Source organism: Stegodyphus dumicola, chromosome 2 (genome assembly GCF_044657685.1).
Source record: "Stegodyphus dumicola isolate Sdum_Otavi_A_Nest chromosome 2, ASM4465768v1".
In the NCBI taxonomy this organism is placed as follows: Eukaryota; Metazoa; Arthropoda; class Arachnida; order Araneae; family Eresidae; genus Stegodyphus; species Stegodyphus dumicola.
Window position 1 is genome coordinate 140133490 of NC_140769.1, and position 288358 is coordinate 140421847.

The following is a 288358-nucleotide window of genomic DNA, read 5'->3' on the forward strand; positions in this document are numbered from 1 at the left end:
ATACCATCAGCAAATTTATGTTCGATGCCAAGGTGTTGTTTGAAGATCTTCCTCATCCTGCCAATCGTTTGCCAATTCTATCCTTTATGACAATTCTGTTGATGATAATTTCCCTGTTGTGTGTTATACAGATGGCAGTAAAATTAATAATCGATTTGGATTAGCTTATGTCGTTTTCCATAATGATTCTGAACTGGAATACAAACTCTTTAGAATTCCCAATGAATGCAGTGTTTTCCAAGCCGAATTACTGTGCATTAGTGAGTCAATTAAGTGGATATCTAACAACTGTTCGCTAAGTGCTAAATTTCTTATTCGCACTGATTCTCTTTCATCCTTATTTTCCCTTAGGAATATCTTCTCATATAATAAATTAATTGTGACTTCCCATGCTCTTCTTAAAGACCTTAATAATAAAGGTGTTGATGTTATCTTTTCTTATGTACGTGACCATACTGGCAATCTAGGAAAGGAAAGGGCTGATTGGTTGGCAAAACAAGCTACACATCTTCAAGTAATTACTCCAATGATACTTCCTAAGTCATTTTACAAGAACAAAAGTAGGGATGATACAATACTCGAGTGGAATGAACTATACAGGAATTCTACTACTGCCTCTTTGACTAAATATATTTTCCTTCCATTCCTCACGGACTGAATAATAAACACTTTTTCTGCAATTTTGAAGTTACCCAATTTCTAACTGGACATGGTAAATTCAATTCATATCTGAAGATATTTAGTTTATCTAGTACAGACTTGTGTTCATGTAGTTTCGGGGGAGTGCAAAATGTCTAACACTTGTTGTTCTATTGTTCAAAGCTCAAGGAACGACGAAAGGAACTCATTTATAGGTTAAACTCTGTGAATATTACATTTCCTTCCCCTCTTCATGTATTTGTCCAACATAAAATGGCTTTCTCTTTCTTCTGTAAATTTATCTCTTACGTATCATCTGTGAATTTGTAAGTTTATTTTATTTTGTGTTGTGTTGTTGTATTTGTTTTTTTTTTTTCACTTACCTCTGTAAGCCTTGTGTAATACTATGTGGTGCACAAGGATTTAAAATTTTCAATTAAAAAAAAAAAAAAAAAAGCAGAAATTTGCATTCCTTTACGCCCACTACAAAACTTAAATATTCTGGCACTGACAATTAGGGGAATGAAGGCTTATAGGAAAGTCTGAACTTTAACTTGTTAGTTAAAATAAATATAAATACCTACAAAGTGTTAAAAAAATTAATGTTAAAAAAACACCCCTTTGGACGTAATTTAAAATCTGAAATCTTTCAGATTTTTTTTTATTTTTTAATTTTTTTTACTTTTTCATTTTAATGAATACAATTTTAGAACTTCGCGCATGCTTTTTATATGTCCTGGACTTTTATAAGTAATACGCCACAGATAAATGTTAAATAAAACAAGGTAGCTCTAAATTTCCTTAATTTCTTTCATTGTTCTAACTCTAAATCACAGAAAATCAGTTTAGTGAGCTACATTATTATGTCAGTGTCCTTTATTTGCAAGATTGGTCTGGGAATCCTCTCGTTTCCCTTTTCCCGTTATTCCCTAACTTCTCTTCATGCTTGCTCTACCCACTGAAGAAACGGTAATAAAACAATCGACAGTAGGTGAATATTTATTTTATAAAATTCAAAATTCCTTTAAAGGGAGAAACAGAATCAACAAAATATATTTCCAAAATACACTGGGAAAGAATGACAGCTAAGGCAAACTTTTCAAATAATTTCAATAAAAATTTAACTTTCTTTTTTCCATATTTTTACAAGCATTTTTTCTCTCGTAAATGAATTATCGCGTCACATCTCTTGCACAGCGAATCATTGCGTAGCGACAGACAGGTATTTGACATTCTTCTATTTAGTGTGGAAAATAAATCGCTTTATAGTGGATTTTAGAAAAAGATGCTAATTTCATATTTCGAGAAAGTGATCGGTAGATATTTGTTCAATATATACCAGTATGTTTTCTCCTTTGTTCATGCCATTTGTTGATTGTGTTAAGTATAGGGGTTGGACAAAAAATATGGAAAGACCCGAAATGAAAACGTATTGTTGTGACTACGTAGGAAAACCGTTGGCCCTCAAAAGAAACTTGCAGATTTCTCAGAATGAGTAAGTAGAGATCTTTTGTACTTTGCAAGGAATCTTGTATCATTAATCCTGTAAAACCTTGGTGAAGTTCAATTAACGATATTTTGCCACTGAATGCTAATCACTTCCCATTGTCGATGCCAATTACGAATCACACGAGGTATATTTTTAAAGTAAGTACCGTCTGTAAATAAAACGAAACCAGTGTAATTTTCTTACCAATTTTATTCTTATATGAAAGCCTTAACATCAGTCTATTTTTCTATATAATTTACTCTATATATACTCTATATATACTCTATATAATTTTCTATATAATTATTTTTCTATATAATTTACTCCAGTATTATTGCATCATACATCCAGTTTTTATTATCCCTTCTTCATAGAACTCTGCCACCTGATTGATCGTTTTGACATGAACGACTTCGCTATGGCGAAGGACACCCAAATGCTTCTTCAAATGCTGAAACATGTAGCAGTCACCGGGAGCTAGATCGAGACTGCACGAAAATTAAACAATTTGCGCCAGCTGGGAACGTTTAGCCGCGTATGGACGGGCCTTGTTATGAAGCAAATTGATGCCCTTACTCAGCATACCACGGGTTTTGTTTGGATTGCACGGCACAGTTTGTTTAAAGTCTCACAATACGTCGTAGAATTGTCACCACGAGGCAAAAATTTCACAAGCAACATCCCCTTCTTGTCCCAAAACACAGTACACGTGATTTTATGGATTGAAAGTGTTTGGCTGAACTACACTCTGCTGAGTGGTGATGAAGACCGCCAGTCAGTGGACTAGTGCTTCAACTCTGGTGTAAGTAAGCCACCCAGGTTTTGTGCCCTGTGACAACTTGGCTTAAAAAATCCTCATCTTTCTCACTGTAGCACTAAAAGAAACCTAAAATACTGCAAAAAGGTTAGTTCCGTGTAATTCTGTCAACCTTTCTGATACCCAAAGCGCGCACAATTTTCGATAATTTAAGAGTTCTCTCGAATTCCTTATAGAACACTGCATTAAGCCAAAGGAATGTCACCAAATAATAACAGAATCTGTTCAGTTTCACTCGTTCGTCGATTTTCTGCACCAAATCTTCAACACTGACAGAAAATCGCTCACTTCGTTCCTCCACATGAACATCTGTGCGGCCATCTTTAAAAGATCTAACCCATTTTCATTGCTCACCATGTTTCTCCACTAATTTGACGATAAACCTCAGCCGCTTTCACGTGTTTAGCATTAAGAACCGGTGGTTCTCAACCGGTGGAGACATTTTAAATACTCAAAAACGAATCTTAACCAGGTAGAAAGTTTCCGTAATGGCGCCTGGGCTTGCCAACAGAATATAGGTAAACAGCGCGTGCATGTGTAATGCAGGCCGCAGCGCTACCGCGACGGAATTTCAAAATTTAGAAACATACTTTTTATATGAACTGAGAGATATCTGTCAGATACGTATAGTACGTTCAATTTTTCATCTATGCCAGTTATCCTTCGCAAGTATGAGCTGACGGATAATTGTCCGTTAGTTACCGTCGATACCACTTACAGATCACATATGAGCTGACAGATACTTATCCGTCAGGTACTAATATGTGCTTTTCTTCATCAAGGTCACTTACTGACTGTATATATGACTGGTAGTACTTTCCGTTAGTTGCTAGTATGAACTTTTCTTATGTGATTTTTCAAAAATGCCGCTTATCGAATGAACTGACAGATATTTTCCCGTTAGCTGCTAATATGTACTTTTTCTAGTATGCCACTTATCGAACGAGCTGACAGATATTTTTCAGTTAGTTGCTAGTATATATATATATGCGACGTATCGAACCAACTGACAGACATTTTCCCATTAGTTGCTAGTATGTGCTTTTGCTAGTATGTCACTTATCGAACCGACCTGACAGATATTTCCCCGTTAGCTGCTGTTATTTTCTTTTCTTATGTGTTTCTGCTAGCATTCCACTTATCGAACGAACTGACAGATATTTCCCGTTAGTTGCTAGTTTGTGCTTTTCTTATGTGCTTTTTCTAGTATGCCGCTTATAGAACAAACTGACGGACATTTTCTCGTTAGTTGCTGCTATTTGCTTTTCTTATTTGTTTTTTTTTTTTTCTAGTATGCCACTTATCGAAGGAACTGACAGATATTTTCCCCTTAGTTAGTACTATGTGCTTTTGTCCCCAATGCCACTTAGCGATTGTATATATGAGCTCATAGATATTTATCCATTAGGTACCAATATTTTTTCTTTCTTTTTCCGCTGATGGTATTAGGTACTATTATTTGATTTACTTTTAGAAGCTTAAATTTCTTTAATAAATAAAGTCATTTCTATCTCTTTCAGAAGCACTTGGTAGTTGCAGACTGGGATAAAAGGGAAAGAAATTAATGCGGGGTATATTTCAGACAGGACAGGGATTCAAATCTGGAGGGTGGTTTGAAAAGATAGAACAGGAAATGAAATGAGTTGACTACTCAAGTTGAATGACGGAACACGCTTCTTTCCTACACATAGCAAATTTTCACTGGATTGCTGTTGGTTCTTCACGCTCTTAGTACTTTGTGTAAAGTTTAAAATAAAACAATTCATCTGAGGACATATGACTTCCCCCCCCACCTACTCCGGAACAAGGCTACAATTTATGTGTCACGGAACAAAGACAGCCACTTTGCATATATATAACAGCATTCTTCAAAATAATGAATTGTCGCTACACAGTTCTTCGAAACGATACATTTATTTATATTCCGAAATATTTTCTAAAACTACATAAACAAGTTTTCAAGGATTAAATTTCCATTCTTATATAAAGACATTTAAAATGGGGAGGGCGAAATAATTCCTTACGCATGAATTCTCCCTTTACCTTTGCATTTCATGATAAAAATAACTTAACTTCTATCTAGGTTGAAACGGGCGGTCAGATACAAATTGCTTCGGAGCTTTAATCTTCATTTCTTAGTCGACTAACACACTATCCATCGAAGGAATTGTTTTCCGAGTTATTTGAGATTGGGACGTTATTCCCTTCTCCTGGCCCTGGAGATTGAGAAAAATAGCCTGTCCCGAATGTTACTTTCCTTGTAAATTTTCTGAAACGAAAGTCTTTTATTATTGTAGATTTTGGTATTTATATCTGCAGTCAGAATAAAATAAGAAACAAGAAAATCGTATCGTAAATCTACGAAACGTCTATTCGCAAGTATCGCACACTGCAAGAGTTTAGTTATACAATTGGAGTGGTCTCAGAAAAACATTTTTGGAGTACTCAATATTCAGATGTTTACGAAAATATTTAAAAAAAACAGTAACACACGAAAATTAAAGTATTTGGTAACACCTAATTAAAGGCATGAATGAAAAATTTCAGAGATTAGTTAATTAAAATATGTATTAAAATTAAATACAGTGTACAGCTTACGTAATATACAGTATTAAAAATAATTTAAGATTGAAAATAATGTTACAAATATTAACAGAAATTGTGCATTCGCATAAAAACCAAACATATTTGAAATTTAGCAATTGTGTATACTGTTAAGATAAAAATAACTAAACTGTAACTGCCTAATTAAGGCAAAACAAATAAAACGACAACAGACAAAATGTATGAAAGTTACAGGTAAACGCATAAAAGTTGCTCCCAAATAAAAATACGAGAAGATTGGATTTCAGTGCAATACCGCTTTTATTAGGACATACGGAGTAAATCTAAATTGTTTTTACAAAGCAAGAGGAGTGATAAGTCCTACTCTGAGAGGCAGAAAAGAGTAAAATTAGAATTCCACCATGAATTTACAGATGTGTTGGAAAAGCAAATGAACGATACCAGAAGTTGCACAATATGTTTCATTGATGAGAGAAAAACTGACAGGAAGAGCTGAAACGCGTGTTGTTGTACAGTTCGCACCGTCGAATGAACGAATGGCGCAACCTCTCGAAGATTCCTGGTGTTGTATAAATTTTGTCTGCAGCAACAACGATTCTGGCTGCGACATCTTCAGCGAGTTCACAGGCGTCTCGTACCCTAAAGATTTCATGTGCCTCAAGAAAAGAATGTCCAGTGGGTTGATGTTCGGTAAGCAAGGAGACCAAGGACAGGTCCGCCTCGTCCAGTCTATCCTGCAGAATATTCTGCCTTTCAGAGTGGAATGCGAACCTATCGACCATGGTAATTATTGCTTCTTTGGATGGGTACTATCACTCCGCTTATTTTGTAAAAACAATTGAGACTCCCTTTGTATCTAACATGAATGCGCATATATTATTTCGAACTGTAGCACGTGCAATACTATTATTAAAAACGCAGTTTTCCTAACTGTATCAATATAAATTCAAAATTAGAGTACTCTTCGGTTAAGTTTGGATATATTTTTATTTGCAATACTGTGTCTTTTGAAAGAAAAGGAAGACTTTACGCATTTTGGACAACTGGTTCATATTTACCATATATTAAAAAATCATAAAACTTCAAGCAGGTTTTGCATTTTGCACTGTCGAGATGACCTCCATCCAGACATATTGTCGCACGGAATTCGAGCGCCATCCCAGCACAGAGAATAGAATAGCTACTATACGACACCCTAGGGCTCTGATGGCACACCTGACAGTATTTAATACTATACTAAACCGATACAGTTAAAAAAGGGTAGTAATTCTTAACATTATGAGGAGTACAAATAAATATATCCATTACAACACATATTTACATATTAGTACAAATAAATATATCCATTACAACACATATTTTATATAGTAGTACATATTTATTGCATACATATATAATACAGGCACATACAATGACAAAAAAATCTGAAAGGTTTCAGATTTCAAATTACGTCCAAAGGGGCGGTTTTTTTCACGTTTTGTGTGTTACCTTTATTTATTAAATATCATGTTTGTTGCACTAAAACCATAAAATTCAGTTCAGTAGCAATGTCTCAAAATAATTTTAAAATGAGCCTATCTTTAAAATTTCCGATACACAGTTCCGCGCGCTGGAGATAAAAAAAGATTTTTTTTTTTTTTTTTTTTTTTTTTCTGTAGAGTGTTGCTATTGCTCGCTTTGAAATCCTTGAGTTTGCTAATCAAAAATTCGTTAAAGTTTTACAAAATATGAAGTCGATAATAAAACAAATTCCAAATTTAAAATTTGATCTTCCACATGTCCATATTCGCAGGAGGATTACGTCATTCAAAATTCGATGGCTCTATGGACCGTTGTTTTATCCCAATGCGAGAAATAGACATAAATTTATGCAAATTTTTCATTATTTAATTTCTTCAAATATAATGCAGGACTCAAACATTGGGTGTCAACAGTTTGAAAAGTGAAACGGACATTTTTAGTGATTAAACGCAAAATCGCAAAACGAAAACAATAGCCCTTCAGTAACAAAGCCCCTTTGGACTAAAAATACGTTATGCAAGTATATCTATCTACAAATGCAGTTAAAACTATATAAAAAAAAAAAAAAAAAAAAAAAAAAAAAAAAAAACGAAAGTATGCATATGCATAAAGTAGTAGTACACAGAGATGAATTTAAGTCACAGGAAAAGCAGTATATTCCACACATAATTACCTACAAGGACTTCTTTACGCCTGTACACATATTTGCAAAATACATACACACCTGTACAATTTGCAATATACATATTTAAACATAGATATATAACACACTGCATTACACTTGTACACACACTTGCAAACATACATATTTAAACATAGATGTATAACATACATTACACCTGTACACATATTTGCAATATACATATTCAAACATAGATATATAGATATATAACACACTGCACGAATACAGTCCAAATCATTTGGAAAAAATAAAACGCAACTGCAGGAACTAGATTATATAAAAAGAAATTTCGCAGAGGAAACCATTGTATAAATATATATGTATACAAACATAATGAAACAAAGGCATTCATAACGTAACAGTTTAATTGTCCTTGATAAAGGAATTCCATAGTGCTATATAAAAGCTAGAGGTGAAAATGGAGTGCTAAAAAGAAGTGGAAGCAATACGAATGGTCTACGAAATTTTCGTCTCAGCTATAGGGCTATTTATTGCGTTTTTTGACCACGCGACCGGATATATATCTGTCGGTTTCTTGAAATGCATAGACCTTCTACCAGGACAGTCAGTTAGGGGATCATACATTTGATGTCTCTGTAACGACACTGGTCTGTATCTATGTGGCGAAAGCTGTACAAACAAGTACCAAATGTGTATTTGCCCATAAAATACTGTGCGAGGGCTGACCTAGTATTTAATAAATTGATGCTGACTTGAAGACAAAATCTCAGTGTTCTTTTAATCAAGTCTACGTTCCATGATTCCAAGTGGGATGAAACACTTGTGGAAAAATAAATGCTAAAAAGTATGTATTTTAGCTAGGAGAATGAGATAAAAAAGTTTCTTTTAGTATCCTAATGCAAATGCGCAATGACAGCTGATATGGTGTCGCTGCAGTCTTCGTACGTCATACTGTATTTGGATTATAATTGGTGATGCATATGTACTGTTGACGATGGCGTACATTGGGGACATCTGTTGTTGTAAATGCGTGGATGGTGTATGTTATCTGCAACTACACAATAGTTTTCACTATATCTATTGTCTTTGCTTGGAAAACATTATTGTGAGACTTGAGATCTTCTTTCAATTGGTATGTGATCGCAATACCAAGTTTCAAATGGACAAAGGCACATTCGACTCCTTTGTTAATGCTTAGGCCGTCCGTGTATATAGCTGGCAGAAAATCAGCGTCATATAGATATGTGCTGGTCGCTTTCGTGCGTTTATTCCTTGACTTTTTATTGCAGGAAGAGTATCGGAACGTCTCCTGGACATTCGTAGAGGTTCGACAAAGGATTCTCGTCGCCAAAGTTTGCTGTGGTGCCGAGCTGCATGATTTGCTGGTATTCTATGTTCTGCTCAGCAATGTTTTTGATACGTTCTTGTTCTGCTCGAATATGTAATGGAAGAAAACTTACAATGATATTTGCTGCGGTAGTCGCCACAGTAACTACCGAAACGATTACTAGTGCAACTATCGGGATTATATCCCGAACTCGTCGTGCCTTCCTTAAGAAAGGCGGAAAAGACTGTGTAATATAATATACTTTGGAGGCAAAGGTAAGCAGAAAGGTGATGAGATGTTTGATTTTGTGACTTAGACTGTGTGACTAGAACTTTAGGTATCGTCTGTGCAATGTGTTACTACTTCATCTGATGTTGAATCTATTCGGTATTCTGTTTTATCGTATCTATTAAAAGGATATTTTATCTTTTAAAACGCTACAAAAATTTTTTAATTGTAAAGTATTTTTTTAATTTTATTCTTTAAATAGGAAACTATTAGTGCAAGAGTGGTAATGTATAAATCTACATTAAATTTTGAATTCGATTATTTGATTATAAAAATGTACACTTTAGGTAATTCTCTTCTATGGGCGAAAATTACTTTTACAGAGAACCTTCTGAGGCTAGTTTAACTTTATTTTCGTTGCACATGAAGATGATCTCGGAACGCAAATCATTCAACTGCAGGCACTAGAAAGTGGAACAAAATAATAGTTTCCAGTAGCCCTGCAGTTATGTTAATGATAACATTGCCTAAATTTGTAATATGTAGTGAAGTTTCATATCAGAACACGAGCGATGTTGTTTTGGAATATGGCAAAGCAGGCGAGGGTTGACTGGGAAGAAAAGATATTCTTTCGTAGAGGATAATTTTAAGATGAAACGTTTTAAAATATTTATGGTATCATGTGTTATAAAAAAAATAAGAAAACTCTGCTTTGCAATCGGCTTTTTTGCCGAGATCTGGACTCGGGTTAAGCAACCAGTGTTCAGAGACTTTACCTATTTAGCCACTGGTTGGCTCCTAACTCGAATAAGGAGTTCCCAGTTAACAAATTTTCTCATCTAAGAAGTCTAATTTCTAAAATTTCAGAATAAAACTAAAAAATCGCCTACATTTTTATTAAGTGAAACTTCTATGTCGACGATCCTAGTACAATAAAAGCTGCGAAGAAGAGTGCAAGACAAGTTCGCCACGAGTAATTCAGTAATTTTTATTTATTACCACGAGCTGGCATTTTCAAAGGAAACTATTAAGTTTTCCAGAAAATTCTGCGATTTTTCAAATAGAACGCGTTTTTCTTTCTTTCTTTTTTTTTTTTTTTTTTCTTTCTAGTTACTTTATTACTGCTGAAAAGGAGTGATTTTGATCATAGCGACGATGTTTACATACGGTCTCTCCAGCTCACGCTGTGTAATTCTGGAATGTATTGTACCATAAATTTTGTTTCAGAGAAATGCTAAGAATGCTCTTCATTATATTTTGCTCCTTTATTTTAAAAAAGAAAACAAAAGTGCGAATCAGACCGCTTGTAAATTCTTTGTTACATACGAAAAAAAGTGCAGCTTTTAATGTCATAGTCTGAAGGTGGTTTGAAACGTTAGGGCCTGGAAATTTCAGCCATGAAGTGGATGAACGTTCTGAACGAGTAAATAAGGACTTTTAAAAAGATGTTATTGCTTAAAACCTACGTCATACAGTCAGGAACTATTCTGCAGACTAGATATTCCAAAAACGGCAGTACATGATCATGCGGAGAAGACTGGGTACAAGCTATTAATCCCGTACTTGAAAGCAGACTATGCTTGCTCGAGTTTGGCATGTGATTCTCTGTTAAGAAACTAAAGAAGTTCCTTTTTTCCAGCGGCTGATTACCGGAGATGAGAAGTGGTTACTATAGAATAATGTTACAGGAAAACGTTCAGGTAATATGCCAGAAAAACCTCCTTTAATAACATCGTGATTTCTTTTAACATGATCAGACTACAAACGAATTGTACACTATGAATTTTTGTTACTTAATCAGACTATAAATTCTGAAAAATACTCTCCCCAAATGGCAGTTTAAAAAGCAGAAACTGAAGCAGTGCCCAGAACTGCCGAATTGTTGAGGTGTTATCTTGCATCATGACGATGTTTGAGCTGACATTTCGATGGATGTCGGACGAAAACTTAATGAACATGATTGGAATGTTTTGCGTCATTCCGCATGTTCATTACTGTCTGTCTATGGTAAGAACAGCTCTCGCCAGTTTGTCTGCAGCTGTCTGTTGCCGTAGAAACGGCCCATTTTTCGTAGGGGTGTCTTGAAGACTTACTTGTGCCACCTTGGCGCATTTAAAGATGATTTGGCGATATTCACATTTTGTTTTAGTTTCAAGTAAAATGCTTGTTGACCCTTTGCGTCGACCCCGACATCTAAGTTCCGAAAATGAAAATTCGATGGCGTAGATAAAGCTTTTGCAGTCAAGAAACAGTCTTTGATTTTGCCGTGTGAGGTACAAGTCGCTGAATTTGCCATCCCTCTAGATGTACAATGTGTAAAAATAAACTTGTAGGGAAATAAATTTAAAAATCCGTGTTTATTTTTGAAGAAAAATTTTAATTTTGACATTAAAAAAAATCATGCTATTATTTTGCTTCTTTTTTGTTTATTTGTTTGCTTGCAAAATCATAGATGACATCTTAGAAATCTACTTGATTGCCCTATTCTCTGTAATATAGTATAGACGCACTTCATAAATATAAAATAAATTTAATAAATTTAATTTTTATAGTTCTCCCCTCTAGCTGATCTACCGTGAACATTCAAAGCAATTTCTTCAGTCTTTAAATGACGTTCTGCTATGTTTTTATTTCAAAATTTTCTGTTAATTTATTGCTTTTGCTTTAATAATGACTAAAAATTTCATCATTAAATGTATATGGAATCATCTTGAAAGTAAAAGCGTTTTCTTACATACCCATGCTCTCAATAAATACTTTTTGCGAACATTTCTTCTTTTCCCATACCTTTAAACTAAAATAAAAGCTGGTTAATTTAATGGCGGAAGGAAGCGAAGGTGAATTAAAATCAAAACTGCTTTTTCCTTAATTACCAGTGGTTTGGGTTGGTTTATATGATTACGGAAAGCCTCCAGGGTTAAATGCGTAAGAGGAGGGATGCCTTCATGGAGGGCTTGCTATGGGAAACTGGCTGTGCACCCAAAACCGTATCATGTTGCCAACATTTCTTAAAAGTTAAATTGCTGTCAATCCATGTTTCATCGATGTAAACGATGTGGCGTTCACTTGCTCTGAGTTTTCTCATTTCGCGTAAATAATTGTTCCTCCAAAATACAATGTGAGGTCTTTCGATAAGAATTTTTTTTTTTTTTTTTTTTTTTTTTTTTTTTTCCCTACGCATTTTAACGAAAATTCATTGAACACAAAACTTTGCACAAAGAGTCTTTTTGCCACGTGAAGTCTATTTATTGCCTCAAGACAGACAGTAATTTCCGCACAGATGGCACTTTCTTTTCTTTGATGTAAAAGTCTTGTATTGTCTGCCGTAGAACGCATTTGTCAAAATCGTCAATTTCACACTTATGATTAGCAGGGCTTTTACATTTCTTTCCAAGTGTATTCAGAAGTTTATTTTCACCCATTATTGATACTTCGCTCTTCAAAACTTAAGGAAGAGGAACTACTAAAGATTTCGCCGAAGCTTCAGAAGCGCAAAATTCTGCGACATTATACACGATTTGACATGACTGAGACTTTAAAGGTTGACCTTTCTTAAACTGGAAGGGAACTTTAAAAAATTGGCGATTAACAAAGCACTACGAAAATCAAGCTAAATAGAAGCGAATTTGAGCAAATGCTAGCACAAAAGATATAACAACGAGAATAAAAATAGCTAATAGTAATAATATAAGGCTTAAGAAAAGATGCGTGCAGCTGGAATGAAGCCGAGAAGACGAATGATAAACTTCCCTTAAGCCAACAGTCGCCCAAAACAAAATAACAATAAAGCAACTCTTGGTTCGTCCCTATTTGAAATATACTAGCACTGTTGCTATAGCGACGGCCACTCGCCAGACACCGTGGCGGGAGCTGTTCTTACCGTAGACAGACAGTACCTGGTCTTTCTAGGATTTTAATCTTATCAGGTCACTTCAAAATTCTTTGAACAGCCAGGAGTTCATTTCTTTGGAGATTGTCAAACAGCAACTCAATAACGTTTCTTGTGAATAATTTTAATGTATGTTTTTTTTAAAAAGGGAATTTTCCAGCTGCGGGAGAGATAGAAAAAGTTCATAGAACAAAATGGTGCTTTCATGTTTTTTTAATGTTTTTGCACTGGTTCATTTATATTTCTGATAAAACAAAAACACACAACTTTCCGGATGAGCAATGCTCTAGGGAGGGTGACTCAGCTTGAGAAGATTCAACTTACCTGCCACAATGCAGAAATGCCAATGTTTCATCACCAAAATTTTTGCAAAATGCCTGTCATTGGTACTGACCATTTGTCATGTGAAATAACGTTCTTTTGATTGAATATTACCTCATAACAAATAATAAAGAAGATTGTTACGGTTAATGGTGCAGTAGAAAAATTAGTTCACGTTGAAAAATGGTAAAGTTACTTGTGTGTGGTTGATGATTTCTAAGATCAGAAAAAAAACTGAACAGAAAGCTTTTTTTTTTCAAGCAAAGTAATATTAAACAGGCTGCAGTGCCAAAAGAACGAACGATGTCAATAATTTCACCAAACAGTTACAGAATTGTTGCTAAATGTAATCATTTTCTGTTTATCTGTGCCAAGATAATTCAGTAATTGCAAAGAGGAACATGAGTAACTCAATGAAGTTACTTAAATCTGGCATAAGAGTTATTCGCAGTTCGCTGTTCATCAGCAGCCTAGAGGTAAAATCGCTGAAAACTGGTAGTTCGGTAGTATGTTCGATTCAGGCTGGCTGCATGGGCATTTTCATGATTTTCTCCGTACATAATGTGTATATGATCCAGTTTGCCTCCCTTTAGGCAGATGACACTCAAAGTTTGGTAGTCACATAAACCAAACTAAACCAAAAAAATTCTCAGTTCCCAGCAACTATTACATTGCTTTATAGTAAATGACTAATATTGTGAACCTGACATTGTGACCGCTGATAATCACTCAAGATTTTCCACTGTGGAATGGTAAAGAACCTTTCAAGACGAGTTTCATCGATTTTCGTTTAAACCCCGTTAGTTCCTCTGCCGAACAGTGGATGGAATATAGCGTTTTTAGGAGTAGTATTCTGGAACCACTAAACCAGCTATCAGATAGAATGCTCTTTTCTGTTTACAACTTTTCACGTTGCACATCCACCTACTTTCGTTTACAAGGTTTCTAATGGTACGGTATCTTCCTCACTCCTCGGTAAATTAAAAATTGTGAATATTTTTTATAATGTTTAAATTGAAAAAAAAAAGACTATTACAATATCATGCGGTTCTTCAAATTTGAGAAACAGGAGTTGAAAGTGAAAGTACAGTTTTTTACGTAATTTGGCAACATTATTTCGCAATGTTTAAATTGAAATATTACATTTACAATACTTCAGAATAGCACACTGTTCATCAAATTCCTGAAAGTATCGTTTTGTACATAATTTAGGTCTTTAATCGCAGGAGCCACAAAAATCAAGTGGTGACGTAGAAACGAGATATTGTTACATAGTTAATAGTTAATCTTCTATTATTTAAATATTTAATAATAGAATGATAATTGCCGTGAAATTCTTCTATATTTTTGTATTATTTATCTTTCGCTGTTACAAAGCTACGATTTCAAAACTACACGATTCTTGAACTACATAACATCGGTGGCGCCATCTTTCCTTGCTCACTGATATTAAAATTTGAAATTTAAATTGCATCCAATAAGTTTCTTTTGAGAAGTGCTAATATGATCAACAATAAACTTTACTTAAATTTTGCACATAATTAAATCCTTTTAGCCTAAAGAGCTAATTTGCCTAGAAGAGCTATTAATTTCGTCTTGGTACATTGCGTTGGTTCACTATAAAATTTCTGAATCATTTTCCAAATTTTTGACAACAAATATTAGAGCCCTGCATTATATTAAAAAAAATTAAATAATAGATAATCTGCGTAAATATATATATGTAAGTTTCTCGCATTTTGAAAAATCAACTTCATCTAGAGACATCAAATTTTGAATAACGTAGTCCTCCATTCGAATATGGACATCTGGAAGCCCAAATTTGGAGTCTGGAATATGTTTTATTATATATTTCATATTTTGTAAAACCTTAACGAATTTTTGGTTAACAAACCCAACGATTTCAAAACGTTCCATTAACATTAACATCACGTGCAACTCCAAGCACGGATATTTTATGCCCGCGGTACCGTTTTTGTTATAATGCTGTTTGAATTGAATATTATGGTTTAAGTGCGAAAAACGTCATATTTAATAAATAAAGGTAACGTGCAAAGCGTTAAAAAAAAACGCCCCTTTGGTCGTAATATAAAATCTGAAAGATTTCAGATTTAATTCAGATGTAAATTTAAAATAAAACGATAAATATAAAATCTGAAGGATATCAGATTTTTTATTTATTATTTTATTTTAAATTTACATCCGTGAAAGTTTATTTATTCTTTTGCTCATTTACTCACAGATTACTGAAGTTTATTCCTTCCAGTTTGAAGTAATATTTTATACTTCATTCTTAAAGGTTAAAATGATTAAAACATGATGATTAAAACAAAGTTTAAAATTTGAAAAATAGTCTACAGTCGCACAATACTTTGAAAAGAAACAAGCAGGAATAATTATTTTACAATTTCTAAAGAAAGCTTAGGAGCGAAGTGCCAAAATCCTTTTTTAGAAATTGCGCATTGCCAATAATGCATATAAACATATATACACGTACAAGGCGGTTGAGAAATTTAAAATTAAGATGATACATATTATTCGTGTCGTATGCTGAAAGATTAATTGAATAATGAAGAGATAATAATTAAATGAAACTTCTTAAATATGACAAACTGACTAGATTTCATTAATGGAGCTAAATTAAACGAAAAGCTAATGAAAAATGTCCTGCAAGTGTAAAAAAGGAAAAATCATCTCAGCCTATGCAACAGCCCACTGAAAACAAAGAACATAATAATGATGAGTGGAGCATGACTAAAATATTTAATAAAAGAACATTTAGTCAAGTCTCGCAATCTAACACTGAACAACAAAACATATTTCAAACACTCTCCATAGAGGACGAAATAAAGTAATAGGTAACCAACGACGGATCTATAGTAATCAGGACCTTAAGGAGAGTACTAGAAATGAAAGATATTGTTACGTTATTTTCTTCCTTCACGTTCGTACGAGGTTCGTAGATTTGGAGTGAATAACGACGACACTTGATGAAGTATCGAAACACATTTTATTTACCAATGTTAATCAGATAGCTGCAAAATCACTTTTACAGTCGTCGAACTGTTATAAACACGTTGATACGTTCAGCGACACAGCCTTCACACTGTCAGGCAATAACAGTGGAGACAGCTTCACTGCAAAGCACACGAGCACAGCTCCCAACTCTGCTTGGTCGTTCTCGGAACTCTACGTACTCTCGAGACTCCCCACGTGATGCACTCGACGATACACAAGAGTATAGCTCTCGACTCAGCACAGTCTAGGACAAAACTCTTTATGGCAACCCTAAAACTGTTTTGCGGGGAAGCTATCTCACCGCGCCTGTACATTTCATAACAATATGTTACACCAGATAAGACTGCAATAAAATCAAGCCTTTAGTCATATCCAAAGAAACCACAGATTGGAAAAAGCTCAAAAGTTTGAAACCTCTTTGTAATAGGAAACTCATGGGTGACTTAAAAGGCGAAACAGTTAATATCAGACTACTTAAATACATAATGGCCAATGAATTAGAAGCCTTTGAGGTTAGTGACCACATAATTATTCAGGTTAGTGACCATAATTCAGGTTAGTGATAATAATTCAGGTTAGTGACCACATAAAGGGAAAACAATCCCTTCCTTCAGCATGATTAAGTCACTAAGCACCGACCGTCAAATTCGTACAACCGCATTATAATTTATCTACCACTAAGAGACGCGGTGTAACGACGATTCAGGGAGCCCAAAAAAGAAAGCAGTGGAAACCAGCAAAAAGTGTCCTTCACTCTGAAAGCATCCAGGTTTTGTTAAGCAAGTTTACCACAGTCACCAATACACGCTTGATTACTACTTGATTAGAAATACTGCTTTCGCTTTACAATGGCACACAGCTCTAACATATTGGTGCTATTGGGTGCTATCTCATATGACACCCGGTCACTTCTAATATGGATCCATGGCACCATGAGAATCCAGCGCTACGTTCATGACATCCTTCAGCCACATATGTTGTCATTTATGGCAAGTCTCCAAAGAGGCATTTTTCGAAAGAACGACGCACAAAGGGAGTCACGATTGCGTACTCATCTCGTTATCGAGTCTCTATGACTTAAATCAGTCCCAGCTTTGTTACCGATCGAACCTGGCCGTGATCACTCTGAAGTCTGTTCGAACTAGATCTGTGCTTACAGCAGTTATAGAATAAGATGACTCAGGACAACCTAAAAGACCTGTATGTCTCAATGCTCGAAAGTTCGCATGTAACGGTGGCTCAAAATGGTACTAAATTATCCATTCATTTGTATTTTTCAGTGTAATAAATTATCTTTTTGCTAGGATTTTAAAATAACTTACTTATACCAACTTTTATATACTCATCAAAATAAAATTTCGTTCGATTTTGACAACTGTTTCTTAGTGCCCAATTTTTCTTAGCTATGAGTGCACGAATGCCATTTAAAGAGAAAGATGTATATACTTCATGGTTTATATGAAGAAAATAAATAAACAATGATGTGCAAATTAAAATGTAAATAGAACACACAGTAGTAGATGCAAATATTCAGTTCAGCGAAGTTAAACTGAAACTTTCCAATCTTCCTTTCAATGAGAAAGGTATAAGATTTCATAGCACTTTCAAATAAAGAGCCAAAATATCTCTTTAGAACAGAAAAGCTAAGAAAAACACGTTTTGTCCTCTGACAAGAACGCATAGTCTGTTTCCCTATTTTCAGAAGAGAAAAGGGATTATCCGGTATTTCACCAAAGAAACTGGAGTAAACTACCAACTACAACAAACAACAATACAAAACCCGCGCGACATTTTCGTCTCTTTTTAAGACCAGCCCGAGTTTTTTGATGAGCTGAATTCCAAAAGTAGACATTCTTCTCCAAGTTTCGAAGGGACAAAAAGAAGAAGATCCGAACATAGCAGTCTCATTTGAGATTCGATGTCTTTTTCACCGTTCTATCTTGGTTTTATTATTCTCTTCAATGGCGTTTATTTTTTCTGCTTGGCGCCCGCAAGCTGTGTAGATTTGATCTTCTTTTTTATCCGATTCACTCCATTATAGAAGTCTTCTTTCATTGTATAACACTGATACGAAGGAAAGTCATTAACCACTATTAAACGATGAAATGAAACAAAAATAAAATAAAATATTTCTCTACCATATATGCAATAAATGACATTAGAAATTTTAATAATTATAATATAATGCAGTAAATGCACATGAGTTTATTAGTTGTAAATTTTCATAAATTAAGTGTATGTAAGAATATGTCAGCGAAATACATTATTCGAAAAAACTAAACCATAGCTAGCAGAGACGCTTTAAGTCTTTCGAAGGAGTAGATGTGAATACCAGCCGCCGAGCGGAGAAGTCACTTAACTCCTGGTAGTTTCACTTGAATTCGATTCAAAGCGAACGAGCTGACTGCATATGCGTTTTCATCGTTTCCCCATGTGTAATTGGATAGGGGTCTGTTTAATTTAAATAATACACCACGAAAGTACCCCATGCCTTAATCAAAATAGCTTTAGCGTGCTTTACCGTAATGAAATAAACTAAATCCAACCTTGCGTTTCTTTCCCACTTCCCTGTGAGCGGCCGGGGGTTTTGCTAAGAAAGCACAAATTTCCCAAAACTACTATGAGAACAATTTTTTTTTTTTATTTTAATGTAAAATCTCTCCTGGTACTTCATACCTGGATTTTTTTTCTTTTGATATATTGCCTTAATATTTTTGACATAGTTTAGTATGGACGTATATATACGTTTTTACAGATATCACAAAAAATATTCTAGGCCGTATATATACGGCCTTGCCGCTTAGAGTGCTTTAAGTGGATTTTGAGAAAAAACATAAGATTCTATCAACCATATGCAAATGATGACGATTTACCGTCCCCATACTGTCAACCATATACAAATAGTGATGAATTATTCTCCACCACTCTGTCAACATTTCCAAATGGTGACGAATTATTATCCCCCATTCTGTCAACCATATCCAAACAGAAACGAATTCTCGTCCACCACACTGTCAGCCATAACCAAATGCTGACAAATTATTCTCCACCACTCTCTCAAGATTTCCAAATGCTGACGAATTATCATCCACCATTCTGTCAACAATATCCATATGGTGATGAATTATCTTTCACGACATTTCAATTCGAGCGTCAAGTACTAGAAATGTAAGAAAGCAAATATACCCTCGCCGAGATTCGAACCGCGGACCTTACATTTAACAGCTGAAACTAGGTAATTATAACCGCATACAAGGTTTGAGCAGAATTCATATATTCAATAGTGATAATTGTGTAAATCTAGTTCTCTTTTATCTAAGAACTTTAACCCTGGACTTCTTTCGCATTACTGAAAAAAGAAAATACGTCAGAACGCTCATTAAAAATTTTTAAATTTGCATCATAAATGTCTTTTGAACTATAATCATGAAGTTAACCATGTTACTTTTTCCTATGTTTTGTTTCAAATATATATATATATATATATATATTTAACATATCGAGCGTTTTATGCGTTAGAGCAATTCAAACGAAATTTCGCTGACAACAAGGTAAGGTAATAAGTTAAAGTTATTTTCTTACTTCCCCTTTACTGCCTTTTGTATTTTTCATAAAAAATATTTAATAACAGATTCTGAGATTGAACCTGCTTTTTATGCAACTGAAAGAGAAATAATCCTTTTGTCGAAAACGAAACTTGCATAAACAAATGATTTCGTTATCTTCAAAGCGAGAAATGTCAATAAAAACAAAATACGGAAAAGTAGTAATACACAAATCAAAAAAACAAGACTGTGCAAACAATTCAGCATAGAAATGTAAGTTACAAATGCTGTTATCTAAAAAAGAACCGTTCGATGTCATTCAACTCGATCACTCACCTCATCCCTTACCTCAAAACGCTATCATCAAGAGCGTGTTTTAATAGCTTATGCATCAATCCAGTGTTGAGCCACAGATGAAGCAGCTTGCACCGCAGCAAAGGACATCAGAGTTTAGAGGCGGTAAAATTTTTAGAACTTAGGAGAGGCCCTGGACAGCAGAATATATAGGGACTGTAAAATTTTTGGAAATTACTAAGTCAGCAAATAGCAAAATTTAGGACTCCCTGAAACAACACCGGTTGGCCAAATGCCCAGCGCCGATTCTTCATCGATGATAGTCAAGTAATCTTGTTAAATAACAGAATAGGGAAATAAACTTGGAAAAAACTAAGGAAGATTGAGTAGCTTTGAAATCTATCTAACGAGTTGTTCATGCTAAAACAACTACACGAAACAAAATTAGAAGAAGTCGGTAATATGTTAAAATCACATAGCTTCTATGTTTGAGCAATGAGATGAATTTCGAGCTACATGTGATGAATTCAAATAGAATCTGTTGTGTTCCTCTCTTAAGATTAAAACTAAATAATTGCCTAGAAAGCGAGAAGGAAAGATGAAATTTCTTCCGATCTTATAAAAGAAAAACTAACTCACGAATAACAATAAGAGATTCGAAAACGGTGAATATTTAAACTCGTCAAATCATGCACTGTGTACTCTCAATAATCCGGGCTAATGCCGAGGAAGCACATCATGGATAGTAGAAAAATAAGAATAATCCTGTAGAGTCATTACTTTTTTTAGTCCAAAGGAGCTTTGTACCTGAAGAACTATTGTTTTCGTTTTGCGATTTAGCGTTGAATCACTCTAAATGTTCGTTTCACTTTTCAAACTGTTGCCACCAAATACTATCGCCCTGTTTTGTTTTGTTTTGTTAGGGCGTAGCCCGGTCCACCTTGCAAAACAAAGTTTGCCCTATGACCCTGTACGGGCTACACCAGTACAAAAATCATCACACAACTATACAAACACACAAATCACACAATGCCAATGGCTTCTTTATTGTTAGTTAATACACTTCATAATCTTATTGAGCTATTTCTCTTGCCTTAAGTAAACCATTTTTCATAAAATCTATGTTCGCTCCATCAATGCATCTGGTTAGCTTACATTCTGTAATAAAGTGGACATTGTCTCCTACTTTTGTACATACTTTACATAAATCATTATCTTGAACATGGAATCTTTTCAGATAAAAGGGAAATCTCCCATGACCTGCAATTAACTGATTCAAGTCAATATCATTGTAAACCTATTTTATCCCAATTTATTTATTTTGTTCAAATTTGAAAAGAATGATATTTTCTAAGGTTAATTAAACGTAAACAAACTGAATATAACAAAATTAGAAAAATTTTTATATTTTATATAAGAAATCTGGCCCATCCTCTAAATAGGACACTGGGATAAAGGAGATAAAATTTGGACTTACATGTTTTTAGTCTCTTCAATGATAAAAAGTGACTTCCGTGTACAAATTTTATTTTATTCGACTAATACTTTCTTATTTACAAGATAGTTCACTTTTCAGATGAATTTCACTCTAATCTTGGTGGGAAGGTCCAAAGCAAGCCTGACAAAGTGTTTTGTCACATTTGCCACAGTATGTTTTTGGTTTTCCTTTGCAGCCCTCTCTTTGAGAACGACGCTGCTTTTCTCGTCTTAGTAAAAAATGACTAACACTATCTTTACGGATGTCTTCTTTTGCATCAGAAGGTACAGTTCAGATCCTAGGTCTACCATTTGCTCTTATCACAGTTTCTTTTAGATAAACTGTTGTTACAGCTCTTCGGAACTCCTTCAAGTTTAGAGCTTCATTTTTGTTCAGAGTTTTGTGAATTATCCAGGCGTTTACCAGCCATATCCAGCGAACGTATAAAAAGTGTCCAGTACCACTTTTTTACACGAATGTTAATGGAATAAAGTCCAGCCAACCAGTCTTAGTAATCCCCACCGCCCATATGTTTGTTGTAGTATTAATCAAATTTGGCATATTCACGTTTTCTTTATCTTTGTGTCCCCTCACTCTCCTCTTCAGATCAAAGAAAAGTTTTAAAGTGCTGAAATTTGTAACAACAGTGACAGTACTATTATCATTCCATCGCAACAGGAAAATCTCAGATTTCTCGTCAAATGCAAAATCAGACGTGCCTCTTCCTTTCTTCCGCATAGACTTAGATTCTTCTAAAGGAAATTCGTGGTTTATCTGATTTTCTCGTATGGTTACTGTAGCTCGAAAACCCTGTTCACCAAGACTTTTCAAAAGATAAATGTTAGTAAAAAGTTATCAAAATATAATGTGCAACTTGAAGGATTCACAATATTCTGTGTTAGTTTCATCACAAACCGAGTTCCAAGAGGAGTATCATTTCTTGCATCAGATTCTTTACCGCAATAGAGAGAAAAATTGTAACAATATTCCTCGCTCCCACAGAAAGCACAAAAGTTTATATCCAAACCGTACAGGCTTGCTCCGACAAACTGTTTCAGACTATTCCTACCGTAATACATGACGATCATTTCATCAATTCTTAGATTTGCAGAAAAGTGTCCAAATTTCATAAAATTATTATTGAGTACGGCAAACAAAGGTTTAATTTTGAAGGATCATTCCTGGGTATACTGACTGACAGTTCCATTGCACACAAAGTATAAATAATATTTCAACTTTAATGCTAAGGTCTTCAGCATTTGACCAATAGTCACGTTCGCAGGTATTTGGATGATAACCAATTAGAAGCAAAATTCCGATAAAAACACGTATTTCATTGGCAGTGGTCAAGAAATCGTGTTCGTTTTTTACATCCGTTGCATACCGCACAGTTTCTTTTACAATGAGATCGTAGACTTCGCTGGAATAAAACTGCTCAAAAAGCTCTGATGGAGTTTTACCTTTCAATGTAGTTTCCATCTGCTTGAGCAAGTCACTTACAATTGATTCATCCTAAGTTCTCCATTTTGTATATTGTGGTGATTTATTCTTTATCCAAGATGATCGGTGTCTTTTAGCTTTTTTTCTACTCTTTGCTGTGGAAACACTAGAGCTTGTGGACGGTTCAGGCTGGAAACTATCTCCAGTTATAAAATCCAGAGACCCAGGAACATCGGTTACAATAATCTCACCAGTATTTACTTCATTCTCATTCCCTTCATCTTCGTCAGTTAGTTCACTGGCATCTGGTGGTAACACAGCAATTTCAACTTCACTCTCATCTGAATCTAAACTATTGAATATTTATAATGCTTCCTGTAACTTCAGAAACCTTTGCACTGACATAACTCAGCAGGGATGAAACACTAGACATTTTTTTACTCTTATTTATAAAGAGGAAAAGAACGCGTCAATTGCATACTTATCGTCCCATTGTCCTATTTAGAGGACAGTTAAAAAACAATGCGCTAAAACTCACCTAATAACAATAAAGCTTTCATTAACCACCAGGATGATAAGGAAAGTGTATTTTGACATACAAAATGCCCAGCCGAGTGTCCAAAGTAAACTGAAAACGAATTCTGCAACCACAAAGAGAGAGAGACAAAACCACGCCCACTAGTGCGATGGATAATCAAAATGTCCAGAGGAAGGAGGAGGGGGGCGAGACACATAACTCACGCTAGCAGATGCTAATACATATCCCTACATATTCCAGCTGGCAAAATATTCGCACCAAGCAAATACTGATTTCTACATGCTATTTTTCAGCTGTCCTTTAAATAAGACAGTGGGATAAAATGGGTTAATATTCATATTTTCCTTAGGAACAAAAATCTTCATGAAAATATTATTTTTAGCAGAGTTTTTCCCATTGAGTCCGCCATTTATCTACAATGTCACACCTCATAAAGTTAATGCATCTTCTCCTGGAGGCTTGTACATCGACAGTTTCAGAGTGCTTAAAGAACTGACATACAATCAGAATATATTTTAATTATATGTGATTCATTTAGATTTCTTACAAGCCACTCCAAGGCTTTTTGCATAGCAATCAGTTCGGCTTGATACACCGAATTATATTTTTCTAATTTAAACTTCGCATGTTCAAATTAGAAATGTCCATGATAGAACACTACAAATGCTAAGCCAATTTTTCCCTCCAACCCCGAGCCATCCGTATAGACATCAATATCATTAAATACAGGAATGCATCTATTAAAAGTAATTGATCTTCTTTCCCTTGGATGTAAAAGATGACAATTAAAAATATAAAAAGCAGTGTTAAAAACAATATCATCTGTATAAGTCAATCTTATTTGATCTCAATAAAAACTTTTTATAATAAAAGTCATAGGACAACGAGATGGGCGGAATGCCCGTAAGTATATTAGCAATTTCCGTAGGAGCAGTTCTAAAAGTCTTGTGATTGCCAGCAACCAGCCTCTCTGGATAGAATTCAATTTGTTCCTTAGTCTCAGCAACTCCGCCGCCCTAGATCCCCAAGCTCCAACACCAAACATTATAATAGGAGCAATAACATATTCATAAATTTGTTCATAGTCCTAGTCTCAATGGCTAAAATCTCACCAGAAAAGGATCTCTTATAAAATTGTAAAATAGTATCCGTTTTTTTATGGACCATATCGAAAAAATCCTTAAACGATAACTTATAAGGTATTTCTCCCACATCCCTAGCGAGCCTTCGTGGTGTAGTGGTTCTGCACGCTGAGCCGGTATTTTAGAGGTCCGTGGTTCGATTCCCGGCGAAGGCGGTTGCATATTTTTCATCTTTTCTGCTTCCAATTAACCTAATGTTTCTACAAACTTATTATCAAAAATAACTCCAAGGAACTTTAAATTCCTTCCTATCTTTACTTTCTCACCTTTATATCGCAATCTGGGATATCTAGTATGTTTACCTCCCCGCGAGAAGAACATAGCCTTGGTTTTGGTAATATTTAATTTCAATTTCCTTTGAAACTCCATTCTTCTATAATATCCGAAATTTTCGCAAAAGTTCTTTCAATCTTCTCGAGGGAGGACTCAGCCATCAAAACTATTAAATCATCAGCATAGTATATAAATTTTGCATTAGTAGGTAACTCCTTATGTAATAAGTCGTTAATAACCAGGTTCCAGAGCAGCGGAGAGTTATTTGACCCCTGTGGGCATCATTTTTTTATCTTGAAGTAACTATCCAGATCAGATCTTACTGAAAAATCAATCATCCTATCCTGAAGATAGTTTATAATCATACGATAGCAATCACGAGGAATTCCAAATTCCAAGTCGCGAAAGGGCACGCAGGAGGGAGGGCCAATCCACGGAGTCAAATGCCTTGTGGATATCAAAAGATATCACAACGACATGGTCATCTATTCTTCTTTCTGTAATATAAGTACTGAGTTCAAACAAAGTATCATCTGCAGAAAATCCCCTCTTAAATCCAAATTGATTTTCGGATATCAGATTTCTCTTAACAACAAAGTGATTCAATCTATTTGAGATCAAGATGTCTAAAAATTTCGCATATGTCTTAAGAAGACAAATCGGACGATATTTCTTACTCTCTTTTGGTATAAGAATAATTTTGCCGACTTTCCACGATCGCGGAAATACACATAATTTAAGACATTCATTATACAGTAATAAATAAAATCCTGTAAAATTTAAGAACAAACTCTTTAACATAAAAGAAGTTATATTATCAATGCCCGAAGTACTTTTGTTGTTAAGTCTCTTCACTGCTGACCTGACTTCATCTTCTGTAAAATCACCACCGGCCTCATTACACAAAGTCAAACATTCCTCTCTATTAAAATCCACAATCCGACACTTGCCCGACCATCATCTTCCTCTTCTAAATCCAAAATTTCTTTAATAATTTCAGCTGAAAGCTCCTGAGCATTTTCCATCTGATTGCAATCCTTTCTACAGTAAATCTGACGAGTCTTCAATTTATTGGTTGCTACCTTAAAGAAGCTATCATAATATTTCGCAGTATTAATAAAACGATTCATTTTACTTTCATACTTAACATGCTTAATCTGCTTCTTATACCGGGCCAATTCTCTTTTATACAATATTTTCCTCACAATTTTGACAGTTTCAGAAACTGTAACAAACTGAGAACTCTTCCTCAAGGCTCTAACTCTTCTTTTACTTCTTTCCAAGTCTTCAGTCCACCAATCAGAAAGAGGATATTTCTTATGTTTAATTGTAAGACATTTATCAGCTCTTTCTTTTATAATGCATTCTAACTCGTCTACCAAATCATTCAAACCCTTTTCATTATTAATCATGATCAACATCCTGTGTAATCCCAAAACCTCATTTTCAATTATTAATCATGATCAACATTCTGTGTAATCCAAAAACCTCATTTTCAATCCTTCGACGAAAGTTCTAAACTCTCCTCGGACTATTAGAGTATCTAATTTGTGTCTCCCCAAGATCATAGACTAGTTTACTACTGAGAACTAAATATCTATGACTCAGACTCTCGATCTCCAAAACTTCATTCATAGGCATTAATATCAATTCCAGGTGAACCAATAATCAAATCTGTATAACCTTCTCCCACCGAAGAAAAGGAAGTCGGTAATGAATCAAATTTATTAAATAAAATCAAACTATTCGATAAAATAAAATTATTGACTAAATCGTTCATTTTCGCTCCTCAATTAAAATATTTCGAATTAAAATCACCAAATATAAAAAACAATTCATATTTCTTTATATATTCCTCTAAAATCATAAGATAACCATGCAAATTCTCCGATGGCGAGAAGTAAACACAAATTAGGCCGTAAGAACTTGTACTATCATTTATAGTAATCAGACACATAGTCTACAATAAAGTCTATATCTGCATTTATAATCACGATTGCTGATATACCCCCCTCCGTGCACCGATATCCATCTCACAGGAAACCAAGCCAATTTCTGATTCGCATAATATGGTTCCTGGATCAAAATAACATCTTTAAAATAGCCAATCACTTAATCTATTCTAGAGAGCTGGCACGCTGCTGCTGAACAATGATTTGTATTAATACTTAAAAATCTGATATTTACATGAAGACCAATGGCGAATAACTATCGCCCTGTATTATATTTGAAGAAATTAAATAATGAAGAATCTGCATAAATTTATGTATGTTTCTCGCATTGTGATAAAACAACGGTACCTAGAGCCATCCAATTTTAAATGACGTAATCCTACTGCGAATATGGGCATATGGAAGAACAAATGTGAAATTTGGAATTTGTTTTATGATCGATTTCATATTTTGTAAAACTTTAGCAAATTTTTGATTGACAAACTCAAGGATTTCAAAGCGAGCAATAGCAACACTCTACGGGGGGGGGGACCTTATTATCTCCAAAGCGCGGAACTGTGTATGGGAAATTCTAAAGATAGGTTCATTTTAAAATTATTTTGCGACATCGTTGTTGAACTGAATTTTATGGTTTAAGTGCAAAGAGCATGATAATAAATAAATAAAGGTAACACACAAAAAGTTAAAAAAAAAAAAAAAAAAAAAAGCCTCTTTGAACGTAATTTAAAATCTGAAACCTTTGAGATTTTTTTATTATGTGTTTTTATTTTTATTTATTTATTTATTTTGAAGCAAGAGAAATGAAAAATGTGCATTGCGTTCGCCGGGACTCAAACCTGGAACTCTCTACTACCTTTACACCACAAAGGCATGTTAGAATGAGGGAGAAAATCTTCCCCCTTTTAAACGGCGACTGGGGATTAGCGAACCCAACTGCCAAATCCTTATGGTTACGAATTATTGTCCATCACAGTTTAGTTCTGGCGCGACTGTAGAGTCATTAGGTTTTTTTTTTTTTTTTTTTTTTTTTTTTTTTTTTTTTTTTGAAGCAGGATACGTGAAAAATGCTCAGTGCCCTCGCCTGGACTCCAAGTTGGACATCTCGCATACGTACACCACGTGTGCTACCGTTACACTACGAAGGCATGCAAAAAGGGGAGAGAAAACATCTTATAATCCAAACCATCCATTTTCATGCATATTGTATGCATTTATTTCTTAAAAAGATCAGTAATTTTACTTTTTTTCCAGAACATTTAAACATTAACGTTAAACATTAAATTTTTTTTTTGAGAACATTTGTCAAGTTTAACTTTGTAAATTCTATTCTACCACAGTGTTCCGAAACTCCATCGGTCGACGACGTCCAACAAATTTTCAGCAGAAGTCAGTTCTGTCTCAGAACTAATATAGTTATCACTCTCTTGTCTAGCTTGTATTTTCAGTATTACTCGCTGTCTTACATGTTCTTGTGACATTTGAAATTATATCAGCATTACTCGAGGCCTAATGTATTAAATGTGAGCGTATTAATCAAGCCTATCGTCGTTTACGTTTTAATTTGTATTTGTTTCGCACCTATAAATATACGGCCTAATAGTAGAAAATTTCGTAGTGCTTTCGTTTTATGAGTTAAATTAATCGCTGACATTTCACTTTCGTGATTTTTATCACGCATTAATATTTGGATTGATGTTCACGGCATATTATCGCTTTTTACATTGAGAAAATGACTCAAGCTACAATTAGCCTCGAATATTATTCATTGACTAACACCTGTAGATTAAGAGAATTTAAGTGTACAATTTCTTTATAATTCTGCTCAGAAGGACTGGAAGTGTTGCAAAGAATCTAGTGTTTCTTAATTCAGTGCTTGCATACTTTTTACTTTTAAAGTGTAAGATTCAGAGCAATATTGGGTAGGATCTGATTATATCCATTGTTAACATTAAAAGTTAACAACGTGAATAAATTGAATATATTCGTTGTGAATAAGATAAATTCGTTCAGTTTGATGAATAAAAACATGTAAGAGTCAGCATGTAAGAGAGATTCTTGTGTAGACAGTACATGTAAGAGTGAGCAATAATTAAACGTGAAATTTAACACACTAAATATATACGAATCCAAATTAGTAAAGTTCACTTTGAATAAAATTCAGCATTGGTTATTATAACATCTTTTTCATATAGACTGCAATAAAAATTACTGACTTCTTTTTACATATATAATTGGTATAAATATTTTTCTCATATGCATAGTTTTATGTAAAGATATTATTTGGGCTCAGATGTTATCACATATTTCTTTTTTCATCTTATTTACCACTTATTAAGTAATATTTCACACGGATATTTTTGCCGAGTATCCAAAATTTGTTTGTGTTTATTTCAAATTCTTTCAACCAGGTAGTGAAATCTTCACAATTGCTTATATTTGATCTAATTTCGCAATGAAAAGTTTCAGAAGAAATCGACGATGCTTTAATTAATTTGTACAGAAAATTGCATGGCAGAATATTTTCAACCATCTTGCTTAAATGTCAAAGCACGAGAAAGGTCATGTGACATGACAGAAGTAATACTGGATACCCATTGGTCCATCCTAGAAACCACTCCCTCGGTGGCTACACAGATGTGCACTTGTGAAATATGTTATCGAGGCAGGGTTGAACTTCGAGAAAGGTTTCGATTAAAATAAGACAACAGCTTTTTCCTGTACTTTTTTATTAACAGATAATCCTGAAAAGATTTATGCTATTTTTTAAAAGTTGCATTAAAACTTAGTCGCCCGAAAATAGTTCGCAAATATGCAAAAGTAATTTATGAAATACAAGTATGCTTTATAAATTATTTTTAAGCATAATAGTATTGTGTTTAAAAGTAATAATTAAATCCCTAAGAAAATTTTGAGCTTCTCCTTCTTTGCAGAAAAATCGAAGCCACAGCAACATGAATAAAATGGTGAGATGCATTTCAGTTGGTAGAATTAAAAAATTTATTAACTTGAGATGAAGTCTTTATTCAGTGAATTTTGTGAGAAGTTCCCAGTAATTTCTCATATGAAGTCTAGTGATAACCAACGCCATAGAGAAAATTCACCAACCTTGATAATGACTGTTGTATAGGTTTTAAATCGCATATAAGAAAACAAAGAAACCAAATTGATAATTTTATCAGGAAGGAATTTTTTTTGCGTAAAATTAAAAAATCTAATGTAGACGCCACATGACTTGACTTGTACGTCCTATTAAATTATTTACATTTTTTGCTACCCTTCCATTTATACTTATTTTCTAGAATTATTCTAATTTAATTAAATGATTCCTCAAAGTAAGTTGAAAATGACATCAAATATTGCAAATTTTTTTACATTAAATATGCCAATCATTTTTTGTCGTACGGAAGTCAAACTTCGTGTATTTTCATTTTTTCGCTACGCATAAATCTTTCCCATGTGTTATGTACAAGAACCGAGAGACTGTATTAAAAGTTAGACTTTGTAGGCAACAATTATTATTGGTCATGATAACTACAACTACTTCTACTAGATAGTAACTACTACTTTCACTTCAACTTTAGTGTTAGTTTCGAAGTGTTGTCATGGCTGAAATCAGTTAGGAGTTAGCGAGCGTTACAAAGAATAATAAACATGCTATATATGAAATAAATTGATTCTTGCCTTTGTTTTTAGCCGTTTAAATTATTATGAAAAAGAACTTTGCAAGCATGTTGTATGCCTTTTTTTTTTTTTTTTTTTTTTTACATTGCCAAAACAGGAATAATTTCGTCATTTAAAGCAGTTCTATAACTGGAAGTGCATTATTACGACCAAATATTGCGAAAATATAGTCCGGGTAATAACTTTTAAGGGGGATAAGGTATGAACTAATACATATCTGTGTTTTTGGTACGGCAATAAAAAGAGAGTTGCGCAACAAGATATTACAGCAGTCCCATATGCAAAGTTTCAACGTTCTACAGTTTTCGTTTCTACAGTTTTCGTTTCTTAATATTTATTTAGTTATGAGTGATACATACGTACATACAGACAGGCCCGGATCGAATAGAAGCAGAGCCCAATTGGATTTTTTTTTTTTTTTTTTTACATTGCCAAAACAGGAATAATTTCGTCATTTAAAGCAGTTCTATAACTGGAAGTGCATTATTACGACCAAATATTGCGAAAATATAGTCCGGGTAATAACTTTTAAGGGGGATAAGGTATGAACTAATACATATCTGTGTTTTTGGTACGGCAATAAAAAGAGAGTTGCGCAACAAGATATTACAGCAGTCCCATATGCAAAGTTTCAACGTTCTACAGTTTTCGTTTCTTAATATTTATTTAGTTATGAGTGATACATACGTACATACAGACAGGCCCGGATCGAATAGAAGCAGAGCCCAATTGGATTTTTTTTTTTTTTTTTTTTTTTTTTTTTTTTTTGCGTGGCTCTTTCTATATATTAAATATTTAAATAAATTTCAAATTCAATATATATATATCAAATGTCATGGATCATCATGCAGGTAAACTTCTACATAAATTAAAAAATAAAAATATTCAAAATACAGAAACATTTATTGAATGTAAATTTACATCACTGAATATGAATACATTAATTTGCATATTTCTAAGTTTTTGCTCTGTAAATTTTTCTAAAATTGTCTGAAAATCTAATTTCCTTGCGTCTTCACTTTCAGTCGACATAATTGTTAAACTATTTAATCTATCCTGATTCACTGTCGAACTCAGATAGTGTTTTTATTAACTTTAGCCTGGAAAATGATCTCTCTCCAGAAGCAACGCTTACTGGAATTGTTAAGAATATTCGGAGCGCAATAAACAAGTTTGGAAATGTCTTTGCTCTATCATTATCTGATAAAAATTTGAACATTTTAAACGGATTTTCAAAAAATTCTGAAGACAGAATAGATTTCAAAGCTTCCATTTCTTCAATTAACATTTTCCCGTTTACATCAGCTTCTTTCACCTTTGGTACATCATTTTCTGTTAACTTAGAATATGTTAGAGAAATAGAAATTTCTCTAACTTTTTTCTAACTCAGCTGCATGTTTTTGAAGTACTTCTTTTTCCATATTTTGAAATTTTCCCAGAAACCCAAATAATTCATTATGGTTTTTTTAATTTTTCAAAACGATCTTTTAGTGATTGTGTAGCTTTATCTAAAACAACATTAAAAAAAAACAACATTAAAAAAAAATTATCTAAACAAAAAATTATCTAAAAAAAAATTATCTAAAACAACATTAAAAAAAAAAGATATCTTGCATGCATTTATCAGGTCTTCAATAGGTTCATCATCGCTTTCATAATTGAAATGTTTCTTTCTTTTCCGAAGTCTTTTATTTCGAAATTCAGTTGATACTTCCAAATTTTCTACAAGAGTTTTTGCCTGAACTAAAACTTGCTCGAATAAAGTAATTCTGTAGTTGCTTAACCATTTTAAAAATTTTTCAAATGAAAAAAGTGCAATGGATACGTCTACAGATTCACTTTGAAGTTCCTTGCTAACATAATTGACTTAGAACAATAAATCGTACCAAAAAACAGTGATACTAAAAATTTATAGTCTTCCATCCAGCAATGCGAACTTAAAATAAATATATTTTAGTTATTTGAATAATTTATAATTTATCCATTATAGTCAAAAGCAATTTGCTTTAAATTTCGAATTTTTTTGTTCATTTTGATGGAAACGCGGGGCCCTTTCAAATGTGGGGCCCGATTGGGCCCAATCGCTACAATCGGCCTTTATCCGGCCCTGCATACAGACGTAGAAAAAATACCTTCTCGATCTGAAGTAAAAAGCAATTGCCCAGGCCTGAATTAACCCTCGAGTTCGTGCTGCCATCTTCGCGCTAAAATACAAACTACAGAATTATGTAGCTACTCTAATTTCTTTCGCCCTCTGCATACGGAATTATTATAGTCCCTTGCACTAGTTAAAATTTTGCCTTCGTTTCGAATTATGGATAAATGTACATTTCGATGAAATGAATTCAATTTACAAAACACTTTTTGTATTAACATGGAATTTTATTAAAGTTCTTGAAATGAGACGTTATAAGACAATACAGACTTTAAAATAAAACGGGAAAAAAAAAAAAAAAAAAAAAAAAACCTGTTACGAAAATTTAGGTAAAGAATTAATTATATAATCAGGTAGGTATCAAAATAATAAATATAAAATACTTATTTTATTATTTAAAAGTATATTGCAAATGTATATGAAATTTTTAACTAGATAAATTAAATGTTTTTTTTTTAATTCCATCGAACATATATTGCATCAAAAATCAGCAAAAGATTATAATTATTATGAAACATATTTATTGTATCCAGATATCTCATTCTGTGAAGTAGCTAATGATTGAAATGGGAAAATAAAGTAAATATCTTGTACTTTACTCACTAGCAATTTCGTGAGAACATAAATATATTAAACATTTCTAGTTAAATGCCTCATAATTTCAATATATGTATATTTAATTAAATAGCATTAAAAGTACTCTTAAGAACTGCATTTATTGCTTTTAAATAGCTTATTATTCATTTACTGAGTAACATCCCAGACATTTGAAAGTATTTTAGACTTTACTGAATGGTAACACGCTGGAAGATAAAAGTGTTTACTCACAGGTGCAAGTGTTCGAGTGGAGAACTATGTTATTCAAAATTTGATGGTTCTAGGTATAGGCATTTTTTCCCAGAGGAACATGTAAATTCTTTTTTATTTTACTTTAAAAGAATAAACGGACAATGCTTGGTGGCAAAAATTTGAAAAGTGAACGCCAGTTATAGCGAATCAAAGCAAAATCGCATTTCGAGACTCACAGCCCGTTTTGGATTAAAAAAAACTCTTAAAGACGATCAGCTTTGAAAGTGACTAGTATTTCGGAGAACTTTTATAAACATCGGTATTGGAAGTCATCTCTCTAAAGCAATAAACACTGCAGACGTCTAATGGTTCACTGCGCTATTGTGTACTCTTGACAAAAGGCAAAGTTTTTTTTTTTTTTTTTTTTTTTTGGAGGGTGTACAAAAAACAACATCCAGAGATCAACAATTGTACGTTATATGCGAACAAACTTTTAAGATGGCTTTCTAAACAGGAATACTTTTAGATCAATTCTTATGTATTAAAATGTTCCATTAGATATTCTAACCTATGTTCAATTTTATTTACTGTAAATACATGGAAGGAAATTTTACTTTTTTTAGCCCCAAGAGCGATAGTCCAGAGAGGCTATTAATTTCGTTTCGCCATTTTAAATCGAAAACTTTAACTATCCGTTTAAAGTTACCGGTGCTACTTTGGTAGACTGTTGCACAGATTTTGGCGAGCAATCTGACTTATGGTAAACCCATTGCTGGACAAGTTATTTATGGTAACCCATACTTTGCTGTCATTTTATTTAGAAAATAATGCGTTTTATTATGCATACATTCCGTGTTCTAAATATTATTTATGACTTCTAAATAATAAAAATTAATTTAATTTTGCATTTTTATTTAAAATAAAATTTTGATTGTTTATGATATTTTGTGGAATTTTATGTTGTGAACGACGTCACATTATTTTAAAAGTAATTGGTTTTAATATCTATAAATTTAGTCTAATGTTTTAAACATTATTTATGGCTGTTAAATATTAAAATACAATTTAATTTTGAATTTTTTTTAAATATGATTTTATTTTGAATGATTATTTAAATAATTTTAATTCTATACGTGATATAATCAGCTCCCTGAATTGGTTGCTGAATATTTGTGCATTTCCGCGCCATTTTAAAATTTTATTATTCATCTCTTCGAATTCCTCAGATTTCAAAGCGAATGGATGTGTCCGTTTGGAAGATGAATGTTGTTATTGGTAATTACCAAGATTATTTGGTATCGGAATAAAAAAATTGCCGTTTGAGACCTTATTTTGGCTAACCTGGCTTTCCTAATCAAAGATTTATTTATTGTTACAAGGGTCAGACGAAATTTATTTAAAATTTTTGGAGGAACTCTCGCTAATTGCTTCTTCGGTGAAGAGCAAGAAATGTGGATCACAGATAAACATCTTTTTTTTTTTTTTTTTTTTTTCCTAGTATTTACGACAGGTAAAATACTTTAAAAAATGTAAGTACATCTTTTTCTTTTACTTTATAATTGTATACTTCAACTTTTATTAAAAATTAATACAATGTTTTCAAAAATTCCTGAGATATTTATTGCCACACATATTTTAATGTTAAATAATTATATGCTATAAAGCTTATTTTAAAGGATTTGAATTTAAGTAATTGAAAAATTTAAATTATTTTAAACGTTGGTATGATGATTTTAATTCAATATTCAATTTAAGTAATATTTTATTCCAATTAAATGTTGGCGCAATATTTTTATAGCGGTGTTTTTATTCTATTATATGAAAGTAATAATTTAACCTTACTTTAGCATTTTATACTCTTAGTAAATGTATTTATTTACATTTGCCAGCCATCTTAAAAAACAAGGTTTTCAACAAAAAATTAATCCATTATTTTTAATGATATTAATTTTTTAAAGTTTCGAATACTTTACTATGCGTGAACTACGTAAAAACAGCATTTTTCAAGATGGCTGACAGCTGTAAAAACCTTGCCAACAATTGCGCCAATATAAATCGCCAAAAATCCGTGCATCCGTCTACCAAAGTAGCACCCACTTTTCAAATAGTTACGACCAAACATTATCGCCCTGTGTTATATTTAAAGAAATTAAATGATGAAGGATCTACATAAATGTATGTAGGCTTTCCGCGTTGTGATAAAACAACGGTACCACTTAGAGCCATCAAATTTTGAATAACGTAATCCTCCACCGAATATGAGCATCTGGAGGCCCTAATTTAGAATTCGGAGTTTGTTTTATTATCGATTTCATATTTTGTAACATTTTAAGGATCTTTTGATTAACAAACTCGACGATTTCAAAACAAGCATTGGCTACACTGAACAGAAAAATAAACATTTTTATCTCCAGAAATTCTAAGATTTGTTCATTTAAAAATTATTTTGTGATATTACTGTTGAATTGAATTTTATGGTTTGAGTACGTACACCATGATATTTAACATGCGAAGAATATGGTGTTTAATAAATAAAAGTCATACACGAAACGTTTAAAAAAATCAATCAAAAACGTCCCTTTGGGAGTAATGTAAAATCTGAAAGCTTTCAGATCTGTCTGTGCCATTATCTTTTTTCAAAGATTTTCAGCGAAAATGTATTTTTCTTTGACAAAAGCAAAGCAAGTGTATTTAATAAAATTAAGTGGCTAAGTTGCAGCCCCTTAGTTAATCCAAGTTTACATCTCAATTTAATTTCAACTAAACGAGGATGACAAAAATACTTTTCTTTAAATTCGAGTAAATTTAAACAAATGGCTGTATTATTTAAAATTTTTTTATTGTTAATAGTTTGTAACTTCTGCATATGGCAACTAAAAGTAACTATAAAAAAAAAAAAAAAAAAAAAAAAAAAAAAAAAAAAAAAATTAAGTGTTTTACACGGTTTACAGGTCTAACAGTCTTCAGACTCCACAGTTCACACAGTTGGTTACTTCTCACACAGTCTAAACGAACAATTATTTAAACGGGAAAAAAATAAACTTACTTACATTTATTCAACATTTTAAAGGCATGGCTATTTAAACTGCCACGTGGAAGGTAAATTAAATAATAAATAAATAATTCGGCGCAACTATAATAGCCCAATCACATGTAATAAATACATGATTGATAATTTATCAAAATAATTTTTTTCAAAGCATTAGATTGAAGGCAATTTGAAGTCAACAATCTGAAAAGTGATAAGTGATGCCGTTTGAGATGTAATATCCCACTCGGGGACTAACGTCCTCTTTTGAGCTAAAAATAAGGGATAAAATATTTAGATCTTCAGAGGTTGTAGCGCCATCTAGGTTTTCGTAATACAACCATTTCATACTTCGCTACATTTTGTTGAGAACTGAAAAGGCCTAATATTATTTCTTGTCATATAAAGAAGAAATAAACCAAAACTAAACTAAATGAAATCACCTGGTTGATACATACTGCATGATAAAATAGTTAATTATACATAGTTAGTACGTAATTTATTTTTGTTAAACCAAAGTTAGACTTTACACGACACTTCGCAATTTCTTATGTTATAAATGACAAACTGATATCTGACAATCTTATTTACTTCATAAAGTGTCCCGGAACTAAACGTAAATAAGTGGTTAGAGATAACGTATAATAAAATAATTATTTATTAGCAAGTGTATAATTTATTATAAGTATAATAAAATTCCTGTAATAAATATATTTAGGTGCAATAGTGAAATTACATATATTCTGAACCTGAATATCACATTCATATACTAAAATTTCAGTTACATATCTTTCTCATTCTTATTTATTTCCTGGCTCTTGAAAGACGTGTGAATTGTTGTTTAATGCGTTTTAAAGGCAGTAGCTGGAAAGAGAGTGTCTCTGCTTTTTTCTTTTTAGGCTGCCAGGCTGTGACAACCCTCCATTTGAACCGGCTTCGAAACCAGGAGAATCGGCTGGCTAATTGAGTAGTGTTGTGTTTACCTCACATCAGTGTAAACTAGTTTACCTTATAAAGTACTTACATGAAAGTATCCTCCCCCCCTCCATCTGGCTCTCACCTACTTTTCCTTTCCCTTTGTTTTAAAAAGTCTTGTTTAAATATTTACAAAATGTAATCTTCTTGTAACTCACACAGAATACTTGTAAGAAAAATATGCGTAAAGCTTGTAAGTGTTCCGGAAACTATTAAATTCTTAAAATCAGAATTTGTTACATTCCTACGCATTTATCATCATATTCCAAATTTTGCAAAATAATTTACAGTGTTTTTAATTAGTACCATATTTCGCTTATATTATTTTTAAATCAAGTAATTTTTCTCCAATTTAATCATGTGTCTAGAAATCGCATTCGAAAGTTTTATTAATTTGGTGTAGATAAAATTAGTTCGCATACTTGTAAAAGTAGAAAAGAATTTGAAAGTTCACTCACTTTCAAATACTTTTGCATTAAAACATAAAATAAGTTTACTTCTCATTACTGCCGAAAGATGGCAGCACAAAACTAATAAAGCAGTTGAAATTGAGTGCTAATGTACTAAAAATTTGGTGATTGCGCTACGTTATTTCTCTTGCTCGGCTATGTTAGAGAATTAAATATTTTGTTGTTTATAAAATTAACAATAGTTTATACATAAATGCTAAAATTGCTAACAGTTATTTAATTTTTATTAAATTGCCAAAAACTGACAAATTTAATTACCCATTCTGTACCTTGCAAATTTTAAACTTTGCCGAAGCTTATGCTCCTTTAACAAGAAAATACCAAATTTAAATTAATTTTGTAAAGAACAGAGTCTCTTGCGAAGAGCAATGTCAGTAGACAAATAAGCTCATGCTCTTTCCAATGATCGAGTATTTATAGGATTTTTTTTTTTTTTTTTTTTGAAATTCATTGCTTATGATTTCAATTTTTAGTCTTTTTGTAAAACTGGTTCTAAATTTCATACTTTATGTCTTTATTGATAATTTTTCAGCACCTTAATGCGCGAAATTACTAGGCATGATTATATTACGTTATTTTAAAAAACTGTTTTTTAATTATATATATATATATATGTGTGTGTGTATTTAAAAAAAATATTAATCCTCTTAATAAATCCTTCTCAAGGACATATCTTCCCATAGACGTAAAGTTCCTAAGTAAATGACAATAATATCTAATTTGCAAGGATATATAATTCGCATACTAGCCTACCTCGAGATGTTAAAAAAATGGTTTCCAAATTTAAAGCATGTGAATATCAATAAAATTATAACAAATCTTTTAATCATTAAATGTTTTTGATATCAGCTATACACGAACATTAGATCTAACGCCTTTTTAAGTATCTCATGACATTATGTCTATTTAACAGTTAATTTTACTGGGAATGATTTTTAATATTATGTGCTACCACTAGATGGCAGAACCAGTTAAGATAGTTTTCGTATTGTTAGAAATTTAAATTATTTACTTCATTTAAAGCAATTTTGGTTTAATTTTTATTAATTACAGTTAATAATTTACAGTTTATTAATTTACAGTTTATATTTTATTTATTTTACCCTTTTTCTAATATATTAAAACACAGGAAAATCTCTCTCCGGATGCATTGAAAACTGGAACAGTAAAAAAAATTATTTCAATAATTGCTACATTAGGAAAACGTTTATTAGAAAAAAATTAGTATCTTGGAACATGATATGTTTGTGCGCCAGAAATATTTTGTTTTTGCGCTTTTCTTTTAAAAGACAATACAATCTATTCCATTTCATTATCAAAATGCACAACATTCATTCAATTTTATAATTTTTTTCAATTTTTCTATATTATTATTATATATTTCATATTCACGAGCAAGTTATTATATTATATAGTCATAAATAATATTAAAAAAATTAAAGATTATATTTATGCCTTCATTACGTTTATGCAATTTTGTTTTCTTTTTTTTTTTTTTTTATGGCCTGAGATTCTGTTTTCTAAATATCATAGATGTCATTTCAACTGCTTCTTTTCCTATGTTAAAAAATTCATGACGGAAACCTGCAATAAAATTTTCTAAGTATTTTGAAAAAATCAGCTTGCTTTATATATTGTACACTCAGCTGTTTGGAGGAACTTGCGGATGGCATTCATTTTTTGTTAAATTGCTTTCCAAATTATTGTTATGAATATCGTTCCATGTTTGCAAAATCTTTTGAAAAGTCTGATGTGGATACCGCGTGATTTCTTTATACGTCCTATTAAAATTAAATAACGTATTTTCTGCTACGTTTCATTTACACTGCCAGCGGGCAAGAAGACAGATTTTTTTTTTTCGTGCACAAAACTAAAAGTTTACTTTTGGGCCCACTCGGCAAAAAGACACTGAATTTGGGGCTGAAGCTGACTTAATTCATTATTCTACTAAGAGTTTCAAATGTAAACAAATGGCCGCTTCGAGAGACTTTAACAATATTTAAATTGTTGGTAATTCTACAACTATTAAAAGCATAAAAACTTTAACCGGAACAAGTTTATGGCAATCCCATATACAAAATGTTAATGTTCTGAGGCTATTCGTTTTTGAGTTAAGCGAGATACATAATATACGCGCAGACGTAAAGGAAAAAAGTCTCTTCTGAATACATTTCAAGTACATTTTACAATACGTTTTGAGAAAGGGAGTCCTTTATTCTCTCCGTACGTACGGATGCCACACAAAAATGTCGTTTAAGTGGATTCGAGCGCGGTCAAAATGGATACTTTCGTTCAAATGTGATACCAGAAATTTTTCGCGATTACAACTCTTCCTTTACTTCATACAACTTCTACTGCAGTTTACTTTTGTTTCCGAACTTGAAACACAATGTCAGATACGACTTCTTTTATTATTGCTGTAACCAATTTTTATTGGTAGTACTGTTCTTGCCGACCATCTAGTATAGAATATGTTTTTAGAATTAAATTATTTTCACACAATTTCAGCTTTCTGCTAAAAATCAGTCGTAGGTAAGGGGATACAGATGAAAAGGAAATTATCTTCTATAGACCATAAAGTATTGAACAGCGGCACGATTTCTACTGCAGTAAAACTACCCACTAAATTTCACTAAATTTAAATTATTGTTACGAAATGTACAGGCGCGGTAAGAGGGCTTCCCCGCAAAGCAGTTTTAGGGTTGCCATAAAATGGCAAAGAAAGGCGGGGTTGCTACATTTGGCGAGAAATCGCCCATATGGCGACATAATTGGCGACATGCCATGGAGAACCTTCTGGAACGAATTCTTACCGGTTTAGCCCAGAATGTTCTCGAACGCAAGCCGAAAGCAACATCGGAACACAAACCGATAAACCCTGCTGGTCCGCAGTCAGTCAGTGTGTGCTTCGTCGAGAGAACGAGTGTGTGTGCCTAGTCTAGCGAACTGATAGTCAGTCAATGAGCGAGTGTCTCGAAGTCTAGCGTCGAGTTGGTTGTCGAGTGCATCGAGAGAGTCTTTTAGTGTATCGAGTTAGTGCATCGTCGAGTTTTGTCTTAGACTGCGCTGAGTCGAGAGCTTTCTGCCAAAAATTTATCGTAGGTAAGGGGATGCAGATGCATGCATTCAGAAGTTAGAACTGTTTTTAATTTTATTTTATTACTAAAATCAAATTTTCGATATCAAAAGAATTTCCCGTTGAAATTGTGGCTCAGTTATATACAGTTAGTCAATAAAGTCTGCGTACATCAAGAAAAGTAATATCAAATCCAAATTTTAAGGTGCGAAAAGGGTAGTTTCTTAAAGTTTTATTTTTTAAATATTTAGTTTCAATAAGGGATTTTGAAATTATTTAACTGTAATATTTTCATATCTAATAATTTATGCACACTAATTTTTAAAAGATAAGTGGCCAGAAATTAAAGCCTATAAAGTTTGCGTACAACGCGAAGGAGGCAGGGGATTTCTTATCTAACTTTTAAACTTCAACCTTGAGAATGCAGAGAAGGTTACACTTTCAAGGTCATTGACTTCCGAAGCAAATTTCACGTTGATTGGAAGTTGCTATTTCGCTTTTCTTTGACGAAAATGACAACCAATAAAGAAATTCCTTTAGTTACGAGACAACTAATTATCAAATTGAGAGATGAAGGTAAAACTCTTCCTTATATTGGTAAAACCATTAGAAAACCATTTTCTAGTGTGCAAAGAGTTATTCAAAACTATCTTGACACTGGTAGTCTTGCTGTAAAACCAAGATGTGGGAGACCGAAGAAGCTAACGCAGAGAGAAGAAAGAAAAATTCTTTTACGAATTAAACAAAATCCTAAACTTTCTTCTGCAAGCATTGCAAAAGACATTTTTTTTAACTAGCAACAAGAAAATTTCTACTGAAACTGTACGAAAAGTGCTGCGAAAGTCCAAATATCATAGACGCAAACCTAGGTCTAAGCCATACCTTTCCGAGACAAATAGAAAGAAAAGAATTGCTTTTGCCAAAACATATTTAAACTCTTCGCAGGACTTCTGGAACAATGTAATTTGGTCAGATGAAAGTAAATTTACAATATTTAAAGTTAATGACCACCCTATTGTATGGAGAAAACCAGGAACAGAACTGAATCTGAGAAATTTAAATTCAACTGTCAAACATGGAGTTGGCGGTGTGGTAGTATGGTAGTGTATGTCGTCGAAAGGAGTTGGAAATTTTCACATTATTGATAAAGTCATGGATAAGTATGTTTATCTGGATATTCTGAAGAAAAATCTACGAGACAATGCCCGAAATTTAAACCTTTCTAATACCTTTATTTTCCAACAAGACAACGACCCGAAACATACAGCTAAAATTGTGAAGGAATATCTCCTCTATCACACTCCAAAACAGTTGCGTACTCCACCACAGTCACCAGACCTCAATCCAATCGAATATTTGTGGGCAAAATTGGAGAAATGAATTCGAAAACACAATATTACGTCACGAAATAAGCTAATTAGTAAATTGCAGGAAGAATGGGCGAAATTTACGTCGGATGACACTGAAAAACTAGTTCAGTTAATGGCCAGACGTCTGCAAGCTGTTTTGAAGAATAAAGGATATCCTACAAAGTATTGAAGTAATGTAAAAAACTTATATTTTGCTTTTTTTTTAAAGTGTACGCAGACTTAACTGGAGGGAATTTCTGAGTTTTTTGACAAAATATATTTTTGAAAAAATGTAAAATGTATTACACTGATATTATTTACTTTTTATTTAAGCTTACAATTTTAGATAATAGAAGGAAAAAATGCAATGATTAAAATACATTTTTCTATGCTATAAGTGTTTTTTAAATTTAAAATTTAGTCTGTATGCAGACTTTTGTGACTAACTGTAAAAAAAATTCCGAAGCCCTCTTATACAGAGCTTCGGATAACTAGGATTTATCTAACAATTAAGAATTACTGTATCGTGCTCAGGTGTAATGTGAGCTTTGGTTCTTCAATGAATATTGACACTTAGAAACGTTTCTTTCGAATCACCAGCTGATAACTAAAATCAGTTGATCAATGTGCGAAATATGAAGCGTAGAGCTGAATGTAAGGCTGTAGTGTGTTAGTGATTTCAGTTCTGTTACATATGTTATTACCTATTTGTTAATGATGCGATGAACTCTTCACAAACATCTCGTGACAAATAATAGGGGGACCGGAAATTAATGTCGCTTTCTTACATTAAATTCAAACGAATACATTTTAAACAAGTTTTTATTTTTAATCAATAATACAATCACCCTCGTTATCAACAACCTTTTGCCATCTAATGTGGAGATTTTAAATGCCAGACGGTTAAAAATCAATTGGTTTTTGAGTAAAATATCTCGAGAGGACATTTTAGACATCATCCAAATTTTTAAATTTTTTGTAACTAAGAAAATGTTGTCGGGATCCGAATAAATGGAAATCCAATGCTGCGATATCGGCCGAGTATGGTGGGTGAGTATGGCAGTACCTCCCACCCCAATTCATTAATTTTTTTTCCAGTGTTCGTCTTGCACAGTGAGGTCTTGCATTGTCGTGCTGCAGAATGACGCCTTTTTTGTTGACAATTGATATTTTTTGATTAAAGATCTGTTCACTCCATCCAATTGTTCACAATAAAAATCTGCATTAACAGTTTGTACAGGTTTCAGCAATTCAAAATCAATAATTCGGCGAATACTCCATCAAACACCCAGAAGCGTCTTTTCGGGATGTAAACCCTTTGTAACCCCTATTAAAACTGCCTTTTGAGTTTTGGATTATCATATAGGACTTATTTTTTTTTTTTTTTTTTTTTTTTTTTTTTTGTTGTTTCCACTAATCAAACGATCAAGAAGCGGTTCTGTAGGGTGCCGTTGAAGCAATACGTTGTATGTGATGGATAGGTTGGCTTTGTTCTTTTCGGACAGATTATGGGGCACTCAAACACCTGCTTTGCTTATTTTTCCATTCTGCTTTAAATGTTCTTGGATGATCGACCAAGGTTGGTTAGTGTGTTTGACATGCGTTTGCTTCCACTTCTGCCCTTGTTTCTGGTGCAGGTTTCAGCAATTCAGCATGCTATGCCAAGCATGTGAAACAGTTTCTTATTTTACTTGAGTTCTGATTTTTATCATGAAGTCTAAATATTTTTTATCATGAAGCCCTAATCGGCGCAATAAATTTAGAGCTCATGTAATCCTTTTCGCCACTTCTTTCTAATCATTTTCTTTGTGTTCTCCCTGTTGCAATAAACCAGAATCAATTGTGTTTAAAGCTGAAGTTCTTTCATACAAACTACATATTTTATATATACTACTTTCGTTCGAAAGAACCGTGATCGTTTTGCCGTTTAAAATATTTATATGCGGAATTAAGAAAAGACCGAATATAATCGCACAAAGAAACTTTGTGTGTGTGAGATTATGGCAAAGCCTCGAGGGCTATCTGCCTAAGGGGAGGGATGCCTTCGTGGATGACTTTCTAAGGAAAACTGGCTCGTATACACGTTACACATGGAAAAGACCACAAAAACGCCCATGCAGCTGACCCGTTCGCAGGATTCGAAACTCGGACCAAACTACCAGTGTTCAGCGACTTTACCGCTCGGCCGCTGGTGGGCCAAAGAAACTTTGAATTTATTGTTAACCAGCAGCTATGCAGCCAGCCTCCGTCTGGCTTTTAAATGTACTGTAAAAATGCCTGAAGGGAACACCAAACGTTAAATTTAAAAACTGCGCAGAATTTCACTCTGCAGAACAACGTAATTATATATATATATAAAATAAAATAATGTATTACATGTAATAAAATTACGATGAAATAAGCAATATCCCATACAATACAAATCTTAATTATGCTAATAAATAAATTAGTCAACTTCCCGTTGCCTTCTCTCATTAAACGTCCAGTATCCAAGAGAAACATTAAATTTATAAACTGCACTGAATGAGTGCCCTCATTTTTGCAATCGGCAGCAGTGCTGATTTTCAACAGTCAGCAGCCCAGTATACAGTTAAATGAGAAACTGTTGCCAAAACCGCATTTCTTAAAGAATGAAATTATTCAAAATGATGCGATGAAATCGAAAAGATACAATTAAAAAAAATCTGATTCGAATTTGAAAAAATCGCTTTGAGGTGCACTGGCTCTTGTCTAAATTCACCTATGTACCGAATTTCCTAGTCCTAGGTCTATTAGCTTAGGTCTAGGTGTACAAAAGACACACTGACTCTTCTTGAGAGATTATTTCTGTTGCAAGTTAAGAAAAATTTGGATATACTTGTTCAAAATCATTTGTTGACACAGTATTTGAAAGCGCAATTGCAGATATTTCTGTTATATTTCAAAGTAGTAGAATGGGAATTTATCCATTGAAATTCTAATATGAATATGTTACTTTTAATTTAATAAACGACTATATTAGAATGCACGCAGTAATAGTAGTGTACCTAATAGCAGACGCGTAACGGCAGTGTTTCCTCATTACGCAACTGATGGTTTTCTGCAACAAGGTGATGCGATTCAAATTCAGCCTCACTTTAAACACAATAAATTAATCAGAATGTAAATTGAAACTATACTCCATGAAGGAAAATCGAGTTTCATGACCGTGCCAATACTTTTATGAAGGTGGTCCGACTAAGCTAATAACTGAACTTGATACACACTTTAAGCCGGGAGTCCATTGGAGAGGTTATTGCCTTGGTAAATAGATAGACTGCACAACCTACACAGAAATGGCAATATTGTTCTGAAAGCTATTCAAAGGAATTACTATTATACTGGCAACAGTGAGTGACCATCAGCACTGGGGTTTAGGACTTTTCACCGTCGCCATATCACCGTGGCCGTTTTGTCATCGGGATGTTTCGCCTTCGGGACGTTTCGCAGTCAAGACTTATTTTTCTTTACATGACTATATTTTATCTTGCCGTATTATACTCGCGTTAAATTAATTTTGTTTACAATTCCAATTTATTTATTTTAAATTCTGTTTACCTTTTGTATACTCAACAAAGGTTGCTTTTAGTATATATAAGTTATTTACAAGTATGAGATATAAAGAAATTACGCATAGTTAGTTGGAAAATTATGTCAGTATCAAAGAGAACTAGGGCTAAACTTGTGATGTATCAGAAGTTATATTATCGATTTTAAAATTATGCGGGTACAGTTGCAGAATTCCTCACTGGGTAATTTTAAGTGACTGTCGAAAGTGAAGAATCTTAAGAACTATAGTAAGCGAATAATCGCTTGAGTTTGTGTGACAGGAAACAACAAAATGGAAGAATAAAATAACCCTATATTATTCAAAATAAGATTTAACAGATCTCCGTCTTGGAGTTGTAAAATAAAGCCGACACTTGGGCTTGAACTTAAGAGACTAAGAATAATACTAAACTAATCTTAACTAAAGAAATATAGCCGAAGCTATCAAAATTCTAACAGAGTTGGCCCCTTAACGTTAATAGACTGCGAAGCTATCAAGGGCCTAAAGTACGGCCGAGCGTTATAATAGCTTATGAGAGAATAGCCTAAAAAAGGCGGACGCGTGCAGCCAGAATACCTGCTATCTCTCTCACTAAGACCAAAGAACTTCGCGGTTAAAAATCACTCTTTCTCATTATGTATTCAGACGTGATTCTAAAACTGCGTTCTGGTCGGAAGTGGTAAGTTGAAGTTAAGAATCGATAGGAAAGGAAATTTAACTGTTAATAAAATTAACATAATCCTTAGACAGTATTTACATGATTCGTCAAAATTTCTTGAAATTTTAATCGGCTAGTTCAGAGAAATCATTTATTCAAGCAGGAAATTCACATTTTTATGGAATCTAAATGGTAAAATGGAATTACTTTGGAATCTTATCAGCACCTTACTCTATTAAAATTAATATGTGTAACGGTGTATTTGTATAAACCTATAGACAAAAACATTTTATATAAAATATTTATTAAATTAAACTTATAAGGTATTTCTCCCACCTTCTTGGCATGCCTTCGTGATGCGGTGGTCTGCACCCTGGGCGCGTATTCCAAAGGTCTGCCGTTCGATTCCCGACGAAGGCGTTGCATATTTTTCATCTCACCTGCTTCCAAAAAACCTAATGTCTCGACAATGACGCCCGACCTAAAAGGGTGTTTCATGATGATTCTCCTCATCCAGGATTTGGCGATTGGGTCTCCTAAAGTACCCAGTCGCCCTTTAAAAGGGGGAGTAGCCCTTTAAAATTGGGCTGGGGATAGCTTTCTTTCTTTCTTTTTTTTTTTTTTTTTTCTATTTCTCCTACCTTCTCTAGATCATGGTGGACGTGGTGCTATACTAATTAACCATATGGTAGAGGCATAGTGCCTACGTCCCCCGTTCCTTATCCTTATCCTTATTTCTCCTACCTTCTTGGCATGCCTTCGTGGTAAGGTGATCTGCAAGTTGGGCGTGTACTCCAGAAGTCCGCGGCTCGATTCTCGGCGAAGGCGTTGCATATTTTTCATCTTGGCTGTTTCCAAAAAACCTAATGATTCTACAAACTAAACAGAGTTATTAATTTAAATCAACTAATCTGGCAAAATATAAATCAGCCGTTTAAAGAATAAGTCTTGACGGCGAAACGGCCCGACGACGAAACGGCCCGACGGCGAAACGGTCACGTCGAAATGGCGACGGCGAAGTGGCCATGGCGAATAGTCCCATTCCCCAGCACTGGGCTGTGAACACCAATGGCCTTGGCATTCATCTTCAGTTTAATTTTATCTATTAATAACCAAACGGATGAAATTTAAAGTACATTTAATTTGTAATATTTAAACAGAACATTTCACATTAACATGTAATATCTTCCATGTAATATACAGCACATTTTTATTAACACTGTTTAATTAAAAATATTAATTTTTGCGGCACTGTTTTAGTTAAAAATTTTTTCTTCCTTATTTCTGTCATCATTTTGCTTTCCAGCAAGTGCTGAGTGAGCTCCAAGAACTGTTCTAAATTTTTCTAGAAAGATGCGATTTTTTTGTTTTATTTATTTATTTATTAATGTTTTTGTTATTTTTCTTTTTGGAAGTGCTAAAGTGGGCTGGGGATAGCTTTTTTTTTTTTTTTTTTTTTTTTTTTTTTTTTTTCATTTCAGCATCTATAACGAGAAGTTAGAAAAGTTGTATGTGTGCATTTCGTCGTTTATCTATTTAGAAAGCGTCCCTTGTCCAGCGGAGAGTTCTCGTGTTAACAATTTTTTCACCTCGTTCTAAATTTTACTGCATTTTGCGTAATGTGTTTAATAGATGTGTCGTGTTATGAAACAATTTTCCCGCATGCGGTATTTTGGTAAAAAAAGTTTTGCTAATCTCACATGTTTTTCAATTCCCATGCTACGAAACTGTATTTGACAGAAGATGTACGACGAAAAGTTAACAATTGCCGATGACATGTTAGAATAAGAGTTGGGAATGGATTCGACAGAAGTAACGTGCTTTCTTTTTAGAAAAGTTCCTCAAGATGCAGAGACAGGCTACGGAAAACAGCAATCTGTTTAACCCAATTTTGAAAATGATTGCCCAATACTACTCATGGAAATCCAAAAATCTACTCTTTTGATCTGATGACGTTGAAAATACATTTCATTGCCAAAAGGCACCTCATTAAGTTACTTTCATATTATCTGACTCCATATAAACGACTCCTGAGTAATCAACTATTTCTTTATTTTGGATGAATAGCTTTCTCCTTCTTTATAAGCATTGCCCACTTGGCTATGGAAATAAGGGTAACAGGGTAAAGCATACTTCAATCATATAGAACATGTTTGTTAAGAACGAAAGCCTTGCCAAAGCAGAATTGGCTCCGTCAGACCCCAGAGGGAAAGTATACTCGAAGTTTACTTTACAGGAGCTATCCATCCAGCCTTAATGCTTTTTCGCGCATTCGCGAAATAGCTGTCGAGCCGATGTCGAAACATATCTAACCTATACTTTTTTGCGCATCCGCGAAATAGCTTTCGAAGATAGAAGGTCGCGTTTGTCAAGAGTTTTAACTTCTTTGACTCAATTTTTTCCACCGTATCGACTTAAATCAAAGCAGTGACGCGCGCGAGTAGATTAATTAATGGGTTATATATTTTGAGTAACTATATGTAGCAAATTTCGAGTTTAAATTATCGCGAAAAATTTTCTCAAAGAAATAATTCGATAAATTCTTTGATTTTGTACCGTGTTCCTCAATAATCTGTACATCTGGCTATTTGGCACCCGGACCTGGCGACAAGAACTTCTTCCTCCGCGATATAGCAGCGCAGTAGTAGTCAAAGCGGTTTACATTACTTCTATGGAAACTTTCTTACTCTACATACACGGTCCTGCTTCAGTCATTTAGCACTTAAACATCACGATAGCTCCCTCAGCAGACAGAACTCACAATATGAAATCAATGACCAAGTCTGCAATATGCGTACTACTCACGCTCGCGCTGTGCCAAGCCGGCAATGATATGTGCATAGCTATGTTACAGCACAATGCGTTGTTGGCGGTATATGTATGGATACTGGCTAATATCTAAATACCGATATTTTTATCTCCATGTATGACAATACCTGGTACAGAATCTTTTGGTTGAGTGGAATTTTGAATTTTATTTAACTCCCTAATGCTAAATTTACGTTGAATACTGAGTAGACCGGGATTTGAAATATTTTTATATTGCTACAATAATTGAATTCAGTTACTACTGGTTTGAAAAATACATTTTATTAATAACAATGAAAGACAAACTATTATTAACATTTTATTCAAGAAACACAAACATGTTTCGTAAAAATTTTAAAAGTTTACAGTCATCACAGATAATTTTAAAATGTTCGTTTGCAAAAATCCTACACCAATGCAAATATTAAAAATGCACTGCATCTGAATTTTTTTTATCGAATTCAGTTTTCAAATGCAATTTTTAAAATTTGTTAGGAAATCATTTTAAGAACTTTTTAATGCATTCAAATCATAGGAAAATATTTAATGATTCGATTCTCAATAAATACCATACAGCATATTTCTAATGAGATTTATTATAAGGACTAAGACGGTTGTAAAAGTGCAGTAATCACAGACTGAAATATTTTATATAAATAAATGATATAAATGCAAAATTTTCTCAGAGCAACAAGCTTTTATGCAATGAAACACAGATACAAGCGAAAAAATTTTAAACAATCAAATACATCATATATCAAAATAAATGAAAGAGCTTTTATATGATACATGTGTTTTTATATGATACATGTGTTCGAGTATTGATACTAATTATATAATATTGGGATACTAATTATAAAATTTTGTAATTGTTTTCTTCAAATAGAAGATATAGTGAAATAATGTACCTGATAATAATGATTGTATACTGTACTGAGTGAAACTGTACGTTACTGTATTGTGTCACTAAACCCTTTGTGTTGAAATTAGTCTAATCAGTCTACGAATTCGTCGTGGCCAGCAACTATCATTGGCCCTAACCTTGGGCACCTTACACTACAAATATATGTTACTTTATATAGCAGTTGCAGCACGCGAATTGTTTTATTACATTAGCAAAGCTAAATTGTATAAGTAAAAATTCTGCTTGATCCTTTAAAATTATTAACTATATCCTTGAGTAATTTCAAGGATACAATTTCGAGTAAAATTTTAAAAGTCGTATTTCTCATACGAAATAACATTTTGTTTCTGAGTTCTAATTATTATTAATGTCTGTTTTAAATTACGTTTTCCTCCAAAAAAGGGTCTTAGAGTGAATAAGTAGAAAAATTTTTGATAATTTGAACTTAATTAGTTTCAACAGCTGACTTGAGTATACAATGTAATTGGATTAAAATTAAATTACAATTCTAATTTAATTATTAATTAATAAAACTAATATAATTTTAGCTGAAAAATTGATATTTTTTTATTTTGTGTTATATGCGTTATGTATGAATCTAGAAAGAAATATTTGGAGGGTATTGATTTTAAAAAATTATCTATATGAGTTTTATTATATCTTTATAAGAATAATGCATAATTAAGTTTGCTTTACAATATTTTTTCTTCTAGCATTCCAAAAATTCGAATAAATGTTTTTAAAAAAACTTCAGTTAAGGTAAAGAAGCGTAGAAAATTCAGTACTTAAACAACAGAAATACGAGTTCTAATGCAGAAAATAGTTAAACAGATGCTTTAAAAGTTTATTAATTTCTTTAAAACTCCATCGTTACTAATACCATCGTAAAATGTCATAAAAGTTCTCAAATCAATAAGCATTTTACTTCCGAAAGAAACTGACAGGTACTTTTTCTCAGAATATAAATTAAAACTTGGCACACTTTCTTTACTTTATTTAACCTCCACTGCTGATTTATTATATATCAGTCTATTACGTTAATTAGTATTAATTAAATCACTAAAGTTTAAAACCATAATTTATCGAATTCATTGATCAGTTCACATCTCAGCATACTTGGGACTAGCATTTATCACACCACCAGATTAAATTAAATAGGACGCCGTATTAATTGATGCATCAAACATAAACAATTAGTTGCTAAAACAAGATTTTCCTTTAGTATTTATTGTTACTTTCTACTGATGGTTTGCTGCTTGCAGAACTTACATAAAGCGTAGGTTTTGTGCAAGTTGCTAACGCCAAGAAAGTCCTTCGAATTTCGGAACTGCACATGCAATAGACGTAAAAGTTCATCGCGTAGTTTGATAACTCTAAAACATTAGCAATAGCTCTGAATAATTGAAATCCAAAGTTGAATTCTTTGTCATCACTGTTTAGTATCGTTAAAATGGCAGCCGGCGTCATACTGATAAAGAATAGTATCACAATACCAGCTAATAAAATGATAAGCCTTTGTTCTTCTCTATATTTCTTGCTGCCATCCCTTTGCTGTTGACTAGCAGAATTGGCTGTAGACATACTTAGCATCTGCCTTCGTTTCCTGAGCGTTTTTCTGAAAGTCACTATAATGGTCGTATTCAAAACTGCTAACAGCACCACAGGACCAAGCCGAACAATCACCTCTTTGACCATGAGGTACACCTTAAAAACAGTATGCGATGCCACTGGTGTGTATTCGCATGATATATACTCAATTTTATTCGTAAATGGCACTAACACTGCGACTGGTTTCTTTTGAAAACATACTGGTATATACAAAACAAATGCACAAATGTAGGCTGCCGCTATAGAGCGCCTCGCCCGTTGAGTGTTATGCACTTCTTTAAATCTAGTTGGTAAGCACACTGAGAAATACCTGTCTATAGTTAAAGCTACAACTAAGAACACGCTGCTTGCCATGAAGGCATTCACAAGTGGCATTTCGATGCGGGAATAATACACAGCGGCAGTATACGTTCTGGGCTGCATGCCATGAAGTCTAAACATAGAACTCAAGCTCACCACAAGAGACATGAGATCAGATATGGCGAGCCAAGTAAGGTAGACGAAGGTAACTCCTTTCAGGTTAGGCCTAGTCAGAACAGCTAAGTTGATAGAATTTCCCAGAATTCCAAGAGCTATGATGACGGAACTTACGATGCCATACGCGATGAATTTTAATTTTTCCACGCTTTCGTTAGTAGTGCTTTGAAGAGCAGGAACAGTTTCAGAGAGTAAAGACAAGTTGCCCAAGGTGGTGGAGTTGGTTTCCTGAATTCCGATATGGATGCTTGGAGTTGGACACTCCCCCATCACGAAGTACCTGAAATAAGAAATGAAGGTATGTTAATTAAATTCATGCACAGTTTGATGCAAACGGTCTGCAACATTTGTACTCGCATTTTAGACGCATTTTCTGTTGAGGCATTCGTTCACATTTTAGATTTGTAAAAACTTTTCAATTCATTAAAAACCGTTCTGAATGCCTTCGCATGATTTATAATGTTTGAAATTAATATAACGAAAAAATATATTCTATATATTCTATATATCAACATTGTCATTCGTTGCAAACATTCTGCAACCAAGCTGATTTTGTAGACATTTTGCTTTGGCAAGAGAGTTAACTTTTACATTCGAATCCCGCTATAAAAAAGGACCAGACATACCGACCGAACCTTTCGACCCTTTTTAATATACTGCATTCTTAGTGTTATTTTACACTGCTGTAGCGAACCTCAAAAGGTATGAAAATCGGACACAACCAACTGTTTGGATATCTTTAATCGAAACAGTTTTGTAGTTTTAATATTTTTTTCAGAATTTCTGCAAATTTTAAAGAAACAATTACAAAATCATCAACGTTTATAATGTTAGGATGAGCATTTCATTCCCATACTGTCCGTGAAGGAAATAATTTTTTCGTTGCTTTTCGTTTATTTTCACCTTCACGTTTCTTTATGTTTTAAATATATGCGAGACAGGTGTGGCAGCTAGCTCCAGGAGAAGGAGTGTAGAATAGGCATATTTTAGGACATCATGTGATGACAGTCGCCATTGAACCAAGTTTTAGATTTTTTGATGCAAGGGAGAAAGCTGAAAAATGTGCAGTGCCCTCACTAAGACTTGAAGCCTGGACCACTCAAATAGGCGTCGAGTACACGAAAGCAAAGAGAAAGCAGGGAGAAAATACCTTACATACTGCCTCTTTTAAAGGGCGACGAGGATTAGGAACGCTATCTCCAAATTCTGGTGGTAACAAATTATTAGTTTTTATTATTATTATTATTATTTTTAAAGAAAATATCTTGGAAAATGTAGTGCTCTCGCCAAGAATCGAATACTGGACCTCTAGAATAAGCGTCGAGTATGCTTCCAATTACGCCACGAATGCATGCGGAAAAGAAGGAGGAGGTAAAAAACCTTATAAATATATTCTTAAACGTTTGGGGGATGTACAATTGAATTGGCTTTTACGAAATGCAATTTGATCCTAATTGATTTGTTTTGTTTGAGTATAAATTCTCCCGAGTTTTGGGGATTTTCCATTAAGGTGTATATATGAAAGCTTTTATAAAGGTTATAATAAATCAAAATTAAATAAAAAACATCTTTATTGAATCTTCTTTGCACAGACACAATGCTGAGGAAATTATCATCCTTTTTTATGTTATCCAGAAAAGCGAAACTCGAACATACACCGATCAGCCTCTGGAGGGCCGATTCTGGTATGAGTATAGTACGAAATTACTAAGCTTCTAAAGGAAACTTTTTTCGAAATCTCCTACGTAATTTACTGTATTTTGGGGGTTTTTAAAGTCGGTTGATGTTCTAGATAATTTGTTGCTTCTAATAATGACTGATGTTTCTGCGTTTTGGATTTTAAAGGGTGATGGAATCGATTTTCTAAACCAAACATAAATTTTAGTGATTTGAATGCAATATGAATTGAATCGAATGCAATCTGAGTAACTGTAAGTCAAAAAAATAAAAATAATCTCTTACTGAAATTAATAAGAATTCAGATTTCAATAGCTAATATTTGTTGGTACCTCAGTCCTTTCTTTAACTTTAATTAAGTTTAATAAGTCGTATACAGACTTTTCTAGTGTGTTTTGAAATTTAGTCCGATAACTTTATAATTCTTCTTGTTTCGTTTTATTCGGTACATGATAATATAATTTTTGATTACATTTTGATTACATTTTGATTGCTTAAAAATTCCTTAATTCAGTCTTTTCAAAACTGTTGGATGACTGCGCGTTCGTTACATTATATTATGATGGGTTGCTGGGCATAAGTCGTTCCGGCGATATGGAAAGATTTACCATTGCGGGAGAAATATAAGATCTTCATTTTATATTATATACTGCGTCGCAAATAATCTTAAGGACTGAGCAATTTTAAAGCAATAAATGTAAAATTTCATGATGAAATCTTAATTTTAATAACCTATCTGTAGGCATAAATCAAAATAGATTTAGTTATATGTTTAGTTCATATGATAATTTTTTTTTTCATATGTGCTGTATCGGGTACATCACTCAAGTGTACTAGGTCGTAATACTTGTTCGTTATACTGGAAGAATAGTAATTCATTTAGTAACATAGTAGAGACATTAGGTCATTTTAACAGGATACGTGAAAAGTGAGGAATGCCTTCACTGGGACTCGAACCTGAGCCTCTCGAATACGAATACACGCCGAGTGTGCTGCCATCATACTACGAAGGCATGGAAAAAGGATGGATAAAATACCTTATAGCATAATCAGCAATCATCTTCACAGCATAACAAATTTTATGTTTAACAAAAACAAAACAAGTTACAAGAATGCAAGCGTTCGCACGCGAGTACCAGCAGTATTCCATTAATAACTGATATATACAGGGTGTTTATAAAGGAATGGTGAAGATTTAAAAATTAATAATAAATCTATGTATTTCTTTATATGGGCAAACCTTACATCATCAGAAGCGGTAACTAACCAAGGTTTTGATGCATTAACCACAGTTCTTCAATATGTGGACCCTTGGTGACATGACGCACATCACCATTCACCATTATAATTAAATTCTTCCCAAGTTCAGTATAGCATGTCGGAAGTGACGGTCTGCAGTGCATGCTTTACCAATCACAAACTTTCTCAAGGATCACGGGCATTGGCGGTATATAAACTTGGTCTTTAAGAAACCCCTAAGGAAAGAAATAAAGTGGTGTTAAATCTGGCGAACGGGCTGGAAGGGAAGAAAGTTGTTGTCTGTGGCAGCAGGTTTACGCGTTGGTTAAGAGCATCATTAAGAAGCTCTCGCACATTTCTGAAAAAATGGAGCCAGCACCGTCCAGTTGCAAAATGTAATCATCATAACTAATGTTCGGTTGGAGTAACGACCATGTTTCCAACATGTCTATAAATGAGTCACCGATAACAGTTTCTTGTTCTAAGAAACATGGGTGAGGGATTCTCCCACGGGACACTGCACAGGAAACGTGCACGAAACTCCCGCTAGATGAAACCACTGCACATCTCAGAACGGAAAACACAGAAAGTTTTTTCCTGTTGCGGCGCCATCTTGGAAACTGACCCTGCTGCTGCGCTGTGCGCATAATGAGCACACAGCAGGTAGCGCATGAGAAACTTGGACAAATGGCAATGCTTACGGTATAGGTTTTATTAAAGGTAAGGTAAATACATCGATTTATTTACATAATTTTTGAAACCGCACCATTCATTTATAAATACACTGTAGATACAGTTACATTTGCATAGATGCAATTTCTTTACAGTTGAAGTTGCAGTTTTAGGTATATGAAGTAATGCAATTAATTAAATAGTTAAAAAGTAAATAACATTTCAAAAGTCCAGTTATGGTTAAACCGCCACATATATTTATTGCAAATAGCATAGTAACACATGTTTTTCCTAAGTCATACGTTACTTGCTACACTACAGATTAATATTTCGCTTTTTATTAAAATTATATCTTTTTATTTTATTTCATCTCTTCGCATGATGCATTTTTGGCAAATAGAGCTGAAGATTTTCAGTCGCAGAAGAACATGGGTACTTAAAAATCTCTCTCGAAATGCATATTTTTCCGGATTTTTCTAATGGCTTCGTTTACAATATAATTAAAATGACACTTCATTACACAATTCTTCATTAGCTTATATATTTCAAAAACTCTTACACTATTAAACATTGTCCAAAAAAGTTTTAATATAAGCCAAAATATGTTCTTTAAAAACATAAAGAAACTGTCATAAATTAAACTTCAATATTTTCGGCCTATCCATCTTCCTTCTATATTAAGTAAAATGTATGAAAAACGTTTCATCAATAGAATCAAATATATTAAAACAACTAAGTTTTTAAGCTAGCATCAATATGGATTTCACACCGTATATAACACTCTATATGCATTTGATAAAATGAAATAAGAAAATTGATGATAATAGGAAAAAGAGGAACTAGCACAGCCCTCTTAAGCCGTGATATTAAAACTGCTTTTAATAAGCTTTGGTTACCAGCAATAAATAAAAATCTGATGTGTACACCACATAACTTCCTTGTAAAGAATATTAAATTATACGCATTTTGTCTTGCATCTCATTTAAACTTATTGGATTGAATTAAATCTACTTCGTCGACAACGCGTAAACCACAATAGAATAAATGCATTCTTTAAAATTCATTCTATTTGTTTACCATAGCGATACTGTGGCGCTTGGTTCACTTAACAGTATTATATTTCGTTCATATTATAATTCAGAATGCACAAAATTTATATCATTTAAAGAATTATCTAATCGTTGCCACATGTTCAATTCAAATACTATAATAAAGCTAGAAAGATGTATAAAAGAAATTAAACAAACAAAACAAAAAAGAAACAGTTTTTCACAGACGATTGAGTACTTCTCATTCAATTAATTGAGTTCTCACTTCGCGACAAGGCAAAATTACATAAAATGTCTATCTGTAATAAAAATTACGAAGTAAATCTTAAACACTTATTTCCTGGAAAAAATTCCAGAAAGGATTAAGCATGATTTAATTCGCAATAATAAATTAAGGCGTTATATTTGTTGTTACGAAGCTAAGTTTCTCTAGATTGGCAACAAATCCACTATTCTGCTGTTTCAAATGTAAACAAGCAATGGCAGCCATCAAAAACATTATTAGGCTATACATACGTACGTACGTACATATGTTCGTACAGACGCTAAATTCGCTTCAGAATTCATTTTAAAGCAGTTTTATAATTTTTTTGGAGGAAAAGAGTCTTTTATTCTGTCCTTGAGTACAGATATCACGCAAAAACATCGTTAAATTGCCTTCGATAGCGGTCAAAATGGATATTTTCGTTGAAATATGCTGCCTGAAACTTTTTGCGATTACAATACTTCCTTTTTACTTCGTACAAGGAAGTAACAAATAAAAGGCTGCCCTCAAGGGTCTTGTGCGGGTCCTGTATGATGAAATTTTACTTTTAACAGAATTTTTTAAGCTGACTAGCGAAATTATGCGACTGTGCAGCACGCGGATGATACTACTTACTCGGATAACACTGTATCTGTTCTTAAAGGTAACGCTAGAAAATAAATGGAATATCACTACAATACTATTACAAACTTGATATTGTTAATCGATATTAGGCAATTAATTAATATTATACATATTAAGCTTTTGTGCGATGGATATACGTTTTTCGAAATATAAATTAGTCAATAAATCTTCAGATTTAATTAGGAATAAATTTGCTGGAAAATGAAGCTTTAACTTAATTTCAAACTTAATGGAAAGAGGTTTGGTTTAATTAATTATGGCAAAGGACACTAAGGCTATCATTCTAAGGGAAGGATACCTTCGTGGAGGACTTGCTAAGGAAACTGACTCGTATGCGCGTTACACATGGGGGAAAACACGAGAACTAGCATGCAGTCAACCCGTTCGCCTGGAATGAAACCCGGATCAGAGCTACCAGTTCTCGTCGACCTTACTGGTCGGCCGCTGGTAAGACAAATGGGAAAGAGAATTAAATTTGTTAAGAAATTTAAATATTTAGTTTTAATATCAGATGAAAAGCTGAGTTGATACCGTATATACAAAATTTTAAAATGAGAACAAAAGGTATTGCAGGTCATATTAAAAGATCTCAGGGCATGAATTTTAGGGTCTTATCAGGTTCAATGTTTCTTCTAACCTTCTTCGGAAACATACAATGACCTGACTAGAACAGAGAGCTTACTAAAGCTATGTTCACTAATTGTAGTAAGTAGACAGGATACAGACGAAGGGTATACAAAACCCTTTATTTTTTTCTTTATATACAATGACTTCCGTACTTCGGAATACAATGACCCTCCACTCGGGGTCTAACTTAAAAGATATCAAAATAAAACTAAACTCTAATTTAACTTTAGAATAAGATTGGCCTTATAATAACAAAAAAGCGTATGTAGCACAGAGACTGTGAACACTACAATACGTTTAATTTATCAAGAGGATTAAAACCTCTGGCCTGGAAGGCAAAGTAGCAACTGCGTAACTTCTAAGGTAAGCGGCCTGCTTCGAACTCACGGCTTCCTCTCTTCTGCTTGGCAAAAAGGCCACACTTAAATACTTGGCGTTCGCCAGACAACTTTGCATAAACTCCTTCACGCTTATAATTCTGGCCGGAAGTAGAAAATAAGAAGTGATAGTAAAGATTTAAAATAAAATAAACGTTAGTAAAACTTAAGATCCTTACATACTTCCCGCCAGAGTTAATTAGTTTGAAACTGAGGTCTAAAACGACCTTGTTGAAAACTTTTAGCTCTAGAAACTAACGCGAGGCCAAACTTTTACAAACATAACTTAGCTAGAAACTAGAAAATTTTAAAAGAAAGAAATTTGTTACAATAGCAGCTCCCGGAATATACAACAATCTTTTTTTCTTTTTCATCTGTACTGCATCAAAACAGGAGCTTTATTCAATTCTGGTTCCTTCCAGAGATCTGGAAGGAAAACTAGTTTAATGAAATGTTACAGAATGACATTGCAAATAACATATAGAATATACTTTTCTTAACATTCTTATTTCATTCATGACTATTTTAATTATCTCTCCCCGTGCTCTCTGACATGTGTTGTAAAAACACCAAACACGAATGTGTTTCTGTCTATGTGTTCAACACTTCCTCCTACAATCAAAACACTAATGTGTTAAAATTCAACATACGAGACCTCTTAACACACCCTAATTTCAACTCTAGACCCTGAGGTACTATTCTGAAAGTGGCTAACTCTAAAGTGTAGCGTTAGAGAGCCTAACTACATCATTCAACCTTTAACACATATTCACCATGATTTAATCTTTACAGTCACACGAATAACAAAATTTTTTAACATTACTTTCACTTTTACCATATCACGGTATTTCTAAACATTCAAAATAACAGTTCACATGTATACAAGAACATATCAAGATGCCGTTAATTTTACACATTTGAAAACATACATTAGTAGTACATTGTTAACTTCTATTCTTTTCAAAGCAAGTGCCAATTCTTTCTACATTGAAATAATACTACATTTCAAAAAGTCTTTCAGACTAAAACTTCTTTCTTGTTAGAATGTTTTAAATAAAATTTATACAATAACTTTTTACAATATTTAAGTCTTTATACAACGCTATTATACATCAACTTTAGTTTTACGCGCGAGTAATTGAAAAACATAATAAGAAAATCGGTCACAACTCATTTCTCGCCCTTTTGGCGATAAAGGTAGACCTCGCATGAGGTAAAACTTCTTGAAATCTGCCACTTGCAGTAAGAATGAAAGATTAACTTAAGTTTGTAAAGTAACATAAAATTTTACTTATCTTTGTAATATTCAGACATCCTTTTCTGGGCCCAGTCTTTAAAGGTGCTGCAGACCGTAGCTTGGTTGATCCTCCTTCTTGTACGGGCTCGCCCTTCAGTGCTTTCCTCTGGAAGCTTCCGTTTTTCACCACTACGGCCACCCTTGAACATCTTCCTTCTGTCCTCTGCTTGTGGTCTTGGCCGTTTGAAGGCAGCTGGTCTTGGTGGAACCGGGAAACTTCTGTCGTGATCCTGCTTGGACCTCGTTGTTGGCCGTTCAAATTTTTCTTGTACTTTTTCCTCCGCCGCTGATGACCCTTCCGCAGTTCGGCGACTTTTGCTGCGGAGAGTTCTGTCGGATGAGTGAATCTTCCGTTTCACAGCCGGGTTATAGTTGCCGTCCTTTCTCCCGGTCTTTTCCACATACGTCGTCCTTCTCCCTTCTTCATTCTGGGGGTGTTCGTGAACTCTGTTTTTTGGACGGTGGAACGGCTTCTTTTTCTTTGTACCTTCAATTTTTCCGCGGGGCAATTTTCTTTTCACTTGCTTCTGTCTCTCATTGGCTTGCCCTTGTACTTGTCGTTTTCCCACCTCTGGAACTTGTACCTGCGGTGTCTGCCGTACCGGATCCTGCAAAAGATCTGAAAAGATTTGCATTTTATTACGGTCATAGAATGGTTTTATCTGGTCAATGTTTGCGGAACAGGTTTCACCATTTCTTGCCTTTAACACTACAACAGCGTGAGTTATTTTTTCTATAACATATGGTCCTTCAAAGCGTGGAAAAAATTTGGCAGTTTTATCTTCTGGTGCTGAAGAAAGTGAATGCTTAATTTTTAGTACTTCATCCCCTACTTTATAAGTTACTCCCCGTCGTTTCAAGTCATAATACAATTTTTGTTTTCTTTGTGCTACTTCCGTATTCTTTTTTGCTTCTTTTATTAGTTTTTCTATATCACCCATTTTAAATTCTGGGGCTCTTTGTTGCACATAAAATAGTTTATCTAACGGTGTTATAACCTTTCTGCCTAAAAATAACTCAGCAGGAGTTTTGCCCGTTGTATCATGTTTTGCGGTCCTAAGGGCGAAAGCAAATTCATTGACATAGTTATCCCAGCTTTTATGAAAATTTTTAACATAACTACGGATAATTTTCACTATATTTCTGTTGACCCGTTCCGCTATATTTGATTGCGGCCGATACGGGACCATTTTTAAATGACGTATGCCCAGTTTTTGGCACATGTCTTCAAATATATTACTTACAAATTGAGGACCATTATCCGATATAACTTTTAGGGGCGCCCCGTATTTTAAAATATATTTATTTAAAATAGAATCGGTAACTAATTTCGCGGAGGCTCGTTTTAAGGGAACAATTTCGGTCCATTTACTAAAATGATCAACTATAACAAGGAGATAGCGACTTTTGTTTAACTGACTTTTTGGGAAAGGGCCCAATAAATCGATGCCGATTATTTCATTTGGAAATTCGGATTTAATACTATTTAGAAACCCGGCCGGGCGGAAATTAATATAATTAACGGCTTGACATGTTGGGCAGGACTGGACATACGCCCTTGTTAACTTTTGCAGTTCAGGAAAGTAGACTGCCTCGCGTACGCGTTGAGTAGTTTTTCGAATACCAGCATGAGAAGCTAAAGGGCTGTCATGGAGCTCTTGCAGGATATTTAATCTAAGACTAGCTGGGATAACAGGTCGAAATTCGTTGTTGGAATTTGTAGTTTTTGTATAAAATAATAGACCATCTATTAGTTCGTAATGGGCCGCCCTATTTCTTATCGCCACAATATCTTGGTGGCTAAAATTTTCAGGATCCTTCAAATACTCATAAATACTTCCAAACTCAGGATCCTTACCCAGTTCGGTTATTACAGTTTCTCGGGAATTTATTGTACACGCTGTCAGCATTGCAACTTTTACGGTATTACCCTGTTCGTCTAATTTAATTCGTGACAGGGCATCTGCTACGATATTTTCCTTTCCGGGGGTATGCTTGATTACCAGATTATATTCTTGCAGCTTGAGTGCCCATCTTATTAACCTTGGGGATAAATTTTTTCCAGAGTACAATCTAGTTACCGCCGCATGATCAGAATATACTGTTATCGGCGCCTTTCCAAAATAGACTCGGAACTTTTGCACTGCTAACAGAACTGCAAGTGCCTCTCTCTCGGTCGCGGAATAGTTTCTTTGTGTTTGATTTAAAGTTCGGCTAAAAAATGCTACTGGCTGCTGATTTTGCGAAAGTAGCGCTCCTACCGCATAATCCGAAGCATCCGCTGAAATTTCTAAATTTTCATCCTTTTCAGGAAATTTCAACACAGGGGCTTGCGTTAATGCTTGTTTTAATTTTTCGAAAGCACTATTGGCTTCGGCCGTCCACGAGAATCTTGCCTTTTTCCTTTTTAATTTTAACAATGGCTCAGCGATAGCCGCAAAATCTTTTATAAAGGACCTATAATATGAACAAAGTCCTAGAAAAGAAGAGAGCTTCTTTGCCGTGTTTGGAGTCGGATACTTTTGTACAGCGATTATTTTTGATTCATCTGTCTCGATCCCTTTTTGCGATATTTTGTAACCTAAATATTTTAATTCAGGGGCTGCAAATTTGCATTTTTCGACATTAACTTTTAGACCGGCCTCATTTAATAAAGAAAACACCTGTCTTAAATCCTGTACATGTTGGTCTAGATTATCACTAGTAATAATGATATCGTCTAAATAGATAAATGTGGACTTTCCGAGAACAGGTCTTAACACAATGTCCATGCATCGCTGAAATGTTGCTGGGGCGCCTGAAAGGCCAAACGGCATTCGCAAAAATGCATAAGTGCCAGACTTGGTTATAAAAGCAGTCTTAGGCACGTCCTCAGGCCTGATCCCTATTTGAAAATAACCATTCGTTAAGTCTAAAGTTGTCATAAATTTGGTTGGTTTTATGTTCCTTAAAATTTCTTCTATAATCGGTAACGGATATACCGGATATTTCGTTATGGAATTTAATTTACGGTAATCAATAGCGAATCTCCACCTTTTTGGATGCTCCAAAGGATAATCATTATTTTTCTTACATAAAACCACCGGACTAGCATAACTACTTGAGATAGGCGTTACGATCTTTTTACGTAGCATATCGGTAATATGCCATTCTATAATTTTTTCCTTATTCTTATCATACCGGTATGGTTTTTGACGAACCGGCAATGCATCTCCGGTGTCAATACTATGGTTAGTAACCTGGGTAAATCCTGGAATATCACTAAATAAGGAAGCAAATTCACTTACCACTTGTCGGATTCTATCTTGCTCGTCATTAGGCAGGTGGTCGAGATTTAACCTTGGCGGTTCAACCTTTTCTACACGCACTGGTTTCATCGTCAGCTTAAGAGACGCTTCATTAAAATCCAGTGTAGCTTGTGCGTCTGAAAGAAAGTCTATTCCTAGTATTAAGTGTGCTTGCAAATTCTTTACTATAAAAAACATCACCTTTACTTGTTCGTCCTTGATACGGATGTACAAAGGTACTTTACCTACGCACTTACATTGTTCTCCTTGCGCCGCTAATACTGTTGTATTATCCGCATTATATATGCGGTATTTGCGAAAATACTTTCTAAAAAAGACTTCTGCCACACAGGAACATTGCGCGCCGGTATCCAGGAGTGCGGTGGCCGGGATATTATTTACCAAGACTTCAATCTTCGGAAGAGTTAAATTTTTCACCATTACTGTATTTAACTTGTAGGAAGAGGGGTTTTCGTGGCCTTCGGATTTCCGCACCCTCTCGTCAGCAGAAATCCGTTTTAGTTTAAATTATTTTTCCTTTCGGTGCTTTCCTTCTTTCTCCACTGGCCTTGAGACTTTTTTCCTGGGTTGCTATTGAACTGTCGACGTTCGCCGGCTGTTTTTGAATGCTCGGGTTTCCTTGCCCACTGATTCGCTTTTTCTCCGTAGCCATGTGCTTGAGTTTGCTGTAGTCTTGGCGTACCAAATTGGTTTCGCTGTTGATATTGGCGTCTTCTTTCGACGTCCGCCGTTCTTCTACTTTCAAACTGGATTGCTAGCTCAAATAATTTTTCCAGTGTAGTCGGATTTCTCAATTCAATAAAGTCTTGCACTTGGGGTAGTAACCTCGGCAAAATCACTTGAATTATTTCAGGATCCGGACGGTTTCCATACAAGAGCTTGAAAACGTGAATTTTTCTTAAAATAAACCTGGAGAGGTTTTCCATTCTTTGTTGATATATACTGAAAAGTTCTGTTTCTAATTTCGCACGATCCCTTACAACAGGGAAGGCTTTTAGTAGGGCAGTCTTGAAATTTTCGTAGGTATAGGTGGGACTACCTGCTTGACCCAAGAGACTTCTGCTGATACATTTGAACCAGTTAAGCGCTTGGCCCCTCAAAGCGCTGGTAGCTAAGGTAACTTTTTGAAACTCGTGCACGGGGTAGAGCATGAAGTGGTCATCCAATTTTTCCAAAAAACTGGTTACCTGTGAGTTTCCATTAAACGTTGCTTCTGGTTTCATCGAAGCGCGCATGGTCTGGACAATATACCCAAATCCTTCCAGGGCGGCAGCTGGCATTTCTGGATTCTGAGCTGTTTCTGCAGGCAGCACAGGTTCTTCTTGAAACTCGGCCATGGTTATTCTTCGTCGGGCGCCACTATCAGGTTCAATGTTTCTTCTAACCTTCTTCGGAAACATACAATGACCTGACTAGAACAGAGAGCTTACTAAAGCTATGTTCACTAATTGTAGTAAGTAGACAGGATACAGACGAAGGGTATACAAAACCCTTTATTTTTTTCTTTATATACAATGACTTCCGTACTTCGGAATACAATGACCCTCCACTCGGGGTCTAACTTAAAAGATATCAAAATAAAACTAAACTCTAATTTAACTTTAGAATAAGATTGGCCTTATAATAACAAAAAAAGCGTATGTAGCACAGAGACTGTGAACACTACAATACGTTTAATTTATCAAGAGGATTAAAACCTCTGGCCTGGAAGGCAAAGTAGCAACTGCGTAACTTCTAAGGTAAGCGGCCTGCTTCGAACTCACGGCTTCCTCTCTTCTGCTTGGCAAAAAGGCCACACTTAAATACTTGGCGTTCGCCAGACAACTTTGCATAAACTCCTTCACGCTTATAATTCTGGCCGGAAGTAGAAAATAAGAAGTGATAGTAAAGATTTAAAATAAAATAAACGTTAGTAAAACTTAAGATCCTTACAGTCTGATCCCATTTATACAATACTATTCATATATATCTTTGCGGTAGAAAAGACTGTTAACTGATATTTGGACATTTTTTTATGCAAAGCGTTCAGTGCCTCTTTGTTCTTATAATTAACAACATTTACAGCACTTCTTCCCGTTAATGAAACAATATGATATTAAATTTCCTGCAGTTAACGAATTTTTTTAAGCTCCTTTATTTAGTAAGGTATCTTGTTTTTAAAATTTGCAAAATTCTGAATTCACTTGGCGTCGGGAAAAGGTAATTGTCAAGTCACATTGGCGTCGGAAAAAGGTAATTGTCAAGTCACGTAAATTATTAACATATTAATAGCTTATTTACTTCTCTTAAAATTCATTATTTTATTTATGAGCACACACAGTAGCTTACTATTATGAGCATGAAATTATGACGTTTCTGTATGATGTTTGATATTACGAAGTTCGTCGAACTTCATCAGTTGTGGACTTTATTATTCTTAATGAAGTTGCATTTTATTTTAATTTTAGATTTTTCTTCCTCTTTCAAGTATATATACTTAAAATGTATACATTTAAATCATGTATTATAAATATATATGAAAAATTTTAAAAGTTTGGTTAATATTATTTTAAAACTAAAATCAAGTTAATGTACTACAATACTTGCTAACCATTTTTTCAAGATGAGGTGACCCCCATTCATAGTCAACTGAGCTGAACTGGAAATGAACTAACATCCACTTTTGTGAATTTTTTTTAATTTACCGTGATTGAAATTAATTTACTTATGCGTAGTAGAGGCAGAATGGGACGTAACATCTCAATAGCGGTATTTTGACCTTGTGTTCTACAGGAAGTTTGATTGCATAGGCATTTTTGAAATTTAAGTCCTTTTCGCCGTTTGCATCATAAATAAGAGTCAGTTTACCTCTGAGAGGCGACCGCAAATGCATGTCTTCTCTTAGACAGTTGTCGGCTCTGAGTTATAATCTGTTTACGTAGTAAACAGACACTTTACCATAAGCGTCGAAATATTGCTAAATTTCGCGAAGAATGTCATCTATTGCTTTGGCCTTCCGATTGTATTTGAAGTATCATGGTGGTAAGAGTAACGTAATCCCATTAAAGTCATGGCGTCCTTTTAAAAGGAGAAGAATCATCATCGTAATCGTTATCGTTCAACGGGGATTTGGTCGTCGGTTAGACCGATTAGGAGTTGTGCGGCCGGTAATGGAGCTTTCCATCAAACAAAATCCGCCTGCCACATTGAAGGACGATGTTTGCTTTTGGTTGTACTTGAAACTATTAGGACAGCACCAAAGTTAATTGTTGCTAAAAAATGAGATTTTTCACTGTGGACAACTGAGAGATCCGTTTTCAATTCATCCGTCTCGTTATTTAATCATACATAGTCTTCAGTTGTTTCATCTAAACAATAACAACAAAGGGAGGGAGAAAGAAAAGAAATCTGAAAGGTTATAAATTTTACTGTTCGTCAAAATGGCTTTGTTAAGGTTTTTTACGTTTTCGCTCAGCTCGCATGTCTACTAGTCTGCCCTAGTAATTGTTCCTGCTAACCCTTTGTTTTTTTGTCTTTTTAGCTTTATTGTTAAACATCGTTTTCTTCGTATCACGCAACGCACAGCTCAACAGAAAAGTCATACAATTTTAAAAAGTTGCGCAGCAGCATATGTTTAGAATTGCCGATGCGGTGTTAAATGTTGGCTTACATTTTTATATTTTTTGTCTTTTCTCACTTTACTATATCAGTATTTAGTTTTATTATTAAGATGGCTAACAAAACGATTTCGTTTTTTTATTATTTACTTTCTGTATGTTAACTTTATTCATTAAATATTACGTTCTTTGCGCTTACGCCACAGTAAAATTGCAGGCAACAGCAAAATCAAAAATATTTAAAAGCAGCATATCTTTAGAAATCTTGACGTAGTGTTACAGACTGCCATACATACTTTTAATTTAACATTAATTTCTTTAAGAACAAGCTGCTAGTGCAACCAAAAGCCTAATATAGTTATTATAGAAAAGAAGAAATATGTAATGATTTTAATGAGTCAGACTTGTGTAATTTCATAAAAATATTGAATATTTGTAATTAGGTATCTCATGGTTTTAATACATATTTCGTTAAATCAATCGCATTAAAACATAAAAAATTCTATTCTTCAGAACTATTTTTATTGATTTTAAATCGCTTATTTTAGTACTCAGTAACCTTCCAGATTATATTTGAAAGCATTTTAGGCTTTAATTGAATATCAACATCCCGGCGCGTGTAGACTAAAATTATTTTATTTCCTCCCACCGCAAAACATTGTTTTCATAGAGTCGAGTTTACTAATTAAAATTGAACGATAAATATCTTACATTTTTCCGAATGGCGATAATCTCGCACGCTGGAGCTAAAAATATTTTATTTTGAACAGTGTCGCCATTGTTCTATTAAACCAAATAAAATCATTTATTTGGTGTCTACTAATAAGAAATTCCTTAAGATTTAGAAAATGGGAAATAAAAGGTAAAAAAACAAATTCTAAATTCAAACTTTGGGCTTCCAGTTTCACATGCTCAGCTGAAGAACTACGTTACTCAAAGCATGATGACTCTAGGTATCGTCGTTTATCAGAACGTGAGAAGCTTATGTACATTCCTGAAAATTCTTTATTATTTAATTCTTTAAAAATAAGACAGAGTGATAATGTTAGCTGGCAACAATTTGATAAGTGATACGTCATTTATAGCTGCTCACGCATAATTCCACTTGGAGACTAATAGCCCCTGTAGTAACTAATTCCGGTTACTATCAGAGAGCATTAGTTCCAGAGGTAAGTGATCATTCCGTTTCGTTATTAATAAACACACATTTTATTTACAATATAATACACTGATTTACAAGCATTATTATTAGGCAAATGCCTTCATCATTATTAGGCTTAACACCTTCGTTCTTCCAAACTCAAAACTAAGTTACAGAATATCAAATGAGACAAGACGTTCGGAGCGCCACCTAACGGCGAAAACTATCAATTTATAACAGCCCCTTTGGGGTTATTAAAACAGATTGTTAAACTAAAGAATATTGTGTAAGTTGCATAAATTAAGGAAAAAATATAGTACAATTTATGTTAAAATGAACAGCTTATAACTTGTGTGTAAAAATGAATAGCGTATAAGGTATTTTCTTCCTCCTTTCTGCATGCCTGCATTTCCCTCCTATCTGTCTATAAGGTGCTTTCTCCCTTTCAGCATGCTTTGGTGGTGTAACGGTAGCACACTCGGCGCGTATTTGAGAGGTCCAGGTTCGAGTCCCGGAGAGGGTATTGCTCATTTTACAGGTCTGAAGCATCAAAATAACCTAATGATTGTACCAGTTTATCACTTCTGTATTAAAAATACTTTATAATTTGTTTTTGTCTTGTCTATATTAGATGGAACAATGGTAGAAGGGAGTTTGAACTTTTTCCACTCCCAATTTTGAGGGAGAGCACTCGGTGGGTCTTCCACCCCTCTCCACTCCGACCAATCCACAAAGGAGGACTTTCGGCTCGCCGCAGACTGCCGCCATGCCGCACCGACACTATACATTTACAAACATCCCTGTCTTCTGCAGGATTCCAATTCGGGCCTTTCGGTACCTAATTCGGGCCTTTCTTAGTAGGCTACCCTATCCACTCTATCGTCTGGGCGACACTTCGTAATTCCTTTGTAAAAAAATAATAATTATAATGTTAAATAATTTTATTGCTAGTAATTACTTTGGAACACTGTAATAAAACATAAGAGAAGCACATTTAATGTAAGGGTAGCTTCTAAAGGACTCTGGCGCATATATCTCTCAGTCGATAATTATTTGGCGGGTGTTGTCCTCTTACCTATTTGGCGATGCCCCAAATTTATTCTAAAAATTTTTAAAAATAATAATTCAAGCACTTCGTGACATTTTTAAAACTCCATTTTCAAAGCTAACATATAACTACCGAAATCCTTAACTCTCCTTGTATAAAAAGTTTAAACATTTCTTCTTTTGCTCCTGTTTAATAGATTTTAAGAAAACTGCTTAAACAAAGTCTTGTTTTCTGATATTAAAACTCCTTTGGGTAAGCAGACTCAAACAAAAGCAAGCTCATTAACATGTTTAACATTTTTTTTAAAAATTTATTACAAAGGAAATGTAATTTGTTTCTCGATTATTAACGTTGCATCGCCAGCAGCCGATTTTAAAAGGATTTTCAGCCTCCTACTGTTCGCAGCTATTGAAGACTTTGTTTTATTTTCGCCTTAATGAAACATATACAGTCTAAGATGAGAACAAAAAATAATGTTTGAACTTAATCAGTGAGGAAAGCTAGTGTTATTCTCTACCATCTCCATTGTCGTGAGGTAAAACGATAAATATACTGCAAAATTAATTTGCATTGCAAACACCATTTGAATGCACGTGAGCATACAAGAAGGAAATTTCAACAACGAAAATGTGTTTCATTTTTTCGGAAAAAGTTGGATAATTACTTTGTATGTTCAACGATATTAAATAATTCTGATATGAACACCACAAGACTTCCTTGCACGGCCTCTGAAATTATACATATTTTTTGTTAAACTTCATTTAAACTTATTTTTTCGAATGTCATTAGAGATATAATTCTCATTCAATCAGATCAGTTCTCCTTTCCCTCCAAAGCAAAAATACGTAGAAGCTCAAAACATGTTCAATAAATCTTTGAAAACCGAAGCTTTCGCTAACCTGTATCTTAAAATTTCGAAACGCCCGAAATGATTTTTGACAGTCGCAGCAATTTCCTCCCCACCCCATCCATTAACGCACAAAAAGAGTGAAGATTTAAAATTACGTCTTTTCTACTTTTAACAAATAAAGATAATAAACCACAAATAAATCCTTCTAGGAACAAGGATATATCCTTCTAGGACTATCTCTGCAATAAACTGATACAATGCATTTGGGGAAAGTGCACCTGCTACTGCATACCTTAGGGGCTTTGAAGAAAATAACGTAGGAATTTCGGCCGTTTCGGACGGTTGTGGTTGTTTGAATGAAAGACCGTCTAGTCCGTTACGTTAAAATTCGTAAAGTTAAATAAACGTTAAAATTTGTAAACTACAGAAAAACATGAAACACCAAATACAATTGAAAACATTCCAAGGAAAAAGTTACAGTTAAAATTAAGTTTCCACGCAAAAACAAGCACCTCGGCCAACGGGCAGGAAGAACGAATTTTCTGCATACTGAAAGTTTACTTTTGGCCAGAGTGTGCAAAACTCAAATTGGTGTACCAAATGACTAATTCACTATTTTACTAAGAGTTTCTAATGTAAACAAATGGCGGCCTTGTTAAAACTACAGCCATTTAAACTTTTAAACTGTTAACAATTCTACAACTATTGCATGTAGATTAACCAAAGTCATAAAATCCTTAAACGGAATATAAGAAAATATAATTTAATCAATTTTAAAGCAATATATGCACAATTTGCCAACATATAAGAATAAAAATACTGAGCTCACCGAGTCGGATAACAGAGGGGGGGAATATGAAGATATTTTGCGTTTTTTACGTATTTTTACATAGCCGCAAAGTCAGAAATGAACTAATTGAACGAGAAATATATCTATAACAAAATTCCAGGAATTAAGTTGTAGAGACAATAGGATTTTCGGGAGCAGGCAACATGAAAAAAGAGCCGGGAATCGAACCACGGATTTCTGAAATACCGGCTCAGTGTGCTGACCACTACACTACGCATGCTAAGAAGGTAAGAGATATACCTTATATACTCCCTATTTTAAAGGGCGACTGAAGTTTTTAGGTGACCCAGTCGCCAAATCCTGGGGGGGGGGAATCATCATTCACCATCCTTTTAGTTCGAGCGCCACTGTAGAGACATCAGGTATTTTGGAGGCAAGAGAGATGAAAAATGAGCAAACGCTTTCGCCGGGAATCGAACCACGGACCTATGGAATATCGGCTCAGTGTGCTGACCACTACACCACGAAGGCATGCGAGGAATGTGGGAGAAATACCATATAATGTTTAAAGGAAATGCATTAAACAATTGTATAATTTAACAAGACATACTAGGAATTTATGTGGTGTCCACATGAGATATTTAGTTTAATTGCATAAGCAATATATGCATTCCTAATTAATTTTGCAATTTCTTTTGAAGTCATAGTAAGTTTAATAAGTCCCTTAATTTTATAATAGTTAAGTTTTAAGTCTTAAATAAGTCTCTTAAGTTTATTAGCAATTTAGTATTTAGTAATTAATAAAAGTTTATTTTAATAACTTGTATTATATAGCTTAATTAGATCGTAATTATAATTTTCGTAACGAACTTACCATATTTTTATTTTATTGCTTCCACGTTTATTTATAAAAAATAATAAATTTTCACGAGTATATTAATAGACAGATTTCACAATTTCTCGAGAAATGACAAATCATTTCTTTCTTTTACTCTAAAAATAAATAATTGTTGAAACGAAACATTCATAGAAATTCCTTACTATAGTTTATTTAGTTAAAAAATGTCGTAGTTCTCTATATTTCAAAAATAAATTCAGTAAAACTGATTTAAGTTTGTTTACATTTGTTCTATTTATTTATTATTCGTAGAAGAACCGACGTGTTTTGGAAACTAACATCGATTTTGTGAAACTGCATGCGTATGCACAGTTTTTCAATCGTTCTCTTGCGAGAATTTCCAGAGGCAACGAACAGAACCATCGATTCTTTTCTTAATATTCGTAAAGGAACTAAAAAGGAAGAGAAAAAAGGTGCGGGGGCGTCAGCATTAAATGTATGGACCTTATTAAGAACATGACGGCATGAATAGTTTGTCATTCTCAACGGGGGGAGAAAGAAAATATCAGAAAAATCGTTAGAATGGTACCAAAAGCTCAATTTATTTAAATTGACGATCTGTCTTAAAAGAAAAATTGGCTTTTAGAAATTCCAAGGAAAATGACTTCCAACAAAAAGGAAGTCGATTTTTTGGGAGAAATAACTACGTGTAAAATCTCGCTATCTTTTATCTTCTTTTCTTATTATACAGCAAGGAACTTTTAAATGAGCTTAGGAGCACGTACGGGGCGGGAATTTTAGACGCCTTAGGTAAATCTTTCCTTCGTTCGTATGAGATAGGAGTATTATGTTCCCAGTTTAGTGCGCTAGACAAAATCAAAAACAGGATTAACATGGTGAAATGTGAGCAAGATAATATCTTTTATGTGAATATAACAGACTCTCAGTGCATGTTTAATTAGTACGTGGGTAAATTAGTATTGCGAACAGCAACAAACTGTGCTATAAAATATTACGTAAAGTTATTAAAAATGGAAACTTAAGTGTTATATTTAATGCATAATATTGTTAAAAATACCTGCAGCATGTAATTTGGGTTTTCTCTGTTAAGGTGGTTAACTCAATACGGTTAACTACAGGATGACCGTCTGCTTCAGTTAAATTCTTTCTTGGAAGAGTATCTCAGAAAACTTGCCCAACATTTATGTTACACATACCCCCCCCCCCCGAAAAAAAATTAAGGTTTCAGATTTTAACGGGCTCCCGAAAGGGTTTGTTAATGTTTTTTACACTTTTTCAGGGCTCGAAACCTACCAGTCTGCCTTTACACTTACTCTTAATAACCCATTTTTTTTCGTCGCTTTTGCTTCATTATTAAGCATCATTTCCTTCGCACTTAAACAATTCAATAGCAAAATTAGAAACATTTTAAAAGTAGCAAATCAATGCAGTGCTAAGTGTCGGCATACATATTTTTTAGTCTTTTCTCAGTTTATCATATCAATATTCAGTTTTCTGACTAAGAGAGCTTTACAATTTTTTTTTCTTTTAATTTTTAACGTTTCGTGTGTTTACTTTAATTATAAAATATCATGTTCTTCGCGCTTATTATAAAATTCGATTTAACGGCAAACATCCCCAAATATTTAAAAACAGCATGTCTTTAGAATTTTCGGTAGACAGTCTCGCGCGCTGGAGATAAAAAGTTTTATTCCGTACAGTGTCGCCACTGCTCACTCTGAAATCGTTGAGTTTATTCATCAAAAATTCATTAAAGTTTTAAAAAATGTGAAATAGATAACAAAACAAATTTGGGCTTCCATGTGCTCATTTTGGGTGGAGAACTACGTTATTTAAAACTGGATGGAGCTAGGTATCGTTTTACAATAAACGTACATACATTTCATATAGATTTTTCATTATTTAATCTCTTTAATCCTTTCGCCGTCCTCTTCTGTCCGCAAAAATTTCTCCCCAGCGGCCCTTTGTTTTTTGCAGCGTATAATGTTGTTTTCTCTGTACATATATAACTTTTGTAGTGAATGAATGTAAATGAATACTAAATAAAATTATAAGGAAATAAAGCATAATGAAAAAGCAATAACATCACTCTGCTTATTTCTAACAGCAGGATTAATTTCATAACATCTGATCCAGGTGGTCCACTCCTCCCATTTTGTTGTCGTAATCTTTTCCAATTATTGTTTTTTTTACAGTTCTTTTCCGTGTTCCATCATCAGTCATTGAGTTATTATGGACTGTACTCATCAAACGTATATCCGTCTTGTCTTTCAAATTCACAACCTCATTTATTGTCTTTTTCTGCGGAGTAGACGTTGAAGATCTCTCATTGTCTTGTATCTTATGTAAAATGGCGCGAATATTCATAAAACCCGGGGAAAGTTCAATTACAAATAGAATGTCTGATTAGTACTGCCCTCTAGGAGGTATTAGAAAAAACAAAACTAAAAACTCAAACAAGTAAACATTTAGAAAACGTTTTAAACGTTTAAAAGTCTTAAAACGTAGAAGAACGCTTGAAGCGCGTTATGGCCGCCCTGCAGAAGTTTCACTTGAACACGCTAAACGCGTTACGGACGACGAAGAGGTTAAATATAGTTAAATATAGTACAGGGAGATAATATTCGGTGGCAGGAATTTTAAAAGTGATACCCCCCTTTATACTGATTCAACGCAAAATACCGTTTCGAGACTAATATCCCGTTCAGGACTAATGTTCCTTTTGGGCTGAAAACATGCGAAACATCCTTGCATTCAGTGGTTTCGCTTGGAACCCAAACTGAGAGCAACTTTTTATCTATGCTACCCACTGGACTATATGTGATGTTTTGAATATGGCCCGATAAGTCGGTTTCATGAGTGTGTTGTTCCTGCTCATGCTGCCCACCAAGAGCCAAGCAGTAAAATCCCTGCTGCTTGGGAGCTTTCGTGAGTTTTGTTATATCTAACGTAAATACAAGTCCGTATCATTTAGAAAGTGCTCCGTGACGTGTATCATCAGTCAGGTACATAGCCTTTGAGAAATTAACCGAAATCTAAAAAATCGGAATTCTTACTCATGGCATCTAAATGTTAAATTATTTCAAGCTTATTGGGACCTATCCACCTAAGAGGAAGCATTTCGTGGCAAACTTTTTAAGGTTATTATTTTTGGATTATATAAGGGAACATTTACGAAAACACTCATGCAGGTAATCCATTCGACAGGATTCGAACCCTGACATGTCTCCTAATTGTCAGCTACCTCATTCACCCTGCCACCATTGGTTCATTAAGGCAAAAGGATCAAGATATAATTGAAATTTAATTGAAATTTTGACTTCAAACAAATTAATAATTATCGGTCTATAACGTATTTTCCCCCTCTTTTCTGCATGCCTTCGTGGTGCAACGGTAACACTCGAATACGGTAACACACAGTACGTATTCGAGTGGTCCAGGTTTGAGTCCGAACGAGGGCATTGCTCATTCTTCACGTGTTCTTTTTTTTGTTTAAACCTAATGACTATTACAGTGGCACCGAACTAAAAGAGTGGTGGATGAGGATTCTTCACCACCAGGATTTGGTGAATGGGTCCCCTAATCCCCAGTTGCCCTTTAAAAAGGCGAGTATATAAGGTACTTTCTCCCTCTTTCCAGCATGCCTTTGTGGTGTAAAGGTTAGCACACTCGGCACGTATTCGAGAGTTCCAGGTTCGAGTCCCGACCAGGGAATTGCAAGTTTTTCATGTCTTCCGAATCCCCCCCCAAAAAAAACTAATGACTCTACAGTGGCCTCCAACTAAAAAGGAGGTGAAAAATATTTCGTCACCACCAGGAGATTTGGCGATTAGGTCCCCTAATCCTCAGTCGTCATGTAAAAGGTGGAGTATATGTATTTTCTCCTTCTTTCTACCATGACTTCGTGGTGTAGCTGTAGCGGTAGCACACTCGGCGCGTATTCGAGAGGTCCAGGTTCGAGTCCCGGCAAGAGCATTCCTCATTTTTCACATTTCTGCTCCAAAATAACCTAATACTTCCTACTAAGTCTTTAGAAAAGGAGGCAAATTAAGTGGGTTAACTGGGATCACAATGGAGGGGGGGGGAGGTTCTCTCAGAAAAATACGTTACCGATGCTAGGTTTCTTTCTTTTTCGCTTTTCTGAAAAATATTAAGGTAGGGAAAATACTTGAAAAAATATTCTTTTAAATATAAATAATGGCGTTTTTCTAAAACAAATGATTCACTTGAAATAGTCATTAATTGAAAATAAGCTACCAAACCATCCCGAATCTTATACTTCTTTTAAAATAAAAATATATTATCTGAAACGAATTAGAATTACTGAAACATAAATTAAAAGTTTTTTTTTTTTTTTTTTTTTTTTTTTAATACTGAAAGAATAATCCTTTGGATACTAAATCGCAAATCTCTTTTAGTGCGAAAATTTGTATCTGAAACCAATTAGAATTATTGAAAGAGATTTTTGAACTACTAGATCGGTAATATGAAAGCTTTCTGAATCACAAAACCTTTATAATACGAAAAGTCTTTGTATGAGCCTGTAAGAATTATTGAAACGGAACCTAAAACAGAACTGAAACTGTTTTTAAATTATGTTGACGATTATCGGAAACCATCACGACTCACAACTTTTCTTTAATATGAAAATACGTTATCAGACACATATCAGAATTACTCAAACGGAAAGTGAAAGAATTTTATAGAATTCGGAATCGATTATTCAAAGCCATCTTGAATCACAAAATTCTAGTGCTACAAAAATTTCTGTCCAAAGAATAATCAGAATTATTCAACAGAAATTTTGAAACACATTTCGTTTTTTTTCAAATACGCATATATTTCAAGTCATCCTGAATCACAACCGGTTTTTAGTATGAAAATTTATCATTTGAAAACAATGAGAGTTACTGAAGCAAATCAAAGAATTTTCTGAATCTACTATTCGAAACTAACCTGAATCATGAACTTTATTATTATTTTTTTTATAACAAACGTGTCTATAAGGAACCATTAAAATTTACTGAAACGGAAACTGAAAGAGGTTTTTTTCAATACGGAAACAATACCTTGTACGAAGTAAAGGATATATTGTTATGGTAAAAGATATCCTTTATCAAGTTTCAACGGAAATATTAATTCTGACCGTTCTTGAATGCATTTTGACTATATATTTGCATCTTTCTGCTCTTTAATTAAATATTTTACATCTTGACTAATTTTTAATGTCTTGACATACGGATGGACTATAAAAAACGTTTTATTCTGAAATGTATTGCAAAATGGGTTTTTTTCGTGACATCTGTATATTATGTATAGGTACGTGCGTATGTATGGAACATAATTCAAATACGGTTAGCCGCAGAGGACTGAAATTTTGTATATGAGATTGCTACAACATCTAATTGTGCACCTCCTTTTTCTACTGCAGTTGATATATGTATTCTTTCTTTATATATATATATTTGCGCGCGTACGGGTTCGTAATAGATTCGCTCCTATGATAGGCTAGTAAAAAATTATTTTATCAAAATAAACATTTCAAAGTTCTAGAATTTCCCGCACAAATATACGTGCAGGGGTCAGAGTATCGCACAGTACAATCACTAGTTATGCTTCAAACTACTGAAAACGGTAAACACAGCGTAATGCAAAGCGCATCTAAAGAGGAAGCTAACTCGCATATATCTCAATTCACGGCGGAATTAACGACTTGCACAACAATAACTAAGCAACTGAGAGCACATGCTCTCTCTTCGGCCTTAAATAGTTTCCTACTGGCCGTCAAGATATTTCTGGTACTTCCTGCTTCTCGAAATCACTGGAAAGGAATATGAAGGTCGAATTACGGTTACAGCTCATACAATACATTTTATATACTAAAATAAAGGCCGGGTAAGGACTATGATCAATTACATTTATTCAATTTCAATGCACTATTAAGGTAGTACATGGACCGGAAAAATATGTGGCCAAATTTGGCGACGTTTGGCGTTTTCTCGCCAAATTGCCGAGATACCTATTTATTTTTTTTTTAAATGCACTTGCCCCTGTATTCTTATTTTCCGGCATAGCTTTCTCTTAAAATTTGTCTCGGGCTACATTACAAAGAAAAAAACAATTATATATATACAGTGGTGGCCAAAATTGTGGACACTTTTGGAAATTTTAATGTTTTTGAACTTTGTATGCTTATAGAAAATGTTACGTTTCGCAAAATGCAAACTCGTATATATCATTTTAAAGAGAATTTATTACTGAATTCAATACAAAACACAAAATTCAATTATTTGCAATACAAAAAATGTTATATGTACTTTAATATAAATAAAAAAAAACAGTTATGAAGTGGTTTGTAATAGCTTAATAGCTTTCCTGGCCAATCACTGTTCTTGTTCTGAGAACCAATCAAATGTTAGTAACTGCCAGTAGAAGCTGACATCATGTTTACACTTGAAACAATTCATTATTTTGCTTAGTTCTGTAGAAGGAGGACCTGTTTCTTATACACTGCAATTACAAGTAGGGATTTTTTAAAAAATTTTTAATATTTAGTCAAGGAACAATCACATCAAATAAAAGAGTAGATTGGACACCTAAAGAAAGATATAATATTATTGTGTTACGAGAAAGTGGTCTTTCCTATGCTGAAATTGCAAGACAGGTGGGTGGTTCAGTGACTACATCTGGAGTCCGAAAGTTTTGTTTACGATATCAAGAGACAAATTCAATAAAAAACAAAGAAGGAAAAGGCCGAAAAAGGTGCACCACATCTATGGATGACAGAAGAATAAAAAGACTATGTCTCCAAGATAGAAAAATGTCATCAGCGGCCATCAGAAGTGATATGAATGATGCTGGTGTTTCTGTCAGTTCAAGAACAATCAGCAGAAGATTAACAGAAGTTGGACTGAGAGGTAGAATTCCACGAAAAAAGCCTTATCTTAATTTTCAGCAACGAAAGAAAAAGAGTACAGTGGGCAAAGGAACACATTAATTGGACAGATGATCAGTGGTCACAAGTTATATGGAGTGATGAAACTAAGATATTGTTATTCGGTAGTGATGGGCGAAAATATATAAGACGTAGAATAGGAGAAGAGCTACATCCTGACTGCATTCAAGAAACTGTGAAGAACCCAGTTAGTGTTATGATTTGGTCATGCATGTCAGCAGATGGTATTGGTCACCTTCATGTCATCGAAGGGACACTGAATGCCAGAAAATACATTGACATTATTCTAGAACCAAAACTTCTACCTTCCATCAGAGATCTCTTTCCTAACAATGCTTCGTTTATTTTTCAGCAGGATTCTGCTCCTTGCCACACGGCCAAAATATCGAAAGAGTGGTTTCGTACAAAGAGCATTAAATTGTTGTCATGGCTAGGAAATAGTCCTGACCTCAATCCTATCGAAAATTTGTGGTACCGTTTGAAAACTCTTGTTCGAATGAGGCGCCCATCAAATAAAAGGGAACTAATTGAGGCTATAATTGTTTCCTGGCATCATGTAATAACGAAAGAAGAGATTAAAACTCTTGTCAGCTCAATGAAACGTCGATGTGAAGCTGTAATCAAAAATAAAGAGTACCCTACTAAGTACTGATAACTAACTGCAATCATCGCTATCTAATGTATATCGATAACTATTATCGTTTAACTTTTTTGTATTGCAAATAATTGAATTTTGTGTTTTGTATTGAATTCAGTAATAAATTCTCTTTAAAATGATATATACAAGTTTGCATTTTGTGAAACGTAACGTTTTCTATAAGCATACAAGTTCAAAAACATTAAATTTTCCAAAAGTGTCCACAATTTTGGCCACAACTGTATATATATATATATATATATGCAAAGTAACTCCTCATACTTATCTTTAAAGTCCTTACCCGGCTTTTATTTTCACAGTCGTTGGACGTAGACATATGCGTTTAGTTAGAGAAGTGTTTTAGATGACGAAAATATAAGTGATTTGGCAATTTCAAATTAAAAATTATTATTTCGAACATATAAATAAACCTAAACTTTTAATGCATTCTTCCGTGTGGAGAAGTTTTATACTTGTGATGAAAAAATAATTATACAAGAAGTTAGAACCCGTTCGAAAAAAATTGACCACGATATTTAATATCATATTTATATTTTTTAATGTCATTTTCAACTTACGTTGAAGGATCGGTTAATTAAGTTAGAATAATTCAAGAAAATAAGTTTAAATGAAGTGCGTAAAATGTTTACAATTTAATACGATGGTACCGCCCCCCTGTTATCTAATCCACGAACTGCAAGCGACGTTTTCCTGTCTCCTCTTTCTAAGAACTTGAATTCTCAAGAAAATGGGTGCTTCAAAAAGTTATTTATCGCCATTAATGGGACATTTTATTGAAACTGCAAGCCTCTATTTTCGTTAATCAATATTGTAAAAATTGTGCATACAAAGCAAATATTAATTTAAAATCTGGCGTGTGTTAAAGCAAAAATGAATTTCTTTTACACTCATTTTAAAGTTTTATGATGCTTAAAGGAATAATGAACCAAATTTTTTTTTATTCTCTGTAAAAATTAAAAACTTTCCAAATTGTAGATTTTAGTCGCTGATATATATATATATATATCAGTTTTGAACAATAAAATTGATAGATTAATGACATACATAAAACTGATACATAATCATTTTATCAAATATCGGATATGTAGCGAAACTTAAATAAGTTTTCTTGTCTAAACAAATATTAAAAAATCTTCTTAGATAGCAGAATGGCTTTAACTTTCAAATTTACCATTTCAGGTAAACAGTTCTAATTTAATTTAAAAAATTCTCTTTATTAAATCTAAAAATGGATTTCTTTAAGTGCTTCTAAATTCACACTGATATTATTGCCATGTACTGTATTAAGCTTCCCATTTTGTTGTTCAAATTATTTTTTAAGATTAGTTAACTTTCTTACAAATTCCATATTTTAATACTAGAAACGTTTAAATATTTATTCTGTTCAGTTACTCTACCTGATGTTCCTAGGGATACATTTAATTTCTAATACACATTTAATTAATAAATTGTTAATTATGAGCATATGCAGAATTTTCATAATTAACAAAATAATTCAAACTCCGTTATTTTAATATCTTGGGATTTTCAGTTCCCTTTTAATTCATTCCTTTTTTACATATTGTTGCACTGTATTGAAGTTTTCATGTGTATATTTTGTATTGTATTAATGCCAATTTATATTTAAATGATAATTTTTACGAATTCTTGCAGCATAACTCTAGTTAACTGAAGATCTTTCTAACACCTTGGTAAAGCTTAATCTTCAGCATGCAACTCTTTTTCCAACCTAGTTTCAGGCTGAATCATTTGTAAAAATTGATTATTTGAAGTTATTTGTTAACAAAGATGGTCGCTAAATCACACTAATAATATCTCTAACTGTTGTAATTTATAATGCAACGAGTTCATGTGATATATAATATAATCCATCTATAATTTTTTCATCAGTATTGATGCTTTTATGCTACATTCCTGATGTTTCATAATGGCATACAGATAAGTTTAACTTATTCACCAAACATGTAAATCTCTAATTCAGCCCACTTTTGATCTTCCGTGTGCTGTATCTTCTTTTTTCTTTAATATATTGTGCAGCCTAATTTCAAAAGGTCTTGTGATCAAGCGTAAAAGTCATGAAATATTGGTAGTTCGACCCGAGTGTCTAATCTCAGAAATACTCCAGCTCTTTCTATTTTTTGTACTTATTTACTGCGTAAAAATGTATCTTAAAAATTTCAGTTCATGAAACAAAAATATTTTAAAATTTGTTCTTTAAAAATATTTTTACCTTTTATTAGCATATCTTTTTACAAATTCCTTTAATAAGAAAAACTAAGGAAAGAAATTAACTCTGATTCGATGGTTGATACCTCGGTCAAAATTATATGTAACCTTTTCCAAAAGCATAGAGTTTATATGGATATCAATAAATTAAGGATTATTTCTCCATCTAATTTTCTTAACATGTTTGTTCCAGAATTTTCTTTTTACGCTGTAGCGCTTTATGAGTTTTCTATAATCAATCAGTTTCTGTAGCTGTGGTAACTTTGTATATCTACTGACAAGTAGTTATATTTTTAACCACTGAATTTTAATTCCTGTTGACTATCAGTATATTATTCACTTGTTTCACAAGTGCAAATATTTATTTTATACGCAAATCTACGTAAAGTAGCAATAAAACTTCAGTTATGCGGTGCTCCTGATCGATTGCTTGCTTTAGATAGAGTGAAATTAAACGTAATGTTACTGTTAATTAGCTTGTTATTAATTTAATTGTACGTTTCTAATTAATTATATTTTCAGATATTTCCAAGTATATTGCATCTCAATTTTTAGTTTTTGGTTAAAAAAAAATAAGCTTTTATTTATTGAGAGGCCTGATTGATTATTTTAATTTGCAGTACTATTTATCTAATTCTTTTCTTCTAGATAAATTTTAGAAAAAACTTCTTAGCATAATAATTTAAATTTATTTACAATTTACACGTCAGTGTTCAAAAGGCATAATAATAATGTTATAATAGATTTCATGCTAAGCTTTTTTAAAATTTAACTATTAATTTCTGCAAACATTTACATAATTATTTTAATTAACAAAAATATTTCTAATTTATACGGAATAATCTTTTGCACGCCAGTGAACTATATTAAATTTTCCAGTCTAGTTCAGTCATCTTGATTATTGATGTAATTTATAAAAAATATAATTGGTATTCTTTATAATTATTTAATTTATGATATTATTATAATAAGCTTTGCTCTAATATTGTAACTAAAGAAATATGTTTCTAATGCTAATGTGTATTTTTACCAATACGTTTTAGTTTCTTTGTTAGCTCTATCATTTATTATTGTTATTCAAGTAATTAGCTTGCTTGTTAGATATTCTTTACTTGTGAATGTGATATGTAATTCCATTTCTTTATTTTTATTTTCCTCTTGGCTACAATTGGCTTCGAAAAGTTGAATTGTGTTGTAGGCAACAGGGGGAAGAAAGTTTGATTCGCACAGTTGGACCATAGGCAGGACCGGGGGGGATTTTCATTTGCGCAGTTGGAGTACACCCTAGTTTCGTATTTAGTGTTGCTTACTTTTTGAGGGAAACTTCCTCGTGTTTATGTTACTCGCGGGAAACTGAGAAAAGAAAGAACCCATGTAGTCGAAGTGTTCGCTGCAATTTAAAATGCCAGTGCCTTAGCGGTCCTGCTTTGCCTCTAAAAGCATTCTGTCTTTTACCTCATTTCTCAAGCTTCCGAAATGGAGTGTCAACGATCTACAGTGATCAATGAATTCCATTACGACAGATATAAATATATTTTTATTCTAGCTCGGTGGTCTCAACGGATGCAAAAAATTCAATGCTTCTTGAAAATATTAAAATTCTTCTGCAAACTTTACGATTTTCAAGTTAAAAGAATCCTATGCGTAACCTTTTCTGTAGCTTCCACTTTTATTTACTGCAGCGAAATCAAGTGCTGTAGGAAATGAATGTTTTCTTTCGTTTCTTGATTTATGAGAAAAAAGCTTCGAGAAAGAGACATGTAAGAAAATATTCAAGACTAAGAATTCCCTAAACAATCTAGCGATTCAGAAGGACGGATTATCAAATAAAATCTAGAAGCTTCGGTTTTAGATTCTCAGGCTTGTTATATAGAATATATTTTGCCAATACTGATGCGCTGATAAAGTAACATTTTTCGTGTATTTTAATGCGTAATTTTTGCATTTTTTAGAAAGCATTTTTGAGTCTATATTTCTGATTATTGTAAATTGTCTGTTTAAATAAGTTGCGAAGTATATTTTAAAACTTTATAAAAAATAAAAGACAAGCAAATATAACTTACAGGATAAAATTACAGAAACTTCTTAATTTTCTACAGTCTCATTTAGTAAGGCTGCGATATGTTAATTTTTCAGTGCCAATTTGAGCATAATTAACAACCGACTTAATTATTAACGTCCTAGCAAGTGATTCAACTCGACTTCTCCCTTAACGTTAATTACTTAAAAGGAAAAGACTCTTCAACGCTTATCAGATAGAAGGTCTAAAAGTTTAATACAGGCATATGTTACACTTAAATTATAATAAGACATGAGGAAAAACATATTACAGAACTTTCGAATAAAGATTTAACGTACGAATACATTATGTACAAAACAAGATGTTTTCCCTTCTGGGACTAAATGTTTTGATAAGCTTTTCTGGAAGCATGTATGAGCCAACTTGAGGCGAGAACTACATCTTTTAAGCTAGTTATTTTGGAGAATAGAATAAAATTCAGCTTTTAAAAATTTTTATATAGATATATGCGTCCATAACCGAAAAGATCCCGAATCGCAATTAAATATGTAATAAAATGCTTCAATTTTTAAATATCTCGCAGAATGTGATACACAGAGATTGCTCATGAAAAAAGCAAAAGCTAATGTTCCTTTGAACTTTCAATAGTAACCACCCTTGTTAAGAGAACGATGGATCATTTGCTACTAAAAAAAGTGTCAGGATCATTGTTTTAAACGTTTAAATTGTGTAAAAAATCCGGTGTAGACACTGCCTGACTTCCTTTTGCGTCCTATTAAATTACACACACCTTTTGCTATCATTCAAACTTATTTCCTCAAATCGCGTTACAGATACATTTCTCATTCAGTTAATTCAATTCTTACTTCGCGGCAAGGCATTTAAGCAGTTTAAGATCAGTTAAGATCTGAAACAATTTAAAGCTAAGCAATTGCGATCAATTTAATAATTAGTTCTCCATATATTAAAAACATAGATCATAAAATCTTATATTTGAATTAAGCTTTTCAAAATAGCAAAGCAAACAGTAGGATGAAGAAGTATGATATTGCTTCACAGTAAATTAACCGAAGTAGAAATTTATGCACTTATGTAATAAAAAAATGAGGTATTTTTCCGTTTTGCCGGCGCAGGCGATAAAGTCGCCAATAATGGTACAACTGATGCCAAACGGAATATCCTCGCTGGTAACCTTTTACGCCTCATTTTCAAAACAAGTCGCAGCCATTTCTTATCAGATTGATTGTTTCTTCAATACTGGCATACAATTATATAGAATTTTTACCAGATATACAGTTTTATGCCCTAAGACCATTCGCGGTAATTAAGTCAATTAGAATACAATCACGCCGCTCACCCGAAGGCGAAAATATAGAAAAGGCAAAGTCAAGCATTCATCAATTCTAATAAAAATACACTAGCGAAGTAAAGCACTGTGGTTTTACATAATTTCAGAGTCAGCTATTCGTACGAATTGAAATAATTCTTGCATTTAAACTTGTATTCCAAATTAAGATTTAACTTGAAGTTAATGTAGGTAATTACTGCGAGAATTAGATTTTTGTAGCGTAGTTTATGTGAGATGAGATCATTCGGTGTCACGTGATATGAACCGGTGAATCATCTTGTTGAACCAGGAAAGCATAATAAATTCTTAAATTAATGTCTTTTTACAATTTTATTGTCTTTATTTATTGGCTTTTTACAAAATTTTAAACGATATTAAAATGTTTATGCCTTCAAAATAAAAAATTCTTAGAACTAACTTTTGTTAATATTTTTTATGTGTATACTATATGTTGTCGCCAAAAAAGTCTACTTGGCGAGATTTGCGCCGGCGAAACGGAAAAATACCAAAAAAGGTTTAATTATTTGGGATATAATTGTGCATATATTTCCCTAATCGCTTGCAGATAAAGGTTACAAAACATACTTCCTTCAAGCAACAATACTTTTTATTTTGAGAGAACACGTATTTCGTTTACTGCAATAAACATTTTCTCGTAGTGCTTGATTACTAAACTTCAGGTATTTCTTTTCGTGATATTGTTGCCATTCAAAAGCAGAAAAACGGCTTAATATTTATAAAAAATCTTCACGCATATAATATATCTAGAGATAGGGTATCAAAATTAATGAAATTATAGTTTTTAAAAATATACATTACCCACATTTTTAGTTTAAAATCATAATAAAGAAATTTATTATAAAGAGTCTGCAAATCTCAGTCTGGGCACGGTTGGTTGCATGTAAAATATTCAATTAGTCGATCCCTTTTTACCTTGCTTTTTAAGTCATAGTTAGCAGCCGTTATATGGCTCTACACGTACTTAAAACAAAACAGAATGCCTCATACCGACATGTCTGCCGAGAAGCCTCGATCAGTGTGGACAGCAGATGTGATAAGTTGCAGTGTAGCTTGTCTGAAGCAGAAGTGACGTCAGACATGTTTCAAGCAATGCGGAAAGAAAAATTGATTATTGCAGTGTGGCAGCATGTCCTCAGAAGATTTGGCTTTAGACATGTTTCAATTAATGTAGATAGTCACAAAGTTCCATTCAGTGTCGCAAAGTTTCAATCAATATCGCAAAGTTTCAACCAATGTCGGAAAGTTTCAATCAATGTCGCAAAGTGGCGTGTCTTAAACAGACATAACTCCAGCTATGTTTCAAACAAGTTCAAAGTAGATACTGGAAATTTATTGATCTTGCTCTAGTTGATCTTTTGACATAGTTTTTCATATTGTTGCGAAAAGCCTAGCTGCGGTAAGACAGCTTCCCTAAAAGAAGGAAAATGGCAAAGGAAAACAGGATTGCCATATTTGGCCTGAAATCGTTCATTTAGCGATATTCCATAGACGAATAGAAACATTCTAGAAAGAATTCTTACCGGTTTGGACCGGAATGTTCTCGAAGGAAGGTCAAGAGCTATATAAACCCTGCCTGTACGCGGAGTTGTAGTATATCGTATTGCACATGTCCCTAAAGTAGATTAAGACCGATTAATCATGCCACCACAGCTGATCTTCTACATTACGGGTCACGGGCCTTTTCCCTTATATTTCGAGAGACATGGACTCTCTTCCTCAGCACTCTGTAGTTGTGGACAACTGGGCAATCCAGAACACTATCTAATCGATTGTCCACTTACTACTGAATTCCATATTCCTTTTCCACCAACGGATAGGACTGCCTTTAGTCGTTTTTTGATTAAGCAATGGCATCAAGTCAAAAAGATAGTCCGTTTAATTGACTAACTGATGAATCTGGGACTTGATCTTTGTGCCTTATAATATCGACATATGATTCAACTTCTTCAACTGCTTGTATATATTATAACCCATCTGCTTTTATGCTTTGAAGTGTTTATAACCATTGTAATAATCCATCTGTTATAAGTCGCTGTGTATAGCAGCAGTCAAATATTTGTATATTCTCTCTCAGCATCTTTTTCTAAGTGCAATCAGGTAATATTGTCTATAACAGCTGCCCCTGTACCTATGGTACATTTAATAGCAGGTGCTGTTTAGTATCTGTATATCTTGCATTTGCCTATTTACCGATGAATAATAATGTTATCTTTTGCATATGCACATTTATTATCAAGTGCTGTTAAATATCTGTATATATTGAATTTGCATATTTATCTGTTGCATATGTATTGTCCTAATAGTCTCTTTGTTGTCCATAGCAGCTATCAATGTACTTATGGTACATTTATAACCAGGCGCTTGTTAATATCTGAATATATTGAATTCGCATATTTATCTGTTGCATATGTCCCGTCCTAATAATCTCTTTGCTGTCCATAACAGCTATCAATGTACTTATGGTACATTTTTTACCAGGTGCTGTTAAATATCTGAATATATTAAATCTGAATATTTACCTATGAATAATAATGTTATTGTCTTTATTTTTATCTTTTGCCCATGTATTATCATACATATAACTGTCTGTATTCCCTCATAATGCACTATGATAATATCTACATTGAACGTATTTTGCGTTTTTCACTGTATAATAGTATATAATATCTTGGCATATCTAGTTGTGCGTATTAATGATACATTGTTTGCCAGTTGCTGTTAAACATCGGTATACCATGTACTTGCATATTTGGCTATACATTATACTGTTACTGTCTTCTTTTCATCAATTGCCCATGCAATATCATACATTTAATTCTCTGTGTAATAATAACACTGAATGTATTGGGGTCGCTAGAGATTTTCATTGTATAATATATCCAACCATTATCCATTGTTTTAAATATATCCATTGTATTTATACCAACATTGAATGTATTTTGTGTTTCTCACGGTATAATATATGTTCATAATTTGTGGCATTATATTTCATACTTTGCAAATGTATAGTAACACATTTAACTGTCTGCATCAATTTATTTGCTGCATAAGGATCACAGGTGTCATGACAATTTTAAATGTATATTTGTGTTACCAACACTGAATGTATTTTATATTTTTATTGTATAGTATTGTATAGTATCTACTGTATCGTATCGTATTGTGGTATTGTTTAGTATTGTATAGTATCTTATATCAGTTGACTTTATACAGGTTAAATATGTTAATTCGTATTCATTATAATCGTTTAATTAGCTTTTGTATTGTATTATATTGTAGTATTGTATAGTATTGTATGGTATCTTATATTAGTTATCTTTTATGCAGGTAACTGCATCAATTTATTTGCTGCATTAGGATCACTGGTGTCATGACAGTTTTAAATGTATTTTTGTGTCACCAACACTGAATGTATTTTGTATTTTCATCACTAGTGTCATGACAATTTTAAATGTATTTTTGTGTCACCAACACTGAATGTATTTTGTATTCTCATTGTATAGCATTGTATAGCATCTACTGTATCGTATTGTATTGTGGTATTGTATCTACTGTATCGTATTGTATTGTGGTATTGTATAGTATTGTATAGTATCTTATATCAGTTGGCTTTTAGTACAGGTTAAATATGTTAATTTTTTTTTGTATTGTATTGTATTGTAATATTGTATAGTATTATATGGTATCCTATATTCGTTAACTTTTATGCAGGCTAAATATGTTATTTTTATTCCTCATAATCGTATAATTAGCCTTATTGCATGTTTTTCCCACAATACCACGTGATCAAATGTATTGTACCGCTATTGCATTCTGTTACTAAGTTTGGTACGAATCCTGTACCATAATTGGTAGTAACCAATGTATCGACCTTTGTATATCTTAAACACAAGTACATGCTAAATATATTTTGTATAACATATTCCTTTTTCCTAACTATTGTTGTACTATAATGATTGAATGCGTACCGAGATCAAATTATATTGTACGCTACCTACTTCTTCTGTATCACATCACTACCTGCGGTATTGTAACATGACTTTGTCATAGCGAATATCTAGTTTATTACACTGACTTTCAATATGTTGCTTTGTCAAATATATGTACTTGGCTATGCAATGTATCCCGATTCAGTTGTTAGTCTTCTGAATTTAGTCGAATTCTGAATGCTTTACGCATTTCCCATGTATCAGTACTTCCAGTCACACACTAATGGCTATTGTATTCTTTTATTTTTATTTCTTTTGGTATATCCTCTGTGTATTGCTGTAATCATTTACATTCATTATGTCACTATGTTCTCTATTTTTATGTTATATTGTCATTAAGTCTAATTCTACTGTCTATATTTTACTCATTGTATATTATTGGGCTGCCCAACATCAGACTGTATTTCAGCTTATGTATATTCTATATTTGTGTGTATTACACTTTTGTAAAATTTTTGCTTATTGTCAAAACTCGCCCTTCTTGGCCCTGCATGCTTTTGTTATTTTATTTAATAAATGTGGGGCCTGGGCGGTTGTTGGGACTGTCTTTCGTGGGCATTTGGTCTGTTGGACTGCCCCCGGGTTGAATTTGGCTTTGGGTTTGGGCGCCCGGTGCGTGGCGTCTTGTGATTCCTCTTTAGGCTCTAGATATAGGTGGACGTGGTGCTATACCGATTAACCTTTTGGTAAAGGGACAGTGCCCACGTCATCCGTTGCTTATCGCTTATCGCTTTACCGTTATAGCCTGTGTCGCTGATTGTGCCAGCGTGTTTGTCGTAGTTTTCCGACGACTGTAAACGCGTTTTTTGGAACTGTCGTGAGTAATTTTGGCAAATAAATTGTGTTTTGATACTCAATCGAGTGTTGTCGTCAATCGCTCCAAATCCACGTACCCGTAGAACAAAACAATCTAAAAGACAACTATACATTTTTGAAGATGCATTTTAAAAGTGAAACAAAGAGGAAAAGAAGCCTTGCTTATGAAATGCCTTACATATAGTATAGAATCACTAAGTCTTTCATGACCATGGAACATGAAAATTCCCCATACCTTCGGAGGAGTTGAATCCGAGATTTTGCCATTTTACAGGCTGGGTGAGCTAAATACCTCTACACCACTGTGATCCGTCTTTAATTTCATATTCCTTTACCTCCCCACAATTTAACACGATTTAGGAGACAGGCGAGATTCAGTAGTTTAAATCAAGGTGTTACTGGTCACCACATTTTAACTTGTGCCTCGCCGTAGATCTACTGTGTTTTGGGGGGGGGATTAGGATGTTATGAAAAACAAACTTTGCCTTCGCCGATAATCTGATTTTAACTTTATAATTGCTAGTTAGATTATTTTAGCTCACGGACATACGGAAGAGATGCCTTTAATTATTTATAGTAGGAACTGGATATTCTTAATGTGATCTGCAATAAGATACTAAATGATCTAAACTGGTTTTTGAAGAATGACTCAATAGTTTCCATTTGAAAGGTAAGAATTAAGGTACAGGTGATAAAACGTTTGAATGTATTTTTAAAAATGATACTTTGCATAAATAAACGGAATGATTTCTGAAAGCTTTCAAGCGATTAAAATACATCGTTTTATATTTTGGAGAATATAGTAATGCTTTTATAGACACTAACAAATCCGTATATAATCTTTCGAACTGGAAAACATTTTATTGATTATATAAATAATTCTTGCAATTTTACGGAAGACTCCGGAGAAAATTTACACTGCCTGGCATTTTACAAATTCCAATTTCTGCTTAAGATTGACTCGTGTCCCGAGAGTTTTACGACCCAATTTTATGTTTTTGTCTTTCCAGAAAAATGTACTCCATACAAACAAAGAAAAATGTTTGAGGTTTATATTTCCCCCCTCTTTTTACGTCGATAAGTTTTATATCTTTTTTTGTTTCCTCCCCAAAACCACGGGTGATTTACCATAACGGCGGTTCGATAAATTCATTGAACAAAAGGAAGAAAAGCACATTCACCAGACCATCGGTTTAATCGAATAAAGGACCTGTTTTATGGACCACATTCCTTTGTATTAAGAAAAGTAATTTCAATAGTGTTCTGCAATCAAGGAATGGTAATTAAGTAAAAACATTTTCCTAGGGGAACGCGGCTGTTTAGTGCAAAACGACTGAAGAAAATAGTGCATTTGGGTTGATTAAAGTATGAGGATTGTTGTAGGTGCGCTTGGGTTCAAGAATGAGGAGGCAGATGTCAGCCATTTTGATGTTGTTTTTAAATGAATGTCGTTGACATTTAGTGACGCAATTAGGTAAAGAATCATTTACTTATACTTTGAAGTAACTTTAACTGTTCCATAAAATATCCCCTAAATGTAAACATCAGAAATGATTAAAATCATTTCACATTTTTGAGGAAAAGCGTACTGTTAAATTATAAGGTATTTCTCCCACTTTCCTAGCGTGCCTTCGTGGTGTAGTGGTTCTGCAAGCTGGACCGGTATTCCAGAGATCCGTGGTTCGATTCCCGACAAAGGCGGTTGCTAATTTTTCATTTCTCCGGCTTTTCCAATTAACCAATGTCTCTACAAAATTAATTTCTGATTTGAAAATTTCTTTGGCAAAAGAAGTTCAAATATGTATGTATATATACATCTTTGTCTAAGTAACCCCGACCGATTCAATATAGATAAGAAAACTATCCTTTACTGAATATTACTGTAATAAACCGAAAGTAACTGCATAATTACGGAATATTAACTGTAAAAAACGTTATACGGAGTACCGTTAAAAAGTTTTTATAAATTATAATAATGGTTCAAACGCTAATGATGTATATCAGCTAAGTATAATATAAATTGTATCATTTAAATAATAAATAGAATTATAATTTGTATGAGTTAGATATGCTAAATGTGACAATTATGTCGAAACGCCAATTTTTGCGACTTAGCTGCTTTATGATAACATCTCTCTGAAAATGTTTTAGTTTCTCAATTTACTTAGATAATACGAAGCCTAGGAATGTATACAACATAATGATGCAAAAGATATACTAAATGTTTTTAAAATTTTCCAAACTATTTAAAAATGGTACAAAAGAACGAAAATCGCAGTCGGGTGTTGGTTTCAGACTCAAGACTAAACGCACAAAGTATACACGTTTTTTTAAACAAACTTATAATATATTTAACCTAAAACAAAATTATAATATATTTAACATTGAGGCGTCACTTTGTCTCGATTTCAATCTATTCGTTATCATTTTAAATGCAAACGCATCAAACCATAAACCATAAAGTATATTTATTCAAGCAGAATTATGGAAAAAATCATAATCCCTTTAAGAATATGTTTATTCCCTTTCCCCTTTTTACTCATTACAAATTTTTCACGTATTCTTCCCTTCGATCAATAAAAGAAAAAATACTAATATGGATAACTTAATAGCTAAATTCAAGAAACAAGCACAAAGAAATAGGAGCCTACTTTACTGTTAAAAGAAGATAAGACGATCATTTATTTTCCTTACTGCTCACAATTATCTTAAACTGTTCAAGAAAATCTTTATGTAAGCGTAAGATAATACAATTTTATTAGATTTCTACACTTTTTCTGTCCACGTTCTAAAAGCTAAGTGAAAATATTTCCCTAGCATATCTGAAAAGAATTTACTTTACCAAGCCATGTGTGAGCTTTATTTTCGAAAACGGCGATTGTATATCTTATTTTGCAGCTTCAATAAATTAAAACTTAAATTTCCTTTAAAGGATCTTTTAGGGTTCTTTTTATTTCTTTTTAACTGTTGAGGGAATAAAAAAAGTTTATGTGCAAAGCCATATGCTCCATTTCAAAATTTTACAGGCTATAGTGCTTCCAAAAGTATACGCTAATAGTTAGTGGGAAAATATATAATACGTTTATCTAGCCCAAATATATATAGAGAGAGACTTTGAGCTAACTTGTCTGGAACGTATGGGCACAAAGCAGCTGAAAGTGGTTCAGTGAGTATGAGTCGAAAAAAGAAAATTTCCATCGGTTTATTCTTTGAAGAGCTCTACGAAGAATTTAAAAAATTTTTAGAACTTATATGATAGAAGAAGATCGTTTTACTTGTAGAGCTATTAGGTAATTTCGAAGCAAGAGATGTGAAAAAGGAGGAATGCCTTCCCCGGGACTCGAACTACGGACCTCTTGAATGCGCGTCGAGCGTGCTGACGACTACACCTCGAAAGCATGCTAGGAAAGCGGGAGAAATACCTTATATAATCCCCTTTTGATGGGCGACTGTGGATTAGGGGAGCAATCGCCAGATCCTGGTGGTGGAGAATCATCATCCACCACCCTTTTAGTTCGGGCGCCACTGTAGAGTCATTAGGTTATTTGGGACAAGGAAAGATAAAAACTGAACAATGCCCTCGCCGAGTCCCTGCTCGGGTGCCATTGTAGAACTATTAAGCTATTTCGAAGCAAGAGAGATGAAAAAGGAGCAACGCTGAAACACGAACCACGGACCTCTCGACTACGCGTCGAGCGGGCTGACCACTACATCACGAAGGCATGCTAAGAAGGCGGGATAAATACCTTATATACGTCACCTTTTAAAGGGAGACTGGGAATTAGGGGACCTAATCGCCAAATCCTTCTGGTGGAGAATGGGAATCCATCACCTTTTTTAGTTCGGGCGCCAATAAGAAATATTAGTTTATTTTGAAACAGGAGCTATGAAAAATCTGCAAAGTCCTCCCCGGGACTCGAAACATGGACCTCTTGAATACGCGCCGAGCGTGTTGACCATTACACCAACAAGGCATGCTGAGAAGGCGGGAGAAATACCTTATATACTCCCCTTTGAATGGGCAACTGGAGATTACGGAAACAATCGCCAAATCCTGGTGGTGGAGAAACATCATCCATCACCCTTTTTAGTTCGGGCGCCACTGTAGAGCCAATTTGAACAGACAATTAGACAATTTGGTAGAACGTTGGGCACCATTGTAGAGCTATTAGGTTATTTCGAAGCAAGAGAGATGAAAAAGGAACAATGTCCCCGCTGGGGTTCGAATCACGGACTTCTCGTATACGCGTCGAGCGTGTTGGCCACTTCAGCGCGAAGGCTTACTAAGAAGGCGGGCGAAATACCTTATATAATATTTTCATTTCATATAAGTAATCATTCTAAAAAAGTATTTGGCTTATTTTAAAAATACAACTTGTTAAATATTTTAAATATTTGTTGCCCTGAAAAACTATATGAAAATTGAATGTGAACTAATAACATAACATATATTTTCTCGTAATAATTATTTTATGATATTACTTGATTTTGTCTCGCGAGCATTAAGCTCCTTAGAAAGCCTCCAGAAAGATGTCCCTTTTTGGCAGACAGACCTCATGTGCCTTGCCATAATCAAATAAAACATATGAAACCTGCGAAATATATTTATCGAGGTAATGCAGCGTTATTTCAACCTCTTTTGCGGGACAAGATAAGACAAGGCTTCCAGTCGAATGACTGGAACTGATCCACAGCTCTCGATTGAAGAAAACCTGATTCATATCATTAATCAAATATTCACCAAACATTACGCCGTTCTACATTTTATGATTTTAATAATTACAGTGTGCATAACAAAGTGCAGAAATGCGTTTCTACGATCATAAAATATTTTTTGCTCAACTTATGTAAACGCTAAAAATAGTATTAAAAAAATAAGTTGCATTATTCTTTATTTAACGATATTAATAACAGTGTTGGGATAATTTAATTACGGTATAATTGAATAATAGTTGAATCGTAATGTAATTGCAAATGTAAGCAATTCATGAGTTACTTATATTTGTAATTACAATGTAATTGCAGCTATAATTAAAATATAATTGCAATTACAATTAAAGCAATTACAATATAACTAATCATAAACTGGGCAATTAAAATTAATTCAATTACAATGTAATTGTATCATAAATCGCACTATTACATTATAATTACAAGTAAATTATAGCTGCAAAAATAAAATTTTAGCTGCAGTTATAATTACACTGAACAAAATTAGCAATTCATTATAGTTAATTTAGAGACAAAAATAAAATTATTGCAACTATGATCGCAATTAAAACGTACAGGCAATCACAGAGTAACTCGCAAAAGCAATTAAATTTTGGGCTCAGCAGTAATCGAGTAGTTAAGATTTTTTTTAATAGTGGGTAGATCTATTCGCGTGAAACAATCTATACATTTGGGTAACTTCGCAGAGTAGATGATATGGGTTTCCTTCTATGAGTACAAACCAGTTTTCCATAGAATGTCCTCTACAAAGAAATCCTTAACATTAGGTGTTTGCCGCATTCAATAAAACAAACAAATCAACTCGTTTGCTTAACAAAGGTATACGTATTGTTCTTATCCTAAATATTTCCAGGATAAAGAAATCATTTGCAGAAAAACTTACTTCAATTATTTGTTAATAATATACTTTTCATTTAGCAAAGGCTTAATTCATAATTAAGACCATTTAAATTGCAGTCCACACATGAATTAAGCACGATGATATCGAATAGAAAATAATGACATTCTTTTGCCAGCAGCTGTCCTATAGTGTGTCTGCATGTTTTATGTATGTTTTATATGCGCATTTTACATGTGATCTATATGTGTCTTTAAATGTGTAAGCGTATAATATATATTAGCTTAATTATGTTTCATTATAAGTATATGTTTTACACTATATGTCTTTGTTTTATATGTTCGTGTTTTGTATGTGTCTTTATATGTACAAGTGCATGTGTTTGTATATACTGTAATATGTGTATAACAAACCAAATGTAACAAATCATTCGCCTATTAATCAAAACTAATGTATTCTTAAGACGCCCCTGTATAGCCATGCAATTACGTTAAATTCTTCAATAATTTCCCGAGGTGGCCTCATGAAGCTCCAGGGAGTTGCTGCCACTAAATAGGGGGAGGGCACGGGACATATGCTTGTTTACCTCTGTTAAACACCAGGCGTCCCCGTCCTCCGTCACCTCTGTCACCTGCTAGCAATTGTCATTAGAATTAGACAGTTCTTCTTAATGATATTATGCTTGTTTATTTCTGCCTCAAGATATGGAAAATATTTCGGGGAGGTTAATCCACTTGTAAAAATAATATGCTTTAACTTTTTATTGAAAATATAGATTATATTTAATAAAAGCATATTTCATAGTTCATATTATTACTGCAAGTTGTAATTCAGTCAATAATTGTGTAGGATTATCTCGACCGGAATATATGGCCGTTTTTCTGTATTCAACATCCACCTGTGGCCGAGCGGTTAGATCGCTAAGATATCTGTTTCGCTAATGTTATTTGTTCGAACATTGTCTCATTATTTAGCAACATTATTAGAACATTGTTTTTCCGACTCTGTTAACCATTTGAAGGCCAAAGATGGCCTTCCATTCAAACGACCATAACCATCCGAAATGGTAGAGATTGCGATTCGGTTTTCTTTCCTCCTCTTAAGGTAGCAAGTACAACTTTCCCAAATTCCTTTTATCAGTTTATTGCAGACAGCTGTCTTAAAAGGCTAATGGAAGCTTCTTTGTTAGGAAGTAGAAAGGATGCCATTTGAAATTATCACATCTCTTTGTGCGTTAATGGACAGGGAGGGGAGGAAACGGACGGTAAGGGTAATGGACGGGGACGGGGTTTCGGTATTTTAAGCCTACAGGTTAGCAAAGGCTTCGGTTTTCTAAAGGTTAAATCTCGGCAAATCAGCTGGCTTTTCCAGACAGTCCTTTTCGTGGTTCCCCCCCCCGTAATGTGAAAAATCATCCAGTTTCTCTTAGAAAGTCCTCTACAAATGCTTCTGTATCGTTAAGCAGATAATATACATAACCTAACCATCTGCCGGAAGATTAATCTACGGACACTTAACAAAATTATGCTTTCTTATATTCACCTGAATCCCTGAAAAATACCTCGCACACTTTGTAAATTCACTTATACGTAAATATTGTTTATTAATTATTTATTGGAAATATGTGTTGTATTTAAAAATAAACTATTTTGCAATCAATACTGTTCCTGAAGATTTTAGCACACATATCCATTAAGCAGTATGATTATGGGTCAGAATCATGTTTCTACTAGATAAATAGAATATGGATTTAGTTGAATAAGCTTGTGAAAATTAGTTTTGAACTGCTACGGAATCATTTATTGAAGCAGGAAGTCTAAATAAAGTTTTTGAGATTGACTTCTTGTGTAATATAGATGTTACGGTGAAACACCGAAATCTGGAGAATGTCGACTTTCACCGGTGAATGTCAACATTAACATAGTCGCTTGGTGCATGTCCGAAATATTTTCCAAATACTCTTATTTCTGACTTACATCGGTAAATGTCGACATTCACTATTTGCTAATGGTGAATGTTGAACATGTAAGAATATTATATTTTCTTCTCCGTAATTCAGTCTCAAAAAACGCACTTGAGACTTAAAATGAGAACTTAAGAATATAAGAACTTAAAACACACAGTACATTCAAAATGAGAAAGAAAAATAATAGAAGTTAAAAACTTACTAAATTATGTGATTCAAGATTTATTTACTGCAACAACTTAAACTATTAGGACACTTTGAATTGCACAAGAGATCCTTGCTTTTACAACTTTTACAACTGCATTTATTTGTGGAACACTTCCTTTTGCAATGACAGCACGTACATATACTCCTCTCTTTTCGACCTGCATCAGAGCATATCTGTGATTGTCGACATACACCGGTGAGGGTCCGAATGTACAAGAATGTAATGCAATATTCGATCTTTCACCAACGCATTTGGTGAATGTTGACATTCTCCGGTGAAAGTCGACATTTTCCAATTTCGGTCTTTCACGGTAACATATACATAAAATAATAATAATAAAGAACAGTTCCGTTAAAAAGTCCTCCACAAAGGCCTTTCTTCCCCCAGGCATACATTCTTTCTATTCCTTAACTGAAAGATTCAAATCCATGCACAAGTCGGCGAACATCATCAAAGCACATATTTAACAAAGCTATAAGGATTGAGTTCTACACGAAACAACCGATGTTAGTTAATATATAAATATATTTCGCTCTAACTATATTTCAGTTACGTATTTACGAAACATATATGTAGTTTTTAACAAAAGATTATGTAATGGCTAGGATAAAAACGGATTAGCTTATTTTCCTATTACAGGCTGTAATACATGCAGAAATTAAACAGGATGAATTCCAGATGGAAAATGTTAATAATTTCTTGTATTCTTATAGTTTATTTTTTTCAAATTTTGAAATCCCTTCCTTTAAATTCGTGTTTCCTACCTACAACTCCCTGCCAGAATGAGTTTTCAGTATCGCGTTTTATGTTAATGAGGTAGAACCAGTATTTAATGGAAAATTCAGTCATTTCCGTAGAAGAGCTCAGAAGTTCTCAGTAGAGCGTGTTCTGCCTTCGGGCTGTGTCGCTGCATTAAGCCCATCGTACTACATTCAGCCGTAGTCTTACGTGCATATGAGTATTCGATGGTTAGGCTTAATGTAGGACCAACTGGGTTAGTCATTTCTGTACAACTTCGCTTTAGTTACTTAGAATTAAATTAGCTTCTCATTTTCTATCTTAAGTTTAAGCCCAAGTGAAGGCTTTTCTTTAAGCCCTAGAAGGGCCAACTGTCTTACTCGTTTAGTGGAATAAAATAATATTTTAACCCTTCTTTGGACTTTGCCTTTATAGTTGTAAGAAGAATAGAGAATAATCGCTGTATTCTTTTCAGGTTCTAGTAGTCAAGGATAATAAATTAACTAGAATTTCACAGTCCTATATACAAAACTTCAAAGTTCTACGGCTAATCATTTTTGAGTTATGCAAGATACATATGTACGAGCGGAAGTCACGAAAAAATCCAATTTGAATCATTTTACAATATGTTTTGGCATGATGAGTCCTTTATTCTCTCCGTAAATTCAGATGGCCCATAAGAAAATAGTCAAAATAGATACTTCCGTTGAAATGTGATAACCGAAATTTTTCGCTATTACAGTACTTCTTTATTCGTACAAGAAAGTGAAAATACACCAATTTTATTTTCCTGCGCATACGCTTTTAACATTCATACAGTATCCCCAAACCATTAAGAAATGTTTTATTCTTATGCCTTAAATGCAAGCAGAACATTTATGAAACCATTTTCACACAAATCCTACGAATTCTTCATTCTTGTGATGTGAAAACAAGCAGAAGAAATAAAAACATAGTAGTATAATAAAAAATGTATATGCAATTAATTTCACACAAATTCTACGAATTCTTCATTTGATGAAAAGATTTCGCTGTCAAACTCTTCTTTAAGAGGTCGAAACAAGTGGTAGTCCGGAAGTGATGCATTATAGAAAAGGATGTTCGAATGTTATACATAGAATTTTAATAGAATAGGTGTGCGATTTTGTATTGTCTTGGGGAAGGAGCACATAGGAGATCAGGTTGGAACTCTTTGAACCGATGTACCAGTTAAACATTCTCAAACGATACTCCGTTAATCCCCCAGAATAGTAAAGGAACATTGAAAAGAAACAATAGAGTGTTTCTTGTTTAATGAAACATCTTGACTTCTTATGCGCTAATACATACCTGATTACTTTATTTCAAGTAAGCCACCAACATTTTCTCCAGATGTTAAAATGCGTATCGGGAGTACATCTCTTTCTTCTTCATAGCGGTTAAAATTTATGTGCTAATTTCTAGTCTTGGAACGTTTTGATTTACATTTAGAAATTGGAGCAACCATCCATCTTGCCATGATTTTCTGAAGTCGTAATATATTCTGAATGATAAATTTCCCATTACCATATTTTAGCTGTTTTGTCATTAAAGCCGTGTACTGTCATCGATAATTATGTCAGTAATTTATCAAAATTCCCCTTCTGTTGTTCTCGTTTTTAGTTGGTTGGCGTAAAAGAAGTTTTCAACATCTTCCCGTCAATTTTGAAACAAATTATGTCATTTCCATTCTTGCGAGTCAAAAGAGTATCATAACCGAACTGTGCATTCGATCTGTGTCAAATGCTATAGGTTAGACATTTTTATTTGTTGAGCATTTAACAATTACACGTTTCTCAGTTACAGTAAGTAAATTCTGTTTTTTCTTATATGATATTAGGTATTAAATTAATGAAGAAGAACAAAACAGCGAATAGAGATTTTTAAACCGTTATCGATTTGTCATGGTTCCCATGGCAACAAACATAAAAATCATCTGCTGTTATTAAAAATGTCTTATGCTTTTATATTTGATCCACATACGTATTAACGTGTCACATGAAATAGCATTTTTCATAATACCGGCTTCATTAATCATTTTGTGTTAGTGTATATCGATCAATATCTTAACTCATACTATTGCAGAAAGAGATCACATATTTCTAGCAGCAATTTCTTCGATAAGCCTGCATAAATGGCACTCTATGTGTTGCATTTTTGAAAAATAAAGACTTAAAAGTTATCTAGTCTAAAGCTTTAATGTTTAAGTTTACAGTTAAAAGGGCTACAGAATTTTTTAAGCTGATTTTAGAATTTCAGTCTGAATGAAAGAAGAAAATATTTCGTGAATAAATCTTCAACATGGCTCTAGTGTAAAATATTTTGAACTCTTAATCAGAAAAATATGGCTAAAATTGCCAGAATTATGAGCAAAGTGTTTTTGTGCGTTGCTTTAGACAAATAACAATTTACTTTTCATACATTATTTTATCCGCATTCAATAACTTATATGTGAAATATTTGCAAATTTGGTCTAATGTTTGTTACATCTGTATTTATTATTTTGACAAATTACCCAACACTAAGAGAAATTATTCCCCCTTGAAACTTCAGAAGATATATTATTGCTTTCACTTCATAATGCGCGATTTAATAGAAATATTTTACTAAACGATGATGCATAAAGCCTCATATTTATCTTCCATGTTGTCAAATGGCCCACCAGCGGCCGAGCGGTAAAGTCGTTGACCACTGGTAGTTACGATGTTTTGCGTTCGATTCCAGACAAACGGACTGGCTGCATGGACATTTTTGTAGCTTTCTTCATATGTAACGTGTATACGAGAAAGTTTCTCTTATACAGTCTTCCATGAAGGCATCCCTTCCCTTAGGCAAATAGATATGACGTGCTATTGCTATAATTCAATAAAATAAACTAAATTAATTCATATTATAAAAATTCGTTGTTCATCATTAAAGCAAAATAATCTTATCTGGACTTTTAAAATGCATTTCGCAATGCGTTTCATTTTGTATCATAAGTGCTATAAATGAAACAGACATCTAACAACCTTCGTACAAATAGGTGGATTGCAAAATTTCTAATCCTACGTTTTATTTGTTCTAGAGTTTGTACTCAAAATAAAATAAATGATGCTCATGAAACATTAGGTTCGTAAATTTCTGCAGCTCTATGTACCGATGATTTACGCTTTTCGAATTTTCTTTTTACTATTTTCCGCAAATACGGACAAACCTGTTTTCAGCAGATCAAATTTGTTCGGAGTTGAAATTAAAATAACAAGCAGAGCTTAGCGAACTAGCCTACATGATTCATTGCGATGTTGCACAGACAATGAAGGCAGCGTGAAATGCGTTTCATTAACACTGCTATCAACCATTTTTCATTTACAATGAAATGCACGTTATTTGTTTTTATCGCGCAACATATAAAAATAAATAAATTATATTAATAATGCTTAGCGAAGAGAGAAAATCAAGTGCTGATAGTGGCAGAGTAAAAACCGACCAAACATTTTCTTTCAGACGAAAGTTGTTATAGTGATAAGATAGGAAAGTGGTAAGAAAATAATGAATATCACACATGAATCGTTCGGCAGTCGGAGAACAATTCATAGAAATGAAAATCCCATATTGAACATATCAGGGGTGCAATCTGACGCAATCAATACTAACAGTTTGAAAAGAAATAAAGTTATGGAGGAAGTGGAAAACCACTTAGGGATGCATACAGCATGGGAAATGTTATAGAGGAGGGGGGAAAAACCCTTTGGGGATGCATACAACATGGAACTCAAAATCGCTGGCATCTCAGTGTTACTCTCATTCAAGAAAATGAGAAGTCTTAGTTTGAAGTTCTAAAAGCAAAAGGCTGTTCCGCTTTTGCCAATGAAACTTTCTGTGCTCGTCATGGGTGGTTTAATAAATTCAAGACACGTTCTCGTTTCCATCACAGTGTTGTAAGTAACGAAGCTAAAAAGACTGATGTGGTCACTACTGAAAATTACAAAGAAACGCTAAATGAAATTATCGAAGCTGCTGGCTATACTGCCCAGCAAATGATTAATGTGGATGAGACATGTATTTTCTGAAAGAAAAAAAATCTAATGTGTACACCACATGACATCCTTGTACGGAATATTAAATTATACGCATTTTTTCTTGCATTAAAATTGTTGGATTGAATTAAATCTACTTCGTCGATAGCGCATAAACCACAATAGAATAAATGCACTCTTTAAAATTCACTATATTTATTTACCATAGCGACACTCTGGCGCTATGTTCACCTAACAGCCTTATATTTCGTTCATATTATAACTCAGAATGCACAAAATTTATATGATTTGAAGAATTATCTAATCGTTACCACATGTTCTATTCAAATACTCTAATATATCTAGAAAGATGTATAAAAGAAATTAAGCAAACTAAACCAAAAATAAACAGTTTTTCACAGACGATTGAGTATTTCTCATTCAATTAATTCAGTTCTCACTTCGCGACAAGGAAAAATACATAAAAACTCAAAATATCTATATTAAAAATTACGAAGTAAATCTTCCTCGAAAATTATTCTTGTTTCCTCGAAAAAATTCCAGAAAGGATTAAACATGATTTAATTGGCAATAATAAATGAAGGCGTTACCTTTGCTGAATACCATGTCACTTTAGGAAGGATTGAGGCCCGTTGGCGCAGTGGCTAGCGCATCGCGCAGGAGCACTACAGGTCCAGGGTGCGAAACCCGGGCTGCCGCAAGGTCGACTCAGCCTTTCGTCCCTTGATTTCCATCCCTTGGGTCGATAAAATTAGTACCAAGTTAGCTTGGGAACTAAACAGTGGTGGTCTTGCGACAAGCTGACCACTTGTTCAGGGCACATGCTTACGCACCCCGGGGCCCACGCTCAAGAAAGCAGATTTCGGGGCACTGCAAACCTTGGCCCATTAGGGCTGCTTGCGCTACTGAGTTTTAGTTTAGGCAGGATTACAAAATTTATAATTGTGTGCAGAACATCCATAACGAAAGGGGATATATAACAGACGTAAACTTAAATGGCGTTTAGAAAAGTGCATGGCTCTATCATATTTATGTCTATCCTGGTTTTAATCAAGATGAGAAGAGAAGAGATTTCTCTGAAATGAGTCTTACTGACATTAATAAGCAATCTAAACCTGCAGGATAAAGATTTCGAAGAACTGCTAGAAATAGAAAAATGAACAAAAGATGATCTGATGCGTCTCAAAGAGCAACAATGAGAGAAGAAGGAAATGTCTGCCTCATTTTAAAACGTTCTATACAAAATTAATGGCAGTAGCGTTTTCCGAGTTTGAAGATTCTTCTCTGAAAACCAAAGACAAAATCTGAGAGGTCTGCTAAAATAAAGGTCTGATGTGAGCGATACCATACATGATCTAATATCTTCTTATTTACAACGAAAGGGAAATTAAGCTGCTCGTAGCACCTTAGTTATTTTCTTAAGCAAGGCACTTTATAAATCAGGCTTGCTGGCCCATTTGATGCGTCAAAATCTTTCACCTTTTATGTATCCTCATCACAAATGTCCCATTTCTTGTCCCAGACGACGAATCAGATCTTGCTTACTCCACTCATGTGAAAATTTACTATCCTCATCCTCATCCCATCCACACATGCTTCATTGACTAAGGTACCACTGTATAGCAAAATAATTATTTATTTATAATTTATCAATTATCAGTATTGTATTTAAAATTTTAGATGTATAATATAAATTTTATGTATTACTTGGATGTATGATGTATAATGTTCATGATCATAACAGTGCTTCTATCAAGCAACACCACTGTTTTGGTATGTTTCCTTTTTTTATTGTATTATAAGTTCCCACAGGTCTTATAAAAAAACGTGATATTTTTGCCTTAAACTGAATTTTTAAAATATGCGCTCGTGGAATTTACCAACAATAGAAGAAACTGAGCTAAAATTTCTGCTGGAATACAGAATTTTATCCAAAATCTCTAATGCAAACAGCTAGAAGATGTACTCAGTTAGATAGCCGGTGTTACCGAGGTTTGAGCGATGCTAAGTCCCCGTAATTCTCTAATGCGTTTTAAGCGAAAATAGATCGCTATGTACTTTGGAAGAAGAAGAGCGCAGATTTGGAGACGAATTTAAGTGTCTTACTTTTCAATGTATCACATAATCCTTATTTAATAATTAAAATTTGTATTTAAAATTGCTAAACATATTGTTTTCCATACGTTTGATAATGTATTCTATCTTAGGGTAAATATCGAAAGTTTGGAAATTTTTTAAACGAAAAGTAGAGAAAACTACGAATTTACACCCGATAAGTAACTTTTACATTTTCATCTCTCCCCTCTGGGGGTCGACGTAGAGTACTCTGCGAAGAACTAACTAAGCTACTGGCTAGGATCTGTACCTAGGCAGTCTCGGCCACGGGGGTATAACATTTTTGAACTTGCCGGTTCCCGAAAATCCGTGGGGGTGGGGCTCATCTCCACCTTTCACTGGTCGGTTGACGTAAGTCCCCGGTAACTAGGGTATCAGTAGCCGAAAAGCGCTGGGGCCATTGAGCGTCCAGTCACCGCTGTCCTCGATATTCTGTATAAAGCCTGAAGGTAGGGTCTGTTCGCGTAGTACTGGTGGGTAGCATCAATCAGTGGCCAATCATAGCTCCAAATCATCATGCTCACCCCACCGTGATCTCTGTGCACTGGGATGGTTGTCTTGGCTGGCCAGTGTTTAGCTGTGGATCTAAGAGGGAGCCTAAAATTGTTGATGTCCCCGTGACTCAGCAGTTGTGTCTATCGTCATCATCAGGGTAACATTGTCTGATATTTTGTATCAGTCCCCAAAATGTGATTTAGTTCACGGGTTGAGTACAAATATTAGTTAGTAACCTTTCCCTCTGTAAAAAATTTCCAAATTTCGTTAGGGTTGTTGCGTTAATATGTAAGTACCCCAATAACTATTGTTTGTTAATAATCAGAATTTTGACGCCATATTATGTTTCTAGCAAGAAAGGTCTTCTAACCTTGAACTCTAAATTTTTATGAAATTAGTGTAAATGCTTCTTTTCCAGCTCTTTCATTTACTGTATAGTAGAATAAAATAGCGTATAACTACTAATGACAGTATAATCGAAATAATGTTTTATTGCGTATATAACGTTATATCCAAAAAACAGTGAGAATCTTCACCGATATTTTACAAAAATCATTAAAACTTTTCATTTAAAAGATTTTGATTGTTTGAAGAAAATTTTCTGAATTGTAGATTTTGTAAAGCTTTCCTTTCGGAAAACTTACTAAACATACTTCTCGATTCATTTCATTCTACTTGCTAGATGTTGGGAAAAACCGATTCAGAAAATTTTTGTAAAACACTCTAGCTAGTTTTAAAAGAAAAATAATCAATGAAACTGTCCGCTGTAAGTAAGATAGAGTGCCTTCAGAGGAGAAAGTTACCAGAAATTGCTTTAAGTGTTATAGGATGCGATGCAACAAAGAGATAGGGTTGAAGGGGTCTCAGCGTAGTGTCAGTGTCGATAAAAGATAACCAGATTCATTGCTTTTTGTCGCTTATCGAAATGTCGCAGAGTAGATTTCCGATTATCGAAGTTAGTGGGGATGGATGTCATCTCCTACAGCTGAACCTCCAGATAAAGAGAAACGCCTTTTTAGGGTTAGACGTTACGGAATAAAACGAAATTCGGCAGTTTTTATATAACACAGTTAGATTTCTAAGCACCATTTTTGTAGAAGAAATTTTAAAGGAAAGTATGCCATATTTACTATATATTTTAGATAAACTACCGAAATACCCAAGCAACAAATTCTTTCACGGATGTTTGTGCTCCGGTCGAATTACCAGTTTTCAGCGGTCTTTTCCGCTCGGACGCAGCTGGACTTTATCATAATTAATAATAATGAATCGCCGGTTTTAGTACTGGCTGGGCATGGTTTTAGGGCTGGGCGTGGTTAATCAAAAGTCCAAGATAATAAAAATTGTAACTAAAGCAAGATGCTTAAAAAATGGATTCTTCAAAAATTTTAAATTAATAACACATTGTTTATTGCTGTTAAGAGCAAGCTGTACCTTTAATATAATTTTATGTTACCAGCTCACTACTTATCACCAAATATAATGCTGGCAAGAAACCTAGTAATATGAATAGCAAGCTTAACGATAGCAAGCTTAATGATAGAATAGCTTAATGAAAAGAATGGCTATTTTATTAAATCCGAAATAAATACAAAATCAGTCATTCCAATCTCATGTCCGCTTCTATAGCGATGCTTTTATTGTTACCAATCTCATTCGTCTAATAGCAGTCTCACCAATCCCACGACATTCATTGTGGCAAGAAGTTAAATGCGCCTGTCGTTGGCAAGAGCCTTTGAGTACCATTAAGTTGACAGTCCAGCTTAGGCATTTCGGCTCGCCGCACATTTAGAATTCCCCTATGCCGTAGAGACACTATATATTTACAAACATCCATACCTTTTCCGAGGTCGTACCCCTGGTCCTTCGGTATGGCTAACCACTCTCCACCCTTGGCTAGTTATAAAATAGATTTTTCATTTATGGTTTAAATTGTATGGTCCGGTGTTTAAATCCCGCCGAACGGGCTGCCTGCATGGGCATTTTCGTGATTTTCCGCACGTATAGAGCCGGTTTGCCTTAGAACATTCTCCATGAAGGCATCCCTCCCAGTGGCGTAGCGAGCGGGGGGCAATGATGCTCCGGGCGCCGCTCGCAGAGGGGCGCCAAATGGTCTGCAAACAATATTTTCATCATATCACTGTGTTTTTTTTTGGGCGGGGCGCCAAAAAGGTATTTTTCCCCGGGCGCCAGTTATGCTCGCTACTCCACTGATTGTTCCCCTTAGGCAGATAGCACTCGAGTGCTGTGCCATAATTAAATATACCATATCATATTATCCCGTCGACTGACCAATAATTGCAGCTGAGCGCCAATTATGGATAACCACTTCCTTTGAAATTCCGCAGTAACGACTGGCGACCATTGTCGAAATTCCCGCCAGCCATCGACGGGATAATACGCAAGTACCTAATCATGGACTTTATGCAATCAACTCCAAATCTGAAACTTTCGATAGTCAACTGCTAATTCATTAAGCCGAGTTCTACTTTGTGGAGGAAAGTGGGTTATTAATAAGAGCTTTTCCGTTCAAGGACAACACACACCAAAATATTTTCTACAGAAAGATGTCGCGCCAGCATTGACTATTGACCATGTTAAAGTAAATAGTGTTCTTTTACTACTTATAACAATGCCCATTTTTCCAAACTGAGTATTGTAAAAATTTTTTTAAAAGTGCGTCACTTTCCAATGAAACAACTTGACAATTTCTCATGATCATTCTTTATATAAATTGATACAGATTTCAGAATCTGAAGCTGAAGAAATTCGAAAGGCATTTTAAATTTGCAACAGATGGAAAACAATGAGATTTGCCTGTGAGTTGTTCTGTGGACTGAGAAGGCACGCGTTTCGTTTAATGGGAATTTAAATATGGGCAGGTGTCTCATCCAAGTGATAGGAAACCCATACACGAGTAAACAAAACAGCTTCTGAGGATAACAGTGCGGTGTGGGTTAACTGTCATGCATTTTAGGCCTTCTTTCCTTTGGGGAGTATTATAATGGAGCATTTTGAACTATTTCTGTTACAGTCTAGCCTTATTTTGCTCTTTTAAGTCACAGTATCATTCAATTCTTGCAAGAGAACCAAGTATTCCGTTGTGCAGCATTCATGCAGCATAAAGCGCCTTTGCACAGTTCCTGCTTAGCATCCACCGCGATAGAAAATTGACGATAAGCATATTCGCAATTACTCTTTCTTGCACGAATGGCTGTCATATGTAAGCACGTATTATGAAAGATCTATGTATTATGAACTACTTGTATATAAGCATGTACTATGAACTACTTGTATATAAGCATGTACTATGAACTATGTAGCTATGTAAGCATATACTATGAAATATGTAACTATAAGCATATATTATGAACTATGTAAGCATGTATACAGGATCAATGTATGCCCTTATAGGGCCCATGAGGTGTTGCCCCGGATAGTTGCGGAACCTGGACTAGACCTGAATAGTCTAAATAAGCCACACGGGTGTCCAGATTCTGCTCTCAACTGTCAACTGTCAATGTATTTTGCATGTGATATTCACAGCAGTAAGTAATGACTGCATGTTTTTGCATTCTGTAATTTGTGTACTACTAACAGTTTTTAAGGGGACTCATACACCTTAAAACCCATAAGATCTTCGAATACGTGACTGTTGCAAGAATTGGGATAACTTATTTATTTTAAAAGCAATTACTTCCAACATTTTACAGCTGACTACATAATATAGCTGCTTTCTGAAATAGTAATCAGAAAGTTTGTGTTGCCACAAATACTTTTTAAATTTAATCCGCTTTGTGACAAAAGTTTTAGTCATGCTTCCACCTTGCGCGCACAGTTTAAAACATTCTGTTGCATAATTTTATTGCATATTTAATATGTAGCTTTCATAACATTTGCAAACTATTGTGAACCCAAAATTCTAAGAATTTCATGTTAAATTTTTATTTTATTTGGAGTTGAGTTTATAAAATGTATTTTATTAAAAAAATCTGTAATATTTTCGTGCATATCAAAATTTTCATCAGATTTTTGGTTCAGTTGGAAGACAATGCCCATATAAAGAATTCCATCAAATTCCACTTATGTACCAATAGCCATTTTTAAAATATCATGCGCGCAAGGTAGAAACAGGACGAAAACTTTTGTGACAAAGCGGATTAAATTAAAAAAAATATTTGTTGCAACACAAACCTACTCGTTACTATATACCGAAGCAGCTATATTATATAATTAGCTGTAAAATGTTGGAAGTAATTGCTTTTAAAATAAATAAAATATTCCAATTTTTGCCGTAGTAACATGTTCGAAGCTCATAAGGGGTTTAAGGTGTATGAGCCCCCTTAAAGCTTTTTGTATTACGAATTATGTTGTATATAACAAAGAGTTACTACCAGTGCCTAATCAAGAGTAATGTTCAATGTAATATGTAGCTGCACAGTGCATTAAGTGTAGAAAAGAGTTTTGTAAGGTGTCCTAAACAGAGTGCAGTGTTCAATGTAATATGCATTATAAAAATGTTAGTGTATTGAGTGTTTTATATATAGCAGTGTGTTAACGTGCAATGTAACCAGTAGAATGTTTAAAGTTATTTTTGGTATGTTTTAAGAAGACAGCAAAATTTATGCCACAGTTAACTTTTAACATAATGTTATTTAATCAAAAGTAATATGGGCTGTACTGTGTCCTTAAATCTGTATTTTGTATATTACAAGTACAGCACAAAGTAAGCAACGTGTATTTCTCTGTGCAAATGTGTAATTTGTTTGTAATGTTCAATTTCTCTCTTTATTTAAGAGCTCTTAATTTATTTATCTGTTGCATTAAGTTATTTATTCAAATCTGTCTTATATAACTAAGTTATGTGCTATATAATCAAGTTATCTCTTATTTAATTAATTACATTGTTCAGAATCTATGTTGAAATGTCAAGAATAATGTTCAGCATAATATGTTGCAAAGAATACATAGTGTATTAAGTATAGCATTGAGTTGTAAATGTGCCTTAAGTACAGTGCAATTATAAATGCAATGCATATTATGAAATGTATAGTGTAGCGAGTATGTGTAGCAGTGTGTTAACATGCGATGTATCCAGGAAAATGTTTAATACCGCATGCAGGAAATATCTATATTTTGGCCTTGTAATGGCCATGTACTTTTCCCTTGTATTGTTTTCGGAATGTAGCTTCAGATAGTTATGGGATCCGGACGATACTCGAATAGTCCATTCAAGCCATCCGGGTGTCTGGACCTGCTTTCACCTGTCATCTACCAATGTATTCCGAACTTGCGATTTTGGTTATGAGGCTTCTTGAAGTCATAGGTATACACAGGTTTGGTTGGATAGGCTATGGCAAAGCACACTAGGGCTATCTGCCTAAGGTTGTTCTTGGAGGGATTTCTAAGGAGAACTGGCTCTTATATATATTACACATGGGGAAGACCACAAAAATGTCCACGCAGTTATCCCTTTCGCCTAAAATCCAACCCAGGTGAGAACTACCAGTCGTCAGCGATTTAACCACTAGGCCACTCATGGGCAGATTTGAAATAAATTATTCGCCATCCATGCGACAAGACTTACAGCTGAGCCCTGTACAATGGCGTATACCAATCAGTATGTATATTGCTTATATTCTAAAATTTATTAGGTGCTTTTCTACCAAATTTCAGGTACTTTTTTCATTCCCGACTTGGCGAACATTCTCAGCAGGCAAGGAATTTTCGATTGATCGTGTTGCATTGTTTATTTGTTTTTATAAATATGTTTATATTGTTACGTTATTTCTTCTTCTTTTCACGTTCGTAAGTACGTGGCTCGTGCGGATTTGGAGTGAATAATGACAACAGCATTTGATAAAGTATCGAAACACACTTTATTGGCCAGTATTCTTCAAGATAGCTCCAATATCACGTTTAGATCTACTACCAACTTCTGGAACAATCAGTGACACAGCCTTCAGGTTATCAGGCTATCACGGTGGAGACAGCTTCACTGCAAAGCACCATATTACAGCTCTCGACTCTGCTCGGTCGTCCTCGGAACTCCACGTACTCTCGAGACTCTCCACGCTACAACTCGCGGTGCACTCGACGATACACATGAGTACAGCTCTCGACTCGGTTCAGTCGTTCCCGGAGCTCAGCATACTCTAAGGCAAAACTCGACGATGCACTAAAGACTTTCTCGATGCACTCTACGACCAACTCGGCGCCTGACTTCGAGACACTAGCAAAATGACTGAATATCAGCTCGCTAGACGAGGCCCTAACTCTCCGCGTACCAGTAGGGTTTATATAGCTTTTGGCTTGTGTTCGAGAACATTCTGGGCTAAACTAGTAAGGATTCGTTCTAGAATATTCTCCATTCGTCTATGGAATTGGCGATTTTTCGCCAAATGTGGCAACCCTGACTTCTCTTGCCATTTTATGGCAACCTTTCAAACTGCTTAGAGGGGAAGCTACCATACCGCGCCTTGACATTTCGTAACAATATATATTCAGTGTTTTCTACATTTACCATAAAGAATGAGATGCTGGCTGAGACAAAACGCTAAAATACTTACGGAAAATTTCCGCCGCCAGCGTTTTGCAACACTGCTCTGAAATAAGTGAAGGTTTATGGCATACAGTTTAATCTCCCTTTGGAAAGCATATTCGTGAAATGTTCCAAAAGGCTGAATTTGCAATTATAATAAAAATGAGGTTTTATTCAATAGCTAAATTTAGTGAGAAGTAGCACTCTAGAACCGCATTAAAAAGGGAAAGCTATTAGATTTGCAAATTCTGAAGTTAAGAAAGTTGACTGAAATTATAAATATCTTACTCAGTATATCACTCTTTTCTACTCGTTACCCTAGAAATAACATTATTCTCTAGATTATTTACAAAGCTAAAAATTTTGGAATTTGAAACTTACTTCGTATACTAAGAACTAAACAAGAATTCTTTGCATCATAAGCCGATAATGCGTAATCATAATTTTTTGAGGCGCAACTTAAAAGATCGAGCTCCCACATTCTTCGAAATAACGTGCAATTTTTGGAATATCCTATACCTCATCAATAACTAGATTTGTTTTCGGTTTATTTTGTTACGGCAAAAGCACTCAGAGAGGGATGCTTTCGTGGAGGGCATTCTAAGGAAAATGGCCCGTATACACGTTAAATATGCACCAATCACTGGAAGGAAAGTCCAGCAATCCGCAGTACATTGATCAGTGATCTGGTATAAAAGGTATAGTCATGTTTAACTAACAAATTACAGGCAAACTTACTATATTATAGGGCACGCGTGTACAAGGATACTGAGAAATGTAAGCCAGCCTATGTCATCAATCACTGGGAAAAAATCCAACAGACCGGGAAATGTTAGATTGTATTAGAAATACTGAATGTACATTAGTAGACTTTAATAAATACTGCAATTATTTTAGACCTTAGTTTATCAATGATCTGGCATAGATACTATAGTCATGTTTAAGTAACAAATTACAGACACTATTTATTATATTATAGGACCTGCAGTTTTAAGGATATTGAGAAATATAAGATGCTGTCCAATGCATTTATGAAACATAATACGTAAATACAGATAATTGCACTTCTTATTTTCGGGTACTATGCGAAATTACTTTTACGTTAGTTGTCAAATGCTGCAATTAATTCAAAATCAATAGCCGAAGCTATCTTGGGAATTTAGCTAGCTCCAGTTAAAATCAGATAATTTCTCACATATTAGAGAAAACTCAGGTTGGCAACCTGTTTCTGCAATCATCGATTTAACAATCATGTATCCTATAAGCTTTATAGACTACAGGAGAACACTCTAATTGCTCCTTTTCCAGTATACGACAATCGATACACATCTACTAATATTAAATAATCGATTGACAGTCTAAGGACGTTAAAGAGTACTTGCCCAAGACTTGTACCTAGTAATGGAATGAAGATTGATTTCAGTTTAGACGTAAGTAGAAGATAGTTGCCGTTTAGGAATCCTTTCCTCTGAGAGAAGTTATCTCGGGTTCAAAAGCATTCGGTTTCTTTCGGGTATTATATTCCTGAGTCTTCTTTTATCCATCCATTATTTTCAATCGCATCAAATTTTGTTTAAAAAAAAAATCACTTCAATTTCATTCTTTTGTACTTTTTAAGATTTTGTTTATCTTTGTTAAAAATGCTTGAATCGGAGTGTAAGTATTCATTTATAAGCTCATCTTTTATCATAATTGTAACTTTTTTACTTCCTTGTACGAAGTAAAGGTGTAGAGACATTAGGTATAATTTGGAAGCAGAAAAGAGGAAAAATCAGCAACTCCTTCGCCGGAAATTGAACCGCGTAACTTTAGAATACAGGCCCAGCGTGCAAAACCACTACACCACGAAGGCACTCTAGGAAGGCAGGGAGAAATACCTTATAAGGGAAATACTGTAATTGCGAAAAATTTCGGGTATTATATTTCAAAGAAAATATTCATTTTCACCGCTATCGAGTGCAATTTAACGATGTTCTTGTGTGACATCTGTACGTAAGGATAGAAAAAAGACTCTTTTTCCAAAAACGGATTATAAAATGGATTTAAAATTGAGTCAGGAAAGATTTTTTCTTGACGTAATTTCTGGGTGAACGTATGTAACTCTCATATTTAAAAACGAGTAGCCTCAGAATGTTGAAATTTTGTATATAGGAGTGCTGTAACATGTAGTTCTACACCTTCCTTTTAGGTTGCAAATGTATATAGTTATATATATATATATATATATATAACTATATATAAACTTAAAGCATCTAAATTAATTAGTAAATTGTAATAAAAGCAAGGCAATTCCTCTAAAATATAATAATTACAACCGTGTATATGAGTTATACCATAATATCAGAACTAATAGATTAAAGAGGGAATTCACAATAGAACAATCTCGAAAAATAAAAATGCTAAAAGGAAAATATAAAAAATTATACAAATACAAAATTAATCCCCTTTTCTTGAAATTGCAATTCAGAAAAGAAAGCATAAATATACATAGTGCCAAAATGACAGTTAAAAACCATAGAACTTTACATTATGTATATTAAAATTCAACAAAACTAAAAAAAAAAAAAAAAATTGGTCTAAAACCAATATATGACACATACATAGCGCCAAAATGACAGTTAAAAAATATAGAACTTTACATTATGTGCATTAAAATTCAAGAAACTCAAAAAAAAAAAAAAAAAAAAAAAAAAAAACTGGTCTAAAGCCAAGATATGCTAATTGGAAATTCAAAAGTAAGCATAAAGAACAAAACTAATAGTCATTTAAACAAACTAAGAATAATTGGGAGGTCTATGATTATAATAATTTTTTTTAATTATCAAGAAAACGAAAAACTATACTTAGAGATTTTTCTAAGCAAATTTTTTATGAAGTCTTTTCACTAAAGTTTTATAATTTCACTTACGTTTTCAATTCTTTGGATAAATTTCTCTTTGTTTAAAGGTAAAATTTTGATTTTAATTTTTCACCAAAGTATTTTTTATTATTTCACTTACGTTTTCGATTCTTTGAATAGATTCTTTGAATAGATTCTTTGAATTCGATTCTTTGAATTTTTCTTATATGCTGGTAAATTGTGCATTTTTTTTTCTCTAAAAGTAATTGAGTCATGTTATTCTTATGTTCCAGTTAAGGTCTTTATTCCTTGAAACTTAGCAGAATAGTGAATTAAGTAGGTTTTGCACCTTTAGTGTCTTTTTGCCGAGTGGGAATAAAAGTAAATTTTCAATTTTGTTATGAAATTGTTATGCATTATTATTGTTCTGTACAATTATTATTATATTAATTTACTGTGAATAAGGTATTTATAATGTTCTTATTTAAGAATTAATTTTATTATTTAGTATTGTATAAACCTCTTTTCGTTCTTTTACCGCAAAGCTCTTTTAAGTATAGCTGAAGATGTGATACAGGTAGAAGGGCGAGGGTTCTTTCCGTTTCTCACGAGGCGGCTTCTTTTGGGGGTCAGGGGTCGGACTGCCCAGCTGCAATTTCCTCTTTTCTTGCGGGGTTGAACACACGTGTTTTACTCGTTCGGACGCGAATAGTTCTAAAGGGCGAAGTTATTTGACAGAGTTATGGGTTTGAAAACATTCTTTCTGGTTTGCACGGGAAAGGATTTGTCATTTTATTAGAGAATCTGAATTCTTCGAATTGTCGTCGTTGTTTATCACCTCTGTTCTAGTTGACTAGAGGGAGTTCAAGTTTTGTTTAAGATTGACTAATTTTTAATTTTAGTATTGTTTGAGTCAATAGTGAATTACAGGCGTTGCATTGTGAGCGTCAACCAAGGTTCCTTAAGCCGTTGCACGATATGCAGGAGCAGATTGTTTTGGCAGATTTTTGTTTACCAGATTTTCCAGAGCCATAGCTGTTTCGCAACCTTGACGGCGGCCCCTTCGGCGCTCCGACCGCGATTTGCAGAAAAGATATTACCGCGTCCCCTTGCTGCGTTCGGACGGCTGCGGGCACCCACCCGAACGCATGGCGGACTCCCCTTCTTAACAGACGACGGCGAAGTTTTTTTGTCTCCTTTCCTCCTGCATATTGGTTCCAGTTTCTCACTGTCGTTTATTTTTAATTCCTTGTTGAAAGAGATGCAGATTTTAAAGTGAAATTATGGAAAAAGGGAGTGGCTTCTGTGCCAGGTCCAATTCCCAAGGTTCGCGCTGAAGATGCAAATTTATTGCTGAGATTATGGACTATCGTCATCTCCTCTTGTCTGCTTGTCTGCCATTATCCACAGCATCAGCACGAACATTTCAAAGGCTGATTTTAGAGTTAAAATGCTGCTAGACAGAGTAGTGCTGGAACTATGAGAAAATATCCGTTGTGCTTTGAACATTGACAAAATGAAGTTTTGACCATTATTATTTCGACAATTTTTGACTAGATCCGGGCAACACCCCGAGTCCTTCAGACTTATGTACGCGGATACCGTGAGTGAATATTCTTATTTTCAAGTTTTGACTGTTAAATTCTAAAGCTTTAGCTGACATTTTTATATAGATTAATTTTTTATATAGCTAATTTTTATATAGATTATTAAGATTGAGAAAATGTTATGAGTAATTAATAATTGAGAAGGTGCTTGTTATGTTTTTTTTAATGTTTAATTGTCATGATTTGAAATTTTTGAGTACATGTTTAAAAGATTAATAACTGAGAGGTGTTTCACTGTGGTTTTTGGATGAATTGAATAATGTTAAAAATTAAATTGAAATGAAATGAGTAACTTTAAAAAAATGTTTTGTAGGGGTAGTCCTCTGGCCAGCTATTTAAAATTATACTGTTTGGAATATTTAGTAAATGTGTTTATTGATTTAATTAGTGTATGTTTATTTTGAGTTTATTCCACAAGATAAATCTTGTGGTCTACTTTAGGTTTGATCCCTGCGGAAAATATGGTTATTTTCAATTCCAACCTGGGTAAGCATATTGTGGTAGTAGAAAAATCAATTTTTAGAGTTTTGTGACTATATGATCGGTTTAATTAATTTATATGAATTGATAATTAGGCTTTCTTTAGTGTGAGATTTATCTTTCCTTGGTGTTTTGAAGAGTTCCGAGTTGTATTTTAACTGAAGTGTTTTGGAGCTATCTCTAGATTTGTATTGGAAATTATGTGTTTTGAGGACATCTGAATTAGCTTTATTTTAGTGAGAGATAGCAGATTAATGAATTTGTTGTGGAGGTGCATTTTCGCATTTTGTTTTGATAAATAGTCGTTGAGTCTACCAAAACACCAGGGAGGATATTTTCTTTTCATTCTTGGATCTAAAGAGATGAGCGATGATATGATAAACTTAAATTTTCTGAGTTGGTGTTTCAAGAGAATTTAGTTTAACTTAAGGTAGTTTTGTATTCACCAAAATTTTAAAGTCTTAGAATAAGTTTCCTTTTACGTGAGAGTAATTAGTTAATTTTCTTTTCTATGTTGCGGTACCAGATAGAAATCGTTAAGAAGTCAGTTTAAAAGTTTAATGTAAAAGTAGTTTTAAATTGTTTTTCTACGTAACAGTTTAGTGCACGGAAAAATCACACTTCTTGCCCGCTGGCTGAATTGCTAATTTTGTGTTAAAACTCTAATTTGAATTGTAATTTTTTTAAATTGTTTTAACTATATTCGGCGTTTTATGCTTTTATATATTCTTCAATCTTTAATGAAACGCTTTTGAGTTTTGATGTGCTTTTTGAAGTTTAAATGAAGTGCAGCAAACAATTTGTATAATTTAATAGGCCGTACAAGGAAATCATGTGGTGTCTAAATTATATTTTTTTTAGGTTTGAAGTTAGGAAAATTAATCTTTTAATTTTCGTGTCCTATCACTTTATGCTAGACTTTAATGACACAGCACTGATCATTTCTGTGTGGTAGTATCCAATATAAAGAGCTGCTGCTATTCTCTGAGAATATGATTTTATTTTATCTTTCAAATTACAAAATAGCATCCCTCTTCTGAGTTAAAGCATTCTCTTCTTATGAACAGTGCGTGCAATTTATGACGCAATTTTTATATACAGGGTGCGGCAGCGTTCATAGCGTAATTTGACTTTCGTAGCACAATGACGTACTTCATGAATGCGCGCCAGTTCGTGCCGCATTCGTGTACTAAAGAGCTGCATTTTTCGAGTGCGGCAGTGATATGGATCGGTGCAGCGCACAGTATCGTACCTTTGCTGTTGAAAGTTGTTTCAAGAGTAACTACACTCTTATTGCTACCCAGCATCTATTTCGGCAACAATTCAACTTGGGAAGTCATGGGAATGTTCCAAATGGAGGGAGCATTGCGACAAACATTTCCAGGTAGAGTAATTTCCCTTTTTGGTGACATTTCCTGGCCGCCTCGCTCGCCTGATCTTTCATGTGCAGACTTTTTCCTTTGAGGGCCACCTGAAGTAAGACGTTTCCCGAACACGTTGTGCCACCATTCATGAGTTGAAGGATGGCATCAGAACTGCCGTCGGCAATGCCCCAGGAAATATGTCACGCCGAGTTATGGCAAGCTTCCAACGCCGCCTAGATGAATGTGTTGTGCATCATTTGACAGGCATCATATTCAAAAAGAAATCCACGTAATGGACAAATGACTTACACATTAATAAATGGCATACCTTTAACTATTAATTGACATAAGAGGTAATAAATAAATTACAGTTATTGCCTTGTGGTGCGTTTTTAATATCCTACTATGAAAGCTGCCGCACCGTATATCATTTTTTATTTTTAATTTCCCCGCAACACATTGCTTTTCAGCGGAAAAAAACATACATTCAAGAAGTTTTTGGTCTCAACACCAGGATTATATTATTTATAAATGTCATAAATGTAAATAAATACTGTCACGAAGTTTGTACATATAAAAATAATAATTTTACAGAAATTGTAATTTTTAGACGAAAGGGGGAATTTGCTTTGAATGACTATTAATTTCGTTTTGGCATTTTGCGTCGAAAACTTTAAAAGGCTGTATCACTTTTCAAATCGTTGCCACCATATATTATCGTCCTGTCCTATATTTAAAGAAATTAAATAATGAAGAATCTGCATAAATGTATAAATTCTAGCACTGTGATACAACAGCGGTACCTTAAGCCATCAAAATTTATAACGTAATCTTCCATAGAGTATGGGAGTATTCAATGAGGAAGCCCTCATTTGAATTTGAAATTTGTTTTATTATCGTTTTAAGATGTTGTAACACTTCAATGAATTTTTGATTAAAACACTAAACGACTTCAAAGCGAGCAATGATAACACCGTACGAAAAGAAATCTTATATCTATATTACTACAAAACTTAAACAAGTATTATCATAGTAAAAGGTGCAAAAGACTTAATTTTTGCAGTTTTTCGTTTAATTTCTTCAGAACATAATGATACTTAAATTCACATTTGGAAATGAAATGTTTATTATTCCTTGATGAGATGTTCGTAATTTTATTACAACTGCATTCTTTTGCAAAAATTTCAACTTACATTAAAAATTCAATTTTCAGAAGTAAGGAAAATGATTGTTCTGTTTTGCATAATTACAGCGATAAATACTCTATTCTTTTACTGATCAGTCTATTTTAAAAAATGAAGCTTGAAAAGTAGTCCCTTGGGTTATCAAACATAGAAATTTCACAAACATAGAATTTCATTTCCATTTCGTGGCCATTTCGTAAATTACATTTCCTGAAAGCGTTTCGTGTTTTTAGGCTTAAAAGGATTGGTGAGCGCTTTATAAACGACTATAGCTGTCTGACTATAGCTGTTCAAAATATTTTCCATTGTCAGGAATAATATAATATTTTTCACACTGGCATTACTTTGAGAATATTTTGGAAGATAAGCGCCCTCCCTGGGGTATATTACTGTGATAAGAACTTTTATTTCGAATTTGTCGTTGAGAATTTTTATCGCTGAAAGCATGTCAAAACTGTTAGTCTCAAAATCTACATTGTTTTTCATTTTCTGCTTTTACAAGATCAAATAAATACGATCTCATGCGTGGTATGGAGTATACATATATACGCTAAAAATGCGCAAGGTAAAATTCAGATTGTGAGTCGAAATAATCCATTAGCACTCCTTTCTAATTTAACTATTTTCCTTTTCTGTCCTAAAAATAGTGATTGCTTATAATAAATTTCTCTAAATGTCAACATTTCAGATTTAAATCATGTCATATGATTCTTGCATATTGCTAGTGATGCAGATAACTTTGCAAGCTGAAGCTAGAATACCAATCAAAACAGAGTGATAATCCGTCTTTGCCAAACTTTCACTTCAGACACTTACTACTTCTGCTGACACTTACTAGATCTACTTCTGTTGCTGCTGCTTCTACTGCAGCGCTTGGGAAGCATAAAACGTTCTAGAACAAGCGTTTACTGGAATAATTTATTAATTTTATAATATTTTAAAATGTTTTACTAAGATTAAAAATCTAAAACCATGAAATTTTAATCTGAAATTTCCAAAAAAGTATTATGAATTTAAGGTTTAAAAACTAACATTTGTTTTTTGATAAAGATAATAAAATAAATATTGAAGTGGATCATAACAATGACCACTGCTTACTCTATCTGTATATATATATATCGAGTGAAGCGCCATTTATACGTCTCTCTCATTTATACGTAATTTACACATCGTTTCATCTTAGTCTAAGTCCTATTTATTTTAATAGTAAAACATTTCTTTTATACTTTCCATAACTTCGATCATATGTCGCTTTTATCTGACTTACTGTATTAGTTTTACATTCCGCTGTCCCGCCTTTCAAATAGTTTTCACAAGCATGGAAATAGGAGAGGGAAACAAAGCTTTGTAGTACAGAAGAAAAATCAAGTGAAGGGTCATATGTTAATCGAGAAGTCAAAAGAAATTGCACTTCGATTGAATGTGAAGGAAGGTCGCTTTTAAGCTGGATGGTTGCATAAATTTAAATTGTTCAATGGAATCTGATGTCGTATAATAAATGGAGAATCAGCGTATTCCTGCTGAGCCGGTTGAAGAGTGGTCCAAAAATGTATGAGATGGATCTAAAAGAGATGGATATGAACTAAAAGATATATTTAATGTTCACGAAGCTGCCTTTTTCTTTTAACTTATGAACTTTTAACTTAGAATCCTGATTTTCAAAGGTGACCAGTATCATGTTGCTAAGCAAAATAAAGAATGTCTCACTGTTTTAAATTGTGCAAATGCTGATGATACGAAACGATGATTCCTTATAAGAAAGTAGCAAAAAACAAGGTGCTTCAGAAATATTAAAACTCTGTTTTCTCTACATATAATAACAGAAAGAGTCTGTGTGCCTTTCGATCGTGTTGCGCGTAAGCTAATAGACATAGGGCTATTTAATTTGGTACATAGGTGCATCTAGGCAAGAACCAGTGCACCTCGAAGCGATTTTTTCAAAATTCGAACCTGATTGTTTTTTATTTTATCTTTTTTGATGAAATCGCATCATTTTCAATAGTTTTATTCTTTTATAAATTTGGTTTTGGCAACAGTTTTTCATCCAGTGCTTTCTATACTGGACTACTGACTGCAGACTGGAGACCATGAGTTAAGCGCCACTTGTACCACCGTTACGACTTTTCAGCTTTATTGCTTAACTGATGGAACCATCTACCATCCACTACATTTATTAATGAATTTTGTAAAATATACATGAATGATAAGTAAATAAAGTTGTAACATAGTAATTGTCTTAAACATAAAATTTGGAAATTTGTAAAAGTGAAAATTAAATATGATGACAATAGGTGAATAGGTATTAGGTGACAATAGGTATTAGATGAATTTTGAAAAATCAAAAGTCAAGGAGTCTTTAGTCTAGAGTTAATAATAAAAGGTGTGTGTAAAGTCTGAATTTGAAGTGTTTGATGAGACTAGTCTTTTATTATCAAATAAATGAAGTCTTTGTTAATCATAATTTATAATTTATTGACTTAATTAATGAAGTCTTTGATTCTTTATTATTCTAATAATAAACCTAAATAAAATTAAGATTTGGTTAACCCAAAACAAACCTTAATTATATTTAGGTTTGGTTCGGGCAATATCATTTCATGAGTCTGTTCAACAATACATAAAACAACTGATCTTGAGTTCGATTTTTCTTTGATGAACAAAGAAATTAAGTCTCTGTATACACTACTTGAAGACAGAGCGAAGAAAACCGTGACGAAGATAGCGATGATGTAACACGCGTCAGAAGGCGACACATCAGGGTAATATACAATGAATGTGAAAACGTTACAATTACCTCAAGCCATAAAGAGATCCATAAGATTTCTATGAAATTATTTTAAGGTAGCTGTATGAAATTTACCAAATATGCGGAAAATCATCTTGAGTTGCTGAGCGAAAAAAAAATCTCAAGTGAAAAAGGTTAAATCTTCTCATATACCCCCAACTCAGTTTAGAAAAATCACACATCCCATCTGTTGCAAAATGTGCTAGGTTTTATGCTGTCCCTAAATTCCACAAAACTTGAATTCTTTTTCGACCTGGAGATTCTAATTTACGATATAGGAACATGATTTAGGAATACCACCACCGAGAATCTAAGGATGTCGTCGATGCCTGATATTAACTCCCAAAGACAGGAGATGGAGCGAATGATGGATAAGCATCGCCTCTGTCAACTTAATAACGACGAGAAAACTCATTTCCACCAAGTAACATCGTATACGAAAGATATTTCATACACGCAATCTTACCATTTGTTCACCAACTTCCATGCTTCGTTTCAGTTTAGTGTGGGAAATGATCTTTTGTACTAATTCTCCGAATTTTTGCCCATAGCAAAAAATAGGAATTGCAAGATTTCTATTTTAGTACGGCAAATGGGACGTCTTCTCTGAGCATGCTATGATCAAAGGATAAATGGTGAACAATGGGCCAACAGATGAAATACGTCAACCCGTTGTTGATAAAATTCTTCATACAGCTCAAAACTCTTCCTTTCAACAATATCAGTTGATCTTGAAAAATGCTCTAAGCCGCGGAGTACCCGCCAAGAAAGTAAATGCCAAAAAGGCCTGTGAAAAGTAGAGAAAAGCTTGGGAAATTTCCATTCAAATAAAAATAAAAATTTTTGTAATTATAATAAGTTTCAAGAAGTGATTGTATTAATTCAGAGAAGTATTATAATAAGTTTCAAGATTTGGTTGTGTTAATTTCAAGAACACCATCATATCCCACTCAGAGTAACAATTTTGTAATAATGCTGATGTTAAACCGCTAGCTTTAACTTAAACGCATTGCGCGTCTTTTATGTACTCTTAAATTTCTATTCATTTTCAAGTATTTTACGTGAACTGGTACTTACGAATTATCCCGTCGACCGCTAAACTGTCTCCAAACAGCGCGATTCATCCCCACTTATAGATAAGCAGGATATAAGAACAAACTCGTAATATCTGCACTTTGGTTTGGTATAACCAAGGAGGAATACCCAAGGAGCTATTCTAACCTCCTTGGGTATAATCCTTGTAGGGATCACGTGGTTCCCGAAGCCTTGGTAGTTGCTTGCCCGTGTCGCTATTTATTAACACCAACGAGAAGTGCATCGCATGAGCGGGACCCGAACCTGGATCGGTTTATTACGAGTCGAATTTTTTACTGCTAGCCCAAAAGAGCTCCATCGCGCTACGTTCAAGAATTCCAGTTCTTTTTTTTTTTTTTGTCAAATTTGCGAGAGTTATGTTGTTCTCGAGATCGCTATACACTGATTGCTTCTCGGAAAGCCACGTTTTGGTTTTATTATCAAGGATGTAAATTAACTGTTATTGCTGTATTTTTTCTTCCATTGTGAAAATAATTATTAAATTGTGCGACTTGTCTTCTACAGAATTACAAGCAATTGATTATTTTCAAAGGTATGGAATGCCACCATAAAAAGTGTATACTAATGGACACGTAAATAATAAAACAATATACTGAATTATTTACTGGCAGTTTGTACTCACACAGTATTAAAGAGATCTTTCGGTAATATCGGAAAGACTAGTAAAATAATAGAAATCGGCAAAAACATTTTTATGAACGCAAAAGCGAAATAGACTGAATACTGGCTGTTTATCAAATAAAGTGGTATCCGATCCCGAAGAATTCCACTGAAAAGGTTCGCACGATTTCGATAAGATATTCTCCAACTTTCATGATTCGATGGCAATCAAATTTCACGGTCGACGTGTTAATACGTAAGTACCCTTAAATACATGAAATTTACAATGTGCATTGTGATGTTTAATAGTTTACACATAGCCTGGTACTTAAAAGCAATATTTAAGGAAACATGTTAAATGTTAACATGAGACAAAAATGTATTAAATTACAGCTAAGTTGTAACACTATTTCTCAATTTTTGGCTATCCTTTAGTACAGCCCACCCAGAATTTTCACCAAAAAACATCGCCAAGCATGGCAGTAAATGATAGGATGTGGCAACCCATACCGGATTACGAGCATGTGGTAACCAATATACCATTTCGAAAACGCAATATAAACAATCGTAAATTTCTAGTATTTTCTAGTTCTCGAGATTTCTGTAAAGCAATAAGAGATGGAATTACGGTTACAGCTAATATAGTGGCCAATTACATTTATTCAGTTTCAATACAAATTACCGAGATATACATTTACTCAATGTTAAATGCACGTGCTCCTGTATTCTTACTTTTCTGGTATAGCTTTCTCTTAAAATTTGTCACGTGTTGCATTGCACGGGGAAATACAATTTTAATTATAATTATACTAAAATTAACTATCTAAATACAAAATTCGTAACACTATTATCGGTGATTATTTAACGATCAGACATCGTGGGGAATACTGTTTTGGAAATAAGATCTTTGGCTACTTTAGATGTGGGATTTTTGCATTTAGTTATGGCTTGCTCTAAACTTAGCTTGCTATGCTGTTAGTGATGTTGTAATTATGTATCGGCGATCTTAAAGGAAAATTTAAGGGGAGAGGGATTTCAAACAAGCGTAAAAGTTTGGGAAAGCCAAGCATTCCAAACAGATATTTTATGTATGAATTAACAAGAGATTAGGAAAATTTTAAAGGAATTTTGATGGATTGTGGATTATTTTATTTTTTGTTTTTCCGGGAGGGATCTCGTAAAATTCTGTTCTTTTCTGTTTATAGCCCGTCGTTTGTAGTTAAAATTATTTAAGGACGAAATATCTGAAGCTTTCCAGCATTGTTGTTAAAATTATATCCTTTTAAACTTAATCATTTTCATTCATCATTCCTTAATTTTTGTTTCTTTTAAAATCGCGTATGACAGTCATAAATTTATATCTATTATCCATGATTTCTGGTGAAAACAAGATGGTCGCCATTTTTGAAACACGGAGTATCGTCAGAAATCTTGATGGTAACGATTTTTCAAAACATATTATTTGTTGCGCTTTGGCGCCAAAAAAATTGGTCAGATTTTGAAGATGGGCTATACTGAAGCTGCTCCCCAATTTTGTTTATGGAGGAAGAAAACCTACTTGCTTTTTGAAACGTCTACTAAAATCATTCATTTGCTATTTCCTCATTTGTTCATATGTCCAACTTATTTGGATTTCAAAGCATAATCAGCCCTTAACGCGTTCAAACATAAATATGTAATTTTCAATTTTATTCTGCTGCCAGATGCCAAGTAACGATGAAAAACCTATGATTTACTTTAACATGGACGAGAGTAGTGTTGATTTGTAAGACACACGTTATTTGCATATATCAAAATAAAACAAACCAAAATGAAATTTTAAATTTACTGTCATATCGCGATATTTTACTCATTTTTGGGGAGGAAGAACATACTGGCCAGTTCGCATTGCAAGCACAGCTAAATGAGAAATAAATAATGCGCTGAACAGAAAATTTCGCACGGAAAATAAAAAATATAAGAAATGAAAAGTAAAAGAGAACCGTTTCTAATCAAGTTGAATAGATGCTAAATCAGGTGTATAAAATTTTTACGAATTTTGTATAAATATAGATAATTTTAGTGTAATTGTACGTGAAATTGCTGTATTTCTTTTGTATAGTGTAACGTGAATCCAAGAAAGGCAAAACTATACCGGAAAAGTAAGAGTACAGAGTCCATTTAACATTGAGTAAATGGGTATCTCGGTAATTTGCCGATAAATTACCAAAAGTCGCCAAACCTGCCAACCATTTGGCGACAATTTCACCATAATAAGTACGGTAATTCCCAGTTATATTAGGTGAATCGTAATTCGACGCTCATATCGCCTTCCAGTAACTTTGCGAAGCAGAAAGTGCCAGAAATATCTCCGCGGCCGAGTAAAAATTATGTAAGGCCATAAAGAGTATCTGATATTAATTGCTGCTGTTATCTGTTAGCTAAATCTGAGTTTCGAGTTCTTTCTCCGTTTTATATTTAGAAACGCAGCCGAGGGAAGATGAAACGTTACAATGTTACTTTTTGAACTCAGCGCATTCCACATCCTAGGACCTGTCTCCTGAACTGCTGATGGCAACAAATACATCCTCGGTGTCATGGATTACTTCAGCAAGTGGCCTGAAGCGTATGTTATTCTTGACCAAGAGGCTGTCGCGATAGCAAAGGTAATGATACAGATTTGGATATCCTGGTTTGGAGTGCCTTTTCAGTTACATTCCGATCAGAGAGGAAATTTTGCATAGGCTGTAATTAAAGAATTCTGCAAGCTAATCGTCATCGCCAAACACGAAGCCTTTATATCTCTAGTCAGACGGCATATATTAAAGAGGTTTAATTGAACCATCCTTAAGAAACTCTTGTTGGTGGTTTCCAGAAACAAACAGAACTGGGACAAGAAGTTAGCTCTGTTTTTAATTGCCTGTCGCAGTGCTATCCAAGAGATTATCTGCTATTTCCATCCTAGATGCTCTTCGGTCCTGATCTTCGACTGCCTTGTAATCTCTTGTTTGATCGCCGTTTGGATGCGCCTCCATCGCAGGAGGAGTACAACCAAGATCTCCTTGCACGTTTTGAACTGATGCTCATTTTTTCTGGAGAGCGAGTCAACTTGGCGACGGAGAAGATGAAGGCCCGATTCGGCACGAGACATACAGGACAACGATTCAACGAAGGTGACAATGTGTGGTTGTGGAATCCGATTCGACAGAAAGGGCTCTCTCGTAAACTACAGTAACCTTGAGATGGTCCTTACAGCGTCCTAAACAGTTCAATGAAGTCGTAGTTCGGATCTGTAAGTCATCGAATTGTATGGCTAAAATCGCTCAGTGCGACAGCCTAGCGCCTTACAATGGCCATAGTACGTAGTCCCCGTAGTGTATATAATGTAAATAGTATACTAAGACCATGGTCCTAATTGCATATGAAATGTACGCATTTACTTATTGATTTAGCATTTGATTTGTTTTATGTCATTTATTTCAATTATTGATTAAGTATTGAATTGATTTTTCGTAGTTCTAAGTAGGCTTCCTGTCCAGGTATTATTGTATCGCCTGGGACCTTCAGTCCTCGGGAAGGGAGCAATGTTACAAATTTTGTACAAAAATAGATGATTTTTAGTGAAATTTTAGATGATATTGTTTATATATATATATATATATATATATATATATATATATATATATATATTCCTACAGTGCGCTATTTCTTTTCCTTGAACTTCAACGGAAATCTGATTTGAGAGCGAAAATAAACCATTCATGACGAACATAGGGTGAGTTAAGACAAAACTAAATGAGTGCTCCTGGTGTATGACATACATTCTGCAAGAAAAGAAGGGGAACCATGAGCTTGTTAGTTTACATTAGCTATTCATATGCCACAGGATCTTTGAGGTCATCAGAATGCAACTCACTGTATTTCCTTACAACGTAATTCCCTCTAACATGATGTTGTTACTAATATTGTATGAAGATAGATGATTTTACTGCATTTGCACGTGAAATCGCTTTATTTCTTTTGCATAATGTAACAAGAATCTAAGAGAAACAAGCTATGTTGGAAAATTAGGAATACAGGGGCAAGTTCATTTAACATTCAGTAAATAGGTAGCTCGGTAATTTGGCGAGATATTGCAAAACTGGCAATGCTTTAAGCGACTAGTTTTTGTCAACAAATTTGGCGTAAAGTAGACAAAAGTCGCCAAACGACGACATATCGGTCCAGTCCCTGTATCACCCTAATAGTTATTGTAATTGAATCAATGCAATTTATCACTATGTTAGCTGTAACTACAATTTGACCCTCATATCGCCTTCCAGTAATCTGAGACGCAGAAGGTACTAGGAATACCTCGGAAGCCGTGTGAAAGCTATATAAGGTCGGAGAGAGCATCTGGTCTTAGTTGATATTCTTAGCTGTTAGCTATGCATGAGTTCCGTGTATTATAACCCTTTTTAGCTTTGCTCTTTAACTGCGATTTGCATTGTGTTGTGTTTAACGTTCATAGTTGATGTATGATTTAACGTTCATAGCTGACGTATGAAGTGTATAAAGTGTACTGACTGTATTCTGTGGTATTGCGAAGAATTGTATCACTATTCCTGCGGAAATTCCCAAATCTCTTAACTGTTTCTTTTGATAAAATGTATTTTATCAATCTATCTTCGGAGATGTGTGCATTCAACGTATTACGAACGCGTACTTACTCAACGCTTTTATTTAAAGCATTCGCTCATTGCAGAAATCTGCATTTCCCACTTCCAAATGTAAATCCCTTTTCTGACAATTCCAAATCTAACTTCCATTCCAAATTCATCCAAATATAAATTCCAGTTCTGACATTACTTGGCGACTTTCAATGATATTTTGCCAAATTAGGCGACAAAAATTAGTCGCCAAATTATATAATCAGTTTGGATTATAGCTCGGTAATTTGGCGTATCGCCAAATTACCGAGATAAGCATTTACTTAATATTAATGCCCTGTATTGTTACTTTTCCGGCATAGCTTGTCTCTCTTAGATTCATGTTGCATTATGCAAAAGAAATAAAGCGATTTAAAATAAAGCGAAATAAAGCAATTTCAAGATTTATTTTAAGTACGCGTTCGTAATACGTTGAATGCACACATCTCCGAAGATAGATTGATAAAATACATTTTATCAAAAGAAACAGTTAAGAGATTTGGGAATTTCCGCAGGAATAGTGATACAATTCTTCGCAATACCACAGAGTACAGTCAGTACACTTTATACAGTTCATACGTCAGCTATGAACGTTAAATCATACATCAACTATAAACGTTAAACACAACACAATGCAAATCGCAGTTAAAGAGCAAAGCTAAAAAGGGTTATAATACACGGAACTCATGCATAGCTAACAGCTAAGAATATCAACTAAGACCAGATGCTCTCTCCGACCTTATATAGCTTTCACACGGCTTCCGAGGTATTCCTAGTACCTTCTGCGTCTCAGATTACTGGAAGGCGATATGAGGGTCAAATTGTAGTTACAGCTAACATAGTGATAAATTGCATTGATTCAATTACAATAACTATTAGGGTGATACAGGGACTGGACCGATATGTCGTCGTTTGGCGACTTTTGTCTACTTTACGCCAAATTTGTTGACAAAAACTAGTCGCTTAAAGCATTGCCAGTTTTGCAATATCTCGCCAAATTACCGAGCTACCTATTTACTGAATGTTAAATGAACTTGCCCCTGTATTCCTAATTTTCCAACATAGCTTGTTTCTCTTAGATTCTTGTTACATTATGCAAAAGAAATAAAGCGATTTCACGTGCAAATGCAGTAAAATCATCTATCTTCATACAATATTAGTAACAACATCATGTTAGAGGGAATTACGTTGTAAGGAAATACAGTGAGTTGCATTCTGATGACCTCAAAGATCCTGTGGCATATGAATAGCTAATGTAAACTAACAAGCTCATGGTTCCCCTTCTTTTCTTGCAGAATGTATGTCATACACCAGGAGCACTCATTTAGTTTTGTCTTAACTCACCCTATGTTCGTCATGAATGGTTTCTTTTCGCTCACAAATCAGATTTTTGTTGAAGTTCAACGAAAAGGAATAGCGCACTGTAGGAACGAGATAACAAAACAGAGCATTCAGGAAACAAAATTTATGTTAATGTTGTGAACTCTAATTTATGTTATTTTCTGCTCTTGTTTTTATATTGTTTCCCTGCATTGTATTTTACTTTTTTCTTACATTAATATTTTTTGTACTTTGTAGGGTTTAACTAACATTTATTTTAAGCTATCGTTGCTGTCGAGCCTTTACTTTACCCTAGAATTGCCAATGCCAGAGTATGTAAATTGTAGTAGAACGCGTAGAGTATTCAAATTTTAGCAGAAGTAAATTGAGTTTAAATAGAAGGGAAAGGAGATTAGAAGTGTGCTTCTTGAATCGCGAGCGTGAAGGTTGCTAGGTAGAAATTTAAGAACCTCGCGTTTCGTCATGTGTGCCTATTTCGGCAGTTCGTTGCATCTTTCAACTTCTTAATCAGTAAGTTTGCTGAATCTCAGCTGTGTCTTAGAACGCGGTTAAGTTAGTTACGATTATAGAGCCTCTTAGGTAGTGACCTCGTTATTTATACATCCTGACATTTATTTTTAGTTGTACTTTTCTATTTTGTTAACCCGCCGGGTCGGCGTAGTTTGTGAGAGTCAAGTGAACGCAACTGTGATTTCTAAAGTAGAATAAAAAAGGGATTTAAACCCTTCTTACGAGTTTGAGTATTTTACAGTTCATAGTAGTCACTACTAGTGTTGCTGACAAGTTGGGGCCACGTAACATTATATTGGCGCCCGAACACCTTACGAACTGAGATGTTCGAAAACTGGATGGAAGCTCCTGTACAACTCCAACAACAAGAAATGGCGAACCAGTTAGAAGGATTTGGATACCTGGTCCAAACGATTAGAGCATCTATCAAGCCAAACGTCAATTTCGACGGAAAAAATTCGGTGGCGATATTTTTAGAAGGCCTCGAAAATCACTTCCAGCTATATCCTGTGCCTGAAAGACAAAAAGTTGCCATTGCCACGTCTGCACTAAGAGGACAGGCCTCACTATGGTGGAAGAGTATAGGGAAATTTTTATTAGGAGAATTCGGAGGCTAAACATATACCTTTGAAAATTTCAAAATATCATTATTAAAGGCCATCCCCTTAGTGAAAGACCGAGCAAAGCTAGAAGCCGAACTGTATAGTTTTTATCAACGTAATATAGAAGATTTGACGGACTTCATTCTGCGAAAAGTTAAGCTGACAAACATGCTGTATGGGAAGAAACCCGACACGGAGATAATTGAAATAATCTTACCAAGATTGCTACCTGCTGTCCAAGATTACTTAGAAATCCGAAATCCAAGCACCTTGCAGGAACTCTTCGAGTTGGCGCTCAAGTTCCAAAACCGCAGAATAGCGGGAAAATCTAGAGGGGCATCGTATTCTCAAGGTCTACGAAGGCAATCCTCAAATCAACAGACCGGAAACACAAATCGCTCTTATGGGGGAAAGAGCTATCATGCTAACTCATCGAAGCTCGAAGGTCAAGGCCCAAAAAGGAAATTTAAAAACAACCGTCCGCGTACCCAGAAGACTGAAGTTGAAAGGAAAGCTTTGAACGAGTAGAGGGGCCTGTAAAAGCGAGGGTCCAGACCCCGGAAGTTTCGAAAAATCCCTCAAGAATGTATCTAAATACGGTCGTGGTAAAGAATTCACAATTACCGATTATACAAGTCCTAGTTGGCGAGGTACCAGTAGAAGCCCTCATTGATGCAGGGGTCTGCCCCTGTATCAATGAGTAATTTTATGAGTGATACATTTTTAAAGAAGAATTTTAATAGGTTACGATTATTTAAAAAATAAAAACACAGAAATTATAGCGGCGCAAGGAAAAACCTGTCAATGTATCGGGAAATTATCATTACAAATACAGATAAAAGATGAAAGCCTTAAAGTATTAATTTTTGTGTTGAAAAATTTGCAGAGTCCAGTCATCTTAGGCACGGAGTTTTTAAAGGCCGCGAAAGCCAAGCTAGCCATTTGAATGACCATGAAAGCCAAGCCATCCAGCAAGTGGTGAGTACTTTTTCAAACTTGTTTTCAGAACGGCCTGGTAATTGTCAAATTGTAACGCATGATACACGACTAACGGCCGATAAACCCTGTAGGACTAAACCCTATCGGTATGATAAACAGAAAGAACAAATAATTGAGGAACACATTCAGGAAATGCTGCACAACCAGATAATAATGCCCATAAATAGTCCAGTCGTACTATGTAGGAAAAAGGAAGATTTCCCTCCTTCGGATAAAAGGGCTTGGAGGTTTGCTATCGATTACAGAAAGCTTAATAGTATTACTAAGTTCCCAGTTTACCCTTTGCCGGTAATAGAGGAAATTATTAGAAAGATTAAGTCTACGAGATTCATGACAACGATGGACTTAACGTCTGGCTACTATTAAATAGCTATGAGACCTGAAGATATACATAAAACCGCGTTTATCACAAAATCGGGCACTTATGCATTTTTACGCATGCCCTTTGGGTTGTGTGGAGCCCCGTCAACATTCCAGAGAGCTATGGACATTGTTCTAAAGCCTGTCCTAGGAAAATCGACTTTAATCTATCTAGATGATATAATTATAACGAGTAGTACGTTGGAACAACATATTAAAGACTTCGAAGAGGTTTTTAAATTATTAAAAGAGGCCGGTCTTACAATTAACGCATCAAAATGCAAGTTCGAAACTAAAGAACTTAAATATCTGGGTTATAAAATTTCGCAAAAGGGTATAGAAACTCAGGATTAAAAAAAAAAAGCCATCAAAAATTTCCCACCTCCCAATAACGCCAAGAAACTTTCTTCTTTGCTTGGGTTATGTTCTTATTTTCGGTCATTCATAAAAGATTTCGCGAACATTGTTGAACCGTTGTTAGCAATTAAAAGAAAGAAAAGTAAGTTTACGTGGACAGCAGAAGCAAATACAGCATTTGAAAGGTTAAAAGAAGCACTCATCAATGCCCCTGTTTTGAAATTCCCGGAAGGGGACGAAAACTTGGAAATTGCAGCAGATGCGTCGGACTAAGATGTAGGTGCTGTTCTCATGCAGAATGGCCATCCTTTGGCATTTTTTATTAAAACTTTAAATTCTACGCAAAGGAATTATACAGCTACAGAAAGAGAAACATTAGCCGTATTAATGGCTGTACACAAATTTCGAGTTTATTTCGGCAAAGCGCCAGTAACAGTCTTTTCGGATCACGCGGCTGTTGGTAGACTTTACTCGGGGAAAATCCTAACGCGCAGGTTAATAAGATGGGCTTTAAAACTTCAGGAATATAATCTAATAATTAAATATAAACCGGGTAAGGAAAACAATGTTGCTGACGCACTCTCTCGAATAAAACTGGACGATGAAGGCAATGAACTCAAATGCGCTGTGTTGACTTCAAAAATTTTAGATTCTAGAGAAACAATTATTGCTGAATTGAAAGCTGATTCTGAATTTGGAAGTATCTATGCGCATTTGAAAGACCCCGAAAGCTTTGAACACACAGATATCGATGCGATAAGAAATAGAGCAGAAAACTATGAAATAATGGATAATTTATTATTTTATACGAAAACAACAAACGAAAATCTCGAGTACAAACCAGTCATCCCAGCCTCGCCTCGAATAGTTAGCCTCGCTTTGATTTTGAAGGAATTACACGACGCGAAAACAGCGGGTCATTTAGGGGTCAGAAAGACTTTAAAAAGGGTATACGCGAGGCGGTATATTTCCCGCAATTATACAAAATAGTAACTGCGTATGTCAGGTCCTGCAATCAATGTCAGTTAATAAATGATATTAATTACAGCCCGGCCAGGTACTTAAATAGCATTCGCGCTACATTTCCGAAGGAAATTTTAGGCATAGATCTTCTTTGGTCCTTTCCCCCAGAGTGAGTTAAATAAAAATCGTTTTCTTTTAGTAATTGTAGATCATTTTTCAAAATGGACAGAAATTGTTCCACTTAAACGCGCGTCAGCCAAAACAGTCGCAGATGCATTTTTACACAGATACATTTTAAAATACGGTGCACCGATTAAAGTCATTAGCGATAACGTAAACAATTCATTAGCAAAATATTTGAGAGCATTTGCACTGGACTTGGCATACGCCATATCAAAATGGTTCCGTATAGACCACAGGCAAGCATCGCAGAAAGAGTTAATAAAAATATTGTAAAATTAATTCGAAGTTATGTAAGCATACATCACAAGCGCTGGGATGGCTACACAAATGAGTTAGCTTATGCTTTAAGAACAGCAAATCATGATACTACGGGAAAAATCCCAGCAGAATTATTTTTAGGACGGAATTTAATTACGCCACTAGATAATTTATTTTTTGTGCAACAAAGAGAAGAAGAATTCAAACAAAAAGATATACAGAAACTTATTGATCAGGCGGGTTAAAGTTCGGATACGGCAAGAAATAGACAGAAACTTTACTATGATAGAAAACGCCGTGAAGCAGATTTTAAAGTAGGGGATAAAGTTTTAAAGCGGAAATTTTCTTTATCAAGTGGCCCAGATAATTTCACTGCAAAATTGGCTCCAAAATTTGAAGGCCCCTATGTAATACGGGAAATCAAGGGAGTCGTATTGTACCTTAAGAACGAGAGAGGGGAAATCTGTAAAGCAAGTCCTGACCAGGTGAAAAATTATTATAATCAAAATGATTTTGAAATCCTTAAACGTTTCTTGCAGGACTCAAGCGCAAAAGAAAGGAAAATTCCAGAATTAACGCCACTCGCTCCACCACCCAGGAAGCAGAGAACAGAAGAGGAACATAGCCCTTCTACAAGTCATTCTAGGGTCCCGAAAAGAAGGAAGGAAAATGGTCACACTCCTGCATTCAAGAAGTGCAGGAAATCAACGCCACCGCGTAAAGAATCCTTGATAAATAGGAAAAGACCAGATACAACTTTCCACAGTAGAAATTCTGCGTCGAGGAAACCGCTTCCAGGGCCAGATAGGAGCAAACAAGGCCGCCGTTCACGAGAAGGAAAAGACAGAAGAAGGAACGAAAAGATTGGCACCAACAGAAAAAATTCAAGCAAGAATCCAGACGGGAGGCCGCCAAGACCAGCCGTCCAGGGGCCAAACGGAAAAGACAGGAACTCGAAGACTACCACTCCAAGAGGCCGGTGTACAGAGGGCGAAAAAGAAAAGTCACCATGGAGAACCCAAAAGCGGAGATTGACTTCCATGAATTCTATAACTTGGGATCAATTTTGCCAGAAGAGGATGTCGGAGTTCCAAGCATCGAAAAGTCAAAAGATAAGTTAAAATCTCCTATAAATTTTTCTTTTGTTCTGAAATGTTATGCGTAAATACGAAATTCTATGTATTGACGGAAGTCAATTTGTCTCGGTTGAGACTTAGTTTTGTTTTACTTTATTTAGCTAAGGCAAAAGTATTATTTTCTTTAAGTGTAAAGTCTAAGAGCAAGCAGTTCGAGTTGGTCGAAAGACTGGTTCTGTTATGTTAAAGCCAAAATTTGTCCGAAAGTAAAATAACTTCGCATTCTTGGTAAATTGTAAAAATCATATGTATTAGAATTTTGTAAATATAGGTAAATACTTGAAAGTTATGTAAAAGTAGAATTTAGTCTAGAAGCATAAAATTTTAGATGCTAAAAGTAAATGCTCAAAGGAACGAGTTCAAATCTAAATATTAAACAGTAGATAAAATCATGCTTTAGAGCGAAAGCCTGCATGTCTGAAGATGAATGAGGGGGGATTTAGAATGAATGAGGGGGAATTTAGAATGAATGTGTTTTGTAGGTTCTCCACCTACACTTGAATTTTAAGAATATTAAACATAGCTCATCGAGTTTCGGTATGTTGGATTAAGGTGTGCCATATTTGGTATATTCTAATAAATCATTGTGGTTACAGGAAGTGTTGTAATACAAAAACACGAAGACTCCCGTTTGACAGCACACATGGTGGAGAACCAGGGTAAAGTTAAATTCATGTTTGAATATTGGAATCAATGTGAATGTAAGCAGTTAAATAAGGAAAAGAAAAGGATCGAAAACGAAAATGTATCGAGTGTTAAGAAAGTGTAAATCATAATGTATTTCGAATATACTGATACTTATTCTTTCCAGATGCTGGAAGGAAGAGAAAAGATTGATTGCTGAAGACCAGAAAGGATCCTGTAAGAAGAAATGGTAATTTATTCATCTACAGAAATGATTGTAATATTTGAGGAAACAGTTTGTTTTATGTAAATGGGGCTCTTGAGCTTTAGGTCAGAATATGGAAACGTTTTCAACAGGTCATTTCTAGGACCTGCTTCCAAGTTTACCAAATTCTGGCAGCGGCAAATGTAGGGTTTATATTTATTTTAAATAACATTTACTTTAAGCTATCTTTCTTGTCAAGCCTTTACTTTTCCCTAGAATTGCCAATGCCAGAGTATGTAAATTGTAGTAGAAGGCGCAGAGTATTCAAATTTTAGCAGAAGTAAATTGAGTTTAAATAGAAGGGAAACGAGATTAGAAGTGTGCTTCTTGAATCGCGAGCGTGAAGGTTGCTAGGTAGAAATTTAAGAACCGCGCGTTTCGGCATGTGTGCCTATTTCGGCAGTTCGTTGCATCTTTCATCTTCTTAATCAGTAAGTTTGCTGAATCTCAGCTGTATCTTAGAACGCGGTTAAGTTAGTTACGATTATAGAGCCTCGTAGGCAGTGACCTCGTTATTTATGCATCCTGTCATTTATTTTTAGTTGTACTTTTCTATTTTGTTAACCCGCCGGGTCGGCGTAGTTTGTGAGCATCAAGTGAACGCAACTGTGATTTCTAAAGTGGAATGAAACTGGGATTTAAACCCTTCTTACGAGTTTGTGTACTTTACAGTTCATAGCAGTCACTACTACTGTTGCTGACAAGTTGGGGCCAACATCATAACTTGTATTGAACTTTGTATAATCGATTTGGTAGAATCATATTTTAGTGGAAAAACAGCTCTAAACATGAAGCGTAACTTTATTTCTTGTTAGAACTTCGCACATTGTAGATGGTAATAATTGCTTTCCTAGTTGGTTTATTTTAAATAAATTGAACCTAGCGTAACGTAATGTAACGTACATCATTGATCTGATAACGTAACGTGCATCTTTAAGAGTTTAAAAGAAATATTATCTGAAACTTTAGATTAACGTTTAAAATCTCGAAGAAAACTTCAAAATTAATTAATATAGAAAATTTTTAAAGTTTTAAGAAATATGATTTATATTAATAAAATGTAGTACAATCTGAACTTAATTTTAGATTACAGTTTTACGTCTGAAGCAGTTTTAACCTTCAACGTTATTACAGTCGTACTACTTTAAAAATGAATGGGCAGAAGTATTAATGACCAAAATTATATACTTGAAATGAGCTGTTCAAATTAGTAAAGCAAAAGAATTAACTATTCCTATGATATCAAACCATTGTTAAGTTTATGCCACAAGGAGATATGTGCAATTTTATTTCCTTGTAGGGAAGAATTTTTTAGACCAATCCAATTTGACTTTTTTTTTTTTTTTTGCTTGATGTCTGTATGTACATACAGAATAAAGGACTCTTTTCTCCAAAATGGATTGTGAATTTAAATTACATTCAAAAATTTTTTTTGTGATATCTGTACCTCCAACTAATTATAGAAATATTTTGCGTGATAAATATATTCATGTTTTGTCAATGTCAGTTTAAAAGAAATTAATTTTGGAAAAATAATGAAATCTAACTTTCAAGGAGGTCTTTCGGTTCTGTCGGTGCCACTTTACCATCAGATCGATATTGGTACACAATCGACATTTTCATACAGCGGACAAGACTCATAATTAGAAAAGCTCAAGAACTTAATCGATACTAGTATGCGTCCTATGAATAGCGGTATCGATTCTGTACCCTTTTGCTTAAGATGCATACTGGTATAAAACTGATACAGGCATATGATCGAAAACGTTTTTCAGTTTTGGCATCGAACTAGTGCCTTTAGAGGAGATACCGATGTTGTGTAGCATTCTAGTTCAGGGGATGGAATGAGATGCAATCAGCCAAATTCAGGTGGGAACCAATTATCGGCTAAAGCATTTTATTTTAGTCACCGCTGTGAAGACTGTTTTGTGCAACTATATTGTTTGAAACAAGATACACGGATTCAAAGCAGGGTCCTTTCAGTTAACAACTACACCGAAACGACGATTACACCGACACGACGTATAGGAATAATGTCTTTTATTCTTCAAAGACTTCGAAATAATCATTTACAATTATCGCAGCTTAATGAGAATTTAAACAAAACTTTACATATGTCAAGTGATTGATTATGGCGTAATTATGCTTTTGGACGTAATAAACAATAACTAAAACTTCAGATCATTATACTAAAAAGACAACATATGTACGTATCGATGTTTAGGCAGTATAAACTGCTGGCGATCCAAAATGCTGCACTATGAAGGAAGTAACTGAGAAACATGAAACTTGCGCCATTTGTATACCCCGATGGAATATGCAAATGATTATTAGTTCAGCGCGCATCATGGGCGATTGCAGCGTTCCCTAAAATCCGTGTATAAAGGGAGGAAACTCTGCCGTCTTGAATTATGTGAACTGCTCTCTTGTGAGTTTTTCTGTGTGTGCAGATTCAGTATATTTCGTAAGAAAACACCAGTATTATTTGAGAGCTTTTCTGAGTTCAACCGAGGCAGAATTGTTGCATACAGAGATTGTAGAATATCTCTCTTAGAAATCGGTCATCGTATCAGACGGAGCCAAGCAATAGTCATGAGAATATGGAATCACTGAATGCAGGAGAGAATGAATAACGGACAGGAGCAAATGTAACTTCCTCGTCGCATCACCCCACATGAAAACAGGCATATTGTGCGCATGGCACCGATGGAGAGCACTGCCACATCCGCAACCATCACACAATGCATGCAGTCTGTAACGCAACAGTCAGTGTCTACGTGAATAATTTGACGTCGTTTACAGTACAGGTGAGAGCAAGTCCGGACACCCCGACGGCTTACATAGAATAATCGGGTACGTTTACAGTACAGTGGACTGTCCGCTAGTCGTCGTCATTTACAGTACAAAGGACTGCCACTAGGCGTCTATTGCTTCGCTTACCCTTAAATCACAGGCGTTGCTTTTGTGACGGTGCACTGAACGGCAGAGACGGACATCCGAATCGCATGACATTGTGTTTTCAGATAAAACATGCTTCTGCCTGCCACAATACTCAGATTAGGGTTTAAAGAGACAATGAAGAGAAGCTGTTTGACTGGTGTTATGAATCATCGTACTGGTCCTGCATATGGTGTTACAGTGTCGGATGGTATTGGATTCCACACCCGCACCCCTCTAATACATAGTATCGAGATACGTAGCAACCAGGGCTATATATCTGAGTTTTTGCAGCATGTTCTCCTTCCTTACATTAAGGGGTCAGGTACCTTTTGAATGGTAAAATATGTCAAAAAATTACTCAAATTACAAGTGATGTATCTAAAAAACTAATAGTCCCATAAAAATGAAATTCCGAACACATATAGTAGAACCCTTACTTATTTGTTTAAGATTACTAAAGTCATGTTCATTAGTAAAACTTTTAAATAAATATTTTAATGTAGACCCCTTTTTTATATCTAATATTTGGACATTCACTGCGCGCAGCATTGCAACTATATAAAGCATAAGAGGAACCCAATTTTTTTTCATATGGTAGAAAAATAATGTATCTTTAAAATGACGAAGATTTATTTTATTCAAATGTTCCTTTCCTGCAAAAATAATTTTTTAAAAACAAAATTCAAATTTTTATCAAATTTTTTAGGCATAAATTAGCTACAATTTTAAAAGTTTTTACATAAGAACCATTTTGGTTCGTCATATTAAGCATATCTAGCATATAACCATCCATGTAAAATTTGGTGCACTTTGGATTAGCCGTTTCAGAGAAATGCTGCGCGCAGTGAGTAAAATCATAGTTTTGAGAAAATTGACTTCAAAGATAAAAGTATGTTTTTGTCAAACAAATATGCATTATTTAAGAAAACTAAATGTTCATATTAAATAAAATACATGATATAATTATTTATATATGGATACTCAAGTATAAAAACATCTAAAAACAAAATAAGTTCACACAACTCATGAAAATATGAAACGAAAACTTTAACGCGATGACGAGAAAATTTACAATTTTTACACAAATTCACTTTTTATTCAGGCTAGTCATTTGGAGATTAAAATTTTTTCATACTGAGTGGTATTTGAATAAAATTACTTAAAATTCTCTAAAATTATATAATACAGGTTGTAAAAATGGACAATATAAGTTATTGTCCAAAAACAAAAAATGTAAAGCGTATATATTTAAAATGCACCAGGTGAATATGTTTTGCCTTCATGTAACAACACATTCTCTACAATAGCCTTTTGTTTATTTCTCTTTTTCTTACGCATTTCTTTTGTGCTTTGCAAATGGCATAATTTACTAGTTTTCACACGTTGCTCGTCTAGTTTACATAGACATGCTCGACTACACGAACCAACTGACAGCCCAAGTTCCGCCATAACTTTTAATCTTCCCTTATTACCTTCATTGTAAAGTATTGTGGCCTACCTCGTTGCTATTTCAGCAATTCTTCTTCCTGAACCAAGGGTCTTGGGACACAATTTCCAAATCAAATTATTTAAAGATTCATTGCAGTTTTGTGTCTTTCCGCCAAGACATCTTTTCAGTAGTGTCGGTTGTGATAAATCATTATATATTGGTTTAATAACATCCATAACACAAAAAGGAAGTGTTGGTTTATGTCTGAATTCACTCACAGTTCCATTAGCTACAGCCTTTTGGTATTTACACCAAGTATTGGGACCTATTAGACAAAATGTATGCAGCGGTTCGACATCAGTTGACCGTGTGTGAAAATAGATTGCCCATATAGCATTACGCATTTCCGCCAAAGAAGTTTTGTGTTCTCGAATTGCATTACCATAGTAAGCAGTCAATTTGTCAATTTGTGTATCAGTCAAGCGACCTTTTTCTCCAATAGATTTTATACCTTCCTGTTTCAATTTTCTGAGCCGCGTTCCCATTCTCTTCTGAATATGACCAACACATTCGATTTTAGAAACGGACACATCAGAACCATAAGGCTGGGCCTCCGTTATAGATTGAAACGTCTTGGAATCTCCATCGCCTATGTATCCAATATATTTTATATCATGCTTCGTTTCTGACCGCTGGAAAATCCGAACCATACCGACGACCTCCATTTTACCCGCAGAACCATTGTGATTCATAAGACACTCCGCTTCATGTTTTATTTTCCAGTTATCGTACTCTGGTGTACCTTTCATGGAATTCCATGTATCACATGCCTTACAAAAAGATGAAAGAACCTCTGTGTCGAGAACCTTACCACTTTTGTCTCCAATAACGGTACACACACCTATTCGTGATGTGTGTCCCCTGGTTTTCCATGAACCATCGCCGCTAACCACGACATTTCAAGAACCCGTTAGCTGAACTTCTTCGCAAGCAGCATTTTTCATGGATTGTTGTGCCACATTACTTGAGCACGTCATAAACTTCTTTACTGTAGCATGGTATGCTTTTTTTGATACTGGGTGTGGAAGATCCATAATGCCACAAAATAGTTTCATTGCTGAGTAGCCCATTCCAATTGTTCGCATGGCATAAGCATAACGTATGCTAATTTCAGCACAGTTGTTCTTCTTACCAATCATTTTTGAACTTTTAAATGTACGGAGTTCTATACAATTTCCACAATTTAAAGAAAATTTCGAACTTAGTCCACACACAACTTCTTCTTTTATAGTGACATCACTGACACATGTTTTGCAGCACAGTTCTTTTTCGAAAAAAGAAATCATTACATTCAAGTACAAGATCCTAAAACCTTTAAAATCATCATTAGTTTTCATTTTCCAACTGCTTATTAGAAAGTTTTATTTTCTTTGCAAAAGCACTCACCTTCAGTTCTGCAGTAGAGGACTGGCAATGCTTTCGCGTGTGGATATTACCAGTAAATTTTCTCTTTTTATTTCTACTGCCAGATGATCGTTTAGGTGTCAATCTACATTCTATCGTATTCATATTGATCTTAGGAATGACTTTTCAATATCAATATTTAATTATATTATTAAATGAAGGGAAATATAAGAAGAAATCTATCACAGAATACAGAACACGTTGTAAAATTCGCAAGCAAAACAAACTGAATAAATGAGTAAAAGTTAAAATTAATATATTGCTTTCTTCTTCTAGAAAAAGCAATGAGAATTAAATAATTATTAAATATATCTATTTACAAGCCATCAGAAGAAAAAAAATGTTAGATTGCTTTTATAAAAGGAATTTATCGCCACTCTTCACGAGCGCAGCTGTAAATATCCAGCTGTCAAAACAGGTAAACAGACGCTTCGATCCTGACTTGAAAATTGGGCTTCGGTTCTTCCTCGATATCTTTCATTCTAGTGGGAATTTTTTTATGCGGTTTGTTTTAAAATGTTGCTATTAGTTAGCTCTTTAATATAAAACAATAAAAAATGATTTTTTACCCTAAAAGGGTACCTGAGCCCTTAAGGCTTGTGTGAGGTTACATTTCAGCAGGACAACGCGCGACTACACGTTGCTCGCAATGTTCAAGCTTTCTTCTTAACCTACCATATCGCACTGACCATCCTTCCAGTTCTATCGCCCATCGAACATAACTGGTGAATGACTGGAGAATGATTAGTAGGACACGTCGCATCCGCAGGTACCTTAGATAAAATTTGGCTTATGTGTGGAGATAGTGTAGGTTACCGTTTTTCAACAGTGCCTCCAAACACTATTCACACAATTTCTCGGCGTGTAGCAGCAGTTGTTGACAAACATGTAAACAACACTCATCGGTAGTTTTCTAGTCTTCCCCAAAAGAAGGCTGGGGGAATTATTTATAAAGCTAGAAATAAATCTAGCTTTGATACCTCTTGGCCTTCTTCGCGTTGCATTTTGGATGTGTTGCAAGATCACGATTCTTTAATGACTCTAAGAAGTGCTCGCGTCAAACTCGCTACGTTGTGAATTGCATGGCAATGCAAAAGTAAATCAGCTCATGAAATACAAAACTTTATTGTACATAATCTTTCGAGTAAAAATTTTGTTAAATATATAGTAAACTTTGATCAGCTGAGTGCACCCACATGATATCAAATTATTTATCTTCTCTTTTTTTAAAGATATATATATATATATGTGTGTATATGTATACAATACACCAAAACACAATATATGATGTAAAAATTATGACCGGATACGAGACATTTCAACTCATCAACTCCATTTGACATTCAGTCGAGAGAATTTATTACCATAGAAAAGAAATGACACGGCAGTGCAACTGTTGAAAATTTATTTCCCAGAGGTACACGTAAAATACAGCAACTGTGTCTTCTAATACTCAGATTATTTTGCTGCAGAAAAAAAGAACTGGTAGCAAAAGCCATTTTTTCTCAAAGTGTGACAATCTGAAAGAGCTGCAGGAGTGACAAATGGGAAAAGTCAGTGAAAGCACTTTCAACGATAAAATAGACTTTTTGTAATCCTTTATTTAGCGTTTACACTGCTCAAAAAAAAAAAAAAAAAAAAAAAAAAAAAAAAAAAAAAAAAAAAAAGGGACTATATCTTGCGTTCTACTGGTGCGATTCACGAAATTCAAATTGCGTTCTTCATGTCTCGAAAGCGCGACTTAGGATATATATTAGATTTATACATAGCACTATTCTAACATAGGTATTTTGACACAAAATCGGACTTTTTCTGAAATAACATACCAATTTTTTTACATATTTCGATTCTACGACTCAAATTATGCCAGAATACCAAGTTTTGTAAAAATCGTACGAGTAGTTTTTGAAATATTAGCTCTCAAAATTTTACCTCCTCAATGTTAATTGAATTTGGCAAATATTTATTTATATCTCTTTTTTTATTAAACTTTTTTGATTTTTTCTCCCATATTTCGAAATTTAGGTTCATTCCAAATAAAATTTACCCATTTTTTGTATTTTATTTTTTAAATTTCTATTTTTAAATAATTTCTATAAATTTTTCGAAAAAAATTTTGAATTATAACCTATAAAATTTTTACCATCATCTTAAAGTAGGTATATTTTTAAGCATATCTGCAAAAAATTAGACTTTTTTATTCAAAATTTTCTAAGTTATACACAAATTTACATATTTTCGCGTTTTGAAATTTGGCATCTTTTTTTTGAACGATAATAACGCCAAATGTGGTCTATGGATTTCTGTTACAGTGAATTGCCACAGCTATTTTTAACCTTAAATTTCAAGTAAAATTTTACGAAGAATTAATTATATGACATTTTTTCCCTCAATGATGCGTAATAAATATTCATTAATACTATATGAAAAGCTATTTTTTTAAATAAATTTTTTAATATTTTTTTTAATTTCTCTCTATCCTTTTTTTTTTTTTTTTTTTTTTTTTTTTTTAATAGGAGTAAATTTTTGTAAGAGTAAATTTTTACCTTCGGCTTTTTATCGTCTGCTACTTTACTTCGTTTAAATCGAATTGTCTAAAACTGAGAATTTTAGTTTGATGTTTATTTGAATTTTACGACATTAACTGCACAATTTATTTCTAAACAAACTGATGCTTTTGAAGTGGCTGAAAGAGCGGCTGGTACTATCATCCATATTTTTAAAGCACAGTATATTTTTATAGAAACATAAGATTTAGAATAATCATTTTTATAAAAGTCAAATTATGATATAAATATACAACCCTCTAGAGACTGAATTAATGGAAGTTCAATGGTTATGTAGAAATGATCTGCAGCTACTTAATCGCTGGATAAGTCAGCAGATTCCGTGGACAAGTAAGAATAATTATATAAACGACACCCAACATTCTGAATTCAATTAACAACGAGGATACGATGTTTATTAAATGAATTCAAGAAGTTTTAAAACATAAAAAATCAACTCATTTTTTATCCTAAAATGTATTTTTGTGCGTAGCGTATTTTCATTATTCTAATTTAAAATTCTAATAATTCTTAAAATTCTAATTTAGAATGTAATTGTCAAGAACTGATTCCTAATCATCAGTAATATAATAAGTAATTATTACGGTTATTAATAAATCCTTCTTATAAAGTAATTGCAAATATTTCAAAAAACTTTCTGTCTGAATGTAAATATTTTTCTGTGCAAATATTTTTAATTTTATATTAATCAAGATTGCACACGATATTATTTATTTGCACCAATTCTTAACGTCAGTTCTAGTAGAAGTTACAAATCAATTATATTTAATTAAGGATTGGATTGGATTGGATTATTTAATTATGGGAAAGCACGCGAGGGCTATCTGCCTAAAGGGAGGGATGCCTTCGTGGAGGACTTTCTAAGGAAAACTGGCTCGTATACACGTTACACATCGGGAAAACCACGAAAACGCCCATGCAACCAGCCCGTTTGCGGGATTCGAACCTCGGACCGAACTACCAGTGATCAGAGTCTTTACCGCTCGGCCGTTTGTGGGCCTTTATGAAATGGAAGGCGATAACTTTATTTAAAATGATTGTCAAAAATACCAAAATGTTTCGAAAAGTTGGATACTTTTTAATATACTTTCAGAATGCTTAAAGAAAAAGAGAAGAAAAATAAATTTTTTCGTAAAATTTAGTATTTGTATTTTTTTTAAATTTAAAACATTTCAATCTTATGATATTTGATTCTTGCGATTTCAAAAATAAAATATTTGACTAAAATATGAATAACATTTTAAGAAACCAAATGTAGGATAAAATTGTGTAAAGCAATGGGCACAATGATAAAACTGTTTAAAGCAGTGTATGCAAGTCATCCTAAGTTAAAATGTCGGTTATACATCTCTCTTATTTATATATATCTTTTCTGAACGGAACATTGAAAGGCGTGTAAAACTGTGCTTTACTGTATTTTCTCTTTTAATATAGTATGCAGTTTTCAAACTCATCGTAGTCTGGGTTACAAAGTATTCTTCCGAAAGAAACGCAGTTCAAATAAATAAAATCAAATTCTGGAAAATTGATATTAATAAATATATTTAAAATGCTCAGTTCGAAGGAATAAATAGAAAATTTTAAAACAATTATCTGAAGAGACAATGCAACACAAACAATTAAAATAAAAGTATAAAATTTTAACAATTACCTAAAATAATAACTATGACGAAAAATATATATAAAGAAAACTATTTGAAAAAAAAAATAAACGCTGCACCTTTATTTATGCAGTTCGAATAGGTAAATAGAAATTTTTAAAACAGTTATTCGGAAAAAAAAAAAGTGCTACTTAAACAATTAAAATGAAATTCGAAAAAGGAAAAATTACTTAAAATAATAAGTTATAATTAAAAATATAATATAAAGAATATTATTTGGAAAAAAGGAACGATGGTGACTTTTTTCCTCTCACGGGAAAGGAAACTAGGTTGCCATATATTAAGAAGTTGGCCAAGTGAAGTATTCTTGGCGCAAACTGACAAAAAAGTGCCAACATAAATTTGTGAATTTCTCCGTAAATTTCGCTCCAAATTTTACAAAATTTCATATTTAGGCGTAATTTGAGTCGTAGAATCGAAATATGTAAAAAAATTGGTATGTTATTTCAGAAAAAGTCCGATTTTGTGTCAAAATACCTATGTTAGAATAGTGCTATATATAAATCTAATATATATACTAAGTCGCGCTTTCGAGACATGAAGAACGCAATTTGAATTTTGTCAATTGGCCCAGTAGATCGGGAGATATAGGACTGTCCCTTTTTTTTTTTTTTTTTTTTTTTTTTTTTTTTTTTTTTTGAGCAGTGTACATACTATGATGCTAATACCTTCCTTAGTGATCCTTCCTTGGTTTCTCTCAAACTTACAAGCATTGGGTGGATAAAAATAATGGGAACGTTGGTACACCTTGTAAGGGTATTTAAAGATTTAATGTTTAGAGGGACTTACAAACATCTGTTTCTCCTTGTAATTAATTATGTATCATTGAAAAGGAATATTGTCTTTTAGAAGTCCAGAAGTTTTTGTATACGAGTTTGCTTGCAGCATTAATAGGTAATAAATTTTATTTTTCCAACCGTGCATCTCATTGACTTAAATTTTAGATAACTACATGTTTTTACATACTGATTGAAATTAAGGAATTAATACTGAACTAATAATAATTAATGAAAATTTTACATACTGATGATCTTCAAATTTTTTATTTATTCCAAAATAAATATTCTGTATTTATAGAGAGACCATACGAATCTTGAGGTATTTATTAATAATATTACATCGTATAATATGTATAGGGTAAAAATAAATAAATAATGGACGGATCATTTTTATTCTTGTTTTTCGAGAATTTAATTACGAATAGAATATGTTTCTTTTGAAAAGTGTCATTCCCTTAGTTTTAGAGATATATTAATCTTCACTTCCGGAAACCTAGATTTGATGCATTTAAAGTCTTCAGTCTAACTTCAAGCCTTTGTGTAATTAAAAAAAAAAAAAAATATTGATATTTTAAAGAAATTTTCTTCTGTCCTTTCACTAGAAACAATAAAAAGTACGAAATGTATTCTCTAATAATATCTACAGTAGAAAGATTATAGATTATATGCGAAGCACTAGTTCGCCAATTAGCTTTTAAAACAAAAGCTTTAGGATTCTGCACATGTTTGAAATCAAGCAAAGAACAAATCAGAAAGTACCAATCTGAAAATCTGAGGTATACATAAATCATATTCCAACACGACAAAATTTCAAATATGTAAATGTAATATAAGTTATATTTCATAGGACAACACTTTATATTCTCCACTGGTAGATAGATATAGCTGCTGAAACTTTGCATTCTTTCATAAGTTTTGTGCCATGCAAGCTGACTGGCAGCCCAAGGTTTACTTGTAATATGAATATGAACAGGTTTTTCCTTTCAACATCCTCTACGTAGACATCTCTTCCCTTAGGAAGTTAGTCCTTGCATGCTTTTCCCGTAACAGTTAATCAACCTCTAAACCAACCTTTTCTAAACTTGGGAACTTATTCTTCAAAAAAGGATGATTTCACAGATTCGCTATATCGTCATCTGTTGTGTCGACGATATGGGCGTATGTATCTATACAGGATGATTCAGAATTCATCATCAATATTTGGTGGGGAGTTAAGGAATACTAAAAGAAGGAGATTTCACATAGGAAAAGCATGAGCGCAGACGAACGCATGGGGGTGTAGAGGGCGCTGTGTGTACACAACTGCCACACATAAGCACAGCTGTTTAACGCGTGCAACCAGTCGTCATTCTACTAGGTGACTTCGCAGAAGCATCATGAATCGGTATACGTGGAATGAATTTGCAGATATGCGTGTAACTTACGGTACGTCAGGAGGAAAATCTCTTCGAGCCAGGCAATTGTATGCAGTGCGCTTCCCCAACCGTTGTATGCCACAGCATCAAATATTTTCACGTGTTCATCAAAAAATGTGTGAAACAGTTGCTACTAGTAATGTTAATCGAGAAAGACGCCAATCGGCACGGACAGTAGCAATATAGGAAGCTGTCCTACAAGAAATCGACGAACAGCCTGATGCTAGCACACGAGGTATGGCTAGGCAGTTTGAAATTTCGCAAGCAGCAGCGAAGCGAATATTACACGATGAATATTACAGAGTTACATCCGTGTAATTACTGCCGGTAGACGACCATCCCAAAGCGCGTTATTTTTTGTCAGTGGTTCATGCAGAGAACATCCATTGATCCCAATTTCCCAACGTTTGTTCTTTTCACTGATGAAGTGTTTTTCACTCGAGAGGGTATCTTCAACACACACAATTTGCATGTGTGGGCTCATCAGAACACACACCGTAAGAATTTCTTGATCTAGAGTTTTAGTTTACAGCGTAGATTCCAGAATTTGTGTCTAAATTTACATCAAGTCAAGATTAGCATAGATTTTAAAATTTCTGGTAGCCACCTATTTCTAAGGTACCCATTAAATGTTACACAGATAAATTTTGGTTTTCTAAGGATGGTTAAGGGGAGTAGTGAGTTGTAGGTTATTGTAAATTCTCTAATGAAAATCTTGAATATTTTTTTTAATTGTTTTCTACTACTTTCGTGTTAAGAGCGAAGTTGCCTTTATGTAAAAAAAAAGGGATATAAATTCCATGAATACTTAGTTGCTTTCCTGTTTGTCGGTGGTATGGTTTTTCTCAGCGGCTTTAGTGTCATATATCTTCTGCAATATTATCAGTTTTAAATTAGCGTAATAGATTGTTAGTTATAAAATTTAAGGTTTTTAAATCGAGAGAGTTAATCATGGAAATTTTTGTATAAAATTTGTCAAATTAAATAATAGTGTGTGTAGAGGAATTGTTAAAAATAATTATTCTCCCCGGGGATATAGTTTTTTAATTTAATTATAATATCCATAGATTATTTAAAATTGTTTACCTTTCTCTACAATAAAATTTAATAAAATTCAAATTTTATAAATTGGATAAAATTTAGTATGTGTTTATTTTGCATTACCATGTATTTTACACATGACCTTTACCAGTCTTAATAGAGTAGGGTTGTTCGGCTCAATTTATTACACAATGCGATTAGATATTGATATTATATGTTTGATGTGAGGAAAATTTAATTTTCTTTCTGTGTCTTCTTAAAACCACCACACAGCACAATGCGTGATTTCGTGGTGAATTGATACTGTGTAATAACTGCGTGATGAGGAAAGTAATAACTTGAATTCTCCAGGATGTATCACTGATATTATTCAGCAACCCTTTTCGTATATTTACTTTGAAGAGACATTAGATTTTTTGGGAGCAGGAAAGATGAAAAATATGCAACGCCTTCGCCGGGAATCGAACCGCGGACCTCTCAGTTACGCGCTGAGCGTGCAGACCACTACACCACGAAGGCTTGCTAAGAAGGCAGGTGAAATATCTTATATACTTCTCTTTTAAAGGGCTACTGAAGTTTTTAGAGTTCCTAATCGCCAAATCCTGGGTGGGGAGAATCCTCATCCAACACTCGTTTTAGTTTGGGCGCCACTGTAGAGACATTAGGTTAATTTTTTAAGCAAGAGAGATTGAAAAATCAGCAACGCCTTCGCTGGGAATCGAACCGCGGGCCTCTCAAGTATACGCTGAACGTCCAGACCACTACATTACGAAGGCTCGTTAATAAGGTAGGAAGAAATACCTTATAACTCTCTTGATACTTCTTCATCGTGTAAGATTATAGATATTCCAGAATTCTTTAGATTATTTCTTAATTTATTTCCCTGCCTACAGAGTATAAAATTAGAGGCTTCATAATTATTACCGAAATTCTCATTAACGTTTTGTACTAAAATTCTATTTCATGACTTTTATCTTTATATACTGTGTTGCGTTCGAATAATTGCATAATAATTTCACTGTATTATTTACTTTCGACTTCAGGTTTGATTCCAATTGCTAGCTACTTCCAAAGGCTTTTAATTTCTCAGAAATAAATACTTGTTCCATCATTACATTAAGCCACCAGCACCCGTTGTTGAACATTGGTAGTTCCGATCTGGGTTCGATCCCATGGTGTACACGACGAGCTAGTTTCACTTTGAAAGTCCTCCACGAAGGTATTCTGCGTCTTAGGCAGATATCCCTAGTGTGCTTTATCATAATAATCTAAACAAACAAACAAAAACAATCGTTACATTACATATACCGTAGAAGAACTTGACGCATAAAATATGCTTACTGGAGCTACAAAGCCGAAACTTATATAGAAATCATTTAATTTACTGTTTAATCTCACAGATTTAGCAGGAATTTAATTGCATAATTAAAGAATATAAATTATATAATATAATTAAAGAATATAATAAAATCCCGCACAAATAATAGGTTCCCATTAAAATACCAACGTTAGAATGCGTTCCAATATTTGGTAATTCGAAGCCCTTGTCAAGCGCCACTCGTTTCACTCAGTTGGAACTGCCATTTGCCCATTTGGGATTTTCTTTGCAATAATAGCTTCAACTGTAATATGTAATGCCAGATTAAATCTGTTATACATTCAAACGAATAAATTTGTAAACCGAAGTTGATAAATTTCTCTCCAAGATCCTCATATTTTCTTTCCAAATTACTTTTAAGATTCAAGCACCGACAGTATCCGTTTTAACAAAGTACATCTGAGATCCAGAATCGTATAAAATTCATATATTTGGCAAGGTAGTTACAGACTATTTAAAATGAATTGACTTGAAATATTTTCTACATGCTGCACGTAAAATTTATATTTTCGCTTTGTGCATTGTATACTACTCTCGCTTATTTTGAATTGTTTTATTCTACTCGCAAGTTATCAGAGTCTTGTTCCTGTTAATTTTATGTTTCCACAGCTGCCAGATTGACACGCTAAAAACAGTTTTATTTTAGATTTAAATTTGATTTTGATAATTTTAACTAAGCGTTGAGATAGGATAAAAATCGCCAAAGATTTTCTAATGTTACTAAACTATGTAAAGTGACCTATGATATATACGCCAATTGAATACTTGGCTTTAAAATGTCATTTTTACACAAAAAAACAACTTATTTCCCAAAAAAACTGCACTATGTGCGGTGGGTGATACTGAAATTTTATAATCATTTGGCATATTTAATTCGGCTAATTATCTTGAATATTCAGTACTTTTATAGAATGAGTTTTGTTATAAAATAGTAATTCATCGTTCAGTAAATAGCTGATGCTAAAATACCAGCATTATATTGAGCAGCAAAAATGAATCATTTCGAATCTAATCTGACGTTTAATGTCCAATTAGTTATTGTGAGGCTTTAAAAATTACATTCTTGTGAATAACCACTTGTGATATTATCTAAATGTGTTTTCCTTAAATCCTTAATTCTTTATTACAATCATATTATTCGCCTTCAGGATGTAATTCAGGACACTAAAAGACCAGATATACAGTCTGTATATATGTGCATTAAAATGAGAATAGAATATTTTGGACGTTTATTAGCCATTGGGAATATGTTATTAGGAAAGGACAGGAAAGGGCGTAATTAGGAAATTCCCTCGAAGCTTATGATGCAATGAATGCCTGTTTGAAGTAAATGTCATTCTTAGAATGCAGACAGTTTCCATAAACTGTGACAAGGAATGTTGATTTGGAAAGTGTAACCTTTCGGTGTTATTTAACTTTAAGGCAAAATACAAGCTATCACAGCTAGCTTAATTTTCATGGTGAATATAACGTACTAAATACTTTTTTAAATCGAATACACGGAATAAAATCTCATATAAATCTATAAGGCATTTTCTCCCTCTTTTCTGCATGCCTTTGTGGTGCAAGCCCTCGAACTAGAAAAGATGCTGGGTTATGGTCTCCACCACCAGGATTTGGCGACTAGGTCCCTAGTCCCTAGCCACCCTTTAAAAGGGGGAGTATATAAGGTATTTTCTTCCGCCTTTCTGCATACATTCGTGGTGTAACGGTAGCACACTCGGTGCGTATTCGAGAGGTCCAGGTTCGAGTCCCGGCGAGAGTATGGCTCATTTTTTCCGTCTCCCGCTTCAAAAAAGAACCGAACCTAATGACTCTACAAATCTTTTCGCATAACCGCTTTGGGTGGTTTATGATTACTAGAAAATAATTATTTTAACGTTAGTCTGAGATATATATATTGCAAAACGAATTGAGCTTTATGATTCTGAGAAATGTGTGCACTTGAATAGATATTAAGGATTTAAGGATCCTTAAGGATATTAAGGAGGTTCATATTAGGGCAAAATGGGTACAAGATTACAGATTGCATTCTTTATATTGTAAGAATACAATATAAAAAGATTTGAAGAGCATCAATTCCTTTCATTACCACTTATATTCATGGCCAACCTTATGATTGACCTTCTGAGACACCATTCACGATTTTTCATCAGACGTAATACTATGTGCAGTGTTTGTGTGAAACGCATTTGGAATAACCTTTAAAATTGGTTTAAGGGGCAATACAATTATTTGAATGACGAAAGGATACTTAAAAGTTTTAAAATAATTTCAATCCTTTCGTTACGATCCTATGCATTATCTTCACAGCGGATTTTTCTAATGCTGCCTTTGCACGAAACATAGGATCTTGAAATTATTGTATACCTTGGAAAATAACCAGTTACCAGTGGATTAATATTCGATGATAAATCGTAGCATTTAACGCAACAGTCGAATTGTTAAATTTAGTGCTCAAATAAGACGCACCGGTCTATAAGATGCAACCCCTTTTTTATACACATTTTGAAGAATAAAACTTTATTACTGATCATTAAAATGAATTTACAGTATTTTAAATATGAAGTAACACAAATGCAAATTAATACTTTCTGCAAATATCCAGTAAATCTAGAAAAGAACATCTTTTAATCTTCTTCGCCAAAACTTACCAATAAATTTAAGAAAATAGAACATTACAAATTTCGCACACTTAAAAGTCGTTCACAAATATTGGGACGTTTAAATGAACCCAGCTGTGCTCGTCAATGACAGCCGTATGCACATTCACTGAAATCTGCGCAACTGTAATATTCCACACTCCCGCAAGGAAACGAGGAAAAAAACCGCATAACTCCGAATAGAGGAAATTTCTAGAAATGAATGTAATGAAAAATTGAGTATCGATGTATAAGACGCACCCCGTTTCTCAGACCTATTTTCAAAGAAGAAATGTGCGTCTTATACGCCGGCAAATATGGTAATTATGTTTTCTACTTTGGAAACGTAGTTTTATGTAACTCGGTAAAAACAAAATGAGGTCCGGGAAATGACAGAGAGATATTATTTCTGAAACTCCTTTTTTATTATAGGATTGTTTAAATTCCAGGTTTTTAGATATGAAAAGGAAATTTCAATTAAAGAAAAAATTATTTTTACACGAAATTAGTTACATCTGTTTGGTAGCTGATTAAAACAAGACTATATTTGCTTAACATACCAAAAAAAAAAAAAAAATGAATAACAGAGAATTCTTCAGCGGAAAAAGTCGTTCGATTTTTTCTTTTCAAAACAATCTTTAGTAGCATTTAATGCAATTTCCGGAATCCTAAAATTCTTCAGCATTAGCATTCTATTGTTGAAAATGAGCTTTCTTATACTGGAACTAGATTAGAAGTTCTTTTCGAAAGAAGTTAAACTTTTTATAGTAAATTTACTGCAACTCTTTCGATGCAAATGATGTAAAAAATGAAAATTTGAGCGAAAAAATTGCTAATGAAACGGGGAAAGAATTACTGTTGCTTTAATTAAAACTGATGAAGATATTTTTGCTAGCAGCAAAACAGGAAGTTTTTCTATCCGTCAGTCATTCAGGTTATCTTTTGTTAACTAATTAGTAGTGTTGTTTTCAGAAGAATGTTTCACTGATATTCTTTCAATATGAGACTAAACAGAGTTGATTTACGAGTAATAAAACCTTTGACATGTACTTAAATCTTCATTAAATAAATAAATTCTATTTAACGTAGTAATAAGATAAATCTATTTTTTGTACATAACTTAATGTTATAATACCTAACATTAGCTTTTTCCAAAATATTGATCACTGATCTAATTACTTTCCTTGACTAAATTATTTTTGTAGGCAGAACTTAATAAAAACATGCTCAATAAAAACAGAACCTAATAAAAACATGTAATATAAGTAGTACGACAATAAAAACTTTTTTTTAAATAAATGCAGCATTCCAAAGAAATTTCTGGTGAATTAAACAGGAATTATTTCTAAAACTGTTACGAAATAGCTTGAACTTTGTAAGTCCTAAGTTTATAACAGTTAGTTTTATTTTTATTCAGTTTTGATATCTGTTCTAGCTTCAGCTTACAATTCCTTACCAGAATGAGTTTTTCGAATCGCGTTAAATGCAAATGAGATGCAGAGTAGTATTTAAGTCGAAGTTCCACTGACTTCGACAACAAGATTTGGACATTCCCTGCTCCGCGAACTTAATCGCACTACAGGTCCCCCCTCCACTCCTTAGAACCAGGCGCGGAGTTTCGACCTCCGCGTCTGGCGTCTCAGAGAGAGAGGCGCACCGCCCAGGAAAAATCTCCCAGAATGTACTGGCAGTTAATTTGCTACCTACCAGTCGCTTGGGCTGACCCTCGCAGTGGGACATTACCCAGCTTACCCGGGATACTAGTGCCACGCCGCGCTAGGATGTGCCAGACCCCGAGGCCGTCCAATAAGTGACCTTTTCCAGGGCCATCAGAACCACCAAATTCATAAATTTTATACCCCCGTGGCCGAGACTGCCTAGGTACAGATCCTAGTCAGTAGCTTCGGAGAGTTCTCTACGTCGATCTACGGGGGGGGGAATACTGACTTCGACGGAGAGAATTAGATTTCCTGAATAGCGCGCCTTTGCCTTTTGGTTACGTGTCTCTAAGCTGTTACTACGCTCGGCCATATAACGTGCCCTTGATAGCTTCCCCAGCTAATTTACTATTACGGGTCAACTAGTGTAGAAATTGTGCTAGCTTGGGCTAAATCTCTTTAGTTAGTCATTAGTTAAGCTCTTATTTCTTACATTTTTGAGTTTAAGCCCAAATGGAGGCTTTGTTTAGGTCCTGAGAAATGGACCATTTGTCAACTTTATTTTGAGCAATAAAGGGTAATTAACCCTTCTTGAGCTTACGTTTCTGTTATTGGACTTAATCAATTATTCTCTTAGTACTTCACCAGGTTCCTCAACACTTAGTTAATAGATAAAAAGGGAAGAATCCTACAACTTTATAATTAAAACATGATCATGTGCAAAACTGATTATTCTGGCCTGTCTTCACTCTAAATTTAAGAGCACCACTCTTCAAATCAAAATTTTATTGAAGAGATGTAAGCTGGATATCAAACAAGCTATAGACATGATAAATGACAGTTTACTTATTTTGAGAAGTGTTTATGTTTGAAAAGTGCGCAATGTGTAAATTTAAACTAGTACACATAATTACGTAAACAATTCATTGTGTGAGTTTAAATTTCACACCATTAAAGGGCAATACTTCTGCTACTCCAGGGACTGACTGGAAATTTATACAATGGACCCTTGCTCGAAAGTTATTGAAGTGTTGGTATCTTCCGCAAGGTTTTGTAAGTTTTCTAATGCTAACTTCGTGTATTTACTGATAACATTTCGTGTTCTTTGGAAACATGAAATGTACAAAACGTCTGAAGACTTTACGTGAATTAGTACTTTGCTTTGCAAGGGGCTACAGAGACTGAGAAAGGCTGTCAAGGACCCTTTCTGACTCAAATAAAAGTTAACAGGAGGCATCACTCGTGCTTACAAAATATAGCCAGCAGGCTGTATTTAGGCTTAATACAAAGATAATTAATTGATTTAATTAAATAACAATCAGTTAACCTAATGGCTGCGCAATCAAAGTAACGCGCAAGTTGGCTCTTAAAGGTCGGTGTGACAAGCCTAATGGCGAGAATAACGAAAAATAAAATCAAGAAAAATAAAATTAATAAAGTGCCGTTCAGCAGGCAGAATACGCTCGGATTCTACATTCTGAAACTTTTCTTTTAATATTATCTTCTTTTTATTTAATTTAAATATCAAGCCAGTTAGAAATTTACATTCTGACAGGAAAATGAGAAACGAGGAGGATAGGAAAGCAAACTAATATAAAATAACTGGTTAATATATGTAACTAAACGAAACCTTACGTGCTTAAGACTTATTCTGTAACATTTAATGGGTAGGTAGATGCTAAATGTAAAGTCTCTACCTGTCCAAGGTAGACTACCAAGCCAAGACTACTTGACCCAGGGTAAACTACGTACTAGATTTATAGCATCTATCTGTTCATAGATGAACACTCCAAATCAGTTTTTCGGGCATTTTCTCATGTTGTTGTTGACTAAACTCTTATGAGATAGATCGAGAATTTCTACTGAAGTAACTGTCACGTAATATTTTCTACCAGTAGTCACTCCCGTACCCTATGGGACATACCTTGCAAATGTAACGCAGAAAAGGAAATTCCTGTGTGCCAGAGATGTATTAAACACTTGAAACTTTATAAAGTTAACAATAAAAATAAAATTTAACAGTGACAAAAGCTATTTTCTAGGGACACGAGCTGCTCAGCGTTTAATGAAAGAATTCTGTGGTGCCTGTGACACTTAGCCGATAACCACTTACATGACGAGGGGCTTAATCGACACCAGTTAGCCGACATGCACATTTAGCTAGCACGAACACTTAGCCGACAGGACATTTAGCCGACAAGTCATTTAGCCGACAAAGACATTTAACCGACAGGGCATGTAGCCGACACAGAAAGTTAGCCTTCAGGACATTTAGCTACGGTACATTTAACTGTCAAGATATTTAGTCAGCAGAACATAGAGCCGACACTGACGTTTAGCTGCCACATACCCAATAATTATTTAAACTTACTATCAATTACAGAAATTCTCCATTTCTTTATAAGTTCAATACTTAAGTCATTTTTTTCACTTATCAGTAAAATTCCTTTTTCGTTTCTTAAAGATCCCACTGCTTTTAATTCTTGTTTAATTTAGCATAGTTTGATATATATCGTGCTGTTTGGTATATATTCGCCAAATTGAAAAGAAAACGATGAGATTTCTCGTCAGGGAATATGAACTAATTTTCGAAACGAAAAGAGTTTTTTTAGCTAAGTACGACGGTCACTTAGTAGCATTTTATTATTGAATCTTCAAAAATTGTCCATAACGTTTCTTCATTTAATCAACTGGGTTCCTTTGAACACTTTCACATCATTAATATTTTTTTTGTTTAGTTAATGATATTAATTTTTTTAATTTCGCTCTTCCTAATGCTTTAAAGTATCTAATACCTTTTCGCTCCATCGCTATTTTACATTACTATTTTATCATTACTATTTTATGTAAAACGGTCACTCTCTTTCTGTTAGAGTCAGCAGTGGCGAGCACTGGTAGTTCGATTCGAATTTTGAATCCCGCGAACGGACTTGCTGCGTGGGTGTTTTCGTGGTTTTCCCTATGTGTAACGTGTATAAGAGCCAGTTTACCTTTTAAATTTCTCCACGAATGTATCTCACCCCTTAGAAAGATAGCCCTGTGGCTTTGCTGTTATAAAAAAACATAAAAAAACGAAACCAAACCTACTGTTGTCTCAGGTCTCATGCCACGAGGCACGAATTTCTCTGCCGGAAATCTATCCCAGATTAATAAATATACGATGCCTAACGTATAAATAGCATTCTGAGGGTGTAAGTAGCATTTCAGAAAAAAAGTAGTTTCAGTGTGGCAACGAATCACTCTATTTCCTGACAGGGAAAGGAAATTGCATTAGTGGGAAGAGCCAAACGACTTTATACAGGCATGATGTGTTGAGAGCGAAATAGTAATAAAATGTGAAAGTATTAGAAATCTGAAAGCATATTGGGAAGAGCGATACTCATTGTGGGTTAAATGTCCTGTCGGCTAAGTGTCCATGTCGGCTAAATGTCCTATCGGCTAAGTGTCCATGTCGGCTAATTGTCCGGCCGGGTAAATGTCCTGTCGGTTAAGTGTATCGTCGGCTAAATAGTTGTCGGCTAAGTGTCCGCAACCCGCCTGATGTTGCTTGTTTTAGACTTGCGATTGATCCGATTGTTTTCTTTCATAACATTCCATTTTGTTTTTGGATTAACGGTACTAGCCATCACGAATGGACGACTTAGCTCTTGAACGATTGATCTCGGCGAACGCGCCGACTGCATGGGCATTTTCTTGGTTTTGCCCATGTATAACGTGTATACGAGCCAGTTTCCCTTAGAACTTCCTCCACGAGGACACCATCCCTTTAGCCCTGAGTTTTTTCCATAATTCAATACACCAGACATAAACAATCTTGAATGTTTGCTCTGTTTAGAAATATTAAAGGCATTTGAAAAACATATTGAGAAAACCACATCTTTGATGGATTGAACGCCCAAGATTGGCATATTTAAGCAACTTGGTTGTATTCTGCGTTAGTTATATAAATGTATGAATTAATATAGAGTTTTAATTATTTTTTCATCTCTATCAGTTTTCATGTCAATATCATATACATCAATTTTCTTCTAGTTTTGCGAACTTCTTCCATAGTATAAAACTAAAAGCATTACTTAGCAAAGAATACACCAGAACATATCTAACAAAACGGAATAAATTTTTATTGATTCTTTGCGCATTATGCTAGGAAATTATGCATAAAAGTAGCGTACTATTAGCAGAATATTTCCTGAAATTTAACTGAATAGAGGAATGCTAATATGAATGCTTACCCGCTTAAAATCTCATTAAGGCTATGAAACAATTCCCTTAATAAATATTCCGTCTAATGAATAAAATTACCGTCAATTGTACTAGAAAATGCATTAACAGGTCTCGTAATTTCTAAATCAATAACTTATACTGAAGCTAGTTTTAATGGCGACTTAATTCACTTCATGTTAGAAGCACGGAATTCGAATTTGTTAGTCTAATAATATTATAAAGCACTATGAAGTTTAAATACATTTTAATCTGAAGATAATGAGAAAACCACATGTGTTAATTACCTCCCGAATTAAAATTTAATTGAAATTGATTTGCTAAATATCAGTATAAGTTTAAAGGATTACTAATAATGGTATTTAAATTTGTTTTTACATACTTTATTTAGCTTGGTTTGCCTGGTTGTTTCGTTGGGCCAAACCCTAAGATTACATTCTAACCTTTTCCGCCGAAATGATTTTTCTGAGATATTTTATACATGTATATATGCATTCAAAATAGACCATGTCTCACTTTTTTAATATTTGATATATTTTATTTCTTAGTCCAAAGGGACAATCTGCCAGAAGGAATATTAATTTCGTTTTGGCATTTTGCGTTGATTCACTACAAGCATAGTTTCCTTTTTCAAATTGTTGCCACCAAATACTATCACCTTGTATTATATTTAAAGAAATAAAATAATGAAGAATCTGCATAAAAGTATGTATGTTTCTCGCTTTGTAATACAACGGTACCTAGAGCCATCGAATTTTGAATAACGTAATCCTGCTGCGGTTATAGGCATCTGGAAGCCCAAATTTGAAATTTGTAATTTATTTATTACTGATTTCATATTTCGTAAAATTGTAACGAATTTTTGATTAACAAATTCAACGATTTCAAATCGAGCAATGGCAACGTTATACAGAAAAAAACACTTTTATCTCCAGAGCGCGAGACTGTGTATCCAGAAATTCTAAAGATAGGCTCATTTTAAAATTATTTTGCGCTATTGCTCTTGAACTGAATTTTATGATTTAAGTACGAATAACATGATATTTAATAAATAAGGGTAGCACACAAAATGTTAAAAAAGCCCCTTGTGCGTAATGTAAAATCTGAAACCTTGCAGATTTTTAAGTTATGAATTTTGAATTACATTAAGTAGAAGCAGTGTTCTTTCTGTTTATTTTTTTAAAATTTAGTATTGAATTTTAGAATTATTATTATAGCCAGTTTTTCTTCCTTACCTTCAGGGCTTGCCCACAGCCATATTTCAACAGGATAATGCGCGACCACACGTGGGAAGCATTATCCAAGGGTTCTTCTTCAATTGCCAGATTGAATTGCTTCCCTGGCCGGCTCGCTCTTTCGCCGAAAGAAAACATGGGGTCCATGGTTGCTGAACGATTGACCCAGATTACATCCCAAGCTGCCACACCAGATCAACTTGGGGTACAGCAGACCAAGCAACGTGTGGAAGCTGCTTCGTCTGCTGTACCCCAAGAACACATCCAAAGTCTCTTTGAATCAATGCCGAGGCGTGTGGCAGCGGTGATCTCCAACAATGGCGGCTAGTCTAGCTACTGATTCTGGAAGGAACCACACTTCACAGAAGTCTATAAATTTAATCATTTGATACTTGGTCAACATGTTATCTACTAAATAAATTTTGTTGTGATATCTCTAGTCTTTCTTGGTGTTGCGGTTTGGGTGGGCAGCAGTGTACATACAAGTATAAATACTGCAGTGCGTTTTAGAATCTATAATACGAAATAGTTTTCAAAATGTATAGTATACGCTATAGCGAATAACAACAATGAAAATATGTTAATCTCAGCATGTTAGATAATAACTGAATTTTACAATAAATGAAATTTAGGAAAAGATGTTTCCCATCCTTCACCCTTACATTCGCTGTCATCGTAATATTTACATATTGTAAGAAATTGCGCATTTAAAAAAATATTATTTCCATAATGAGTTTTTGCTTTCGGATTTTGAAGTGAGTGTTATGATCTATCATATATGATTATACGCAGAAAAGTTGGATGTCTGAGAACAGAGTACTGTCTGAATGAATTCACGATGAATTTTTTCTTCCACTTGTCAAGGATCCATCCGAAGAGAATAACATAATTAGGACCACGAATTATGAATGTAATTTAAATCAAATCCTCATGGTGAAAAAGTTGAAAGAAATCAGTCCTTGTCTGGTTGGATAATGTTAGCCTATGGCATCAAGCTTTCCTTCCCTAACAGTCTCTCCAGGAGATCTTCAATTCTTTCCGTTCCCTAAAGGTACACTTTTTTACACTGATATCTGACGGAATAGAAAGTGCTTAAGTAGCGAAGAATATAGAGCCCGTCTTTGAACGCTAAAGAGTAGCAGATTCTTCAAACGTCAATTTTGCTTTAGAAAGGTTTGTAGCAAAGCTGCCCAACTTATACTTTGAGAGCTAATGCCCGATCATTGCCTGCTTTTATGTGAGTCTACTTCTTTATTTGATTATTATGTTATTAACTTCCTGTGCACCGGTAGATCTCGCACCTCACCTCTTCTAGGGGATGTAGTAAACGCTCAAGAAATTGTAAGGCGACTTTGGTCTGAAGTTTAGATGCTCCAGGTTTTTAATTGTTATTGTGTATTAGTAACGTTTCTTCCATGTGGACGTTTCTTCCCGAAAGCAAAGCTCAGATCATCTGGAGTTTTAACATGACTTATGCTGCGTTTCACCAGTTTATCCATCTTCAGTTCTTAGTCCTTGTATCAAGTCTCTTGGGCTACTCTTCGCTACAGTATTTCAGTTCAAACATGGGGTTTTGATTTAAAACGGATATGAACACTGCAAAGTCATTGGAAATCTCAGTGCCTATGAACAAATGATGTACATTTCTTATGTTCTTTCCGAAAGAGACTAGTATCTACAATTGCTTATAACTCGGTTTCGGAATGAAAAACAGAAAAAAGGATTTCTTGTACGGATTTCATTGAAGCGGCCACAAATACTTGTATTGAAGTTGTCGAAGAAATTTTGTGTGAAGTATGATATTTATTTTTACATGTTTCAGTTTGCATTAAAATATATCCGAATAAAAATATTTTGTACTTTTATATCAAATGGTAATTAGATAGCATATTTTAGTGTCCATAAAAACCATATAACCTCGGCTCAAATTAGAGAAATTACGAAGCTTCCGAGAGAGAAACTCCAGAGTCATGTTGGTTGTTCAAACATTCAGGATTTATTTCGAGCCGGTAACTGCGTATAGGAAACATGCCTTGATCACTCATCTATATTCCAAAAAGATCTTATCCCCTAAATGGATAGAATAAGCTCCCAAATTGCAGGAGTGTAACGTAAAGATTAAACATATACCTGGTAATGAAAATGCAGTTGTTAACTTCTTGGAAAAACTTTAGTTGGATAAAGATCTTTCAGTCATCCATGGCTATCTTCACACTGATTTTAGAAGGAAGTTATCAGCATGGAGTATGGACTCCTCTTTGACATTCAGCATAGAAGTCTGCGATTTCGTGGTAATCGTTTATCCTTGTTTTACCTTACTTTCGAGTCTCGAATTGCCATTCTTGGAATAAAGGCATATTTTCACGTTTGTTAGTTAAATCGATCCAGATTTCTGGAACATTACACGATTTCCCTTTGGTGGCATTAAATTTCTGTTGACACTCTCATTAGCAATCTAGTATTATTGATATTAATCTCTACTAATATAATCTAATGTTGAGATTTGATAGTCTTCAGCTTAACATCACCATCTTAATTTTTTATTTTAAATTTAGAATTTTCTTTCAAATGAAAAACCGATCTACTTCTTCCAAAATGTAAATAGCTTGCTCATTGTTTTAAACTAATGCCGAAATATTTCAATACTTAATTGCTACTTTTGTAACAGGAATTTTGAAAATTCAGTTTCTTTTCTCCTAATTTATATTATAGATGTCATTTTAATTAAGCTAAGCTGAACGCTATGTTCAAGTCCTGTTGCAGAATGAAGGTTTTCTCTCTGAAAACCATTTTAGATTGTTCGCATTTGCCTAGAGGGTATGGTATCATATCATTGAAGGTTTTTATGGTTATTATCTTCATTCTCCCTTTTGTGTTGTCTAAATTTGGATTAGGTATCTAAAATGTTTCGATCATCCGATATTCCTTCAAGCTTCTGGATAGTTGAAATAATTCTTTTTGACGTAAGCATACCGCAGATTCCTGTTTCAAATTGCCAAAGTTAGTTATTAAAATAATTATAAGGTATTTTCTCCCTCCTTTCCGCATGCCTTCATCGTGTAACGTGTAACGCTCGAACGTATCTCGCCTTCCGGATTTCGAACCTGGCGAGGATATTGATGATTTCTGCAGTTTCCTGATTTAAAAGAATTCTAAATTGGACCCGAATTAAAAGATGGTAGACGATAGTTTGCCACCACCAGGATACTCTAATCCTCAGTTGCTGTTTAACAGGAAGAGTATATAAGATATTTTCTGCCTCCTTTCCGCATGCCTTTATATCATAACTGGGAGCACGCTCGACACGCATTCGGAAGGTTCTGAGCATGAAGCCCAAAGAGAGCACTGGATATTTTTCACTTTCCTGCATCGATATAACCGAAAAAATAAAGGACATTAAATTGAACAACTTTTTAACCATTATGCATGCGTTACATGCCGTAGGATGGAAATGTTTTAAAATATTGAGCGACTCACCTTCGAAGTAAAATCACTTATTCAATCCTGATCGCAAGAAGTTTGAAACTTAAATTTCTGATTTGATTCTTGAGGATGAACAAATGGTAGATATTCTGCTTCAATGGGTGAAAATATACCTTGGTGTATATTATAGACCTGTAAGAAAGTTTCACATTGCAATCTAAAATCTGCAGCATTCCGGTTGCTAGAGATATTTGTCTTCACGACAGTATACCTCCTAAAACCGTGACCGGCTTTTCCATCACAGAGTTGTTCACCTAATCTATGAGATGTATGGTCCGATCTGCCCAAACCTTGCCAAAATTCATAAGTGAGTGCCTGGAGAATATGCATTAAAAACCAATCTGTGTGATCTCATGAAATTTTCTGCGTAACGCAGACACCGTTATTCGTGAAAACAGACAATTTAACATTTATACGTTATCAATAAATCACTCACTATTTTCACAGGCAATGCTTTACAATATCATTACGAAAACCTTGAGTTATAGAAAGTTGCCGTTTTAATGATATTCGATGATACTTTTCGGAGAATTCATAACGAAAAGGTTAACTAATGTTTTGACAGTTTTGGCCGATACCATGAAAAAAGTGATAACTAGTAAGCAACACTTTTACAGCAGACGAGACTTGGTTGAATCACCTGATCCTTAAATTTACGTAGTAGTTCTTTTAGTAGCAACTCACTTTATCTCCAGTGAGACTGAGCAGATGGTTTTTTCCCCTCAAAGTTTGAAGCACGATCATGCAGTGGAAAGCATACAACTTGTAAGCAAATTTAGCAGAGTGTCATAGTTTTATAGCCAGTCAAGCATAGATACAGCAGTCATTCCTGAAACCTGTTCAAGCCTTCGGGTTAGAAATTCCTGCGTATATAGGTGGGATAGACTAAGGCATCGTAGAGAAGGGGTTGCCATATACATCAAAAGTTCTTTTACGTCGTGTTTACTCAGTACGGATGATACGAAAGAGGGAAACTGCGTGTGAATCTTCCAAAGTAAGGAATGATTATTTTATGTACACTTTATAATCTTTTGGATAATGTCGTATTCAACGCCATTCGCAGCGAATTACTGTGCCACCAAATCGACGGAAAAAAGTAAACATATAGAGACATTAGGTTTATTTTTCGAAACAGGAGAGGTGAGAAATAAGCTACGTCTTCGGCGGGACTCGAACCACGGAATTCTCGAATACGCTTCGAGTGTGCTGACCGCTACACTACGAAGGCATACACTCGCACACTTTCCAAGTATCATAATTCCATGACATGCATAAAAAAGCGCATGTTCATGTAATTGCAAATATTTCCACAGCTACAAAATCTGTGTTAAAAAGTGGAAGATATACAGAATCTGGAAAAAAACTTCCCTTTATTTTTTGCAGTTTTTTTTCTGTTGCCCCAAAATTATTACTTTAAAAATATGTTTTGTATACAAATAATAATAATAAAACCACTCTACTTGCAGTTCTAAGGGTGATAATTAAGACAAAAAAAGATTGGGCTTTCTTTTCGATTCCCTATTTTCCGCAGAGGTCTAGTTCGTGTTTATCAAAAATGGCGGCTGACATTATATTTTATTTAATTCTGCCTGTAGAAAATACTACCTTTTACAATACGAAATAAGTACTTTCATTTCAAATTTCTCTTATCTGATAACATAAGGTCATAAAATAGTTTTCGTACGCTCTTTAAGAAATAAATTTTCGTCAAAGCTACTTATATTTTGATCTAAACAATTGTTTTATAACTTATGTTTTAGAGGAAGTCAAATTTTGATAAATTGGCAGTCAGATTTTAAAGCCTTTTTAGTAACTTCTTCGATTAGATTTGGCATGTTCCTATTCCGGGAAAGAATTTCCTACGAATACATGATCTGGAAAACATTCTATTTTATAGTTAACATTTTTATACATTTTCTATGTGGTATGAGTCTTGTACGGCAAAGTATTTAAACTCTCCAAAAAATTTGTATTGTTTGCACAGAAACATAATACATAGTTAAAAAATTTAACATATAATAATTGTATAATTAGCTAATTTTGTTAATTACCCTATAGCCCTAAAATCTGCTTTTTACTTCTTGCGAAAGTAATCAGTAACCGCAAAGAAATTAGCAAAAACATAACTTTCATGCTTTCATATACAGATGCATTTATCGCACGTTATTGAAATATGTATCAAATATGAATAAACTTAGCATACATACGTCAAACATACACATGTCAAAGCTTTTAATTGTATATGATTTAAAATATAGTTTAGAAACGAAATCTTATATTGTGTCTTAAAATAACTTCTGCCATACTTTCGTTTAACGTACTTCATTTAACTGTGTTTAAAAATTTTTTTGCGTCATTATAGTAATACTTGTTTTTAAAATTATAAATCTGCTATTTACAGTCAAAATGCCCGTATATTTGAAGATAAGGAGCCTAAGTAATCATTTAGTTTAAATTGTTAAAACAAATTCACAATTCTATTGAATAAAAACGAAAGTTACATAAAAGGTGTGACCTTACTATCATGTTATTTATTACATTTCAAGCCTTTCCTTATAAATCTGTTACTTAAAGCTTGCTTGCTCATAATACTTACCGTGTAGATTTTGAAGCACAGATGGTCTATATTTCTCTTTTAGAGGACAGTTAAATAAATACTAGATTTCAATAAAGAATGTGATAATACTGTAAAAAACTGCGGGCCACTATACGTTAAACGGTAATCAAGCATTGTTATTTGATATAGGCAACAAATCTTATTATTATTTATCATTTTTAATTTGGCAACGTAAGCGCTAAGTCAGATACAAGATTTCCTTGCATTTTTACTGTAATATTGCAAGAAATAAAATCAATAAAGGAATAAATTTTTTCTGACAATATTTAATCTTTGTAAGTAACAAATTCGCGCCTCAGAAACATATGGAAGTGCTACGAAAACTGTTAAGTGGGATGAAGACTCTTGTATATGTAGAGAAATTTATTCTTAAATGTTTTCATTTATTGTCAAAGTTTCTTACCAGATTCTTAAACAGAAGTGCTGACGTCAGGACGAAATTGTATGTTTAATACATGACTTCAAATCTTTTTACATTATTTACTTCCTCGTATAAAGTATTGCAATCACGAAACATTTCAAGGAAAATAGCAATTTTGAGAGCTTTTTGAATCTATTTAGAGGATTGTTTTGCGTAATATATGTGTATGGACAGAAAAAAGGAATACCGTTTCCAAAACAGGTTGTACAATGGATTTAAACAGATTCAGATGAGATATTTTTCGTGACGTCTGTACGTACGTATTTATGCATGTCTCTTGATAACTCAAAAATGAATAGGGCATTTTTTTAGTTGAAGAAATTTTGTATATAGTAGTCGTGCACCTCACTTTTTCCTTCAATCAGCCGGACCAAACCTATATATATAAATACATAAAGAAACTTAATACGAGGCAAAAATAAAAGCTAAATACGCATTTTTATTCTTATATATTGGTAAATTGTGCATTTGTTGCTTTAAATGCTTTTGAATTAGGTTGTTCTTATGTTCCGACTAAGGTTTTCATGTCATTAACTAATCTGCATGCAATAGTTATAGGATTAACAGCACTTTAAAAGTTCTTAAGTGCTACTGAGCCTAACGAAGCCGCAACTTGCTTACATTTGAAAGTCTTAGTAGAATAGTATATTAAATCAGTGTGTGTTCCAGCTTCATGTCTTTTTGACTCGAGGGACCAAAAGTTCGAACATTTTGTCTTCTCACTCTTCCGTTTGGCTGAATTACTTGTTTTTGCAAAGAAATCTTGAGTCTAAAAATTGCTTTTTACCCGTTTTAACTGCGTTTGGTGATTTACGTTTTTCTGTATTTTACAGTTTTTAATGATAATGTTTTGAGCTATGTATTTTTGCCTTGTCTCTAAGTAAGAACTGAATTCATTGAATGAGAACTATGCCTTGCCCAGAAGGTCTATTAATTTCGTTTTCGCATTTTGCCTTGATTCATGATAAGCGTTGTTTCACTTTTCAGATTGTTGCCAACAAATATTATCTCCCTGTATTATATTTAAAGAAATTAAATAATGAGGAATCTGCATGAATGCATGTATGTTTCTCGCATTGTGATAAAACAACGGTACTTAGAGCCATCAAAATTTAAATAACGTAATCTTCCATAGAATATGAGCATGTGCAAGCCCTAATTTGGTATTTGTTTTATTATCAATCTCATTTTTATAATACTTTAATGAAGTTTTAATTAAGAAACTTAACGATTTCAAAGCGAACAATGGCAACATTGTACGGAAAAAAATTTATCTCCATCGCGCGGAAAGCTGTATCGGAAATTCTAAAGATATGCTCATTTTAAAATAAATTACGATATTGCTGTTGAACTAAATTTTATGGTATGAGTGCGTAGATTATGATAGTGAGTAAAATAAGGTAACGCACAAAACGTTAAAAAAAACTTCCTTTTAGACGTAATTTAAAATCTGAAAACTTTCAGATTTTTTTTTTTTTTTAAATTTTTGCATAATTAAATCTGAAAAGAGAGTAGCAGTATATATTAAGCAGCAGTATGATGATATTGTCTAGAAAATTATAATGTTTTTCAGTATTTTCAAAAAGGATTTGCCTTTCAATAAACATCTACATCAAATTTACTCAAATAACCAAAATTAATTTAATTTTTTATTGCTGTTTGATGAATGAATACTTTGTATTTCTTCACTTAGGGATATATTCTTATTAAGGAAGAATATAGGCATTCGGAAAAGGAGCAGTAGAAGAACATTGTTGACTTCAGAAAATCCATGAGTAATTGCAATGCATTTCCTTCTTGGGCAATGTAGCAAAACGGCGTTATCTAGGTGTTCAAGATGATTAATGATTTAGTTGAACTTATAGGAGTTAACTACATTTCTGTAAAATGTATGCGCAACACAGTTTGACCTAGCTTCAACTATTATTTTATACACAGCAGACGTTAGTACGTACATGGTTATTTAAAACGACTGCACGGGCTGAATGTATTTGCATGTTTAGTCGCACACAATGAAGTAATGTACGTAAAGAATAAAATAAGAGAGTTTTACAGGCTATGACATTTCTAATCTCGTTATGTTTGTGAGGGTTATTTATGTTAATTAACCAGTTACTTTATGTTCTTTCTTTCCATTTTCCTTCCAGAATGCAAACTACCTCAAGTGTATTTAAGTGAGAGTTTGATATTGGTTTAATCGGAACGTGTTCTGTCCGCTGAAGACCACGTTACTAGTTGTCAGACCACGTTACTAGTTGTTAGACCACGTTACTAGTTGTTGACCACGTCACTAGTTGTTGGATTGCAACGATAAGCAATCCCATCTATGGCACTGATTTATTCTTGATGATAGTGCTGTCAAGCTGGTGTAGGTCAGAGCCAATTTACGCATTTAAGTATCTCTGCGAAGTCTTTGGCTAATAGTTACCTAGTTTTAGTTTAATTTAAAATTCTACTTTTGAATCCCCGCTACAAACGCTGGCTTATTTGTAAGCACCACATTTGCCTTCTGTTCAACTTACTTAGTCTTAACTAAAAGGGTCCTTACACCCTTATACGTTTATGTTTGCTTATCTAGATATAGGAATAAGTCGCTTAAGTTTAAATAGGATCTTGACTTAATGTACGTTACCAAAATACCAAAACATATTGATTTGTTTAACCCCCTCCCCCCAATAGCTAGAAACGTTTACTCGAATGCTATCGTCGAGGATGGCTGAAGTCATCAGTCATTTAGCTCTACCACCACAAAAAAAGGAAAAAACGAAAGAACTGAAAAGCCTGCATCATAAGGAGAGATTGTCCGTAAAAACAACTAGAGATTAAGAATTAATGCAAGCTTCTATAAGGGAAAATAATTTAAAAGAATAAAATGTTTTCCGAAGTCAAATTAGATAACCGAGAGGCAGATTTATTCTTCTAGAGTCCAAGTTATCCCTGATGCCATTAACAGAAGTCTTGGATGATATGTAGAAATATTGTTAAATAAACAACGCATATTAAGACTTCGAATGACAGTTTCTAAAAGCAACTTCCTAACGTTAGACCAGTACTAATTCAGAAGCATCCGTTCTATTAACCATTTCCATAATATTAAAATCGACATTTTGCAATAGATAAAATTCAGTCTGAATTAAATTCAGTCAGTGCGCGCGCACAACTTTCAGATCGATACCTTTTAACCGAGTGAAGTTGATTTAAGCAACCGAAGTTTTGCCAGTCACTTTCAGGGGCACTTTTCGGTATTCCGGATGTTCTCGTTATCATGTAAGGCATATTATGAATGAAATGGAATACCTTATTAATTGAAACTTTCTTCAAGTAAAAAGTTACATTTCGTGTATTTATATTAAAATATGTCAGGACATCAAAGTTGTTGTAGCCGGTATGCCAGTCTTATTTGATTTATTTCTAAAATTTGTAGAGACATTAGGTTATTTGGAAACAGGACACATGAAAAATGTGCAGTGCCCTCGACGGATCTCAAACCTTGGACCTCTCGAATACGCGCCGAGTGTGCTGGCCATTGCACCACGAAGGCATGCTAAGAAAGCAGAGAAATACCTTTATAAACTTGGAATGAATTGCCTTTTACTAAATGTAACTTGTGGAAAATCCTCAATAAGTCCGTAAGTGACTTATCGCTATGTCTAAGATGAAAACAGAAACGTAAGAAGGGTGTAAGAAGAAGGCCTCTTTATTTAAAACTATGTAAACTGAAATGAAGACACACATGATGCTTACAAATCAGCCAGCAATTATGGCGAGAACTGAAAGTAAAATTTTAAATTTAAAACCAAACCTAAGTATCAATTAGCCAAAAGTTACGCAAAGGTATTTAACCCCGAAAGCTGGCTCTTAAGCTTATATCCGCGTGGAAACACTACCGTTAAGAATATAGCAACGCTAAGGACAGTAACTCTTATCTAAGAATAGAATACTAGTAACGTGGCTTTCAACAGCCATAACACGTTCTGTCTAAACAATCTCAAACCTCACTTAAATACCCACTAGCTAATTTGCTTTCTGGCAGGAAAACAGAAAGATAGAACTGACGGTACAAGACAGACCACAAAATAACAAGTTGATTAACATAAATAAACCTTATAAACTTAATCCACATATTTATGACTAACCATTGTGCAGCAAAATTATTTCTGAAGATGTGAAACGGACAAAATCACCCTGCGTGGCAAGAGCAAAATGTATACTCTTTTACATATTTTAATGCATTACTAACCTTTTCCTCACAGCTTGAATATATATGTCGCAGTCCTGAGGAAGATGTTAATAAATTAATGCTTGGTAAATTAGAATAGGTTAAAAACTGGAAAGACGTTTGGACATTTCAAAAGAAATCCAAAGTAGCGTACTATCAGAGATAAGGAAGCATATACAGAAGACAGGGCTTATAAGCCTGCCTAGCGTAGTTCTCGTAGCTTTATCTAGCCTTTATTTAGCTTATTCATAATCTATAAGAGCGTGGAGATCACTAATGAGGCTAAGTGGATTAGACTGTTGAACACTGGCAGTTTGACTCGGATTCAAATCTTGGCTAATGGATTACTGCTTTGGTACTTTCGTGTTTGTGTAAAGTGAATACAAGAAATTTTCCTGATGTGTAAAGTGAATACAAGAAACTTTCCCTTATGAAGTAATTCATAAAGAATAAGTGTCTTTTACGAAAGCAACCTATCATTTAGCTCTTTAGTCCTTGGCGCTGGAACTTAATTAATACAACCCAATCGTAATCTTAAAAAACAAGTGATTTCTTTTGCCGAACTAAATTGAAAACATTAAGCAATTGTACAGCTAAGTGAAAGATAATAAATTTAGTATAGGTATCTATAAACTTGCTAAATTCAATAAACTGAATATAATTGCAATCTAAATATTTTCAGCTTGCTGGTGCAAATGCCACACAAACTTTAAACAACTATCATCTGTGCACAAAGAAATGTTTCAAAAAAGGTAATGTTCAAGCTAATAGCCTCCATGCCAATTTGCAGAAATATAAATGTAAATTTTCTGAAAATAGTTGTAATTTCGCTTTCAAATTCCATTCTTAACTTTTCTTCTCGGCAAGCCTAACCGAGGTAATAATATAATAGTCTAAAATTTTATTCCATCTTAAATACTCTCCAAATCTTAATATATGTTAGCCTAGTGTACCTGTTTAATTTATTTTATTTTATTTCTAGCCCAAAGGGTAATTTGCCCAGAAGGGTTATTAATTTTGCTTTGGCATTTTGCGTTGGTTCGATATAAATGGCGTTTCACTTTTCAAATTATTACCACCAAATATTACAGCCCTGTATTATATTTAAAGAAATGAAATACCGAAGAATCTGCATGAAAGTATGTATGCTTTTCGCATTGTGAAAAATCAACGGTCCCTGTTTTTAATTAACAAACTCAAAGCTTTCAAAGCGAGCAATGGCAACACTATAGGAAAGAAAAAGTATTTTTATCTCAGCGTACGAGAATATTTAAAGGAAATTCTAAAGATATGCTCTTTTTAAATTATTTTGCGATATTGCTTTTGAATTAATGGTTAAAGTGCGAAAAACGTGATAGTATTTAATAAATAAAGGTTAAAAAATGTTAAATTTGATGCCCTTTGATGGGTAATATAAAATCTGAAAGTTATTTTTTTTTTTTTGGTAATTTTAGCCTTCTTGTTTTTTAGGGGAGGAGTAAGAGAGACAGTACATAGTGTGGGAATTTAATAAGCACTCAGCTTGCTTCTAGAAATTTCAATCCGCGTGCTAATACTGTATTTGTATGTCCCGCAATATACGTTTTGTTTTTATAGATAGTGTTGTCATAGTAAAAGTGTATTTGTAATCTGTGATATTGTATGTTCTGCTGTAAAGTAATTTGTGTATCTGAAATAATGTAATATTTCTGTAAATTATGTAATTATGTCGTGAGCCACAACGGCAACAATATGTTACAGAGTTACTTGATGTAACTCCTAATAATATTACATGTGCGGACGCGAGACGATACCACCTAACCTCTTAGTATACTAATAGTGTTTCCATCTTCCGTCAACTGTGAATATTGATTAGCTTGGGTATTTATAATGGAAAATTGAAAAAGCAACTGAAAAATTTTAAAGGTCAGGAAAAACGATTGAAAAGTGGTTTTTTTTTCTTTTTTTTTTTTTTTCTTTTTAGCCCTAAGGTGCGTTAGATCCAAAGATTTTTAAGTCTCAAAACAGCATTTTGAGTCTTTTGACTTTCTGCGTTGGTTCACGTTTCAAACTATTTCCACCAAATATTATCACCCTGCGAATTCAATATATTCAAAGAAACTAAATAATGAAAAATGTCCATGAGTGCATGAATATTTCTCGCATTGTGAAAAAACAACGGTACCTGGAAGCATCAGATTTTTAATAGCATGATCCTCCAACCGAATATGGGCACTTGGAAGCCTAAATTTTGAATTTCGATTTTTTTCCCCAGACCGTAAATACAGATTTAAAAGGAATAAATTGTAGAGTTTATTTTATTTAGTTATTTATTATTTCATTTTTACTCTTACTTCTACATTCATCGCTTCCTATCAGGATGTAAATTAATCAGTATATTTGTGCTCAGGCTTCTTCAGTTAGCTATAGAGAATATGTTGTACGGCTGTTGCTGATCTTAACGCTGTTCCTGCATCTGAATTACATAATTCGTCCTTATCTTTGCTACTTGTAAGTTTGAATGCTCGAGCCAAAACTTGTAAGCCCGCTTCACCTTTTCTTAAACTGAAATTTTAATTTTATTTGCGTCCCGCAAAGTGCGGAGATTTCATTTTTTGTTTTGAAACAGGGTATTTAATCGTCAGGCTGCCGAGTAAATAAAAGTTTTATTTTAAGTCTACAGAGTGTGTGCTATTTTGTATGCAAATTAAAGATGGGACGATAAGTCGTTTCACTGTCTTTGATATTGCACGTCTTTGATATACATTTAGATTAGTTTGGATATTTACAGTTTGAAGAAATAGTAATTTTAGTTTTAGATTATGGCATTATAAATGGGAATAATTTATATACAGTAAAGAAAGCATTTATTTTATTTAAAGTAAGAAAAAAAAAAGAATGTTAAACGAAACTGAAAGGTTTCAGATTTTAAAGGTCGTCCAGAAGGGTTATGATTTTAATGAGCCCTAGTGTTAGGTTAGATTAGATTATTTAATTACGGCAAAGCCTCGAGGGCTATCTGCCTAAGGGGTGGGATGCCTTAGTGGATAACTTTCTAAGGGAAACTGGCTCGTATACACGTTACACATGGGGAAAACAACGATAGCACCCATGCAGCCAGCCCGTTCGCGGGATTCGAACCTCGGACCGAACTACCAGTATTCAGCGACTTTACCGCTCGGCCACTGGTGGGCCTAAGAACCCTAGTGTAATTTGAAAAAATTATTGATTATTTCAAATTAGGCATTTCATGATTTTAATACGCGTTTATCTAAATATAAATATTCTTAAGAATTGTGTTTATTACTTTAAAATCGTTAGTTTAATACTCCATAACTTTCTAAATTAAATTTGACGGTATCTTAGATCTACCGCGTGGAAGTTATATCGCTTTCCTGGAGCCGAGTGTGTTAATGGAAACTGAAAGGTAAATATCTTACGTATTTTTTATATGGCAAAAGCATCACGCGCTGGAGATAAAAATGTTTTTTTTTTTTTTTTTTTTTTTTTTTTTTTTTTTTTTTCTGTACAGTGTTGTCACTGCTCGATTTAAAATCGTTTAGTCAAAAATTCTTGAAAGATTTACAAAATATTAAATAAGTAACAAAACAAATTCTAAATTCTAATTCGGGCTTCCAGGCACACATGTTTGGGTGGAGGACTGTGTCATACAAAACTGGATGGTTCTATGCATCTTCGTTTTTTTCACAATGCGAGGAACATACATACGTACATTTATGCAGAGATTTCATTACTTATAAAGTATTTCTCCCGCCTTCTTAGCGTGCCTTCGTGATGTAGTGGTTCTACACGCTGGGCCGGTATTCCAGAGGTTCGTGGTTCGATTCCCGGCGAAGGCGATTGCTAATTTTTCATTTGCCTGCTTCCCCCCCCAAAAAAATACCTAATGTCTCTACAGGGGCGCCCGAACTAAAAGGGTTGTGGATGATGACTGTCCGCCCCCAGGATTCAGCGATTGGGTCCCCTAAAAACCCCAGTTTTCCTTTAAAAGAGGGGGTATATAAGGTATTTCTTCCGCCTTCCTAGCGTGCCTTCGTGGTGTAGCGGTTCTGCACGCTGGGCCGGTATTCCAGACGTCCGTGGTTCGATTCCCGGTGAAAGCGTTAGCTAATTTTTCATCTTGCCTGTTTCCAAAGAATACCTAATGTCTCTACATACTTAATTTCTTTAAAAATAATATAGATGAGAGACGATATTTGGCGGCAATCATTTGAAACGTGATACGCCGCTTATAGCGAACCAACGCAGAATCTGGTTTAGAAACTAGTAATATTACTCTAAATTCATCGTAGTATTCCCCTCTCTCAAGACTTTATACAGATAAAAGTGATAGATTACATCGCTAGAAAATAGATCTTTTTTTACCTAAGCCCTACTCTAAAGTCACGATAGTTTTCGTTTCCCTGAAGAATTAGTCTGTGTCAAAAGTGCGAATTTACTTCTTCACACTCCCTGAGCAAAAATAATAATACAAAAATATACTTTACTCGCTCCTCAATTCAAAATATACCAGTATATGGTGACTAAATGCTAATTCCAAACGCTGTTCTGCTACCGGTCTTCAGAACACAAGGAAATTCAAGTTAATCAAATTACTTTAACTCTGTGATTAATTACTACAAATGAGCGCCCTTGTGACAAGTTCCCATGGTTGGAGGCGGTAGCGATATCATACGGCCATAATTCAACAGAACGCTGAGATGAACGGTTTCTCGTTTCATTATGTTTAAACTCGACGATGGGAAAGTTACTTGCAGGAGCCTTTTAGAGGAAAACCAGCGTAAATTGTTACTGTGGATCAGTTAAAGGATAAACATTTAAAACAGAATAGAAAAATAAAATTATCAATGGCTAGAACCAGAATGGAACTACTAGTTCAGGGGTTCTCAACCGGTGGTACACGTACCACTGGTGGTACGCAAGAGAAAAATAGGTGGTACGCAAAAAAGCAAAGTATTTTTAGCTATTAAATTCAAAAATTAAAACCTCAACATCCTGATTGAGATTTTTTCTCTAACGCTCGTAAGTTTACGCGATCTGATCTTTGTTCAAGAGTGGTGGTGGTAATAGTATGGTGTTACTAAAGATTTTCAATTTTTATTTAGATGGTTACGCGTTAGTCAAAAGATTTAGAACCGCTGTATTAGTTAAATGCTTCTAAAACCTCTCCCAGGTTATGTCGTTGCTATAACTAAGCAGATTGCGTGTCTTAGCAAAATGCCAAGTATTGGCACTCGAAAACAATATTTGTTACATGGATCAGACGGAAGTGACATAACAAAGGAAATGCATAGAAGCATTTTGAAAAATTATGTATTCTTTATTAAATAAATTCAAAAACTCTCGATGTAAGTAATAATGGAATGATTTAACGTTTCCTACATCAATTTGGGATTGCTGTTTATTTGGCTTTTGCATAAATATATACTAAAAGTTTATATTTAATTGAAAAAGTAACTTTCTCTTTTATTTCGATTTCCTTACAAGCTAAATCACATCACCATTCTCAAAAACTTATGTCACTGGCAGATGAACTCTTTTACTGTTACTATTTGATAAATCTCACGGTTTTTTCAGACCCTAACACGGTTTCACTAACAGGAAAATAATGGCCGTCTATGGATATTTAAGGGTATACGGTACAGGTAAGGGGGTAAGTATAGGAGGTGTGTAGCTTGAAAAAACAATGGAGTTGGCAACAACTGTTTTGATGACGTCATACCACACCTCCTCTGTCCATGCGGTCAGTTTCGAGTTAACCGACCCCGCCAGTGAGGAGTACTGCGTCATTGAGTGAACATGTGCAACTGCATTCTACGGGAAAAATGTCTAATGCAAAAACCGAACAGCGAATCAACATCAAGTTCCTTGTGAAACTTAAGAAATCAGCCACGGAGGGAACATTTCGAATGGATGAATGAAATAAAAAATTCAATGGAGATACGCCTCCGTTATCGGGCCCATGCACATGTGTTTGAATGGCATAAGCGGTTTTCAGGGGGAAGGCACAGTGTGGAAGATGGTGAACGTGCTGGGCTATCAAGGGAACGCCCAGCACGTTCATCATGATTGAATGGGTTCCCAATGGTCAGACTGTTAATCAACACTACTACATTGAAATACTAAAAAGACTTTATGAAAAAATGAGGGAAAAAAAGCAGCAGTTATGGAGTGATAAATGGTTTTTGCACCAGGAACAATGCACCCGCTTATAAAGCTTTAGCAGTCAAGCAGTTTCTGACCAGCAAAAACATTACTGTGATGGAGCATCCTCCTTATTCACCTGATTTGGATCCATGCGACTTTTTTTTAATTTCTTAAAGTTAAATCTTGCTTAACCCATTTTACCTCAATTGAAGAGTTCAGCAAAACCTCAGAATCTCTTGAAGGGCCTTCCAAAAACCTCGTTCCAGAACTGTTACCAGCAATGGCAGCATCAAATGCAGAAGTGTGTGAATGCTGAAGGGAACTACATGATAGAAAGGTGATAATGTCACGGAGAACTGATTCTGTAAGTACAATGATTTATTGGGCCAGTTACGTTTTTTTCGTGTCACACCTTGTTGCATATAGCAATGCCATAAATTGAACTCAAAAAAAAATTTAGCATAACCAAAAATAAAAAACAAAATAACAAAATTTGAACTCTCTATGGCTAATCATTTTTGAGTTATGCAAGATACATACGTACGTATGTACAGACGTTATGAAAAAATCTCTTTTGAATCCATTTTAAATGCATTTAATCCAGCTGACAACAAATACTAATTCGAAAAATCTGATGTGCACACCACATGACTTCCTTGTGCTGTCTGCTATATTCCATTTTTTATTGCACTTCCTTTAAACTTATTTCATCGAACTATCCTAGCTTAATCATGCACTTCATTTAAACTTATTTAATCGGAAGTTTAAATGAAGTGCTCTTTTGATTAAGTTAATATCCTAACTTAATCAAAAGAGCCCTCAAGGTAAGTTGAAAACGACACCCAAAATTTCAAATTTCAGAAATAAATATCGCAAACAAATTTTGTCATACGAGAGTCAAACTTCTTGTATTTTTATTTTTTCACAATGAGTAAAAACGTTTCGAAATATAAGTATAAGAGCTTGGAGACCGCATACTATTTAAATTTAACTATTTGTCGAACAATATTTTTTAAAGTTTGCCATTTGAGAAAACATTAACGTAATTTAAAACACCTACGTAATTGGCGATGTACGTGTACGACTAACTATTGTGAAAATAAAGGTGGTGTACGAACATTTAAGCCGGGTAAGGGAGGTGGTGATGCATATATATACTTTTGCAGACTGCTCCCTCTTTTATTGCAGACCTGTATACAAAATTTCAACTAATCGTTTGCACGACTTAAAACTAATAGTTTTTGACGTCAAGGGGAAATCCCTTTTTAAACCATTTTAAATCCATTTTGAAATGGTTTGGTTTATTAGATTACGGCAAAGCACTCGAGGGCTCTCTGCCTTAAGGGAAGGATACCTTCGTGGAGGAGTTTTTAAAGTAAACTGCTTCGTATACACGTTGCACATGGGGGAGAAACCACAAAAATACCCATGCAGCTAGCCCATTCGCGGGATTCGAACCTCGGACTGAGCTACCAGTGTTCAGCGACGTTACCACTCGGCCACTGGTGGGCCCCGTTTTGGAATAAAATGTCCTTTACTCTATATGTACCTACATATGTCATGCCAAAAATTCGTCCAACGGGATTCGGGAACGGTCAAAATAGATATTTCGGTTGAAATATGATGCCCGAAATGTTTCGCGATTGCAATACTACTTTACTTCGTACAAGGAAGTAAAAACAGAAATGTTTCCTTTCTGTTTGTTGAAGTTTATCACTTAGAGAAGAGGAAATTAGACGCGAAGATTAAATAATAAGGAGAAATACGTTCATCAAGCACTTACGATATAAAATACTGAGATAATCTTTACATAAAGTGTAAGTTGAAAACATTCAAGTCTTCAATTAGAAGTCTTATTTCATTTTACTTTCTAGCACAGTATAAAACGCTGTCTCTGAAAGCAGAGAGTATACTTTTCATTTCTTAGCATTTGGACAAGAGAAATCTGATTCGTATAAAACCGTCTAGACAAAAATATGGCCGATTGAAAAGAAAGCTGATTGGACCAAGTTTCGATAAATGGGATTCTGTTATGGTATCCTGTAATTCCGAAACTCCGTTTCCCTACGTAAACTCCGTTTCTCACATATGAATGTTTGAATTGGAGTGTATGAAATTTATTAAATTATTATCATGCACATAAGAACTATTTGCTTAATAGAAAACGTGCTTCCATGTAGGACTTCCGCACATGAGAAAAATTTCCTCAGATCCTGCAGAATGGGCTTGTTGCATGGATGTCCATGTTGTTGCATGAATGAAGAACAACATGGCTTCAGGATTTGGTTTCAGACAAGCTTAGTTGCATGAGTGTTCTCATTCAACAAGCTTGTCTGAAACCAAATCTTGAAACCAGGTTGTCCTTCCGGATCTGGAACCAGGTCGAACTACTAGTGTTAAGCTAGCGTATTATTTCGACAGCTGTAGAGCAACATATGAACGATATCATAATAATCTTGGGCATAGGGTTAACGGGGCAATTCCCTTTAGCTTAGGATTTCCGTAACATGTGGAGACTAAAGACGTCGTGGATATGTAACATGTGGAGACTAAGTCGTCCTTTAAAAGGGGAGTACATAAGGTATTTCTCCCGCCTTTTTAGAATGCCTTCGTAGTGTAGTCAGCACGCTGGATTCGTATTGCAGTGGCTCGATTCCCGGCAAGGGCCTCACTATCAAGACTACTATTTCTTCCAATTGCCTTTGCAAACATAACTGAGTAGGAACAAGGAGTTTACTTCAACTATGTTCGTGCAAGTGTAGAAGATACACCACAAATGGGGAGGATTTAATTATCCTTTATTTCTTACAGTTTACAGCCGTTCTTGCACTTCAGGATATAAAGACCAGTACTTACGGCCTGAAACTTTAATTAACTTAATTAACTTTAATTAAGTAACTTAATTAAATAAGAACTAAATTCATATACTTTAAAAAGAATAATAACTCGAAGATTGACTTTGTAAGTTTTCCGTATGTAGTAAGCAGAAAAAAGCGGGAAACCACAATACGTGTTCAGTATCAAAAAGAACTAAGTTCTGGCCTCAAAGGCAGACAAGAACTGATTGAAAAGCGCGCGCGAGGTGAGGTAACGAGAAGTCTCTCTCTCTCTCTCCTCTAGGCTATAAGCCACAACTTTAAATACTTAACAGTTTGCAAGCTCAATTTTCATAACCAAATCTGTTCGCGTTTTTTCTGGCCGGAAATGGAAAATAAGAGAGAATAGCATAGTTTTAAAATAAAATAAGCGTAAGTAAAACTTAAAATCCTTACAACACTAGTAATTTATTTTATAAGTTTCGTAAAGTTATATTCAAAAGTCATTTATTTTATAATAGAATCCCTGAAGTGGAATTACCATATTTTCGTGGGGGTATAGTTTTGAGCCCACTGGAGCATGAAATTAAATCTGCTGTTCAGGTCCCTTGGGAAATAATAAAGTCTATAGCAGGGATTCTCAACCGGGGGACTTCGTGGCGGGGGAATATCATAGTTTCAGGGGGCAATGAGATCAGCCTTTTATTTACCTGTTAAATATTTAGTTTTACTTTACGATATAATAAACTACTTTCATTCGAGTTTTGGTATTCTAAACTTTCCATGCTTAATTTAAAAAAACACATTAAAAATTAAGCAAGTCTACCTAAGTATATACAATATATGTATGTGGTTTTCGAGTTTTGGAGAGAATAAGTGGTGAATTGATTCTCTACCAATGATGAAAGGCATGGAGAAAAAGAAAAGTTCAGAACCACTGGTCTAGAACTATCATATCGTAGCTGCGCGCATTATGTTTGAATTTTTTTTTCTTATAATGTAACTTTGTTCTGTGACATTTTGGCACAAAGAGGGTTTCTGCTTGCGATGTATAAGATAGTCAGCTTCATTTATATTTGCAAGATCCTGAAACAGTTTTTTGAAAAATGCCGCCCAGACGGTATAGGGGTTAGGGGAAAAAACCGCTGAGTTGGCTTCTGACCCAGGTATAGATATATCCATGCAGAATTGGTTACCAACTCAGCGGGAGTCAACCACTAGCTGCCAGTCCTCAGCCCTGGGCATCCCCGGCTGAACAGACGACATTTATAAAATGCAAAAAAGAAACATACATGTGCATACAAGGCACTTGAAGAATAATACAACAATGTACAAAGAAATATACATGTGCATACAAGGCACTTGAAGAAGAGTACAATCAAAATATATGTATATACATATAAATACCAACTCAGATACAGATATATACACACCTGCATACATATATATTCCGAAACAAATAAAAGTATACATATTCTCATTCATATTCCTATATACATCTATACATATGCGTTATCATGATAGTTAAAGTTTACATGAAGCATGCCATTGAGGTACGCGTGATCCCTAGTATGAATTAGGTACCGTAAATAAAAGATATAAACATATACAGATATATTACAGCATTAAGATACAGTATGAGCTTTGTGTATGAAAACCTGGCACAGCATAAATACAAAATTACATATGGAACATACATATCACATCTGACTGCGATCCCGAAGTACGTGGGTGAGAATGCCGGAGAAGGCATGGATGTAAAATTGCTTTTCTCTTCATAGGAGGTAAAGGTGGCCGCCTATTAGGTGCCTCCGCAATAAAATGACACCAGTTCTGGCCTTAGGAATGGCCAATGCCGTTATATGCAAGTGCCCGCCATTGAAAAATAAAATTAATAAAATTAAAACGTACGCTGGTGCTCTATAGGTTGTAATGAAACTCATTTTGTTTCTAAATAAATTCCATCCTTAAGGCTGCATTTTCTTTGTTTTACGGCTGCGTTTTCTGCCAAAAATATCTGTTATAAGTCATTTTAATTCACATTTACTATACAAAAAAATTAAATGTGAACTAAAGTCAAACATTTGAATAAAAAACTTAAACAACTGTGAATTCATTGTGCTGTAAGCATTACGTGTTGGGTTAATTTCTTACGCGTAGTATGGACCTTTGTAGTCCATTATTTTTCGGATCGCATGAATGATAAATGCAGGATTGCATAACGTCATTTCACATAACATCATATAGCAGTAAAAACTCTGGGGAGACGTGACCGACGACAGATTTTATTTTTTTATTATGTAACAACAAAATAAAGATGTAAATTTTTAAGGAGTGTGTTTATTGTTTGTAATTTCGCTAATGATTAAGCAGTTATAATTTTAAAGATATTCTCTAGAACTAGCTATTCTCCAGGCAGCCGCTGAGTTGGCTTCTGACCCAGGTATAGATATATCCATGCAGAATTGGTTACCAAGTCAGCGGAAGCTGTTGTATTCTTCTTCAAGTGCCTTGTATGCACATGTATGTTTCTTTTTTGCATTTTATAAAAGGTCAATCAAATGTCGTAAATTTTAGGCAATATTAGAACTTCTGAAATTGCATCGATGATAATTGTATGTCGTATGAAATCTAAAACGTTTCTAACATAAAAATATTAATTAAATGAGCTTTTGCTTTTAAATGCAGTGTGAATTTTCTGTGACTGAATCTTTAACAGATTGTTAATTGTTTCAGACAAGTAAGAATCCGTATACTATTAAAATGGACAGAACCGATTTTTTAAAGCAACACTTCATTCATAAGTTACACTACAGTACAAAAAATTGAAAAAACACCTTTTTTATGTAACATTGAGATAGAGTGTTCCAAATGATATAAAGCATCATCGTCGAGATGTGAAATAGGGGAAGTGAAGAAGATTAACCTAAAAAGAATCCAAAACATGTGAAGGACTGATTACCAAATGGGAATATTGTCGTTTTCCTGTGTACAACTTGAATGTGAAGTTGTTATGCTTAGAAAAACCTCTACGAGAGCACTTCTCCTATAATACAGATTTACTTCGCGTGCTTTGTCGTAATCGATCAAATCATAGCAACAATTAAAGGGCTGAAGGTGGCAATTAAACCAAATTCATGCTTCTTTGTATGCTAACACTGCTTATTCAAGTGCTAAGTAGTGATTATTCATTATATCATTTAACTATATTTATGCATACGTATATAGTTGCCTTAAGGATTTACGGAAACACAGAAATGTGTTCTGAACTAAGTAATTACAGAATTTTGTATATCGTGATACGATGTATTTTCCCTCAAAAAGTGCTCCAGAAAGTATCTTTTCTCTTAAGTGAATAGTTCTTGCGTGTTTTGCCATAATTAATTAAACAAAATGGCACAGTACGCAGAGTAATACCTCTTTCGTTCGTTGAATGATTTGGGGGAACATTCTTGTAACATGATATAACTCATGAGCAATACAATCCCACGCGAAATATTATCAAAGAGTAGAATCTCAATTACAGCAGTGACATTCGGTACCATTTATAAAGAACGTTTTCTTGCAGTTGAACCAATGATTCTTTCCTGGGTGATATTTTATTCCAAAAACATATTTTCCCTTCATTGAAAGGAAATTCTATTTTGAATGAAACAGTATTGTAGAACCATGTTGTTAACCGCTAGATTAGGATAACAGTTATCATTCGAATAACTCCAAAACTTTTGTCCAGAGACCATTAATACAAACAACAGTGGACTAAGCTTTTGCTAGAAGATGTTATTTACTACGAGGTAACATATTATAGGTATAAGCAGATGATGTTTTGTTGGCATTTAGATTATTAATCTTCCGGTAACGCCATTTCTGTTGACATAAACATTGAGCTAGAACTGGCATTCGTTGCTAAATCAAATATATTTTTTTTAATTTTTCCACTTTCTCATAGCGTCACTGCAATTATTCATTTAACTGTATTAATATCCAATTTTAATATAATAACAGTGTCTTTAGTAGTAAGCTGTAATATAAAAGTTAACAATGACATTCAGAATAATTAGAGACTTATGTGAGATCTAAGCATTTTTATACTTCTCCACTATAAATTTAAGTTGGCAATGTATGAAATATAAGCATTTGTATGTTCTTGGGTTTTTGTATACTGAGTTTAAATGTTGAATTTTGCATTAGTAAGTTCATGTTGACAATGTCGTCACTTATCAATCACAACAGTATAATATAATCATTATGTATGATATATCTTCTTTATGTATTGAATTGTAAACTTTTTATGTAACTTGCTAAAATTAGTTGCTAGGGTATTGAATTGTAATCTTATGTGTCACTTGCTAAAGGTTTGTTCATAAATACTGTTTTCACACAGATGTAACCATTTTTAATATCTATGTTTTGTAACACTAATCAATGTGCCCTATGAGTGGATCTCGTGTGGCTTTAACATGAGTCAACTTTAGATAAGGGTGGACGTGGCGCTAAGCCAATTAACCATAATGGTAAAGGGGTGGTACTCACGTCCTCAGTCACTAAACTAAACTAAACTAGCGTACAACACTGTATTTGCAAAATTGTATTGCTTACGCCTATTTGAGTAAATAATGAAGATGTAAATTTAACCGGAAGCATTCCAAAAATTGTTATTACTTCAGTTACAAATTTCTTCATTATTGAATTGAAAGGAGATAGTTTAAAAGTCAATAGTTTTTCTCTGAAATAATTTTTTACTTCAGCTGTAAGGGCGAGTCTATTAAAAGTTCCCGCAATTATTGCATCAGAAAAATTATCTCATGTGGACACCACACGACTTCCTTGTACGGCCTATTAAATTAAACACATTTTTTGCTGCACTTCATTTAAGCTTTATTTCTTTGAATTATTCTAACTTAATTAATCGATCCCTCGAGAAAAGTTAAAAAATAACATCAAAAATAGCAAATTTTTAAAATTGATATCTCGGTCAATTTTTTGGTGTACAGCAGTGGAATTTCTTATCATTTGTTTTTTTTTTTTTTTTTTTTCGTAACAGGTATAAAACTTTCCCAAATATAAGTAAAGAAACCAGGAGATTAAATTAGAAAGGGAGATTTTAATAGTTAAATTTTGTTGTTTGTCCAAAATCAATTAATTTTAAAATGTAACATTGCCGAAATGGGAATATTTCTGTTATTTAAAACTCTTCTGTTGTTGGAAATATATGTGATTACGATCAACGATTACGAAAATGAAGCCCGGGTAAGGATTTTTAAGTCGAGCAAGGGGGTGGGTATATATACATATAAATGCATATTTTTGGAGTTGCATATTGCAAGAAAACAAAAGAGGTGCACAACAATATTAGACATTCCATATACAAAATTTTAACATTCAGTGGCTAAGCATTTTTCAGTTATTCGAGATATACACGAACGTTTAGACGTCACTAAAGAATCCAGTTTGAATTCATTTTAAATCTAATTTACAATCCTCGGTGTTGGAAAATGGATTATTATTATTATTATTATTATTATTATTATTATTATTATTATTATTTGTCTATTTTGTCCGTACACGCAGATCTCATGCAGACAAACCATCCAAAAAGATTCGTTAAAAAATAAAACTGAAAAAAACCTAACTAATCCATCAATAATTTTTTAATGTAAGTATACATTACACGACACGATATGAAACGAACTTCAAACATAACATATAACGACCCCTGCAGCTTCAATGAGAACATACTTATTTCAAATTCGTTGGTTAATTTGTAGTCAATTATAATGCTAGTTTCACTATTTTCTAAAATTTTACCTATGATAAATAGATCTTCTTTTAAGATTCAAAATTTCCATATTAATTTTTTAAACTAAGACTGAAAGTGTTCTAAAATTTTAATCAATATTTCTTGTTGTATTGGGATATCTTTATAAATATTCCCCTTCATAAAGGTACCGAACTTTTATGCAAATAAGTTTTTTTTTTTTTTTTTTTTTTTTTTTTTTTTTTGTCTCTATATTTGTTTGAGGAAGCCCGTTGATAGAATACTCTTACTACCAACCTTTCGAAAGGATTTCGAGTCGAAGAAATTTAAGTGACCTTTTGCGACAAAGATACTTCACATTTACAAAACACCCGTGGCATTTCAAGAATTTTACCCAAGCTCAGAATCATAACAATTGATCTTCCTAATTATGATTCCCATCAGCGGCTAAAGTCGCAGAACACCAGTAGTTCGATTCGGATTCGAATCCCGGAGACCAAGATTGCTACATATGCGTTTTCATGGTTCCCATGTGTAACCTGCATACGAGCTAGTTTCCTAAGAAAAAGGCACGAAAACATGCCTCCACGAAGGCATCCCACTCTTTAGATACATAGCCCTCGTGTATATTGCCACAGTCAAATGAGCCAAACCAAATCCTAATCATGATAGCATCAGGGCGACATTTCAGTAAGTAAACTCTTACACTGCAGCAATTATATAAATATATTAATAAGAACATAATTACTGTAATGAAACACATATATTGACCAACCCTCAGTTTTATATAATTGTTGAAATTAATGTTCCGTCTCTTAGACGGTATAGTGCTTAGGGGAGCCTACTGTGGCACCGAAGGGCCCCAGTTCAAATCCCGGAGAAGACATGAATATTTGTAAATGTATAGTGTCTGTGCGGCACGGGAGCACTCTAAATATGCGACGAGCCGAAAGTCCTCTGGTGGGGTTTAGTGGAAGAGGACTGGGGTGAGAAATTGGGTTGGAAAGTAGAAGTCCAACTTCTCTCTAGAGCAAGCTCTGGAAACCAATCTTGCATGTAATATAGCCGCAACAACAACAACAACACAGATAAATGTCCCTGAGGGAACAGACTTCATCGAAGAATTGCAAAATTTACTAAGCCCGCTCACTAAAGGTGCAGTAAAAGAAGCAAAACATTGGTGATTCGGCCTGTATTCGTCTACCTGAATGGACTAGCTGAGCGAGATTTTCAACGTATCTCTTGCGTTAAAAAAGTATAAGATATTTTTCTTTACAATGTTATGAAGAACAAAAGAAAGAACTGTGCTTTGTTACAGACAAGTGTGCTTTGTCTTAAATAATTAAATAGCTGATGCATCAAAGAAGTAAGAAATGTGCTTTGTCTTAAACAATTAAACAGCTAACACATTTTAAAATTCAGCTTTACAAAATTAACAATGAATTCAGTTAAAAAAAAAACTTTTTTCTGAATGATATTAGATTTTTAATTATCAGTAATTCGAATAAAATATTTTAATTCATTAACTTTCATCAAAGAACATGTATCATGAATGATACAGATCCCGGCATCTCCAGTGTATTTAATGACCAAAGTTTTCCGGCTGAGGAATGGATACATGTATATACGTATGGCTCTTTGACCGATAGGATTCAGGGGCTGGTTCTGGTGTTTTTAGCTAGCTTTTCAGTTTCTACATATCTGTAAGGGCTTACTCCACTCACTCTATTGGAGAACTGAAAGCCATTCATGTAGCTCTCCAACAATTATCATTGAGACAGAGCTCGTCCAAAAGGGCTGTTGTACTGTCTGATTCGACTTCAACAATACAGGCCATCTCCTCTTACCAAAAGTGTAAGAATATATGCGTTCAACAGTGTCAGGAAGTCATTAAAGAACTTTCCCATAAGATATCTTTTCAATGGGTACCTTCAAACTGCGGTATTTATGGGAATGAAATGGCTGCTATGATTGCGAAAAAGGGGGCTACGGTTCTCCAAAAGCCAAAAACGAGTGCAAGCCTCCATTCTATTAAGCTTCTAACATCGCTAACATATCAAAAGACTTTTAGAGATTCCGCCACTCGAGCTTGTGAGGGTAAGCCTTGGAGTGTTCTCTCATCAAACCCAGGTTTTGTTCCTGACTACCCGCGAACAGTTGCGGTTGCATCTTTTAGACTATTGACGGGACATGACTGTCTACAGAATCATTTATTTCGCATTGGACTAGCTGATTCGCCGCTGTGTGTTTTATGTAATGGTGGACGGCCAATGACGGCGGAGCATTTGGACGAGTGTGAAGCACTGACAAATTTTTCTTGTAGATTTCAGCGCTATTGGCAAACAAGGTGTTTAATGACCTAACGGCCAGTGTAACTGGCATTTGACAAATAAATGATACAGACTGACTTCCCGAGTATCTTGCGAGTATAACTTCCGCTGCATAGCACCAGAAATTCAAAAACGCACAAGGCAAGAAATTTCAGCATCGTTTCCTATTTTACATAAATTAATTCGCCAGTTTATTTATTTTAGAGGTAACTTGTGTAATAAAAGTCAGTATACAAGCTTTCAAATAACTTTATTTTAGAAATTCCTGTTATATAAAATTCCAAAATGCATGCAAAATAACGAAATTTTAAGTTGTAAAGAAAACACTATTAAATCGGAAATATAAACGGCACTAATGTTTACCGACACTAGATAAATAGTCGCAATATACTGCAATTTTTAGAGCGAAAAATGAAGCGTAATATAGTATTTTGTATCTAACACATTTAAGCCATTTGAGTGTACTGTTTTATTAAACAGTCTTATTAAAGTTACATAATTATTTAGCACTGTGTTATTAAAGAATCATAATTTAGAATAACTACAAAATCTTTATTTAACAAGTTAGAGAATTTGTTTGGCTTAAATAGAACACAAATCAAAGTTAACAGTCTTCACTGGAGCTTTTAAATCTTCAGGCTTGACTTAATTAGGCAATATTATCAGGAATATATTCACAGAAAAAAAAGAAGGTAAGATGGTTAAAAAAACATTAAGCTCAAGTACAACGCAAGTACAAAATATTTTTTAAGACGTGGAATCCTTTCTTGTCAATATATCGTTTGGCGCTCGTTTGTTTTTGACGCTGCCGAGTTTTATTATGCAAAAGTGACGCTAATTTATTCTAACAAAACGCTTTCTAAAATAAGCAATATGACTCGTAAAACAAACGAACTGCTCTCTATCCTATATCACAAATGTATCCCACATATTTATTCAGGAAGCTTAGTAAATTTTAATTTCAGAGGGACAATTTCGTTTTATCCTTTGAAGCATTAGCGGAACGTAGAATACGGTGAAAAGTGCTTTCGTTATTGCATTATTAAAGCATCAGAAGTGTTTATTTCGAAGATTTAAATTAGAGATACAGTCATATGTAGTAGTTATGATTATCAGCGAAAAGAGGGGAAAAAGGAATTATTGCATCAATTGCTTTTAAACTCTGCAAAGCACTTTTTCGTAAAATAAGGATTACGGAAAGAACACAACTCACCAATACGTAGAAGCACTTCTAAGGATGTGTAACTAGTATAAGTAATTAATTAAGTACTTAAGCATCCTTAGTTGTTATAATTTGTTCAATATGTTAGATCGTAATCTAAAGATTTCAGATCACAGTTTTATTTCTGATTCATTTCCTGAATTAAACCTAAAACCAAATGTTTACGAAGTATCTCATAATGCTTTCGAAATTTCTTGTGTAAGAAAGCTGTCTTATAGACTGCAAAGAATTCTTTTTCCAAAATTTTGTATCGCATATGTGGAAAAAAAGTTTGCTTTTTATTATGTAGTGTCATTATGGTTTTTGAGATAGAAAACGTGAAAAATGAGCAATATCCTCGACGGGACACCACACTGGACCTCTCGTAAACGCTCCGAGTGTGCTACCATTACACCACGAAGGTACTCAAAAAGGAGGGAAAAAATGCCTTTTAATTATACGCATTTAATGTGCAATTCTTTTAATTGCATCTGATGTTTGAAGACCGAAAATCTTCCTAAAACGCTCAGGTTAGGTTAGGTTATTTAATTATGGCAAAGCCTCGAGGGCTATCTGCCTAAGGGGAGGGATGCCTCCGGGGAGGACTTTCTAAGGGAAACTGGCTCGTATACACATGGGAGAAACCACGAAAACACCCATGCAGCCAGCCCGTTCGTGGGATTGGAACCTCGGACCAAACTACCAGTGTTCAACGACTTTACCGCTTGGCCGCTTCTAAAACGCTCAGAGTTACACAGATTATTGCATAGTTGGTATATTAATGTTTTTCATCCTTACTATGAAAAATATCAAACTTTTCAATTTCAAATGAATCATTAACTTTTATGCTATGTAAATGCTTCCAGCTTGATTAGGTGATTTACAGCCATGTTTGGTGTACTAAATTGTATTAATACAATTATTTAATCTTTTGCTTCTTTAATACCGGCTTATGTGGCCTATAGTATTTATTATTTTTAATTACGGAGAAGTAATAAAATCTAAATAGAAACCTAATTTGGCTATGGTATGTTCAATATTAGTAGAAAAATTCTCAGTTTACGGAAAAAGATTTCTAGTTCTGTTGTTTCGAATCAATTATATCACACAAATTCAGAGAATTTCAGAAAAAAATACCGCATTGTTAACATAAGTGCAGAACGAACTGTGAAATTTGTAATTCAAAAAATGTTGTATCATTCGCAGAATAGACCAACGTTTTTAACTAGTGCTAACAAGATAAACGCTCCTGCAGCCAAAAGAGGTTTTTTGAACCAATCAAAGAACATTTAAAAGTAGTCATTTGAAGAACTGACAGGAAAACTATAAAAGTTCTTGAGGAACTACAGCATAAAACCGAGACAAAGAAGTGGGACTAGCTGAAATGTGCTCTTGTCTTTTTGGGTGCGTTTGAACAACAATTTCGTTTTTCGTTCTGAAATATGTCAGACTATAAGAACATAAGATTTATTCACGGAAAGGAAACAAGAAAAGAAAGAAAGCTTGCAACAGTAATAAAATTTCAGCTTCTCCAACAAGAATGGAACTAATAGTTTTTACTTAACCATATTCAAAGCTGGAATTTCGGATAGATCAAAGATAGCTGTTTTTATTATTGGTTTAAAAAATCTCGGGATTTGCCACCTCTTCCCCCCAAAAAAACATGAAATGTTTTTAATCGCAGCATGTTGGGAAGGGAAAACGTAAGAAGTTACCTCTTGACAAAAATTAAAGTGCATCCTATATTACCTTTACTTATTTTGAAATGTAAGAAATATAAGATATTTCTTTTTTATTTAAAAAGTGAGAACGTGTTGTAGAGACATCAGAATTTTTTTGGAGGCCACAGAGATTGAAAAATTAGCAACGCCTTCCCCGGGAATCGAACCACGGACCCCTGAAATACCGGCTCAATGAGCTAACCACTACACCACGAAGGCACGCTAGGAAAGTGGAGAAATACCTTATATACTCCTCTTTTTAAAAGGCGACTGGGTTTTTAGGGTACCCAATCGCCAAATCCTGGGTGGCGAGAAATCATCATCCACCACCCTTTTAGTTCGGGTGCCCTTTGTGGAGTCATTAGGTTAGTTGAAAGCAAGAGGGATTGAAAAATTACCAATGCCTTCGCCGGAAATCGAACCACGGATCTCTGAAATACCGGTTCAGTGTGCTAACCACTACACCACGAAGGCACGCTAGGAAAGTGGAAGAAATACCTTACAATGTTAATAACTGCAGTGCATAAAATGTAATTTACAATTAAAAGTACTGAGGTCAATAGTTTAGATAGGTCGAGAGCCTATCTAAACAGCGGCCGAGAGGTTAAGACTATGAGTATTAGTTGCTAAACTCGGATTCGAGTCCGGGGGGATGGGCTGGCTGGATAGGCCATTTGTATGGTTTTTCTCCGTGGAACGTGTATACAAACCAGGTTCCTGTAGACTGTCTTCTCCAAATGCATCTCCCTCCTTCTGCTGATTAGCTGTGGCGTGCTTTGCAGTAATCAACCAAATCAAAATGAAAGTTAAAATAAATATGAATTTTCAAGGTCATAAAAGGGCAGCCAAAGACAATTTACAAGGAAAAAACTATAAACAACAATAAATACAAATATAAAATTATTAGCATTAAGAAACAACAAAAACACATTTTGCAAACACAGTATAAGTTAGTCAAGGAAAAATATATCCTTTTGTGTTTCTTTCGCTCCACCATATTGCTCAGATCCAGTCTGCTGGCCATTCTTTCACTCTAGACTTACAGCCTTACATAGTCTTTCAGGTACTGATATCTTAACGAAACGTGCCCTTTAATGCAGGATGTGAAGTTTTACCTTTAGCATTTAAAATTTAAAAGTATAAAATTGTTCGAAAGTTAGTAAACAATTAACAAAAAAATCAAAAAAGAGCTCAGAGGAAAGGAGGACACCAAAATTTTTATATATTAGTCTTTTCAATTGAAATTTTACCTTTCAATTTACCTTTAGCATTTAAAATTTAAAAGTATAAAATTGTTCGAAAGTTAGTAAACAATTAACAAAAAAATCAAAAAAGAGCTCAGAGGAAAGGAGGACACCAAAATTTTTATATATTAGTCTTTTCAATTGAAATGTCTTCATTCCCTTAGTATTCAGGAACTAATTCTATTCCAAAGATCTCATTTTTCAAGATAAATTAAACCTCAGCAAATTCTATATCAAATATCTTGAGAAGCCCCGTAGCTCTTTTCAAAATTATTAGAATACGCTTTGAAATTATGTTAGAAACTTTAGCTCGTCAGCCCGGTTGTAACCTGAAGTTTAATATACATGTTTCAGCCATACTTCAGTTATACTTGAATTATGCAGATAGCTCTATAATATATTTCCAATTTATTTTAACATTATTTCAGCTAAAAGATGAACGCTGTTAAAATTCATGCTGCTATTGGCAAAATCAGTGACTCAATATTTTAAGACTCATTTTTTATTTTACAAACATTGATAGTATTTATACATTGTAACGGTTTGCGTATAAATAATTTTCAATCTCAAAAGGAACATAGGATTCATTTAATTCAAATAAAATGCAAAACTAATTTAGTGTTAGATATATTTAATAAAATTTGGTTTAAACTGAAACTAGAAGAGAGAAATTTATCATCCTTCAAAAAAGATTTAAATACTCAATTATTGTTAGAATCAAGCTTTTCCCATTTTTCTTGAATATGTTATAGTTTCATAGTACAAGCAACTCATTTTACATTTTTCCATCCACAATCTCCTTTTCGGAAAAGATGTTTTCCTTGTATACTGTGCTTCTTGATTGAAAAAAATCATTAAATCTTTATTTCCTTCAGATAGCATTCAAATGATTTTTTAAAAGCAATTTATAAAATCTTTCTAAGCAATGAGAACTAGCCTTGCTGGGCGCACATTTTCTACTCTTAATTAAATTTATGACTCTTATTTTATTTTATCTATTTTGTCGAATCAGCAGCTTGACCAAGGTCTCAAAATGAAGTTCTTATATTCATCGGAAATCAAACCAAAAATTCAGCTTTATGTTTGTAAGTTTTTACAGTATTACTTTCGATGGTTTTACCGAAACACCCCCCTCAGCTGCCAAAGTGCGAATGAACGAGATGAGATATAATGATAAGATAAGAATGGCTGGACAAGGGTTAAGCTACTGGCGCCATCTAGTAATGAAACAAGATCTAAAACATAATTTCCCTAAAGGCTGAAGGTAAAGATGGATTGGAATAAGGGTCGTTAATTAGATCAGAAAGAATTTTTTAAATGAGGAAAATCTAATTCATCAATTAAAGTTGCTTTTTGAATCATTTTGGCTGCAAAAAAATGAAAAGTGCGATTTTCAGACTAACAATGCTAGGCAACAGAGGAATTCTGATTTTCCTTTTTCCTTCGTAACAAGATATGATATAAGAGTTTGTAAACTCTTATTGTTTTTGGTAACATACATTAAGTCTAGCCTCTAAATTGAACTAAGCAACATATAGTTAATAAAAAAAAACGTAAGAAGGGTGTAAAAGACCCTTTTGTCAAGAACACAAACAGTTTAACAGAGGGCACTTCTGTTGCTTAAAAACCAGCCAGCATTTATGGCGTAAACTCAAAAGTAAGGAATACAAATTGAAAATAAACCCAAGTTTTAAGTTAGGTAAAGGTTTTACAGAAAGATTTAAAGCAGAAGTTAGCTCAAATCTACACCGACGTGACAGCACTATTTAGAAGATTAAAGCAACGCTGTAGACAGGAATGTTGTCTTAGAATATCAACTAGTAACGTTCAATAGTCCTTCAATAGGCGGTGATCCTTTCTTCTCAAACCTTCACATCTGAAACCCTCACTTAAATACGCACGAGCTCAAATTCGCACTGTGGTAAGAAAATGGAACAGAAGTGACAGTAAAGTCATAACTTAAGTCATAAAATAACTGATTAATTTAAAATTAATACCTTACAAGTTATAACGTAGATCTTTTTGATTTTTTTCTTGAATGGCTGGACACTTACTTCGCAAGAATAACCCAACTGCTCAGTCATTTAGCTGTCTCAACAGCGAGAACGTATACAAACAGAGATGATCTGATATTATGTCTAAACAGCCAAGCCCTACAACGGGATCTGCAGTCAAGATCAGCAGTCAGACTCCGATAATCGCTGTATAATCCAGACATGCGATAAAACAAAAATAAGTTTATAAGGTATTTCTCCCGCCTTCTTAACATGTCTTCGAGGTGTAGTGGTCAACACGCTCGACGCGTATTCGAGAGGTCCGTGGTTCCAGTTACTAGGGTATTGGTTATTCTTCATATCTCCTGCTTCGAAATAACCTAAGGCCCATGTTGGTCATAGGGGAAACGAAGAGGCTGACATATTAGCCAAGGAGGTAGCACAGAGAATCAAAGCCAAGAAAATAAACATTCCCTGGCCAGTTTCTCACCTCAAACTAAAACTACAGATCACAACTTAAGACTTATGGCAACAATGGTGGGACGCTGCAAATACAGGCAGAAGAGTTTACAACCACTTCCCCAAAGTTGACTCTCCTCCAATCCATCTCTCCAGACATCACGTGGTTTATCACGGGGCAATGTTCCAAGGACCAAGGAAGGGTTCTATTACGGGGCTCTTAGGCATGTAGCCTTTATCCCCACATCGTCAAAGAATTATCTTTATCGCCAAAAAGAGGGTTCCGCAAAGAGGTAAATTTAGTGCCAAAATGTTAATTTCAAAAAGAGTAACTGCCTTCCACAGTGAAAAAAAGGTAAAAACACTGAAGGACATAATTTAGTAATTTTGGTGTCGAATAAGGGCCAGAATCAATTTGGACGGGTTACATCATGAATTTTGAAAAGCATCTATGTTTCCTTGATCAATGGTCATGTGGTGTTAACAAGACGAGAGCGGAAACACTCGCGAAAAGCTTCATGTCGCAAGTCCTTCGGGTCTGTGGGGGGGAAAGAGGGAACTCGTTAGGCGAGTTTGAATTAAAGAGACACGACCAGCAATGCCTCTGAGGAGAAACTTTTATAAATATAATAAGATTGCATTAACTTTAAGTGTTATGATAACTAATGAAAAAGCATTAAGTTCTCTTACAGAGATTAAATTTAAATTAAGTAATCCTTGCACTAGAGCCCTTTTAAGAAGGGAACAAAGATGTGCTTAGAGCCTGATAACAACCGCTTACGGTTGAAAGAAGTAAGATTGCCCGATTACGGGACAAAGAGAGAGTGACCCTGAGGGAAGCTGAAGAATCAGCAAATTCACTCAGGCGGGGGGGGAGAAGCGAACGAGCGTATTGAAACCTTCGAGGTGCCTCGTCTCCATAATAACGCCTCTTGGGAAAAGGAAGCGCATTATATGCGTTCTCCAGAATAGCTCTGGGTCTCTTTTCTGCCGATGCAATTCCTGGATGATAAACAGGGAGGCTGTGGAGTACGGGGTTTCAGATCGAAGGAATCTTTTGGAAAAAGTTAGCCGAAAGTCGCTATATAAAGCGATTTATGGGGAGAATTTTGGCTGCATTATGAATGTCCTCGTTCGTAACAAACCAAGGAGCTTTATAAATTTGTCGTAGCATAATGTTCTGAAAAATTTGGATTTGTTTCCTGTAAGTAATTGCTGCTGCGCCCCAAACCGGGCTAGCATATGTCAGAATTGGCCTTATCATTGATTTATAGACAAAAATCCTGTTTTTCGTGGACAGGTCGCTATTTCTAGCAAAAAAAGGCAGTAATTAGGTTTTGACAACCTTCGAATTGGAAATGGTTTTTTTGAATGTGAGGTTGCCAAGTTAATTTTGAATCAAGTATCACTCCTAGATACTTATAGGTAGGAACCCAGGGAATTGGTTCTCCGAAGAACTGCAAGTTAGGTAAATTTGGGAAAGTACTTCGGATAAATAATGTGGCAGCACATTTAGCGACATTAATTTTGATCTTCGACAGTCCGAGCCAGAGCTTGAAAGATAGTTCTGCAGTACAGAAATTACCGTGGAGGTGTTGGAATGTTGGTTCATGATGGCTGTGTCGTCCGCATATAAAGCTAGATCGACATTAGGTGACATAGGTATGTCATTTACGTAGATGTTGAACATTTGAGGTCCGAGCAAATTTCCTTGTGGGACCCCAGCACAGATCGGGCGGGGAGTTGAGTATTCATGGCGAACTCGCACCTGAAAGGATCTACCCGTCAGGTACAAGTTGATAGTTTTAATACGTTGTGCCGAAAAACCAAGCCGCATGAACTTGTAAATAAGCCCGTCATGCCAAGTCCAGTCAAAGGCCTTGGCAATGTCAAGATAGACAATTTCAGTTTTCTCTCGTTTACGAAAGCCCTCATGAATGAATTCCACTACACGGAGTAACTGGTGTACCGTGGAGTGTTCAGGCCGGAAGCCAAATTGTTCCGGGATTATTAAATTTCGATCACGGTAGAATTCATTCAGGCGTTTAAGTAAAACAAATTCATATATTTTTGAGAGAGATGATAAGAGGCTAATGGGCCTGTAGTTGACGGGGAGATTTAAATTTTGACCCGGTTTTGGAATAGGAATGACTGCGGCAATTTTCCAACAGTCAGGGAAGTAACATCTTTTAAGCATAAGGTTAATCAAGACCGTTATCCATATAATATACATAATGGGGAAATTTTTAACCATGCGATTCGAAATTTGATCTATGCCAGGGGCCTTCTTCAGTTTCATTTTATCAATGAACTCCAGCGCTTCAGTTGGATCAGTCGGCCTGCGATCAGGCGTGATGGGTTGTGTTAAGAAATGTTCAACACGTGAATATATGCGCCTCTGTGTAACCGGTTTCCCACGTACCTCTATGCAAGAAATCTCTTTTCATCAGACTCCTGTACATGTGGTAAAAAGAGTCACCTCGAACATTTTCTTTTTTCCTGCCCGCTCCCTTCATCTAAAGAAGCCAAATTCAGAAGAGGATTTATTCCCATTTTCTAAGATATGCAGTTAAAAATAAGTACTTGAAGAATAAAATTACGAAGGTTATTGACTTTTTTGCTGCTAGAAGTCAAGAGCTATGTAGTGTAATTTAACCTTCTAACAAATGCTCCAGCAATTGCAAAATAAAGCAATTAAATGCTGATGTAATGGGGCCCACCAGCGGCCGAGCGGTAAAATCGCTGAACACTGGTAGTTCGGTTCGAATCCCGCGAACGGGCTAGCTGCATGGGCGTTTTCGTGGTTTTCCCCATGTGTAACGTGTATACGAGCCAGTTTCCCTTAGAAAGTCCTCCACGAAGGCATCCCTACCCTTAGGCAGATAGCCCTCGAGGCTTTGCCATAATCACAGACACACACACACACACACACGCTGATGTAATGTACACGGGCGTACCTTTATAGAAAAGAGCATAAAAAAAGAGCACAGGAGAAGAGCGCCTTTTATAGAAAAGAGCACAGGAGTCATGCATCGCAAACCATATGAAGCACAAAATAGGTCACTCACAAGTAGGGTAAGGAGCTCCTATCTGTTTACTTCGGATAAATAATATACCTATATTTCTATGTAACCCCTATATTTCTATGTAACATAAGGTCACATTACCTGATAAGTGAACACATATAATAAATAGCCAACATTAAGTTGGTAAAGTAAATCAACAATGTAATGTATCATGGAATGTAATTCGTGTTAACTAATTATTGTAAAAACACACGTAATTGCATACACAAAAATAAATTGGCAATGTATCAGCATATGTATGCAGATACATCTAAAAGTACGTAGTACGCATAAGTATGCAGATGAAGTTATTTTTTTCTTTGGTTTTCAGATTTATTTATGTCTTTTTTATTATTTTATATTCTTTTCTAATTTTGACAGCTGTTTGTAAAAAAAATGAAGTCATGATTGTAGGCATGATTTATATACTAGAAATAAGTTGCTTCTAGCCACTACAATTTATAATGTCATGATTAATTTTTACATGCAAGTAATAATGTACTACTAGACAGTAATGTAATTTCTGAAAATCAATTAACCCAAAAACATACGTTACCGCACATAATTGTGGGAAATCATACCGTCCAATGCTGAATGAGAATTGCCCGTTATGACGTCATCAGTATAGCATCACCCAGCGCAGTAAGAATCATCCCAGACAGCGCTGAGACCTGGTCGAGAGTGGAAGGCAGACGTGAGCAGACGGCTCACACGTCTTCAAGAGTTTACGAACTTTAATTGCGCTTTCGATGTTATGCCTTTACATCATTATGTTAATCCTGCATACCGTTAACTTCATCTTTATATACTTTTATTTCTTTCTATTAAATAAACCATTTAAATATTACTTCGTGCTCTCATGCTGTGAATCAAGTCAAATTCTACATAATGAATAGTCAAAATTGAGCTGTTAAAGTTTCAGGACAACTTTACAGCAGTACTCAAAGGTAAGCTTTGTAAACAATTTTATAGTTCTTAATTAATTCTGATAGTAAACAGATCATGTTTACAAAAATGATTTGTAACGTGGGAACATCCCGCCTGTTTCCAATGCAATATATAATGTCCTGAAACATGTTGCCTGTACCCACTACAATAGATAACATCTTGAAATATGCACCTGCACAACTATGTATATCGCGACGTATATCATGTAATTTAATCCCTTGAGCTAATTTAACGCTGAAAGGTTAGGAGTACCGTTGATGCCGCCGCCAGTGGCAGTATTTGTAGTGATTACTGGAGTCACAATTTCCATCACGATTCTAGGAGTGATGCCAGAATGTTGTTAGTTTCCTAGTTAGTGTGTGAGGCTAATACTTACTTAGGGTAAATATTAGGTGGCCGTCCTCACTTCTACATAACATAACATATAACATATATATTATGTACTTTAGTACGCAATGTATATTTAACTAATGCACAATATTGCTACTGTTTTTGTATTTATTTAGCTATTTTTTGTAGAATTTGTAATTAAAATTGTTTCATATTCTCGTGTAATGCAGCACGAGACTTATTTGAAGAGGAAGGAAAAAGCTACGCTGGAAAAATTAAAATACAGGAGTACGTGCATTCTCGTGCAGGATTTAAAAGTTTATAAAAGCTGGAGGAAAACATCTCAATTCAGTTGTTTTACGAGTTGCTTATTTAGTTCTTGTTGACTGTAGTGAATTCGCGGTGAAATCGGATTAGCTTTCTGTGCTTTGAATTGAGTTCTATTCAAAGTTTCAGTAATTTAAAACATAAATACTGTGAGATATTGTGATATTGTGTGAATATATCTGAGGAAATTTAAACATTTTGTATTTACTCTTGGGATAAGAATAAATTTTATTCACTTTTCATCAGACTTGTGCATTCAATGTATTACAAACCAGAACGCACGCAACAATATTTAACAATGTATTGCCTTGTACTTAGCCTTTAGCTGCTACTACGGAAGTAAAAATATAAATTATTTTCTTTTATTTATGAAAGTGCAAGTTTGCAACTTAAATTCTGCTGATTTAGATGTTTTTCCCTCCTGCTGTTTAAAATGCTCTACTTAGTTAAAGTTTCTACAACAGTAAATTTTCCCCGTCAAATTAAGGCTAACCAGCTAAGAACAAAGGAAAATAGTTAATTGTTTAGGAAGTTGTTTAGAGCATTAATCACAATCCTAAGGTAAAAATGCATTTGTGCTTTTCCTGAACCGCTGTTCGCGTATCAAATGCAAATGCAGCTCAAGTTATCTTCTTTTGTTATTCATACCCTTTTAATTGTCTGCTCGAAAGTCTAACAAAGAATTTTGAAGGCACACTTAACTTCCAAGAAAAATTTATTACCTTTTCATCTTTTTTACCTCAAAAGTATATGTAGTTGAAGCCTTTTAAATTTCTATCTCTTTAAAGTGGGAAATAATATTTAAAAAGAGAGATTCTTTACTTGAACGTTTGCACAATTTTATTTACACTTTCACTGTAAATTAACTGTGGTAATTTGTAGTGAAACAAATTTTATCCAGAATTTTTATTTTTAGTTTCGTAGCCATTTTTATTTAAAAGAATAATCAGCATTTTCTAAGCACCCGTGAACGAGTGTAGTTAAAGACTCCTTTATTGATGGTCTTTAAAAAAGAGAACAGTTTCAGCTGAGTGGTTTTAGTTTCAGGCTCTCGTGGTGTAAATTTTACGATAAAATGGCAGTGAAAAATTAATGATGCGCTAAACAGAAAGCAATAACTATGTATTACTTTAAGCCGCAGTCCAATTTTCAACATTATAAAGTTAGTGGCAGAAATTTCGTATGATGTAAAGTTTTTCTTTGAATACTGCATAAAGGATAAAGAGAATAAATTCATCGTTACGAATTTGTAATATTAACGATAGTGAATAAATTTTATAGATCTTTCAATAAAATTAAAAGTTCTTAAACAGGCATAAAGAGGTTCTTCGAAATGTACCAATTTTTTTATAAGGATATTAAATTACTTTATTTTTCATTCATCACCCACATATTTTGTTGAAACTTGTAAGAATACTTAAATGCTTGAGAAGAGAATGTATTTTGAAATTGTATAGAGAATTATTTTGTGAGATTAAGTGTAGTAGAGTAAATAAATTCGCATTTACTGTTCCATGCGTCAAACCGTTTTTAGGAACTTAAAAACTTGGAAATAAGTGTTAATATGCTATTTCATATAAATCCTTATTTTATGCTAAACGTTTCTGAAAACTCCTTACAGTTAGCATCAGAAACGTTTGTCGCAACAGCGACCAAACTCTAAAATCACTGAAACAGGACCCGAGAACGAACTGGCTGCATGTAAAATATTCGAAATGTATAGTGTCCGTGCGGCTGGGGAAGCACTCTAAATATGCGGCAAGCCGAACGTCTTCTCGAGAGGTAGGTGATAAGAGAAGAGGGGGTGAGAAACGTGCGGCATGGGGATCTCTAAATATGATTCAAGCCGAAAATATTCTCGGCAGGTTGTTGGTAGGGGAAGAGGGGTGGGAGACCCTCGGACCCGTCCTCCCAGGGTGCTCTCCATCAAACTTGGGGGGAGGGGAGGGAACTGAGCTAAATCGCACTGTCACCTGTATAGTGATCAAGGCTGTTGCCAACGAACAGGCGTATTTTGCGCTCCTTGCCACGAGGAATTTTGTGGGCTTGGATTGACTGTCAGTCAGACAAGTGAGTATTAGTCAAAAACAACTTTCAAATGTAAGTATGAAATCTAATTAAATATAATGCCAGAAGATTTCTTTTCCTTTTCTTTAACTTACTAATGCCGGGTTTGTTGATTTTGTTGCTAAAGCAGACATCCGAAAAGCTGATAGATGTTACAACTAAATGAAAACAGACTGATTACCTGTTTTTTCGATACAATTATATGGCTTTCCTAGATATAATTTTTTTATTGCTACAGATACATTATGGAGATTATTTTCAAAAATCCTGCAGCTAAAAGTTTTCACAAAAATATAGATCATTAAGAGAGCATCTGATTCAAAATTTACCACTGTGGTGATTAGGATATAGGGGACGTGAAAGATGATCCATTAATGTTATCGCTTTCCGCTGTCTTCAGCTCTAATTCTATAAGACCTTTTGTTTTAGAAATTTGTCAAGGATCAATACTTTTGTGCCTTAACTTCCTGTTGATTCCAAAATCTCCGCAATTCTATCTATTTGTTAGAGATAAAATTATTAAAAGCAAAAGCATAAAACTTATAAAGTATTTCTCCGGCCTTCTTAGCGTGCCTTTGTGGTGTGGTGGTCAGCACACTGGGCCGGTATTCCAAAGGTCCGCGATTCGATTCACGATGAAGGCGTTGATAATTTTTTTCATTTTGCCTGCTTCCAAAAATATGTCTCTGCAGTGGCGCAAGTGTGGTGGATGATGATTCTCCCCACCCAGGATTTGGCGATTAAGTGCACAAAGAATACCAGTCGCCATTTAAAAGGGGGAGTATATAAGGTATTTCTCCCGCCTTTCTAGCATGCCTTCGGGGTGTAGTGGTTCTGCACACTTGTCCGGTATTCCAGAGGTCCGCGGTTCGATTCCCGGCGAAGGCGTTGTTAATTTTTCATCTTTCCTGCTTCCAAAATACCTAATGTCTCTACAAACTTTTAGATATTTGTTAGAGTAAAATAATTAAAATTAGAAGAAAGAGCTGAGAAGGGCTGTGGAAGTACTTCTGGAGAAAGTTCTCGATTTTAAACTCATTCTTATGGGGAAATAAATTTTATCAAGCTATCATCGTTTCGTGTGCATACAATCCATTACTGACCCGTACGCACGTAGTAATTGCACTCAGAAATTTGCATCCCAGAATAACCAAATTTTCTCATTTTCGTTTTTATGTAAAAATTTTTTGCGACATTTCTTCTAAATCATTTACCGATCTTTGCTTTAGATGTATTATCACTGCATTCGGATTTGCAATTCCAATCTGAGTTTCCTGTTTTCTAACATATGCCTCATGTTCCATAACGCGAAATTTTAAGGCTTAGTTTGGCGGATGCAATGATAAGTGTTCTGTTGCTATTTTAAATGCAGTTTCAAGTTTTTAGTCGACAGAATAATTAGTGTAAGTTTTGAGGAATTTGCTTGTCAGATACTCTCAAAGCTTCAGTTCATATTTATTTACGTTTTATATCTGATATATGCTTAAAATCTCGTAGCTCTTGATTATGTAACTAAAGAAAGATTGATTTGTGATTCTTTAACTAAGTAAGAAACTAACTGTTCACCCAGACATTCGTAGGAACTGTTGGTGCAAGTTTGGTGATCTTCGCTAACTTTCACAGGGAAAAATTCGAAGGAACACTTTCGAGGCAAAAATGCGTAAGCGCCAGTAATTTAATCATTGACCGCTACAATGTGTGTATAAGCTATGTTCATTTATGAATAATAATCCTCTAAATTTTTAAGGAATTTAAATAGTTTCCGTATCAAACTTCACAATAATTCACAGTTTTTTATCTCTATAAACTCCACTAAGCTCTAACAGATATCATAATAGATGTTAACGACTTAGAGAAACCGGAACAAAGCTTTTCAACTGCAATTTCTGAAAATAAATCGTCTGCGGAAGGGAAAAAATAGAGATTAGGAGAGACTATCATTTCCGAGAAAATAACCTAAAAAGTGATAATACCCAAAGAATTTTATTCGCTCTGATGATCTTTGTTCCTCGGGCTCTTCTCCCTTGCCTACAAATCATTCTTTAGAAGAATCGGGGAAATTAATGTTTCTGCGAAACCTTTGTTAGTGTTTAGTATGAAATGTACATTCTCTGGAGCATATAACTCATAAAGGTAAAAGTATTTTGAAAATTTATAGTTGAGTGCAATTTAGAAAAATAACGCCTGTAGAGACATTAGGATTTTTGAACGCCGGAGAAATGAAAAAATGATCAATCGCCTTCGCCGGGAATCGAACCGCGGACCTCTGGAATACCGGCCCAGCGTGCAGAACCACTACACCCCGAAGGCACGTTAGGAAGGCGGGAGAAATACCTTATGCAGTCCCCGTTTTAAAGGGCGATTTGTTTCGGAAGAACAATTGTTTGGAACAAATTTTCTGCTTTGTCACAACAGCCAATCAACAGAGATCGCTTTGGGGTTAACGCAGGAGAAACTGGTTCGACATTACAAACAAGCTGATAGCATTCGAAGCTGATAGCTAATTGGTTGAAAACGAACAACCTGCAATTTTTTTGGAAAGGGAGGAAAAAGTCGCGCGTCTTTATTTCAATAGTAAACCAGGCAGAAAAATTGTCCGAAACAGTTGTTCGTGTGAAACAAACGCTGTGTTATATGGGCCTTAGGGTACCCAATCACCAAATCCTGGGTGTGAAGATTCATCATCCAAGACTCTTTTAGTTCGGTCGCCACTGTAGAGACATTAAGTATTTTTTAAAAGCAGACAAAATGAAAAATGAGCAATTGCCTTCGCCGGGAATCGAACTGCGGACCTCTGGAATACCGACCCGGTGTGCAGAAACACTACACCACGAAGTAACCTTAGGAAGGCGGGAGAAATACCTTATGTTGTGTAGATTATGCTGAGTCAGAGTAACTGAGATTGGTTATCTTCTGAGTTCTAAGTTTGTGAAAGTTGTCACGTGAGAATTGTTTAAACAGTAGAAATTGAATTTAGTCTTGGGAATTGTAGAAAGTGAATTTTAATGAGAATTTTGGTGACAACGGGAATTTGTTTTGTGAAAATTTTGAAATAAGTTTGAGAAGATTAGTTACTTTTGCTCTGTACTCATGAGTGAGAATTTTCTGTTGATTACAAGTAGTTTTTCTTGAATTTACTAGTGGATCGTATAGATTTGATTTGAGTTATTGAATTTTCTTTCTTGGTTGGACATGTTGCTGAATTTGGGGTCAATTCTTGTTTTGGCTTAAGTTTTGTATTTGACTTGTTAGTATTAAGATTGTTGTATCAGGTTTTTGTTTTGTTTTTGGTGGTTTCTGCCAAGGTTCGTAAAATGTAAGTTCTCTGATGCTTAGTGTTTGTGGAGGAATTGAGATTTCTGTGGTTATAGAAAAATGGTAGAATTTGAGTTGTAGATTTGATTTGTGAGTGAGATTTTTAGGGATTTTTGAGTTATGAGTGTTTTTTTTTTTTTTTTTTTACTAGTTTAGCAGTTTTGAGAACTTTGCATTTGTTGCTTGCAGTTAGGTCTTGCGTGAAGTTGTAATGTCCTGAAAGCTGGTTTTCTTGTAAATACTTGCACTTCATGGTGGCACTTGATCTTTTACACCGGGGCAAACAGGAACTTGTTGTCTGGGAAAACTATTGTTGTATCATTTTGATTGTGTTGGTTCAGGATTGTAACGTTTCAGTCAGCGCACTTTTCTTTCCGAGATAAGAGATCTTACTTTTTCTTTCAACGTGTCTGGGGATTTGCTTGATACGTAAAGTTTGAGTCTGTCATTTATAATACAGCGCTTTTTCAGCTTACATGGACGCGGTAAAGAGTTACTTTGTTTCTTTTGTTTGGGTGGAGGTGTTACTGAAAGCTGTTACTTAGGTTACTATACAACGTTTTGGAAGAGTCTGATGCAGGGTAGATCTCAGATTTTTGCCTAAATTGGGGGTTTTGTTTTGAACACTTTGTTGATTTGTGATATTATATTTAGTGTTCTAGTAACGTGCTTCAGTCCAGATTTGATTGATTTCTTTGACTAGCTTGAAATTTTTTTTCTCGTAGACTTGGTGCATTTTTAGAATTACTGAATTTTTTTTGTTTGTTTGTTGTTTTCTTACTAAGGGGACTTAAATATGGTGTTGTTACTCACTAGTGTTTACTTTGAGGTTTGAAATTTTTTTAGTGACAGCTCACTCTTGCTGGTTGATTTTTTTTATGCTTGATTTGAATTACAGTGAAATATTTTTGACTTGATATGGTTTAACGTAATGACTATTTGTGCATTTGTTTAGGTATTGCAGTTTAAAAATTTTGTTTAAGTCTCACTGATCACAATGCCCATTTGAATTATGTGCGACATTTTTACAGTTTAATTGTATTTTCATTTTATGTGTATATGTTTATCTTGGTAGTATCTGTTTGTAAATTTTGGTGAACCAAAATTTAATTCCATAGGGGGAAGGAATGTTGTGTAGATAATTTTTTGCTCGCGTTATATATATATATATATATATATATAAAACTAGGTGAATTATTTTCTGATTTAAGAAAATCTTAATTTTATTTGATTCTGAATATTATTTATTTTAATGCTTTAATTTTAGGGAAAAACAGATGCTTCTAAGAAAATTATTTAGTTTCCTTTTATTTGCAGTTTTTGTCCAAGCTTTGATTCATTGTGAAAAGAAGCAGGGAAGGGAGGCGATTTTGCTAAGTCATGATTTCGCGCGTTTTTTTTTTTTTTTTTTTTGTCCTTTAGAATGTTCTAGAAGAAATTTCTTTTGTGCAATTGACCTTTAGGACAGGAGGTACGTGACAGAAGGGTCAGAGGTTGCCACTTAACTTTCGATGTAAGTCATTCTGGTTTTGGCGATCGGGGATCCGGTTGTTGGCTAAGTGAAGAGGGGCGCGCGTGTGTGACAAAAAATATGTATTACACTTATACTTATACGCCTATCTATCCAACCTGTTCATTGGGACTCGAACCTTAGACCTAACTGTTGTTGTTGTGACTTATTTCATTTGTCTGACAGTAGCATCAAAACAAGTCCACGAAATTCATCGTGGCGAGAAGAGTAAGATTGTGCCTATCCTTGGCAAGAGCCTTGAGCACCATACAGTGACAGTACGACTTCGCTCAGCTCTACCCCCAATTTTCAAGGACAGCATCTCGGGGGGGGGCGAGTCTGAAGGTCTCCCACCCTTCTTCCCTTTCCACCAACCTCTCTAATGGACGTTCGGCTCGCCGCATATTTAGAGTATAACATGCCGCACAAACATTACACATTTATAAACATCCATAGCTTCTTTAGGATTTGAACCCTGGCTCTTCAGTATCGCCGTAGGCTGGTCTAACCACTATATCGTCTAGGCGGCCTCGACCGAACTACCACCTTTCATCGGCTTTTATACCATTCGGTCGCTGGTGGGCTGGGATTCTTTTTGTAGTAAAAGCATCCTTCATTGCTTTTGTAAGACATATCTTATAGAAGGCTACAAAGTCGTTTAATTTTTTGTAAGCTCATTAATGATCTAATCTTAATGTTCTTTATAAGATATTAAGAAAGTACTCAAAAATACACTTCCTTATCCTTCACTTCAACACTTTTAACATTTAAAATCTTGTAAATTGCTTTACGAAAAGAAGGAAGGAGATAAATGCCATTTGCTCTCCTGTTTCAGGCGCTGGTTCTATGGTATCCGCTGCTCCATTATCAAAGAGTAAATTGGGATATCTTACTCAGGTAAGATTGAGATTCTTCAATACATTTCGGATTACTTCCATTTCCTACATTAATTTAATTCAGATTATTATTGTAGAAAATCTTGATGGTTTAAGTAATATTTGTATAAAGAAAGTAATGACAAACATAGTTTCGTAATGAATAAATTATTTCTTTACCCTTTGGGGAATTTCGGAGAAAATTACTTTAATTTCTCTTCTCTGGCAGATGTCTGTTTTGTTATTTTAGGTAGTTTTAAAGAGCATTAAATAAATCAATATTTACACTGATTAGCTTTGATTCCTTTTTAATGAAGCTGAATGAAAAAGAGAAAGGAATTATAAAACAGAAATTTTTGCAGATCTCGAAGCAAGTAGAAAGTCTTTTTATGTAAATAAAACTTTCTTGTATATTTAAACGTTAAACAAAGTATTTTACTAATTTAATCAGAGTGATATATTGATCCAAAAGGGACCACACGGGTAAATACTACTGAATTTTAAAATCTTTTCTAATGAGTAACTCAGTTGTATTTTAATACTGAAATGAAATTTAAACACGGAAAAAATGTTCTGAAATATGTCTTGAAGACGATTTTCTCGGAAGCATATTTTTAAAATATTTTCCTCAGCAAGCTAAAACGAAGTCATATAATTCCCAAGTTCAGAAGTTTAATAAGTTCTGATAAATTTTTGATGTTGCAACGTATAAGAAAAAACGTTATTAAATTATTTTTCGAGTATATGCATGTGTTGAAAAAGCTTTAAAAATATATTTACATAAGTATTATGGAAAGGAACGTATATAATGTTTACAAATATGTAACGTCTCAGCTAACGTTTATGACGTGTAAAAAGAGATTTGCAACACATTTCTTAGGTTAACTGATTTTTCTTTGTCATGGAAACAATCGTGTAATTTTCAGTTGTCTCTTAAAAAGAACTAAAATGTATATCAAGTATCATTTCATTTATAAAATGTCTTCCAGCTCCTTACGAGTGGAAAAAAATGATGCAATATTTATATAATATATTAATTATATATTATAATTTAATATATATATATATATACATTAAAAAAATGATGCAATAATTCCTGCAATATTTTTATTTTTGAAGGAAAAAAAATCTCTGAGAGTTTTGATTAAAGGACTCAAAATTAATTTTATTTATTTTGAAATTCTGGTTGTCAATTCTCAGCACAGTTTATCGAAATGATACATTTTATACTTTTCTGTTCTTTAGCCTTCACTACAGATTATTTGCAGGATTTCTTAAAACATTTGCTGAATTGTTAAAATAGTTACTGAAGTAATAAAATGGTATATTAGAACATTTAACCAAGTAAGCTTATTTTTAGAAGCTACTGTGATTTTCTAGTTTAGAATAAAGAGAGTGACTTGTTTTACAGAATGCTTGTCCGGGTGGAGAGAAAAAAAAAAAAAAAAAAAAAAAAAAAAAAAAAAAAAAAACAATGCTAATTCTTATTTTTGGCGGTTTCAAAAGAAACGTTTTGGTAAATATTAGTCATTTTTGCTTGTAATATTAGATTTTTAAATTTTAAGATTTTATATTCTTTTAAATATTGAGAAATCATTTGAATAAATATAAAGAAATATTTCGCAATAAGTGATTAGGTATACTATGAGATAAAAACATCAGAAAACGTTTTTCCTGCTTGTTATATTTGTACAGCCATTAAGTTTTTTATAAATAGAAGACATCACAAATGTGCTATTCCTTCGCCGGGAATCGAACCCTGGAGGTCTCGAATAGCGTTGAGTGTGCTACCATTACACCACGGAGGCATTCTGAAAGAAGGGAGAAAATACCGCTTTTAAACGATAACTAATTGGGGATCATCGAACCCGGTCTCCAAATCCTTGTGTTGACGAACTATTCTCCACTACGTTTTTTTAGTTCGGACGTCACTGTAGAGGCATTAGGTTATTTTGAAGCAGGAGCTGGAAAAATGAGCAACCCCTCCCCAGGACTCGAACCTGGACATCTCAAATACACGCCGAGTGTGCTAACCGTTACACCACGAGGGCATGCTGGAAGGAGGGTAAAAATACTCATAAATGCCTTAACGTAATAAAAAAACTAATTACAGACGAAACGTATTTTATTTAGATTAGTTTAAGCGACGTTATGAAATATTCAAACCACAGTGCATTAAATTAAAATTTTAAAGCTTTGTTTCATTTTTATGATTCTTTGGGGGAGGGGAAATTTTTTCTTTGGTTTATTTTCATTCACTTGCAGACATGTGGCATGGTAATATATTGCCGCTATATAGTTGCTTATATATTTGCCTGGCAATAAATTACTTTTTATGATAGAATAATAATTCCAAACAGAAAAATATTGATTATTAATTTCTTAATTAATATTGAAATATTATAAAAAATATGTGTTAAATGAGGATAAACATTTATTAACTCTAGAAACGTTTCCCTCAGTAAAACCGTTGCTTTAATTTTGTCACTTATTGTGAACATATTTTATTTATTTTATTTTTGAGCTTTTAAATTTAAGTAAGTTTACAGGCACAAAATCTGTTGAAAACTGAAAGAAAATTCTTTCTCAAATATACTAATTTAATATGCAGTTTCATGTGAATGAACTCTGACAAACTGGCATTTAACAAGTGATAAAAATAACAGTGAAAGTCACTAATGTTGAATACCAAGAAAACAAAAACCATTATCTAAAAGAATTATTACCAAATCAGATATGCTAACCTTCTCTTCGCAGACCCTCAGATGAAGTTATGTTCTTGAATAATAGCGTGACATAAAATTAAGATATGAAGAATGAGCAACAGCCGATTCTAATTGATAATTATTAATCTTTAGCATTTATATTTCTATAAAGGTAAGGAAAACAATGTAGCTGACGAACTTTCTCGTATAAAACTGGACGATGAAGGTAATGAACTTAAATGCGCTGTGTTGACTTCAAAAATTTTAGATTCTAGAGATACGATTATCACTGAACTGAAAGCTGATCCTGAAATTGGAAATATCTATGCATATTTGAAAGACCCCGAAAGCTCTGAGCACACAGATATCGATGAGATAAGAAATAGAGCAGAAAACTATGAAATAATAGATAATTTATTATTTTATACGAAAACAACAAACGAAAATCTTGAGTACAAACCAGTCATCCCAGCCTCGCTTCGATTAAGCATTTTGAAGGAATTACACGACGCGAAAACAGCGGGTCATTTAGGGGTCAGAAAGACTTTAAAAAGGGTACGCGAGGCGGTATATTTCCCGCAATTATACAAAATAGTAACTGCGTATATCAGGTCCTGCAATCAATGTCAGTTAATAAGTGATATTAATTACAGCCCGGCCGGGTACTTAAATAGCATTCGCGCTACATTTCCGAATGAAATTTTAGGCATAGATCTTCTTGGTCCCTTCCCCCAGAGCGAGTTAAATAAAAATCGTTTTCTTTTAGTAATAGTAGATCATTTTTCAAAATGGACAAAAAGTGTTCCACTTAAATGCGCGTCAGCCAAAACAGTCGCAGATGCATTCTTACACAGATACATTTTAAAATACGGTGCACCGATAAAAGTCATTAGCGATAACGGAAAACAATTCATTAGTCAAATATTTGGAAACATATGCACTGGACTTGGCATACGCCATATCAAAATGGTTCCGTATAGACAGGCAAACATAGCAGAAAGAGTGAATAAAAATATAGTAAAAATAATTCGCAGTTACGTTAGCACACATCACAAGCGCTGGGATGGCTATATAAATGAATTAGCTTATGCTTTAAGAACGGCAAATCACGATACTACGGGAAAAACCCCTGCAGAATTATTTTTAGGCCGAAAGTTAATTACGCCGTTAGATAAATTATTCTTTGTGCAACAAAGAGAGCAAGAGTTTAAACAGAAAGATGTGCAAAAACTTTTTGATCAGGCACTTAAAAGCTCGGATGCGGCAAGAAATAAGCAAAAAGTGTATTATGATAGAAAACGCCGTGAAGCAGATTTTAAAGTTGGGGATAAAGTATTGAAGCGGAAATTTCCTTTATCAAGTGCCCCAGACAATATTACGGCAAAGTTAGCTCCAAAATTTGAAGGCCCCTATGTAATCCAGGAAATCAAAGGAGTCGTATTGTTCCTTTAGAACGAGAGAGGGGAGATCTGTAAAGCAAGCCCCGACCAGGTGAAAAAATACTATAATCCAAATGATTTTGAAATCCTTAAAAGTTTCTTGCAGGACTCAAGTGTAAAAGATGTAGAAGGTCTAGAAATAACAACTGTTCCACCACCCAAGAAGCAGAGAACTGAAGAGAGACCTAGCCCTTCTACAACCCTGACGACGGTATCAAAAAGAAAAACTGAAAACTTTCAAACTCCAGCATTTAAGAAAAACAAGAATGCAGATGCACCGCTTAAAGAAACCGTGGTAAAGAGGAAAACACCACCTACAACGTATCGCAGGAGAAATTATACATCAAGGAGAACGCTCCCAGGGCCAGAGAGTCAGGTGCAAGCAAGGCCGCCATTCCGGAAACTGAAACCGCAGCAGGAGGAACGAAAATACCAGGAACAACAGAAGAAATTCAAGAAGGACTCCAGACCGGAGGACGTCAAGACCAGCCTCCCAATGGAAAAACGGAAACGACAACAACCCGACGATTACTCCGCCAAGAGGCCAGCATGCAGAGGACGCAAAAGAAAATCTAATGTGGACGACACTCGGAGGTCAGTAAGGAGAAGATTGACGTCCATGAAACCTATAACATGGGAACAATTTTGCCAAAAAGAATGACGAAGTTTCAATCATCGAAAACTCAAAGATAAGTTAAAATCTTCTATAATTTTTTTTCTTTTGTTCCGAAATGTTATGCATAAGTACGAAGTTCTATGTTTTGACGAAAGTCAATATGTCTCGGTTGAGACTTAGTTTTGTTTTACTTTATTTAGTTGAGGCAAAAGTATTATATTCTTTAAGTATAAAAGCTAAGAACAAGCAGTTTCTGTTGGTCGAAAGACTAATTCTGTTATGTTAAAGCCAAAAATGTGGCCGAAGATAAAAATAACTTCATATTCTTGTATTAATAAGAATTTTAGTTTCACTGCCGCCAGCTTGGCGAAGAATGAGTAAAGTAAAAATTTATTTTCTCTTATTCATTTTATGGTAAATTGTAAAAATCATATGTATTAAAATTTTGTAAATGTACGTAAATACTTGAATGTTATGTAAAAGTAGAATTTAGTCTAGAAGCATAAAATTTTAGATGCTAAAAGTAAAATGCTCAAAAGCAATGAATTGAAAATTTAAGTATTAAACTGTAGATAAAGTCATGTTTTAGAGCGAAAGCCTGCATGTTTAAAGATGAATGAGGGGGAAGTTAGAATGAATGTGTTTTGTAGGGTTCTCCACCTACACTTGAATTTTTAAGAATGTTAAAGTAGCTCATCGAGTTGTAGAATGTCGAGTAAGGTGTGTCTATTTGGTCGTTGAATTCTAACAAATCATGGTGGTTAGGGGAAGTGTTGTAAGACTAAAACACGAATATTCCCATTTAACACCACACATGGTGGAGAGCCAGGGTAAAGTTAAATTAATGCTTGAAAAATTGAATGAATGTGAATTAAGCAATAACTAAGGAAAAGGAATCGTTTAAAAACAAAAATTTATTCAGTGTCAAGAAAGTGTAAATTATAATGTATTTAGAAAGATACTGATACTTATTCCTTCCAGATGCTGGAAGGAAAAGAACAAGATTGATTGATGAAGTCCAGAAAAAGTTGCTGTAAGAAGAGAGATTTATAAGTATCGACAGAAATTTAGTATACAATTTGTTACATAAGATTTTTTTGTGTGAACGAGGCTCTCGAGAGTTAGTTCAGAATTATAGAAACTTACAACAGGTCGTTTGTAGGACCTGCTTCCAAGTTTTCCAAATCCTGGCAGCGGCAAATGTAGGGTTTATATTTATTTTAGCTAACATTTATTTTAAGTTTAAACTATCTTTCCTGTCAAGCCTTACTTTCCCCTGGAACTGCCAATGCCAGAGTATGTAAATTTTAGTAGAACGCGCAAGGATTCAAATTATCAGCGGAAGTTTCTGAGTTAAATAGAAAGGAAACGAGTTCGAAGTGTGCTGTTCTTACTTCACGAGCGCGGAGGTAGTTAGCCAGAAATTGAAGAATCCCGCGTTTCGGCCTGTGTGCTTGCCTTGGGGAATTGTTAATCGTTCAACGGGATATTCAAAGTTTGCTGAATTAGCAGCGGTATTGTAAAACGCGGTGAGGTTAGTTACTTTTAGAGAGCCTCGTAGTTAGAGTCTTATTATTATTTCTTTTCAGGTTTTTATTTTTATTTTACCGCCGAGTCGGCGTAGTTTGTGAGCGTCAAGAGCACGCAATTGTAACTTCTTAAGTTGAATAAAAAGGGACTTAAACCCTTAGCAAGACTCTGTCATTTTTTCCAGTTTCAACAGTCACCTCTTGGTTGCGTGCAAGTTGGAGGCGCGCAACTCTACAAGGTAACGTTACTTTTCTTCGCATTCCATATGGATTTCATAAATATAAGGCAGTATTCCCTTGAAAATCCTTTATGAAGAAACCCGTTGTTAGGTAGAGTTCTTCTAACTATCTTTCATTCAGTGTCTTAATTAAACATGTGATACAACTTTGCGTTTAATATTTGGGCTAGAAAGTGTGTTTATATTTCAAATTTTAATTACGTGATTGGTCGAGTTCTAACGGTATATTGGTGTACTAATGTGAGAAAACTGCTTTGCATACGCATACAATTGCAGCCAAAAACATCGCGGACGAAAACGTAGTGGAGAAAACAACGCAAGAAGAAAATATCATAGTACAAAACATCGTGGGAGAAAAAACGCAGGGAGAAAACATCGCAGCTCTAAAATATTGTGGTACAAAATATCATGGTCGAAACAAAGCGGTTCAAAAAGCATTTTTATACTGTATTTTTCATGAAAAATTATCAGTTAAACTTCACAAGAAAAAGCTTAAATTTCAATTACCTTTGTTAATTTACTATATACATTTAAAATTCTTTTAAGCTTTTTAAGTTGTATTAATGTTCTACCAATTTTCAATTTTTAAATGCTTAATTTTCCTTCTTATTTTTTCAGGAAAAATTTATTAGGTCGTTTAAATATATGAAATATAAAAGTAAAAGAATTCTTCTTTCCTTCTTGCCCTCTATGATCTTTATACGAACATGCATTTATAATTTCAAAACAGGAAAACGCATTTTGTGCGATGTTATCGTCATGCGATGATTTGTAGGTATTTTATTTTTTTGCGATGTTTTCTCCCACGATGTTTTTGTACCATGACGTTTTCTCCTTGCGTAGTTTTCTCCGCGACGTTTTCGGCCGCGACGTTTTCGGCGGACACCTACGTATACGTATGAACAGAAAAGACGGTTTTCCTTTCTAGAATTTTTTTTGAAGATCTATACCATTGAATAAACTTTTAACCCACAGCACAAGTAACTGAATCTTAACAAAGCAAGTTATGAATCAAAAGTGTATATTGTAAACTGCGTTTTTACTTAAATGCTTAAAATTGAAACTAAAATGTAGTCAGATGATGTAATAAAAGGGCTATGTTACAAAAGTCAATTTTACGGGAGCAACAAAAAACTATCCCATTTCTCACAAGAATGTCAGAAGACGCTTAAAAACCGCTGAATTACATGGATTCTGGTTGCATGGATCTCAATTTTTTTGGTGACTTCTAACATTCTTGTGAGGAATGGTATAGGTTTTTTTTTGCTCCTATACAATTTGACTTTTGTCACATAGCCCCTTTTTACATCTTCTGATTCAAATGATTCTGAGACATAAGCTTAACATCTGAGAGTTGGCCTAACGTAATTCCTTAGTTTATGCATAAAACTTTAAAGCCTATTCAAGAGTCTGAATAGATTTAATATTAGTTATGTGAATTATTTACCTGTCTAGCTTTTGATACTTATTTATTATTAAATAGTAAAGGATTTGTATGAATATGTATGCGACTTAACAGTTAGAACTAAAATCTTTCCCTAGACTAAAATCTGCGTTGCAGAACATGTTTTAATTTCTTTTCGGCTTTAAAATATATTTAGTGCGTCGGCGAAAGGAAATTTAAGACTCCTTTATGAATCTGCCTTCGTGGAAAAACGTATTAAAACATGAAACATGAGTTTCTCATATCTGCATCCGATGCAGTGTAGCCACTCGATGCTGACGAAGGCTCACCTCCAGGTCTTAATGCTATGGAAGACATAGTGAGTTTTAAACTTCTACCAAAATCATGCAAAAATGATTCTGCGTGTATGTGTGGTAAATGAAGAAGGGTACCATCTTAGACAGCAGCTCCAAGTGCCTTAAATGGTGCGATTTCACTGTCGGATTCAAATGCGTGCCTCTGGAACTTTCCACCACTTTGTAGAAGTTGTTGGTTTGATACTGCCAGTAGCCATATGCTTGTCTCAAGGTTTAGCCACTCATGTCTAGGTATATAAGGTAAGTGAGGGTTAGTCATAAAAAAACTTCCTCGATGTATGAACCTCTAGCGGCCTATCCGTTCAACCGATAGAATCATTACTTGAAGGTAAGTGTTCGAGATTGTAGAGATTCAAAACAATTGAGCTCTCACGTTTACGATTACAGTGAGAAAATTTAGAATTTTTAAAATACAAACACCAACTTTTTTTCTGCTCGAATTGATCAGCACATTGAAAATGGAGGTAGCGTTGGAACGATAACGTATGACGAAAATTTGAGGCATAAAAAGTTTTGCAAAGAAGAGTATTCTAAAGGACCAGTGACAAGACAAGAGAGTAAACTTTTGATTCATAACTTGCTTTGTTAAGATTCAGTTACTTGTGCTGTGGGTTAAAAACAGAAAAACGTTTGTTGTAATTTGCAAAACGTTTTCACCTTCACAGACGATAACGACGAACGTAACATCGCAGGAGGAATCTGTGTATCTTCACATTTCGTGGCATCTTTCAGTTCTTACAAATCTCTGGCATCTGATGTGTACACCTTAGATTTTAAGAGACTCCAAAACCAGAAATCTATGGGAATGCGGTCGGAGATGGCGGTGGCTACAAAATTGTACAGTTGGCAGGAGATATGGATTCTGGTTTTCAAACTATTTAATTTCACTGAAACACAAAAATGTATATATCTCGAATGAATATTTATCTCACAAATTAATAGGTTAACTTTGTTTAAATTTTCAGAATTCTATCCCATTTATTATTTCTTTATACTTTACATTCAACTCATTTTACAGTCAGCTTAAATTATTATCTATTCACGTAAACTCTTCATCAATTATAGATTACTAATTATTTAGAAAATATTCATTAAATTAAGACTAAATTTTTTTTTATCCTAGGGCAAGTCTGAATTTCTTTAAGTTGGAAAGGCATTGATATAATACCGCTAGAGCCTCATCATTTTAGCGTATGATATTTTTAACTACTGAAGGAACAAAAACTCCTTCTGTTCATGGCATTGTTTTGTAATATAGTTTTTATAAAAAAAAAAAAAAAAGAACTTAAACAATTTTAAAAATCTTAACAAATTCTGTTTCAGGTTCAGAATTAACTTTTTTGTTCTTTTCTTCTGTATAATTTGAATTATTGTAAGTATAAAATTTGCACGCTTTCATTGCTACCATATTATTTCTAGAAAGCAAGAACAGATTAGAGTATAATCTATAAGATAATTCTCTCACCTTCCTAGCATGCCTTCGTGGTGTAGTGGTTCTCCACACTGGGCCGGTATTCCAGAGGCCCGTGGTTCGATTTCTGGCGAAGGCGGTTTTATATTTTTCATCTCTCCTGCTTCTAAAAATACCTAATATCTCTAGAGTGGCGCCAGAACTAAAAGGATGGTGAATGATGATTTCTCCCTCCCCCCAGGATTTGGCGACTGGGTCCCTAAAAATCCCAGTAGCCATTTAAAAGGGGGAGTATATAAGGTAATTCTCCCACCTTCCTAGCGTGCCTTCGTGATGTAGTCGTTCTACACACTGGGCTTCCAAAAATACCTAATGTCTCTACAAATCTTTTAATTGCTTAATGTCTATTGATCATTCCTAATCAGCACTGAAAAGTATCACTCTTTAATATACATACGCATTTTTAATGTATAATGTAGAAAGTGTGATATGTCATGAGTTGTATTACGTTTCGGACAAAAAAAAAACCTTTTAAAAGATTTACAAAAAATATTAGCAGAAAAATTGTTATTAAAAATAAAATTTGAAAGACATCTGAAGTCATTATGACGTGAAATGGAACATGGAAAAATATATTACTGATTTATTACGTGAAATAAAGTAATTAAAATAATTTTATGGATAGCGAAAAAAATCATTAAATGTTTAGCTAAATCGAAGCAAAATTAATCACAACGTACCTTGGCTTTACAGAAAAAATATACATTTTTCGAGACATACACGGCTTTATGTTTGTTTAAGAAGCAAAATCGTTATACTGTGTTCATGTATGGATATTCTTCTGAAAAATATTCGAATACATTCTGTTTCAAAGAGTTTCTGAACGTATTACCTGTTTGAAGGATGGGGATTTCGTGACTTTCTCCTTTGAAATGCAGACTTCTTCTCGCAAGAAAAACAAGGTTATTCTAAGATTGATTTTTGCTTAGATTCAAAGTTGTCCTGCTCAGTTTCCGTTCAGACTTAACGTTATCTCATATAAAGAATTTATAAAAGACACTGTGAAAACAATGAAAAAGGAAAATTCACATCATTATTTTTTAAAATGTAATATTCCTAAATTTGGAAAACAATATCATTTTTATGCATTACATATACCTTTAACATTATATAACATTTTCTCTACTACCCTTTCCTAAATGAATATTTGAAAATTATGAATTTCTTCAACGGAATATTTAGTATGATTCAGAGCGCATGACACGGTTACACGTTTCTTTAAAATGTATAACGTCGTTTTATTGTTTTTATATTTTAAATTTTTTTCAGTAATTAAGTAATTAGAACGATTCTATGTTAAAAACGGATGAGTTTAATGTTTTTCATTTTTAAAGAAATTTTAATATCTTATTAAAATTATTTTCATTTCATGAAATTAAAAAACACAGTACTTAAGAGCAATTACTTACGAATTAATTTCTTGAAGCTACGTAGAAAATCAGTAACAGTATAAATTTCTGTGCAACTTCCTCACATGACACACATCAGTGTAGGAGATTCACCGATCTGTCCGCAAGAGTCGGTTCTTTGGCGGTAACTGGAAAGGATCAAATCAGCATCCACAATTCTTCGGCCTCCATAGAGCATGCGCAGGGGAGGCAGACAGTAGCTAGTTGGGCTATCGCAATTGATTGCTTTTAATCATATTTGATTTGCAAATGCTGTTCAGAAATTATTACGAGGAAATTGGATCTTGTCGTTTAAGCAGACCGTTATTTTATAAAAGAGATTTATATTGCCATTGCGTATCTCCGAAGATTAAGAACTCTACAATGTTGTTTAAAATCAAGTTTTCTTTATTTTTTCGATTTGAGCTATAATTGATATTTTCTATTTAAGAGAATGAAAAGTTGTGAAGCAAATATATGATCATATATTTTACTTCCCCCTCCTCAATGTTAGATACGTCTTTAGAGGAGTACTTTTGAAAGATTTGGATGATTACATTGTAGAGATATTAGTTTATTTTTAAGTTGGAGTCGTGAAAAATGAGCAATGCCCTCGCTGAATCGAATCTGGACCTCTCTCGAATACGCGAAAAGTGTGTATATCGTTACGCCACAAAGGCATGCTGAAAGGAGAGAGAAAATACCTTATAAAATTAAATTAAGTCTTCCCGCATATATCACTTATGTGGATGCACAAATGTTGCTTTTGCGCGAAACATTGAATTGCTTTACGCACGTGACAGTTGATAACTGGCTAAGTGGCCGAAGACTAGTGGTCTTGGCAGGAAATACTGTCCTTCAGTTTAATTTAATTTTAATTATATGTCTAAATTTACAAGACCACCCTAAACTTCTGATCTGTGAGTTAAATACATACCTATAGGTAACTGATGACCAACTGTTTTATAAGGCATTTTCTCTTTTCTTTCTGCATGCCTTTGTGGTGTAACGGTAGCACACTCGGCGTGCATTCGAGAGATCCAGGTTCGAGTTCCGGCGAGGGTACTGCTCATTTTTCACGTCTCCAGAATCAAAATGGCCTGGTGACTCTGCAGTGGCACCCGAACAGGGAGTGAACAGACGAATCTTCGCCACCAGGATTTGGTGATTGAGTCCCCTAACCCCAGTTGCCCTTTAAAAGGGGTAGTACATAAGGTATTTTTTCCCTTCTTTCTGCATGCCTTCGTGGTGTAACGGTAGCACAATCGGCGGCTGTTTGAGAGGTCCAGGTTCGAATCCTGGTGAGGGTATTACTCATTTTTCACATTTGTAGCATCAAAATGACCTCGTGATTCCACAGGTTTGACGGTATCCTTTGATATAATTGAATTTTTGTTATGTGCTTAAATCTAAATATATAGTCAATAAGTATCTAATTTAACCTAGTAAATACATTTAGACCTAAATATAATACCTAATCTAACGTATTATTACTTAACATAAATACAATCACCTCATACCGGAAATCATCAACCCTTAAGGTTCCGATATTCTTCTGTTTAATTTCATATTAACAATCCATCCATAGCTACTCGATCTCGCATTATCGTGCACAGAGTCGGTTTGCATCACCTTCGGTTTAATGTTATTTAAATAATATGTGTTTTATGCAATTTTAAATATTTACATTTCATTTAAAATACATTTCATTTAAAATATGTTTGACTGATAATTTTTCTATATCCTTCTAAAATTACATTTTAGATAATAAAATGTAATTTTTATGTAACATGTTAATTACGAAGTTTTCTAAGGTACAAATAAAATAATTTTCGTATGTTTGTAATTAGGAGAAAGGCAGTAAGATCAAAACAGGCATAAAATCATGTCAACAAAAATAAAAAGTTATTGTTCATCTAATCGACATACGATCTTCTAGTTGTAACCAAAACTCTAAACTATAAATAATCTTTAGTTAACTAAAATAGTTAAATAATCTCCAATAAATTGTATTTCAGAGTAAACAGACAAGCTACAAAAAGACAAGTTATTTCTATTTGAAGTACTGAGATGACAGGGGAAAAGTGGTCCGAGGTCGTCAGCCCTAGGGTGCTTTCGTTCAAAGCTTCTATGAAATGTGAGTAGATAATCTTCCTAAACTAAATAAACTGTGCGCATTCAGACAGCCTTAGTCTGGTAAATTTGGAAGATGCGAAAAGTCTTAGTCTCAAGAATCTAGTAAATTTGAAAGGTGGAGACGAATTGGCCACCATGTTAATAATTCGGTATCTTGATTTGGTATTCGAATTTGGAAGGTGGATGGTATTAATTCTTCTCCACTTTCCAGATTTGGATACCAGATACATATTATTCCAAAAGGTCATCAAGAATTAGATAACGTCAAAACAAATTATATTTTCATCTTCAGGCAAATGCAAGATCTTCCATTAACCATATTTCCACGCAAAACGAAGATAATATTTTCACAAATTGAAGTGTCAAGTCGTTAGGATTTTTGAAGTAGGAGACATGAAAAATGAGCGATGCCCTTCCCAGGACTCGAACGGGGACCTCTCGAATACGCGCCGAGTGTTCTGACCCTTACACCACAGAGGCATGGAGAAAGGAGAGAGAAAATACCTTACATACTTCCTCTTTTTAAAGAGAGACTGGGATTAGGAGACCCAGTCGCCAAATCCTGGTGGTGAAGAATCATCATCCGCCACCTTTAGTTCGGGCGTCGCTGTAGATCTATTAGGTATTTTCTTGGATAACCAATGCCCTCGCCGTGACTCGAAATTGGACCCCTCGAATACGCGCCGAGTGTGCTAACCGTTACACCACGAAGGCGTGCATAAAGGAGGGAGAAAATACGCAACTAATGTTTCAAATCATTCAGTAATAGCTACTTAACTTCAGAGCCGGGACTCTAACCTGGACCTCTCGAAATCGCGTTGAGTATGCTAATCGTTACGCCTCAAAGGCATGTTGGAAGAAGGGAAAAAATACCTTATAAACATTACGGCCATACCATGCTGAAAGTACCGGCCCTCGTCCGATCACCGAAGTCGAGCTGCATCGGGCGCGGTCAATACTTGGGAGGGTGACCTTATAAACATTTAAAAGAAACCTCAATGTTCCAGAGCTTAAGGGTTAAGGCAAAAGGAGTAAGATACCTTTGCAATGTTATTTTTATGTTCCCCATCAAAACTAGGATGAAGCTGGGTATTCTTGACTACAACAAAATTTATGGATATTTTTGTTAACAATAATTAAATAAAAGTGAAAATGTTATTTATTTAAGCTTAATTCAAAATACTCCATGCAAGAATTAAAAATTTTCAGAAACATAATGAAACTAAATTTATAAACATTTACAATTTGGAATCTTCAAATTAAAATTTTTGAAGAGTTTGCCGTTAAAACTTCCAAAGTAGTTACCAAAATGTTGAAAAAATGGGGAAAATATCCTGACATTAAAGGAAACTGTAAGCTGATCTTAGTATACTTCAGTTTAACTCTTGAAATAATTAAGCTAAGTTTTCACGTTAGATTTAATAACTTAAAAAGTATTATTACCCAGAAATAAAGGTGCATGGAATATAAAATCTAACTTCAGAAGAGACTATTCAAACTTTGCAACAGAAAAAAAATTCGCCATTCTTCATCGTAAAATAAAGGCACATTGAGGCTTGAGAGCTTATTTAAGAAAGGATGTAATTATTCAAGACCTAGTTTCACGTAGTCTTTCGCTAGATCCTTACGCTCAAGTTCGCAGCAAATATTTCCCTCAATGGGCTGCACTTTATGTTTTTCCAGAGCACTGCAAAGAATGAACACCTCGAGAATGTTTCCTTCGAGGTGTTTAATTAACGGCTTTCTCAACGATGTTTTGGGAAAACACAGTTATTTTCTACTACTTAAATAACTCTTGGAAATATGGCAGATTTTTATAAAACTCTTTCATATTCTTTCGTCACTAAAATAAAAGTATTGCTGCGCTATACGACTGAACTCTGGAGAAGAAATATTACCCTCCTAAAATTCAACTTTTATATTCTGTAAGATAAACGTAATCCCCAGTTTGGCTGGAATTTTCATTGGAAGCATATGCGAAGAAACGTGAAAAAAAAAAGTGTAGAGAATTTTCCAGAATATTTTAAAAGACCGTTCCTCTATTCATATATTTCAGACCTAGACAGTAATTGTAAGTATTATGCTAGAGCTAAAGTTATTCTAAACTTATCCTGGTTTAATTAAAAATAAAAGGTAACTGCGTTCCATTTATGTTTGTAAAATCATTAAAATATCATATAAATTAAAATGAGTGAAATTCTTTAGCAAATTTTGTATAAAATAAATAACGTAAGATTAAAAACACACGCTACTTATTTTCTCATTGCAAATAGTATAATTTTTGTAGATTATAATTTTTGAAGAGTTTGCTATTAAACTAAAGTTTAAGTAGTTATTAAAGTGATAAAAATAGGGAAAATATCCTTATTATCCATTATAAGAAGGATTAATTAGAAGAGAGATAAACTAAACTGCATAAATGTCATTCGATTATTTTAAAATTTTGGAAATTTATACAAACTTAATTTAGATAAAATTTTAAATAATCAAAGATTTTAAAATTATTAATGATTCTGCTAAATAATTTTTTTATCTCCATGTTTAAATATTTTGTTCCGGATAAATGGAATTAGAAGTAACTTATATCAAAAATGCAAATTTTCCCATTAATAGTAATTCTTGGCTCTATCAACAGCCTTTATTTACAGTTTATCATATTGTTTGTAGTTAGTTACGTTAGATCCTGAAAATAAATCAAAATATCTGTGAATTTCTGTTTGTTTAAGCAAGGGTAAATAATCGTTGCAAATAAAGAAAGCTATTAAGAGAATCACGAAATTTTATGAAAACTACAATATGTGACATTTATTGATTTCTTTTTTAGAGGTAAATATGATTTAAAAACGTAAATAAATTATTGATTTTTTAGGTATTTATTCATAATCTTTTCATATTACTGTAACTCAGTACCATTTCAATCAAGTATTCAGTTCCCCCCTTTCAGTTTCAAAATTCATCTCGATGTTTAAGACATATTCAGCTTAGTCAAGTTTTGGGAGCCTTATTTATGTTTGACTATTTAGAATTATAAACGTTATATTGGCAGATATGTAACTTCTGTGCGAGGTGGCAGATTTTATATTTTTCAGACTTGCTATTATGCATAAAATCTTTTACTTATCTTCCAAACCCAAGATCTATTGCTTAACAATATGAGAGATTTTTAAAGCAAAAAAAATGGGATTTCAGTTTTTTAATACTTTATTTTATTATTTAATAATGCACCTAATCAATATAACTGAAACGTTTCTAGTCATATGCATGATGAAGTAGATTATTTTACGAATCTGATATTTCTCCCAAAAAAAGAACATTCAACGCCGGAAGGAAAGTTTAAATCTTAGCAAATTATAAAAACACACCTTCCTTAAAGTAAAGAAGAATGTTTATTTAACTTACAAGTCTTATAAAATCTGATCTTGAACATTTCTGACTTCTAAATTGCGCCTTCCGTTGATATGCAGTTTAGTTTATCTCTCTTCTAATTAATCCTTCTTATAATGGATAATAAGGATATTTTCCCTATTTTTATCACTTTAATAACTACTTAAACTTTAGTTTAATAGCAAACTCTTCAAAAATTATAATCTGAAGATTCCAGTTTGTAACTGTTTATAAATTTAGTTTCATTATGTTTCTGAAAGTTTTTAATTCTTGCATGGAATATTTTGAATTATGCCTAAATAAGAACATTTTCACTTTACATTTAGTTACAAGAAGGATTATAATACCTAACTATAAGCGCCGTGACCGTTGTAGCAGGAGTTAAAATGGGTAGACTTTCCCCATTAAATATAATTTGGTTAATTCTCTCAATGGTATTTTTCTTTTTGATGTTTCCACATAGAGATTTCTCCTGATACATTACCATCGAGAAAAAGACAATCTTTTTGTCTGGAATTAATCATGAAACTTTCTGATTGTGCCCTACTACTATGAATTCTTACCTCACCCAATTATGGTACTCGTGGTACCATAAGTGAGTGAGGTAAGAATTCATTGATTCCTTAAGTTACTCATTCACAATGGCTTACCTTTCATTTACAAATAGAGGATAGGCTAAGGGAATCTTATAAGTTTGAACATTATGAAATGTAACAGAACTGATTGTGTAATATAATTTAAATATTATTGTACTTTAAACTTAGAACTTACTTTCAAAGTTTATTATTATTACTAATAATAAACTTTGAAAGTTCGAAGTTTATTATTACTTTCAAAATACTAGAATTTAAAATTCCTTTTGTTATGGAACTGCTGTTCTTTTTCTTACACTCTTATTTTTTATACAGAGCAGTTTTGAAATATTTTTCCTTGTATATCTCGATGTTCTGATTGTATAATTTGCCAGTACGGCAGCTTAAGAAAAATAAATATTTCCAGCGCGACGAATAGTGCTAAAAAATGTATGCTTGTGCTTCAGCATATGCTTTCCGTTCGGGCTTTCCAGCCATTTTAATATGCGATTAACGTTCCCTAAGGCTACCTAAATTCGCAAGTGTCCATCAGCAGATCTAACTCATTCAATACTTGAGAGAAGACTGGAGGAGTTCTAAGTTTATTATTAAAAATTAACCATTTGTTTATAACTGCAGCCTTTACTATAACTATTCCATTCCTTTTTTTCACCAGAATGCAAATCAGTGACATAGTATTGTTAGCCCAGAAGGGCTGTTAGTCTGGAAACTCATTTTGCGTTGAATCTCTTTTCAAATACTTGTACCAAATATTATCGCCCTGTATTATATTTAAAGAAACTACATAATGAAGAATTTTCATGAATCTATCTATGTTTCTCAATTGTGAAAACACAGCCATCATAGCCAACCTAGAGCCATCATATTTTGAATAAAGTATCCCTCAACCCGAACAAGGGTACATGGAAGCCCGAATGTGGAATCTTCAATTTGTTTTATTGTCTATTTCATATTTTGAAAAACTTGAAAGAATTTTTAACTAAAAAACTCAACAATTTCAAAGCGAGCAGTACAAAACTGCAGGAAAATAAAAGTTAAAAAAAAAAAATCTCAGTGGCGCAACAGTACTAGACCACGGCCTGCAGTGCCCCGAAATCTGCTTTCTTGACCTTGGGCTCCGGAGTGCATCAGCATATGCCCTGGGCAAGTGGTCAGCTAGTCGCAGGACCCCCGGTGTTTAGTCCCCCAAGCGAGCTTGGTACTCATTTTATGGACCCACTCAAGGAATGAAAGGCTAAGTCAACATTGTCCAGCCCGCGTATCGAACGTCGGACTTGTGGTGCAGCTGTAAGACGCTCTAGCCACCGGGCGGTACTGTAGAAAATAACACATTTTTATCTCCAGCGTGCTAGACTGTTGATCTGAAATTCTAAAAATATGCAGTTTTAAATATTTTAGCCTTATATAGAGTTAGCCCAAATGCTCTCGAGACCTTTAAAGTGTCTGTAAATGAATAAAACTCCTGTTTGTCCATAATATAAAATCTGAAAGCTTTCAGATCTATTTATTTATTTATTGCACATGGGGAAAACCGCGAAAACGCCCATGCAGCCAGCTCATTCGCCGACACATGAACCCCGAAACGAACTACCAGTATTCATCGGTTTTGCCGCTCGGCCGCTGGTGAGGGTGTTTGATAAGATTTAATCTCAGATTTGGAGTTGTAGGACGGAGCGTCTGCTTCTCGTGGCTACGTTACTTTAATTCTGTCATCTCTGATTTTTTTGTAATTATTTGGCTTTGCGTTATTTTCTGCTGGCATTTAAATTGCTACGCCGGTTAGAGTTGATAGCCAATTTTAATTTAAATTTAATTGTGTAATCTTTGACTGCTTGTCTACTTTTTCCAGTGTGAATTTGACTGCTGCTTTACTTAAAAAAATGGGCATAGACCTCTGCAGGCCGGAATAGGGCACATGCAATAAACCTAATTTGCATAACGATTCTCAAAGCTTACTAAAGTAGCTAGGACAGCAATCGTATGTGTATCCGTAGTATGGAATTGTAACTGTTTTTAGTTATCCACGAGCCGACGTGCCGTTCAAGGCTATTAGCACAGTAATGGACAGTGCACATATAATACTGTAGATGTAACGTGACATGTATTGAGCACACATCTGTTAAGCGTCTTACAACTGTGAAGTCTCTAGATGGTTGAAGGGCCAGGGTAACAGCCGAGTAGTCATAGAAAGCCGTCCGGGTGCCCTGTCCTGCTGTCACCTGTCACCTGTTACTTTACTTGCATCCCCACAAGAGATGGTTGACTTTTCACCTCAAGAAGTGCATTTGTATTAAAAGATCTGTTTTAATAAAAAGGCTTGTTTAAACCTTTTTAAGTCTCTGTAGTTAATTTCAAAGTGAGATGTAATTCACTGTACCTCTGTTAAGTGTTTGAAACTAATTTATGTTCCGAAGAAAGCCAAACCCTATAATGTGTTGACAAATAGGCGAGGAATATCTGAAAAAATTGTGCTACTCAAAAACGAAGCATCAAGGAAAAAAACTGCTCTGGTATAACAATATTTTACAGTTTGTTTTGTGTAGTAAATTAATAATTCCTTTCTAATGCGACTGGTTGGAACTTCAAAACCATCAGAATCGCGTGGCTTCTGCATTACCTTATGTGAATAGTCAGAATGTATGGCACTTAATAAAAGTTTGAGATTCAAAATTTCCCCCTACTTCTAAATTTACATTTTGATTAATACAGATTGCAGATTTTTTGCGATTACATATTTCGGGCACATAGAGGAAAACCAAAATGTGGGAAATTTATATTTTGCTCTGTTTGTTTATTTGCTTATATGTGTGCCAACAGAATCCCCGGATACTCTAATCCAAGACTTTCAGAAAATGCTGTTGACTGTGTTGGCGTTATAAAAAGTGGCAGCTTCAACTTTCGAGCTTAAGGTTAGAAATTCAATTACGTTTTCTTTTTCACGATGAGTGGCTTTGAAACTTTTCTCTGAGGCGGAAAGAGAGCATTAAAGAAAATTTTTCTTCAAACATCCCAACACTTAACGTTTATGCGACAATCTTTAGATAATGTAAGCAGCCGGATAAGGACACTCAAATTAAATTAGCTATAATATCGAGCCAAAGTTTCCACTCATTGTTTTTATGAATAGTGAATGAACTCACAAACTCTTTTGTTTTTAGTTAAGCGTGGTGATTTTGCTTGAGAATTCTCTAATTTAAGCATTTTGGATAGGAAGAGCAGTGATAAAATTTCTCAATAGATCTAAATTCATTAATGATTTTTGTTACTCCACCATTTTATTTTGTTACCATAAGAAACTAGATGACTCAAAGGTTGTTTTACATTAAAGAAACTCTGACTCATTTTAATCTTAATTTATGCTAGTGGCGTAACTCCAAATATTAGCTTAAGTAATTATCGTCCGAGTCCTGCGTTGCGCTTAAGAATTAAAATTTCGAATAAGTGGGTAGTCATATTTATTCAGAGGAAAGCTGAATCTCATCATTGGACCTTAATGTTATATTATCAGCCTAAGAACGGAACACTTCAAGTAAGAGAGTTAAAAAGAATTGAATACGCTAGGGTATTTCAGAAAAAAAAATTAAAAGTTGCATTTCTGAATTGTACTCTTATCAAATACGTATACACTCCCTCAACTTAAAGTATTCATTGCTGTTCCTGTGCTGTAAGGTGATTAATTATATTACAATGCTTGAATAGCTAATTAATTGAAAACAAGAAATAGCATGCATGGTCTTCTAACTTAGAGTAATATCTTCGTGGAGGTCTTCTAAGAGAAATTGTCTCGTATCCAATGTTAACCATGTTAAAACCCCGAAACTTCCATGCTAGTAACCGGTTGACGCGAAAAGAACCTGTAAGCAAGTACCAACATTCGAAGGTCTTATCCATTTGGTTAATAGTTAGAATTATTGCGAAAAGATGCAGTCTTTTTAAACGTCAATATACACTCATGTCCAAAATGTTTCTTACATACCCAAAAATAATGATATTCCTTGAAATGTCCAATCGATGTAATCGATTTTTGCAGGAATTGTGTGAAAGGCAGTCTTAATAGCATTATCCAATCAAACGTATATGACCGATCACTGAAATGCAGATAGTTAAGGCGTTACATCTTCTAACGGTGAATCAAGCGCCTTTCGCTTCGCTAAGTGAATATCTGAGTGAATATCTGCTCATGAATCAAAACGGTTTGTTATGGCTCCGAAGTATCATTTGGAAGAATCTCTGAAGTGTCGAATCATGATCAGCTTAGAAACAGGACAGAAAATGATGGAAGCAGTGAGATGTGTGACTATTCCAAGACAATCGCTATTCAATGGGAACAGTTTCAGAACTCTGAAACTATTGCAAGGAATTCTCGACAAGATCGCAAACGAACAACAAGTTATTCTCAAGGACGATATCTAAAAATAACTGCCCCTTGTAACAAGAATTCAAGTGTTCGCAAGTTAAATTCAGAGCTTGCAGCCACTCCTGGAACTATTATATCACTGCAAAAAGTGAACATATGGCTTAATGCAAAAGGCTTTTATACCAGAAAGCTAAGGGTATGTGTTTTACTGCCTTTAAAATAGAAAAGGGATCACTTAATTGGTGCAAAGAATATCACAAGTGGAGCGAATACAAATGGTCTCATTCACTTGAGGTTTAATTAAACACCTGATTTTAAACTTGTTTATATTTTGAAGGTTTCAGTAACAAGAAATCTTCTTCTAACATTATAGAACGTGACAGTTTCTGTAAGAGTAGTGTGATGGTATGGGGAGGAATAATGATCGATGGATATCCTTCCCTCTACGCTTCCCACAACGGTTCTAGAACTGGCCACAGATATGAGGATGTGTAAGAATTTTCAGGGGTGAATGTGGATCTGCCGTTTTATTCATGAATGATAATGTTTGCTTATATCGAGTAAAACTTCGTGATGAATTCCCTGAAAATGAAGACATTGAGCAAATCCCGTATCCAGTAAATGTTCCTGATTTTAACCCTCTGGAGAATTTATGAGACTACCTTGGCAAAGCATTTACACGAACACATATTCCTCCTAGAAATGTAAGTACCCTGAAACCCGCATAGCTGAGTCATTTTTAGCAACATTATTGCTGTCAAAAATACACCTTAAGAATGTGTATACAAGTTAGGGAAGATCACATTTCTATATTAAATTCATAAATTCAAAAGCTTTAATTTTATTCTGAATTTTTCATTTTTGTTTACTGAACTCTCTTTGTTGCATATTATTATCATTTTTATTATTTTATACAACAGTTTATATCATACACAATGCTTTTATTTTTTTTTCTTTCGTAGATATGTGCTATGATGTTTTGTATCATTCCAAGCAATTTCGTAAAATTATAACTTGCAATTTCTCAGAAATCTGGGATTTAATGCTTGTAAAGATAATTTTGATAATTAATTTTTAGTTAATTTAAATTTAATAATTTTGAGTACATATTCTTGCATCTATATAAAATGCATTGCACGTAAATAGATGACGCTGATGTAAAACATTGTTATACGTCGAAGATTTTACTCAAGTTTCAAACGAAATCTAACCACAAATATTATCTGCATGTTGGTGTTGTTCTCATTACTGACTAATGCTCACTTTTCTAACCTACAGTCAGCCTAAGCCCACGAAATTCCTCGTGACAAGGAACGCAAAATACGCCTGCCGTTGGCAACAGCCTTGAGCACCTTACTGGTGACCTTGCGGTTTAGCTCAATTCCCTCCCTCCCCACAATTTGGATAGAGAGCACCCTGGGAGGACGGGTCCGTGGGTCTCCCATCCTTTCTTTCCCTACCAACAACCTCCCGAGAGGATTTTCGGCTCGCATCATATTTAGAGACCCTCCGTGCGGCAGGGACATTACATTTACAAACACCCACGTCTTCACCGGGCTCTTCGGCATGGCAGTTAACGACACTAATCACTATACCGGTTGGGCATCTTTGAATTATTTGCAGACGTGAACTGAACTTGCATCTCAGCATTATTTGCAAACGTGAACTGAGAGGTTTTCTTTCGCCATGTAACTTTCCCACATAATAATGTTTTACAAATAAAAACGTTGTTCCATATAAGCAGTCATATGTAGGCTATTTCTATGCTGAAATTTTTTAATGCTGAAGATCCAGTCTTATGATGCTGAGGATCCATCCCGAGGAGCCCTATCTCTTCAGAGAATCATCATCTTGTTGAGACAGATGTCATGATCCTGGAGCCTGGGTCATCTATCCCAGTTTCTCTTTATCTTCCTGTTATGGTCTTGGTAGTTAAGTAGGGAGTTACTGTCCTAACATACTGCTTTAGAATCTGCGTCACTCCAGACGGAGTCTTAGCTGTCCTCACTACTGTCAGTCGGATTTTACTCATTATGCCAGTGGCTTCGGATACGTTTTCAGCCGTTCCTGCTTTCAGGAAAACTGACTCCGAGGTTTTTTTAAATGTGTACAAAATGTGAAATAAAGAAAAAACAAATACCAAATTCGGGTTTGGAGGTGCATATGTTCGGGTGGAGAACTACATGTATGAAAATTAAGTTGGCTCTGGGTGCAGCCGGTTTTCAAAAATACCAGGAAGATATATACAAATTATTCATCATTTAATTTTTTTTAATAATTACTAACGGTACCATTTGATGGCAGCAGTCTGAAATGAAATTCGAATACAAAAGTGTTGCGGACGAAAATTGAGTCATCAAGGGTGACAATGTATTTCCATTTGCCTCTTACTAAAACGTTTTCATACCAGGTTCTACAAATTGTTCTGTATTGAGACACATGCCTCGCAAAAGCTGGTGAATATTATGTTTGTAGCTTTTTCAAGTAGAAAATCTTTGTTTGATTTTTTATTTATTGTTGCTGCTACGAATGTATTTAAAAACTTTGCAATTAATTTCTTCATGGGAAGATTTTCTGTTGTTAAGAACGGTTTAACTCTGTAGAGACATTAGGTATTTTGAGAAAGCTGGAGATATGAAAAAGGAGCAATCGCTTTCACCGGGAATCGAACCACAGACATCTGGAATACCGGCCCAGCGTGCAGAACCACTACACCACGAAAGCACGCTAGGAAAGTGAGAGAAATACCTTATACATTCACCTTTTTAAAGGGCGACTGGGATTTTTAGGGGACCCAATCACCAAATCCTGGGTGTGGAGAGTCATCATCCACAACCCTTTTAGTTCGGGCGCCACTATAGAGACATAAGGTATTTTGAGAAAGCTGGAGAGATGAAAAATTTGCAACCGTCTTCACCGGGATTCGAAATACAGACCTCTGGAATACCGGCCCAGCGCGCGGAACCACTACACACGAAAGCACGCTAGAAAAGTAGAAAAGTACCTTATAACTCTAGTAACATTAGAAATAGTACGTAGTACCTCTTGGGGTATTTGCAACGCGTTTCTTTTATTTTAATTTTATTTATATTACATAATAATTTTCTTTTTCTAACACGCTTTTAACCAAAATGGCTAATATTATTACATTTGCAAAAGGAGATATTCTAAATAAATCTTAGTCTAAATAAATCTATTAGCTATTTTTGGCTCTAAATTATAAAATTAAAAGCGATTTTTGCGTCTAGAGTTTCCGTTCTTTAGTTTTTATTCTTATTCCATGATGGGCTTTTAATTTTTGTTTGTTTCGAGGTTTCGAGTCACGCTGGGGTATATACTTCACTCTTTGGGAACGGCGAGTAAAGCATTTATAAAAATTTTATTGTGTTTAATTTTAGGTGTTTTTTTTTTTTTTTTGTTTTTTGTGTGTGTGTGTGTTTTGTTCACTTAAGTAGTCAAGAAAGATAAATCGCGGCGTTTTGAGAACGTCTTACGTCTTAGTCTTTTCTCTTTTAATGATCAAATAATTACTCTCTGATGAGTCTTTTGGCAGCAATATATTATGAATAATTAATGGCAGTTTTTATATTTGTTTTGGAAAATTTACTTTGGTTTAAAAAATAATTTGATTTAAAATAAATACACTGGTGTGCAAAAATTAAGGACGAGAAGGTTTTTTTCAATATAACTTTGCACAAAAGCTTTCCAAATCAACACATTTAATAACGTAAGATCCGTAATACATAAGGACATGAGTAATGTAAGCAACACTTACTAAAAGAGAAATCAGAGGGATAAAAAGAAGCTTTATTTAAAAAGTAGCATGGATCGCAATGCGACTGAAGGCAGAAACATCCCTGTGATGGGTATCCAGCAAGAAACATCCGGTCTTTAATAGGGGATATGATCTCCCCTGACTGCTAGGCAGGTTTCATAGCGTCTGCCCATGCTGAGAATGAGTGTCAATGAGTTGTTGAGGCAATGCTGCCCATTCGTCTTGCAGCGCCAATCGAAGCTCCGGAATCGTTACTGGTGGTAAGGTACGAGTTGCCAAGCGTCTGCCTAGAAAATCTAATACATGCTCGATGGGATTGAGATCCGGAGTTCGTGCCGGCAAATCCATATGTTCAATATCCTCACTCTCTAAGAGCTGTTCGGCAGCTACTGTACGATGACATGGTGCATTGTCGTCCATGAAAATTAACTACGGACCCATAGCGCCTCTAAAAAGACGCACATATGGAAGAAGAATCTCTTTACAATAACGGGTCCCGTTGACTGAACCTGCGTCGAAGACGTGAAGGTGTGTACGATTACCAAGCATGATGCCTCCCCAAACGAGAACACCGCCACCTCCATACCTGTCCCTTTCAATGATGTTCGAGGGATGATTGCGGCTTCCCCGCTCTCTCCAGATGAGTATGCGATGAGAATCGCTACCCAGACTGAATCTGCTCTCATCTGTAAAGAGTACTAGTCCCTATTCATTGTCTCTCCAATTCCGGTGTTCCCGGCACCACAGAGAACGCCTTCTCCGATGGGCAGGCGTTAGAGGTACACACCGTACAGGGCGTCGTGCAAACAGACCACCACCGTGCAGTCTTCTGGCCACGATAAAACGCGATATCGGTCGTCCAGTCGCCTGCGTCGTGTGTCTAGCGATTTCTTCCGCTGTCTGCCGCCTGTTTCTTCTGGCCTGCAAGGCAATATACCGGTCATCTGCGGGAGTGGTTCCTCGTGGACGACAACTACTAAACCCCGGATAGCTGTTCCTGTAGTTTGAAATTGTCTCCAAAGTCGTGAAACGATGCTGTGAGCAATTCCGAACTCTGCAGCCACACTTGTCACACTGCGGCCTTCCTCCAACTTCCCAATGATTCGACCTCGGGTAAAAGCATCCAAATGTCGTCTAACAAATTGATTATTCGCCATTTCTCGCTGAGGTAGCAACTCGGTGTGATTATAACTGCTATACGGCGTGCAATCTCTTTGCCAGAAATACTGATCTTACACCGACAACATGCTTTATACTACTGAGACACTCCCCCATTACGTCTACCTGCATATCTGCGCATGTGGTACCGTACATAACCTTACTTAATCTCCTGATTGGTCTTTCTGTCCGCTCTGCCTCTTCGTTCAGCTGATATGCTAATTTTTCGACTTCGTCCTTAATTTTTGCACACCAGTGTACTTTGAGTTAAAATTTATGGAAAATTACTTTTATATAAAACTGCTTAATCGCAATTACTTTTTATTTACTTAATAAATATTTTCCAGTTACGATAATTGTTTACATTTTTTCAGGATAGTATAATCATGTAGAGAGATTAATGATGTTTAATTATCGAATTGGTTAAGCTATAAATTTGAATTTTAAAGACATCATTCAAAACAATATGTAATCTGTTTCCGCCCACTTGAATCACACGGTACTGAAAGATAAATTACCTATATTCAGTTTCCGCTTGGAGATCAATCTCTAAATGGGATCTTCTCCGGCAAAAAATGCTACTATCAGCTGTTTTTATTTGTGAATCGCTTTTCCCTTTATCCGACGATGTAGAAAAAGGAAAGGAAAAGCTATCTGGGACACGAACCCGAAAATTGAAACCGTCGAAACCCATTAATCTTGAGATATTCGAATTGGACGACTGTGTTCCTCTCAAGATGAAGAGCTACATGGAACAGAGATACAGATAAATTTTGAAACTGATATTTTGAAGTATTGGAAATAAGCTTTGAAGGTTTTACAGAAATATATTGAATACACACTGAACATTTCCTGTGAATGAATTAGAATTGCGAATTTTTTCCTTTTATCACTGCAGCTACAATAAGAAAAGGAGATTAAAAAAAATGAAAAAAATCTAAAAATTCTAAAACCCAAATGTTTTTATGCAAATATGAAATTGTTAGTGCTAGAAGCATTTTTATTAATTAAAATAATGCTGCAGATATTCATAAAACTTAACAGTCATTCATATTACAAATTAAGTATTTCTCAAATTATATGAAATTAGTTACAAGCATATCATTTTGATAATTATTTAACGTTTTATTAAGAGATAATCTTAATTTAAACGCTATCTTATAGATAGTCTCTTTGTATCACGTCGCATATATATTCATTCAGATGAGAAGGTTAGGAAAATTAATGCAGATTAAAACGACTTAAAAGCTAATGAAGGAGAACTGTACCTCATGCTTTGTTGAGTGACGAGCTGTCTTGTTGTTCGTAAGGAATAGCGCTAATATTTTTTGAACGAGTTAGTTCTTGTTTCCATTCAATGAACTTCTATTGTTGCCCGAGGTTGATAACAACCCCTTTTTTAGAGTGATTAGCCAAGAATAAAAGCTGAATGTTTTGTTTTAGAATATTTAATCTGATAATTGCAAATCGATACTTGAGCTTATACATTTTTGCTTTAAATAAAATACACAAGAAAATGATGGAAAATAAATGTTATTAATTTTATATCTGCCAAATGGACAAAATTTTAAGAATAGTTTGATTTTAGCAGATACAACAGTTAAAATAAAAGCACACCAATAAATATCGTCAAGCTGGCCTATGACACGCAGGTTGACAGTATGAAATTAAAATAACATATTAGTACAACTTTTAGCTTGTTAAATTAATCTCGAATTTTAGACGAAACCAAACAACTTCTTCCTCCCAGTAAACGATTTAGTTAATACACTCATGTCCATAAATTAGGGATAATGCAAAATCAGGCAAAGGAAGAGTTAGAAGCAAAACAATATTGACTAATTTGTAAAGCTTATTTATTAAACAAAAGATAAAGAGCAGAAAAAGATGCTATATGTTTGATATTATTAAAAAAATTAGCGAATTTTTCTACCTGGAGCAAATTACAAAAAAACACCTATTTACAAAAACCAATACTACATGGTTGGTATGATTGTTAATACATTGTATGTCTCCCAGACGATGCAATACAGTCCTACAATGCCTAGGCATGCTGAGTATCAAATTACAAATCTCATCTTGGGGGATATTACACCACTCAAAAAGCAATGTTCTCCGAAGTTCCGGTAGACATGTAGGAGGAGGTTGACAGGCCGCAACTTGTCGGCCAAGCATGTCCCACACGTGCTCTACTGGATTCAAGTCCGGTGAGAATGCTGCCCAGTCCATACGGGTGATATCCTCCAATTGAAGGCATTCGCTTACGATGTTTGCACGGTGAAGACGGGCGTTGTCATCCATAAAAACAAATTGTGCGCCCATGGCGCCCCGAAACAAACGTATATGTTGTTGCAGAATGATGTCCCGATCGATTTGGCTTGTCATGATTCCAATTTGAACATGCAGGTCAGTTCTGGAATCCAGAATAATTTCACCCTAAACGAGCACTCCTGCACCACCGTAACGGTGTCGTTCAATGATGTTTTCTTGGTGGTAACGGGTACCTGGAGCTCTCCATATAAAAGTCCGACGAGAATCAGACTGCAAGCTAAACCTGGACTCGTCGGAAAACCTCACACAAGCCCACTGTTGCGGTGTCCACAATGCATGCTCTCTACTCCAGGCTAACCGCAGGCGAGAGTGAGTTGCAGTAAGTGGAAAGCATCTGACAGGTCTACGAGCATATAGACCAATCTGTCCTAAGCATATATACGCGGTCTGCCGTGAAATTGTCGTACCAGTGGCTGAAGAGAGCTGACGAGACAAGTCTGAGGCTGTGCTCCGCCTGTTTCTTTTGGCAGTAACTGCCAAATACCGGTCCTCATTCGGCGTTGTATCTGTGGGGCAACCTGTGCTGTAACGTATACTCACATTACCATCATCTTGGAATCGTTGCTAAAGCCTGCAGATGACACTCTGGGCAATTCCAAGTTCGTCTGATACTTCCAGTTGGGTACGCCCACAGTCCAAACGGCCGATAATTCTACCACGTAAAAAATCATCCAAATGCGTCCTTTGTGTCAAAACTATTCGGTTACTGCACTAAAATGCTTATAAAGTGCCTGCGAACAATTTTACTTCTTTGCCTGTATTCCTTATACATCACTCTCTTACACTCTCGTCATTGTGACGTATCATCGGTGTCATCCGGTTACTTCCTTAAATTTGCATATGATTCTTGAAGATGTGTGTAGTGATTTTACATGTGATATATTTATTTTAGAATTCGATTTCCGCGTGACTCTGAATTATCCTTAATTTATGGACATGAGTGTATCTAAAAACTTATCATTACAATTTCGAAACAAAATATACAGTGTCGTGATAAATTGCTGAACAAACATCTGAAACTAATAGTGCATAATCTACATGCAGATTACACTTCAAATTATGTAGAAAATCAAGCAGTCTTTGACATATGCATTAAATTTTGAAGGAATTCGTTAGGCTTTCTTCAATGATTCATATAATGTTATATTTGATATTCTGTCTGTCGGGATACTTAATTAAACATTTCGGACTTATTGTTTGATGACTTTCGCCATTCGTTGTTTAAATTCAACTTAGCTGCACAAAATTCTGCTGAAATAGTCTTATACAAATGTCCCATTTATAGAAAATGAACGGTATTACGAGGACTGATCTTCGTATATAACATTTCCAAAATTCTTAGAGGATTGATATAAAACTGAATTTTCATAACTGAATTTCGTAACAGTCTTGGACTCAAATAACAAATCAGTGTAAATACTTAGGATGATAATAGCCGAATTGCGGGAAATATATCCCGAGAGTTAAAATTCCGTTGAATAATAAGGACAACACAAAAAAGAGTATATATTGGAAATGTTTTGAATTCTAGTACATCTTTCAAAAAGTTGTCTGAAATCAATATATAGAAGAGCTGTATATGTTTTTAGCATGCGTCGCTGAAATGTGCTCATATTAATAATTACCCTACATATTTCTAATTAAATTCAAAAGCAAAAGTAATATTTTTTTTTATGCTTTCAGACTTTTCTAAGAATATTTAAATCTTTGCTTACGCGAAATGAGTGCCAGTCGCAGCTCAAATAATCAAACAGCTCCACTGGCAACTGAGAGGCGACATTAGGATTTTTTCAGTTACTTTTTATAAAACTTGAATCCCAGGTTAGGGATAAATAAATTCAAGATAAATCTTAAAACAAAACCCCAGTGCTAAAGAATAAGATGTGGGGAAAGTTGCACCTATTGCTTCCACTATCTGAACTTAATTATACTGAATTTATTTTAAGATAAAAAACAAAGAATTTCTAAAGATATTCTTAATATCTCCAGTATCTCCTGAAGAAGTTCCATTAAGTAACTCTTGTGGGATTTAAAACACAATATATATATATATATATAGCAATGGATTATTTTTATACTTTTTAAAAAATAAGAAATTAAAATATTATTAATTGTATATATAGAGAGAGAGAGAGAAATAAATAAAGTAGACAATAGTGCATGTAAAAAAATACGAATGAACTAACAAGTTCAAAATTAGCACCTAGTGCTGCTAAATTGTGATAAACGAATTTCAAACAGTTAAGATTAAAAACCCAGAAAAAACCGCAAGAACACCTGAAGGTAACCTATCCTTATTTTCTAAAACACATTGTAGAAAGAAAAATTTTTAAAAACAGTTTTTGATCCAAAAATGCTTATGTAACATGAAAATTGGAACCATGAGTACAAAAACATTTGTTAATCCCCTTTGTTCAAAACTTGAAACAGAACTTGCCAAGGTAAAAGCGTTTTGAAACCACTAACCAAATTCATTAACTATATCAACTAAAACAGGTTTCTTTCCAATAAACCCAAAGAGACTTCAAAAACACTTTTCAGACCTGTTTCAGTTGTCTAAGCCACAAAAGTACTAAAGTGCTGAAAGCAAGTACTACTCTTTACAGACATAAAATTGAAACAGATAATATACAAGTAGAATCTTAAGTTAGAACATGCATAGCAAGGCAAACGATCAAATTACAATATAAATGCAAAAGAAGAAATGTAAAAAAAATAATCATAATAAAATATAAAAATATAGAAAGCTCATACATGTATACTCATACATGTAAGTATTTTCATACATGAAAATTAAGGAACATGAAAATTAAACGTTTTCAGATCAAAAATTGTTTTTTAAAATTTTTCTTTACACAATGTGTTTCAGAAAATAAGGATAGGTTACCTTCAGGTATTCTTAAGGCTTTTTCTAGGTATTTTAATCCTAATTTTTTAATATTCATATATATATTTAAATTTAACAAGCGCAAAATCATTACCTCATTCATGTAAAGCTAGTTAAAATTTTAAATTATGAAAATTAAATTGTAAACAAAATAAACTGATTAATTACTACTGCGAACAAATTCTGAATTTAAATGATATTGCAAATTAGTTTGCAGCAGTAATTAATTATTTAATTTTGTTTACAATTAACTTTATATGAATGAGATAATTTTTATATACTTGTTAAACTCAAATTTCATTGCTTGCAGCACTGGCGCAAGAGAATTATTTAATTTTTTAATAATTTTTTATAACTTTACTAATTGGTTTCTTATGAAACAATATATATATATTACAATCTGATTTTCGCATTCAGGTTGCACTTCAACACCAAAATCGGGCTTACGTTATATAGATGTGTCCCTGTCTAAATGTTAAAATTCGATCTCCAGAAATTCAGAAACGCAAAACCTGAAGTGCAATTATTTAAACAAAAAGTTCAAATGGCAACGCAGGTATGACGTAGCATAATTTGTCAACATGGTACTCCCATCATAAATGAACACCAGATGGTGACTTTTGAACTTCTTTCATGAAGAGAGATTTAAAAATCTAAGATGAAGCGTAACTACTGATCTGATTGTACTCTACGATACTGTAAAGAGCTGTACGAGTATGTTTGTGGAAAGTTCCAGAACTGTGAAGTGTTCCTTTTGGTAAAATAAATTTTATCAAATTATCATCAAATCCGTGTGAACTCAACCTGTTACGAACCTGTACGCCTGTAACGGTACTCTTCTCAACGGAACTAAATAATGCGATTAAATAAATAAACTAAATTAAAACATGCAGCGCTAATCGCTTAACTTTCCTACATATTTTCCGATTCACGAATTTCCTTAATTCATGAGTTTAATAAGCTCCATAACTCTTCCTTAAAATTTCTGAGTTATAAACATAAATTTTTTCCTAACACCCAAATTATGTTTTGATATTTCAATGAAAAATGTAATGTATCACGTTTAAATGACTTAATTCAAACAAATTTGAATGCCATCATACGTAAGTGGATTACTAATTTATTGGAGTTATTTCCAAGGTTTCTAGATACGCAACGAATTTTAATTAAAATTATAATAAAGCAGCAGCAGTGTAACTGGAAAGCAGGTAGGATTAAATTTAATAAAGCTTTGATTAATATGGTCGACGACTTTATGAGGAGGTCTAGTTACATTGTAAGTGAACCGATCCAACCCATAACATTTAATTAATTCAGAATCAAAACCAAATTACTAACTTTCTAATATTCTAGATACTTGTAATGGACTGACATTGTCATATTCCAGTACTTGGAAAATTTGCCAAGCTTATTAGGCATTTAAGAATTTATCATCTATAATTATTGCTGCCAAATAAATCTACCTGTCATTGTAATAAAGACAGCTACATGATATGCGTTCGTCGAAGTGCCCTTAACAGCTACGAGAGATGAGCAGGAAGTTAAAATTAGATTTAAATGAATAAAGCATACAATAAGGTAACTAACCATAAATACCCCAAGCAAAAGCAGAGCTAAAACAAATTCACCTCAATTCGAAGCGATATCATAAATGAACAAAATCGCTCATGAAGTCAAACCTAAGGTGTCAATCATCGGGAGAAACATGGTAGGGGTTCCCTTAGTTTGGCATTACAAAGTATTTTAAGTTTGGTATCTTTTCTGAACCTCTTATTTTCCCCGCGCATTTCCACAGCAAGATGCAAATTTAAAGTTAAGAGAGTATAAATACAGACGAAACTTGAAGTTCATTCAGAGCGTGATTTCGCTAGCCAGCGCACGTTACCAGTTTGTCCTCGCTGCTGTTAAATTGAGTTGCTGATACGCCTTTTGGTCATTTAATGCGTCTATCGCCGGGTAGATTGTTGACTCAGCCTAGTTAGCCCTAAAATTGTTAGTCCAGCACTACTTCTTATCTTTTGAATTTTATCGTTAAATTTTTCTCAAGTTCCCACCGCAGGACGTCGGTGTTATTATGAGCATGAAGTTCGCGCATTTGTGTTAAGAGTATAAGATATTTCACCCGCCTTTTTAGCGTGCCATTGTGGTGTAATGGTCTGCAACCTGGGCTCGTATTCCATAGGTCCGCAGTTCGATTTCCGGCGAAGGCGTTGCTCATTTTTCACCTTTCCTGCTTTCAAAATCCCTACTGTCTCTACAAAAGTCTGATGAATAATAATGGGTTTGGTTTACCTTTCTTCTGTGGTGGTGTTATTCACGCCTGTGCGAGAAGTCGCCAGGTTTCTTCATGAGATCACATTAACCGTATGATAGCAAAAAATGTTAGATCTTATAAGATTTTCTACCAAAATTCTTTGTACGAAGAACTAACTCACAGCCGCTCACAAAGTTTTATTTGTAAATTTGTAAGGTTCCTTAAAAGAGGTTTCGAAAAGGAATTTTCTAGACATTTCCAGAATATTACCAACTTGGTGAAACACAATATTGTTAAGATCCAGTAAGCAGGATGCTTCCGGTACATTTGGCTCTGCTTGATATATCTTAAATTGAAATTATTTATCAGCGCAGAGTTATTATCGCTCAGACTGGGATCACGTGATCCTTCAGAAGCAGAACTTTCGTCTGATTGGATCATTGATCTGTCTTGTCCTCTAGGCAAGACAGAGCTGCAGCCGAAACATTTTCAACGAGGGTTCAAAAATCCCTCCTAGCCTGTACATCGTTTCCTTAACTAAGCGGGATTTCGCTTCCAGCTGGGCTCTTTTTTCTAGTAATTCTCCTGTTTAAAACAGTGCTACCAGAATCTCTTTTCTCAGAAAAGTCCCGTCTAGCAGGCACCGTCTCCAGATGTCTGCCAACTTCTAACAAACCCCCTAGATGACGCAGCCCTTAGAAGCACCACTATTGTTTATTGTTCATTGGCGACCCTCTTGGGTTCGCTTGTTTGAAAAGTGGGGAAATTCTTCGCCAAGGAAGAAAATCGTGGCTGAGCGAAAGAAGAGCGTCGTCAACACATTCCAAGCTCGGAAGTGAGAAGGTGATTTTTTCTTGTCGGTGAGGCAGACAAAAAAAGAAAATGGAAGCAGCCATTGCAAAAAGACTGGCGAGAGAAAACACGTCATCTGAAGATCAGTTGAAAAGAAGAAAAAACTCATCTAAATTGTATTTAACTTTCTTTTCTCTTTATTTTCACAGATTTGGTCCTGAAAGGAAACCAGTCTCCACCTCCGAACTAATAAAACTTACATTAGTGCCAAAATCAAGATCTTAAGTAATTGTTATCAGATAGTGGGCTGCTAATGAAATTTGAAGTCCTCAATAGCCACCCGGTGTTAGCCGCTTAAAGGAAATATATATTTTTAAAAGCAAATTTATATTTGAAATTGGCTATTGGTAATAATTTTGATAGTGTTTCGGATGGCTATCATATTCATTGCCTACAATAATTTTTTATTTGTGTATTAAGATATCTAATAAAATATTCATTTGGCACAAGTCCTTTCCGATGACATCTGTTTATAATTTTTACAGCTAAGTATCACAACTTATTACATTAAAAACTTAAATCTTTTGTTGCAAATATGTTATATTGCACATTCTGATGCGTATTATTATTTATCCACGGTGTTAACCTGGCTTTTTAGTTTCTCCAACTTGTTTAACTAACTCGTGTGTTTTTCAGAGTTTACCGCGTGTAATATTATTTGGTTTGGCCAACTTCCAAATTATTATGTGTAAAAGGTATGTCATACTGTTTTACCTTTACTAAATGAGTATCCTACCACTAGTGGATATTTTATGTAAGCAAAATCTGTAAATCTACATACATCTTTTGAAATACTAAACTGAATAAATGAGTGTTTTATTTAACTAACGAAGCTCGTTCATTTAATAGCTTGGTTACACAAACCATTCTTTTGCACTGGACTATTTCCTGGGACTATAACTTTTAATGTATTTATACAGCGCAATATTTTATCTTATAGTCTCACTGTTCTGGCAATTTTTTCTGTCTTTTTTACTTAAAATTTGAATGATTTTACCACTGCTCACCAAATTTTATACATTGAAATTTTGTGAAGATATACCAAGAATAATAAAGGGAAGTAAATTAGTTGGTAATGTAAATAATCTGAAAGCAAGGCTAAATATTTCATGTCATATATATTTTACGTTCTTATTCAGGAAATGATGGTATACATGCTTTGTAAATTATCGCTAAATGAATAGTTTTTCACCCATTATTGGCTTTTCCTTCTTGCATCCTTGTTTATCCTTCAGCTGATCGGAGGTAGAAGAGAAATAATTTTGTTGGTATTCATTGTGTTCTCAAACTGACATTCAAAGAAAATGAAAAAAAGTCCTGACTTTCTTGATGATGAAGATCCCTGACATTTTGTTACGTGGCGTAAGGCGTGCAATCTTGGACAGTTTGAAATGCACTGGGCGTTTTCAAAGGGCGCACCTTCGTGGCTACCGCGAACGTTCGACCGATGCCAGGCGTATTTCAAATCGTTCGAGATTCCATGTGGTGCCTACTTTACGAAACTTCGGGCAAATTTATTATTGAGAAAGTCATGACATTTTTTACGCTTATGGTATCACGATGTATTCATCAGTGGGTGGCTATCGACAGTTTTCCTGCGACAGCCGCTAATAAACCTCTTATCTCGTTAGGAATGCTATGTAACTCCAGGTCATCCAGGTGTACCCTACTTCTAATAGAAGTTTGTTCCTCTAGTTTTAAATCAACCTGTATATTTTTCTGTCTGAGAAAATTGTGTACGAAAGGTACTTGCAAATAGGCTAATCTGACAAAGAGCAAATATTTAAAAATTGTTTAGAACTATATTGATTCAAACCAGTAGCTTCGACTTCCATTATTCGAAAATCAGTTTCCAAGAATTAAATTGTTTTGTTTATTCTGGCGTGCCGAACGTTTGGTAAACCACTAAATGAATCTGGAAATCAATCAATCAGCATATTCATTTGAGGTTTGAATCCCGCGAACTGGCTGGCTGCATGGACTTTTTCGTGGTTTTCCCCATGTGTAACGTGTATACGAGCCAGTTTCCCTTAGAAAGTCCTCCACAAAGGCACCCCTCCCTTTAGGCAGATAGCCCTCGTGTGCTTTGCCATAATTAAATAATCCAAAATCCAATCATCACATGAAATCAATTCTAAAATGGCTCGCGTTAAGTGATGAATAGCCAAGACAGAGGAAATCTGGCATTTCGTCTCAGGTTCGGTTTCTGGGAGATTCATGCGGTTTTTATGACATTCACAAGTGTTACGTCAATATCAGTCAGTATTAATTTAAATGTCAAATAACCAAAAACAGCGTTATATTTTCAAATTTTCACAGGACTACTTTCGATGGTTTTACAAAACCATCATCCTTAGCTGCAAAATGAACGATATAAGATATAATGATTAGATAAGATAAGAAAGCCTGGACAGGAGATACGCTACTGGCGCCATCTGTTGATGGAACCAGAACTAAAACATAATTTCTTTAAAGGCTGAAGGCAAACATGGATTGTAATTAGGGTCGTTAACTGGAACAGAAGGAATTTTTTAATGTGAAATGCCTCTAGAAACTCCAGTTCACCAACGGAGGATGTTTTTTGAATAATTTTGGCAGCAGAAAAATTGAAAGTGTGATTTTCGGACCAACAATGTTGGGCAACAGAAGACTGTGTTTCCTTTTTTCGAACATATGCCTCATGTTCCTTAACGCAAAATTTTAAGCCTTTCTTAGTTTGGCCAATGTAAATTAAACTACACTGGCAAGGAATCCTGTAGATACCCCAGGAATTCATATCCGGAATGGAGGCCTTGAGTATAGAACTTGGAATTTTATTGATGGGAGAGTAAACGACCTCGAACAACGAACCCGAAAGTTAAATTTCTGTAAAATGCATGCAACTTTATAGCTAATTGAAGGAAAGAAGGGAATGACAACAGAATTTTTATAATCTCCTAAGACAAGAATGATCTTATCTCGTTCATTTGCGCTTTTGCAGCTGAGGATGATGGTTCGGTAAAATCATCGAAACTAGTCCTGTGAAAATTTGAAAATATAACGCTGATTTTTGTTGTTTCACTTCTAAATTAATATTTGTTCGGCGTGATGTTGTATCTTAATCAGTCAGTATCTATAAACATATGAACTGAGAAAACATCTCAGCTCTTGTAGCCGAGTCACAATCGAATCCTATAAATCTGCCTTAGCTTGGGGATAGCGTTTAACCCTCTAAGTGGCAATTTTTTGGTTGTATTTTTGGTTGTATTTTTTTGGTTTTTTGGTTGTAAGAACGTATGTATAGGTGCATATTAAAATATGTCCAAGAAATTAAGGCAATGTATTAAAAGAAAACAAATCCAGGTATGAAATACCAGGAGAGTTTTTACATTAAAATAAAAAAAAATAATTTGTTCTCATAATAGTTTTGGAAAATTTGTGCTTTCTTAGCGAAAACCCTGGACGCTCAGAGGGTTAATGAATGCTAACCAGTTTCTTCTACAACTTTCGCCAGAAAGGCATTTTTTGGCAGCCAAACGTGTGAGCAGCCAGACGTGTTATTTTTCTTTGATCTACTACTTTCCTTGATCTGGTTATTTTTCCCTCCTTCCAGCATGCCTTCGTGGCGTAACGGTAGCACGCTTGGTGCATATTCAAGAGGTCCAGGTTCGGTTTCTGGCGAAGGCATTGTACATTTTTTACATCTTCGGCATAAAAAAACTAATAACTCTACAATGGCGCACTAATTAAAAGGTGGGGGACCACCAGGTCACCACCAGGAGTTAGAGATATTCGTTATAACCAGGAGCATTCGTCACCACCAGGAGTTAGAGATCGAGTCCCTTAATTCCCAATCCCCCCTTTAAAAGGTGGATTATGGTGAGGTATATTTCCCCTCCATCCAGCAAGACTTCGTGATGAAGCACACTCAGCGCGTATTCGAGAGGTCCAGGTTTGAGAGCCAGCGAGGGCGTTGCACATTTTTCACATCGCCAGCAAAATAAATAAATAAATAAATAAAAATAATCACTCTACACTACTAAACAAACAAATAGTTTGTGTTATCAAAAGTAATACCCTGAAAACAAGAGTTAAAATGTTTAGTTTTCAGTGTATGATTTCACACTGGGTGGTATAAATTTCCCCAATAAAATCTTCCGAAACATTTATGATAATGAATTTTCTAGAATCTGTAAAGAGACAGTTATATTTGCATCTATTTTCCCATAGAAGGAATTGTCTGTAATAATGCACATTTCTCGGTTTGATACATTATTTTTCTCTTTCCTGGGAAACGGAAAGAAGCTTTACACGCATAAATCACCAACTTAATGCACAGAGTACATGTCTGGACTACAGATATCATTTCGGCTGTATAAACGCTTACGAATATTTGTCTCTCTAACGGGTTTTGACTGGAAAATATATGAATTCAAACTGTGTCACAAATCATATTTGCATTCTTGTGGGTAGCTTCGAGACAGGTTTGGAATAAATTCTTCTATCCCAGATTTCTGCTTCAGACTGGAATATTACCCTTCAGTTTTGATGCTATTGTATGGAGCTATAGCGAAAAATGCCTTTTCATTAAAACCATTGTACTTAGCTGCATTTTAAGGATTTAAGCTACCCTACGTGTTGGTAGCATTATTGCTAAATTATTTAACAAAATAAATTAAATGACGGAGCTTCATTTTAAAAGTGAATAATTTCTAAATAATCATATTTAATACATTCATGACTTTATTACTAAGAAATCTATTTCTAAATAAACAGAAGTAGTTTAGAAAAGTGAGGTATATTAATATTTTGTGACTGCACCAAAAATTGAAAAGTTTGAATTCGATTATTGGGCTAAATAATTAAAATATAACACTAAATTTCTAATTTTTCAGATATTAAATTTGTATATTTAGAATGGTAAGCTCATATGGTTTTTTACTCCCTTCTTTCTGAATGCCTTTCTGGTGTAATGGTAACACAATCGACGCGTATTGGAGAGGTCCAGGTTCGAGTTCCGTCGAGAGCATTGCACATTTTCACATTTCATGCTTAAAATAACATAATGTCTCTACAGCGACGCCGAAACAAAAGATGGTGGACTATGATTCTTCACCACCAGGATTTAGTGCTTGGGTCCCCTTATACCCAGTAGCCGTTTAAAAGGGGGAGTATAAAAGATATTTTCTCCCTCCTCTCTCATCCTGCCTTCGAGGTGTAAGGTGGCACACTCGGCAAAAGGTACAGGTTCGAGTCCCGGTGAAGGCATTGCATATTTTTCACATTTAATGCTTAAGATAACATAATGTCTCTACAGGTCATTATCAGTGGTTTAGTACTACCAGAAATGTTTGCACAAAATTTCGAATGTTAGGTATTTGCTGTTGTAAATTCTCTACACAAATTGCAGTTACTCAAAAGTTTTCAGAAAACTCCCTGCATTAATATTTGATGCTGACAAGATTACCAAGAAAATGTCGATTGATTTTTATTGACAGCTAGAAAGAGAAAAACAGAGCTGATGTAATATTCGCTATGTTAAATTGATTCACAGTGCATAAAACAATTGATACAAACCGAAATGTTTCACTTCTGAATTACACCTATAGTTTGTTTCTACCTATATTCCCTTCGCTAGACTGTGCCCTAAGCTTTTCAAGAACTCAAATCAGAATCCTAAAATCTTTTTTTAATAATTCCGAACGGAAAGTCAAATTTACAGTTCGAGGCCAACCTTAACAATTTAACAAATTAGCAGTTCGAGTTTAACAAATTAACTGTTAGAGTTTCGCCAACAATGGCCAAAACACTGACTGACGAGTCAGAAAACACAAAATGCAGTGTTACAAGTAGGTATAGCTAAAACTTTCTCAAAACCTTAGATATATACTGAGTATTATGTATCTCAAAATTACCTGGTAAGGTCTCATTTTAATTTCTAAACAGTTATTTTAAGTTAAGTTACTTGCCTAACAAGCCTCTTTTCATTTCAATACCAGAATGTAAATTTCCAGAGCGCGCGATATGAGATTTAACTCGAAACAAGAAAGTACATAAAGTAATATTTTGGAGGGTGATATTAGAGCTTGTTCTACCTGCTTGAGGGCCACGTTGCTAACTCTGCGGCGTTGAGTTATTCTTGCCATTAGATTTGTTTACAACGACTTCAGTCTGAGCTAGCTTCGCTTCAGTTATACTATGAAGCCTTTAGGCTATACACTGGTGTGCAAAAACTAAGGACGAAGTCGAAAATTTAGCATATCAGCTGAACGAAGAGGCAGAGCGGACAGAAAGACCAATCAGGAGATTAAGTAAGGTGATGTACGATAGCACATGCGCAGATATGCAACTAGACGTAATGGGGGAGTGTCTGAGTAGTATAAAGCATGTTGTCGATGTAAGATCAGTATTTCTGGCAAAGAGATTGCACGCCGTATAGCAGTTAAAATCACACCGAGTTGCTGTCTCAGCGAGAAATGGCGAATAATCAATCTGTTAGACGACATCTGGATGCTTTTACCCGAGGTCGAATCATTGGGAAGTTGGAGGAAGGCCGCAGTGTGACAAGTGTGGCTGCAGAGTTCGGAATTGCTCACAGCATCGTTTCACGACTTTGGAGACAATTTCAAACTACAGAAACAGCTATCCGGGGTTTAGTAGTTGTCGTCCATGAGGAACCACACCCGAAGATGACCGGTATGTTGCCTTATAGGCCAGAAGAAACAGGCGGCAGACAGCGGGAGAAATCGCTAGACACACGACACAGGCGACTGGACGACCGATATCGCGTTTTACCGTGGCCACAAGACTGCACGGTGGTGGTCTGTTTGCACGACGCCCTGTACGGTGTGTAACTCTAACGCCCGCCCATCCGAGAAGGCGTTCTCTGTGGTGCCATTCATGGCACCACAGAGAACCGGAATTGGAGAGACAATGAATGGGGACTAGTGCTCTTTACAGATGAGAGCAGATTCAGTCTGAGTAGCGATTCTCATCGCATACTCATCTGGAGAGAGCGGAGAAGCCGCAATCATCCCTCGAACATCATTGAAAGGGACAGGTATGGAGGTGGCGGTGTTCTCGTTTGGGAAGGCATCATGCTTGGTAGTCGTACAGACCTTCACATCTTCGACACAGGTTCAGTAAACGGGACCCGTTATTGTAAGGAGATTCTTCTTCCATATGTGCGTCTTTTTAGAGGATGTCCGCAGTTCCTTTTGATGTTCGCAGTTCCTTTCATCCCATATGTCCGCAGTTCCTTTTCATGGACGACAATGCACCATGTCATCGCACAGTAGCTGCCGAACAGCTCTTAGAGAGTGAGGATATTGAACGTATGTATTGGCCGGCACGATCTCCGGATCTCAATCCCATCGAGCATGTATGGGAGTTTCTAGGCAGACGCTTGGCAGCTCGAACCTTACCACCAGTAACGATTCCGGAGCTTCGATTGGCAAGACGAATGGGCAGCAATGCCTCAACAACTCATTGACACCCTCATTCTCAGCATGGGCAGACGCTATGAAACCTACTCATGTGTAATTGGCATAGCTTCTTGGTCAGTCAAATGTCATCATGAGCAGCTGTGCTAACTACGAAGAATTGTATCTGTTACAGCGACCAATGCTTTAATTGAGCAATTCATTTATATGCATGCATGACCATAATTTGCAGTTCTCGTAGTGAAAAGAGTGACTAACTAATGATTGCAGTACATATGGCTTTATGAAAATGAGGAGATGAAGAAAGGGGTAAACGTTTTGCTCAGTAAAATATATACTAGCTATTTAATTTTACATGTAGTTTTACCACGTTTTAAGGATGAGAAACAGACGTGTGGCGTTCCACATCAAAGAATAATTGTGCGTAATAACAACGATGTATAGCACTGTTTGGAGTCAAGTGATACGTGTTTGTTTGATGGTGGTTTGTCCAAAAACAATTATCAACTCGAAAATTCTTTAACAACTGAGTAACATGCGTTATATGCTTTATTCGGTGAAGGCAACAAAATGGTTAGAATTAACAGGGAAGTGCTCACCGTATATGCAGAAAATTACGTTTTCAAGAAAAATTGCCGATACACAAGTCGACACATATGGGTAATACGCATCCCTTCATACCTGTTGTAAAGTGCTGAACCTGCCAATACACCGTACGTGCACACTAACTGATGGTACAATTCCATGAGTCGCAAAAAGAATCAAACCTGCCTGCCATTCAGCTGCAGGTGAACCAGTGCTACTCATCACACAATTGCACATAGTCATACTTCTGATGTCTCGAGCCGATTTCTCTTCCGTAATAATCGATAAGATCAAAGCATATTTAAAATTGAATTTATTCTTGACATCCTCGTGAGAAAAATTTATTGCTCACGCATCCCTTTCACTTTATTTCCATAAAATATTTTTAATGGCCGGGCTCTTTATTTATAGCCATTAGCTTTGCGCCATTACAGAGACCGAAGGTGGTCGCCATTTCATTATGAAAGCACCTAATAGGTGGCCACCGCTGCCTTCTGTGAAGTGACGGAGCAGTTAGAACCATGCCTTTTCCAGTATTCGAACCAGAGCCCATTGCTACGGTAGTCAGGGTCACTAACCACTATACAGGTTGGGAGGCTTTCTGTAAAATATTGCACCAGATACTTCGTGTTATTTCCATAAAATAGTAGGGTAAATTGTAGAACATTAATTATTTTTTGAAGCAAGAGAGATTGAAAAATTAGCAACGCCTTCGCCGGGAATCGAACCGCGGACCTCTGGAATACCGGTCCAGCGTGCAGAACTCTACACCAGGAAGGAACGCTAGGAAGGCGGGAGAAATATCTTATTTACTCCCCCTTTTAAAGGGCGACTGGGGCTTTTAGGGGACCCAATCGCCAAATCCTGGGTGAGGAGAATCATCATCCAAAACCCTTTTAGTTCGGGCACCACTGTAGAGACCTTAGGTATTTTTTGGAATCAGGCAAGATTAAAAATCAGCAACGCCTTTGCCGGGAATTGAACTGCGGACCTCTGGAATAGCGGCCTAGCGTGCAGATCCACTACACCACGAAGGCACGCTAGTAAAGCGGGAGAAATACCTTGTAACACGATTAATGATACTACCGTAGTATAGAAAGAAAATATGTATGATTTCACAAAAACAACCGTGTCAGTTTTCCTTGCCAGGTAACTCTTCCTGAAATGCAATTCGAGTAAGATTTCATACTTTGCATATCGGGGTTTCCGCAAAAGTTCGTAAACTAACGTATTCCTGTCAGTAACACAGAAAAAACATTCGTAAGGGTGTATCCATTTCATGCAGTAAGCCACTCAATTTCTCGCTCCAAATCACCCCAGAAATGACAAAAGTAAGCGTCACCCTATCGGTGCTTTCTGCTGATGGACGTCCATCGGATATTTCTTGAGCTTCCTTTCATTGCTTCTCATACCTTCCTTTCAAACGGATCTTCATGGTGCTTACCAGAGCATCCACTGATAAGGGAAAGTTTGCAAAATTCCTCTGGTTTATATGTCGATCCTGAAGCACAAGGATAGTATTAGAATTGCGAAAAAAGAACTGTGAATCCTTTATCATAAATAATTAGAAGTTATGAAAATCCTAAACATTTTCAGTCCAAATACTAATTTGACTTTATGTCCTAAAAGATTCCCAAATTTTTGTAAGTGGAATTCCTCGAATTCTTCATTTATATATAAGAAAGCAAAAGACAATTTACGTTATCATTAAAAACTTTTAATTAAACTAGTTTATTTTGTCATTAGAATATAAGGTATTTCTCCCGCCTTCTTAGCATGCTTTCGTAGTGTGGTGGTCTGCATATTCCAGAGGTCCGTGGTTCGATTCCCGGCGAAGGCGTTGCTCATTTTTCATGACTTTTGCTTCCAAAATACCTAATGTCTCTACAGTGGCGAACGAACTAAAAGGGTGGTGGATGACGATTCTCCACACCGAGGATTTGGCGATTGGGTACCCTGAAAAATCCCAGTCGACCTTTAAAAGGAGGATTACATAAGGTAATATCTTCCTCTTTCTTAGTGTGTCTTCGTGGTGTAGTGGTCTGCACACTGAGCGCGTATTCCAGAGGTCCGGGGTTCGATTCCCGGCGAAAACGCTGCTCATTTTTCATGACTCCTGCTTCCAAAAATACCTAATATCTCTACAAGGTTATATAAAACAAGGAAACAAAAAGTGTGCAGTACCCTAAGCCGAGACTAGAACGCTGGACTTCTCGAAAACGCGTCGAGTATGCTTCCAATTACACCACCAAGGCACGTGGAAAGGAGGGAGAAAATACCTTATATATTAAATGAGTTTAATAAAAAAAGTGAATTTAAAAGTATTTTCCTTTTTTTTTTTTTTATTATATGTAGTGAAGATGCAAAGTAAACTTAGTTAATGAAGTGAATTACTCAAACTCTTGAAACATGAGAATAATTTTCTGAGCATAATCCGACCAAAACGTTTAGTAACAGTTAAAAATTTCTAACAATTTTTAAGAATCTTTTTTTATTGAAGCATATGTAAAAAGTAAAAGATATATTAAGATTTGATACAAATACGTAACGTGGAATTCCAAATTCTCCATAGAAAATTACAATTATTACATTAGGTATTTCTGATATTATTGACGTAGGTCAGCGGAATTGCAAACAAAAGGCTTTTTTAATGAACAATTCAGTTGAAAGTCAGTAAAACCAGTCTTTTCAAATGTTTTACAGAATAATATTTAATGGTTTTCTTCAGGTGAGGCTTCGAAATAGTGAAATGACGAAAAAGGCGTGAAAAGTCCAATTTTTGAACACTGAAAGTTTTTGAGTTAGTTGGAAAATAATTTTTATTCTGCATTTCATTTTCATTTTTTATAGATTCAATAAATAGAGAATTTTAAAGTATTTATATGACTTTCAGGAAAGGAGAGTCAGAAAATGCTGACACACCTACAGAACAACTGCGACGGTTCACTCTCACGAAGCATGCAGATTACCACAAGAGGAAGCATCTCTTTCAAATCTTCCGAGTTCTAAAATAAGCAATGACGTATCTACATAACGTAGAAATATTTTCATGAAATATTTCAGAAATGTAAGCAAAAAGGTATTAAATTTGATCGTGGGCATGGATGTTTATATATGTATAGTGTCTGTGCGGTATGGAGGTACTCTAAATATGTAGAGAGCAGTAAACCTTCCCGAAAGGTTGGTGGTAGGGAAAGAGAAGTGGGAGCTCTCCGATCTGTCTCCTTCTGTTTCTCTCCTTCAAAATTCTGGGGCGTAACGGAGAAATGTCGTACTGTCACATTTATGGTATAAATGTTGCAAGATATTCTACAAATGCTAGCTAACAGAAAAATTACAATACTCACTAAAATTTTCATTAAAGATTCATTCAGATTTCAGAAATTCAGATTTCATTAAAGCAGAGCTTCTTAAACGTTTTTCAGTCGCGACCCATTTTTATCACTGAGATTTTTTTCGCGACCCCCAAGGCCCCATAATATTTACGAAAATTTTGTGAAACCCCATAAGCATTGCACAAATCCGAGACATGCGTGAATGAAACTGTCAATTTTTTCACTTGTATTGCAATATACTATTGCAATTTTAGGTCATTAACTTTAATTTCTAATTTTAAGACATCAACAATGTAAAAATTTTAAATAAGTAACAGACGAAATGATAGCGTCACGTGCAAAGCAAGGAGAATGAACGTTTATATTATAAAAAGAATGCGTCGAAACATTTTCGTTTTTTCTTTGTCTGTATTATCTTATCTTTATCTATTTTCACGCACAGTGTGTAAAAATATCTGGTAATTGTAAAATTATTATAATAAAAAATATCAAAAGTGCTAAACTTTTTGGCGACTCCCTGCTTCAGCTGCTTTTTGGCGACCCCCATGAGGTTTCGCGACCCACAATTTAAGAAACTCTGCTTTAAAGTGTATGAAGACTTTTTAAGGTAATTTTTCTGATACTTTTTAATTATTGATTTTCAAAAAAAAAAAAATTTTACTGCATTACTAAAATAAATAACGTATTTTCCTAAGACAAATTTATAGATATTTTTAAAAAAATCCCATTCTCAAATGTAAATTTTTATTAATTAATTTATTAAATATTCAGATATCTACCATTTATAGACTATTTAATTGTAAAAGAAATACATTCTTTTTTAAAATTTGTATGGGTCTGAAAAGAACTTTTTTTATTATTCAGTTTAACAATTATTTCAGTCTATTTGTAAAAGGCTGTTGCATAATAAAAGGATGGCAGATAGTCTGAATCCAATCGGTTTTTTAGTTGCGAAATAATAGTTTCATATATCTATTAGATGTTAAACGTATATATATTAGATAGTAATATATATTAAACGTATATATATTAGAGGGTAACATATATATATTAGATGGCAATGATTTTAGTTTTAAGTGTTTGAATCGAATTAAAATAAGTACTATTCGTCCATGTCTTATTTCACTGTACTGTACGGTAATTTTTGACACGGAATTTATTCTGGACGGGCATCTTATAATGAACTCTAAATAACAAGATTTCAAATTCATTTTATACATCAGTAATAATATCTAAATACTGAGAATTTTAATTCTAATAATTCTAAACTCACCAGCAGCCGAGCGATAAATTCGCTGAACACTGGTAGCTCGGTCCGAGGTTTGAATACCGCGAACAACTGGTCGTTTTCGTAGTTTTCCCTATGTGGAACGTGTATACGAGCCAGTTTGTCTTAGAAAGTCCTCCTCCACGAAGGCATCCCTCCCCTTAGGCAGATAACCCTCGATATTTTACCGTAACACATAAATATCACCAAACCAAACTAATAATTCTAAATGATAATACTTTAGTAATAAAACTTGTCTCAAAACATTTGATGCAACTTATTGTTACACTTGTGGACTGTAACCTCTCTGTGCCTGCAAAACTTGCTACTGTAATTACTTTTCAAATTTCTCTAACATTTGAAGCTTTTGTAACTAATTGATAAATCCTTTTGCATTTGTGCTTCCAGTTTAATTTCCCCGCATAATTTTTTTTTAAAATTATGGTCGCGTTCTAAATATTAAAGCTCAGATTGAGATTTTCATTAAAAATAGTTTGATTTTCTTATGAAATTATATGCAAAATACTTTACTCTTTCTTAAACTCGTAACTAAGTACATAACTCTTCATTAATGAACTATCTTGTCACTAATCGGCACAATTTGACACTATCTGGACCTATTAACTAGCTTAAGTGCCACGGTAAGTTATCGCTTGCACAGGAAGAGGGAGTTAGCAACAAAACTAACTATAAATTGATTAAATATTATTAATTACACAGCTTGTGATTCAAACTAAAGATAATGTACTAAATAAAAGTTCACTTCTTAATTTTAATGTTTCCTGTTTAAGGATTATAGTTTGAACGGTTTGCCTTATATGGAAGTTAAAACTGTGATAACTATTCTTTAAAATGCATTTACGAATTTATTTTATAGCGTTCTGTTGCTTCTTTACCTCAGGCTCCGCAGTCGTATTATAATTAAACCATCACTTGGTTATAGCCTCCTACTGACATTTAACATAAATAAAAATATCTTTTCTGTGGTATGATGATTTATTCGAGACATTGTAACTTTTCTTTAAACGCATGAGTACTAGTGATCTCTAGAATTTGATTTGATGGCTATTGTATATGAACTAAAAAGGATCACAGTGAATTATTTTAGCCTGCATATCAAACTACACAAGTAATAGAACAAAAGAAAAGTTGCTCTTCTTGTGCCAGAAATCTCAATAGCCTAACTGCTTTTACAATAGGCAGAAGTAAAATGAATAGCAGATGCTATTAGAAATCTCTAATTTTAGACTTACTAATTAGAACCCTAATTTCATTCCTCTGTATGCAAGAGCTCAAAGCCACTGTCAACAATAGCTCACGAACAAACTCATTTCAACAATGGTCTTCGCCCAAAATCATTAATTACCTGTGAAATGAACTGCAGTATACGTTATATTTAAAATATAACAGTAATTAACCTCCCATTTACGTGACTTAAATTCGCATAACTTACTGTTCTAAACGAATTCGCAACACTAACCCAGCAGGGATAGGGTATCATGGAACTTAGATTAACGGTTTGTAGGGTTTATATTTATTTTAACTAACATTTATTTTAAGTTTAAACTATCTTTCCTGTCAAGCCTTACTTTCCCCTGGAATTGCCAATGCCAGAGTATGTAAATTTTAGTAGAGCGCGCAAAGTATTCAAATTGTCAGCGGAAGTAATTTGAGTTAAATAGAAGGGAAACGAGTTCGAAAGTGTGCTTTTCTTGCTTCACGAGCGTGGAGGTGGCTAGGTAGAAATTGAAGAACCATGCGTTTCGGCTTGTGTGCGTGCCTCGGCAGATAGTTGAATCTTTCAACTTAATACAGAAGTTTGCTGAAATATCAGCGGTATCTTAGAACGCGGTTAGGTTAGTTACGTTTAGAGAGCCTCGTAGGTAGTAACTTGTTATTATTCATTTTTAGTTTCTTATTTTTATATTACCGCCGGGTCGGCGTAGTTTGTGAGCGTCAAGAGCACGCATCTGTAATTTCTAAAGTTGAATAAAAAGGGATTTAAACCCTTCTCAAGACTACTTTCCAGTTAATAGCAATCACCACTATTGTTGCGTGCAGGTTGGAGCCGCGCAACATTACATTGGCGCCCGAACACTTTTCGAACTGAAATGGCCGAAAAGTGGATGGAAGCTTCTGGACAACAACTAGAAATGGCAAGCCAATTGGAAGGATTTGGATACCTGGTCCAGACATTGAGAGCGTCAATCAAGCCAAACGTCAATTTCGACGGAAAAAATTCGGTGGCGATATTTCTAGAAGGCCTCGAAAACCATTTCCAGCTATACCCTGTGCCTGAAAGACAAAAAGTTGCTATTGCCACATCTGCACTAAGAGGACAGGCCGCGCTATGGTGGAAGAATATAGGCAAATTTTTATTAGGGGAATTCGGAGACCAAACATATACCTTTGAAAATTTCAAAAAATCATTATTAAAGGCCTTTTCCACAGTGAAAGACCGAGCAAGGCTAGAAGCCGAATTATATAGTTTTTATCAACGGAATATAGAAGAGTTGACGGACTTTATTCTGCGAAAAATTAAGCTGACGGATATGAAGAAACCCGACGCGGAGATTATCCAGTTCACCGTTTGCCCCGAGAGAAATACGTTCACAGAAAAAGCATCGTCATCCGTTAGCGTCGGCAGACTCTAGCCGGGGTGAAATTTGGTCTGAACAGTAACCCCCGAGACACATACGACGCAGCGACGTTTTTCCAACCCCCACAGAATGAGTCGAAAATCAAAAGGGCTGATTGATGGGTTACTTATCTTTTCAGCGGTGTTGCATTAGGATCACAGCGGGGCTGTTTCAGGAAAGTAAAGGATGGGGACACTTTCTTCGACAAGCTACCCCCTCAACATATCTTATGGGATCCACAACGGCTTTCTCCTTTTCTATTAACGGACAAAGGGATTTGAATGCTATCCTTTCAATTCTTAACGATTCAATTCTTCTCTTTTGTTACAGGCCATCAAGAAAACAATAAAACAAAATTCAAGGATATTTCAAATACTAGCTAATGCCCTTATTTTTACGTTATATAAAGCTTTTTCTTGACAATTAAAAATTACATTTACATTGCAATAGATTTGGGGTTAGGTGCAGGAAATGGAAGTGGGGTGGGTGCAAAGGGAAAAATATCTGCTCTAAGGATTACACCAGTCTTTGTGTTTTATGTTGCTTTTTAGGGGGTCGTTATTCACCATCCTTCAGTGTGACAGGTACGCTGTTCAATCTGATTTGAACAGAACTTCTAAATAGGCTTTCACAGCTGGTGAAAGGGGGAAAGAAATATTCTGAACCCAGTTTTAGACACAAAAAGTTTACCTTTGGATGCGAAAAATGGCACGAAATGTTTACGATTTTCTTAACGGCGAACTGGTTATTGAAATAATCTTACCAAGATTGCTACCTGCTGTTCAAGATTACTTCGAAATTAGAAACCCAAGCACATTGCAGGAAATCTTCGAATTGGCGGTCAAGTTCCAAAATCGCAGAATAGCGGAAAAAGCTAGAGGGGCATCGTATTCTCAAAGTATCTGAAGGCAATCTTCAAATGAGCAGAACAGAAATGCAAACCGCTTTTATGGGGGAAAGAGCTATCAAGCTAACTCATCGAAACTCGAAGGTCAAGGCCCAAAAAGGAAATTTGAAAACAACCGTCCGCGTACCCAGAAGGCAGAAGTTGAAAGGAAAGCTTTAAACCAGTAGAGGGGCCTGTAAAAGCGAGGGTCCAGACCCCGGAAGTTTCGAAAAAACCCTCAAGAAGATACTTAAATACGGTCATCGTAAAAAACTCACAATTACCAATTATACAAGTCTTGGTTGGCGATGTACCAGTAGAAGCCCTCATCGATATAGGAGCAGAAGGTAATTTTATGAGTGATATTTTTTTAAGGAGAATTTTAATAGGTTACGATTATTTAAAAATAAAAACACAGAAATCATAGCAGCGCAAGGACAAACTTGTCAATGTATTGGAAAATTATCTTTAAAAATACAGGTTCAAAACGAAAGCCTTAAAGTATTAATTTTTGTAGTAAAAAACTTGCAAAGTCCACTTATTTTAGGTATGGAGTTTTTAAAAGCCGCGAAGGCCAAACTGAATTTTCAGGAAAGTTCTATTGTGCTGGAGATGGATCGGAGGGTGGTGGAACCAGTGGAACAACCGCAAGTCGACCTTAGCCATTTGAATGACCATGAAAGCCAAGCCATCCAGCAAGTGGTGAGTACTTTTACAAACTTGTTTTCAGAATGGCCTGGTAGTTGTCAAATTTTTACGCATGATATTCAGTTAACTGCCGACAAACTCTGTAGGACTAAACCTTACCGTTATGATAAACAGAAAGAACAAATCATCGAAGAACACATTCAGGAAATGTTAAAGAACCAGATAATAACGCCCATAAATAGTGAGTACGCGAGTCCAGTCGTACTATGTAGGAAAAAGAATGAGTTTCCTCCTTCGGATAAAAGGGCTTGCTATCGATTACAGAAAACTTAATAGTGTTACTAAATTCCCAGTTTACCCTTTGCCAGTTATAGAGGAAATTATTAGAAAGATTAAGTCTACGAGATACATGACTACGTTGGACTTAACGGTTGGCTACTATCAAATAGCTATGAGAACCGAAGACATACATAAAACCGCGTTTATAACAAAATCGCGCACTTATGCATTTTTACGCATGCCCGTTGGGTTGTGTGGGGCCCCGTCAACATTCCAGAGAGCTATGGACATTGTTCTAAAGCCTGTCCTAGGAAAATCGACTTTAATCTATCTAGATGATATAATTATAAGGAGTAGTACGTTGGAACAACATATTAAAGACCTAGAAGAAGTTTTTAAATTATTAAAAGAGGCCGGTCTTACAATTAACGCCTCAAAATGCAAGTTCGTAACTAAAGAACTTAAATATCTGGGTTATAAAATTTCGCAAAAGGGTATAGAAACTCAAGATTCAAAAATAAAAGCCATCAAGAATTTCCCAAATCCCAACACCACCAAGAAACTTTCTTCTTTCCTTGGGTTATGTTCTTATTATCGGTCATTCAAAAAAGATTTTGCTAATATTGTTGAACCCTTGTTAGTAATTAAAAGAAAGAAAAGTAAATTCACGTGGACAGCAGAAGCAAATACTGCTTTTGAAAGGTTAAGAGAAGCGCTCAACAATGACCCTGTTTTGAAATTCCCGGAGGGGGACGAAAACCTGGAAATTGCAGCAGATGCGTCGGACTATGCTGTAGGTGCCGTTCTCATGCAAAATGGCCATCCTTTGGCATTTTTTAGTAAAACGTTGAACCCTACACAAAGGAATTATACAGCTACAGAGAGAGAAACATTAGCCGTATGAATGGCTGTACACAAATTTCGATTTTATTTCGGCAAAGCGCCAGTAACAGTCTTTTCGGATCATGCGGCTGTTGGTAGACTTTACTCGAGGAAAAACCTAACGCCCAGGTTAATAAGATAGGCTCTAAAACTTCAAGAATACAATCTCATAATTAAATATAAACCGGGTAAGGAAAACAATGTAGCTGACGCACTTTCTCGTATAAAACTGGACGACGAAGGAAATGAACTCAAATGCGCTGTGTTGACTTCAAAAATTTTAGATTCTAGAGATACGGTTATTACTGAACTGAAAACTGATCCTGAATTTGGAAATATCTATGCTTATTTAAAAGACCCCGAAAGCTTTGAGCACACAGATATCGATGCGATAAGAAATAGAGCAGAAAACTATGAAATAATGGATAATTTATTATTTTATACGAAAACAACAAACGAAAATCTCGAGTACAAACCAGTCATCCCAGCCTCGCCTCGAATAGTTAGCCTCGCTTTGATTTTGAAGGAATTACACGACGCGAAAACAGCGGGTCATTTAGGGGTCAGAAAGACTTTAAAAAGGGTATACGCGAGGCGGTATATTTCCCGCAATTATACAAAATAGTAACTGCGTATGTCAGGTCCTGCAATCAATGTCAGTTAATAAATGATATTAATTACAGCCCGGCCAGGTACTTAAATAGCATTCGCGCTACATTTCCGAAGGAAATTTTAGGCATAGATCTTCTTTGGTCCTTTCCCCCAGAGTGAGTTAAATAAAAATCGCTTTCTTTTAGTAATTGTAGATCATTTTTCAAAATGGACAGAAATTGTTCCACTTAAACGCGCGTCAGCCAAAACAGTGGCAGATGCATTCTTACACAGGTACATTTTAAAATACGGTGCACCGATAAAAGTCATTAGCGATAACGGTAAACAATTCGTTAGCCAAATATTTGAAAACATTTGCACTGGACTTGGCATACGCCATATCAATATGGTTCCGCATAGACCACAGGCAAACATCGCAGAAAGAGTTAATAAAATTATTGTAAAAATAATTCGAAGTTATGTTAGCACACATCACAAGCGCTGGGATGGCTACATAAATGAGTTAGCTTATGGTTTAAGAACAGGAAATCACGATCCTACGGGGAAAACTCCAGCAGAATTATTTTTAGGACGGAAGTTAATTACGCCATTAGATCAATTATTCTTTGTGCAACAAAGAGAGCAAGAATTTAAACAAAAAGATGTGCAAAAACTCATTGACCAGGCGGTTAAAAGCTCGGATACGGCAAGAAATAGACAAAAATTGTAATATGATAGAAAACGCCGTGAAGCAGATTTTAAAGTTGGAGATAAAGTGTTGAAGCGGAAATTTTCTTTATCGAGTGCCCCAGAGAATTTTACTGCAAAGTTAGCTCCAAAATTTGAAGGCCCCTATGTAATTCAGGAAATCAAGGGAGTGTTGTCCCTTAAGAATGAGAGAGGGGAAATCTGTAAAGCAAGTCCCGACCAGGTGAAAAAATATTATAATCAAAATGATTTTGAAATCCTTAAAAGTTTCTTGCAGGTCTCAAGCGTAAAAGAAGTGGAAGGTCAAGAAGTAACGTCACCCGCTCCACCACCCAAGAAGCAGAGAACTGAAGGGAAACCTAGCCCTTCTACAAGTCATGCGACGGTACCGAAAAGAAGAAATGAAAACGTTCAGAATCCAGCATTTAAGAAATACAAGAAAGCAACGCCGCCGTGTAAAGAATCTTTGGTAAAGAGGAAAAGACCAGTTACAACGTATCGCAGTAGAAATTCTGCATCGAGGAAAACACTTCCAGGGCTAGATAGTCAGGAGCAAACAAGGCCGCCGTTCCCGAGAACGAAAAGACAGCAGGAGGAACGAAAAGACCACCACCAACAGAAGAAATTCAAGCACGATTCCAGACCTGAGGACGCCAAGGCCGTCCAGGGGCAAAACGTAAAAGACAGCAACCCGACGACTACCACTCCAAGAGGCCAGCATACAGAGGGCGAAAAAGAAAAATCAACATAGACGAAACTCGAAGGACACAAAGGAGACGACTGACTTCGATGAATTCCATATCGTAGGAGCTGTTCTGCCAGAAGAGGATGTCGGAGTTCCAGTCATCGAAAACTCAAAGATAAGTTAAAATCTTCTATAAATTTTTCTTTTGCTCCGAAATGTTATGCGTAAATACGAAGTTCTATGTTTTGACGGAAGTCAAATTGTCTTGGTTGAGACTTAGTTTTGTTTTACTTTATTTAGCTAAGGCAAAAAGTATTATTTTCTTTAAGTATAAAATCTAAGAACAAGCAGTTTCTGTTGGTCGAAAGACTAATTCTGTTATGTTAAAGCCAAAATTTGGCCTAAGACAAAAATAACTTCATATTCTTGTATTAATAAGAAATTTAGTTTCATTGCCGCCAGCTTGGCGAAGAATGCGTGAAGTAAAAATTTATTTTTCTCTTATTCATTTTATGGTAAATTGTAAAAATCATATGGATTAGAATTTTGTAAATATACGTAAATGCTTGAAAGTTATGTAAAAGTAGAATTTAGTCTAGAAGCATAAAATTTTAGATGCTAAAAGTAAATGCTCAAAAGAAACGAATTTAAATTTAAGTATTAAACTGTAGATAAAATCATGCTTTAGAGCGAAAGCCTGCATGTCTAAAGATGAATGAGGGGGAATTTAGAATGAATGTATTTTGTAGGGTTCTCCACCTACACTTGAATTTTAAGAATGTTAAAATAGCTCATCGAGTTTTAGAATGTCGAGTAAGGTGTGTCTATTTGGTCGCTGAATTCTAACAAATCATTGTGGTTAGGGGAAGTGTTGCAATACTAAAACACGAATATTCCCGTTTGACACCACACATGGTGGAAAGCCAGGGTAAAGTTAAATTCATGTTTGAATACTTGAATGAATGTGAATTAAGCAGTAATTAAGGAAAATAAATCGATCAAAAAGAAAAACCTTATTCAGTGTCAAGAAAGTGTAAATTATAATGTATTTAGAAAGATACTGATACTTATTCCTTCTAGATGCTGGAAGGAAGAGAACAGATTGAATGCTGAAGTCCAGGAAAGGTTGCTGTAAGAAGAGAGGGTAAAATAATTATCTACAGAAATTTATTCTAACTTTTGTGAGAAAACAGTTTTTTTTTATGTAAACGAGGCTCTTAAATTTTAGTTCAGAATTGTGGAAACTTTTCAACAGTTCGTTTCTAGGACCTGCTTCCAAGTTTACCAAATTCTGGCAGCGGCAAATGTAGGGTTTATATTTATTTTAACTAACATTTATTTTAAGTGTAAACTATCTTTCCTGTCAAGCCTTACTTTCCCCTGGAATTGCTAATGCCAGAGTATGTAAATTTTAGTAGAACGCGCAAGGTATTCAAATTGTCAGCGGAAGTAATTTGAGTTAAATAGAAGGGAAACGAGTTCGAAAGTGTGCTTTCTTGCTTCACGAGCGTGGAGGTGGCTAGGTAGAGATTGAAGAACCACGCGTTTCGGCTTGTGTGCGTGCCTCGGCAGATAGTTGAATCTTTCAACTTAATATTCAGAAGTTTGCTGAAATATCAGCTGTATCTTAGAACGCGGTTAGGTTAGTTACGTTTAGAGAGCCTCGTAGGTAGTAACTTGTTATTATTCATTTTTAATTTCTTATCTTTATTTTACCGCCGGGTCGGCGTAGTTTGTGAGCGTCAAGAGCACGCATCTGTAATTTCTAAAGTTGAATAAAAAGGGATTTAAACCCTTCTCAAGACTCTGTGTACTTTCCAGTTAATAGCAATCACCACTATTGTTGCGTGCAGGTTGGGGCCGCGCAACATTATAGGTTGATAAACTTTAAAAAATAAAACAAAAATTATAACAACTGGATCCGAATATTCTTGTTTTTAAAATTACTCATATCCTGTTTTATTAGTGAAAAAGGGAAAAATGCAGTTTATATATTCAACTTAATATTCAGAAGTTTGCTGAAATATCAGCTGTATCTTAGAACGCGGTTAGGTTAGTTACGTTTAGAGAGCCTCGTAGGTAGTAACTTGTTATTATTCATTTTTAATTTCTTATCTTTATTTTACCGCCGGGTCGGCGTAGTTTGTGAGCGTCAAGAGCACGCATCTGTAATTTCTAAAGTTGAATAAAAAGGGATTTAAACCCTTCTCAAGACTCTGTGTACTTTCCAGTTAATAGCAATCACCACTATTGTTGCGTGCAGGTTGGGGCCGCGCAACATTATAGGTTGATAAACTTTAAGAAATAAAACAAAAATTATAACAACTGGATCCGAATATTCTTGTTTTTAAAATTACTCATATCCTGTTTTATTAGTGAAAAAGGGGAAAATGCAGTTTATATAAATTGGTTTTAGTTGCTTAAAACTTTGCTATAACGAAAACGTTCCCTAATCATTTCAAAAAAGACAGGAATAGACTACCATTCAACTAAAGCTTCGAAGGGACTAATTTCCTTCCCCTGTTATCAAATGACTTTAGAATTAATGGAACTATAATCATAAAAAGGCTAATATTGTAGTTTACATTAAAACTATAGCCATGTACAAAATTTATCAACTTAAATGTTTTAATCTTACTACCAAATGAATAATATAACAAAAGTATCGTCGCAAACTCTTAAGGGGACTCATACACCTTAAAACCCATAAGATCTTCTAAGTTGCAAGAATTGGGATAACGTATTTATTTTAAAAGCAATTACAATTTTTACAGCTGACTACATAATATAGTTGCCTTCTGAAATAGTAATCAGAAAGTTTGTGTTGCCACAAATATTTTTATAATTTAATCCGCTTTGTGACAAAATGTTTCGTCATGTTTTCACTTTGCGAGCACAGTTTAAAGCATTCTATTGCACAATTTATTTCCATATTTAATATATTGCTTTTTGTACATTGCACATTTGGAAACTACTGTGAACCAAAAATTCTAAGAAATTATGTTAAATTTTTATTTCGTTTGGAGATGAGTTTATAAATTGTATTTTATTAAAAAATTCTGTAACGTTTTCGTGCATACAAGTTTTTAATATTAAAATATTCATCAGATTTTTGTTCAGTTAGAACATAGTGCCCATATAAAGAATTCCATCAAATTTCAAGTATGTACCGTTAGCCATTTTTAAAATACCACGCGCGCAAGGTGGAAACTAACGAAACATTTTATCACATAGCGGATTAAATTACAAAAATATTTGTGGCAACACAAACTTACCTAGATAAAAACGTTTAAAGTTCTAGAACTGTGTTGTAGATAGATTTAATATACAGCTGTATAAATATCCATATATCATTTCTGTATAAATATCCATATATCATTTCTGTATGAATATCCATAAATTATTTCTGTATAAATATCCATTTTTTTAAATTTCTATAAATGATACACGTAGTTCACAATAAGGATACAACTTGTAGAGATTATTTTAATTTTAATAGTAATTTTTTATTTTGAATCTCTTTCTTTTAAATTCTTGCTTCTCATGTACAACTCCCTATCAGAATGAATTTTCAGCACCGCGTTTTCTATGAAGGAGGTAGAACCAATATTTAATGGGAAGATCCGTCATATCCAGAGAAGAGCTCAGAAGATCTCAGTAGAGCGTTTTCTGCCTTCGGGCCATGCCGTTGCTTTAAGCCCATCTTACTATATTCGGCAGTAACCTTACGTATCTTACGTGTCTGTTAGTATTCAAAGGTAAGTTTGATTACGAGCCAACTCGTTTAGTTATTTTTGTACAACTTCGGTTAAGTTTTAGTTAGTTGAGTTAGTTTCTTACTTTCCATCTTAAATTAAAGCCCAAGTTGAGGCTTTCTTGTGAGCCAGAAAGGGTACAATTGCATTGTTCTTTGAGTGGAATAAAAGGGTATTTTAATCCTTCTTTGAATTTTCTTTTTGTAGTTGTAAGAATAACAGCGAATTGTCGCTATACTCTTGTCCAAGATTCTAGTTGCCACGGATGTGAAATTTATCTAGAAATTTATAAACTTATAACATTATCCTAAACTTCGAACTAAATTCCCGATACATATAATTAATGACATTTATTATTAAAATTTAGCTAATGAATATTATAAGCTATTTCTCCCACTTTCCTAGCGTGCCTTCGTGGTGTAGTGGTTTTCTGCACGCTTGACCGGTACCCAGAGGACCGTGGTTCGATTCCCGGAGAAGGCGGTGGATAATTTTTCATCTCTTCTGCTTCCAAAAAACTCCTTATGCCTCTACAATATAATTAATGACATTTATTATGCAACTTTAGCTAATACATATAATTAATGACATTATCCTAGACTTTAAGCTAAACTCCTTAATACATATTAACATATTAATACTCAGTTTTACTTCATCGTCTCCACCTGCTAGGGGAAGGTGAAGAGTACTTACATGAGCCGACTTTGAGTTCATAAAAATCTACAATCATTTTCATGAACAAGCTAAGTATCTCTCCTGAGCAACCACTGTCTGTCATACGATAGATCGGAACATTACCCACCGTCATCTCTCATTTCTCCCCAAATAACCACAGAGCTTAAAACTCTAGATGAAATTTCATAAATCGGTAAGAAAAAGACACTCTGAAAGTACTCTGTGGATTAAGTTGTATGTAAGAAATGATCGTCGCTCATCTAATCCCTATCTAAAACAGAATTCTAGATCATGAAGACTGTCATGAAAGAGATTTGATCTTTATCATTTAATAAATGTGTGTAAAACAGGAACTCATCATCACCATCGGAGAGAAAGTTTATTTCTTATTCATTAATTATATATCTATACTTTTCTTCACCATTGGACAAGAATCTTTACCTCCCAGCCCGTACTTAAATGACTATAAAAGTGGACCACTTCATCACCGTTTACAGGAAATTTTATCTCTCAGTCATTTCTTAGAAGTCTTTAAAACTCGAAAACTTCATCGCCGACGGACAGGAGTCCATATAAATCAGGAGAATCTCTCCATTAAGCTGTCTTTCGCTTTTTGTGAATCATCTCTGTACTACTTTGGTCTTTGTCCTTCATTATTGTACACTTTTCTACCAGTTATCATCCCAATTCTCACTTTAGCACTTTGAATTTTTTCTTCTTTCTTCTCACTCCATTTACTGCTTCTTACCATCATTTTCTTTCCTAAATTAAAATGAAAATAGATATTCCTTCTCGACAATATAATTCCCATTTAACCCCTGACCTAATTAAAAGCCAGTTTCTGAAGCAGCCACGCCACTACTTGATTAAAATTTATCAATATCAGCCATCCCACCAATTTTATAAACTAATTATAGCCACAACATTTAAAATTATGCACTGTATGTTTTTCTTCCTTTGCCCCAAGAAAAGGCCAATACCGGTTTTTGCTCATCTTGAAGCGGTGAGAAGTTTCTGCATCCACAAAACGTCTCTTAATAAAATAACAGGCCTAGCAGACAGTATGCATTTTGTCACCAATATAAATAATTGTGTGTCCATTTTTATTTCCTTCACAGTCCAAATGCCTAGTTAATAATAAAATTTCACCATGCTCTTTCTTTTAAGCTTTCCGATATTTCTAGCGCAAAAAAAAGTCTTTTTTTTTTTTTTTCAGCAATGGATTGGATTGGATTGGATTATTAATTTTATGGCAAAGCACACGAGGGCTATCTGCCTAAAGGGAGGGATGCCTTCGTGGAGGAATTTCTAAGGGAAACTGGCTCGTATACACGTTACACATGGGGAAAACCACGAAAACTTTCAAAGCAATGTTCTTTCTTCCTAGCTTCCCTCTGCGGCTCATTAACTTACACATTGCATTTAACTTCCACGTTGACTTTTATAATTGAATTTTTAATTAGAAATTGAAGCAAATTTTCTGGAAAATTGTATAATCATGTTCAATTGAAAATTATATTTTGCCTGAATGCCTGCACCTGTGCCCGAATGTACAAATTCGTCAAACAGTGGCAGCTTCTTTTGGAATCCGTTTTCGAAGAGCGGAGTAGTTTCGTGAGTATTTACTGTTTTTTTTTTTTTTTTTTTTTTTTTTTTTTTTTTTTTTTTCGTCCAAAGAGGCGTTAGTCCCAATAGGCTATTAGTCTCAAAACGGCATTTTGCGTTGGTTCACCTTTCAAAGTGTTGCCACCAAAAATTGTCACTATGTATTATATTTAAAGAAATTAAATAATAAAGAACCTGCATGAATGCATGAATTTTTGTCGCATTGCTAAAAAACAAAGGTATCTAGAACCATCAAATTTTGAATAACGTAGTCCTCCAACCTAATATGGACACTTGGAAGCCCGAATTTTGAATTTGTTTTATTATTTGTTTCAAATTTTGTAAAGCTTTAACGAATTTTTGATTAACAAACTCAATGATTTCAAAGCCAGGAAAGTCAACACTGTATGGAAAAAATATATTTTTATCTTCAGTGCGAGAGACTGTGTATCAGAAATTCTAAAGATATGCTCTTTTAAATAGTTTGTGCCCCATAAGCCCATCAGAGGCCAAATAAATAACATTGTCTTATGGCTCCTTCCGGGTTTGATGTTCAATGAACGTAATTTTTACATGAATGAACGTGATTTCTTCTGCTGCAATGTAAGTATACGAATAAATTTCTGTAAGGTATTTCGTTAAGAAGGCCTGCTCACCAAGACAGATAATCCTGATGTGTTTATCCTGAACCAATCAAACAACCGAGATTAAGTTTTATTAGTTAAAATTCATATTGTTACATACGTACAGGTTCGTAATAGATTGAATGTACAAGTCCGATAATAGATTAATAAAAATTTATTTTTTACCAAAAGAAATATTTCAGAACTCTGGAATTCACAATATCACATAGTATAAACCTTAGTTACAGTACAAACTACTAAGAACGTTAAACACAACGCAATGCAAAGCGCATCTAAAGAAAAAGCTAACTCAGTTCACGCGGAGCTACAACCCGCAACAACAGTAACTAAGAAGCTGAACTCAGATGTTCTCTCTCCGAGCTTTTATTTTGCTTAACTGGCCGTCGAGATATTTCTCGTACTTTCTGCTTCTCGAAATTACTGGAAAGCAATAAGAGTGTGGGATTACGGTTACAGCTAACATAGCGGTCAATTACGTTTATTCAATTTCAATATATATTACGGTGATGCAGAGACCGGATCAAAATGACGCCAAATGGTCTCCATATTTTTGGTGATTTCCTGCCAAATTTGGAAACAAGTCATAAAAACCGTTGTCAGCTTGGCGATATCTCGCCAAGTTACCGAGATATCGATTTACTCAACGTTAAATGTCCTTACCCCTGTACTCTTACCTTTCCAGCATAGCTTAATATTTGTATCACACTACATTACGCAAAAAAACACAACAATGTTTCTTATAATTCTAATAAAATTACCTATCTAAGTACAAAATTCGCAACAATATGTTTAATCAGTTAAAGTTCGTATATATATTCAGTTAAAATTCGTATGTTTCGATAACTTCACAGCATCTGCAATTTATTATAGAATTACAGATATTATTTCAATTTCTGAGCATTTGGGCGAACTTTCGCAGGAACTTGACACACATGCTTGCATGTTCAGAAACTTCCATTTTCAAATGTAAATGATAAAGAATAATAATACAGAATCTTTAATACTTTTTGTTAAAAAATAAATTTCTAACTTCCCAATCTAGTGTGGACTGTACCGAGAAATTTTTAGCTTATCCTGCTCTGAGAATATTAATGTACGATTTCCATTACATGTTTGTAAAATTTATGTATAGGCTGAGGTGTCAAAATATGTAAGTAGGAATATTTAGTTTTATGCGCTTTGAAAAATAGTTACTTCGATAAATCGAGATATTTCTATCGTCAAACAAACAACTTTCTGTTCATAAATAATGCATTAAGCGCATTTTTTCTCATATGTTCCTTAATATTTTTCTTTTCCCATACTTCGGGTAATGGAATAGAAAGCAGCTCATCTAGCTGCTACATCAGCAGCCGGGGGAATAAAAACTCCTCGAGAATACTCCTTTCATTCTGCTTTCTTTTATGCGCTGGATTCCATCTTGATCAATACGGGAGTATCGTATTTCAGTTACGGAAGGTTTAGAGTTAACGTTCCGAAATGACAAGGGTACCCCATTTCGGGGTAAATCTTTTTGGTCACTAAAGTATCCAAAAGATAAAAGTACCATATATTTTTTCATTTATAAACCTAGAATTTTCAGTTGCAGTTTTACTACTGAAGTTTGGTCAGCTTATATATGAGTTCAAAAGTATTTAAGAGTTATTCGGTCACAAAAATAATGTTATATGTTAAGCAATTGAAAACAAAAACAAACAAAAAAAAAAGAATTAATTATTCCAAAGAGGCTTTGTTCCTGAAGGACTATTGTTTTCGTTTTGCAATTTTGCTTCGGAACTCTATAAACGACGTATTACTTTTTAAATCGTTGCCACCAAATGTATGTATTATTCTCGCACTGTGATAAAACAACGGTACCTACAGCCATCCAATTTTGAATCACGTAATCCTACTGCGAATATGGGCACCTGAAAGCCATAATTTGAAATTTGGAGTTTGTTTTAGTATCGATCTCATATTTGTAAAACTTTAACGAATTTTCGATTAACAAACTCAGCGGTTTAAAAGCAAGCACTGGCAACACTTTTCGGGGGGGGGAAACCTTTTTATTTCCAGCGCGCGGAATTGTGTATCGGAAATCCTAAAGCTATGCTCGTTTTAAAATTATTTTGGGACATTGCTGTTGAACTGAATTTTATGGTTTAAGTGGAACATGATATTTAATAAATTAAAGTAACACACAAAACGTTAAAAAAACGCCCCTTTGAACGTAATTAAAAATTTGAAACCTTTCAGATTTCTTTTTTTTTGGGGGGGGACGTTCTAATTTTTTTCTATACTTTTATAGTTACGTTTAAACTACTAAAAACGTTAAACACAACGCAATTCAAGTGCATATAAAAAGTGAAGCTGAGAGGTAGATATCTAGTATTCCAAACTCACACCGAACAACAACGACTTAGAAAGTCATGCTCTCCGCGTTCTTATATAATTTCGCCCCTGCCGCTGAGAAATCGAGAGTAATTTCTCCTTTTCGAAATTACTGGAAGGCATATGAAGGCCGGATACGGTTTTAGCTGCATATATAATCAATTACAGTTATTCAATTACAATAACCATTGCAGTTATACAGTAACCGGACCCAAATTTCACCAAATGGTAGCTAAGTTTGACGACTTTTAGCGCTTTCACGTTAAATTTGGCTACAAAAACTACTCGCCAAAACCACAGCCCGCTTGGCGATTTCTCGTCAAATTTTCGGGCAAGACCTCGCATCTTTAGATTTTCGTGTTACATTATACAAAAAGAATACTGCAAATTCATATATACTTTCACTAAAATTACACATGTACAAAACTCGTAAGAATACATGAATAAAGTTTCTCAATACTGCTATGCCCCTCGCAATCTTCTAACAATTCTAAGAAATTTCTCTTTGTGAGAAACAAATTCCGCTGAATGTTATTATCCCCATTTCACACCTATCTTAATTTCATTTGTTTTTTAGCGATATCATCTGCAATTCCATATGCAGTGTTACCCAGATAAAGGGATTAAAATTAGTTTAAAACAATAAGCAGTCCTTTGTCGTCCAGGCAATTTTCTCGACATTAGAAATAAATAACTAAAGCACAAGTAGAAAAAAAAACTGCTTGAGAATGATAATCGGAAAGCTAAAACGCAACTGACCACACAAATGGGAGTAATATAAAATCTGAAAGTTTTCAGATGTTTTTATTTTATTACTGTTATTATCACTAAATATTTACTTAGTTGTTTACCCTTTGCATTTTTTTACGTCAGTGGCACTTTTAGAGAAGTCTTTCCATAAATGTTAGAGGCCCACCAGCGGCCGAGCGGTAAAATCGCTGAACACTGGTAGTCCGGTTCGAGGTTCGAATCCCGCGAACGGGCTGGCTGCATAGGCGTTTTCGTGGTTTTCTCTATGTGTAACGTGTATACGAGCCAGTTTCTCTTAGAAAGTCCTTCACGAAGGTATCCCTCCCCTTAGGCAAATAGCCCTAGTGTGCTTTGCCGTATTCTCAATACACCACCACCATAAATGTTAGAGTGTCATATTATAAAGCATTACTCATTCTTTTTCAAATATGACCAAAAATATTATGGTAGGTAAGAACTATTTTTTAACTTCTGACAGTATTTAATTAAAACGGTTTAATTTTAACTCTTTTTCTTAAGTTTTCAATATTTAATTTGTTGGAGTGAACAGAGAACTTACGAACATTAAATACCTTTTTATGACCAGAAAGTGACAGTGTTTATTCCTCATGAATTATAGCCAGCGATAGTTTCAACAAAGTAGTTCCGCTTCATTTTAGAAAGCAAAGATGAAATCTTATGCTTCTCTTTCTTTCAAAAATAGAATGTGCACATGATACAGCATGGACAAGGCATGGACAATGATATAGCATGGACAAGGCGTGGACAATGATATAGCATGGACAAGGCATGGACAATGATATAGCATGGACAAGCAATTTAAAATGAAATAGAGAAAATCTGATGTTGATCCCACATGACTTCCTTGTGCAGTCAATGAAGTGCAGCAAAAATTATACGCACTTTTTGCTGCACTTCATTTAAACTTACTTCCTCGACATATTCTAAGTTAATTCACCGATTCCTCGGAATGAAATTCACATCAAAACTACAAAATTTAAAATTAAATATCCCAGTCAAATTTTGCCATATGAGAGTCAGACTTCTAATAATTTTATTTTTTCATAATGATTATATGTATAGAAACTTTGAAAAGTTAAATTTTGTTACTTGCCTAAAATTATTATTTTTTTAATTTTACATTGCCCAAACATGAATATTTTCGGCATATAAAGAACTTTTTGTAACTGGAAGTATGTCACTGCAACCAACTGTTGCGAAAATAAAGGTCCTGTAAGGACTTTTAAGCTGAGTAAGAGAGGATGTGCGTATATATGCACTGGTTATCATTAAATAAGGTAAAATCACAGAAACGACAATTACTGAGAAAGTTTTATGTAGAATGTAATGAAACTGTCCCACAGTATGCAGCATTTACTGAGGTATAAAATAACATGAAAAGAAATTTCCAGACAATTATGGTGTTATAGAAAATAGAATATGTGTAAAAGGAAGAAATCAGATCTGTCAGTTTGGTATACGAATAGTACCTTCAATATGGAGTACGATCTTCCCTAGAATACAACATGTATGATGTTGTCATTTATATGGTATATCATTTCCGAAGAAAGTGAGAGCCTTAGATTTTCCAAAGCAGTTACAAGCTTGGCAAGGGTCTGAAGACAAGGATTGAGAGCAACTATGTGTCTTCCTAAAGCATCCTAAACGTGCTCGATAGGATTTAGGTCTGGTGATCGAGCTGGCCAGTCTATATGCTGAATTGTTTGCGGCTAAAGAAGATAATCATCCACGATGCGAGTCTTGTGAGGTCTAGCGTTATCGTCCTGTAACAGGAAGGTATAAAGGCTCACATTAGCATCAAGGATGCTATCTCTATAGGCCTGAGCATTCATGGTTCCAAGTGGAAAGACATGGAGGTCTGTGCTTCCATCCAAAGAGCTACCACCCCAAACACTGATTCTTTCATATGCTTCTCTTTCACGGATGTTTGCTGGATGATAACGGGTTCTAGGTTCAAAGTTAGTCTACTTTCGCTTTGGAGGCTAAACCTGGACTCCACTGAGTAGAGCCTACCATAGATCAGTTGTCCAGTGGGCCATAGTGGCGTACCCACTTCAAACGTTCCCTTCTATGACGTGATGTGAGAGACACGCAAATGGCTATTCGCTTCGCGTACATACCTCTTTCGTGAAGCCATCTACGCACAGTTGGCGCTGACACCGACTTTTCAATCCCTGCAGCAAGGAAGGATCTGAGATGAATCGGACTTGCGGTTCTATTCTTTCGTGCCCATAACAACAAATATCGGTCATCGGTGCTCGTCGTAGTGATTGGCTGAATCTCCTGGATTCCGAATTTGTGATTAGAAATTGTTGCCAAAGTTTATGAACCACGGAGAGACTCACATAGCCATCTGGCTACTTCTGTCCGACTTTGTCTTGCCTCTAATCTCCCAATAGCTTTTTATCGCTGTTCTTTGGGCAAATGGTTCCTGAAGGTCATTGTTACGAATTTGATACTCCGGATTTCTTATCTCAGCATCAGAGCGAAATTTGCAGGCTTGCTCTGAGACATGCAATTTTATGCTCCTCTCAGATAACGTATTCTGGTTGCAGCGCCACTAATTTGCATATAGCAGTTTTATTCAGTAACTCTTATTTAACAACATATTCAAATTTTATACAGATTGGTTTATTTTGAATGAGTTACCGCCATTTTTGTGATTTTTCCCTAATTTTTGGAAACCTTTATATATGTATATATATATATATGTGTGTGATTCGTACTGCCGACTGCAATAAAAAAAGAGGTGTTCTTTACTTTTAACGTTCTTTTCTTTACTTAGTGCAAGAAATAAAAACATCAATGCAAGAAACATAAAAATTCACAAAACGTCACAGAAATTACGTAAAATTATGTGTAAATATAATATAGCAGACTTTAAGACAGAAGTTACTATAGAAAGTTCTCTCCTTTCACCTCAGTTGATCTTATGAGGTTCTAAGCTTCTGCATAGGTTTTAGGCATTCAATTCCTCTGAGGGTTTTCCATTTCAGAAATTTTCCTTAAATCTGAATTATGTTGCATGTCGCACAATTGAAGAATACGTTTTTGCAAGAATATTTTTCATTGAGATAAATGCTGGTTCAGGTTCAGAGCTACCAATATCTATATTTGTCAATATGACTTCAATAATGTTCACATTATTACGATCTTGTTACGCGGCTTCTCCTTTATGTCTTCACAACAAAACCATGAAAATCATTTCACTTTTATTTCATGCATTAACATTAAACTTAATGTTTGTCAAATCATATTAAGACAAGGAAAATATGAGTTTTTATTGCAAAAATAAACAAAACCCAAAAGTAATGGCTCGCAAATAAGAGACATATTAAAAAAAAAGTCCCGTACGATCTATCTCAGTAGCTCGCTACGTATTATAGCCATATTTTATTTCGCTGATAAGTTTATCTATGTTTAAAGAAATTAATTCTAAATATTGCTTTCATTTAATAATGTAAATATTTCTTTAAAATTCTTAATGAAAAATCTTCGAAACGAAACATGATTAAGATGATGAAAGTATATTATCCTAAGCGTTATTAGAATTAAATTCTGAAGATGCAGAGAAATAGCACAGAATATTCAATACAAATCAACACGAAGTTGCTTCATTAATTTCTCAAGCTTCTTTTTCGGCGAAATGTATTATTAATTACACTTTAACCGAATGTGAAGGTGTGTACCTTATTTTCCCCAAGTTTCTAGAGTCTTCGTTATTAAATTTTACGTTGATATCCTTCTGAATAATTTTAAGTATTACAAAATTAGATTTTGAGAAGATAGACGCTTTTAATGTAAGTCTTATTTCGTATAGCTTTAGTAGTTTTAGTAATTTTAGTAATTTTTTAAAACATTTTCGTAATTTTATTAAAAACTTTAATAAGTTTATACGTTTTGGCAAAAAATTATAATATAAATATTACAAGTATTTTATACTGTATCTTTAGGTATGTGATTTCATTCAATTTCAAACTTTTATGTCTATTTAATATGTGAATACTATATATTCATTTACACTCATGTCCATAAATTAAGGATAATGCAAAATCAGGCAAAGGAAGAGAAAGAAGCAAAACAAATTTGACTTATTTGTAAAGCTTATTTATTAAACAAAAGGTAAAGAGCAAAGAAAGATGCTATAAGTTTGATATTATTAAAAAAATTATCGATTCTTTCTCCCTGGAGCAAATTACAAAAAAAAAAAAAAAAAAAAAAAAAAAAAAAAAAAAACCTATTTGCAATAAACCAATATTACATGGTTGGTACGATTGTTAATAGATTGTATGTCTCTCAGACGATGCAATACAGTCCGTACAACGACTAGGCATGCTGAGTATCAAATTAGCGATCTGATCTTGGGGGACATTACACCACTCAAAAAGCAATGCTCCCCGAAGTTCCGGTAGATATGTAGGAGGAGGTTGACGGGCTGCAACTAGTCGGCCAAATATGTCCCACACGTGCTCCACTGGATTGAAGTCCGGTGAGAATGCTGGCCAGTCCATACGGGTGATATCCTCCGACTGAAGGCATTCGCTTACGATGTTTACACGATGAGGACGGGCATTCTCATCCATAAATACAAATTGTGCGCCCATGGCGCCCCGAAACAAACGTACATGTTGTTCCAGAATGACATCCCGATAGATTTGGCTTGTCATGGTTCCAAATTGAACATGCATGTCAGTTCTGGAACCCAGAATAATTCGCCCCAAACGAGCATTCCTGCACCACCGTAACGGTGTCGTTCAATGATGTTTTCTTGGTGGTAACGGGTACTTGGAGCACTCCATATGAACGTTCGGCGAGAATCAGACTGTAAGATAAACCTAAACTCGTCGGAAAACATCACACAAGCCCACTGTTGCGGTGTCCACAATGCATGCTCTCTACTCCAGGCTAACCGCAGGCGACAGTGAGTTCCAGTAAGTGGACCACATCTGACAGGTCTACGATCATATAGATCAATCTGCCCTAAGCGACTGTACACGGTCTGCCTTGAAATTGTCGTACCAGTGGCTGAAGAGAGCTGACGAGACAGGTCTGAGGCTGCGCTCCGCCTGTTTCTTTTGGCAGTAACTGCCAAATACCGGTCCTCATTCGGCGTTGTAACTGTGGGGCGACCTGTGCTGTAACGTCCACTCACATTTCCATCATCTTGGAATCGTTGCCAAAGCCTGGAGATGACACTGTGGGGATTTCCAAGTTCGTCTGATACTTCCAGTTGGGTACGCCCACATTCCGTGGTTGTTCCGTGGCCGATAATTCTATCACGTAGAAAATCATCCAAATGCGTCTTTTGTATCATAACTATTCGGTTATTGCACTGAAATGTTTATAAAGCGCCTGTGAACAATTTTACTTCTTTGCCTGTATTCCTTATATATCAGTCTCTTACACTCTCGTCATTGTGACGTACCATCGGTGTCATCTGGTTACTTTCTGAAATTTGCATATGATTCTTGAAGATGTGTGTAGTGATTTTACTGGTGATATATTTATTTTAAAGTTCGATTTCCGCCTGCCTTCGAATTATCCTTAATTTATGGACATGAGTGTATATGTGCCAACTAAATAGAAGTGATCAGACAGTCTATAATACATGCTTCGAGAATTCGGAGATATACCAGTATTTTATTTTAGCAACGGTTCTTCTAAATTGCATTTGTGGAAACAATCTGATGATATTAAACTATTAATAACAAAGTACTGTTCTTTTGATAAAAGTATTTACCATGCAATTATCTTGCAACTGCAATTTTTTTTTTTTTTTTTTTTTTTTTTTTTTTTTTTTTTCAGCTACATCATATCTCTTCTAAATTATTAGTATTAAAGCTTTTTTAACATTAATATCAGGATTTTTCAAAAATGGGCAATTGCATGTATTGAATTCTGCAATCGCATATAATTTTTTTAATATTTTATCTTAGATTTATATGGCTGAAGCTCACCTGCTGGAAAAAGAGAATATAAGCTCAGCGGCACAGATTTTGCAGGGATGTAAATTTATTTTAAAAAGTTAATCAGGTTTTTCTTTTCATAAGTCATTTCAAAAGAATTCTTATATCTTAGGCTGTAGCTTGAACAATTTCTACAGTTAAAGGGCGCTTGCTGTGTGTGTGTGTGTGTGTGTGTGATTATGGCAAAGCCTCGAGGGCTATCTGACTAACGGGAGGGATGCCTTCGGGGAGGACTTTCTAAGGGAAACTGGCTCGTATACATGCTGCGTATTAGTAAAGTTTTATTGTGTTACACATAAGCGAAGGTAAAATAGGAAATACATGCAATTTAACAAAGCTTTTCAAGTAAGAAAACATATCTAAATTGCAGTTGCTGATTCCAAAATCATCAAACCCTTCTATTAAATTTTCTGATACTTCTAGCTTAACTAACAAGATGTAAAGTTCTTAGAGTAACTGTAACAGTTTATCTCTCAAGAATATCAATTAACTAAAATTATTACAAGAAATATGCAGTTAAAGTGATCAAACTGGTGTACATTTAAAAATTCTTGCTCGTCTCTGTCACGAGTCAAGTTTTTATAACAAAACATTTGTGATTTTCATATGACGGACTCTTAAAAAATTACTGAAAAAAATAAAAATATACTCAGACGCTTAAGGTTTTGAAATAAAAGACAGAATGGTTATATATTTCCCAAGGGTATTAAATTTAGGCTATTTAACAGTAAACGAAATAGCAAGTTCAACGTAAAATTTCATGCTGAAAACATGAAATTAATTAGTGGCTACAGTTTCGTTGAAATTCCGACTAAATTTATCAGAAGCTACTTTTTGCGGTAAATACTTTAAACAGAAGCTATAGTTTTAAGTAGCAAATTTTGCAGCTCTTGGACATGGGAAAAGTGTGTTCTGAACCAAAATTTTGTCTAAACATTTTTTGACAAACCACCACGAATAATACCCAAAGTAGAAAAATTTAAGCAACAAATTCATTTTTCAGCATGTTACAATGATATAGTTCAAAAGTGCTCCTAGTGATCAGTACAATGAAGTACCAACTCAGTAGTTTAACGTCTGTCGTCCAAGAATTTGGATCTGATAAAAGTGCTTTTTTGCGAGCTTGGAAATCCTTAGAAACAACAGGTACAATTGCATAGAACCTAGATATTGCTCGGTTAAGAAAACCGTACAGGCGAAACGAGGTCGAAAGCAGACAGCGGGCAACATTAATCATCATCTCACGGCAGAGGGACAACAGGCATCCCGGTTTAGTGTTGCCATAGGACTTCATAAAGGGAGGCTATTCACGTGCATACCATTTACAGCAACCCTTAGGAAGCACTTTTTACAGTGGTATAGAGATCACAAAGACTGGACACCTCATCAATGAAGTCATGTCTTCTAAACCAATAAGAGTCGTTTCAGTCTGACAAATGGTTCTCAGCTCCAGTTGATGTGCAGAGAGTTAGAGACATACTTTCTTCTTATTAATATCAGGGAAACAGACCGTTGGAGTGGTCCTGATGTGCTTATATGAGAAAGCGTTACGATCAACGGACGAAGGGAGCTTCAGATTTTTGACACAAAATCACTGCCGGAGATCGTTACTATGATGAAGCTATCCTTTCCACTGGCCTCGACTTTGTTTTATGGACCACAATGCACGCCCACACAGCGCTCAAGGCTGTTGAGGAGCTCCTTGAAAGTGAAGATATCCGCAGAGTGGATTGGCGGGCTTTCTGACCTGGTTTAAATCCCGTTGAACATATGTGGAATGCTTTAAGGAGATGTCTGGCGGCACGCTCTTACTCTCCGAAGAACACCAGAAAACTGAAACACATGCTCCTTGAAGAATATCAACTCATATTCGAAGAATTATCAGATAATCTGGTATGGAGTATCGACAAACGGTGTAACGCTACCATTGCAGCTAAGGGAAGTCATTTCCTTTACTAAGGCTCTTTTTCCTCTTGGCCAGACAGTTTTTAGTACTAATGCAATTTTATCAATATAGCCTTTTTCTGTTCATTCTGTACTGCATGCGTCCTATTAATTTTTTGCTGCTATACTTTCCTCGATATTTAAGTACTATTTTATGCCTCTATAGTATGAAGCCACACAGTCGATTTTTTGCGGGATTACGGCCAAAATCAGAAAAGTTGTTTACGTGTAGTGCACTAGTGTGTCTATCTAGCACTACACCTTTAACTGCAAGTAAAAGTTGTAATGGCAATGCCCTGTCAATGATAGTCTTTCATTCCAAAGAAACTGCAATCATCAAATCAAGGACATGCTAATTTATGCAAAGTGTTTCATTTGTGTACTTTTACGTAGTTTCAAACTCAGAAGTGTAGAGAATGATCTCATTTAGTAAATAATTATTTCGCTAATTTCTGAAAATGAGAGGTGCTGCTACATGTAGAGCGAAACAACAGACTGAGACAAAGTATGAATCTAAAATGCAAGTTTAAAATTATTTAGAGATTCTCACTAAAACATACAGATTTCTGAAGAATATAATAAATATCTACTTGTGAAACCGAAACATTAAAAATAATTATAATAGTTTCAATTTACTAAACAATTTCAATTTACTTTCTTCTTTATCGAAGACAGCGCGATTGGCACTTCATTGTACTGATCACAAGGAGCACTTTTCAACATTATCATTGTAACATGCTGAAAAATTAATTTGTTGCTTAAATTATTTAGCATTTGTTTTCTCCTTTGTTTTTCTAATTATCTTCAGATAAAGCCGAGCCCACCAGCGGCCGAGCGACAAAGTCACTGAACCCTGCTAGTTCGATCCGAGGTTCGAATCCCGCAAATGGGCTGGCTGCATAGGCGTTTCCGTGATTTTCCCCATGTGTGGACACGAGCCATTTTTCCTTAGAAAGTCCTTTACGAAGGCGTTCCTTCCCCGAGGCAGATAGCCCTCGAGGCTTTGCCATAGTTACATAAACCAATCAAGTAAAGCCTGTCCATAAAAGTTCTAATGTGACTTTTATTTTTTTCAACCGTTCGACGTTGGCATATAGTTTAAGTTGCAAAAAGTTTTAAATGACACAAATATTTATTTTTGTAGTAAAGAGCACAAATATTTATTTATTATTACGTCTTTCCTTATTCGAAAAATTAATTTTGTTAAAATAAAGAAGTGCAACATTTTACACGATTTCCCAATTTATTCGCTTATATTTAATAAACGTTTATACACCGCCCTGTATTAGAATCGCCCTGTATCATAAATCGCGACAGTGGTTAGTGACTCTGGCAACCATACCTGGCCCGGAGAAGGCATGATGTTTTTAAATGTATATGTCTGAGAGGCATGGAGGCACTCAAAATATGCGGTGATGCGGTGAGCCAAAAGTTCTCTTAAGAAGTTGGTGCTAGGGGAAAACAGAGGGGCCAGACTCTCCCCCCCCCGGGATGCTCTTCTTCAAAATTGGGAGCGAAACTGAACAAAGTCGTACTATCACCTTTATGGTTCTCAAGGCTTTCGCCAACGACAGGCACAATCTTGATTCCTTACCACGATGAATTTAATGGGCTAACTCTGACTCAAAAAAGCGAGATATCTAATTTTTAAATTTGAAATCATGTTAGAGATTGTGCGCGAATTTAAAAGCTATATACTTCTAGGAAATTAAAAATGTAATATCAATTTAGTAAAAGATCTATGATTTTCTGGAATGAGTGACGAGCATTGATATCTAGACTGCAGTGAAAAGTTTTGTTCAATAGCAAAGTTTCAAGAAGACTCTATTCTCAGAGTTTTGCTAAATGTGTATAACAGAGATCAATGGGGATTTTCAGTATTAGTTCACATGAATTTTTACAAATGAGAAATGGTTCTAATCCACTGACTTTTTATAGGTATGTTAAATCGTTATCCTAAAGCAATAAAATGCATGTGAATATTACACACATATTTTACAATTTCGAAACTTATCAATTATTTATACGAAAAGGCATTTTAGTTATCAGATGTAACAGAAGTATAAATTGAGGAATATTAAGCAAGTACATATTACAAAAGAGTAGCTTTCATTATTATTAAAGTAGGAAATATATACTCTTCGAATTATTAGTCCAAAGGGACAATGTACACTGAAGGACTATTAATTTCGTTTTGGCATTTTGCGTCGAAAACTTTAAAGACTGAACCCCTTTGAAATCGTTGCCACCATATTTTATCGCCCTGTATTATATTTAAAGAAATTAAATAATGAAGAATCTGCATAACTCTATGTATGTTTTTCGCATTGTGATAGAACGGTACATACAGTGGTGGCCAAAATTGTGGACACTTTAGGAATTTTTTTATGTTTTCGAAATTTGTATGCTTATAGAAAATGTTACGTTTCGCAAGATGCAAACTTGTATATATCATTTTAAAGAGAATTTATTACTGAATTCAATACGAAACACAAAATTCAATTATTTGCAATACAAAAAGTTATATATACTTTAATATAAATAAAAAACACAGTTATGAAGTGGTTTGTAATGTCTAGCTTTCCTGGCCAATCACTTTTCTTGTTCTGAACACCAATCAAATGCTAGTAACTGCCAGTAGAAGCTGACATCATGTTTACACTTCAAACAATTCATTATTTTGCTTTGTTCTGTAAAAAAAGGACCTGTTTCTTATACACTGCAATTACAAGTAGGAATTTTTGTAAAAATTTTTAATATTTAGTTAAGAAGCAATGACATCCAATAAAAGAGTAGATTGGACACCTAGAAAGAGATGTAATATTCTTGTGTTACGAGAAAGTGGTCTTTCCTATGCTGAAACAGTCCTGACCTCAATCCTATCGAAAGTTTGTGGCACCATTTGAAAACTCTTGTCCGAATGAGGCGCCCATCAAATAAAAGGAACTAATTGAGGATATAATTGTTTCCTGGCATCATGTAATAACGGAAGAAGAGCTTAAAACTCTTGTCAGCTCAATGAAACGTCGATTTGAAGCTGTAATGAAAAATAAAGGTTACCCTAGTAAGTGCTGATAACTCACTGGAATCATCACTATGTAATGTATATCGATAACTATTATTGTTTAACTTTTTTTGTATTGTAAATAATTGGTTTTTGTGTTTTGTATTGAATTCAGTAATAAATTCTCTTTAAAATGATATATACAAGTTTGCATTTTGTGAAACGTAACGTTTTCTATAAGCATACAACGTTCAAAAATATAAAAATTTCCAAATGTGTCCACAATTTTGGCCACCACTGTAGAGCCATCAAAATTTTAATAGCGTAATCTTCTATAGAATATGGGCATGTGGAAGCCCTAATTTGAATTTGAAATTTGTTTTATTATCGATTTCATGTTTTGTAACACTTCAACGAATTTTTGATTTAAAAACTCAAGGATTTCAAAGCGAGCAATGGCAACACTGGAAGAAAAAAAAAATTTTTTTATCTCCAGCCTGCGAGACTTTATATCGGAAATTCTAAAGATATGCTAATTTGAGATATTGCTGTTGAACTGAATTTTATAGTTTGAATACTTAGAACATGACATTTAATAAATAAAGGTAACACACAAAACGTTAAAATAACGCCCCTTTGGACATTATTTAAAATCGGAAACCTTTCAGATATTTCTAATTTATTTTTTGACCAATCCCTTAAGGAATGCCAAAAAAACAACTTTGTGTTGAATGAAAAATGTAAGGAAACTCGAAATCTGAAGTTAAATAATTCAGTCAGGATGACACAAATTCTTTCATTTCACGTGTTGATGTACTTAAAAGCATTTATTAAATTTAATTATATCAGCAAGAGAGTTATGTGAAAACTTAGATTTTGTAATTTGTACAAAATTAATTTTTACATAATATTAATACTTTCTTTAAATACTTCATTGATACTTATACTTACAAATTAATTACTTTTTAATTATTTATAACTATACTTACAAATTCTAAAAATACCTTTATATCTTAAATTTTGGTTTGATTTATGTGATTATGGCAAAGCCTGGAGGACTATGTGCCTAAAGGAAGGGATGCCTTCGTGGAGGATTTTCTCAGGGAAACTGGCTGGTATACACGTTACACATTGAAAACCCACGGAAACGCCCATGCAGCCAGCCCATTCGCGGGATTCGAACATCGGACCGAACTATCAGTGTTCAGCGACTTGACCGCTCGGTTGTATTTTGAAAGTGTGTGTCTGAGATCAGCGGTTATAAAAATAAAGGCCGCTGAAAAACTTTTATGGAAGTGATTTTGAATGAAAACATACATTTTTTACTATTAAACTAAATATTGTCATATGTGGTCAAACGAAAGATTTTCATGAGATTTGTTTTTCACTCACTGAATATCAGATAACTGAACAGATTTTTGAAATTGTCTGAAGACATTTAAGATAACGTAGACATTTTGTTTCCAAACTGTCGAGTTTTTTGTGAAAAGTAAAGTAAAATCATAAAGTCCTTAGACTGAGTTTTGATTGATTGTCGGCAGAAAACTGATGTGTGGAAAGGAAACTGATGTCTCGTACAGTAATCTTATTCAACCATCAAACTACAGAATAACCCGTAGTGCTCATTATAGAAAAATTACTGTAAAAAGAACAGAGTGCAATCATCGGACTAATTTTATTTTCTTCGATAATTTATTTACTTTCCTTTAGATGCGCTATTTTATTCTTCAGTACTAATAAAAACGTATTATTGGTTAATAATTAAGGTTGATAATAAAAGTTGCTTCTTTTTTGTTTTGTTTTATTTTACTCTGATGATTTCGTAACTTTAATGTATGTTCTTTTATTTTTGGTATAAATCAGGTGGTCTGTTTGGACTTTGAATTTTTTTTGGCAATTTTTAATATAAGCTTAATGAAATGTCTTGATTTTTAAAATTATTTATATTTCATTTTGATATAAATGTAATTGCTAAATATAAATAACAATATCTAATTTAAATGTAATAAAATTTCTTGATTTTATTATTTATTTATCTTGATTTAGTAATTTATTTATAGCCTTTTTTGCACTCTTAAGGATTTTATTGCACAGTTCCTCACTTTATAACTGCTAAATAAATGTTAAAGATCCAAGTGAACTGTTAATTAAATTATGGCTTAGTTTAAAGAACAGAAATCGTAAACTCAAGAAGGGTTAATTACTCTTTATTCGTTCAAATTAGGATGAACAGTCGGCACCTTTCTTCGGGCTTACAACAAAGCCTTCACTCGCGCTTGAACTCAAAAGTAAGAAATAACTATGCCTAACTAAGAGATTTAGTTGAAGCTAACACAATTCTGATGTAGTTAGCTCTTAGTTTTAAACTAGCCGACGAACTATCAAAAGGCACGTAATAGACAGCCGAGCTTAACAGCAGCTTAGAGAGACTTAGCCCAAAAGCAAACGTCTTCAACTCAGGATCCCTAGCTCTCTCTCACGAAGTAACTTGAACTTTACTTTTATTCCATTTCTTCCTGATTTTCATTCACCTAGATTCTAAAAACTGATTCTCGTAACGAGTTGTAAGTTTAAACGAGGCAAGATAGGAAAGGTTAACTAAATTAAAATAAGTTTTCTTTCTTTCCACCGACAGCGAGGCAGCCGATCCACTGGGGAGGGCAAATAGCCCCGCTGATGGAATTAACTTGGTACATATTGTGCTCAAGACGAGTGCTAGGGGCGGAGTAAACAAATGCTGGCCGCTACAATAGCGCAGTGAGGGAAGAAAGGTGCGTTGCGGGTGAGGAGAACATTTTCAGTTACATATTAGTTATGGAAACGTGATTACAAAAGGCATCTACAATGCGAGCAATAAATGAGTACAGTACAATATATGAGCAATTAACAGAGTGATTGATAAAACAGTAAAAATAATATCTAAAATAAGGCAAAACACTAAATAGCAATACTAAAAAGTAAAGTACTACAAAGCAAATAATACATAAATAAATAAGGCAAAATAGTGGAAATAATACATAAAATAAAGCAAATTCGAGGTTCACAATTCAGGGTTTACAGTTCAAGGAGATAAGTATAAACAGGGAAAAAAAAAAACAGAAAAAGCTAACTTAACCCATTAGCCGCTGGTGTTGCGTTGACGCAACGGTCAAAATAAATGCGTATATAAATATAACTACGTAAGATATTTTATACCAGCAGATGATTTTGTGTAGGCAATATTATGAAGATTATTTCTGTAAAAAAATATTTGCCTTCAACAATCATTTTGTTTATAATAATTAATCTCATACTTTAAGCAAAATTTAAGCAAACTTTTCGAACGGGAATTTTTGCTGAAAATATTTAATGAAAAAATCGCCGTCTTTATGAGTGATCTATTTTTAGTCAAGGTCACCGTTTATCAGAACATTACATCAGTCACATGTTTATATTTGTGTTGGGAAGGAAGGGAAAACAGGTGTTGCGCTGACGCAACGTCAGCGGGAAACGGGTAGTCAATCTCCTTTTTCACTCATTCCTTTCGATGTTCTGGTTCATACTCTGGTTGTTTAAAAATGCCTAGAACGAGGTATCTTACATTAGAAAAAGTCCTTCAGAGATTTTTGATGAAGAAACAGATGATGATAATGTTAATAATGACCAAAATGAAACTTATATTGTTGTTGTTCCCCTAGAAATTGCAGAATCTTGTGACGAAGAAGAAAGGAATGGCACTGTTTTAAATAATGATAATGATATTTTACCAAATGGTACTGCTGGGGAAGTTGAAATTCACGTAAGAAGTAAATTTCAGCCTTCTAAAAGCAGTTATAGTCATATTAAAAAGTTTAAAAAGCAGAAGACTGAAATCTTGAAGTGGATAAAAAAGGAACTGTTAGTTATGTCTCAGGAAGAACATGAAGAAAAAGATAGAAGAGAAATTATAAAAGACAAAATACAAGGTAGAACTAGTGCACAGATTTTCGATTTTCGTTTTGGTTTAGACATTCACTCTCTTCTCGTTGAACAGATAAATATATACGCTCAGCGAAAATTATTTAGAATTTATTGCATCTGAAGCCTATATGAGAAGATTTATTGGAATATTATTGCTTACAGGATATCATTCTTTACCTCAAGAAAAAAAATGTATTGGTCTTTTGATAAGGACATTTCTGTTCCTGTTGTACGAGAATCGATATCACGTTTGCAATACAGGAATATGAAGCAGAATTTGCATTTGACAATAGTCAAGTTGACATTACTGATATATTATATGAGGTGAGTCCGTATCTAAACTTACTAAATATCACCACTTTTTACTACTGGAAATATAAAGTCTCTTTTAGATTTCAGACGAGAGAAGGCATTATTTCTTTTGCAAACCCTTATTGAGAGTGTAGAATCAGCCAGAAATAGATCAGCAACAGGAAGACCTAGTAAATTCAGCATTCAAAAACCATTGCATGGCGATGGTAGACATTTTATCGTAAAGTCCGTTGATAACAAAAGACTTTGTTGTAAACAGTATCATAGACAGACTGTTTATAGATGCAAAGTATGTAATGTAGCTTTACATCATGATTGTAATCAAGTTTTTCATGCTTGAGTCTTTCAATTGAAATAATCTGTATTTGTAAAAGAAATACAATGTATATTTTAATATTAAATTAATTACAAGTAAAGTGATTTGTAGATTTATAAAACGTTATACAGCTAAAAAGTAATTCTGCGCTCCACTCAAAAGAAACAACACACGAGTACAATCCTACTCACTAAACATCCGTAGTCTTATTCCGCTGACGTTGCGCGAACGCAACACTCGCGTTTTCCACAGGTAAGAGCATTTTTTTTATTTTCAATGTAAATTTACGTTATAAATGCTTAATTTAATATTTGTTATTATTTTCATGAGAAAAGAAACATTCCTTGTAGTTCTGGAGGTTAATGGGTTAAGATAAAACAAATTCATTACAGGTACAGAGTATACGGGGACTGTGCTGGTGACAAAGATGGCAGCTGAGAATTACTCCAGCCTGTCTGAGATTTTGCCTGTAATAGTTACGCAATCGCATATGCGTTTCAAGACATAGCGATTTTTCGAAGTAGCTTCGGCCCATGCATGGATGTGGTCCGCTACTGGTTGCCTAAGATGATATTCTGCAGTCTCTCCCCCCCCCGATGGTCAACATAGAGAACTCTGCAAAACTACTGGCTAGGATCTGTACCTAGACAGTCTCGGCCACGGGGGTATAAAATTTATGAACTTGGTTGTTCTGAAGGCTCTGGGGAAGGTCACTCATTGGCCGGTCTCGGAGTCTGGCATGTCCTGAGCGGTTAGATCCGTAGCCGGGAGGGCTATCCCCCCGGTTTGCTGGGTAACGGAATTCTGCAACGGGATCGCCCATGCGACCGGCAGGTAGCAATTGACGACCAATGCCGCCTGGTTTCATATCCAGGTAGTGCACCGCTTCCCTGGAGGGGTAACAGTGGAGGTTGAACCTCCCCGAAGTGCCCAAAGGGGGTGGACCTGTAATGTGCTTAAGTGTTCACGAGGGCA

General features: G+C 34.5%; 1 protein-coding gene across 1 annotated transcript; it reads right to left on the reverse strand.

The window, feature by feature from the left end:
- Window positions 1–49942: 49942 nt before the first annotated feature.
- Window positions 49943–218568, reverse strand: LOC118188772 (putative G protein-coupled receptor AH9.1). Its single transcript, XM_035359273.2, has 2 exons — window positions 218451–218568; window positions 49943–52944 (listed from the first exon to the last, which is right to left on the reverse strand). Exon 2 carries the CDS (start codon window positions 52932–52934, stop codon window positions 51798–51800), a length of 1137 nt encoding a protein of 378 aa, XP_035215164.1. The 5' UTR covers window positions 52935–52944; window positions 218451–218568; the 3' UTR covers window positions 49943–51797.
- Between the last annotated feature and the right edge of the window lie 69790 nt (window positions 218569–288358).

Bases quoted from the DNA above. Each gene is read 5' to 3' on its own strand.
- LOC118188772 (XM_035359273.2), bottom strand. From the start codon at position 52,934: ATGGGGGAGTGTCCAACTCCAAGCATCCATATCGGAATTCAGGAAACC.